The 288,358-nt window shown below is 37.9% G+C and overlaps 11 protein-coding genes and 2 long non-coding RNA genes across 16 annotated transcripts; 8 read left to right on the top strand and 5 right to left on the bottom strand.

Annotated features, from left to right (window-relative positions):
* Positions 1-775: 775 nt before the first annotated feature.
* On the top strand, positions 776-12,365 carry LOC100367013 (annexin A13-like). Of its 3 annotated transcripts, none has more exons than XM_002734699.4 (11): positions 776-1,086; positions 3,484-3,571; positions 7,236-7,330; positions 7,710-7,823; positions 7,930-8,020; positions 8,349-8,428; positions 8,668-8,736; positions 9,889-9,990; positions 10,549-10,624; positions 10,881-10,993; positions 11,489-12,365. In XM_002734699.4, the coding sequence occupies exons 1-11, from the start codon at positions 937-939 to the stop codon at positions 11,606-11,608; spliced, it is 1,098 nt and encodes a 365-aa protein (XP_002734745.1). In that variant the 5' UTR covers positions 776-936; the 3' UTR covers positions 11,609-12,365. The 3 variants fall into 3 exon arrangements, with proteins under 3 accessions (XP_002734745.1, XP_085357450.1, XP_085357451.1); XM_085501324.1 differs by lacking the exon at positions 776-1,086 and adding an exon at positions 1,329-1,526; XM_085501325.1 differs by lacking the exon at positions 776-1,086 and adding an exon at positions 1,333-1,533.
* A 5,773-nt stretch (positions 12,366-18,138) lies between these two features.
* LOC100366860 (kinesin-II 95 kDa subunit-like) lies at positions 18,139-42,751 on the top strand. Its single transcript, XM_085501329.1, has 19 exons — positions 18,139-18,316; positions 19,759-19,796; positions 20,132-20,322; positions 22,222-22,346; positions 23,977-24,185; positions 25,544-25,623; positions 27,502-27,571; positions 28,106-28,198; positions 28,551-28,771; positions 30,660-30,835; positions 31,381-31,526; positions 31,925-32,122; positions 35,893-36,012; positions 37,459-37,577; positions 38,124-38,240; positions 38,577-38,682; positions 39,016-39,155; positions 39,867-39,926; positions 40,301-42,751. The coding sequence occupies exons 2-19, from the start codon at positions 19,794-19,796 to the stop codon at positions 40,395-40,397; spliced, it is 2,271 nt and encodes a 756-aa protein (XP_085357455.1). The 5' UTR covers positions 18,139-18,316; positions 19,759-19,793; the 3' UTR covers positions 40,398-42,751.
* On the bottom strand, positions 25,955-27,069 carry LOC146740868 (uncharacterized). Its single transcript, XR_014929914.1, has 2 exons — positions 26,610-27,069; positions 25,955-26,005 (listed from the first exon to the last, which is right to left on the bottom strand). It is a non-coding gene; the product is annotated as an uncharacterized LOC146740868 (long non-coding RNA).
* Positions 42,752-45,491: 2,740 nt separating the features above from the next.
* Positions 45,492-47,976, top strand: LOC100378929 (heat shock 70 kDa protein 1A-like). Its single transcript, XM_002739580.4, has one exon. It carries the CDS (start codon positions 45,706-45,708, stop codon positions 47,596-47,598), a length of 1,893 nt encoding a protein of 630 aa, XP_002739626.1. The 5' UTR covers positions 45,492-45,705; the 3' UTR covers positions 47,599-47,976.
* A 4,069-nt stretch (positions 47,977-52,045) lies between these two features.
* LOC146740869 (heat shock cognate 71 kDa protein-like) lies at positions 52,046-54,529 on the top strand. Its single transcript, XM_085501326.1, has one exon. It carries the CDS (start codon positions 52,440-52,442, stop codon positions 54,153-54,155), a length of 1,716 nt encoding a protein of 571 aa, XP_085357452.1. The 5' UTR covers positions 52,046-52,439; the 3' UTR covers positions 54,156-54,529.
* Positions 54,530-59,688: 5,159 nt separating this feature from the next.
* On the top strand, positions 59,689-61,873 carry LOC146740870 (heat shock cognate 71 kDa protein-like). The gene has a single exon (XM_085501703.1). The coding sequence runs from the start codon at positions 59,831-59,833 to the stop codon at positions 61,721-61,723; it is 1,893 nt and encodes a 630-aa protein (XP_085357829.1). The 5' UTR covers positions 59,689-59,830; the 3' UTR covers positions 61,724-61,873.
* A 4,030-nt stretch (positions 61,874-65,903) lies between these two features.
* Positions 65,904-68,275, top strand: LOC100368475 (heat shock cognate 71 kDa protein-like). The gene has a single exon (XM_002735377.4). The coding sequence runs from the start codon at positions 66,121-66,123 to the stop codon at positions 68,011-68,013; it is 1,893 nt and encodes a 630-aa protein (XP_002735423.2). The 5' UTR covers positions 65,904-66,120; the 3' UTR covers positions 68,014-68,275.
* Positions 68,276-69,388: 1,113 nt separating this feature from the next.
* On the bottom strand, positions 69,389-152,409 carry LOC102800477 (kinesin-like protein KIF28). The gene is made up of 23 exons (XM_085501864.1): positions 152,218-152,409; positions 150,899-151,031; positions 150,155-150,243; positions 149,528-149,642; positions 148,427-148,538; positions 147,326-147,430; positions 147,064-147,197; positions 84,658-84,728; positions 84,473-84,533; positions 84,135-84,290; positions 82,999-83,114; positions 80,945-81,059; positions 79,739-79,802; positions 79,023-79,151; positions 78,428-78,594; positions 77,886-78,034; positions 76,035-76,172; positions 74,553-74,774; positions 73,935-74,003; positions 73,387-73,509; positions 72,412-72,537; positions 70,005-70,061; positions 69,389-69,675 (listed from the first exon to the last, which is right to left on the bottom strand). The coding sequence occupies exons 1-23, from the start codon at positions 152,386-152,388 to the stop codon at positions 69,541-69,543; spliced, it is 2,757 nt and encodes a 918-aa protein (XP_085357990.1). The 5' UTR covers positions 152,389-152,409; the 3' UTR covers positions 69,389-69,540.
* Positions 152,410-165,557: 13,148 nt separating this feature from the next.
* LOC102800593 (kinesin-like protein KIF28) lies at positions 165,558-203,251 on the top strand. Of its 2 annotated transcripts, XM_085501327.1 has the most exons (23): positions 165,558-165,750; positions 166,930-167,062; positions 171,254-171,336; positions 171,847-171,961; positions 172,869-172,980; positions 173,847-173,954; positions 174,565-174,698; positions 175,306-175,376; positions 176,274-176,334; positions 177,016-177,177; positions 178,057-178,172; positions 178,268-178,382; positions 179,237-179,300; positions 179,886-180,017; positions 180,821-180,987; positions 183,166-183,314; positions 183,517-183,654; positions 185,061-185,288; positions 193,911-193,979; positions 194,351-194,473; positions 199,651-199,815; positions 201,404-201,481; positions 202,363-203,251. In XM_085501327.1, exons 1-23 carry the CDS (start codon positions 165,595-165,597, stop codon positions 202,528-202,530), a joined length of 2,847 nt encoding a protein of 948 aa, XP_085357453.1. In that variant the 5' UTR covers positions 165,558-165,594; the 3' UTR covers positions 202,531-203,251. The 2 variants fall into 2 exon arrangements, with proteins under 2 accessions (XP_085357453.1, XP_085357454.1); XM_085501328.1 differs by lacking the exons at positions 165,558-165,750; positions 166,930-167,062; positions 171,254-171,336; positions 171,847-171,961; positions 172,869-172,980 and adding an exon at positions 173,391-173,489.
* A 7,398-nt stretch (positions 203,252-210,649) lies between these two features.
* LOC102800705 (bone morphogenetic protein 2-like) lies at positions 210,650-217,075 on the bottom strand. Its single transcript, XM_006817027.3, has 7 exons — positions 216,989-217,075; positions 216,346-216,655; positions 215,221-215,435; positions 212,547-213,053; positions 212,195-212,341; positions 211,100-211,248; positions 210,650-210,869 (listed from the first exon to the last, which is right to left on the bottom strand). Exons 2-7 carry the CDS (start codon positions 216,612-216,614, stop codon positions 210,747-210,749), a joined length of 1,410 nt encoding a protein of 469 aa, XP_006817090.2. The 5' UTR covers positions 216,615-216,655; positions 216,989-217,075; the 3' UTR covers positions 210,650-210,746.
* Positions 217,076-219,718: 2,643 nt separating this feature from the next.
* On the bottom strand, positions 219,719-229,197 carry LOC146740871 (uncharacterized). The gene is made up of 3 exons (XR_014929997.1): positions 229,110-229,197; positions 227,361-227,396; positions 219,719-219,894 (listed from the first exon to the last, which is right to left on the bottom strand). It is a non-coding gene; the product is annotated as an uncharacterized LOC146740871 (long non-coding RNA).
* A 54-nt stretch (positions 229,198-229,251) lies between these two features.
* LOC102809806 (COMM domain-containing protein 3-like) lies at positions 229,252-236,781 on the top strand. The gene is made up of 5 exons (XM_006817021.3): positions 229,252-229,418; positions 230,074-230,185; positions 231,163-231,322; positions 232,875-232,991; positions 233,821-236,781. Exons 1-5 carry the CDS (start codon positions 229,280-229,282, stop codon positions 233,878-233,880), a joined length of 588 nt encoding a protein of 195 aa, XP_006817084.2. The 5' UTR covers positions 229,252-229,279; the 3' UTR covers positions 233,881-236,781.
* An 18,829-nt stretch (positions 236,782-255,610) lies between these two features.
* Positions 255,611-278,717, bottom strand: LOC102809912 (polycomb complex protein BMI-1-like). The gene is made up of 9 exons (XM_006817022.2): positions 278,614-278,717; positions 263,335-263,447; positions 262,119-262,215; positions 261,272-261,327; positions 260,180-260,230; positions 259,551-259,726; positions 258,430-258,528; positions 257,555-257,647; positions 255,611-257,437 (listed from the first exon to the last, which is right to left on the bottom strand). Exons 2-9 carry the CDS (start codon positions 263,444-263,446, stop codon positions 257,189-257,191), a joined length of 933 nt encoding a protein of 310 aa, XP_006817085.2. The 5' UTR covers position 263,447; positions 278,614-278,717; the 3' UTR covers positions 255,611-257,188.
* Between the last annotated feature and the right edge of the window lie 9,641 nt (positions 278,718-288,358).

Below are 288,358 nucleotides of genomic sequence, written 5' to 3' on the forward strand. Positions count from 1 at the left end.
TTGGACCATCCGAGTCACGTGGTTTATACCACGTCACCAAAAGTAACCATCGTGTCATACGAGATCATGTGATTGGCAGTGAAATTAGGTCAAAGTGTTAAAGTCCGAATCATGGATCAACCACGTTGTCCCAGTTACACGGAGAACACGACAGGTGTTAAATTCAATATTGATATTGCGACAGTCTATAATATTTGTTCTTCAAAATTGTATTTAGTTGGTTAGTTCTTGAAAGGTAGAAGTCCTTCTACTTTCTATGGTTTGTTTAATAGCCACCAATCACTGAACGCCGTTCAACCTCTCGTACACGTACGTATTTCCTGAAATTAAACACACAATATTTACTACATTATACTAAAATATGCTTGGATATTTAGAGTAGTAACAAATTCTCATTTCAGGTCCGGATAGACTTAAAATATACCACGAACATTCACTTTTGAGATGTAATTGGTGGATAGTTTCGCGAATTGGACACGAAAAATGCATGGACTAAATCATTTGCTGACGGACGGCCGCTTAGGTATTAGCACTCTAACTTGCAACACATGAACCTAAAAGCGTTAGGCAATCCAACAAAAAACGACGTTGTACATAAAGTGCGTTCAAAGTCTTCACTATTTCATGCGACAAAGCCATACACCCCGCGAAAGCTACCCGCTACGAAATCTACATACCACGAAAGCCACTCATCGCGAAGCTACTAGTATGTGTATACTATTTTATTATTGGGTAGTACTTGAAGGTTACATTCTGTTATGCAAATGACGTTATGGCGTTTCCCTTAGTTATGGCGTAAACAATTACCTACGAAGGAACTCTGCACCTTTCACGATAAATAACTGCACCCTACCTGTGACTATAGTGTGCTAACATTTTGCGTTTGACATTGTCCTCACCGAGAAAGCATCGAGGGCCGTTTTGCTTTTTTATAAAATGGGTTGTGGGTCGTCATCGTCTGCTGGCAAAACTGTTTTTGAACAGAAGCAAGAAGGAAAGACACGATTGAAAGACGCTGATGTTCGTATCGGACTGAACGGGCCGGTACAAGTAGCCAAGCAACCTTTCGCACCTGCAGGTTCGCCGGTAAGTAAAATTTAAAAAACAGTGTATGTTGTTTTTGTGTTATGTTCTGGACGCCTTTTTTCGCCGTACAGTATAATAACATGGGATTACACGTCTTGTTGACCATTGGTGGAACAATAGTTAAATACATCGAAAACATATTTTTATTCAACGTCTTTGTCATAAGCAAACACTGGGCGATAGCGCCTTGTCGTGTGATCTTAGCTATTGAAATGTGTTCGGTGGACCATGGACCTGCGAGGTTTGAAGGTCCGTCCATGGTTGAACAAATGACAGTAACACTGACCGTGTCCTGAATTTGACGCGTATTCACAGTCTAAATAGTATTCAACACTGTTGGTACTTTAGTCCTCGCTGCTAGAAGCAATTTACGGCGTCGTATTCGAATTATGACTGAATTTATATATCTCCATTTTTTCCACGCTGGCATATCGCTGATGGTATGTCGTAAGTACAACAGACTCCTATTAATAACATGCACAATATATCACTACATTATACCATACCGCGACGGAATATTCACTGTGATTGTGTATTTCTGTTTTAAATTCGCCGACCTTGTCTTGGGCCCCCGATTTTTATGGACAACTCTTAGCCTTTCCGTGTTAGATCCGACCCCATGTGTTAACGATATTATTACCAATTACGGTAAAATCAAGCTCCCGTATAAAACGTCAAATAGGGAAAACTAACAGAAAAAATTATATTTGGAGTAGTAACGTAACTGTGTGAACGTGTTTCGAAATCCGGTTCCGTCGATCGTCAACGTCGAGCTTATTTTTTTCAAAAAAAAGAGAAAGTAAAACTAAGTCTTACATTCGCAATTCGTGGCATTGTCCGTGTTGAGAATGGCAGTATAGAAGCGTATCATATCCTGCATAGAATTATATTTACTTACAGAAAATGGGAAAAGTATTAACAAAAGTTGCCACCGCAACAAATGACATAAAGGTCGAGTTGTGTTTAATGCAATGTTCCCTCCTTATCCCGTCATGAACGATGGTTGATCAAGAGTTATAATACACACATTATTCTTCTTATTTGAAAAGTCTACGCTCAACTAAAGGCAAACAAATGCAGTCTGAGGCCTGGGGCAGCTATTATACTCGTTTTCTTCACCAAACGCTGTTCCTGAGTGCTGTTATTTTGTGACTTTTCGATTTGTTGAAAACATTCAGACTGAGTCGTGACATACGCAGGAAACATTTGACTTAAATAGCATATTCCCAGTAATCGGAAATTGCAAAAATATATCAATAGACGACTTGTAAGTTTCCATATCACTTGGTATTTGTGTACGACTACGTTTTACAATAAGTTGTCTCGTAAGTAGCCTGACGAGGTCGCGTGAGTTGCGCCCTCCGCGATGCTCCAAACCCAAACATTCAGCCGTCGAGGGTTAACTCACGCCTGCATGTCAGGCTATCTCGTAACCAGTCGTGCAATAATTACAAAGTCGTCCTCCAAATTAATTGCGAACGAGCCTATAATTTGCTGACGTCACCAGACACAAAATCACGTCCACCAGAAACCCACGAATGGTATATTGGCAGGTAATCGAATGTAATCAGTCGTAGCACTCCATGTGTGACCTCTTCGCATTACTATTCAAAACTATTTCATGACGTAGAGATATAATACACAATATGTTTTGAGAAAATACCGCCCGAAACAAAGTTATCATTGTTTGTCAACGTCCAGCGGTCATTGACCCAAACATCTGAAACGAAAGTAACGATCCAAGGTGTTATTAAGCACGATTTATTTCCCGGTCTCAAAATAACATTATTCGTTTTGTCTCTCATTTTATATATTAAATGTTTAATATTTAACTATAGCTGAGACTTATACAATAATGCCTGTGATCAATGGGCCATATAGAGGGCGATATATAAGATGTAATAATATAAATGCGGGCAGGTGTAACAGGCCAAAGATGTAGTCTTCAAAACATGTTATTTTTTTTGTTCATTTCCTATTGTCGCCGTAAAATGGTATGTTCACCTGAAATAAAATCACAAAGTTAAACTGTTAAAAACTGCCGAGGAAAGCACTGAATCGTGGCGCCTGGATGCTAACACAATGTGTCGAAGCTATCAAATTACGTGTTAGGTACTTGGCCCCTCTTTGTGTTCAAGCCATGCACCGTGCCTCCAGGGACGGTGGGCCATGCAGTGTTCAGAATAGACGAAGCTTGTTTCAATAGTTAGGTAGGCAATATTTGTTAATCGCCGAGCTGAGTAACCATTCACTGAACAAAGCTCAATACTCATCCACGGCTTTCATAGCAAAACTTCCGCATTTGTTCGACCGTATCACATAACTAGATCATGATTGATATACTAGTACACCGGCTAGCAAAACACGAAATTTCACTTATTTGTTTTTCATTGTTAGGCAATTTACCATGGTACTATTCTTCCTATGACGGACTTCAATCCTGACGTGTCAGCTGACAAACTACGAGAATCTATGAAAGGAGTCGGTAAGTCGGAAAGTGATAATGATGAATTCTGAGTAATTTGTTACAGAGTCATAACGTAAATTATTGCTATGCAATATTACGAGCAGTTGAACTATCCTCTGTAAACCGTGTCGTAGTAATACCAGGGTTACCAAAAAGGTCTTCCCAGGATCGTGCAATTAATCCATTTGGCCATTTATTACTAGATTTATGTATAAACTCTAACTTAAGAACTCTTAATGGCCGATTATTTGAAGATAAAGGACTAGGCCATTTTACATGTATTAAACCTACAGGTGCCAGTGTAATTGATTACGTCCTAACATGTTATGACAATTTTGAACTGTGTAGTGATTTTTCCATAGTTGATAGACCCGATTCTGACCACTTACTAATCACATTTACACTGAAAACTCTAACCCAAAATGAGAACGAATCCTCAATCGAGGGCAGTATTTTTACTAGATATAATTGGAATGTATCAAAAAAGGATCAATTCAATTCATTTTGGAAAGGTAAAACTGCAAAGCTCTTGGTAGAAAGATTTCACACTTTAGCAAATATGGGAAATACTATTGAAGCTGCTAATATTTTATCTGATTTGTTATTTAACGCGGCTGATGGCATGAAACGTAATTGTAAATTGCCACAGACTATAAGAAAGTTTGATAAGAAAAGTAATTGGTTCGACGATGACTGCAAATATATGAAGCAACAGACCAGGAAAGCCCTAAATCAGTTTCGAAATTGTAGATCTGTTGTTAATCTTGAAAACTATATTACTCACAGAAATAATTATCGTATATTGCTAAGGGACAAAAAGAAACTATTTAACAATCTCAAAAAACGTGAACTTTACATCTCTGCAATCAATCCGAATACAAAGGAATTTTGGAATTTATTAAATAGTAAGAAAAGTGGCCCATCTACAAAAATCCAACCAAGCGCATGGCATGTTTATTTTTCTCAACTCTTTACGAGTACAGATTTGAATTATGGGAATGAAAGTAACATGTTTTTAGAAGAAGTTCAAGACTATCTTGATAATTTATTAATTTTGCCAGAGTCAAATGCAGTTATTGACTATCAGATTTTAGACCAAGCCATTACAATTGTGGAATTGGAACATGCCCTTAGTCGGTGCAAATAAGACAGCTGGTATTGATGGTTTATCGCCGGAAATATTTAAGCATATTCCTATGATTTTAAACAATTACTTGTTAAACTTTTCAATACAATAATTAATACTGGTATATTCCCTCCACAATGGGTGCATGGTTTAATTATTCCTGTCTATAAGAAGGGCGAAAGAGATTCAGTTAATAACTATAGAGGTATTACATTATTGCCATCGATGACAAAAGTTTTCAGTGATATTATATATCATCGTCTGCTTAATTGGGTGAACTTGCACTATCCTATTGTGGAAGAACAGGCTGGTTTCCGTAAAAATTATTCATCAGTTGACAATCTATTCGTTTTATCAACCATTATTGATCGTTATTTGTCATTAGGAAGTAAATTATACTGTGCATTTATAGATTTTGAAAAGACATTTGATAGGATTAACCACACCTTACTCTTTTATAAACTAACAAAATCGGGAATGGGTGGCAAACTATTTAAAGTATTGATTCAGAAGTCCATGTACCAAGATATCAGGGCATGTGTTCGCTCCCCAGTAGGTATTTCTGAATTGTTCAAATGTGAAGTAGGAGTCCAACAAGGCAGTGTTTTATCGCCACTCCTTTTCTCTCTCTTTGTAAATGATCTTGGCGAATCAATACAACACAGCCACGCCGGAGTGTATATAACGCCTATAAAATTATTTTATTTGTTATTTGCAGATGATTTGGCAGTTTTTAGCTCTTCAATTATGGGTTTACAACGTCTTCTGAATAATTTGGATCTATATGCAAATAAATGGAGACTAAAAGTTAATATTGATAAATCTAAAGTAATGGTATTTAGGCGTGGGGGCAGATTGAAATCAACTGAGCAATGGTGGCTTGCAGGACATAAACTAGAAGTTGTTTCTTATTTTAATTATTTGGGTATAGTATTGTCGAGTTCTGGGCTTTGGAACTATGCCCAGTCTAGTTTGGCCAAAAAAGCGTCAGGATCGTTGTTTGCGATTAAGAAAAGTATTGATGTAAATATTGCATTTAAAATCTTTGATGGTAAAATCCTACCAATTTTAATGTACGATAGCGAAGTCTGGGGCTTTCACAATGGCAATCAAGTTGAAATTATACAAAACAAATTCTGTCGATATATATTGAAAGTCTATCATAATGCACCAAATTTGGCTATAAGGGGGGAGTTAGGTAGGTTTACTATTAAAACGTTTAGACTTATTAGGATTATTAAGTACTGGCGTCGCATTTTATCATTACCCCGACACAGACTGGTATATTTATGTTACATGTTTCAGTACCATGAAGCAGAAAGGGGTAAAAAGTGAATTTAAAAATGTTACTTTCTTCTTATGGCCTGGGTGAGGCATGGTACAACCAAGGGGTGGGGAACTCTGAATACTTTGTTAAGCTTTTCAAACAGCGATGCTTGGACATTGATATTCAAAATTGGCAAAGTAGACTCGAGCTATTTCCGAAGCTGTGCTTTTATAGAAAATTTAAATATATATTTGGTCAAGAGAATTATTTTAAAACAGTCCAAAAAGAATGTTACAGGGAAGCATTGAAGAATTTCTGCCCATTGTCTACGTATTGAAACTGATAGAAAATTCCATAATACACGCACAGAAAGAGTTTGTATTTTATGTAATACCAATTGTGTAGAGGACGAGTACCATTTTTGCATTATCTGTCCGTTTTACCAAGAGTTGAGATCTAAATACATCCCAAGTTATTATTATACACTTCCCTCACCCGAAAAATTTATATCACTATTACAATTACAAAATGCAGTAATCTTGCGTAACATTTCTAAATTTATTTTTCTCGCCACAAAAAAACGTAATACAATTATTTTGGTCTGACAGTTCATGTTCTTTTCATATTTTCTTGTTCTTTTTCATTCACTGTAAAATGACATTGTCCTCTGTAACATGTTATGTAATTACAATGAGTATACCTTGAGGCCGGAGGCCTAGAGTATTATGAATAAATTTATTATTATAATAGTAATACTAGAAGTAGGAGTATTTTACAGACAAATGACATATTACAAATTCTTACTTGTATTGAGAGATCAGAGAGCCAATGCACTAGAAAACAAGTTACAGATTGTAGTTAATGGCAAGGAAAATAAAAGACTGTTTAGTGTGATGGTATTTAGGAAATGCAATGAATAATAAACGCTGCACATTTCAGACAAACAATGAATTTTTTCGATACTATTGGTGTTACGGTAGACTCCGACTTGATCAGATATATCGTTACGTAACCGTGTTGCGTGAAGTGTGTGACGAAATTCTGAGTTGTGAGACAAAACATAGATTTAAATACAATGCAGATAAAAATACGACTTATAGAAAAAATGCATTTCATTACTATAAAACATAACAATAGATGAGATAATTTTTGAGTGATAATAATTTTCTTTAGAATATTTGATTTGAAAAAATCTACTTTGATACGATGAAGGCGCTATTTTTCTCTCCCAGATATAGGTGAGTTACGCAGTACAATGTAACGTAAATTACTTTGTTTTATGCTTTCAGGCACGAAAGATGACGAATTGATTCAAGCAATAACAGCTCTGACCAACGAACAGAGACAGGTGGTCAGAAAGACATATCATTCAAAATTCGGAAGGGTAGGTGGTTCACGGTATTGAATGTTGTTTTTGTGGGATTGTGTGCATACTAGTACTGGTCGAGAGTCGCCTAAATTGCGCCCTCCGACGTTGAAATTGCAAATGTTGGTCGACATTGTTTTTGTCGACTTTGTATGGTGCTACATCATGGCCGTTTGCGAGATACACGTACGTATGCATTTAATTCGACCACGCCCTAAATACCTTTGCATACACACGAAAGTATGAGTTAGTTGTTTCCAAAACTTATCCCAGAAATTTGAAAGTTCAGGAAACGTCTGTAAGTCTTACGCAAAATACCATAGCAGTGCACTGTGACATTTTGTTCTGGCATTGATATTAATGGTGCTGATCAAAGCTTAATGTGTTTTCTCGCCAGGATTTAATTCAAGACGTAAAAAGTGAAACCAGCGGCGATTTTGAAGACGTGTTGGTGCATCTGTTAGAACCAGCTGCAGAGTACGATGCCTGGCTCCTACACGAGACTATGGATGTAAGTCACGGTGATTGGCTAAGACGTATCATCTGATCGGACGAAATTAGTAATAATAATTTATGTTATCATAAGTTGACACATATTTATTTCTGGTTCTTTTAAGGGCCCCGGTACGGAAGAAGACATTCTTCTTGAGATATTATGTTTTAGAACAAAAGAAGAACTCACAGCAATAAGACAGGCCTACCATCAGAGTAAGTTAGGACGCAAATGCGCAGTTGAATTAATCGAACCTACCAGGCACCCAACACGCATGCGCATATGCCGTGTTCCTTATTTCACGAATACTATTATCGAAAGTGATATCACCATGCATCACACAAAAAATGTACACCCCATACTACCACATTTCGTATTTATTTGTGAGATTGACCGCAGTTCGTTGAACCCCGTCACACGAATGCTATATAGCTCAGACAAGTCGACGTAGTATATGAGACTTTTACAAACTTTTATCGACGACTACGATCACGTCCATATAAACACGTACTTACATTTTAAATGTTATTTATTTCTATGCAGAATACGGGAAAACTTTAGACGACGATATAAAGGGCGACACCAGCGGTAACTTTGAAAAGATGCTACTTATTCTCTTAGAGGTAGGACTTACTCGGCATTGTCATGTTATGTTCGATCACAGGTCGAAGCTTTATCTTTTCAACCCCAGTTATCAGAAACTGATTTGTGCAATCCTGGTGTAGTATCACTGTTTCCGTATATTTTTGGCTTCGACAGAATAACTCAATCGATCCAAGTATAATTGAAACCCGCTATAACAACCTTGATAGTGGTGTGTTACATTTCTGTAATTACTCTGTCTATATGTGTTTTTTTTCAGGGAGTGCGTGATCGACCACATGTTGTAGTGGAGGCCTTCGCTAGAGCCGACGCCAAACTGATGTACGATGTACGTGTCTTCAAAATTATTCACAATTATTTAAGAGATTTTAAAGCAGGGAATCGTCACCTGCGCATGTGTCAAATGGCCATAGCGCGTCATTCTTTACAAACAAACGTCTACACAGGAGCCTTTGCGTTTTTAGCGTGTATTGTTATTGTCGCTTGGGACGTAATTCCCGCGCGTGCGCAGTTGACGACCCTCCCGCTTTAAACATCACAACGTTTATGCACTTGGCAACATAGATAACTTCAAGTTTTTGTTTTTGTTTTAGTTTTTTTGTATTGAATTAGTGCTTGATATAATTGAATCATGATATAAACAACAAACAGTAGGGTATGGTTTATCGTAAAATAAAATCTTTTATGATTTATGCTGAATTTGATGGATGGAATAAAGACAGCGAAAGAACGCACACAGACAACCTGCACTGTATGAATTTATGTTTCTCACAATTTCATCGGACGAATATTGCTACTATGTTTGCAACAAAACAATATTTTTATTTCCCTGTAAATCATACTCTATTGTTCCAAAATACAATACCAAACATAATATATTATACTAACAATCGAATATGATTCAAGCAAATTATTTGCTTCAAAACAATTGCAGACAATTAATTGCCAGATTTGGAAGGCGTGCATTCCCTCCATATAACTATTTGAAAGTGTCGGTATCACGTGATACATTTTGTTCGACTATTTCATACATTCTGCTGTCTCTGTCGAAACCAGTCGTACACTGCAATAACCGATTCCCGAATTGATGGCGTTAATCCACTTTTCTCAGCTGTATTATTTAGTTCATCTAGCTGCTCATTTTGTGCCCACCCCTCCTCACTCCGCTATCTTTTAAAAACTGTTTTTAATATGTCACTAACTTCTTCCGGGCTGCGTGTCTATTGTTCGTTGATGTTTCTTTGATTTCTGCCCCTCGTCTGTTGCCTGGTAGGTTATGCATGCGCACATAGAACTTCATATCATCTGTCAGGAATCGGGAATTGTTCTTCAAATTTCCAAATCTATCGCACCAGTGGAATTGGTAAACTAAATTCAGAAAACATTACATTATTATTTCGGACCGTAATATTGTATTTATAACATGCTTACAAAACCGTAAAATGTGAATAACTGGTTATTGTCCCGATTTGCTCTTTAGAGTGGTGAGGGGAGACTCGGTACTGACGATGACCGATTCATCGATATTTTCACTACACGTAGCTGGGATCAGTTAGCTGCTTCAACGTTCATGTACGAAAAGGTAAGATACAATAACTGTGTAGATCTACTAGTCGCAGTAATCGTGTAGATACGTTAGTTACTGTAAGTGTTGACTCATCAGTTACTGTAACAATGTAGACCACCATATACTGTAACAGTGTAAATCCGCCGGTTACTGGAACTATGTTTATCCACCTGTTACTCTAATGGTGTATGCACCCCGGTTAATGGGACATTTAGATTCATCAGTTACTGTAACCGTGTATATCCACGCGTTATCGCAAATGTGTTAACCCATCGTTTACTGTAGCTGTGTATACCTGCCAGTTACCGTAACCCTGAACGCCCTAATGTAAATGTAACAGTGTAGACCGACCAGTTACTTTTATCATGTAGACCCATCTGTCGCTGTAGCTGCGTAGACCCACCCAAGTTACTGTATCCATGTAGATCCACCAGCTTCTATCTATAGGCTATTGTAAAAGTATAGATAAATGGATTATTGTTTTATTTTATCATAATATTGTAAAATAAAAAACGGTTAATAGCTTCTTCACATGATGTAACTTATAGAATGTCTGTGGTCTTTGTATTACAGATGTATGGTAAACCTATTGAACAAGTGCTAGAAAGTGAATTCTCTTTCGACATGCTTTTTGCGTTGAAGAAAATGGGTAAGCATGTTTTATCTATGCATGGGTTTCCTGGCAGTGGTATCGACACGTGTCACCCACAACGTACATATACATCCAGTCGACCATATAGCGCCTTCTGTCGAACATTGACGAACCAATGGCATCGGTATTGTGTGGGAGTGGTTATGGAGTTATATTATGCAAATCTCACCATGTCTCAATACTAGTAATATTTTTAAAATGTCGGAGTATTTCTAATTCATTGGTATATCTCGTGTTTATTCCCCCATTATAGTTGTGTTTGCACGTGATCGGGCCACGTACTTCGCTACCATGCTGTACGACTCGATGAAAGGACTCGGTACAGACGACGAATATTTGCAACGTCTCGTGATCACAAGATGTGAGGTAAGAATTAACAAACCATCAACCAGTAATAAACTTTACAGCAAAGTGAATTGTTTTAGAAACGATAACGATTTCTTTATTGTTAATATCATTTTTTGGACATTACTAAATTAGTAAATTCATATTAAAGCGTGGTGGTCGTCGCGCAGCGCGTGTTCGAATTTCATGTAAATAAACAATGTAATTTACACGCATTGTATACGTCGCTATGAGTCCCATATCGACTACCGCCCTTCAAGTATTATATCATAATATTACCGTAAGATATAAGCTGGCATTAAACAGTTCAAGAATTTCCTTTTTTTTTCAAAATTTACTGTTCAGATTTTTTTAAAGTATCCGGAATATCCACATTGATTACGATTCTATCATGAAATTCTCAATATGTAAGATCACACCGCGGGAGTTGTTTTATTCATTGCATATTGCATATTTGCTGGGAGGGTAGACGTGTTTTGTATTATGTATAATTACGTCACATTATTCTATTTTCAGGTTGATATGCTGGAAATCAAGGAAGCATTCAAACAAAAATACGGCCTGACGCTGAGTAAAATGATAAGAGACGATACGAGTCATAAATACAAAGACGTTCTACTAGCCCTTATCAATTAAAATATTAACCAATCACGAGCACGCGGTCTTCCACATATTGGCGACACTTTCATGACAACCGAACATTCTGTTTGAAGGGTGTCACCTGCGGAAATTTCAGCATTACAATAAGTTTTTCTGCAATTCAATGAACCATCCGGGATATTTCTCCGCCTTCTCCGTCCAGCCAAAGTCCATAGGGACACGGTATATATCATGTTGCTCTAGTGTCGTTGATTGGCTTCAAACGTTACGTTAAATTGTTACAGTAATCGTGCAAGGCATCACATGGGACCCACATCGCCATGACTCACGTGCCAGTGCTTCACAAGATGACAATATATATTTTTAAAAATGAAAAATTTTTCTATACATTTACATTTTAACATAAAAATTAAATATCACTGAATTATGCAATATTCGAATATGTCAAATAGTTTCACAGTTTGCTTTCATACTTTCTTAAATTTTGTAATCCTATCAGGCAGAAAACAAAGTACTAGTATTCCCGTCCAGCATAATCAAAGGCATTTCATCGTTTTGTCGTAAGCAATATGTAATATGTAAAAAAGTGTAAATATTTGTATAATATATTATATAGACATAGACGATTAGTAGCAAATCTTTTAGGAAAGTTACTAGTAATAATATTTACCTGTATTTTTAATTTTTTTTTTTTTCTAAATCAAAACCGTCCGCTGTCGGAAAACACTATTTTATCACCATTAGCTTCATACAGTTTTTATTATTATTTAGGAAATAAACAATCACAAAAATAGTGGTTTTCATTTATAGGTAGATTGCCTGCACTATATAAGTGGCTAAAGTCGGGATGAATAAGTGAAACTTATAGTTTCTCGACATTGGTTACTTGATTGCCCGGTCAGTTTTGATGTACACTTGAAATAATTCTGTACGGAAAGGTCGTTTGCCCTCGACTATTTTGCAATCAATTCACCATTTACAGTGAAACACAATTGTAAAATAAAACTGTACATGGGAATTTCATATTTATCGAGTGCAATTACATTCCTGTACGAATACCAGTTGATTTACATATGTACATGTATTCACTTCTGTAATTGCATTGTGGTAGAAATTAAACAACTCTGTACACAGGTCATAGCAGGTATGGCGAATTAATTACTGATCGTGGTACATTTGGTTTATATTGTCGTCACATCATCATGCAAGTAAGTAGCGCCCTTGTGCGTTCTGTGACGTCAAAATGACGTATAAGCAATTCTCTTCAAATAAAGAATTGTGTTGTCAGTCATCTAAAAATATCTCGTCGTCGCTAAATGGCGCTATTTACAGAAATGTTGTATTGACTATTTTTTTACCAGGCATGTATGGCAAATCACCCTATAATAGATGGGTCGAAGCATATATACAAGGCAAATTTGATACGTCAAAAAAATCTGCTCTCTGATTGGTCAGATTGTTTGGTGTCAGGGTTGGGTAGCCAATCAGGCCCAATATTGTAAGGAGTTTTGCATTGACTCTCCTATAAGGGATACCTTATATGGCCAGCATATGGATTCGCGACGTGACAGATACACATTTTTAATCGCAACAAAGAGTTTCATTTAATTAGAAATGATGTAGATCGGTGAAAGTATTGTCGTTCACATCAAAATATTTTTAGGTTATCATTTAATTTGTCATATAGACGATACAACATCACCAAAGTACGAGACTTTTCTCGAAAATAAATACATAATGGTTTTAATCGAATAAAACGCTCGTATTCGGCCGCTTCGAAAGTTATCCACGTGTTACAAAAAAACTACTATAACGACCCTTGTCGACTGATCACGCATTACCCCTGGGTGCACATATGAAGCAGCAATGCGTTCACAGTCGACTGTGGCTCGACCCGATAAAATCATCGTATTCGGAGACATTCTCGAGAAAGTCAAAGCTTGAATTAAACAACGCGGCCTTGTTTCTTTCACGTTAGAATAAAATACCTCGTTGGAAAGCCTTCGACTCTCAAGTGACGGGATCACGTGATTTAGTATGCGAGAGGTAAGTGTGTGCGTGACGGAAATGGAACGTTTCACACGCGTCACAGTCATTATTAGGAATAGAACGCTCTCTGTAAACATTCCGTAATCACGCCTTGAACAGCACAGTCTCCGGTCTAAACTTTGTAATTTACCTGGATTAAGAAACTATGGGGAACGCGAATTGTAAAAAGCAAAAAGCGAATAATGTTGATGACAACAACAATTGCATTGTGGAAAGGTAAGAACTGTTATTTTGTGAATGAACTTTGAAGGCAAGCCGCGTAAAAACTGAGAGATGCATACAATATGAGATCGCATGAAAGTGATTCGATAAAAGATAAAAAAAATCGAGTGGTATGTTATAATTAATGTAAACTTTTTTCAGTGCATGCCTTCATTTTCACGCAAATTTGATTACCTGGTTTTGAGTGGAAACATCCGGGGAATTATGCGGCTTAGTGCATTAATATCATAATATTTTATCGGTAATACTATAATTTCTATTCCACAGAAAAACGTCTTCGTCTGATATCGATTGGGATATCACCATGTTCGAAAGGGCGTTTGATGAGCTTTCCTCTCGCTTTGAAGAGATCATTGAGAAGAATCACAACTTGAGGTCTGTCATGGGATGCTCTTTCTTCTCAAAACGTAAAAACTTCGACGTAACGGAAATTGAGGAAATTCGCCAAATATTTATTGAAATGTTGGTTAAAATAAAAGACATTGTTGGAGAAAACAATGAATTATATTCGATGGTTTTCCCCAACGATGTCCACCATTCTAGCCATATCGGAAAGATGGAGTGCGTCCGCCAAGAAAATAATCGTTTAGCTATCACAATATCTGAATTAGAAAGTCGCTGTAATGCTCTTAATGAGGAGATAGCAAAGTTGGATGAACTGAACGCCGATCAGCGAGACAAACTAACTGTTCTCAATGAGGAGATAGAAAAGTTGAATGAACTGAATACCACTCAAAAAGACAAACTATCTGATGTTGAGAGTGAGCTACGATACATGGGAGATAAAGCCGATGACCTCGATAAAGACAAATTCGAATTGGAATTAAAGCTTGAAGATGCAACAACACTCTTGAGCGAAAAGGAATCCGAAGTCAGAGAGTCGGGAATAAGCTACAAAACAGAACTCAGTGCGATGAAAAAAATTGTCGAAGAACTAGAAAACAAAGTAGAGTTATCTGAAAAAGAAGTAGTGTGTTTACGAGAACAACTTAACAACCAGGGAGCTTTCTCAGATACTAACACTGAACAACATCTTTTAACCACACAGTCATCACTGAGTGTGTTCACAGGACAGCAAACCACAATGGCTTCCACTGTACCTGGAAATTGCCACAGCATTCAACAGCAACTATTTGCCTCCCAACAAGTGTCTTATCAGTTCGAAAACACCGTGAATCAAATGAATTCCGTGCAGCAATCCGTTGTCGTAACAACGTCAGAAATACGACAGATCGCGCAGCTAGTCACAACCCAAGAACAGTTGGCATTTCATCCACAGTACAATCCTGATGTACACTCCTCCCCCATGTCTACAACCGCTGTGAACGTCGATCCTAACTACCATCATTACTTTGGTGTAGAAAATGAAATGAGCAATGGCTACCATGGTGATGGATACTATCACCTGTTTTAATTTTTTGTTCCGCATCAATCACATTTTTTGTTTTATTTTCAATTTATTATCACTTATTAAATCATAATTAAAAAAAATAATATCGTATGTTTATTGATATAGAATGTAAGGAATGAGTGAGTACAAATACCGCAATCTGAGCCCCCCTATCCCAAATTGGTAACCCTAAAAGAAAAGTAAAATCAATTGGGGTCGCCATTTTAAAGGAAAAATGCATTGACGTTAACACTATACCCGACTAAATTGACACTGATCAGTCTTCAACTTGTTCAACTTACTCAGTTGCAATAAACAACTGACTACTTCTATTCCTATTTATAACAATTTTAGAAACGGCTCAGTTTTTTACAACAGTGGGTTGGCTGTCACAGTCAGAGTGGCCACCTTAATATCAACGGTCCAAAATTGGGGGGGGGGGGCTAGTTCTTTCTCATTTTCTGAATTTTTTATTTTTTTTTATTTTCTAATTGATGTAATTAATATGCAAAGATTTAAACTTTTAAATTAATCAAGTCCGTGGATTACCTCCACTATGTACGACGTTTCACTGACATCACTTCATGGTGGTACTTGAGATATCATCGGCACAACTACAAAGTGGCTAATTTATGTAAAATAAGCAATTGCATGGATTTTAACCCAAAAATACGTACGTACATACATACATACACACAGACAAAGTAACCGCAAGACTCCAACTGTGTGATTCACACACAGAAGTAAAAAATGTACATAGATTATTCATTTTTTCCCTGTTTACTATATTTTCAGTAAGTACTAGGAAACTACTAGTACTTTTCACTAATAATATTTATTGTAATCTCGGTAATGTGTGGTCTTTACTAGACTCGTCACATCCGACAATGTACAACACACACTTACATAAGGTAAGGTTCATGCCAGGTGCGGCCACGTATGTACAGTCGGTTCGGCGAACCATTTATTTAACAAAACATACTAATAAAGCCGACTAAAAACGGCTGCCATTACATTGCATGTAGTGTTCAAATTGAAATAACTAAATGAGAGAAAAAAATAACTTAATACATGGACTGCAAAACAAATTGATTGACTATTGATGCTCGGCAAATGGCATTAACATTACTCGGTTAAAGAAACATTTAAAATAACTGACAAAAACATCGACAAAATAGTAACCCTCGTTACTGGCACGCCGACCGCCCAGGAAAAACCAGGAATAAAAAACCCTTTGAGGAAAAAAATACCTGGGAACCTGTACCCATCGCACTGTCGATCGTGCCCAGGGGAAAGTGGCGGGTGTCGCCCTGTATTATACAACAAACTTACAAAACAACAAGTTGAAAACTGCACTGTAGCGAGACTGGCCTAGATTGACATTCAACCTTCTGTCCTCCACTTAAATACCCCTTGTCACATGACCCCCACATACCATACCCGTCTGTTTGCCATCCCGAACAGACAATAGTTAACCGCTATACTGCGAAACGCGGTTAACCATAGACCCTCTAACTGTTAGAGGGTCTATGGGTTAACAATATTTATTGTTAGGGGGAGGTAATCTACCTTCCATGGGGATGGGTCCTTATTTTTTGAACGGGTGACTGCGGTTTATTTGGTTTCGTACAACCTCATAAAGATGTCGCCTCCGATCATAAAAACTGAGCCGTACCTGCGTACCAGTGGGAAATGAGGGATAAATCATGGCGCCAGCGTCTGGTCGAATCTATTATAAACAAAGTAAACGCGTAGAACAGCCGTAGATGGCGCACAATAATAATAAAATCATCATCTAACATATCCATTCACGATGTATATTGTATTTGCTAATCCTAAAATTTAAATAATTTATATAGTGTTTTATTCACGTATATAAGTAACCATGGTAACAGGTAACCGCATAGTGTTAATCAAAATACCATGCCGTGTTACGTTTAATAAAATTGGTGGAAATTTACAAATATTTTGATAACATTTTAATTTACATTATTGTACTAAAATCAATATATCAATACGATATAATCAATAAAGAATAACAATAATATTACCAATAGTTGATAAATCCTTGCTTATCCGATACTAATATTACTGAGTAGTAACTAACCGGTCCGGGCCTAGCCCTGCGTACAGTGCTGTGTGTACGGGGACGCGTTCGGTTGATAGATGTCCCCACCACAGCCCTGCGTACCCCCATAGACAAAGTCCGGGAGCGCACCGTAATTGGTGCGCAAGTTAAAAATAAGTAGTTTCCCAGCCGAAATCGGTTGAAATGACGATAGTTATCCGTAACAACCATTACAAAGTTATCTGAAACTGAAATGTCTTTAAAAAGCGACTAGTAAAGACGGACAAAATGTAAACGCGTTGGTACCGGAGGAATTATCCACCAAACGCCGCCATTTTTAATTTCATTCACGCAAGAGAATGTGTTTGTTTTTAGGGCAAAGTAGCCGATTCCATCCACAATTGGAATCCGAACTGGGAGTTCTGGATATATCTGGTGATCGATCATCATTTTTGGTACCTGGGCATGTTATTTCATTAAAAAAAATATATTTTTAAAAGTCCCGGACTTTGTCTATGGAGGTACGCAGGGCTGTGGTGGGGACATCTATCCCCGTACACACAGCACTGTACGCAGGGCTAGTCCGGGCCGGGCTCGGGTCAATTTGTTGACAGAAGAGTAATTAATACTTGTACTTACAGAATTATATGAGAGAAAATAAATAGACTACGGCCGACTTTTTATAAATATATTCAAGTTTTAATTGTTTATTCTATATTGCAATACACGTGAATATAGAGCAGTGCGTTTTCCGCGAAAACACGTCGCGCGAAAGCAATTGTTTTCAAGAGTTGTTGTTGTCTGGCAAAGGGAGCCCTCTAACTAGTCACTTAGTGCGCATGCGTTACATATTTCAGCAAAATGGCGGAGTCATCTAGAAAGTAACATCGTCTACCATGTCCTAACTAGCTGTAAACGTTACTGTGATTGTAATATGATGTTTTTTCATGCAATCGTTGATTAGTTAGTATTTCATAGAAGTAAAGAGTTCAATCGATTTGACATTTTTTGACAGGTAAGGTATTTTTTTCACTCAAAACACCCTCGCAACACGACAGTCGGCACCGTTAGAAATAGTATCATTGGCCATAAAATGCTGATACTGACAGTACCGTATCAATCGTATCTCCTGGTCGTGTCTAATCGCCGTCATTCTGTTCAGTGACTGACTTTACATAACAAACAACACAAACAAACGCCAACATAACTCAAATAACTCCCAGGTTTGGCTTGCCCGAGTCTTTTTTTTACAGTTTGACGTTAACCGGTCATTGTAAATAATATATATCCAGAAAAAACATCGACACCTTACCCTTGTAATTACAGACAGATTTTAATAACTCTTTCCGTACATATATTTACCGCTGTTTCCAATCAATAAAAATTAATTCCAGTAATTTTCTCTATCTCGAATTTTAAATAATCCCCCAAATTCGACTTTTTCGATTGATATATATTCAAATCCTATTGTGTATGTAATTATAGAGTCATAAACATTGTCCTATTTAGCATTATATTCATCTAGGTTAATACATAGACAACATGAATAACCATATAACACTTGTTTCTTTCTCTATTTTTTCCTAATTAGAGAAATTTTTAATAAAATTTCAAATGAAACACAATGTGTGTTTCTTTTGGTTTAAAAGTGTCACCCACGATAGAGGGACTGTGAAATAATTATACGGTACATTTTCGAATAACTTTTCAGAAATGTTATCTAATTAAGTGGACATCAATTCACACAATTTGCTGAACAACAGCCTTGTCTTCAAGAAAATGGCAAGAATTTATATGTAACCACATGTACAGTGCTGCCATGAAAAATACCCTGACAATCCCTATGTGAAATCCTCGCTTTAACTCTAGTACATGTACATAGCAATGTATGTCACCCTAGGAAGTGATTCAATAGTTCACAGTTACTGTCTTTTTTAATCTACCGGTAGCACAAACTGTTAAGAGGATACACACACACATACATTCATGTAAAAACACGCACTGGGATGACGTGAGAAAGGTACCTCAAATTGACCATTATAAACAACGCATTTTTGTTTGTGTGATCAGAAAATATGTGTTTTCCCTTCCAGTCTTCATCATAAGACACAAGTATCATTGCATTGCAATTTGCATTACAATATCTCCAACCTTTAGAAAGTAAATTTTTGTCAACTTTCACAAAATAAAATCCTCATAATTTTTTTTCAGGATACAGATCCTGAAAAATTGGGAAATAATGTCAGTTTGGTCAAAAATCAAAAAAAGAAATTATGGAAAAATAAATATAAAATTGCAGAATAATGTTGACTGAAAGAAATGTGGAGTTCAAAGGGAATCATATTGACATGTAGTTTGTAGTGTAATACACAGGCATGTTTTTATAACTATTTTATTTCTCACGTAATTGTTATAATTATTCATTTTGGTTTTAATGATATCTTATTATTTTTGCAGGCAAAAGTTACATTTAATCATCACTGTCTGCAATCATGGTAAGTTTAGATTCTAGTTGAAATGTTTCTTGATGATTTCTCCTGACCAATATTGTAGTCATAGAAATTGTAAATTATTTTTTATGTCAATTCTTTTTTTACTATGAACCTGGCTTTGCAGATGATATTATTTATTTTTTAACTACATGTAGTTTAAATTGTGTGCACCAGTTTAAAAAAAATACTCTTGTTTGTTTATGTATGCAAGATTTCAATTTTTATGATCACTTCGCTTTTAAACCTAAACACAACAATTTTTTATGACAAGTAGATACTTTTTCAGGTGCTTCATTGTTGAATTTTTTAATTTATTTTTTATATGTGTTTTTCTGCAGTCTAAAAAGGGTGCAGAATGTGTGAAAGTTGTTGTTCGGTGTCGCCCAATTAACGAGAAAGAAATAAAAGATGGGCATGAACGAGTTGTTGACATGGATGTAAAACGGGGTATGATTACTGTGAGGAACATCCAAGCTGGTAACACACAACAACCTAGGAATTTTACATTTGATGCAGTGTATGACTGGAAGTAAGTATTGTATTATCTATTGGCTAACCATTTTAGTTGAGGGACATCAATTTTAAATATTTCATTTCTATAATAGTGTACACTTAGATGAATCATTTGCATTATCATATCTACATCTCGAGGTTCATTTTGGTTTATTGTTGAAAGAATTTATGATGCATGCTAACAGTATTTTTATTCTCATCTTGAAATGAAAAAGATAACATCCAAAATTGATAAATGATGACTGTCATGTACAAGATACCTATTCTGTCATCTCTAGTATAGTACATGTAATTAATTTATGAAAACTGCAAATGTTTAATTAATTAGGTTGTACGATTTAATTTTCAAAGCGACACACAGCTGCATTTCACATCAACAATTTTTATCGAAATCATTTTTACTCTCATCAAATACTATAAGATTGGATTAAATTGAAAATTGTAGCAGTGAAAATGTGACAGTCGATAGGGTTAAAATATCTCGCAGATGAATTCCATCTTATCAAATTCAGTATATTGTTTGATATTTCAGGTATAATTAGTTTCTTACTTGAGTTATGATTCAATTTATTCCCATTATTAAATTAGCATTTTCAATTATACCTGCTAATATTATGAGTAATAGATTTATTTGAATCTTCAAATGATAGACCGGTATGATTACATTATTATGGGTGATTTAATTAACTTGAAGATTTGAATCATATGAAGAGATTTGAATCATAGGTGATGAGATTTGAATCATTATATGATATATTAACAAATAATTATAGTTAAGATTTCACAAACCATTGTTGACAGCAAACAAACTTTTAAAATTAACTAATTATTATGAGCGTACATATTTCAGTAAAAACTGTAACCTCAGTCTGTTTCATCTCAGTCTGTTTTCCAATTACCAGACACATTGCTTTTAGTTCAAATTCCATCTGTGATATAATATATGAAGCTGTCAGTTTTTATGATTTTTATTTTATTACATTTGCTAATATGATTTTGTATCAGATTACTATGCATACCTGACTCTAGCATAGTTTTTATTAGTCCTGTGCTGGTCAACTATTTTTAGATTTAATGAAGCTTTATTTTAACGATGTTTGCAGATTGTATTCAGAATTGATGCGCTAATGCAATACTGCTCAGTTAAAAGAAAGGTGGTATGAGTAGGAGAGTTGGATACTAGGTGACTTTGACATTAAAATTGGATTTTGTGTTTTGTATGAAGTCTGCTTTGATTCATTTATATACATTACAGAATTTGCACTGACAACAAACCATATACCGTTCATGAACAAAATAGAGCAAACAAATGTCAAAACATCATGTGCGAGTATTTTAGGTGTATTTCTGTACTTTATAATTAGCTATATACATGTAATAATGGTATCTCAATGCAATATTCCCCTTTCAAAAATCTGTATTTTGATTAGAACTATAAAAAAAAATTCAAGTTCAAAATCAAATTGTTTGATTTTTGCGGCAGACATTCGATCAGTAGCTTTAACACAATATATGAGATCTCACAGTGACAGAAAATTACCTACTGTGAAATGACAAATTTTCACTGGGTTAAAATTTCGCTGATTTATCATTTCAGGCATATTCAGTGGGTTTTCAAATTTACAGTTTTATCATTTTGATAATTTGTTCTATGTTAAATTTTACATATTCACTGGGTTTTAATGTAGCGCATTTTCCAGTCAGCGAAATAAGCGAAATTAAAATGCAGTGAATAATTGACCTCTTTGCAGTGTGTCATATACATGTAGAAATTAAATGATTAAATTACTGTAAAGGGAGATATTTTCCACTTGTTTTTTTTTTTTTTAAATTAAAATTACGAATGTTGTGAACATGTTGAATAAATATAATTTGCTTTTGCCTGTCATATTTTTTGTTTTGTTGTGTTTTTCAGTTCTAAACAGGTTGATCTGTATGATGAAACATTTAGAGTATTGGTAGACTCAGTATTAGAAGGGTTCAATGGTACTATTTTTGCATATGGCCAGACTGGCACTGGGAAGACCTTCACTATGGAAGGTATGTCATTGATGTCTTATTTAAGTCATGCAAATTTCTGCTAATTTTTGCACTATAAACTAAATTTATGTTATCGCTATTGTTCCATTAGTTGATGTATGTACTATGATACATAAACATCAGAGGTGTGTCTATGGTCAAAATAAATCATATTATTAATGAATACTGGATTTATTAACAATACGTGCAATTCTTGGTTACATGTGCCTCTTTTATAGATGTGCTTCTAATAGAGCTCATATGGTATGCTAATTTACATATTGAGTTATTTTTTACTATCCTTAATATTTTAAGACTCTTTTCTGATCACTAAAGGTGCCACATAGACTAAACTGAACATAGAATAGTGGAATAGAATAATATAGAATACATTCCTCAATATATTCCACCACAAGAAAACCACCAAATACAAGAAAATGGATTCGTATGTTTTGTATTTCACTAATTTCTAGTCAGCCATCAAGGAAGTTGAAGAAACTTAAAATGCTCATGTACAAACCACATTTAGATCTAACTGATGTGATCAATACTAGAAACACTTTACAGTAATTTAGTTATTGGAAATTCTAAATGTTATATGAATAATCATACTGAGCATGTCAGTGGTTTATAAAAGTGGACTAGATTTATAAAAGCTGATACCTGAACTTTTCAGATGTTTAGGCTAAAAAATATAAATGTTTTTGGTTATTGCATAATTGCAACATGTGCTTTTTAGTTCCCGCTCAAACGAAGTTTGAAACAAGGACTTATAATTCGATCTCTGTCCGTCCTTCCGTTCATCCGTCCAGAGTCACATTTCAGAACCCTATGGACTAAATCTGTTCATTCTTTGTATGTTAATAGTACTTTATCTGGGACATATGCAAATGCAGTGGTTTACTGATTCAATCCAAGATCTCTGACTTGCAGCCATTTTGTTTTTTGAAAATGTGGTATCTTATGCATGCTTTGTCAGTTTTTGTTCAAATTTGGTACATACATTATACATATTGGAATACTCGTCCATGTGAGTTTGTTTCATGATCAGATCAAAGATGGGTGACTGGCGGCCATTTTGCTTTTTGACCATACTACTATATCTTCTTATGGACCATTTTCATTCTTATTTGGCACATACATAATACATATAGAAATGCATGTTCATGTCAATTGTTCCATAATCAGTTCAAAGATGGCCGACTGGGATCCATCTTGTTTTTTTGAAAATGTGGTATCTTGGACAGGATTTTTCGGTTTTCAAATTTGATACAACATTATACGTGTTTAGTACATGTCCATGATGATTTGTTGAAATTCAACGAAATTCAGTTTTAAAAACATGCATGAAAAGCATATCCTGTTTAATTTCTGACCATATATTATGATTTTGGAAGAGTGGCTTAATAAATCTAATTTCTAACCAGCCAATTATTCACGCTAAAATATTAACTATGCTGTTGGTGCATATTACTTTATTTTTGGTATTTCAACTTTCTGAATTTTATTGTCAACTTGTTGATTAGTTACATAGATATCTACAACAGCTGTTGGTTAGATTAATTTATAATATGTACAGCAGTAATCTGATATTTTCTCAAATCTCACATATCGTTTTAATAGCATTTTTATTTTGTATAACTTTCATTAGGTATACGCTCAGATCCAGATCTCCGAGGTGTCATTCCGAATTCATTTGCACACATATTTACACACATATCCAGAACAGAAAACCAACAGTATTTGGTGCGGGCATCCTATCTAGAAATCTATCAGGAACAAATCCGGGATTTACTCTCCAAGGATCAGAAAAAACGACTTGAATTAAAAGAGAGACCAGATACTGGGGTTTATGTTAAGGTGAGCCAAATCTGGTTGTATTGTTGTGGTTGTAACAACAGTAAACCTCTCACTAACTTCTGTATGCTGACTTTATTACTAGACCATTTATATATTAGCACATAATATAGAGAATACGGTATAAATTCTTATTTTTTGATCAATCAAATGAGTACTGCTCAGCAGGCACTTATGGGATCTTTTCACTTTTTCAGAGATTGTAGATGTAGTAAACATAAAAGTAGCAGATTTCACGATGTAAATGTAGTAACGAAAAAAATTTTCTTGTAAAAGCAAAAATATAAATTTAAGAAAAAAATAAAAGTTACCCCAAATCGCTGAGTGTTATGTTTCTTATGTTTCATTCTACATTTTCAATAAAAAAAATTGTGGTACTCCTTTTAATTTCTTCACAGTTCTCATTTGAATCTTCAACAAAAAAATTATTTACTTAGCAGTCACATGACCACATGAAGGTTTTATCTAAAATAACATCAATTATAAATTAGTGTGAATTATGGGCTTTCATGATATACATAAGTTTGATATGGTTTAAAGTAATTCTTCCATGAAAATAATTAATGTGAATTTTACCTCCAAAAAATCTTTACCCTACATCCTTGACCGAATCAGTGATGACTAAGTTGTTAATAGTATAAGTTAATTATTCTATAATTGTTCACATAGTAACATATGCAAATACACCAGTCAAGTTTTTTCACATTTTATTTTATTGAATCTGCTTAATTTATTTTCAAATTCTTTCAAAAATGTTGATCGATGCCTGTAGCCATGGGAAAATATATCCATTTGGTTTAAAAATGAACAAACTAATTACAAAAAAAAAACACATACAACTTTGCAAAATGTTATACCAAAATATTAGCAGGAAAAATCTGTGTTCAAATGGTTATTAATAATATGAGGTTATTACGAGGATACCTCAAAGTATGCACAAAGACAGTATCGTACACCCGGAGTATTGACCGGCGCACAGCGGAGTTAGATGCGTGGCGTACTGTCTGAGTGCATACTTTGATGTATTCTTGTAATAACCTTATTATTATACATCTTTTACTTCTATACATGTACATCCTTGGATACGTCATGGGAATGTCAAAATCCAAAAAGTTTAGAACAGAATCAGCGAACTTCTTTGTATGGAGTCCGGTCAAACCCTGGTGGCAGCCATTTTTGTTTTTATTATTAGAGGATGCTTACACGTGTAATCATTTCATATTTGGAATTCGCATTTCCTTATATGGTAGGATGAAAATACCCTGAAAAATACTGCAAAAATACGGCATGCTTTAACTTATGGCGTTACAGTGACAGATGTATAATTATATTAATTATTAGTATCCTTATCTCTATTACAGGATTTGTCTTCTTTTGTGACTAAAAGTGTTAAAGAAATTGAACACGTTATGAATGTTGGTAATCAAAACAGATCTGTCGGGTAAGTTGCAGTGTTCTCCCCAGGCTCAGAGGCAAGCATGGCGGTCTAATTTGCATGCTAATTTGCATACTAATTTGCATATTTTTCAGGATTCATTCACAAAAACAAACATACAAGACAGTATTAAAATGTATGAGAGACTTTATTTAAATTACATAATACTTTACATAATATACCATAATTTGACAAGATCGTCATTTAATGTGAACTGTTCCATAAAACTTAGTCTAAACTAATCCTTCTGACTTTGTTGTGCTCCAAACATTGGCTGCCTTACTGTAGTTAAACTCGATCGTCATAGACTTGCACGGGACTTTGTTCCATAAAGAAAATCCACTCTTTGCAATCATGTTGTGCTTTGAGCATTAACTGCACAACATTCCTAGTGGGAAAAAATGATAAATAATAAAAAAACAACAATAAGGATTGAGGTTCAAATAAATGTAAACATAACGATTGAATTGTGCCACGATCGGGAACCCAGTGCCGTATGGATAGCATTTCGTCTGCAAAACATGTTGTTTACATGTTGGTTTTGTCAGGTCAACGACAAGGAGACTCGGGAATTTTGAGGAAAAAAAACATGAGGTCACTATTCAATTAAAATTAAAACGTAACGATAGAATTATGTATACAAATCGGGATTCCATCGATCATAGCGCGTGATGATAGCAGCTGTCGTTCGTAAGACGTTGACAGGCCGCCATCTTGGAAATACCTACACAGGTCAACATGTGACCGGAAGATTTTTTTTTGCTTGGACAAATTATAACATACGCGTACCCATTAATCTATGAAGATATCCATAAATAATCTAAAAAAAGTTGACAGTAACGAGTGATGTTTTTTTTTTCATGTCGTGTCTATACCAGCCTCGTGTCTAAGATGTTGATTGAAATCGGTGTAGGCCTACCATGTTTGGTGTTCTTACGATCGGCAAATTATACACACACTGGCATTTTATTTCTAAAATTACGAAATCTTACCTGAACAATTGACCTTAACCAGGGAAATGTCTTTTTCCACGACTCATCAAAACCAGCCTCACGCCGTTTTCGTGTTTCTACACGCTTCCGTTTCTGTGCTGTGCTAGCGGTGATTGTACGTTTTAGCCGGGCGGCATCACCTTTTTTTCCTTTACATGTTTTGTCATATAGCATCTCGGTGTTTGCAACTTGAGTGACAATTTGTTCCCCATTGACAGCGTCTGTACTTCACACGTGTTTAACAATGGGACTGTTTAATTTGTCCCGGCAAGTTCAAACCGCCGTGGCGTAGACGGTGATAATTTATGCAGTGCTACGTGTGAGCGGGTCAAATGGACGTAAACAATGCATCCTATTAGCATGGCGGTGAAGTTGTAAGCATGGCGGTCCGAGCCCAAGCGTGGCGGCCGGGTCGCCAAGCATGGCGGTGCCGCCATGCTTTGTTCTATGTGGGGAGAACACTGAAGTTGTGTTATTAGTCAGTAATTCCATTGATGTCAATAAGAGTTGGGAGTGACTCACCTTTGGTCAGTGTGAGTGCATGCCACAGTCTGACTGTTAAGTGTCCGAGTGCATGCCACAGTCTGACTGTTAAGTGTCCCCACTTCTGCCTATCTAGCATTCTGTCTTTCTACTAGTATAGAGACAACTCAAACTTGTATTTATGATGCGAAAATTACTGTAACTAATGGTCTTTTTTTTTTGGATCAAAATTATACCTTTATGTATACCAACATTGTACATTAAATCACTTGCAAATAAAAAAAGATGGCTGCTGGATTGCATCCAGGTCTATAGAGGGCGCCATTTTTTGAAATCCAGTTGGTACAAAATGATAACTTCCAATACCTTCAGCACACAATTGCAACTTTATTTTTTTTCATTCTTACAGACCCACCAATATGAATGAACACAGTTCACGATCACATGCCATCTTTATTATCACCGTAGAATGCAGTGAAGTAAGTACAGTTAGAGTTTTTTTCAGCCAAGTATCAGCCAAGTGCCATGAAATAACATTGATATTGTCTCTCGCCTATAAGCAGATGATGTATAATAGTTCAACGTTACATGTAAAAAATCTTTTGTCTATGCACAGGGAACAGAATAATTTTCAGTATATTCACTCAAAAAAATGTCTCCTTCATGGTCGGGAACTGTTCAATACCACATAAAGCAGTACCAATGTACTTTTGTTTAACTTTTTTTTTCGTTGGCACTTTATAATCGTGTGGCCTTGCTGGCGGATGACAAATTATTAGTTAACATTAAAGATCTTGTTATGCGCAAAACGTCGGGACAGAGTATTTTTGTGTGAATGGTCAGCATGTCAGCCTGTCTCAAAACACAAACGTGATCCTAGTCCCATCTCATCTTACAAAATATTGTTAATAGTAAATGCCATAATAGTAGCCCCGATTTCATAAGATTTCATAGCTTGAACACATGTGGTTTATTATTTGACATTAATGAACTTTGTTATTTCTGCTTGTTAGATAGGAATTGATGGTGAAAATCACATTCGTGTCGGTAAACTAAACTTGGTGGATCTTGCAGGAAGTGAAAGGCAGGCCAAGACTGGGTCTACAGTAAGTATTGTTCTTGTCATCTCTCATTTCAGAGAATGCTACACTGGTTTGAGAAGAGTTGCTCATGAGGTGAGGAGGCTGTCATAGTACAAATGTGATGAAACACAGGAAATTTAATTCAGATGTCTTCCTTCACTGTTACATCCATTATTTTCGACTTCTTGTTAAAAAACACTAGTCCAATTGCTTTGATACTATACATATAAGTACCTCAGGTAGACCTCTCTCAGATTTGTTCATTTTGTAATGATATCTTCAGTTCTTTAATTGAGAGGCTGCTTGTTTATTTCAAATCCTAGATGAAACATATTGTCCTTATTGTGATAATATTATAATGTAATTTTGCTTGCAGGGTGATCGACTGAAGGAAGCTACAAAAATCAACTTATCACTCTCAGCTCTGGGAAATGTTATCTCCGCACTGATTGACGGCAAGAGTTCACACATTCCATATCGTGATTCAAAGTTAACGCGTCTTCTGCAAGACTCGTTAGGTGGTAATGCCAAGACTGTGATGGTAGCTAATATCGGTCCTGCTAGTTATAACTATGACGAGACGTTGACTACGCTGAGGTGAGGAGGCCTATTTCTTGTGAGCTGCTAATGATTCTAGGCCCAGAACATGCATAACATAACAAAAGCATTAAAGCTTTTTGGTGATTCCTTAAAGCAGAAGGGTCATCACCTGCGCATGCGCGGGAATTGAGTACCAAGCGACGATAACAACACACGCTAAAAATGCAAAGGCTCATGGGTAGATGCTTGTTTGTAAACAATGACATGCTATGGCCATCTGACGCGTGCGCATGTGACGACACCCCTGCTTTAAGATTGAGTAGTGTTTTCGGATTAATACTTGGCATATTTCATTGTCTGAATGTGTACGAAGAGCATGAAATATGTCTGAATGTTGATAAATATTTCTTAATGGCTTTCCATTTGTATTTGTGTATTTGAATTTCATTTGCTAATCAATTTTTAAATTTAGTTTTTATATTTGCTTTAATACATCCAGATTGAATGTTGAAACAAGGTTTAATCTCTGTATGGTTCCTGCTAATGAACCCCGAGTTGCATTCTGCGATGATACTTTTCAGAATAAAAATGAAAAGCAAAAACCTTCAGTTCAAACTGAAGTTTTCACATAAGTAAAAAAACTTCTAAAACATGAGATTGTTCCTTATTCTTGGTCCAAGTACAATAACCAGGGTTTGTACTCTTCTGGAGTATACTAGAAAATCCTGTACCGGTAATTTGAAAGCTGTCCTGGAAAAATGAATAGTCAGCATAAAAGCACTACTGTCACAAGATGGTTGATAAAATGTAAACAAATATTGTTAGCCTTGTTTTGCCACATTTGTGATGTTGAACAAATTGTATGTCCGTAGTTATTCAGTTGTATCTAGAAAACAAATTGTCTAGCCTACAGTGTTACAATTTCCTGCGTGATTGACGTGTTAACAAATTTGAAACAGTGTTTTTATTAGTCAGCAGAGGTTTTTCTAAACCGGGGAACAGGGACGCAACGCCCTGATACTTTCGGCTGGCACCCTCTTACCGATTAAACTTTCAAGTCACGCACTTCCGTGTTGCCATACAACATAAAATCTTTCTCAAATATATTTTTATCCATGAAAACTTTCCAGCAACACCAGCTGACAATGTGTCTGGACACAAAATACATCTATATTACTCAGAAAATATTTCAATGGCGATAGATACACTGATAAATTGGAGCAGAAACCTTCAAATATGGCGTTTCCAGGCTCCCTCGCCTGTGTGTGCTCTCTATTGTTCATTTTTTCTAGAAAAACCCCTGAGTCAGAATATTAAAAAAAGCACAATAGCGAAATTAGCAGTCAGGTAATCCCTTGGTATAGCTTATACATTACATTATTTGCATATGCATGTATCTAAGCTTTCAGAAGATATATGGCTTGTTATAGTAGTATGCTTAGTAACTATTAGAGAATGTCTGAATCAAAGTTGAATTATTAACTTGTTTTCTTCATGCAGGATGATTTTAGCTTATTTCCGGTTTAACACCTTGCAAAATTGGTACTCTGCGCAACTGGGATGCACCGGCGCATTTCCCAAATTAAGCATTATAATAAAACTGTCAATGTCGTAGAATGAGGGGTGCAGAATATGGCGCAGAATAATGGAGCAACTAGGGGGTGCACAATGCGTTGGCATATTTCAGTGGCATATCGATTCAGTATCGATTTCAAACCTCACACACACCTCTTGTGAAGTATAGTTGCGTTTAATAATAGGGAAATTTTTCGTTTTTAATTACTGGTCTAAATTACTGGAGGGGGGAACTGGATATGGTTGAAAGGGCAAAGAAAGTTATGTTTTGTTTGTTTTCATATGCAAAATTGAAAAAATGAAATTTTATTTGTTTTTTGTGTATAGATTTTTATTATCACAGTAAGAAGTTATATATGTTTACGTACAGGTATGCAAACCGTGCAAAGAATATCAAGAATAAACCAAAGATTAACGAAGATCCAAAAGATGCTCTCCTTAGAGAATTCCAAGATGAAATTTCTCGATTGAAGAGTCAGTTGGATAAGAAAGGTGGCGGAGGCAAGAAGAAAAGAAAAAGGAAAAGGACAAAACGAGTTTTAGAAGGTCAGTCATAACAGTTTGTGGTATACATTGTTATAATAGCACCCTCATTGTGGTTCACTTTTATATTCCAAAAACAATATTTTGTTATTATCGATCACTATATGTCCATAAAATTACTTAACACACTTATTTTGCGGTATTTCCCAGAATATATGTATATCCTACCTTATATATATGTATATCCTACCTTATTAGGACATGCACATTCCAGATACAGTTATATGATATTTCCAAGGTGGTAGCAGACATGTTTGAAAACAAAGTTCGTAGCAAGAGAGTACCACTAATTCCCACTATATTGTTAAATTCTAGGCTCCACACTCCACGCAACTAGGTCAGGGAAATGTTTAATAATAAAGTTAATACCCTTAGGTATGCACTCAGACAGTATGTGGTCACATCAACCTCTACTATATGTTGGTCGGTCAATGCTCTCACTGTGCAGCCTTTGTGGTATGAACATCATATCATTATAAATATGAAATGAATGTGTATGTGGCACAACTGCTGTTGAATTTTACATGTATGATGTATTTAATGTCTAGATGGCACAGTGGTGTCCGAGTCAGAAAGTGATGATGATGATGATGAAGACGATGAAGACGATGAAGAAGAGATCTATAAAGCAGCACAGCTCAAACTTGAAGAAGAGAAACAGTCTATTTTAAACGATAAATCAATGCTCAATGAGGTTGGTAATTGTATTGTGTTAAGTTGTCATGGCAGTGTATTAGGTTGTCATGACAGTGTATTGTAGACATTCAACATTATCTTTTAAATTTCAAGTGTTTCGGGGACGACCAGTTGTAAAAACCAAACCCCATTTTTGTCATGATTGCAGTCAGTAATGTGGTAACCATGGGAACTCTGAAATCATTTCTTGGGTTACTATGGGCAAGATCAATTAGATTGCTTTGGGCAGTCTATTTGGTTATTGCAGGCAGTTTATTCATGATTATTTGACAGGTAAAAGAGGAGATTCAGGGAAAACTTTGCATTTGTGTAATTTAAGATTATCTTCACTACTTCACTACAGATATTCAGTTCTACACAACACAATTTTGTAATCAATTCTGTTTCTGTATACAGGAGAAACATCGATTACTTTCTGAAACCCAGGCAAAACAGATTCAGCTGAAAGAGCAGCAGCAAGCACGAGATACTTTAGCAACTAAGATTAAAGCCATGGAAAGTAAATTGCTTGTAGGCGGTAAAAGTATAGTGGATCATACAAATGAACAACAGAAGAGACTTGAACAGCATCGTTTGGAGATCGCTGAGCAAAAGGTAATTATAGAATTTGCTGCATTCATTGAACACTGCTTCCTGGATTCCTGTTGGTTTTTATTAGTCCTTTGGTCCAACGGACTAATGCTATCACAATCTGTAAGCCGTAGTCCGTAGTCCGTGTGCTGTAGACAAAGATATCTCAAAAACCCTTCAGTCTATTTTTCTGAAACTTGGCATCATGATAGCTTGTGTAAATATCTCCAGGGCATTTTTTTTTTATTTGGCTTGAATCATTTTAAAATTACTTTTTGGCCCCAAAACCCCCCAAAATCAGGCTTTTCTAGTGTAGGTAATCTCTGTCCAATTACCATACATGGTGAGTGGCACAATTTGCATAGTAAACATTTTGTGTTATTTTTCCTGATACACACTTCTTTTATCAAATTGTAGTTTCATAATAAAGAATGTATATTATTTGATGTGTTCATGTATGTTGTGATAGTTTATCGCATAAATTATTCGTTTAATGATAGATTAAATAGTACTAATTTGAATTTATCACGCATGCGCAGTTACGCATAAAACGACCATTCGACGATATGGCAGTGTGATTCGATGTTTCAAATTTCGCACTGAAAATTACAGTATAACAATTGTTTTGATAGAATACAATGCCTGATGTGTATTTGTGATTACATGGGCGCTGTCTTAATAAAGTAGTGTGTGTTATTGGACGAATTGAACACTTGCTGCGCTGTTTTATTGCACGAACTAGGCATTGACAGGCAACAACCAGTGGCTATATTCATAGCTGCGGTTCCATAGCTCTTTTGTACGACTGACAACTGATTTTTACATTTTTATTTATATTCGTAGTATGGTTTTGTATCTTGTCAGTCGCCTCTGGGGCCGACTAATACCGTCGAGCAATAAAAAAGTCGGGCGGCGACAAGAGAGCTATGAACCACATACGGCTATTCATCGAATCATGATGGAATAAATACACGAGGTACAGGAACGTGTGTTCAAGGTTAACCTCGATACAATGCTAGTAATAACTCCTAGCGTATCCCGGGTGTCTTGCATCATGGAGTGCATTTAGAAGATAAGTATGTTTTACGGCGTGTCACTGAGAAAATATTAAACCGGTGCTGATAGTGCGACATTGCACTGATTACCGTCGCATCGCTTGAGCGTGGATGGTCTGTGCGAATGCACATGAAATCGTGTGAAATCGCGGTCAATCATGTTAGTCGTGTCTGAGCGCAAACCTATTATTCAACATCATCGGAAGGTACTGACATGTTTTACGGAGTTTCACTGAGAGAATATTAAACCGGTACTAACAGTATGACATTTCACAGCCCTGTGTAAATGTTCCGGTCGCTAAAAACTGTAGGGTAGCATACACATGGCTAGGCATATATTTCAACGAGTACCGTTCGCTTCACCTGAGCGTGGGTGGTCTGTGCCTGGAGTTTTTTTTTAGCTTCATGGTCTGTGCGAAGCACACGAAATCCTAATGCAGTCAATCATGTCAGTGGGTAAACACAACAATATTATTCAACATCATCGGTAGGTACTGACATTGTTTCCTTGGCCCCGTGAATCCTAAAAACCGATCGAAACGCGACTCGATGTTGTCAACTTGTCGTTTTCAAATTAAACATTTTGAAGAAAAAAACGAACTCGAGCGTCGACGATAGCATTATGTTGATATATATCCAAAAGTTGTAAAGACTAATGTACTTTATTAAATACAGCCAAATCAAAGTCAGCTTGGACATTCAGTTGTGAGACATCACAAAATAAACGGTGCCAGCGATAGATTTCGCGAACGAAAGAACAAAATAAACGCAATCAAAGGCGCCGACCACGCGCGTTGGAAATAAATAGTATGCGTTGCGACGAGAAATCTCACCTGCATCTTTCACTCACGCAAACGCACACACATGCTATTTCCGTATATTGAATACGTTGACAACGGAAAGGACAAGTTTAAATCATCTTTGCATTAACACAACTTGAAAGCAACAGTCTCACACTGAATATATGTTTATCAATTATCAAACTAAACATTCAATGAAGCGGACTACGACGTTTAAGAGGAAAAGACAAGGCTAAGACGAAAAATGAATTGAATATCCATCTTTTGAAAAATCAGCTAAACAGTTTACCACCACGATTATGGTGAATTGGCGAATTATCAACGAAGACGACCGGACGTCTCTGGTCATGAGCTGGCTGGTTTGAATTTATCCACTTTTACAGTGATGACTATTGCGTTCGAGTTGAGTTACTAGTAATTACAAGCCTGATTTACATTTTTTTGGTGGTGTTTTTCGTCAATATAAATGCGTTGGGAAATAGCATAAGTATATTGCGTGAGTGAAAGAGGCTGGGGAGACTTTGTCACAACGCGTTCTATTTATTTGCAACGCGCGTGGTCGGCCCCTCTGATTGCGTTTATTTTGTATTTTTATTTTCGAAATGTATCACTGGCTGCGTTTTTTTATACTTCTCGCAACTGAACGTCCAAGCTGACCTTGTTTTGGCTGTAATGCCAGGGAGGGGGAAATTTCATTTCTTTTCGGAAAACAGCTCCATCCAGCCACCTTTCATTGCATGTGATGTCATGACAGACTACTCACTGAACTCTTGAAGTACACGAAACGTGATTGTCGACAAGTTAAAATAGTCTATTTTGTGTGTAGCCGTCTTACCACCTACTTTATCAAAAAAAAGTTAGTTGAATAAATGTTAGCAGCCTTGCCTTCTACTTTGTTAAAAAAGTTGAGTTGAATAAATGTTAGCTGCATTGCCTTCTACTTTGTTAAAAAAGTTTAGTTGAATAAATGTTTTAAGAGAAAAATAAAGCATTGCTATCAAAAGGTTAAGTCAACTGTTATTTAAAAAAAAACAGACTTTTGTTAAAATACCTGTAGCCATCCTGCCTTGTACTTTGTTAAAAAAGTTGAGTTGAATAAATGTATTGTAATTTGGACAAAAGAAAGGTTAATAAATATTTTAATGTTTAAATCAGTTGTCATTTTTCGCTCCAGTTGTGCTCTGCACAAAGGGGAGCTTATGTCAGCAATGTGCACAAAATGAGCGCTCGGTCTGTCTGTGTGGGAAACTTGTTCAAATGATATCTCAAGAAGCGATCATCATATTCAGATGAAACAAGTCTGATAATATGGAACATGCAAATTCTGATAAGATTTTGGTCAAACCATGCATAACTAATTTGTATCAATTACCAGACCAAAGTTCTACTTAATTCCAAAGGACTCCGGTGCCCCTGGGCCCCATGTTATGGCACACCGTGGTTTATTGACTGTAGGAACGACAAGCTTTAGTCCCAATTAGAGTTCCCATTTCATAAACCTTTCTCATAAGTTGTTTTATTAACAAGAACACATACAATAACAACAGTGATGAACAGCAGCATTATTTCATCTTCTTGTGCAAATGACTGATTCTTGCCAACCAATACAATAACACATGGCCTCCTGATGCTGCTATTTACCATTCATTTTGGCTATCTGTGGATGCTTTCCAAAGGTGGTATGTTGTATATGTCCCTTAAGTTATTCATAATGCCGCACATAACATTCAATGAAGCCTCCACCGAAAAATGAAATTGGAAAACTGGTATAAGCAGGAGATGTGTTAATTCAAGTCAATTATTTTCTGTTGACCTTCTGAATTGTAAGACTTCAAGTTGCACACATATACCACCAAGCCTTGCACATCCACATACATATTACGATAGTATGCTTTTTTGTTCAGAAAATTAACCACAACAAATTTGTTTCTTTTAATAGAGAAAGGAACGTGAAATGGAGCAACAACTGATGACTAAAGATGAAGCTCAGTTAGAAAGAAAAGATACATACACCTCACTACAGCAGGAAGTTGAAATCAAGACAAAGAAACTCAAAAAGGTATTAAGAAAATTTCACTGTGTATTTTTTCTATAATTTTCTATTACCTACATATCTAGAGCAAAATGTTTGAATAATATGGAAAAAATCGTATAGTTTTATTTCGAGAAAGGTAAATAGCAATCAAAGGATTGAAAAATAAATCAGTCTCTGTCTCTTTCTGTGACGACGGATATACTTACTGTCATCGTCATATTGTTCTGAATTCACTATTAAGGTAGAGATGCAGTTTCCCTGACAGGTATTTTAATTAGTTAATTAAGAAACCAAGATGACCTCCCTTGTCCAGAAAATTATATATTTTAGAAAAGCTTGTTGTATGAATTTTAAAATTTTGTTAGTATTTTTTTTTTATGGACACTGTAGTTTGAAATATGCAAAAAATGTGCTTTTTTGGTCAAAAGTGATTTAAAAAAAATTAGCTTCTAAACCATGCTTCTGTTTCCTGTCAAAATTGGTTTATGGGTACATCTGTTTACTATGAAGAAAGTGCCGTCTTGAAAACTGTCTACCAGTTGTCAATTTTGCAGGGCAGCAGCTCAAATTTCACTACTTCAAGTTTATGCATAAATTAACACCCAAGGCTAGTTGTCTGTACGATTGTTGTAACATTGTTCAACCAAAAACAATGCCCCGACGGCGTTTTGAAGATAAACACATTGTCAATCATTTGTGAAAATTTCAAAACAAAAGGTCAAAGCGTATAGAAGCTTTTTTTTTAAGTTCCGAGATGTGCACTAAAAAGAAGCTGAGATAATCGCTAATTTGCATAACAATTCACTCAGTAAGAAGTTTGCTAATGCTCATAATTAAAATGGCTGTAACAGTTTCAAATTTCACTACTTCAAGTTTATGCATAAATTAACACCCAGGCTAGTTGTCTGTACGATTGTTGTAACACTGTTCAACCAAAAACAATGCCCCGACGGCGTTTTGATGATAAACACATTGTCAATCATTTGTGAAAATTTCAAAACAAAAGGTCAAAGCGTCTAGGAGCTATTTTTCTGGGATGTGCACTAAAAAGAAGCTGAGATAATTACTAATTTGCATAACAATTCACTCACTCAGTAAGAAGTTTGTTAAAAGTTAAATATAGTGCATAATATGGAGATCCCATCGTTTCTTTTTTATTATTTATGTACAGCCTTGCTAAATCTTGCTAAGCATTCAAAAGAGATAATGTTTGCACCTGTTATCTATATTTTAAAATCGTTTATTGAGTATGTCCCACTTTTCACAATTCTACAAAATTTTAACAGTCTATAGCAAAAACTGTTTGGATAATAAAAAGCAAAAAAGAAAAATTTCACTCCCAAGTGCCCAAGTTTTGGTAATATGTCTACATTGTCAATATGCATTCACATCCCCTGAATGAAAGAAAACTAGCAATAAGATTTCCTGTATTTATTCTCATTTTCACTGTAATGTGATTAATTTTTTCAGCTGTTTGCTAAACTTCAAGCCGTGAAGCAAGAGATACAAGACCAACAAGAAGAACATATCAGAGAACGTCAGGAACTCGAACAGACACAAAATGAACTAACCAGGGAATTGAAACTAAAGTATGTATTGTGTAAAATACAATATATTGGTCTATTTGAGGGCATTATTTCTGGGATATATGTAAACTCACTATTTTCTCGAATTGATAAAATTAAAAGATAATTTGTTTAGGTTATTTACTGGAAGATGGGATTACTATTAAGGTTCACATTGCAATGGAGTTTTGATGATGCATGTCTGACCCTTATTCTGCCTGCCCTGTGTATTTTTACATTCACTTGACCAGATAAGGGTTGAGCATAACCTGGCATGGCAAAGGAGAATACATTAAATAGTGATGAGTGTATTGTCCAGGAAAAAGTGTCTGATACATTGTTTATTTACCAATTATACAAAAATTCAAAAACCTTCTGTGTGACAACTTTGGCTTTTCAACGTAGAAACATGCATATTCGATCCCATGTGTTTCTATGATCAATGATTTCATTCATTTATGTGTTTCACCGAAAATGATTTATTTTTTATTTTGAATGTCCTATTGAATAATTTTCACATTGACTGCTTCCTCACACTTCTCACAACTCCATCTAATGGTTTCTTTGCAGGATGCTTATCATTGACAACTTCATACCGCTGGAAGAGAAGACGAAGATTATGAATAGATGTGCGTATGAAGAGGAGGAAGATACGTGGAAGTTGACTCCACTGGCTAGAACAGAGGGGTGAGTCAGTATAGTTTGTTCATTTCACAGCTGATTAACTGTAAATATTCTGTTACAAGACTTGACAGTTGAACCTAAAAATATGATTGTTAAAAATCGCAATGTCTTAGAAACACACCTCAAAATATAAAATTACTTTTATTCTGACTTTATAGTGGATCGAATTTATGCATCAAAATACATGTATTACAGAAAGTCAATTAATATATTGTTTCTTCACATATGAAATTTGAGATACATGGTAAGTATGAAATATGAGAATGTAGAAATCAGCACAACAAAATAAGAATACTTTGCAGTCTTATAATCTATAACATCAACTTTGTGTCTTCATAGTCCTCAACAAATGGCTAAAAGACCTGTGTCTGCATGTGGCAATAGACGACCAATTGCAGAGTATGCCAGGATGGCTGCTGCCATGGGAGGTCATTATAGATACAAGGTAATTATTCTGTTCATTAAATTGCAGTACCCCGGGTACTTTAAAATGACCTTCAACTTGGGATGTGTACACACCTTTTTGCAAAAAATTTACCCTATGCCCACATGCTGTCTTAGTACATGGTAAACTACATACATGCAACTGAAGGTGAATTTGTAATTCAAACAATTCTTTTCCACCATTTGCATGCTATTAACATATAAAGCCGTATAACCCGACATATTACCCATGGTTTGATCATTTACTACTACAAATTTCTTTAAAAGTGGTTCTACTTTGTCATAATGTTCATTCATGTCCAAATTTAATTTTTACTGGCTTTGTGTTATGCAGGGTGAGAACATACTGATAGTTGAGTTGGACATGCCTAACCGTACAACACGTGATTACGAGGGACCAGCTGTAGCACCCAAAGTTCAGGCAGCGTTGGATGCAGCGTTACAAGATGAAGATGATATAGATTTAGATATACAGTGAGTATACAAAAAGATTCTCAGTGATGTCACCGAGCTGCTCAGTGATGTCTCCAAGCTGCTCAGTTATGTCACCAAGTTGCTGAGTGATGTCACCAATTTGCTGAGTGATGTCACCAAGCTGCTCAGTGATGTCACCAAGCTGCTCAGTGATGTCACCAAGCTGCTCAGTGATGTCACCAAGCTGTTCAGTGATGTCACCAGTCTGCTCAATGAGGTCACCAAGCTGCTCAGTGATGTCACTAAGTTGCTGAGTGATGTCACCAAGCTGCTCAGTGATGTCACCAAGCTCCTCAGTGAAGTCACCAAGCTGCTCAGTGATGTCACCAAGCTGCTCAGTGATGTCACCAAGCTGCTCAGTGATGTCACCAAGCTGTTCAATGATGTCACCAGTCTGCTCAGTGATGTCACCGAGCTGCTCAGTGAGGTCACCAAGCTGCTCAGTGATGTCACCAAGTTGCTGAGTGATGTCACCAAGCTGCTCAGTGATGTCACCAAACTGCTCTGTGATGTCACCAAGCTGCTCAATGATGTCACCAGTCTGCTCAGTGATGTCACCGAGCTGCTCAGTGAGGTCACTAAGCTGCTCAGTGATGTCACCAATCTGCTCAGTGATGTCACCAAGCTGCTCAGTGAAGTCACCAATAACATACAGTTTCATAATTATTTTAACATAATGTAAAATTCTCACAATCTTTCCTCTGACTCTAGGCCTGACATTTTTAGCCACAAGATGAAATCCAAAAAGAAGGACAGAGCTCGATCTGCTAGGTAAGATTCTAAAAAGTGAAAATGATGACATACTAGCAGATTCTACTGTAAAATCTGTATAAGAAGCCGCATCCCTAATAGAAGTTTTTCGGAAAATTGAGAAACAAAAAAGTCACAATTTCTCATATGTGTGATTGCTCTATTAAATAAAAACTGCATCCCCTGTGTTGCATTGTATCATTTTAATTGAAACCACAGTTTCTAATACAGATTTTACAGTAGTATTTGCCACATCAATGAATACAACTGCAATAATAGGTTCTGAGTGTAAACTGTTGGGTTGGTAGTCTTGTTTTCTAGTGTTGAAAAAAAAAAAGAAAGAATATTATTGCAAATATACCTGTGCTTAAAATGTATTATATATTTTCTAACAGGCCCACAACTGGGAAACGTCAGCAACCGAACCGAGAACAACAACCAAGAACCACGTCTGAGTTGTACCCAAAAGCTAGAGGGCTAATCACGAAATGATATCGTGTGTCGGTGTTCTAAAAATAACTGCTTATTCTGTCCAGAATATAAATTATTCTCATTACTTTTGCACGTTATTATGAAACCACAGTTACCATACTACGTTACAATGTATATGTAATTTTAATATCGTATTACAAATGACAGTAGTTCTCCGCATTTACATTGAACTCTTAAAGGTATACTGTCACAAGTTTAAGTCCTAGACATAAAATTACATAACATGGTGATATAATAAAAATAATAATTTTCAATAAATACACAATCGCTTTCCAAAAGAGACACTCAGCTTGTCAGCACATGCATGTGTAAATCTATATTTGATGCGCTGGCTTATCAGGCCAGTCCATGTTTTCACAGATTGACTTGCTCGTAAATTTCTTAACTTCATTCCCCAGCTTTATACAATAATGCACTTTAATATTGTGTTCAGCATTAAGGTACAATGCAATTATTTCTCTGCTTGCACCAATCATTTTTTTTTTTTGTCTCCTAATTAGTAATTTTTTTTATAGTTTGAACTTTATTTTTGTTACTTGTTGTTATTGCTCATGTTAATCTACCGATACTTATTTGAGTTATAATAAAATAGTAATAGGTAACCATTCAGAAAAATTTCAAATCAAAGTGTCATTCAGTCCTTGATGCAAAGCTGTTTTGCAGATATATATTAACCAATTTCAGTCTAAGCGTGGAAACAATTTATGTTGATGTCAATTTGTTTTGGAATCCAATCAAATATGGATCAAGTGGATGTGCACTTTATGTTTTGTTTATTACAACAGATGCAAACAAAATTCGTACTTCTCTGGGAAAGTTCTTTGTACCAATGTTCAAATAACCACATCAACTTCCCCCAGATGGTAAGATAGTGACTTCAAATAAGATTCATATGAATAATTTACATTTTCTTTTGTATGGTCGTAACAATGTTGATATATGAAAACAGACAACTCGGCCATAATACGTACACAGACAAATATTAATTACTGTAAAATACTTTATTTTAGCTGAAATTAATTTTTGGTAAAATTCATTGATTTCTTGACATGTTGAATGTAAATTATAGGAAAAAGAAATTTGGTGGAAATTATTTTCACTGAATCATCTCTCGGCGAAAATAGCGAAACATTTTTTTTTTTTAGCAAAAATGAAGTATTTTACAGTGGTTGAAAATCATGTGGTGGCAGGGGAATTGAGATTATCAGAAAATGTAACAAGTTGTTTTCATAAAATTAGATTCTTTTCAGTGTAGTTACACATACTGCAATACATTTTTTAATCCTTTCCAATAAATCTTTGCGAGTCTTCGTTGAATATGTACCTTGACATGTCCATTTCATAGTTGTCATTAAAAACACATCTTAGTCAATGCTATTCATTGTTTAATCATTTCAGAGGCAATATTAAAAATTTGTTCCCAAAGATTTTTTTTTTTAAAAACCATATCATGTCCTGGATTGTATATTTTACCATATTTATTTTTTTTTTGTAATTGTTATTTGATATTTTTACTAGGCTAGTGATGACATCTTGTATATTGTTGTAAAGATATTGTAAATCATTTTTTCCCCCTGTCAATTTTCAGCAATTTAAGAGCTTTTGTGAGGATGCAACTTTGTCACTGACTCATGCATACAAATCCTGATGAAATGTTTACTACATTGAAATTATGTTGTTTGCAACAGCGAAAAATGTCTCATTATTTTCCCGATTAACAGGATTATGTCTGTCACAAATTAAATTGGTTTCCTCAACATGGATGTTTTTACATTTTATTAACAATAAATAATTTTGTCTCTACGAGTACCATCAAAATGCCTAGGACAAAAATTAATCTGTTCACAGAATCTTATTTAGTCTCGCTTATGCGAAGTTTGTGATTTTAAATAATATTTAAGGAGTGATGTTTTCAGTTTGTTTTTGTGCAGGTAGTTGGGATGCAGGAGTGGTTATCATGCCTCGTGCTTTAAAAATAAAAGCTTGGTTTCATACAGTAAATTATTATGACATAGAGAGCCCATCACTGTACTGCCTTCATATGGTGTCGATTTCAATTTAATCTTACCTCCATGCATACCCGCTAGAAAATAACGGCATTTTTAACCAATGTACATAAAAAGATGTGAGATAAAGTAAAAAATAAATGTACAAGTTTTGTGCGTGAGCTGATTATTTACTATTACTGTACATGTTGTATATTTGTGGATTATCCATACAGTAATGGTTGTACATGTTTAATGTTTTTTTTTCTTGTAGCTGTACTTTATTACCTCATTTGTTGGCATCCTAATCCTCTATATGTATATTGAGCCAGAGTTGAATTATTAAAGAAACATTTTGAATTTTTCAAATCCTTTTTTGTGTGTTCATTGTATTCTTTGATGCGTGACAAGCAGAGCTTGCTTATTTTATAACCCTTTTGCCACTAGACTTTCTTGCCCAAATATTTCTGCCCTTTTTTCTTATATTCTTCAATATTTCTGGAAATGAATCCTAATTTTGGAGCCAACAGGCTAAGTTTGATTCAATTTTAAATTTGTGTCCCAATCTTCTGTAGGAAAGTGCAGACTATAAACAGGACTAATTTGTGAAATTGTGATGAAAAGAGGGAACTGGAGGTGAAAAGGTTAAAGGTATATTGTCCGCAACCTTTTCTTTTTGATTTGTCTATTGTAATAAATACTATTTTGCGCAAAGCAGTTTCGAGAACTGCTTCATAGATTCAGTTGTGATTGAGTTATTAGTATCTCAGGATGTCAAGTCACTGAATCCCATGTATTATTTTCTATTAGATAGTACTACATGTACATATAATTAGTTGTTTCTTATATAGCCATTTAGGTCAGTTACTTTTCAATTTATAGAATGATCAGTTTACTTGTGTTACCATTGTATCTGAACTAGCATTACATACTTCCTTGGGTTTGTTCAGCAAACATCAGTAAAAGAAATCAGAACAGGATTTAGTGTAATAACTATATAATAGAAAATTCAATGAGTGGTCATTGGTTTACAGGATAAAACAAGTTATTTGAATCAAACAACAAGGTTTATCCTGTAAACCACGTTTTTCTAGTAACCGTGTGTAAACCAATTTCTGACTTTCTAAAAAAAATGCGTTGCTTGAAAACAGGAGAGGTAAACAGCTGATTTTAACATAGGATTCCATGGAAAAGATGTATGTCCCCCCCCCCCAGTTCAATTTTCTATCCCGCAATCCTTTGCAAAATCCAATGTCTTCCCTATACATGGATAATTCAATGCATATCATGTGAAAAGGTATTTTGGGAACACAGATTTACTTTGATGAATAGTTGTCGGAATCCATTCGTGACCTCGTTCACAGTACTGCATTACTTCGCCTTGGGAACAGATTGTTTGTCAGAGAACGAATTTGAAGCCATTATTCCATCAACAACGACAAGTTGCCACATGAGATAGTGATAACGAGTTATTACGAGATACTAACACGTTTTTCATGATGAAATATTTAATAGGGATATATTCAAACGTACAAACATACGTTGCTTTTATTGCGGCTCATTTGCGGTATGTCGTGGGCTGGTATTAAATTAGAAAGTTGTATACGTATGTGCCAAGTCACGTGACAAGTGTCAATATACTTATATTGACAGTGACGTATGTGTGAATTATGTCACATGGTGTTTAGCAATGAAATGAAAGAAAACATTTAAAATTATAGTATATGTAAACTACTTAAAGTTTAAAGTACTTTATTTTACTTATTTATTTTCTCTATTTTGCTGGAAGGGTGATTCGGTGAAAATAAGTTTAGTTAGTTATGTCTATCATCCCTCTTGGGACATGGGCCACCAACAAGATTCCTCCAACCGGGCCGGTCCTGTGCCAGTTTGTCCACTTCTCCCCAGGTATAGCCCAGCTTCCGGCCATTAGTCTCTAGGTACCGTCGCCAGGTGTTTCTTGGACGGCCCGTTTTCTTTTTCCATGTGGGTTCCATATTAGTGCTGCCCTTGTGATGTTTTGGATTGTTTTTCGTAGGGTATGTCCCAGCCAGCGTCAGCGTCTTTGATATCCCCCGTTCTATGGGCTGTTGACTCACTCTTTCCCATAACTCCTGGTTGCTGATCACATCACAAAAATAAAATCCAGTAAAAATGATATCTTTTTACCTATGATTTGCTTTTAACTCATCCAAAATTGGTGAAAATAAACCTCACACAAATTAGATAAAGTGTATTTATGAAGAGAAAAGTAATTCCAGCTAAAATAAAGTATCCTACAATATTAAAACTGGCATGCTGATTTGGGAAAAATTGCTAGTAAAATAATAAAAGTAGCGTGAAATGCCCAAAAAAGTTGGCGGTAAAGTATTAAAAGCTGGGAAACTTTATACGTGAACTATTAAATGTGGCGTGCAAAGTCGGGAAAGTTGCCCGGAAACTATTAAAAGTAGTAATTCCGTGAAACGTCACAAATGAACTACTGTAAAATACTTTATTTTAGCTGTAACGTTTTTTTTCACTGACAATAAAGTATTTTGCAGTATTAAAAGTTGTGTACAAAGTCGGAAAACGTTACCGCAAGTTATTACATGTAAATTAATCGAGCTGTCTGAAGTTAGGAAACGTGGTCTGTAAACTATTAAACATTGCGTACAAAGTAGGGGTAAGTTGTCTGTAAACTATAAGTAACAGTGCAAAGTCAGAACAGTGAGGATTGACATTCACTGGCACATTATAGCAGTTACGAGGCTTCGCATTTCTGGTTTTAATTTTACGCAAATTTGTTAAATCTTCGTCAGATTTTGAAAAACGTGACTCAAACTCCCTAACTAATAATATATGTAGTAACATGTCAACTTCTGACAGTACTTCAGTGTTAACATAACACTGAATCCACTGTAAAATGTGATGCAGGTATAAGCTTCAATTGTAAATATTTTGATTTATGGCCATTTATGCTTTGAGTACTACGCTAGTTACGGGGATTGCATTTTCCTGCTTTTCATTCGAATTGCGCCCTCTACGCGAAAGGCAGAATTGTCTAGAACTCTCGCGAGTTTTCACCACGCGAGATGAAAATAACATTTCTTCCGGGTTCGTAACACGAACTTGCGAGAACATTCTAGCAATAGCTATTTTTGCTGGTTCTAGAAAGTTCACAATGGCTTTATATACAAGCGCAGGTTACACTAACGATCAGATATCATACTCTAAACGAGCAGACAAGCAACTACAAGCGAACAGCGAGAGATATACAACAAGTCTACCTAATCATCGAAGAAAATATTGTTACCGACCCACGACATCAACATTACAACGAGATGCCTGCAAAAGCTATTGGTATCGACCTGGGGACAACTTACTCATGTGTTGGAGTATTTCAACACGGCAAAGTAGAAATCATCGCCAACGACCAAGGTAACAGAACAACACCTAGTTATGTTGCCTTTACTGACACTGAGAGACTTATCGGCGATGCAGCCAAGGGACAGGTTGCCATGAATCCGAAGAACTCAGTCTTCGACGCTAAGCGTCTTATCGGACGGAAATTTGACGACACATCTGTGCAGTCAGACATGAAGCTGTGGCCTTTTCAAGTTTACAACGACAGTGGGAAACCCAAAGTGAGAGCCGAGTTCAAAGGCGAAATCAAATCATTTACACCTGAAGAAATCAGCTCTATGGTCCTGACAAAGATGAGAGAGACAGCTGAAGCGTATCTGGGGCAAACGGTCAAAGATGCGGTCATTACTGTACCTGCTTACTTCAACGACTCCCAGAGACAAGCAACCAAAGATGCTGGCTTTATTGCCGGTCTCAACGTTCTACGAATCATCAATGAACCCACAGCAGCTGCTTTGGCATACGGACTGGATAAGAAGTCACAGGGAGAGAAAAATGTACTAATTTTTGACTTGGGTGGTGGTACATTTGACGTCTCTATCCTGACTATTGAAGACGGCATATTTGAAGTGAAGTCAACTGCTGGTGATACTCATCTTGGTGGGGAAGATTTCGATAGTAGACTGGTGAACCACCTGTTTCAAGAATTTAAAAGAAAGCACAAGAAAGACATCACAGGAAATGCACGTTCATTAAGAAGACTGAGAACTGCAGCAGAGAGAGCTAAAAGAACCTTATCCAACAGTACACAAACATCCATTGAGATAGATTCACTGTTTGAAGGTATTGACTTTTATACTAGTATCACACGTGCTAGATTTGAAGAGCTTTGCTCTGATCTATTTCGTGCAACGTTAAATCCAGTGGAGAAAGCATTGCTTGATGCCAAACTTGCCAAAAATCAAATCGATGAGATCGTATTAGTTGGTGGATCTACAAGAATTCCAAAAGTACAGCAGTTGCTGCAGAACTTTTTCAATGGGAAAACACTGAACAAATCTATCAATCCTGATGAAGCTGTAGCATATGGTGCTGCAGTACAAGCTGCAATCTTATCTGGTGACCAATCTGATGAAGTGAAAGATGTACTATTGGTTGATGTTGCTCCGTTATCCCTTGGTATTGAAACTGCTGGTGGCGTGATGACTAACCTGATTGATCGCAACACCCGCATCCCATCAAAAATGTCAAAAACATTTACAACATATGCAGACAATCAACCAGCTGTTACCATTCAGGTCTTTGAAGGAGAACGTGCAATGACAAAAGACAATAATCGTCTGGGATTATTCGAGTTATCTGGGATCCCACCAGCTCCACGTGGTGTTCCCAAGATTGAAGTGACATTTGATATTGATGCAAATGGCATTTTGAACGTTACTGCCAAAGATGAGAGTACAGGAAAGAGTAACCAGATCACCATAAAAAATGAAAGAGGTCGCTTAAGTAAAGAAGATATTGACAAAATGGTAGCAGATGCAGAGAAATATAAAGCGGAAGACGATGAACAACGAGAAAGAATCAGCGTCAGAAACTCTTTGGAAAGTTATGCCTTCAATGTAAAAGCTGCTGTGGAAAATCCAAATGTGGAAAGTAAGTTGAATGCACAAGATAAGGACGCGGTTCTGGGTAAAGTGAAAGAAGTGATGAACTGGTTAGACAATAATTCACTGGCTACCAAAGATGAGCTACAATACAAACTTGAAGAACTTCAAAAATCATGTTCACCTATCATGTCAAAATTACACGCAGGTCAAAATGGAAATGCTGGTGCCTCCGGACAAGGTCCAACTGTTGAAGAAGTTGATTGAATGAATGAAAAAACACATAGACTGAATGGAATTTTTATTTTTCCACACAATTTAATATGTACTGAAATATTTCTTTTTCATAGTTTTCTTTTTTTTTGTAATTGTGAAAAAGATAAATCCCATTATTTACAGATTTACCCCAATACATTTTCGGAGAATTACCATAGATATGTTGATTGTGCATGTTGTTACACAATAACAGTGAATAGATTCATTCATTTTTTTATATTTGCTCATATTTGACATTTTTGTGACAAATGTATTTTGGGGGGGGGGGGCATTAAACAGTTGTTGATAACTTTTTTTGTATATTAATATAGTTGATATATTTTTTTTATTGAAATATATTGAATATTAAATTTGAATAACACATTTAAATCTTGTCTGGTACTTGTCCTTCACTCATTTGCTCATATTCCCGGAGATTACTCCATCTACCGGTACTTCGTTTTAAAAACACCATGAGGTGGTGTGTGTTTACAGACCAAAAGAAATGTGGGTTTGTAAACCTACACGTTCGAGTGAGTGTTTTAGTCCTGTACCATGCTTTGTCATTAGCTCATGAATAATTCAATGCGTAACTTGACATTGACATGACCTTTCTTTCCCAGAGTCGTCCAATCCAATAGCTCAGTCATTTAAGGCTCTGCTGTGAGTTAGAATAGCTTCCAACTTTTTCAATAATTGACTAAGAAGTCTTTTCTTGTCCACTTTAAATGTTTCACCTTGGTTAGGACTGATTAGCTTTAGGTCTAAATTACAATAGTGGTTTACAATAATATGCCAGTTACCAGTAGCATATGAAAACAAATGTGACTGGTTTTAGCATAAAGAGATGTGTGAATTTACAAAAATAAACCAATGGCCAGAATAATACACGTGACCAAAAGTGGTGCAATATGAGACTAGTCAGCCAATCAGGAGGCTTCTAACATAAACATTAGCACATATTCCAAAACTGGACTTGCATGAAATAAGTGAATCGCTTCCAATCAAGGAAACTGATAATCTTGACATGTGAATCAAATTAAGCTCATTTACATAAGACATATTCGTTTCTTACTACAGTAATACTGTATTTTCTCTATTAGAAGTCTATGCATAATTGCATAAAAGACTATAGAGCGAATATGCTGCCCTCATAGTCCTTTCCCTTGTAGCATGTACCATATACAGAGACCTATTTACAATACATGGCTACAGAGACTCTATGCTTGAACTTTCAAGCAAAGAGACTCTGAATTGTTCAAGTTACGTAGAGTTTACAAAAGCATCCTTTAACAAAAATTACCATGTACGTAGTTTAAAAAACCATGCCCACATTATATCTCAATGTTTAATTAAAAATTAACCAAAATTTGAGTTACAGGCAACATAGATTTTTTGTTTTGTTTACTGTTTGTTTCCTGTAACTCAAATTCCAGTTACTAAATTTGAACGTTAAACAAAACAAAAAATACATATTACTGGTAACTCGAAGTTCAGTCAATAGTTTAAAGTTTGAGTTACTAAATATGGACATTCAGCAAAAACAAAAATGTACTGTGGTATACTTTATTTTTGCTGGAAATAATTTCTTTATGGAATTTATTTTCACTGATTTTTGATGAGTTGAATGTGAAATATAGGAAGAAAAGTATTTTATTTTCACGGAATCATCCCTTCAGCAAAAATAAATTCCAAGCGAAAATAAAGTATTTTACAGTATATTGCCTGTAACTTAAAGTACTGGTAATTAAACATGAAGTTACAATTTGGGCATGGTTTCTGAAATATTGGTGTGGCCATTTTTGTAGCGCAATGTTTTCATAAATCCATGTCTGTATCTCCAACAATTCAGCATCTCTAAACCAAATAGGGCTTTGATTTATTTTATTTTATACAAGTATGCCTTTTGTATTAATAGCGCCCTCTAGTGGTGTGTTGCTTCGATGATGTACTGTAAATTCATTAATTGTTCATTGGTTCTTAATTTTGTCTTTTTCGTTGATACGTAAAATCCACTAAATTAAATCCAAATGAAACGTAAAACAATAGAACTTATCGTTTCCCTGCCAAGTTTGTGTACATGGAATTTTACATGTACAGGAATGGTTTATTATTAAGTTACCCTTGCAAATTATATACCAATTTGTTAATTCGCCACAATATTTGAGAATTTATTTTCTAAATTGAGTGTATCTTTCTCACCTTTACCATTTTTCAAAACTTTTCGACACTTCTAACTTCAACATTCCCGAGCATTCATAAAACCTTCACGAGCATATTGATAAAGTTGTTGATTCTGACACTTGAGGGCGCCATTCCCAACTCATGAAACAATTAGGGATACTTAACTAAAGCGACAATCTCAGGTCTTTCAGACACCAGAATTAAATAAACACACGATACAATATGCAAAATATAAGGTATTTACAAATTTTTGTATTGCAAATAGAGTCTTTTTCCAATAATAAATTTTTCTTGAAAAGAACAAAGGATGAAAATGTCATTGTCAAAAAATAACAGCAAAAAAACAAAAAAAAGACAATTTCCCCCTTTTCTGTTTGCCACATATACAATATAAAAATTCCAAAAAAAATCTACCACTGGTTATTAAATATTTAACCAGAACATTTTCAAGATATGAAAATATATGAAATAGTGATAGCTCGCAAAGCAGAGTTACACGTTACCGTGCATACACCTCTGTCTTTTATATTATATACAGTAAGCCACTGTTGGTTCAAACACTATTATCTTGCAATAGTGCCAGTTTGAAAAGAACAAAGGATGAAAATGTCATTGTCAAAAAATAACAGCAAAAAAACAAAAAAAAGACAATTTCCCCCTTTCCTGTTTGCCACATATACAATATAAAAATTCCAAAAAAAATCTACCACTGGTTATTAAATATTTAACCAGAACATTTTCAAGATATGAAAATATATGAAATAGTGATAGCTCGCAAAGTTACACGTTACCGTGCATACACCTCTGTCTTTTATATTATATACTAGTACAGTAAGCCACTGTTGGTTCAAACACTATTATCTTGCAATAGTGCCAGTTTGGGTAAATAAACTTATCTATGGACCTATTTTGTTTTTCTCTAAGAATTCTCATCCTACAAACTTAACAAATTTGGGCTCGCAAATGTAAAATAATCAGGCAAAAGTTATAATACATCTTTACATACAAAAAAACAAAGCTGTGATTCTTTGCTAAAGAAATTACAAACCCACAGAAATGGGAAACTAATCTGCATGAATTTTGAATAATCAATGCAGTATATTTTTTAATTAATAAAGCTGTACTCATCATAAACAACATAATTGAGTGTATAAAAAAAGCATTTTTTTTTGTCCTGAATAAAGTTCATTGTTTTGTCCTAATTGCTACGACACTGAACATGTCATGTAAGATATTGAATGCCCAAATTAATGTAGAGTTTTGACAAGTTGATGGTCAGAAATTCATTTATATTTGCAAAATATACACAAATGCAGATGAAAACGAAATATCAAACAATAGCCCGAGTTTGAACTGCAGTGCGCTGTCATTAAAAATAAATAATCTATGTAATTCGATTTGAATGATTGCAAAATGAAGTAATTGCGGCATCAGATTTGTCCACTTACTGTAAACTTCATATGGAATCAATGATTGCATAAACAACATTATACATGCGCATAATCAAAGAGTCATGAGCAATAATATAAATGCGCATAATTAGTATCATGAGCAATGATTCGTCCAGTATCCCACTTTGAAATACAGTATAGAGTGAAACAGTTCTTTGAACAGACTGATTTACATATTTCAAACAAGAATACATCGTTCTTCTTAGCTTTTTCTGCATTAGAATTTATTGCAATGGTTTAATATGTAATTAAATGCTTAATTATTCCTGCAACACTCTTCCTCATTGGCTGCCAAGTAACCATTCTGACTGACGCAATAATCAGGTGTAAATCTGGCTTTGTTTATTGGTTGGCTGTTTTAGCCAAAAAGTGTAAAAATTAAGACAGGCTGCAGTTTCAGTTATCTAAATTATCAGCGTATGTATGAATAAATAAATCAAGCGTCAATCTGGATCGTATCATGATTTCTCTTAATATAGTCAAAATAAAAAAAAAATCCATGCTCTTACAAATTTATTCAGTAATAACCACGCAGGTGAATATTTTCAAAGCTTTAGATTTCCCCGATTTTGAGTGGCAACTCGTTTTGTTTTATTTTGCAAATCAAAATCGGAGCAGATTAAATTTATACAAATTCATTTTTGTACGAGGTAGACAACTTCTAGCGTTGTAACGCTGAGCGAAGACCATTGCATTGATTTTCAGGCTTTTCATTTGAACTGCGCCCTCTACGCGAAAGGGAGCGGAAAATTGAATTTTCTAGAACTCTCGCGAGTTTTCGGCACGCGAGATAAAAATATCGTCTCTTCCGGGTTCGTAACACACGAACTTGCGAGAACATTCTAGCAACAGCTATTTTTGCCGGTTCTAGAAAGTTCACAATGGCTTTAAATACAAGCGCACGTTACACTAACGATCAGATATCATACTCTAAACGAGCAGACAAGCAACTACAAGCGAACATCGAGAGATATACAACAAGTCTACCTAATCATCGAAGAAAATATTTTTACCGACCCACTACATCAACATTACAACGAGATGCCTGCAAAAGCTATTGGTATCGACCTGGGGACAACTTACTCGTGTGTTGGAGTATTCCAACACGGCAAAGTAGAAATCATCGCCAACGACCAAGCTAACAGAACAACACCTAGTTATGTTGCCTTTACTGACACTGAGTGACTTATCGGCGATGCAGCCAAGGGACAGGTTGCCATGAATCCGAAAAACTCAGTCTTCGATGCTAAGCGTCTTATCGGACGAAGATTTGACGACACATCTGTGCAGTCAGACATGAAGCTGTGGCCTTTTCAAGTTTACAACGACAGTGGGAAACCCAAAGTGAGAGCCGAGTTCAAAGGCGAAATCAAATCATTTACACCCGAAGAAATCAGCTCTATGGTCCTGACAAAGATGAGAGAGACAGCCGAAGCGTATCTGGGGCAAACCGTCAAAGATGCTGTCATTACTGTACCTGCTTACTTCAACGACTCCCAGAGACAAGCAACCAAAGATGCTGGCTTTATTGCCGGTCTCAACGTTCTACGAATCATCAATGAACCCACAGCAGCTGCTTTGGCATACGGACTGGATAAGAAGTCACAGGGAGAGAAAAATGTACTAATTTTTGACTTGGGTGGTGGTACATTTGACGTCTCTATCCTGACTATTGAAGACGGCATATTTGAAGTCAAATCAACTGCTGGTGATACTCATCTTGGTGGAGAAGATTTCGATAGTAGATTGGTGAACCACCTGGTTCAAGAATTTAAAAGAAAGCACAAGAAAGACATCACAGGAAATGCACGTTCATTAAGAAGACTGAGAACTGCAGCAGAGAGAGCTAAAAGAACCTTATCCAACAGTACACAAGCATCCATTGAGGTAGATTCACTGTTTGAAGGTATTGACTTTTATACTAGTATCACACGTGCTAGATTTGAAGAGCTTTGCGCTGATCTATTTCGTGCAACGCTACAACCAGTGGAGAAAGCATTGCTTGATGCCAAACTTGCCAAAAATCAAATCGATGAGATCGTATTAGTTGGTGGATCTACAAGAATTCCAAAAGTACAGCAGTTGCTGCAGAACTTTTTCAATGGGAAAACACTGAACAAATCTATCAATCCTGATGAAGCTGTAGCATATGGTGCTGCAGTACAAGCTGCAATCTTATCTGGTGACCAATCTGATGAAGTGAAAGATGTACTATTGGTTGATGTTGCTCCGTTATCCCTTGGTATTGAAACTGCTGGTGGCGTGATGACTAACCTGATTGATCGCAACACCCGCATCCCATCAAAAATGTCAAAAACATTTACAACATATGCAGACAACCAACCAGCTGTTACCATTCAGGTCTTTGAAGGAGAACGTGCAATGACAAAAGACAATAATCGTCTGGGATTATTCGAGTTATCTGGGATCCCACCAGCTCCACGTGGTGTTCCCAAGATTGAAGTGACATTTGATATTGATGCAAATGGCATTTTGAACGTTACTGCCAAAGATGAGAGTACAGGAAAGAGTAACCAGATCACCATAAAAAATGAAAGAGGTCGCTTAAGTAAAGAAGATATTGACAAAATGGTAGCAGATGCAGAGAAATATAAAGCGGAAGATGATGAACAACGAGAAAGAATCAGCGTCAGAAACTCTTTGGAAAGTTATGCCTTCAATGTAAAAGCTGCTGTGGAAAATCCAAATGTGGAAAGTAAATTGAATGCACAAGATAAGGACGCGGTTCTGGGTAAAGTGAAAGAAGTGATGAACTGGTTAGACAATAATTCACTGGCTACCAAAGAAGAGCTACAATACAAACTTGAAGAACTTCAAAAATCATGTTCACCTATCATGTCAAAATTACACGCAGGTCAAAATGGAAATGCTGGTGCCTCCGGACAAGGTCCAACTGTTGAAGAAGTTGATTGAATGAATGAAAAAACACATAGACTGAATGGAATTTTTATTTTTCCACACAATTTAATATGTACTGAAATATTTCTTTTTTATGGTTTTCTTTTTTTTTGTAATTGTGAAAAAGATAAATCCCATTATTTACAGATTTACCCCAATACATTTTCGGAGAAATAGCATAGAGATGTTGATTGTGCATGTTGTTACACAATGACAGTGAATAGATTCATTCATTTTTTTATATTTGCTCATATTTGACATTTTTGTGACAAATGTAATTTGGGGGGGGGGGCATTAAACAGTTGTTGATAACTTTTTTTTGTATATTAATATAGTTGATATATTTTTTTTATAAATATTGAATATTAAATTTGAATAACACATTTAAATCTTGTCTGGTACTTGTCCTTCACTCATTTGCTCGTATTCCCGGAGATTACTCCATCTACCGGTACTTAGTTTTAAAAACACCATGAGGTAGTGTGTGTTTACAGACCAAAAGAAATGTGGGTTTGTAAACCTACACCTTCGAGTGAGTGTTTTAGTCTTGTACCATGCTTTGTCATTAGCTCATGAATAATTCAATGTGTAACTTGACATTGACATGACCTTTCTTTCCCCTTGGTTAGGACTAAGCAGCTTTAGGTCTAAATTACAATAGTGGTTTACAATAATATGCCACGGTTACCAGTAGCATATGAAAACATATGTGACTGGTTTTAGCATAAAGAGATGTGTGAATTTACAAAAATAAACCAGAATAATACATGTGACCAAAAGTGGTGCAATATGAGACTAGTCAGCCAATCAGGAGGCTTCTAAGATGAACATTAGCACATATTCCAAAACTGGACTTGCATGAAATAAGTGAATCGCTTCCAATCAAGGAAACTGATAATCTTGACATGTGAATCAAATTAAGCTCATTTACATCAGACATATTCCAATTCTTTCTACAGTAATACTGTATTTTCTCTATTAGAAGTCTATGCATAATTGCATAAAAGACTATAGAGCGAATATGCTGCCCTCATAGTCCTTTCCCTTGTAGCATGTCCCATATACAGAGACCTATTTACAATACATGGCTACAGAGACTCTATGCTTGAACTTTCAAGCAACGAGACTCTGAATTGTTCAAGTTACGTAGAGTTTACAAAAGCATTGAGTAACAAAAATTATCATGCACGTAGTTTAAAAAACCATGCCCACATTATATCTCAATGTTTAATTAAAAATTAACCAAAATTTGAGTTACAGGCAACATAGATTTTTTGTTTTGTTTACTGTTTGTTTCCTGTAACTCAAATTCCAGTTACTAAATTTGAACGTTAAACAAAACAAAAAATACATATTACCGGTAACTCGAAGTTCAGTCAATAGTTTACAGTTTGAGTTACTAAATATGGACATTCAACAAAAACAAAAATGTACTGTGGAATACTTTATTTTCGCTGGAAATAATTTTCGCTGAAAAGGCTTTTTGGGCATTCTTTATGGAATTTATTTTCACTGATTTTTGATGAGTTGAATGTGAAATATAGGAACAAAAGTATTTTATTTTCACGGAATCATCCCTTCAGCGAAAATAAATTCCAAGCGAAAATAAAGTATTCTACAGTATATTGCCTGTAACTTAAAGTACTGGTAATTAAACATGAAGTTACAATTTGGGCATGGTTTCTGAAATATTGGTGTGGCCATTTTTGTAGCGCAATGTTTTCATAAATCCATGTCTGTATCTCCAACAATTCAGCATCTCTAAACCAAATAGGGCTTTGATTTATTTTATTGTATACAAGTATGCCTTTTGTATTAATAGCGCCCTCTAGTGGTGTGTTGCTTTGATGATGTACTGTAAATTCATTAATTATTCATTGGTTTTTAATTTTGTCTTTTTCGTTGATACGTAAAATCCACTAAATTAAATCCAAATGAAACGTAAAATAAGAGAACTTATCGTTTCCCTGCCAAGTTTGTGTAAATGGAATTTTACATGTACAAGAATGGTTTATTATTAAGTTACCCTTGCAAATTATATACCAATTTGTTAATTCGCCACAATATTTGAGAATTTATTTTGCAAATTGAGTGTATCTTTCTCACCTTTACCATTTTTCAAAACTTTTCGACACTTCTAACTTCAACATTCCCGAGCATTCATAAAACCTTCACGAGCATATTGATAAAGTTGTTGATTCTGACACTTGAGGGCGCCATTCCCAACTCATGAAACAATTAGGGATACTTAACTAAAGTGAAAATCCCAGGTCTTTCAGACACCAGAATTAAATAAACACACAATACAATATGCAAAATATAAGGTATTTACAAACTTTTGTATTTAATTGCAAATACAGTCTTTTTCCAATAATAAATTTTTCTTGAAAAGAACAAAGGATGAAAATGTCATTGTCGAAAAATAACAGCAAAAAAAATAAAAAAAAAGACAATTTCCCCCTTTTCTGTTTGCCACATATACAATATAGAAATTCCAAAAAAAAATCTACCACTGGTTATTAAATATTTAACCAGAACATTTTCAAGATATGAAAATATATGAAATAGTGATAGCTCGCAAAGCAGAGTTACACGTTACCGTGCATACACCTCTGTCTTTTATATTATATACAGTAAGCCACTGTTGGTTCAAACACTATTATCTTGCAATAATGCCAGTTTGGGTAAATAAACTTATCTATGGACCTTTTTTTTTTCTCTAAGAATTCTCATCCAACAAACTTAACAAATTTGGGCTCACAAATGTAAAATAATCAGGCAAAAGTTAGAATACATTTTTGCATACAAAAAAACAAAGCTGTGATTCTTTGCTAAATAAATTACAAACCCACAGAAATGGGACACTAATCTGCATGAATTTTGAATAATCAATGCAGTATATTTTTTAATTAATAAGCTGTACTCACCATAAACAACATAATTTAGTGTATAAAAAAAAGCATTTTTTTTGCCCTGAATAAAGTTCATTGTTTTGTTCTAATTGCTACGACACTGAACATGTCATGTAAGATATTGAATGCCCAAATTAATGTAGAGTTTTGACAAGTTCATTGTCAGAAATTCATTTATATTTGCAAAATATACACAAATGCAGATGAGAACGAAATATCAAACAATAGCCCGAGTTTGAACTGCAGTGTGTTAATGTCATTAAAAATAAATAATCTATGTAATTCGATTTGAATGATTGCAAAATGAAGTAATTTCAGCATCAGATTTGTCCACTTACTGTAAACTTCATATGGAATTAATGATTGCATAGACAACATTATACATGCGCATAATTAAAGAGTCATGAGCAATATTATACATGCGCATAATTAGTATCATGAGCAATGATTCCTCCAGTATCCCACTAAAAAGACAAAATTATGAATGAAGCTTACTTGCACTTTGAAATACAGTATAGAGTGAAACAGTTCTTTGAATAGAATGATTTACATATTTCAAACAAGAATACACCGTTCCCCTTAGCTTTTTCTGCATTAGAATTTATTGCAATGGTTTAATATGTAATTAAATGCTGAATTATTCCTGCAATGCTCATCCTCATTGGCTGCCAAGTAACCATTCTGACTGACGCAATAATCAGGTGTAAATCTGGCTTTGTTTATTGGTTGGCTGTTTTAGCCAAAAAGTGTAAAAATTAAGACAGGCTGCAGTTTCAGTTATCTAAATTATCAGCGTATGTATGAATAAATAAATCAAGCGTCAATCTGGATCGTATCATGATTTCTCTTAATATACTGTAGTCAAAATAAAAAAAAATCCATGCTCTTACAAATTTATTCAGTAATAACCACGCAGGTGATTACTTTCAAAGCTTTAGATTTCCCCGATTTTGAGTGGCAACTCGTTTTGTTTTATTTTGCAAATCAAAATCGGAGCAGATTAAATTTATACAAATTCATTTTTGTACGAGGTAGACAACTTCTACCCCAGACCATTCGTCCCGGTGTTATCGCTATCGCCACACGAGACTCCAGCTTGTCTCTATACAATTTCCCTTCCGCCCACTTAATTTTAATATTCATATGACCTTTGCACTGACATCGATAGCCAATCGCATTCGACCGCGGACGTCACTCTAAATAAACAACTGAATAAATTAATATACCATATTTGGAAGATAGCGGGTAAATTCAACTTTGTTGGTGTGTTCCTTCGGGTTCCGAAGTCGCACGAAACGAGTTCATGTTCCGTTATCTTTCGCAAGTAAAACAGGTCGATATGTATTAAACATGGCATTTGTTTTCTTGTTTTAACCCCCTTATTACGCAAGCTTCCATCGAAGTGGTGTTTTTTTCGACGATTTGTGGCATGTTGCAAAACGAACGAAACATTCCGGCATTCTTAGCGGTGGACAAGGGATCGACTATGTCGTCACATTTATGTCTCGTTTGAAAGAGAATAAACAACCGCTCAGAAAAATATGTTGCTAATATTTAAGTGCGGTGCCTTGAAATCGCCTGCCCGACGTCCAAATTTCAAAAGGATGTTCGATTTGCAATGGCGACCGTTCATTTGTACTAGGCGACGTTACTAATTACTACTAGGGTCGGTGTTTGCATTAAGAATTATAGAACAAAAGATCAGCAAAGCGGTGCTTTTGTCGGCCATTTTGTCAAAGGGAATATTGATAAAATGTTGCAAAACAGAATCGCGAGTTGGGTGAAAAATTGCGCCGGCGGCATTCTCAGCGATGGCGACACCCGAGAAACACAGTGTCACGGTGCATTCGTGCATCAGTACACCGAAGAAATACATACATGTACATATTGTTGCGGGCGACTATTGTAGACTGTGTTCGTGTAGTCTTCGAGTTTGTGGACAGTTAAAGTCGTGTGTGAATTTATTCAAGCCAGGAAAAGCAGGAGGGATAACTTATGGAAATCGTCTTTCCAATTTGATCCAGTGCGACGTTGTGAAAGGAGCGACTCTGTCGTCTCATCTATGTCTAGTTTGTAAGAGAAAGATTGATAGCGTAGAAAAATCCGACAATAATGTAAAACAGTGGCGTGAAATTGTCAGTCATTCTAATATCTCCCAACCTGTGAACGAAAGGGTTAAGCGTGCTGCCTTGAAATCGCCTGCCAAAACTAAAATGGCGCGTGTCACGTGACTTTGTTTACTAAAGATAGCGTGGGCGTTTGATTGACACTCAACTCATTAGTATTCCACCAATCACAGCTACATCTACTTTCTGGATGTGCGCAGTCAAATTGTATAGGAGACAAGCTGGAGTCTCGTGTGGCGATAGCGATAACACCGGGACGAATGGTCTGGGGTAGACAACTTCTAGCGTTGTAACGCTGAGCGAAGACCATTGCATTGATTTTCAGGCTTTTCATTTGAACTGCGCCCTCTACGCGAAAGGGAGCAGAAAATTGAATTTTCTAGAACTCTTCGGCTCGCGAGATAAAAATATCGTCTCTTCCGGGTTCGTAACACACGAACTTGCGAGAACATTCAAGCAACAGCTATTTTTGCCGGTTCTAGAATGTTCACAATGGCTTTAAATACAAGCGCACGTTACACTAACGATCAGATATCATACTCTAAACGAGCAGACAAGCAACTACAAGCGAACATCGAGAGATATACAACAAGTCTACCTAATCATCGAAGAAAATATTTTTACCGACCTACTACATCAACATTACAACGAGATGCCTGCAAAAGCTATTGGTATCGACCTGGGGACAACTTACTCGTGTGTTGGAGTATTTCAACACGGCAAAGTAGAAATCATCGCCAACGACCAAGGTAACAGAACAACACCTAGTTATGTTGCCTTTACTGACACTGAGAGACTTATCGGCGATGCAGCCAAGGGACAGGTTGCCATGAATCCGAAAAACTCGGTCTTCGATGCCAAGCGTCTTATCGGACGGAGATTTGACGACACATCTGTGCAGTCAGACATGAAGCTATGGCCTTTCCAAGTTTACAACGACAGTGGGAAACCCAAAGTGAGAGCCGAGTTCAAAGGCGAAATCAAATCATTTACACCTGAAGAAATCAGCTCTATGGTCCTGACAAAAATGAGAGAGACAGCCGAAGCGTATCTGGGGCAAACGGTCAAAGATGCTGTCATTACTGTACCTGCTTACTTCAACGACTCCCAGAGACAAGCAACCAAAGATGCTGGCTTTATTGCCGGTCTCAACGTTCTACGAATCATCAATGAACCCACAGCAGCTGCTTTGGCATACGGACTGGATAAGAAGTCACAGGGAGAGAAAAATGTACTAATTTTTGACTTGGGTGGTGGTACATTTGACGTCTCTATCCTGACTATTGAAGATGGCATATTTGAAGTGAAATCAACTGCTGGTGATACTCATCTTGGTGGGGAAGATTTCGATAGTAGACTGGTGAACCACCTGGTTCAAGAATTTAAAAGAAAGAACAAGAAAGACATCACAGGAAATGCACGTTCATTAAGAAGACTGAGAACTGCAGCAGAGAGAGCTAAAAGAACCTTATCCAACAGTACACAAGCATCCATTGAGATAGATTCACTGTTTGAAGGTATTGACTTTTATACTAGTATCACACGTGCTAGATTTGAAGAGCTTTGCTCTGATCTATTTCGTGCAACGTTAAATCCAGTGGAGAAAGCATTGCTTGATGCCAAACTTGCCAAAAATCAAATCGATGAGATCGTATTAGTTGGTGGATCTACAAGAATTCCAAAAGTGCAACAGTTGCTGCAGAACTTTTTCAATGGGAAAACACTGAACAAATCTATCAATCCTGATGAAGCTGTAGCATATGGTGCTGCAGTACAAGCTGCAATCTTATCTGGTGACCAATCTGATGAAGTGAAAGATGTACTATTGGTTGATGTTGCTCCGTTATCCCTTGGTATTGAAACTGCTGGTGGCGTGATGACTAACCTGATTGATCGCAACACCCGCATCCCATCAAAAATTTCAAAAACATTTACAACATATGCAGACAACCAACCAGCTGTTACCATTCAGGTCTTTGAAGGAGAACGTGCAATGACAAAAGACAATAATCGTCTGGGATTATTCGAGTTATCTGGGATCCCACCAGCTCCACGTGGTGTTCCCAAGGTTGAAGTGACATTTGATATTGATGCAAATGGCATTTTGAACGTTACTGCCAAAGATGAGAGTACAGGAAAGAGTAACCAGATCACCATAAAAAATGAAAGAGGTCGCTTAAGTAAAGAAGATATTGACAAAATGGTAGCAGATGCAGAGAAATATAAAGCGGAAGACGATGAACAACGAGAAAGAATCAGCGTCAGAAACTCTTTGGAAAGTTATGCCTTCAATGTAAAAGCTGCTGTGGAAAATCCAAATGTGGAAAGTAAATTGAATGCACAAGATAAGGACGCGGTTCTGGGTAAAGTGAAAGAAGTGATGAACTGGTTAGACAATAATTCACTGGCTACCAAAGATGAGCTACAATACAAACTTGAAGAACTTCAAAAATCATGTTCACCTATCATGTCAAAATTACACGCAGGTCAAAATGGAAATGCTGGTGCCTCCGGACAAGGTCCAACTGTTGAAGAAGTTGATTGAATGAATGAAAAAACACATAGACTGAATGGAATTTTTATTTTTCCACACAATTTAATATGTACTGAAATATTTCTTTTTCATAGTTTTCTTTTTTTTTGTAATTGTGAAAAAGATAAATCCCATTATTTACAGATTTACCCCAATACATTTTCGGAGAATTACCATAGATAGGTTGATTGTGCATGTTGTTACACAATAACAGTGAATAGATTCATTCATTTTTTTTATATTTGCTCATATTTGACATTTTTGTGACAAATGTATTTTGGGGGGGGGGCATTAAACAGTTGTTGATAACTTTTTTTGTATATTAATATAGTTGATATATTTTTTTTATTGAAATATATTGAATATTAAATTTGAATAACACATTTAAATCTTGTCTGGTACTTGTCCTTCACTCATTTGCTCGTATTCCCGGAGATTACTCCATCTACCGGTACTTAGTTTTAAAAACACCATGAGGTAGTGTGTGTTTACAGACCAAAAGAAATGTGGGTTTGTAAACCTACACGTTCGAGTGAGTGTTTTAGTCTTGTACCATGCTTTGTCATTAGCTCATGAATAATTCAATGCGTAACTTGACATTGACATGACCTTTCTTTCCCAGAGTCGTCCAATCCAATAGCTCAGTCATTTAAGGCTCTGCTGTGAGTTAGAATAGCTTCCAACTTTTTCAATAATTGACTAAGAAGTCTTTTCTTGTCCACTTTAAATGTTTCACCTTGGTTAGGACTGATTAGCTTTAGGTCTAAATTACAATAGTGGTTTACAATAATATGCCAGTTACCAGTAGCATATGAAAACAAATGTGACTGGTTTTAGCATAAAGAGATGTGTGAATTTACAAAAATAAACCAATGGCCAGAATTATACACGTGACCAAAAGTGGTGCAATATGAGACTAGTCAGCCAATCAGGAGGCTTCTAACATAAACATTAGCACATATTCCAAAACTGGACTTGCATGAAATAAGTGAATCGCTTCCAATCAAGGAAACTGATAATCTTGACATGTGAATCAAATTAAGCTCATTTACATAAGACATATTCGTTTCTTACTACAGTAATACTGTATTTTCTCTATTAGAAGTCTATGCATAATTGCATGAAAGACTATAGAGCGAATATGCTGCCCTCATAGTCCTTTCCCTTGTAGCATGTCCCATATACAGAGACCTATTTACAATACATGGCTACAGAGACTCTATGCTTGAACTTTCAAGCAAAGAGACTCTGAATTGTTCAAGTTACGTAGAGTTTACAAAAGCATCGAGTAACAAAAATTACCATGCACGTAGGTTAAAAAACCATGCCCACATTATATCTCAATGTTTAATTAAAAATTGACCAAAATTTGAGTTACAGGCAACATAGATTTTTTGTTTTGTTTACTGTTTGTTTCCCATAACTCAAATTCCAGTTACTAAATTTGAACGTTAAACAAAACAAAAAATACATATTACCGGTAACTCGAAGTTCAGTCAATAGTTTAAAGTTTGAGTTACTAAATATGGACGTTCAACAAAACAAAAATGTACTGTGGAATACTTTATTTTTGCTGGAATTATATAATTTTCGCTGAAAAGGCTTTTTGGGCATTCTTTATGGAATTTATTTTCACTGATTTTTGATGAGTTGAATGTGAAATATAGGAAAAAAAGTATTTTATTTTCACGGAATCATCCCTTCAGCGAAAATAAATTCCAAGCGAAAATAAAGTATTCTACAGTATATTGCCTGTAACTTAAAGTACTGGTAATTAAACATGAAGTTACAATTTGGGCATGGTTTCTGAAATATTGGTGTGGCCATTTTTGTAGCGCAATGTTTTCATAAATCCATGTCTGTATCTCCAACAATTCAGCATCTCTAAACCAAATAGGGCTTTGATTTAGTTTATTTTATACAAGTATGCCTTTTGTATTAATAGCGCCCTCTAGTGGTGTGTTGCTTCGATGATGTACTGTAAATTCATTAATTGTTCATTGGTTCTTAATTTTGTCTTTTTCGTTGATACGTAAAATCCACTAAATTAAATCCAAATGAAACGTAAAACAATAGAACTTATCGTTTCCCTGCCAAGTTTGTGTACATGGAATTTTACATGTACAGGAATGGTTTATTATTAAGTTACCCTTGCAAATTATATACCAATTTGTTAATTCGCCACAATATTTGAGAATTTATTTTCTAAATTGAGTGTATCTTTCTCACCTTTACCATTTTTCAAAACTTTTCGACACTTCTAACTTCAACATTCCCGAGCATTCATAAAACCTTCACGAGCATATTGATAAAGTTGTTGATTCTGACACTTGAGGGCGCCATTCCCAACTCATGAAACAATTAGGGATACTTAACTAAAGCGACAATCTCAGGTCTTTCAGACACCAGAATTAAATAAACACACGATACAATATGCAAAATATAAGGTATTTACAAATTTTTGTATTGCAAATAGAGTCTTTTTCCAATAATAAATTTTTCTTGAAAAGAACAAAGGATGAAAATGTCATTGTCAAAAAATAACAGCAAAAAAACAAAAAAAAGACAATTTCCCCCTTTTCTGTTTGCCACATATACAATATAAAAATTCCAAAAAAAATCTACCTCTGGTTATTAAATATTTAACCAGAACATTTTCAAGATATGAAAATATATGAAATAGTGATAGCTCGCAAAGTTACACGTTACCGTGCATACACCTCTGTCTTTTATATTATATACTAGTACAGTAAGCCACTGTTGGTTCAAACACTATTATCTTGCAATAGTGCCAGTTTGGGTAAATAAACTTATCTATGGACCTATTTTGTTTTTCTCTAAGAATTCTCATCCTACAAACTTAACAAATTTGGGCTCGCAAATGTAAAATAATCAGGCAAAAGTTATAATACATCTTTACATACAAAAAAACAAAGCTGTGATTCTTTGCTAAAGAAATTACAAACCCACAGAAATGGGAAACTAATCTGCATGAATTTTGAATAATCAATGCAGTATATTTTTTAATTAATAAAGCTGTACTCATCATAAACAACATAATTTAGTGTATAAAAAAAGCATTTTTTTTGTCCTGAATAAAGTTCATTGTCTTGTCCTAATTGCTACGACACTGAACATGTCATGTAAGATATTGAATGCCCAAATTAATGTAGAGTTTTGACAAGTTGATGGTCAGAAATTCATTTATATTTGCAAAATATACACAAATGCAGATGAAAACGAAATATCAAACAATAGCCCGAGTTTGAACTGCAGTGCGCTGTCATTAAAAATAAATAATCTATGTAATTCGATTTGAATGATTGCAAAATGAAGTAATTGCGGCATCAGATTTGTCCACTTACTGTAAACTTCATATGGAATCAATGATTGCATAAACAACATTATACATGCGCATAATCAAAGAGTCATGAGCAATAATATAAATGCGCATAATTAGTATCATGAGCAATGATTCGTCCAGTATCCCACTTTGAAATACAGTATAGAGTGAAACAGTTCTTTGAACAGACTGATTTACATATTTCAAACAAGAATACATCGTTCTTCTTAGCTTTTTCTGCATTAGAATTTATTGCAATGGTTTAATATGTAATTAAATGCTTAATTATTCCTGCAACACTCTTCCTCATTGGCTGCCAAGTAACCATTCTGACTGACGCAATAATCAGGTGTAAATCTGGCTTTGTTTATTGGTTGGCTGTTTTAGCCAAAAAGTGTAAAAATTAAGACAGGCTGCAGTTTCAGTTATCTAAATTATCAGCGTATGTATGAATAAATAAATCAAGCGTCAATCTGGATCGTATCATGATTTCTCTTAATATAGTCAAAATAAAAAAAAAATCCATGCTCTTACAAATTTATTCAGTAATAACCACGCAGGTGAATATTTTCAAAGCTTTAGATTTCCCCGATTTTGAGTGGCAACTCGTTTTGTTTTATTTTGCAAATCAAAATCGGAGCAGATTAAATTTATACAAATTCATTTTTGTACGAGGTAGACAACTTCTAGCGTTGTAACGCTGAGTTCAGACCATTGCATTGATTTTCAGGCTTTTCATTTGAACTGCGCCCTCTACGCGAAAGGGAGCGGAAAATTGAATTTTCTAGAACTCTCGCGAGTTTTCGGCACGCGAGATAAAAATATCGTCTCTTCCGGGTTCGTAACACACGAACTTGCGAGAACATTCTAGCAACAGCTATTTTTGCCGGTTCTAGAAAGTTCACAATGGCTTTAAATACAAGCGCACGTTACACTAACGATCAGATATCATACTCTAAACGAGCAGACAAGCAACTACAAGCAAACATCGAGAGATATACAACAAGTCTACCTAATCATCGAAGAAAATATTTTTACCGACCCACTACATCAACATTACAACGAGATGCCTGCAAAAGCTATTGGTATCGACCTGGGGACAACTTACTCGTGTGTTGGAGTATTCCAACACGGCAAAGTAGAAATCATCGCCAACGACCAAGGTAACAGAACAACACCTAGTTATGTTGCCTTTACTGACACTGAGAGACTTATCGGCGATGCAGCCAAGGGACAGGTTGCCATGAATCCGAAAAACTCAGTCTTCGATGCTAAGCGTCTTATCGGACGAAGATTTGACGACACATCTGTGCAGTCAGACATGAAGCTGTGGCCTTTTCAAGTTTACAACGACAGTGGGAAACCCAAAGTGAGAGCCGAGTTTAAAGGCGAAATCAAATCATTTACACCTGAAGAAATCAGCTCTATGGTCCTGACAAAAATGAGAGAGACAGCTGAAGCGTATCTGGGGCAAACGGTCAAAGATGTGGTCATTACTGTACCTGCTTACTTCAATGACTCCCAGAGACAAGCAACCAAAGATGCTGGCTTTATTGCCGGTCTCAACGTTCTACGAATCATCAATGAACCCACAGCAGCTGCTTTGGCATACGGACTGGATAAGAAGTCACAGGGAGAGAAAAATGTACTGATATTTGACTTGGGTGGTGGTACATTTGACGTCTCTATCCTGACTATTGAAGATGGCATATTTGAAGTGAAATCAACTGCTGGTGATACTCATCTTGGTGGGGAAGATTTCGATAGTAGACTGGTGAACCACCTGGTTCAAGAATTTAAAAGAAAGCACAAGAAAGACATCACAGGAAATGCACGTTCATTAAGAAGACTGAGAACTGCAGCAGAGAGAGCTAAAATAACCTTATCCAACAGTACACAAGCATCCATTGAGGTAGATTCACTGTTTGAAGGTATTGACTTTTATACTAGTATCACACGTGCTAGATTTGAAGAGCTTTGCTCTGATCTATTTCGCGCAACGTTAAATCCAGTGGAAAAAGCATTGCTTGATGCCAAACTTGCCAAAAATCAAATCGATGAGATCGTATTAGTTGGTGGATCTACAAGAATTCCAAAAGTACAGCAGTTGCTGCAGAACTTTTTCAATGGGAAAACATTGAACAAATCTATCAATCCTGATGAAGCTGTAGCATATGGTGCTGCAGTACAAGCTGCAATCTTATCTGGTGACCAATCTGATGAAGTGAAAGATGTACTATTGGTTGATGTTGCTCCGTTATCCCTTGGTATTGAAACTGCTGGTGGCGTGATGACTAACCTGATTGATCGCAACACCCGCATCCCATCAAAAATGTCAAAAACATTTACAACATATGCAGACAATCAACCAGCTGTTACCATTCAGGTCTTTGAAGGAGAACGTGCAATGACAAAAGACAATAATCATCTGGGATTATTCGAGTTATCTGGGATCCCACCAGCTCCACGTGGTGTTCCCAAGATTGAAGTCACATTTGATATTGATGCAAATGGTATTTTGAACGTTACTGCCAAAGATGAGAGTACAGGAAAGAGTAACCAGATCACCATTAAAAATGAAAGAGGTCGCTTAAGTAAAGAAGATATTGACAAAATGGTAGCAGATGCAGAGAAATATAAAGCAGAAGACGATGAACAACGAGAAAGAATCAGCGCCAGAAACTCTTTGGAAAGTTATGCCTTCAATGTAAAAGCTGCTGTGGAAAATCCAAATGTGGAGGGTAAATTGAATGCACAAGATAAGGACACAGTTCTTGGTAAAGTGAAAGAAGTGATGAACTGGGCAGACAGTAATTCACTGGCTACCAAAGAAGAGCTGCAATACAAACTTGAAGAACTTCAAAAATCATGTTCACCTATCATGTCAAAATTACATGCAGGTCAAAGTGGAAATGCTGGTGCCTCCGGACAAGGTCCAACTGTTGAAGAGGTTGACTAAATGTGAAAACGCAAAGACTGAATGAAATGATGATTTGGTTTGTACTGTATCAATTTTAGATTTCATAGACACAACATTATGTTTAATGCATAATTTTAATGTTTTAACTTTCTGTATGTGCTATGTAGCCAACAGCACTAGTTTTAGATATATAACTTTATTACATTTATTAATAAGTGTTGTATATTTACAAAATTGTTACAAGGAATTATTCATTGTATATAAATGTTTAATGAATATTAATAAAATGTTATGCATAGTATATCTTTTGTGTGGTGTTTATAATCATTAAAATCTTTGTTTTTGTGTCAGAAATATATTCAAATTTGGACAGAATAAGTTAACCAATCGGAGATTGTCTTACAATACGTACCTGTTTATATCGCATACTCTTAATTGGTCAACAAAACAACATAATTCAGATATTTTGAGAATGAAAACTATCAAATCACTATCAAAATATTATTAGAATGTCGTTGTTTACCTCAAACAAGTTCTTCGCTCTAATATTAATTTGCTTCTTCTTAATCTCCCCCCCCCCCTCAATTCTTCAATTGCTCTCACCCACCTATCCCAAGACTTCAGCTCAAGTTGTGATCAAAGTTCTCTATACTTGCACAAAAAACACTCCTTTTTTTGTCAACATTTGGGTATCGGTATATATACAAGCTCAGGATGCCGTTACTTGGTCAAAAAATAATCCTGTTCTTGCAAATGTTGAATAAGAAACAATATCTACTTTCCAAATACAATGACAGGCAATACAGTGTTTAGGTTGTTGTGGAAAGTGATAAACCGCCCCAGAGTGTGGATATGCAGATAAAAATGTTTCACATCACTATATTTAAAAACACCTTGATAAGAACTGGATAGGTATGCACCACTTGTACATGTAGTGCTTAACTTTGTTATTTTTACTGGGCTTCCCTGCTCCACTCACTATGTATTAACGATATAAACACTATAATGTTCATGGTTGTAATGGAAAGTATACAAAGTTCCAGAAATGACAAAATGACAGGGTCAGTGTACATAGCAAATAAACCCCCTCGATTTGTTTATCACAAAGATAAGATAGTTAAAGCCTGGTGGTCGTCGTAAATAAACAATGTATTTTACATGCGTTGTATACGTCGATATGAGTCCCATATCGAACAGGAAACGGCGCGACGACTGCCACCCTTTAAATCATAGATAGTAGCAAAGTGTGCCAAATGCATGTCAACATAGAAACACATCAAAGTACGTCTTTTGCAGCTACTAGTGTATGTTACACCTGAACATTTTGAGAAAGTAGCTACAGTGAATCTATTCAATAATGTATTTTAACAATTTTTATGCCATGTTTTTTCTTGCTAACATTTTGGTAAGATAATCTGCACTTTATATGTATTTTTCAATAATATTTGTTGTTAATTTTTTTGATCAAAATTTCTGACAAAAATGTATGCAGGTTTATTTTGTGATGGTGGCAAAGTTTGACTTTGAAATTATAAAAGTTCTTTTATAATACAGCCTTAGAAGATGTCAGAGTAGTACACAGGTTTTACTCCTTGGAGGAGGATCAATATATTCATCACCAAGAATTTCATCTACATCTTCGATAGGAACAGTTTCTTTTCCAGAACTCTTAGCATCTTCCACTAATTCCTGTATATTATACTGCAATGAAGAAAAATAATGGTACCCAACTTTATTCTCAGTGACTTGATAGTTTTGTACTTTTGAATAAAAGAGTTTTATAATTTTATGTATTTTGACTATTTTAAAATTCAAAAAGACAAAGACAAAAGGCACAAAACACAAAAGTATTATATTTTCTTGACATGGACGTCAACAGACTATCACTCATGATAAGCTAAAAAAATAATAATAATAAAAAATAAAATTAAAACTATTCCACCACAGAATGTTTCAATTTTCTCTAGAATGACAGGCCAAAAGTATATTTTTTTGAATTGTTTTTCAGCTATTTCATTTGTTCAACTTACTAGCTTTCTCCTCAAACTAAGTACTTCTCCATGAAGTCTGTCAAAATCATCAGTTTCCTGTTCAAAAACAAAAACAAATGCAGAATTGAAAATAATCAAATTAAACGGTAAGATGAAGAATGGCACAAACATAAAATACAATATTGTATTTACTCTATCAGAAGCACCATGTAAACCAACAATTGTATATGATATGATATATGTTGTATATATATATGATAGATTATTTAAAATATTATCTTTACCATAGACACACCTATGCTTTTTACGTATGCACAAATACAGTGAGGTTAATGTTCAGATTTCTGACAAATGTTCATTGCATTATTGGAGAGAATCTCCCTGGAAATTCACTATAATATAATATATGTCAAATTTTTAAATATTTTCATAATAGTTGGATTATTATCAATAATAATATATGACTTTTTCAATTGTTGTAACTGAACAAAATTCTCAGATAAGAGGGAATAATAGCACCATAGAATCCAATATCAAAATGCTACAACAATTTTGACTCTTGTATCTCAAAAATGTCATGTTTTACCTGATTTGGTGGTATGTTTTACATGATTTAGGGTATATTTTACCTGATTTGGGGGTATATTTTACATGATTTGGTGATATGTTTTACATGATTTGGAGTATATTTTACCTGATTTGGTGGTATGTTTTACATGATTTAGGGTATATTTTACCTGATTTGGTGGTATATTTTACATGATTTGGTGGTATGTTTTACATGATTTGGAGTATATTTTACCTGATTTGGTGGTATGTTTTATATGATTTGGGGTATATTTTACATGATTTGGAGTATATTTTACCTGATTTGGTGGTATGTTTTACATGATTTGGGGTATATTTTGCCTGATTTGGGGGTATATTTCACATGATTTGGTGGTATGTTTTACATGATTTGGAGTATATTTTACCTGATTTGGTGGTATGTTTTACATGATTTAGGGTATATTTTACCTGATTTGGTGGTATATTTTACATGATTTGGTGGTATGTTTTACATGATTTGGAGTATATTTTACCTGATTTGGTGGTATGTTTTATATGATTTGGGGTATATTTTACATGATTTGGAGTATATTTTACCTGATTTGGTGGTATGTTTTACATGATTTGGAGTATATTTTACCTGATTTGGTGGTATGTTTTACATGATTTAGGGTATATTTTACCTGATTTGGTGGTATATTTTACATGATTTGGTGGTATGTTTTACATGATTTGGAGTATATTTTACCTGATTTGGTGGTATGTTTTATATGATTTGGTGGTATATTTTACATGATTTGGAGTATATTTTACATGATTTGGGGTACATATGCTTTACCTGATTTGGGATACATATGTTTCACATGATTTGAGGTATATTTTACCTGATTTGGGGCAAGTTTTATCTGATTTGGGGGTATATTTTACCTGATTTGGGGCAAGTTTTATCTGATTTGGGGGTATATTTTACCTGATTTGGGGCAAGTTTTATCTGATTTGGGGGTATATTTTACCTGATTTGGGGCAAGTTTTATCTGATTTGGGGGTATATTTTACCTGATTTGGGGTACATATGTTTTACCTGATTTGGGTGGGGGGTATGTTTTACCTGATTTGGGGTACATATGTTTTATATGATTTGAGGTATATTTTACCTGATTTGGGGCAGGTTTTACCTGATTTGGGGTACATATGTTTTACCTGATTTGGGTGGGGGGTATGTTTTACCTGATTTGGGGTACATATGTTTTATATGATTTGAGGTATATTTTACCTGATTTGGGGCAGGTTTTACCTGATTTGGGGTACATATGTTTTACCTGATTTGGGTGAGGGTATGCTTTACCTGATTTGGGGTACGTATGTTTTACATGATTTGAGGTATATTTTACCTGATTTGGGGCAAGTTTTACCTGATTTGGGGGTATGTTTTACCTGATTTGGGGCACGTTTCACATGATTTGAGGGTATATTTTACCTGATTTGGGGGTATGTTTTACCTGATTTGGGGGTATGTTTTACCTGATTTGGGGGTATGTTTTACCTGATTTGGGAGTATGTTTTACCTGATTTGGGGGTATGTTTTACCTGATTTGGGGGTATATTTTACCTGATTTGGTGGTATGTTTTACATGATTTAGGGTATATTTTACCTGATTTGGGGCAAGTTTTACCTGATTTGGGGGTATGTTTTACCTGATTTGGGGCACGTTTCACATGATTTGAGGGTATATTTTACCTGATTTGGGGGTATGTTTTACCTGATTTGGGGGTATGTTTTACCTGATTTGGGGGTATGTTTTACCTGATTTGGGGGTATGTTTTACCTGATTTGGGGGTATATTTTACCTGATTTGGGGGTATGTTTTACTTGATTTGGGTGGGGGGTATGTTTTACCTGATTGTCTGTATTTTGTCTGTTATATCTCAGGTCACTTTTACCAGTGACATCATTTCTTGCATGTTCATATTGTGTTCCCCATATTTCAATAACAAATGGTTCATTCTCAAGGTAATATAAATACTGAAAAATAAAATAAAAACAAAATAATCATGAAAGCTCAGAAACAACTCATGTGTGTTCTAATGTTGTATTGCTAGACTTAAACTACACTAAATATCCTGACTTGTCGTTTTTTCATAACAAATAATTGTTCTCATAAATTATCCTAAGACTTGTATATAGACCACATTAAAAATAAAACACTGACCTAGTTTTATCATGCTGAGTAGAAACCACAATAGCTGAGTTCAAACTCAGAGCTTACACAACATATGATTTAAAAGACACGTTGCCCAGTTAGCTACATTAATTGGAAATTGTCTTTTAAGCTATATGAATCATGTGGGTAAGGTTCATTTGCCACAATATAAATTTTACGAGAAAATAACGACAAATAGTGAAAAGTCGATTCACTCACACACCTGTACTACATTGCGTAATAAACGCGTTCAGAACTTCACAGAATATTCCATTTAAAATAGGGACATGGATCCCTTTCAAAATAAGAATTACATGCATAATTGCTGATTCACTAAATGCCTTCGATAATATTAGAACTTCCCCAAAATCTATATCATAAGATGCCTTGTGGGTTTGAATTCAAATTAGGTTCTCATATGATATTCACTATGATCTCAACATTTTATCTTGGGTCAGACTTTATATTGCAGAAAATTAGTGATGGCTTTAATCAAGAGTTAAGATTACCGTAGTCTATTAAGCAAGAAGCATCTTACCAAAAGGGATGAATTAGATTGTATATTGGAAGAAGAGCTGAACAGCAAAAGACACATAGCTGGAGAGATTCAATCGAACCTGCATGTAGGCAAAGAGTGCAGTTTTAAAAACCAAAAATGCATGGAAACTAACCTGTTGGGATACTGATTTATAACACATCATATATTCATACTCATAGTCTGGATTTGATGTACCGTATATACATTGTGTACACATCACTTCTTCTTCTAGGAAAAACTTGTATTTACAAAAACTCTGAGAAATAAATTAATCCATGTCATTATAATAGTATGTAAAGAAGGATCTTCATATATGAACACTAGAGGGCGCAGTTATAAACTAACAGCAATGTGGGTCATATCACAAAATATAAAATGTATGTTAGCTTTATTAGTAGACTGGACCTTTCATCTAACCCCTTTGTAACAACAACACTGTACATTTCAATTCATTCCCAGAGTGAGGTATGGAAATTATGGGAGAAGAGGATTTTTTGACTTGTATTTTTTTGCTATGGATTTTATGATAATAATAATAATAATAATAATAATAATAATAATAATAATAATAATAATAATAATGATGATAATAATGATGATGATAATAATAATAATAATAATAATAATAATAATAATAATAATAATAATAATAATAATAATAATAATATGTCATTGATGTACCTTGTTAAACTGTGCTGGCAAACCTCTTGCAGCAGGAATTTTCAGTTTAAAATAAAGTGGTTTTCCCAACTATAACAAAACACAAATAAAAGTGATCAACTGATTATAAAGAGTAAATATACATGTATTGTCTTTTCCTAATCAGAATCACTCTAACAGAAGAACACATACAATTATATTTATTATATACTGGAACATTAAAATATCTCTGGTTCTCATTTACGAATGTTTTTTTCTTTCTAAAGCATTCCAAAACGCGCTTGTACTCGCACTTGTCTCAAATTCCCCCCATTTTAGCTCAGTATTAAAAAAACAAAACAAAAAAAAAACGCCTCTCCGCCTCATTTTACAATTTTCATGAAACGAGAAACAGAGAATTGTTTTTTCATGGCCATATACTGGAACATTAAAATATGACTTTATAGTTTGACAAAAACATATAAATGTATACATAATTTTTTTTTATAAGTACTAAACATTTTGGAGAAACCAAGGTACTCCAGAAATCAGGCTTTTTAGAGAGGTGGGAAAAACATTGACGCTAAGGTGGAAGAGTATGGTATAAAAAATAATATCAATAAAAATCTGCATTTCCAGAATATTATTTCAAATCTTTACCAGTTGTTTGGGATCATCAACTAGTTCATCTTCATGTATATCGGATCCGTTTGCACCACATGGTATAAATTTTACATTAAGGTAGCCTCTTTCAAATCCCCTGTAATCAGTTATAGGAACAGACTGGTCAGACTCTATGAGGTAAGCTAGGCTCTGTAAATGAACAAGTACAGTGCCGATATGCACTTCTGTGTCAGGTGACTCCCAAAATGGATCTTTCTCCTGGAAAAAAAGATACAGAAGAAATGTTTTAGTTAGAACTGCAAGACTAGATTACTGACACAAGGGTCCAAAATCATGGGCCTCAATTGACAGAATGTACCAAGCTTATCACAGGGTGGACCTATCCCATCAATGGATGTCAGGGTGAACCAATCCCACCAAATGGTGTCAGGAGGAACCAATCCCATCAAATGGTGCCAGGGTGGACCAATCAATCAGTGGGTGTCAGAGTAGACCAATCCCATCAAATGGTGCCAGGGTGGACCAATCCATCAGTGGGTGTCAGAGTAGACCAATCCCACCAAAGGGTGACAGGATGGGCCAATCCCATCAAATGGTGTCAGGGGGAACCAATCCCATCAAATGGTGCCAGGGTGGACCAATCCATCAGTGAGTGTCAGAGTAGACCAATCCATCAGTGGGTGCCAGGGTGGACCAATCCATCAGTGAGTGTCAGAGTAGACCAATCCCATCAAATGGTGCCAGGGTGGACCAATCCATCAGTGAGTGTCAGAGTAGACCAATCCCATCAAATGGTGCCAGGGTGGACCAATCCATCAGTGAGTGTCAGAGTAGACCAATCCATCAGTGGGTGCCAGGGTAGACCAATCCATCAGTGAGTGTCAGAGTAGACCAATCCCATCAAATGGTGCCAGGGTGGACCAATCCATAAGTGAGTGTCGGAGTAGACCAATCCATCAGTGGGTGCCAGGGTGGACCAATCCATCAGTGAGTGTCAGAGTAGACCAATCCCATCAAATGGTGCCAGGGTGGACCAATCCATAGATGAGTGTCGGAGTAGACCAATCCATCAGTGGGTGCCAAGGTGGACCAATCCACCAGTGAGTGTCGGAGTAGACCAATCCATCAGTGGGTGCCAGGGTGGACCAATCCATCAGTGAGTGTCAGAGTAGACCAATCCATCAGTGAGTGTCAGAGTAGACCAATCCATCAGTGAGTGTCAGAGTAGACCAATCCCATCAAATGGTGCCAGGGTGGACCGATCCATCAGTGAGTGTCAGAGTAGACCAATCCCATCAAATGGTGCCAGGGTGGACCAATCCATCAGTGAGTGTCAGAGTAGACCAATCCCATCAAATGGTGTCAGGGTCGACCAATCCATCAAAGGGTGTTTGGGTGAACCAATCCAATCAGAGTGTCAGGGTGACCAAATACCATAAAAGGGTACCAGGGTGGCCCAATCATTAAATGGGTGTTGAAGAAAGATCTCACAACATATTCTATAATGCAGTCACTTACCCTTTCTACATCCCAATCATCATCTCCTTCCATATAGTTCTGATACATCTCTTGCATCATGTACTTTCTGTTTAAAAACTTTTCTCTGTTCCACATGAATTCATTATTATTCTCTGTATTTTTCAACATGACATTGACCTGAATAAAATAATTGAGTAACAACATACTTTATACAAGATGTCATGAAAACATAACCCTGATGTCCTTTTACCGGTATATGCATGAATAATTTGAACTGAATCAACTACATCAATTTATCACATATTGCCCCCCCCCCATGTTCTCCATAGGATATGAACAGTGTGGCAATATTTCCATAGGGCATTGCTTTATTACCATACTGGTCTGACACTGCCACAGTTATTTATTTACACTGTATCCCTGTCTTCAGTTGCATTGTTTATTATTAGTGAGAGGTGGATGGCAATAATGCTTTACAGCATCCTAACCAATAGTTTTGCACATGCCAGACAACAGTGTTTGAATACATGGAATCACAGCAACATGTTATTAGTGTCTCTGTGATTCTTTCACAAGTATCAGCCTCAAACTCAAAATGGTGCAAATTTTATGTCTTCTTGGCTCATGCAGTTGATTGCTACAATACACTGTGTTACCATCATGATGGTTTAGTTTCATTTCTGTTTTAAGGTAGAGATGCAGGTTCGTGGGCAAAAAGTCTTGGCTATAGACTGTTGACATTTTGTAGAATTGTGAATAGTGGAACATACTCAAAAAACGATTTTAAAATATAGATAACAGGTGCAAAATTATCTCTTTTGAATGCTTAACAAGATTTAGCAAGATTTTGTACATAAATAATAAAAAAAAAAACATGGCGAAAAAAAGAAATGACGGGATCTCCATATTATGCACTGTATTTAACTTTTTACAAAACGGTAATACATTTAAATTTGAAACTGTAACAGCCATTTTAATTATGAGCATTAGCAAACTTCTTACTGAGTGAATTGTTATGCAAATTAGTAATTATCTCAGCTTCTTTATAGTGCACATCCCAGAACTTTAAAAAAAATAGCTCCTAGACGCTTTGACCTTTTGTTTTGAAATTTTCACAAATGATTGACAATGTGTTTATCTTCAAAACGCTGTCGGGGCATTGTTTTTAGTTGAATAGTGTTACAGCAATCGTACAGACAACTAGCCTGGATGGTAATTTATGCATAAACTTGAAGTTGAGCTGCTGCCCTACAAAATTGACAACTGGTAGACAGTTTTCAAGACGGCGCTTTCTTCATAGTAAACATATGTACCCATAAACCAATTTTGACAAGAAACAGAAGCATGGTTTAGAAGCTATTTTTTTTTAAATCACTTTTGACCAAAAAAGCACATTTTTGTGCATATTTCAAACTACAGTGTCCATAAAAATAAAATACTAACAAAACTTTAAAATTCATACAATAAGCTTTCCGAAAATATATAGTTTTGTGGACAAGGGAGGTCATCTTGGTTTCCTAATTAACTAATTAAAATACCTGTCAGGTAAACTGAACCTCTACCTTAAATAATGTACACTACAGTGTAACTTTACTTAATACAGCTAATAGTGATAAGGACACATACCATCTGCAGCAAATGAACCAGAAGTGAATTTCTATATTTATATCCACCATCTAATTTGATGATGGTGCTAATGCCAGTGATTGTGATGACAACGATCATCACATACCTGTGTTCTTCTTTTTTTACCTTTATTTTTGTCTAACACGTAGTCTAGTCTAATATAATACTTTTAGGCTCGAGAATTCACCTACTATGCCTGTTCATTCTTATCCTCCAGGCCTCGGTGTTACTCAAACAAACTCCAGGTCTAGTATCTTCCCTTACCTCAGTTCTACCTTGCGCAAGTCCTCTAGCCTGTGGTGAAACAAGGGCTACTTTGAGTCTACATTGTTTGCCTAATTCTTCAGCCATTGCATTACTTTCATTCACCATAGGTAAAATCTGTATAAGGTCCTCTTGCAATAATAAATCATCTGCAAATAGAATAATACAAACATTTGTTAGGCAACCAAATGTGGTTAACAAATGTAGTGTTGTTTACACATAATAAGACACTGTAGAGTAACTCATATCAAATGAATGAGTGAATAAATTCTAAAATAATCCCAAAATGTATTGAACATTATAATTTCCCTGCCAAAATTTTGCACACATTTATGATGTTTTCTATAATTTCTTTGTCAAGTTCTATAATTTCTTTGTTAATTTCTACACTTTTTGTTCCGAATGAACACAATTTTCTATTCGCTATACAGTTTAAATCAGAAGTTAAATTATTGGAAAAATTATGTGTTTGTTTTGTGATAAGTTAATTTTTACACTCAAAAGATTAAATTCAGGTACTTTGTATGTGAAGTTCAACTTACATTTTGACATTCCAGGCCTTGTTTCAATGTGGAAGCCTGAATTCTCTGCAATTTCTGATTGTGCTTGATCATATGTCACTTTTTCTTCTTTCTTTCCTGCTTTCATATTCTTTGCCAAATCCTGAGGATGATGGAACACATAGAGATGATTGGAACCAAACATTACCCTGAAAATAAATGTGAAAAATTTTAATATTTGAGATAAGAAATATTTATGTATTAGAATTTACATTTTCAAATAGTCTGGAAACAGTTTGTCCAATCAGGCAATTTAGTGAATGTATTTTAGTGGTGTTGACCTTCCTCCCAAATCAGAGTTCCACTAACCCATGATAGGTGTGACCTCTTTTTGGTGTTCAACACCCAAATAAAATTTTTAACTCAGGATTACTAATCATGGGTCTGATCAAATCAACCACTACACTACTGTTAATCAGTGTTCATAGTGATAGAGAATAAGTTGTCAGGACACAGGATGAAAATTTCACCTGAAGGACATTACATATACATTTTATCATGCAAATGTGATGTATAAGTACTTGTATTGAAAAATTGAAGAGCTGTTTATCACTGAAACTGGAATGCATAAACCAACCTGTCATTATGATGAAGCTCCGTTTCTGTCGTAAGTTCTTTACCATTAATTAAAACTTTAGCATTCTTACATGGTTTCAACTTGACAACCATTTTTTTGGAAGAAACAGTTGCATGTTCTTTCTGAATGCTAAATAAAATATTATGAGTAAAAAGAAGAAGTCAATACCTTGCATTATGACAATGTTTCTGAGACATTTTCACATCAGATTTTTTTGAATTTAATTCACCAATGCTTTTGAGTTTAGTGTTCCAACACACATGCATTCAACAAATTCAGTTCACAATTATTAAATTTGCAGTAATTTGGAACAGAGATGACTCGCATATATAAGCCTCAAGGTGAATAATCTACCATTCTGATTTCCAATGTTTTCAACTGATTAGCATATTTAAGCGAAAATTATGCAGTCTGTCTGTTTTGATAAGTCCTGACACTCGATAAGTCATGTTTTTTTGCCGGAATCCCGACACCTGCAACTTATCGAAGGGTCACTCTATTCACACCATCTAACATATCACATAATAGCTCATGAAATCACAACTTTGAAACCTGTCGTAGACCAACCTTCATGATGTGAGGAGACGCAACACAATTGTCACATCCTGGAAGGTGGTCTGCATCTGGTACATAACATGACAGTTAGTGAACATTATTTCAAAACTGAGGAAAAGCAAAATTAATCGCATTGCATCTGAAATTTTAGTTTGACTTACCTAAGACCCTTAAGTAAAATTTCAGGAGGTGGACTAGCTTTGCCACTACCAATTTTAGAAACTCCTGTAAAAACAAAATTATTTTTTAATTAATAAATCAATTAGTTATACAAATACACATTTGTATATGCATAGAAGTTGATATTAAATATTCATGCATGGTTAAAAGACACATCAAATATACATACTATTATTTTCTATATTAAAAGTGTAAGCGCTTTCATACCATTTTCTTGTCATTTTTTTATGCATATGATTGACAAATAGAAAATTATTTTTTATGTGGAAGCGAGGACAACAATTACAAAAGACCAATCTGCATCGATTTAAATTATATATTTGTCTCAAATGGTCATGTCATGACATATGACTGAATCTCCCTTTTTAAATTAAATTTAGTCTGCCATTTAGAACCAGAATTTAAAACAAATGCATGTGAATATGTGCAACATGATGTTACTTTATATAAAAAGAATGGGGGCAAGGGGGATAGCTGGTACAGGTTACGGGAAATTTCATTTCACAATTTTACAGGAAATAAAAAGAAAAGTTCCATTTACTGTAAAAAATAAATAAATTTAAAAGCAAATTAATAATTACATTTTTATAATATACTTGATAATTAGTGTTTAAGAATCAAAATTGGAAATTGCGTACAAATAACGACATTTAACATTGAAAATGCTTTATATGCTTACAAAAAATAAGATCTTTGTACAAATTACGGGCGAATAAAATAGCTGATTACATTTTACACCTTGTCCATGTCAACAAATTTACGTTTTTTATTTATTTAAATTACATTACTACGAAAATAAAAACAATTGATTACAGATTACCCCTTGCTGAACCTCTATAAAGTTTAAATCAAGGTCAAGACATGTCAGAGATATTCAATTCTAAAATCAAAATGAGTGCATTAAGGTTCCAGTTTGAACAAAATCCATCAATGTACAGATGATTTCAAAATGGCAAAAATTCTTGATTTTTTATCACAAAAATTTTCAGTATTTGGCCATCTTGAATCGTATTGTAAATTGAATGAACATACACATGTAGAATGTATGTGTGAAGTTCAAATATGAATGTTTAGTGCATAATAAATCACATTTTTCGCTTACGAGGTATGCACTTTTTTAGGGCAAATATATATTGTTAAAGTATTTCATTGATATACTGAATTGCCAACAATGAAAGAACTAATACCTTCTTTGACAATGTGTACCACCATGCCTGTCAGCGCAGCATCTTCATTCAAATTCCAAAAATGCGGAACCACTTTCATCTGTTGTTGTTTATTTTGCTCAGCAAGTAGTTTTTCCTAATTTGAATAAAATAATCATCATTTCTCTAAAATAATAATGTGTATATTGTAATGATGTTTCCTTTAAAGGAAAATTGACAATCCTAGGGATTGCAATAAGATTTGAGTAATGAAGCACCAATTTCACCATTTTACACTATAAAGTTTTTCGTCAATTTGTTTTTATAATTCGATGCACGTATTCATTTTATTATAAATTGTCACATAGCTGAAAAAAAAATTGTTTAAATATAACTACATATTGATGACCAAATCTTACCAAAATATTGTTTCAAACACAATTGCATGGGCAGAGTGACCCTACACAAGGCTGAGTTACCATTTTGTTGAAATCAGTCATGTGGTGTGTGCAGTGGAAAACTATGACACACAATGTATTATACTCTCAAGATGGCAACATATTTGACATGTTGCCCAGGGCTCCAGTAAGTTGTCATATTGTATCGTAATCACTGAAGTTCGCTTGAAAATATTGAATTTCAATAGATGGCACCTTCGGGAGGCCATCGTTTTCACTTGTGAGTGGTTTAATTTCCAACATTCATATAGAACATATATGCTACGCTTTCAGTTTCCACATTTTGACAATAGCTGATGCAAAACAGAAAATGTTTTATTGAAAACAATATCACAGAAAAAAATCTTAATTGTGCTTTTTTTCAAACATTCTGACAAAAAAACTGAAAAAAAGCAACTGTAATGCTCTCTTTTAAAACTATGACAAGAAAAAAATTAATATTTTTGGGGGGTCTAAGTGTTATCTAACAGTGTTGACTTTTTAAATTTGCATTCCCACAGTATACAATATATTCTATGTAGAATATTGATTATTATTGTGACCACCATAACAAAATTGGTTTGGCAAATTACTGAAATAATGGAGTACTGAAGCTAGTCTGCACTGAAGGTGTATTTTTATTGATGTAATCACTCAAGGCCACTTTACTTTCAAATTTGATTTGGGGATCACATCGGTATCCAAAAGTAGGTTTTTCTGCAGATCATACAAAGTGGGATGCAACTTTGACTTCTTACTTAAATTAAATTGTATTTTAACCTCATTGCAACTTTAATCTGCTGATGTTTGCTTAGACTGGCCCAGTTATCCTTTTATGTGATAGTTATGGAACAATTTTTTTAGAATCTCTCGCGTTGATGTGAAATTTCCATAAATGGTCCGTTCTGCCGCACCCTCTATAGTTGTCACCGCGAACAATAAATAAAATGAATTTACTTCAGAATAGACTAGACATGGTAATTTTGTGTTAGATCACGATTTAAAAAAAAATTATAAAATTGTCACGGCTAAGCCAGGCAAAAGTTTCCTTTTAAATTACACTATTTATTCTCAGATATATTAATCACATATCACAGTTTGATTGGGGATAACATTCAAGATTTTTCAGTTACTGTAAAATTTTCGCTTGGAATTAATTTTCGCTGAAGGGATGATTCAGTGAAAATAAAATCCAGATACCCGGTAATATACTTTTTTTCCTATATTTTACATTCAACTTGTCAAAGATCAGTGAAAATACATTCCATACAAAAACATCCAAAAAGTATTTTCAGCGAAAATTAATTCCAGCTAAAATAAAGTATTTTACAGTAACCTTAGAAGCCACCAAGACCACATAGAGAGTGATAGAGCCGCAAGACTTTTTTAGTGTTGTTTTCTCTTGTCTTCACGTCCACTGTTTCCCTGACTTATGTAACCATGGTAACATGAGAGAATGAAACATATTTGCAGGGCAAACAACAGTCTTGAAACTGTCACTCTCTCTTTACTACATCTGGGCGGTTATTTGTGTCTAAGATCTATTTATATATATATCAAGAAAATAGAAGACAAAGATCAGAGTGGTAACATGTATCCCACCATTCACATGAAGTACGGTAATGCAGTATTTGTAGTAATATTAAATATATTACACACCATGTTTGCTGCTTCCGTTTCAGCCAACCTTTGTTGCCATGACTTCTCCATATCCAGCATTTCTGATTTGTTTCTTTCTATCTGTTCTTGTAAAGCTTTTTTCATTTCCTCAAGACCTAAATGTAACAACTGAATAATCTCAGACTGATGTCAGTTCAATACCATGACTTTTAGCCATCTTATATTTATTTTAGTGCTAAATACAAATATATCGGGTATCTCAACCTTTGGTGGTTACCACATACTATGAAGTACTTTATTTTCACTTTGAATTTATTTTTTATTATTTATATTATTTCGCTGAAAGGATGAATATGTAGAAATAAAATTACTACTCTGGGTTATTTTTAATTACATTTAACTAATCAAATATCATTGAAAATAAACTTCATACAAAACAGCAAAACTGTGTTTTCAATGGAAAAGAATTCTAGCTAAAATAAAGTATTTTACAGTAGTGCAAATTTATTGTATCCAGAATTACCTCAAAGACGAATTCACACTTTCCTGATTCCTTGAAATTACAAATTTAGACTTTTCAATTTATTTAATAGTAATTTTTTTCACTTTTTTTCACACTTCTAGGATTTAAGTATTTTCCACTAATTATAATTGTACTAATAATAAATTATGCCATCAATACAAAATTCATGCTGTAGCAAACAACAGATAGAGTTGATAAATACAAAGGCAGCTAGCCACTGATAAAAGATGCTTGTGAACCTGACTGAAACTGCCCATATTTGATAATGTCACACAAATGAAATGACGTGAACACATGTTATAGTGGTGCAACTCACTAATCTAGATTGCACTATGGAGTTCTGGGATACCATTGTCCAAGTTATTTACTCTAAATTATTCAAAGGACTGTTATTTAAAATTGGGATTTGAATCTAGTAAGAATACATAAGTTTACTTAAAGGTGTATATATAAGTAAACATTTGACCCACTCACCTACTCTGCAGTTTATTTATCTCAGTTATGATTTAAAGTAGCCAAGATAATGCCTCAGAAGCAATGGACACACATACGCACATATTTCTAATTAATATCCCTGCTTTAGGACAGTGGTGATAAACGTGATCACTGAAAATGTAAAGTTGAAAATGTAAACGTAAAGACCAAATTATACCTTCATCAGACGATCCAACATTTTGTGACGTAAGGGTACCACCAGATTTCAACTCTTGAAGTAATCTTAGATTTTCCTCTTTCAGCTCACGGATTAGTTTATCAGCAGGACTCTCATTAACAATAGCCTTTGTTTTAATAGATTTAGCTCTGTCAGCTGAAATAATATTTGTTATTAATGAGCGCATAACAAAAGATTAATGAAGTCAAACGAGTAGAGTATAGTTAAAATCTGTATAGTTAATTAAATCTAAAGTTTACTCTGCCATAGATAATCAAGCAATACAGGTGTCTTTCATGTTTGTTTTATTTGGCTAGTATGGGCAGGATCACACATACCGTATCTCAGAGTTGAAAGCGTTTCTTCATAATTTATATCAGCTGGACTGATGGCTGCAATCTGAATGTACAATATGTCATTATTATGGTCGAGACTGTACACATAATATTGTGATATATAATTCATATGTGGTACAACAAACTATGATACTAAAAGCATATATGTAACAGTCAGCAACTCTTACCATTATTGTTTTACTGTTGCCACCAAGTGCATTCTTCAATAATTTGGTCAAGACTGAGTCTCGATACGGCACTATGTATGAAAGGAAGAGCAATACATCAGTTAACACTATTTATAAGTTTTAGCATTGCATCAAAGAGTTGTCTTTGGATACTTGAAGCGATATGGGTTTTGTTATATGTACATAGAGGTTATACATATCAAAATGAGAAATAGAAATAAACTACTGATTAATGGCTTTGCTACCCATTGGCTAAAAGAGATCTTATACTTTACTGAGATCGATGTTGAAGTACTGACAGCATGGAACAGCAGGGGAAGAATATGAATGGTGGATTGGACTGCCAAGATAAAGGCATGGTGGGTTGGACTGCCAACTTATAGGCATGGTGGGTTGGACTGCCAACTTATAGGCATGGTGGGTTGGACTGCCAACTTATAGGCATGGTGGGTTGGACTGCCAACTTATAGGCATGGTGGGTTGGCCTTCCAACTTATAGGCATGGTGGGATGGACTACCAACTTGTAGGCATTGTGGGTTGGACTTCCAACTTATAAGAATGGTGGGTTGGACTGCCAACTTATAGGCATGGTGGGTTGGACTGCCAACTTATAGGCATGGTGGGTTGGACTTCCAACATATAGGCATGGTGGGTTGGACTGCCAACTTATAGGCATGGTGGGTTGGACTGCCAACTTATAGGCATGGTGGGTTGGACTGCAACTTATAGGCATGGTGGGTTGACCTTCCAACTTATAGGCATGGTGGGTTGGACTACCAACTTGTAGGCATTGTGGGTTGGACTTCCAACTTATAAGAATGGTGGGTTGGACTGCCAACTTATAGGCATGGTGGGTTGGACTGCCAACTTATAGGCATGGTGGGTTGGACTTCCAACTTATAGGAATGGTGGGTTGGACTGCCAACTTACAGACATGGTGGGGGTGAACTGCCAAATTACATGCATGGTGGGTTGGACTGCCAACTTACAGACATGGTGGGGGTGAACTGCCAAATTACATGCATAGTGGGTTGGACTGCCAACTTATAGACATGGTGGGTCGGACTGCCAACTTACAGACATGGTGGGGTGAACTGCCAACTTACATGCATAGTGGGTTGGACTGCTAACTTATAAACATGGTGGGTTGGACTGCCAACTTATAGACATGGTGGGTTGGACTTCCAACTTATAGATATGGTGGGTTGGCCTGTCAACTTATAAGCATGGTGGGGTGGACTGCCAACTTATAGACATGGTGGGGGTGAACTGCCAAATTACATGCATAGAGGGTTGGACTGCTAACTTATAGACATGGTGGATTGGACTGCCAACTTACAGACATGGTGGATTGGACTGCCAACTTATAGACATGGTGGGTTGGACTGCCAACTTACAGACATGGTGGGGTGAACTACCAACTTACATGCAAAGTGGGTTGGACTGCTAACTTATAGACATGGTGGGTTGGACTGCCAACTTATAGACATGGTGGGTTGGACTTCCAACTTATAGGTATGGTGGGTTGGACTGTCAACTTATAGGCATGGTGGGTTAGAGTGCCAACTTATAGGCATGGTGGGTTGGACTGCCAACTTATAGACATAGTGGGTAGGACTGCCAACTTATAGGCATGGTGGGTTGGACTACCAACTTGTAGGCATTGTGGGTTGGACTTCCAACTTATAAGAATGGTGGGTTGGACTGCCAACTTATAGGCATGGTGGGTTGGACTGCCAAATTATAGGCATGGTGGGTTGGACTTCCAACTTATAGGCATGGTGGGTTGGACTACCAACTTGTAGGCATTGTGGGGTGGACTTTCAACTTACAGACGTGGTGGGGGTGAACTGCCAAATTACATGCATAGTGGGTTGGACTGCTAACTTATAGACATGGTGGGTTGGACTGCCAACTTATATACATGGTGGTTTGAACTTCCAACTTATAGGTATGGTGGGTTGGACTGTCAACTTATAGGCATGGTGGGTTGGACTGCCAACTTATAGGCATGGTGGGTTGGACTGCCAACTTATAGGCATGGTGGGTTGGACTACCAACTTGCAGGCATTGTGGGTTGGACTTCCAACTTATAAGAATGGTGGGTTGGACTGCCAAATTATAGGCATGGTGGGTTGGACTGCCAACTTATAGGCATGGTGGGTTGGACTTCCAACTTATAGGCATGGTGGGTTGGACTACCAACTTACATGCATTGTGGGTTGGACTTCCAACTTATAGGCATGGTGGGTTGGACTTCCAACTTATAGGCATGGTGGGGTGGACTGCCAACTTATAGGCATGGTGGGTTGTACTGCCAACTTATAGACATGGTGGATTGGACTGCCAACTTATAGACATGGTGGGTTGGATTGCCAACTTATAGGCATGGTGGGGTGGACTGCCAACTTATAGGCATGCTGGGTTGGACTGTCAACTTATAAGCATGGTGGGTTGGACTGCCAACTTATAAGCATGGTGGATTGGACTGCCAACATAAAGGCATGGTGGGTTGGATTGCCAACTTATAGGCATGGTGGGTTGGACTGCCAACTTATAGGCATGGTGGGTTGGACTTCCAACTTATAGACATGGTGGGTTGGACTGCCAACTTATAGATATGGTGGGGTGGACTGCCAACTTATAGGCATGGTGGGTTGGACTTCCAACTTATAGACATGGTAGGTTGGACTGCCAACATATAGGCATGGTGGGTTGGACTGCCAACTTATAGACATGGTGGATTGGACTGCCAACATAAAGGCATGGTGGGTTGGATTGCCAACTTATAGGCATCGTGGGTTGGACTGCCAACTTATAGACATGGTGGGGTTGGACTGCCAACTTTTAGACATGGTAGGTTGGACTGCCAACTTATAGGCATGGTGGGTTGGACTTTCAACTTATAGACATGGTGGGATGGACTGCCAACTTTTAGACATGGTGGGTTGGACTGCCAACTTATAGGCATGGTGGGTTGGACGGCCAACTTATAGACATGGTGGGTTGGACTGCCAACTTTAAGACATGGTGGGTTGGGCTGCCAACTTATAGGCATGGTGGATTGGACTGCCAACTTATAGGCATGGTGGGTTGGACTGTCAACTTATAGGCATGGTGGGGTGGACTGCCAACATATTGACATGGTGGGGTGGACTGCCAACTTATAGGTATGGTGGGTTGGACTGCCAACTTATAGGCATGGTTGGTTAGAGTGTCAATTTTAACTTATATGCATGGTGGGTTGGACTGCCAACTTATAGGCATGGTGGGTTGGACTGCCAACTTATAGGCATGGTGGGTTGAACTGCCAGCTTATAGGCATGGTGGATTGGACTCCCAACTTATCGGCATTGTGGGGTGGGCTTCCAACTTATAAACATGGTGGGTCGGACTGCTAACTTATAGACATGGTGGGTTTGACTGCCAACTTATAGGCATGGTGGGTTGGACTGCAACTTATAGGCATGGTGGGTTGACCTTCCAACTTATAGGCATGGTGGGTTGGACTACCAACTTGTAGGCATTGTGGGTTGGACTTCCAACTTATAAGAATGGTGGGTTGGACTGCCAACTTATAGGCATGGTGGGTTGGACTGCCAACTTATAGGCATGGTGGGTTGGACTTCCAACTTATAGGAATGGTGGGTTGGACTGCCAACTTACAGACATGGTGGGGGTGAACTGCCAAATTACATGCATGGTGGGTTGGACTGCCAACTTACAGACATGGTGGGGGTGAACTGCCAAATTACATGCATAGTGGGTTGGACTGCCAACTTATAGACATGGTGGGTCGGACTGCCAACTTACAGACATGGTGGGGTGAACTGCCAACTTACATGCATAGTGGGTTGGACTGCTAACTTATAAACATGGTGGGTTGGACTGCCAACTTATAGACATGGTGGGTTGGACTTCCAACTTATAGATATGGTGGGTTGGCCTGTCAACTTATAAGCATGGTGGGGTGGACTGCCAACTTATAGACATGGTGGGGGTGAACTGCCAAATTACATGCATAGAGGGTTGGACTGCTAACTTATAGACATGGTGGATTGGACTGCCAACTTACAGACATGGTGGATTGGACTGCCAACTTATAGACATGGTGGGTTGGACTGCCAACTTACAGACATGGTGGGGTGAACTACCAACTTACATGCAAAGTGGGTTGGACTGCTAACTTATAGACATGGTGGGTTGGACTGCCAACTTATAGACATGGTGGGTTGGACTTCCAACTTATAGGTATGGTGGGTTGGACTGTCAACTTATAGGCATGGTGGGTTAGAGTGCCAACTTATAGGCATGGTGGGTTGGACTGCCAACTTATAGACATAGTGGGTAGGACTGCCAACTTATAGGCATGGTGGGTTGGACTACCAACTTGTAGGCATTGTGGGTTGGACTTCCAACTTATAAGAATGGTGGGTTGGACTGCCAACTTATAGGCATGGTGGGTTGGACTGCCAAATTATAGGCATGGTGGGTTGGACTTCCAACTTATAGGCATGGTGGGTTGGACTACCAACTTGTAGGCATTGTGGGGTGGACTTTCAACTTACAGACGTGGTGGGGGTGAACTGCCAAATTACATGCATAGTGGGTTGGACTGCTAACTTATAGACATGGTGGGTTGGACTGCCAACTTATATACATGGTGGTTTGAACTTCCAACTTATAGGTATGGTGGGTTGGACTGTCAACTTATAGGCATGGTGGGTTGGACTGCCAACTTATAGGCATGGTGGGTTGGACTGCCAACTTATAGGCATGGTGGGTTGGACTACCAACTTGCAGGCATTGTGGGTTGGACTTCCAACTTATAAGAATGGTGGGTTGGACTGCCAAATTATAGGCATGGTGGGTTGGACTGCCAACTTATAGGCATGGTGGGTTGGACTTCCAACTTATAGGCATGGTGGGTTGGACTACCAACTTACATGCATTGTGGGTTGGACTTCCAACTTATAGGCATGGTGGGTTGGACTTCCAACTTATAGGCACGGTGGGGTGGACTGCCAACTTATAGGCATGGTGGGTTGTACTGCCAACTTATAGACATGGTGGATTGGACTGCCAACTTATAGACATGGTGGGTTGGATTGCCAACTTATAGGCATGGTGGGGTGGACTGCCAACTTATAGGCATGCTGGGTTGGACTGTCAACTTATAAGCATGGTGGGTTGGACTGCCAACTTATAAGCATGGTGGATTGGACTGCCAACATAAAGGCATGGTGGGTTGGATTGCCAACTTATAGGCATGGTGGGTTGGACTGCCAACTTATAGGCATGGTGGGTTGGACTTCCAACTTATAGACATGGTGGGTTGGACTGCCAACTTATAGATATGGTGGGGTGGACTGCCAACTTATAGGCATGGTGGGTTGGACTTCCAACTTATAGACATGGTAGGTTGGACTGCCAACATATAGGCATGGTGGGTTGGACTGCCAACTTATAGACATGGTGGATTGGACTGCCAACATAAAGACATGGTGGGTTGGATTGCCAACTTATAGGCATCGTGGGTTGGACTGCCAACTTATAGACATGGTGGGGTTGGACTGCCAACTTTTAGACATGGTAGGTTGGACTGCCAACTTATAGGCATGGTGGGTTGGACTTTCAACTTATAGACATGGTGGGATGGACTGCCAACTTTTAGACATGGTGGGTTGGACTGCCAACTTATAGGCATGGTGGGTTGGACGGCCAACTTATAGACATGGTGGGTTGGACTGCCAACTTTAAGACATGGTGGGTTGGGCTGCCAACTTATAGGCATGGTGGATTGGACTGCCAACTTATAGGCATGGTGGGTTGGACTGTCAACTTATAGGCATGGTGGGGTGGACTGCCAACTTATTGACATGGTGGGGTGGACTGCCAACATATAGGCATGGTGGGTTGGACTGCCAACTTATAGACATGGTGGATTGGACTGCCAACATAAAGGCATGGTGGGTTGGATTGCCAACTTATAGGCATGGTGGGTTGGACTGCCAACTTATAGACATGGTGGGGTTGGACTGCCAACTTTTAGACATGGTAGGTTGGACTGCCAACTTATAGGCATGGTGGGTTGGACTTTCAACTTATAGACATGGTGGGATGGACTGCCAACTTTTAGACATGGTGGGTTGGACTGCCAACTTATAGGCATGGTGGGTTGGACGGCCAACTTATAGACATGGTGGGTTGGACTGCCAACTTTAAGACATGGTGGGTTGGGCTGCCAACTTATAGGCATGGTGGATTGGACTGCCAACTTATAGGCATGGTGGGTTGGACTGTCAACTTATAGGCATGGTGGGGTGGACTGCCAACATATTGACATGGTGGGGTGGACTGCCAACTTATAGGTATGGTGGGTTGGACTGCCAACTTATAGGCATGGTTGGTTAGAGTGTCAATTTTAACTTATATGCATGGTGGGTTGGACTGCCAACTTATAGGCATGGTGGGTTGGACTGCCAACTTATAGGCATGGTGGGTTGAACTGCCAGCTTATAGGCATGGTGGATTGGACTCCCAACTTATCGGCATTGTGGGTTGGGCTTCCAACTTATAAACATGGTGGGTCGGACTGCTAACTTATAGACATGGTGGGTTTGACTGCCAATTTATAGGCATGGTGGGTTGTACTTCCAGCTCATAGACATGGTAGGTTGGACTGCCAACTTATAGACACGATGGGTTGGACTTCCAACTTATAGACACAGTGGGTTGGACTGCCAATTTTACACATGGTAGGTTGGATTGCCAACTTATAGGCATGGTGGGTTGGGCTGCCAACTTATAGGCATGGTGGATTGGACTGCCAACTTATAGGCATGGTGGGTTGGACTGCCAACTTATAGGCATGGTGGGTTGGACTACCAACTTGCAGGCATTGTGGGTTGGACTTCCAACTTATAAGAATGGTGGGTTGGACTGCCAAATTATAGGCATGGTGGGTTGGACTGCCAACTTATAGGCATGGTGGGTTGGACTTCCAACTTATAGGCATGGTGGGTTGGACTACCAACTTACATGCATTGTGGGTTGGACTTCCAACTTATAGGCATGGTGGGTTGGACTTCCAACTTATAGGCATGGTGGGGTGGACTGCCAACTTATAGGCATGGTGGGTTGTACTGCCAACTTATAGACATGGTGGATTGGACTGCCAACTTATAGACATGGTGGGTTGGATTGCCAACTTATAGGCATGGTGGGGTGGACTGCCAACTTATAGGCATGCTGGGTTGGACTGTCAACTTATAAGCATGGTGGGTTGGACTGCCAACTTATAAGCATGGTGGATTGGACTGCCAACATAAAGGCATGGTGGGTTGGATTGCCAACTTATAGGCATGGTGGGTTGGACTGCCAACTTATAGGCATGGTGGGTTGGACTTCCAACTTATAGGCATGGTGGGTTGGACTACCAACTTACATGCATTGTGGGTTGGACTTCCAACTTATAGGCATGGTGGGTTGGACTTCCAACTTATAGGCATGGTGGGGTGGACTGCCAACTTATAGGCATGGTGGGTTGTACTGCCAACTTATAGACATGGTGGATTGGACTGCCAACTTATAGACATGGTGGGTTGGATTGCCAACTTATAGGCATGGTGGGGTGGACTGCCAACTTATAGGCATGCTGGGTTGGACTGTCAACTTATAAGCATGGTGGGTTGGACTGCCAACTTATAAGCATGGTGGATTGGACTGCCAACATAAAGGCATGGTGGGTTGGATTGCCAACTTATAGGCATGGTGGGTTGGACTGCCAACTTATAGGCATGGTGGGTTGGACTTCCAACTTATAGACATGGTGGGTTGGACTGCCAACTTATAGATATGGTGGGGTGGACTGCCAACTTATAGGCATGGTGGGTTGGACTTCCAACTTATAGACATGGTAGGTTGGACTGCCAACATATAGGCATGGTGGGTTGGACTGCCAACTTATAGACATGGTGGATTGGACTGCCAACATAAATGCATGGTGGGTTGGATTGCCAACTTATAGGCATCGTGGGTTGGACTGCCAACTTATAGACATGGTGGGGTTGGACTGCCAACTTTTAGACATGGTAGGTTGGACTGCCAACTTATAGGCATGGTGGGTTGGACTGCCAACTTATAGGCATGGTTGGTTAGAGTGTCAATTTTAACTTATATGCATGGTGGGTTGGACTGCCAACTTATAGGCATGGTGGGTTGGACTGCCAACTTATAGGCATGGTGGGTTGAACTGCCAGCTTATAGGCATGGTGGATTGGACTCCCAACTTATCGGCATTGTGGGGTGGGCTTCCAACTTATAAACATGGTGGGTCGGACTGCTAACTTATAGACATGGTGGGTTTGACTGCCAACTTATAGGCATGGTGGGTTGGACTGCAACTTATAGGCATGGTGGGTTGACCTTCCAACTTATAGGCATGGTGGGTTGGACTACCAACTTGTAGGCATTGTGGGTTGGACTTCCAACTTATAAGAATGGTGGGTTGGACTGCCAACTTATAGGCATGGTGGGTTGGACTGCCAACTTATAGGCATGGTGGGTTGGACTTCCAACTTATAGGAATGGTGGGTTGGACTGCCAACTTACAGACATGGTGGGGGTGAACTGCCAAATTACATGCATGGTGGGTTGGACTGCCAACTTACAGACATGGTGGGGGTGAACTGCCAAATTACATGCATAGTGGGTTGGACTGCCAACTTATAGACATGGTGGGTCGGACTGCCAACTTACAGACATGGTGGGGTGAACTGCCAACTTACATGCATAGTGGGTTGGACTGCTAACTTATAAACATGGTGGGTTGGACTGCCAACTTATAGACATGGTGGGTTGGACTTCCAACTTATAGATATGGTGGGTTGGCCTGTCAACTTATAAGCATGGTGGGGTGGACTGCCAACTTATAGACATGGTGGGGGTGAACTGCCAAATTACATGCATAGAGGGTTGGACTGCTAACTTATAGACATGGTGGATTGGACTGCCAACTTACAGACATGGTGGATTGGACTGCCAACTTATAGACATGGTGGGTTGGACTGCCAACTTACAGACATGGTGGGGTGAACTACCAACTTACATGCAAAGTGGGTTGGACTGCTAACTTATAGACATGGTGGGTTGGACTGCCAACTTATAGACATGGTGGGTTGGACTTCCAACTTATAGGTATGGTGGGTTGGACTGTCAACTTATAGGCATGGTGGGTTAGAGTGCCAACTTATAGGCATGGTGGGTTGGACTGCCAACTTATAGACATAGTGGGTAGGACTGCCAACTTATAGGCATGGTGGGTTGGACTACCAACTTGTAGGCATTGTGGGTTGGACTTCCAACTTATAAGAATGGTGGGTTGGACTGCCAACTTATAGGCATGGTGGGTTGGACTGCCAAATTATAGGCATGGTGGGTTGGACTTCCAACTTATAGGCATGGTGGGTTGGACTACCAACTTGTAGGCATTGTGGGGTGGACTTTCAACTTATAGGCATGGTGGGTTGGACTTCCAACTTATAGGCACGGTGGGGTGGACTGCCAACTTATAGGCATGGTGGGTTGTACTGCCAACTTATAGACATGGTGGATTGGACTGCCAACTTATAGACATGGTGGGTTGGATTGCCAACTTATAGGCATGGTGGGGTGGACTGCCAACTTATAGGCATGCTGGGTTGGACTGTCAACTTATAAGCATGGTGGGTTGGACTGCCAACTTATAAGCATGGTGGATTGGACTGCCAACATAAAGGCATGGTGGGTTGGATTGCCAACTTATAGGCATGGTGGGTTGGACTGCCAACTTATAGGCATGGTGGGTTGGACTTCCAACTTATAGACATGGTGGGTTGGACTGCCAACTTATAGATATGGTGGGGTGGACTGCCAACTTATAGGCATGGTGGGTTGGACTTCCAACTTATAGACATGGTAGGTTGGACTGCCAACATATAGGCATGGTGGGTTGGACTGCCAACTTATAGACATGGTGGATTGGACTGCCAACATAAAGACATGGTGGGTTGGATTGCCAACTTATAGGCATCGTGGGTTGGACTGCCAACTTATAGACATGGTGGGGTTGGACTGCCAACTTTTAGACATGGTAGGTTGGACTGCCAACTTATAGGCATGGTGGGTTGGACTTTCAACTTATAGACATGGTGGGATGGACTGCCAACTTTTAGACATGGTGGGTTGGACTGCCAACTTATAGGCATGGTGGGTTGGACGGCCAACTTATAGACATGGTGGGTTGGACTGCCAACTTTAAGACATGGTGGGTTGGGCTGCCAACTTATAGGCATGGTGGATTGGACTGCCAACTTATAGGCATGGTGGGTTGGACTGTCAACTTATAGGCATGGTGGGGTGGACTGCCAACTTATTGACATGGTGGGGTGGACTGCCAACATATAGGCATGGTGGGTTGGACTGCCAACTTATAGACATGGTGGATTGGACTGCCAACATAAAGGCATGGTGGGTTGGATTGCCAACTTATAGGCATCGTGGGTTGGACTGCCAACTTATAGACATGGTGGGGTTGGACTGCCAACTTTTAGACATGGTAGGTTGGACTGCCAACTTATAGGCATGGTGGGTTGGACTTTCAACTTATAGACATGGTGGGATGGACTGCCAACTTTTAGACATGGTGGGTTGGACTGCCAACTTATAGGCATGGTGGGTTGGACGGCCAACTTATAGACATGGTGGGTTGGACTGCCAACTTTAAGACATGGTGGGTTGGGCTGCCAACTTATAGGCATGGTGGATTGGACTGCCAACTTATAGGCATGGTGGGTTGGACTGTCAACTTATAGGCATGGTGGGGTGGACTGCCAACATATTGACATGGTGGGGTGGACTGCCAACTTATAGGTATGGTGGGTTGGACTGCCAACTTATAGGCATGGTGGGTTGGACTGTCAACTTATAGGCATGGTGGGGTGGACTGCCAACATATTGACATGGTGGGGTGGACTGCCAACTTATAGGTATGGTGGGTTGGACTGCCAACTTATAGGCATGGTTGGTTAGAGTGTCAATTTTAACTTATATGCATGGTGGGTTGGACTGCCAACTTATAGGCATGGTGGGTTGGACTGCCAACTTATAGGCATGGTGGGTTGAACTGCCAGCTTATAGGCATGGTGGATTGGACTCCCAACTTATCGGCATTGTGGGTTGGGCTTCCAACTTATAAACATGGTGGGTCGGACTGCTAACTTATAGACATGGTGGGTTTGACTGCCAATTTATAGGCATGGTGGGTTGTACTTCCAGCTCATAGACATGGTAGGTTGGACTGCCAACTTATAGACACGATGGGTTGGACTTCCAACTTATAGACACAGTGGGTTGGACTGCCAATTTTACACATGGTAGGTTGGATTGCCAACTTATAGGCATGGTGGGTTGGGCTGCCAACTTATAGGCATGGTGGATTGGACTGCCAACTTATAGGCATGGTGGGTTGGACTGTCAACTTATAGGCATGGTGGGGTGGACTGCCAACTTATTGACATGGTGGGGTGGACTGCCAACTTATAGGCTGGGTGGTTGGAGTGTCAATTTTAACTTATATGCATGGTGGGTTGGACTGCCAACTTATAGGCATGGTGGGTTGGACTGCCAACTTATAGGCATGGTGGGTTGAACTGCCAGCTTATAGGCATGGTGGATTGGACTCCCAACTTATCGGCATTGTGGGGTGGGCTTCCAACTTATAGGTATGGTGGGTTGGATTGCCAACTTATAGGCATGGTGGATTGGGCTGCCAACTTATAGGCATGGTGGATTGGACTGCCAACTTATAGGCATGGTGGGGTGGACTGCCAACTTATTGACATGGTGGGGTGGACTGCCAACTTATAGGCTGGGTGGTTGGACTTCCAACTTATAGACATGGTGGGTTGGACTGCCAGCTTATAGGCATAGTGGGTTGGACTTCCAACTTATAGACACGATGGGTTGGACTTCCAACTCATAGACATGGTGGGTTGGACTGCCAACTTATAGACATGGTGGGTTGGGCTGCCAACTTATAGGCATGGTGGATTGGACTGCCAACTTATAGGCATAGTTGGTTGGAGTGTCAATTTTAACTTATATGCATGGTGGGTTGGACTGCCAACTTATAGGCATGGTGGGTTGGACTGCCAACTTATAGGCATGGTGGGTTGGACTGCCAGCTTATAGGCATGGTGGATTGGACTCCCAACTTATAGGCATTGTGGGGTGGGCTTCCAACTTATAGGTATGGTGGGTTGGATTGCCAACTTATGGGCATGGTGGGTTGGGCTGCCAACTTATAGGCATGGTGGATTGGACTGCCAACTTATAGACATGGTGGGTTGGACTTCCAACTTATAGACACGATGGGTTGGACTTCCAACTCATAGACATGGTGGGTTGGACTGCCAACTTATAGACATGGTGGGTTGGGCTGCCAACTTATAGGCATGGTGTATTGGACTGCCAACTTATAGGCATGGTTGGTTGGAGTGTCAATTTTAACTTATATGCATGGTGGGTTGGACTGCCAACTTATAGGCATGGTGGGTTGGACTGCCAACTTATAGGCATGGTGGGTTGGACTGCCAGCTTATAGGCATGGTGGATTGGACTCCCAACTTATAGGCATTGTGAGGTGGGCTTCCAACTTATAGGTATGGTGGGTTGGATTGCCAACTTATGGGCATGGTGGGTTGGGCTGCCAACTTATAGGCATGGTGGATTGGACTGCCAACTTATAGGCATGGTGGGTTGGACTGTCAACTTATAGGCATGGTGGGGTGGACTGCCAACTTATTGACATGGTGGTTTGGACTTCCAACTTGTAGGCATGGTGGGTTGGACTTCCAACTTGTAGGCAGAGTGGGTTGAACTTCCAACTTATAGACATGGTGGGTTGGACTGCCAACTTGTAAGCATGGTGGGTCGAACTTCCAACCTATAGACATGGTGGGTTGGACTGCCAACTTATAAGCACGGTGGGTTGGACTTCTAACATTTAGACATAGATGGTTGGACTGCGAACTTATAGGCATGGTGGGTTGGACTGCTAACTTACAGACATGGTGGGTTTGACTGCCAATTTATAGGCATGGTGGGTTGTACTTCCAACTTATAGACATGGTGGGTTGGACTGCGAACTTATAGGCATGGTGGATTGGACTGCCAACTTATAGGCTTGGTGGATTGGACTTCCAACTCATAAACATGGTGGGTTGGACTGCTAACTTATAGACATGGTTGGTTTGACTGCCAATTTATAGGCATGGTGGGTTGTACTTCCAGCTCATAGACATGGTGGGTTGGACTGCCAACATAAAGGCAAGGTGGGTTGGATTGCCAACTTATAGACATGGTGGGTTGGACTTCCAACTTATAGACATGGTGGGTTGGACTGCCAACTTATAGGCATGGTGGATTGGACTGCCAACTTATATGCATGGTGGGTTGGACTGCCAACTTATAGACATGGTGGGTTGGACCTTCAACTTATAGACATGGTGGGTTGGACTGCGAACTTATAGGCATGGTGGATTGGACTGCCAACTTATAGGCATGGTGGATTGGACTTCCAACTCATAAACATGGTGGGTTGGACTGCTAACTTATAGACATGGTTGGTTTGACTGCCAATTTATAGGCATGGTGGGTTGTACTTCCAGCTCATAGACATGGTGGGTTGGACTGCCAACGTAAAGGCAAGGTGGGTTGGATTGCCAACTTATAGGCATGGTGGGTTGAATTGCCAACTTATAGGCATGGTGTGTTGGACTGCCATCTTATAGGCATGGTGGGTTGGACTGCCAGCTTATAGGCATAGTGGGTTGGACTTCCAACTTGTCGGCATGGTGGGTTGGACTTCCAACTTGTAGGCAGAGTGGGTTGAACTTCCAACTTATAGACATGGTGGGTTGGACTGCCAACTTGTAGGCATGGTGGGTTGAACTTGCAACCTATAGACATGGTGGGTTGGACTGCCAACTTATAAGCACGGTGGTTTGGACTTCTAACTTATAGACATAGTTGGTTGGACTGCCAACCTATAGGCATGGTGGGTTGGACTGCCAGCTTATAGGCATAGTGGGTTGGACTTCCAACTTGTCGGCATGGTAGGTTGGACTTCCAACTTGTAGGCAGAGTGGGTTGAACTTCCAACTTATAAACATGGTGGGTTGGACTGCCAACTTGTAGGCATGGTGGGTTGAACTTGCAACCTATAGACATGGTGGGTTGGACTGCCAACTTATAAGCATGGTGGTTTGGACTTCTAACTTATAGACATGGTGGGTTTAACTGCCAATTTATAGGCATGGTGGGTTGTACTTCCAACTTAAAGACATGGTGGGTTGGATTGCCAACTTATAGGCATGGTGGATTGGACTGCCAACTTATAGGCATGGTGGATTGGACTTCCAACTTATAAACATGGTGGGTCGGACTGCTAACTTATAGACATGGTGGGTTTGACTGCCAATTTATAGGCATGGTGGGTTGTACTTCCAGCTCATAGACATGGTAGGTTGGACTGCCAACTTATAGACACGATGGGTTGGACTTCCAACTTATAGACACAGTGGGTTGGACTGCCAATTTTACACATGGTAGGTTGGACTGCCAACTTATAGGCATGGTGGATTGGAATGCCAACTTATAGATATGGTGGGTTGGATTGCCAACTTATAGGCATGGTGGGTTGGACTGCCAGCTTATAGGCATGGTGGGTTGTACTTCCAGCTCATAGACATGGTGGGTTGGACTGCCAACATAAAGGCAAAGTGGGTTGGATTGCCAACTTATAGACATGGTGGGTTGGACTTCCAACTTATAGACATGGTGGGTTGGACTGCCAACTTATAGGCATGGTGGATTGGACTGCCAACTTATATGCATGGTGGGTTGGACTGCCAACTTATAGACATGGTGGGTTGGACTTTCAACTTATAGACATGGTGGGTTGGACTGCGAACTTATAGGCATGGTGGATTGGACTGCCAACTTATAGGCATGGTGGATTGGACTTCCAACTCATAAACATGGTGGGTTGGACTGCTAACTTATAGACATGGTTGGTTTGACTGCCAATTTATAGGCATGGTGGGTTGTACTTCCAGCTCATAGACATGGTGGGTTGGACTGCCAACATAAAGGCAAGGTGGGTTGGATTGCCAACTTATAGGCATGGTGGGTTGAATTGCCAACTTATAGGCATGGTGTGTTGGACTGCCATCTTATAGGCATGGTGGGTTGGACTGCCAGCTTATAGGCATAGTGGGTTGGACTTCCAACTTGTCGGCATGGTGGGTTGGACTTCCAACTTGTAGGCATGGTGGGTAGAACTTGCAACCTATAGACATGGTTGGGTTGGACTGCCAACTTATAAGCACGGTGGTTTGGACTTCTAACTTATAGACATAGTTGGTTGGACTGCCAACCTATAGGCATGGTGGGTTGGACTGCCAGCTTATAGGCATAGTGGGTTGGACTTCCAACTTGTCGGCATGGTGGGTTGCACTTCCAACTTGTAGGCAGAGTGGGTTGAACTTCCAACTTATAGACATGGTGGGTTGGACTGCCAACTTGTAGGCATGGTGGGTTGAACTTGCAACCTATAGACAGGTGGGTTGGACTGCCAACTTATAAGCACGGTGGTTTGGACTTCTAACTTATAGACATGGTGGGTTTAACTGCCAATTTATAGGCATGGTGGGTTGTACTTCCAACTTAAAGACATGGTGGGTTGGACTGCCAACTCATAGACATGGTGGGTTGGACTGCCAACTTATAGACATGGTGGGTTGGGCTGCCAACTTATAGGCATGGTGGATTGGACTGCCAACTTATAGGCATAGTTGGTTGGAGTGTCAATTTTAACTTATATGCATGGTGGGTTGGACTGCCAACTTATAGGCATGGTGGGTTGGACTGCCAACTTATAGGCATGGTGGGTTGGACTGCCAGCTTATAGGCATGGTGGATTGGACTCCCAACTTATAGGCATTGTGGGGTGGGCTTCCAACTTATAGGTATGGTGGGTTGGATTGCCAACTTATGGGCATGGTGGGTTGGGCTGCCAACTTATAGGCATGGTGGATTGGACTGCCAACTTATAGACATGGTGGGTTGGACTTCCAACTTATAGACACGATGGGTTGGACTTCCAACTCATAGACATGGTGGGTTGGACTGCCAACTTATAGACATGGTGGGTTGGGCTGCCAACTTATAGGCATGGTGTATTGGACTGCCAACTTATAGGCATGGTTGGTTGGAGTGTCAATTTTAACTTATATGCATGGTGGGTTGGACTGCCAACTTATAGGCATGGTGGGTTGGACTGCCAACTTATAGGCATGGTGGGTTGGACTGCCAGCTTATAGGCATGGTGGATTGGACTCCCAACTTATAGGCATTGTGAGGTGGGCTTCCAACTTATAGGTATGGTGGGTTGGATTGCCAACTTATGGGCATGGTGGGTTGGGCTGCCAACTTATAGGCATGGTGGATTGGACTGCCAACTTATAGGCATGGTGGGTTGGACTGTCAACTTATAGGCATGGTGGGGTGGACTGCCAACTTATTGACATGGTGGTTTGGACTTCCAACTTGTAGGCATGGTGGGTTGGACTTCCAACTTGTAGGCAGAGTGGGTTGAACTTCCAACTTATAGACATGGTGGGTTGGACTGCGAACTTATAGGCATGGTGGATTGGACTGCCAACTTATAGGCTTGGTGGATTGGACTTCCAACTCATAAACATGGTGGGTTGGACTGCTAACTTATAGACATGGTTGGTTTGACTGCCAATTTATAGGCATGGTGGGTTGTACTTCCAGCTCATAGACATGGTGGGTTGGACTGCCAACATAAAGGCAAGGTGGGTTGGATTGCCAACTTATAGACATGGTGGGTTGGACTTCCAACTTATAGACATGGTGGGTTGGACTGCCAACTTATAGGCATGGTGGATTGGACTGCCAACTTATATGCATGGTGGGTTGGACTGCCAACTTATAGACATGGTGGGTTGGACCTTCAACTTATAGACATGGTGGGTTGGACTGCGAACTTATAGGCATGGTGGATTGGACTGCCAACTTATAGGCATGGTGGATTGGACTTCCAACTCATAAACATGGTGGGTTGGACTGCTAACTTATAGACATGGTTGGTTTGACTGCCAATTTATAGGCATGGTGGGTTGTACTTCCAGCTCATAGACATGGTGGGTTGGACTGCCAACGTAAAGGCAAGGTGGGTTGGATTGCCAACTTATAGGCATGGTGGGTTGAATTGCCAACTTATAGGCATGGTGTGTTGGACTGCCATCTTATAGGCATGGTGGGTTGGACTGCCAGCTTATAGGCATAGTGGGTTGGACTTCCAACTTGTCGGCATGGTGGGTTGGACTTCCAACTTGTAGGCAGAGTGGGTTGAACTTCCAACTTATAGACATGGTGGGTTGGACTGCCAACTTGTAGGCATGGTGGGTTGAACTTGCAACCTATAGACATGGTGGGTTGGACTGCCAACTTATAAGCACGGTGGTTTGGACTTCTAACTTATAGACATAGTTGGTTGGACTGCCAACCTATAGGCATGGTGGGTTGGACTGCCAGCTTATAGGCATAGTGGGTTGGACTTCCAACTTGTCGGCATGGTAGGTTGGACTTCCAACTTGTAGGCAGAGTGGGTTGAACTTCCAACTTATAAACATGGTGGGTTGGACTGCCAACTTGTAGGCATGGTGGGTTGAACTTGCAACCTATAGACATGGTGGGTTGGACTGCCAACTTATAAGCATGGTGGTTTGGACTTCTAACTTATAGACATGGTGGGTTTAACTGCCAATTTATAGGCATGGTGGGTTGTACTTCCAACTTAAAGACATGGTGGGTTGGATTGCCAACTTATAGGCATGGTGGATTGGACTTCCAACTTATAAACATGGTGGGTCGGACTGCTAACTTATAGACATGGTGGGTTTGACTGCCAATTTATAGGCATGGTGGGTTGTACTTCCAGCTCATAGACATGGTAGGTTGGACTGCCAACTTATAGACACGATGGGTTGGACTTCCAACTTATAGACACAGTGGGTTGGACTGCCAATTTTACACATGGTAGGTTGGACTGCCAACTTATAGGCATGGTGGATTGGAATGCCAACTTATAGATATGGTGGGTTGGATTGCCAACTTATAGGCATGGTGGGTTGGACTGCCAGCTTGTAGGCAGAGTGGGTTGAACTTCCAGCTCATAGACATGGTGGGTTGGACTGCCAACTTATAGGCATGGTGGGGTGGACTGCCAACTTATTGACATGGTGGGGTGGACTGCCAACTTATAGGCTGGGTGGTTGGACTTCCAACTTATAGACATGGTGGGTTGGACTGCCAGCTTATAGGCATAGTGGGTTGGACTTCCAACTTATAGACACGATGGGTTGGACTTCCAACTCATAGGCATGGTGGATTGGACTGCCAACTTATAGGCATGGTGGATTGGACTTCCAACTTATAAACATGGTGGGTCGGACTGCTAACTTATAGACATGGTGGGTTTGACTGCCAATTTATAGGCATGGTGGGTTGTACTTCCAGCTCATAGACATGGTAGGTTGGACTGCCAACTTATAGACACGATGGGTTGGACTTCCAACTTATAGACACAGTGGGTTGGACTGCCAATTTTACACATGGTAGGTTGGACTGCCAACTTATAGGCATGGTGGATTGGACTGCCAACTTATAGATATGGTGGGTTGGATTGCCAACTTATAGGCATGGTGGGTTGGACTGCCAACTTATAGACATGGTGGGTTGGACTTTCAACTTATAGACATGGTGGGTTGGACTGCCAACTTTTACACATGGTGGGTTGTACTTCCAGCTCATAGACATGGTAGGTTGGACTGCCAACTTATAGACACGATGGGTTGGACTTCCAACTTATAGACACGGTGGCTTGGACTGCCAATTTTACACATGGTAGGTTGGACTGCCAACTTATAGGCATGGTGGATTGGACAGCCAACTTATAGATATGGTGGGTTGGATTGCCAACTTATAGGCATGGTGGGTTGGACTGCCAACTTATAGACATGTTGGGTTGGACTTTCAACTTATAGACATGGTGGGTTGGACTGCCAACTTTTACACATGGTAGGTTGGACTGCCAACTTATAGGCATGGTGGGTTGGACTGCCAACTTATAGGCATGGTGGGTTGAATTGCCAACTAATAGGTATGGTGGATTGGACTGCCAACTTATAGACATGGTGGGTTGGACTGCCAATTTTACACATGGTAGGTTGGACTGCCAACTTATAGGCATGGTGGATTGGACTGCCAACTTATAGATATGGTGGGTTGGATTGCCAACTTATAGGCATGGTGGGTTGGACTGCCAACTTATAGACATGGTGGGTTGGACTTTCAACTTATAGACATGGTGGGTTGGACTGCCAACTTTTACACATGGTAGGTTGGACTGCCAACTTATAGGCATGGTGGGTTGGACTGCCAACTTATAGACATGGTGGGTTGAATTGCCAACTAATAGGTATGGTGGATTGGACTGCCAACTTATAGACATGGTGGGTTGGACTGCCAACTTATAGGCATGGTGGGTTGGACTGCCAACTTATAGACATGGTGGGTTGGACTGCCAACTTATAGGCATGGTGGATTGGACTGCCAACTTATAGGCATGGTGGATTGGACTTCCAACTTATAAACATGGTGGGTTGGACTGCTAACTTATAGACATGGTTGGTTTGACTGCCAATTTATAGGCATGGTGGGTTGTACTTCCAGCTCATAGACATGGTGGGTTGGACTGCCAACATAAATGCAAGGTGGGTTGGATTGCCAACTTATAGACATGGTGGGTTGGACTTCCAACTTATAGACACGATGGGTTGGACTTCCAACTTATAGACATGGTGGGTTGGACTGCCAACTTATAGACATGGTGGGTTGGGCTGCCAACTTATAGGCATGGTGGATTGGACTGCCAACTTATAGGCATGGTTGGTTGGAGTGTCAATTTTAACTTATATGCATGGTGGGTTGGACTGCCAACTTATAGGCATGGTGGGTTGGACTGCCAACTTATAGGCATGGTGGGTTGGACTGCCAGCTTATAGGCATGGTGGATTGGACTCCCAACTTATAGGCATTGTGGGGTGGGCTTCCAACTTATAGGTATGGTGGGTTGGATTGCCAACTTATGGGCATGGTGGGTTGGGCTGCCAACTTATAGGCATGGTGGATTGGACTGCCAACTCATAGGCATGGTGGGTTGGACTGTCAACTTATAGGCATGGTGGGGTGGACTGCCAACTTATTGACATGGTGGTTTGGACTTCCAACTTGTAGGCATGGTGGGTTGGACTTCCAACTTGTAGGCAGAGTGGGTTGAACTTCCAACTTATAGACATGGTGGGTTGGACTGCCAACTTGTAGGCATGGTGGGTCGAACTTCTAACCTATAGACATGGTGGGTTGGACTGCCAACTTATAAGCATGGTGGGTTGGACTTCTAACATTTAGACATAGATGGTTGGACTGCGAACTTATAGGCATGGTGGGTTGGACTGCTAACTTACAGACATGGTGGGTTTGACTGCCAATTTATAGGCATGGTGGGTTGTACTTCCAACTTGTAGACATGGTGGGTTGGACTGCGAACTTATAGGCATGGTGGATTGGACTGCCAACTTATAGGCATGGTGGATTGGACTTCCAACTCATAAACATGGTGGGTTGGACTGCTAACTTATAGACATGGTTGGTTTGACTGCCAATTTATAGGCATGGTGGGTTGTACTTCCAGCTCATAGACATGGTGGGTTGGACTGCCAACATAAAGGCAAGGTGGGTTGGATTGCCAACTTATAGACATGGTGGGTTGGACTTCCAACTTATAGACATGGTGGGTTGGACTGCCAACTTATAGGCATGGTGGATTGGACTGCCAACTTATATGCATGGTGGGTTGGACTGCCAACTTATAGACATGGTGGGTTGGACTTTCAACTTATAGACATGGTGGGTTGGACTGCGAACTTATAGGCATGGTGGATTGGACTGCCAACTTATAGGCATGGTGGATTGGACTTCCAACTCATAAACATGGTGGGTTGGACTGCTAACTTATAGACATGGTTGGTTTGACTGCCAATTTATAGGCATGGTGGGTTGTACTTCCAGCTCATAGACATGGTGGGTTGGACTGCCAACATAAAGGCAAGGTGGGTTGGATTGCCAACTTATAGGCATGGTGGGTTGAATTGCCAACTTATAGGCATGGTGTGTTGGACTGCCATCTTATAGGCATAGTGGGTTGGACTGCCAGCTTATAGGCATAGTGGGTTGGACTTCCAACTTGTCGGCATGGTGGGTTGGACTTCCAACTTGTAGGCAGAGTGGGTTGAACTTCCAACTTATAGACATGGTGGGTTGGACTGCCAACTTGTAGGCATGGTGGGTTGAACTTGCAACCTATAGACATGGTGGGTTGGACTGCCAACTTATAAGCACGGTGGTTTGGACTTCTAACTTATAGACATAGTTGGTTGGACTGCCAACTTATAGGCATGGTGGGTTGGACTTCCAACTTGTAGGCAGAGTGGGTTGAACTTCCAACTTATAGACATGGTGGGTTGGACTGCCAACTTGTAGGCATGGTGGGTTGAACTTGCAACCTATAGACATGGTGGGTTGGACTGCCAACTTATAAGCACGGTGGTTTGGACTTCTAACTTATAGACATAGTTGGTTGGACTGCCAACTTATAGGCATGGTGGGTTGGACTTCCAACTTATAGGCATGGTGGGTTGGACTACCAACTTACATGCATTGTGGGTTGGACTTCCAACTTATAGGCATGGTGGGTTGGACTTCCAACTTATAGGCATGGTGGGGTGGACTGCCAACTTATAGGCATGGTGGGTTGTACTGCCAACTTATAGACATGGTGGATTGGACTGCCAACTTATAGACATGGTGGGTTGGATTGCCAACTTATAGGCATGGTGGGGTGGACTGCCAACTTATAGGCATGCTGGGTTGGACAGTCAACTTATAAGCATGGTGGGTTGGACTGCCAACTTATAAGCATGGTGGATTGGACTGCCAACATAAAGGCATGGTGGGTTGGATTGCCAACTTATAGGCATGATGGGTTGGACTGCCAACTTATAGGCATGGTGGGTTGGACTTCCAACTTATAGACATGGTGGGTTGGACTGCCAACTTATAGGCTGGGTGGTTGGAGTGTCAATTTTAACTTATATGTATGGTGGGTTGGACTGCCAACTTATAGGCATGGTGGGTTGGACTGCCAACTTATAGGCATGGTGGGTTGAACTGCCAGCTTATAGGCATGGTGGATTGGACTCCCAACTTATCGGCATTGTGGGGTGGGCTTCCAACTTATAGGTATGGTGGGTTGGATTGCCAACTTATAGGCATGGTGGGTTGGGCTGCCAACTTATAGGCATGGTGGATTGGACTGCCAACTTATAGGCATGGTGGGTTGGACTGTCAACTTATAGGCATGGTGGGGTGGACTGCCAACTTATTGACATGGTGGGGTGGACTGCCAACTTATAGGCTGGGTGGTTGGACTTCCAACTTATAGACATGGTGGGTTGGACTGCCAGCTTATAGGCATAGTGGGTTGGACTTCCAACTTGTAGGCATGGTGGGTTGGAATTCCAACTTGTAGGCAGAGTGGGTTGAACTTCCAACTTATAGACATGGTGGGTTGGACTGCCAACTTGTAGGCATGGTGGGTCGAACTTCCAACCTATAGACATGGTGGGTTGGACTGCCAACTTATAAGCACGGTGGGTTGGACTTCTAACATTTAGACATAGTTGGTTGGACTGCCAACTTATAGGCATGGTGGGTTGGACTGCTAACTTATAGACATGGTGGGTTTGACTGCCAATTTATAGGCATGGTGGGTTGTACTTCCAACTTATAGACATGGTGGGTTGGACTGCCAACTTATAGGCATGGTGGATTGGACTGCCAACTTATAGGCATGGTGGATTGGACTTCCAACTTATAAACATGGTGGGTTGGACTGCTAACTTATAGACATGGTTGGTTTGACTGCCAATTTATAGGCATGGTGGATTGTACTTCCAGCTCATAGACATGGTGGGTTGGACTGCCAACATAAATGCAAGGTGGGTTGGATTGCCAACTTATAGACATGGTGGGTTGGACTTCCAACTTAAAGACACGATGGGTTGGACTTCCAACTCATAGACATGGTGGGTTGGACTGCCAACTTATAGACATGGTGGGTTGGGCTGCCAACTTATAGGCATGCTGGGTTGGACTGTCAACTTATAAGCATGGTGGGTTGGACTGCCAACTTATAAGCATGGTGGATTGGACTGCCAACATAAAGGCATGGTGGGTTGGATTACCAACTTATAGGCATGGTGGGTTGGACTGCCAACTTATAGGCATGGTGGGTTGGACTTCCAACTTATAGACATGGTGGGTTGGACTGCCAAATTATAGGCATGGTGGGTTGGACTTCCAACTTATAGACATGGTAGGTTGGACTGCCAACATATAGGCATGGTGGGTTGGACTGCCAACTTATAGACATGGTGGATTGGACTGCCAACATAAAGACATGGTGGGTTGGATTGCCAACTTATAGGCATCGTGGGTTGGACTGCCAACTTATAGACATGGTGGGGTTGGACTGCCAACTTTTAGACATGGTAGGTTGGACTGCCAACTTATAGGCATGGTGGGTTGGACTTTCAACTTATAGACATGGTGGGATGGACTGCCAACTTTTAGACATGGTGGGTTGGACTGCCAACTTATAGGCATGGTGGGTTGGACGGCCAACTTATAGACATGGTGGGTTGGACTGCCAACTTTAAGACATGGTGGGTTGGGCTGCCAACTTATAGGCATGGTGGATTGGACTGCCAACTTATAGGCATGGTGGGTTGGACTGTCAACTTATAGGCATGGTGGGGTGGACTGCCAACATATTGACATGGTGGGGTGGACTGCCAACTTATAGGTATGGTGGGTTGGACTGCCAACTTATAGGCATGGTTGGTTGGAGTGTCAATTTTAACTTATATGCATGGTGGGTTGGACTGCCAACTTATAGGCATGGTGGGTTGGACTGCCAACTTATAGGCATGGTGGGTTGAACTGCCAGCTTATAGGCATGGTGGATTGGACTCCCAACTTATCGGCATTGTGGGGTGGGCTTCCAACTTATAAACATGGTGGGTCGGACTGCTAACTTATAGACATGGTGGGTTTGACTGCCAATTTATAGGCATGGTGGGTTGTACTTCCAACTCATAGACATGGTGGGTTGGACTGCCAACTTATAGACATGGTGGGTTGGGCTGCCAACTTATAGGCATGCTGGGTTGGACTGTCAACTTATAAGCATGGTGGGTTGGACTGCCAACTTATAAGCATGGTGGATTGGACTGCCAACATAAAGGCATGGTGGGTTGGATTGCCAACTTATAGGCATGGTGGGTTGGACTGCCAACTTATAGGCATGGTGGGTTGGACTTCCAACTTATAGACATGGTGGGTTGGACTGCCAACTTATAGATATGGTGGGGTGGACTGCCAACTTATAGGCATGGTGGGTTGGACTTCCAACTTATAGACATGGTAGGTTGGACTGCCAACATATAGGCATGGTGGGTTGGACTGCCAACTTATAGACATGGTGGATTGGACTGCCAACATAAAGACATGGTGGGTTGGATTGCCAACTTATAGGCATCGTGGGTTGGACTGCCAACTTATAGACATGGTGGGGTTGGGCTGCCAACTTTTAGACATGGTAGGTTGGACTGCCAACTTTAAGACATGGTGGGTTGGGCTGCCAACTTATAGGCATGGTGGGTTGGACTTTCAACTTATAGACATGGTGGGATGGACTGCCAACTTTTAGACATGGTGGGTTGGACTGCCAACTTATAGGCATGGTGGGTTGGACGGCCAACTTATAGACATGGTGGGTTGGACTGCCAACTTTAAGACATGGTGGGTTGGGCTGCCAACTTATAGGCATGGTGGATTGGACTGCCAACTTATAGGCATGGTGGGTTGGACTGTCAACTTATAGGCATGGTGGGGTGGACTGCCAACATATTGACATGGTGGGGTGGACTGCCAACTTATAGGTATGGTGGGTTGGACTGCCAACTTATAGGCATGGTTGGTTGGAGTGTCAATTTTAACTTATATGCATGGTGGGTTGGACTGCCAACTTATAGGCATGGTGGGTTGGACTGCCAACTTATAGGCATGGTGGGTTGAACTGCCAGCTTATAGGCATGGTGGATTGGACTCCCAACTTATCGGCATTGTGGAGTGGGCTTCCAACTTATAAACATGGTGGGTCGGACTGCTAACTTATAGACATGGTGGGTTTGACTGCCAATTTATAGGCATGGTGGGTTGTACTTCCAGCTCATAGACATGGTAGGTTGGACTGCCAACTTATAGACACGATGGGTTGGACTTCCAACTTATAGACACAGTGGGTTGGACTGCCAATTTTACACATGGTAGGTTGGATTGCCAACTTATAGGCATGGTGGGTTGGGCTGCCAACTTATAGGCATGGTGGATTGGACTGCCAACTTATAGGCATGGTGGGGTGGACTGCCAACTTATTGACATGGTGGGGTGGACTGCCAACTTATAGGCTGGGTGGTTGGAGTGTCAATTTTAACTTATATGCATGGTGGGTTGGACTGCCAACTTATAGGCATGGTGGGTTGGACTGCCAACTTATAGGCATGGTGGGTTGAACTGCCAGCTTATAGGCATGGTGGATTGGACTCCCAACTTATCGGCATTGTGGGGTGGGCTTCCAACTTATAGGTATGGTGGGTTGGATTGCCAACTTATAGGCATGGTGGGTTGGGCTGCCAACTTATAGGCATGGTGGATTGGACTGCCAACTTATAGGCATGGTGGGTTGGACTGTCAACTTATAGGCATGGTGGGGTGGACTGCCAACTTATTGACATGGTGGGGTGGACTGCCAACTTATAGGCTGGGTGGTTGGACTTCCAACTTATAGACATGGTGGGTTGGACTGCCAGCTTATAGGCATAGTGGGTTGGACTTCCAACTTGTAGGCATGGTGGGTTGGACTTCCAACTTGTAGGCAGAGTGGGTTGAACTTCCAACTTATAGACATGGTGGGTTGGACTGCCAACTTGTAGGCATGGTGGGTCGAACTTCCAACCTATAGACATGGTGGGTTGGACTGCCAACTTATAAGCACGGTGGGTTGGACTTCTAACATTTAGACATAGTTGGTTGGACTGCCAACTTATAGGCATGGTGGGTTGGACTGCTAACTTATAGACATGGTGGGTTTGACTGCCAATTTATAGGCATGGTGGGTTGTACTTCCAACTTATAGACATGGTGGGTTGGACTGCCAACTTATAGGCATGGTGGATTGGACTGCCAACTTATAGGCATGGTGGATTGGACTTCCAACTTATAAACATGGTGGGTTGGACTGCTAACTTATAGACATGGTTGGTTTGACTGCCAATTTATAGGCATGGTGGATTGTACTTCCAGCTCATAGACATGGTGGGTTGGACTGCCAACATAAATGCAAGGTGGGTTGGATTGCCAACTTATAGGCATGGTGGATTGTACTTCCAGCTCATAGACATGGTGGGTTGGACTGCCAACATAAATGCAAGGTGGGTTGGATTGCCAACTTATAGACATGGTGGATTGGACTCCCAACTTATCGGCATTGTGGGGTGGGCTTCCAACTTATAAACATGGTGGGTCGGACTGCTAACTTATAGACATGGTGGGTTTGACTGCCAATTTATAGGCATGGTGGGTTGTACTTCCAGCTCATAGACATGGTAGGTTGGACTGCCAACTTATAGACACGATGGGTTGGACTTCCAACTTATAGACACAGTGGGTTGGACTGCCAATTTTACACATGGTAGGTTGGATTGCCAACTTATAGGCATGGTGGGTTGGGCTGCCAACTTATAGGCATGGTGGATTGGACTGCCAACTTATAGGCATGGTGGGTTGGACTGTCAACTTATAGGCATGGTGGGGTGGACTGCCAACTTATTGACATGGTGGGGTGGACTGCCAACTTATAGGCTGGGTGGTTGGAGTGTCAATTTTAACTTATATGCATGGTGGGTTGGACTGCCAACTTATAGGCATGGTGGGTTGGACTGCCAACTTATAGGCATGGTGGGTTGAACTGCCAGCTTATAGGCATGGTGGATTGGACTCCCAACTTATCGGCATTGTGGGGTGGGCTTCCAACTTATAGGTATGGTGGGTTGGATTGCCAACTTATAGGCATGGTGGGTTGGGCTGCCAACTTATAGGCATGGTGGATTGGACTGCCAACTTATAGGCATGGTGGGTTGGACTGTCAACTTATAGGCATGGTGGGGTGGACTGCCAACTTATAGGAATGGTGGGTTGGACTGCCAACTTACAGACATGGTGGGGGTGAACTGCCAAATTACATGCATGGTGGGTTGGACTGCCAACTTACAGACATGGTGGGGGTGAACTGCCAAATTACATGCATAGTGGGTTGGACTGCCAACTTATAGACATGGTGGGTCGGACTGCCAACTTACAGACATGGTGGGGTGAACTGCCAACTTACATGCATAGTGGGTTGGACTGCTAACTTATAAACATGGTGGGTTGGACTGCCAACTTATAGACATGGTGGGTTGGACTTCCAACTTATAGATATGGTGGGTTGGCCTGTCAACTTATAAGCATGGTGGGGTGGACTGCCAACTTATAGACATGGTGGGGGTGAACTGCCAAATTACATGCATAGAGGGTTGGACTGCTAACTTATAGACATGGTGGATTGGACTGCCAACTTACAGACATGGTGGATTGGACTGCCAACTTATAGACATGGTGGGTTGGACTGCCAACTTACAGACATGGTGGGGTGAACTACCAACTTACATGCAAAGTGGGTTGGACTGCTAACTTATAGACATGGTGGGTTGGACTGCCAACTTATAGACATGGTGGGTTGGACTTCCAACTTATAGGTATGGTGGGTTGGACTGTCAACTTATAGGCATGGTGGGTTAGAGTGCCAACTTATAGGCATGGTGGGTTGGACTGCCAACTTATAGACATAGTGGGTAGGACTGCCAACTTATAGGCATGGTGGGTTGGACTACCAACTTGTAGGCATTGTGGGTTGGACTTCCAACTTATAAGAATGGTGGGTTGGACTGCCAACTTATAGGCATGGTGGGTTGGACTGCCAAATTATAGGCATGGTGGGTTGGACTTCCAACTTATAGGCATGGTGGGTTGGACTACCAACTTGTAGGCATTGTGGGGTGGACTTTCAACTTACAGACGTGGTGGGGGTGAACTGCCAAATTACATGCATAGTGGGTTGGACTGCTAACTTATAGACATGGTGGGTTGGACTGCCAACTTATATACATGGTGGTTTGAACTTCCAACTTATAGGTATGGTGGGTTGGACTGTCAACTTATAGGCATGGTGGGTTGGACTGCCAACTTATAGGCATGGTGGGTTGGACTGCCAACTTATAGGCATGGTGGGTTGGACTACCAACTTGCAGGCATTGTGGGTTGGACTTCCAACTTATAAGAATGGTGGGTTGGACTGCCAAATTATAGGCATGGTGGGTTGGACTGCCAACTTATAGGCATGGTGGGTTGGACTTCCAACTTATAGGCATGGTGGGTTGGACTACCAACTTACATGCATTGTGGGTTGGACTTCCAACTTATAGGCATGGTGGGTTGGACTTCCAACTTATAGGCACGGTGGGGTGGACTGCCAACTTATAGGCATGGTGGGTTGTACTGCCAACTTATAGACATGGTGGATTGGACTGCCAACTTATAGACATGGTGGGTTGGATTGCCAACTTATAGGCATGGTGGGGTGGACTGCCAACTTATAGGCATGCTGGGTTGGACTGTCAACTTATAAGCATGGTGGGTTGGACTGCCAACTTATAAGCATGGTGGATTGGACTGCCAACATAAAGGCATGGTGGGTTGGATTGCCAACTTATAGGCATGGTGGGTTGGACTGCCAACTTATAGGCATGGTGGGTTGGACTTCCAACTTATAGACATGGTGGGTTGGACTGCCAACTTATAGATATGGTGGGGTGGACTGCCAACTTATAGGCATGGTGGGTTGGACTTCCAACTTATAGACATGGTAGGTTGGACTGCCAACATATAGGCATGGTGGGTTGGACTGCCAACTTATAGACATGGTGGATTGGACTGCCAACATAAAGACATGGTGGGTTGGATTGCCAACTTATAGGCATCGTGGGTTGGACTGCCAACTTATAGACATGGTGGGGTTGGACTGCCAACTTTTAGACATGGTAGGTTGGACTGCCAACTTATAGGCATGGTGGGTTGGACTTTCAACTTATAGACATGGTGGGATGGACTGCCAACTTTTAGACATGGTGGGTTGGACTGCCAACTTATAGGCATGGTGGGTTGGACGGTCAACTTATAGACATGGTGGGTTGGACTGCCAACTTTAAGACATGGTGGGTTGGGCTGCCAACTTATAGGCATGGTGGATTGGACTGCCAACTTATAGGCATGGTGGGTTGGACTGTCAACTTATAGGCATGGTGGGGTGGACTGCCAACTTATTGACATGGTGGGGTGGACTGCCAACATATAGGCATGGTGGGTTGGACTGCCAACTTATAGACATGGTGGATTGGACTGCCAACATAAAGGCATGGTGGGTTGGATTGCCAACTTATAGGCATCGTGGGTTGGACTGCCAACTTATAGACATGGTGGGGTTGGACTGCCAACTTTTAGACATGGTAGGTTGGACTGCCAACTTATAGGCATGGTGGGTTGGACTTTCAACTTATAGACATGGTGGGATGGACTGCCAACTTTTAGACATGGTGGGTTGGACTGCCAACTTATAGGCATGGTGGATTGGACTGCCAACTTATAGGCATGGTGGGTTGGACTGTCAACTTATAGGCATGGTGGGGTGGACTGCCAACATATTGACATGGTGGGGTGGACTGCCAACTTATAGGTATGGTGGGTTGGACTGCCAACTTATAGGCATGGTTGGTTAGAGTGTCAATTTTAACTTATATGCATGGTGGGTTGGACTGCCAACTTATAGGCATGGTGGGTTGGACTGCCAACTTATAGGCATGGTGGGTTGAACTGCCAGCTTATAGGCATGGTGGATTGGACTCCCAACTTATCGGCATTGTGGGTTGGGCTTCCAACTTATAAACATGGTGGGTCGGACTGCTAACTTATAGACATGGTGGGTTTGACTGCCAATTTATAGGCATGGTGGGTTGTACTTCCAGCTCATAGACATGGTAGGTTGGACTGCCAACTTATAGACACGATGGGTTGGACTTCCAACTTATAGACACAGTGGGTTGGACTGCCAATTTTACACATGGTAGGTTGGATTGCCAACTTATAGGCATGGTGGGTTGGGCTGCCAACTTATAGGCATGGTGGATTGGACTGCCAACTTATAGGCATGGTGGGTTGGACTGTCAACTTATAGGCATGGTGGGGTGGACTGCCAACTTATTGACATGGTGGGGTGGACTGCCAACTTATAGGCTGGGTGGTTGGAGTGTCAATTTTAACTTATATGCATGGTGGGTTGGACTGCCAACTTATAGGCATGGTGGGTTGGACTGCCAACTTATAGGCATGGTGGGTTGAACTGCCAGCTTATAGGCATGGTGGATTGGACTCCCAACTTATCGGCATTGTGGGGTGGGCTTCCAACTTATAGGTATGGTGGGTTGGATTGCCAACTTATAGGCATGGTGGATTGGGCTGCCAACTTATAGGCATGGTGGATTGGACTGCCAACTTATAGGCATGGTGGGGTGGACTGCCAACTTATTGACATGGTGGGGTGGACTGCCAACTTATAGGCTGGGTGGTTGGACTTCCAACTTATAGACATGGTGGGTTGGACTGCCAGCTTATAGGCATAGTGGGTTGGACTTCCAACTTATAGACACGATGGGTTGGACTTCCAACTCATAGACATGGTGGGTTGGACTGCCAACTTATAGACATGGTGGGTTGGGCTGCCAACTTATAGGCATGGTGGATTGGACTGCCAACTTATAGGCATAGTTGGTTGGAGTGTCAATTTTAACTTATATGCATGGTGGGTTGGACTGCCAACTTATAGGCATGGTGGGTTGGACTGCCAACTTATAGGCATGGTGGGTTGGACTGCCAGCTTATAGGCATGGTGGATTGGACTCCCAACTTATAGGCATTGTGGGGTGGGCTTCCAACTTATAGGTATGGTGGGTTGGATTGCCAACTTATGGGCATGGTGGGTTGGGCTGCCAACTTATAGGCATGGTGGATTGGACTGCCAACTTATAGACATGGTGGGTTGGACTTCCAACTTATAGACACGATGGGTTGGACTTCCAACTCATAGACATGGTGGGTTGGACTGCCAACTTATAGACATGGTGGGTTGGGCTGCCAACTTATAGGCATGGTGTATTGGACTGCCAACTTATAGGCATGGTTGGTTGGAGTGTCAATTTTAACTTATATGCATGGTGGGTTGGACTGCCAACTTATAGGCATGGTGGGTTGGACTGCCAACTTATAGGCATGGTGGGTTGGACTGCCAGCTTATAGGCATGGTGGATTGGACTCCCAACTTATAGGCATTGTGAGGTGGGCTTCCAACTTATAGGTATGGTGGGTTGGATTGCCAACTTATGGGCATGGTGGGTTGGGCTGCCAACTTATAGGCATGGTGGATTGGACTGCCAACTTATAGGCATGGTGGGTTGGACTGTCAACTTATAGGCATGGTGGGGTGGACTGCCAACTTATTGACATGGTGGTTTGGACTTCCAACTTGTAGGCATGGTGGGTTGGACTTCCAACTTGTAGGCAGAGTGGGTTGAACTTCCAACTTATAGACATGGTGGGTTGGACTGCCAACTTGTAAGCATGGTGGGTCGAACTTCCAACCTATAGACATGGTGGGTTGGACTGCCAACTTATAAGCACGGTGGGTTGGACTTCTAACATTTAGACATAGATGGTTGGACTGCGAACTTATAGGCATGGTGGGTTGGACTGCTAACTTACAGACATGGTGGGTTTGACTGCCAATTTATAGGCATGGTGGGTTGTACTTCCAACTTATAGACATGGTGGGTTGGACTGCGAACTTATAGGCATGGTGGATTGGACTGCCAACTTATAGGCTTGGTGGATTGGACTTCCAACTCATAAACATGGTGGGTTGGACTGCTAACTTATAGACATGGTTGGTTTGACTGCCAATTTATAGGCATGGTGGGTTGTACTTCCAGCTCATAGACATGGTGGGTTGGACTGCCAACATAAAGGCAAGGTGGGTTGGATTGCCAACTTATAGACATGGTGGGTTGGACTTCCAACTTATAGACATGGTGGGTTGGACTGCCAACTTATAGGCATGGTGGATTGGACTGCCAACTTATATGCATGGTGGGTTGGACTGCCAACTTATAGACATGGTGGGTTGGACCTTCAACTTATAGACATGGTGGGTTGGACTGCGAACTTATAGGCATGGTGGATTGGACTGCCAACTTATAGGCATGGTGGATTGGACTTCCAACTCATAAACATGGTGGGTTGGACTGCTAACTTATAGACATGGTTGGTTTGACTGCCAATTTATAGGCATGGTGGGTTGTACTTCCAGCTCATAGACATGGTGGGTTGGACTGCCAACGTAAAGGCAAGGTGGGTTGGATTGCCAACTTATAGGCATGGTGGGTTGAATTGCCAACTTATAGGCATGGTGTGTTGGACTGCCATCTTATAGGCATGGTGGGTTGGACTGCCAGCTTATAGGCATAGTGGGTTGGACTTCCAACTTGTCGGCATGGTGGGTTGGACTTCCAACTTGTAGGCAGAGTGGGTTGAACTTCCAACTTATAGACATGGTGGGTTGGACTGCCAACTTGTAGGCATGGTGGGTTGAACTTGCAACCTATAGACATGGTGGGTTGGACTGCCAACTTATAAGCACGGTGGTTTGGACTTCTAACTTATAGACATAGTTGGTTGGACTGCCAACCTATAGGCATGGTGGGTTGGACTGCCAGCTTATAGGCATAGTGGGTTGGACTTCCAACTTGTCGGCATGGTAGGTTGGACTTCCAACTTGTAGGCAGAGTGGGTTGAACTTCCAACTTATAAACATGGTGGGTTGGACTGCCAACTTGTAGGCATGGTGGGTTGAACTTGCAACCTATAGACATGGTGGGTTGGACTGCCAACTTATAAGCATGGTGGTTTGGACTTCTAACTTATAGACATGGTGGGTTTAACTGCCAATTTATAGGCATGGTGGGTTGTACTTCCAACTTAAAGACATGGTGGGTTGGATTGCCAACTTATAGGCATGGTGGATTGGACTGCCAACTTATAGGCATGGTGGATTGGACTTCCAACTTATAAACATGGTGGGTCGGACTGCTAACTTATAGACATGGTGGGTTTGACTGCCAATTTATAGGCATGGTGGGTTGTACTTCCAGCTCATAGACATGGTAGGTTGGACTGCCAACTTATAGACACGATGGGTTGGACTTCCAACTTATAGACACAGTGGGTTGGACTGCCAATTTTACACATGGTAGGTTGGACTGCCAACTTATAGGCATGGTGGATTGGAATGCCAACTTATAGATATGGTGGGTTGGATTGCCAACTTATAGGCATGGTGGGTTGGACTGCCAGCTTATAGGCATGGTGGGTTGTACTTCCAGCTCATAGACATGGTGGGTTGGACTGCCAACATAAAGGCAAGGTGGGTTGGATTGCCAACTTATAGACATGGTGGGTTGGACTTCCAACTTATAGACATGGTGGGTTGGACTGCCAACTTATAGGCATGGTGGATTGGACTGCCAACTTATATGCATGGTGGGTTGGACTGCCAACTTATAGACATGGTGGGTTGGACTTTCAACTTATAGACATGGTGGGTTGGACTGCGAACTTATAGGCATGGTGGATTGGACTGCCAACTTATAGGCATGGTGGATTGGACTTCCAACTCATAAACATGGTGGGTTGGACTGCTAACTTATAGACATGGTTGGTTTGACTGCCAATTTATAGGCATGGTGGGTTGTACTTCCAGCTCATAGACATGGTGGGTTGGACTGCCAACATAAAGGCAAGGTGGGTTGGATTGCCAACTTATAGGCATGGTGGGTTGAATTGCCAACTTATAGGCATGGTGTGTTGGACTGCCATCTTATAGGCATGGTGGGTTGGACTGCCAGCTTATAGGCATAGTGGGTTGGACTTCCAACTTGTCGGCATGGTGGGTTGGACTTCCAACTTGTAGGCATGGTGGGTAGAACTTGCAACCTATAGACATGGTTGGGTTGGACTGCCAACTTATAAGCACGGTGGTTTGGACTTCTAACTTATAGACATAGTTGGTTGGACTGCCAACCTATAGGCATGGTGGGTTGGACTGCCAGCTTATAGGCATAGTGGGTTGGACTTCCAACTTGTCGGCATGGTGGGTTGCACTTCCAACTTGTAGGCAGAGTGGGTTGAACTTCCAACTTATAGACATGGTGGGTTGGACTGCCAACTTGTAGGCATGGTGGGTTGAACTTGCAACCTATAGACAGGTGGGTTGGACTGCCAACTTATAAGCACGGTGGTTTGGACTTCTAACTTATAGACATGGTGGGTTTAACTGCCAATTTATAGGCATGGTGGGTTGTACTTCCAACTTAAAGACATGGTGGGTTGGACTGCCAACTCATAGACATGGTGGGTTGGACTGCCAACTTATAGACATGGTGGGTTGGGCTGCCAACTTATAGGCATGGTGGATTGGACTGCCAACTTATAGGCATAGTTGGTTGGAGTGTCAATTTTAACTTATATGCATGGTGGGTTGGACTGCCAACTTATAGGCATGGTGGGTTGGACTGCCAACTTATAGGCATGGTGGGTTGGACTGCCAGCTTATAGGCATGGTGGATTGGACTCCCAACTTATAGGCATTGTGGGGTGGGCTTCCAACTTATAGGTATGGTGGGTTGGATTGCCAACTTATGGGCATGGTGGGTTGGGCTGCCAACTTATAGGCATGGTGGATTGGACTGCCAACTTATAGACATGGTGGGTTGGACTTCCAACTTATAGACACGATGGGTTGGACTTCCAACTCATAGACATGGTGGGTTGGACTGCCAACTTATAGACATGGTGGGTTGGGCTGCCAACTTATAGGCATGGTGTATTGGACTGCCAACTTATAGGCATGGTTGGTTGGAGTGTCAATTTTAACTTATATGCATGGTGGGTTGGACTGCCAACTTATAGGCATGGTGGGTTGGACTGCCAACTTATAGGCATGGTGGGTTGGACTGCCAGCTTATAGGCATGGTGGATTGGACTCCCAACTTATAGGCATTGTGAGGTGGGCTTCCAACTTATAGGTATGGTGGGTTGGATTGCCAACTTATGGGCATGGTGGGTTGGGCTGCCAACTTATAGGCATGGTGGATTGGACTGCCAACTTATAGGCATGGTGGGTTGGACTGTCAACTTATAGGCATGGTGGGGTGGACTGCCAACTTATTGACATGGTGGTTTGGACTTCCAACTTGTAGGCATGGTGGGTTGGACTTCCAACTTGTAGGCAGAGTGGGTTGAACTTCCAACTTATAGACATGGTGGGTTGGACTGCGAACTTATAGGCATGGTGGATTGGACTGCCAACTTATAGGCTTGGTGGATTGGACTTCCAACTCATAAACATGGTGGGTTGGACTGCTAACTTATAGACATGGTTGGTTTGACTGCCAATTTATAGGCATGGTGGGTTGTATTTCCAGCTCATAGACATGGTGGGTTGGACTGCCAACATAAAGGCAAGGTGGGTTGGATTGCCAACTTATAGACATGGTGGGTTGGACTTCCAACTTATAGACATGGTGGGTTGGACTGCCAACTTATAGGCATGGTGGATTGGACTGCCAACTTATATGCATGGTGGGTTGGACTGCCAACTTATAGACATGGTGGGTTGGACCTTCAACTTATAGACATGGTGGGTTGGACTGCGAACTTATAGGCATGGTGGATTGGACTGCCAACTTATAGGCATGGTGGATTGGACTTCCAACTCATAAACATGGTGGGTTGGACTGCTAACTTATAGACATGGTTGGTTTGACTGCCAATTTATAGGCATGGTGGGTTGTACTTCCAGCTCATAGACATGGTGGGTTGGACTGCCAACGTAAAGGCAAGGTGGGTTGGATTGCCAACTTATAGGCATGGTGGGTTGAATTGCCAACTTATAGGCATGGTGTGTTGGACTGCCATCTTATAGGCATGGTGGGTTGGACTGCCAGCTTATAGGCATAGTGGGTTGGACTTCCAACTTGTCGGCATGGTGGGTTGGACTTCCAACTTGTAGGCAGAGTGGGTTGAACTTCCAACTTATAGACATGGTGGGTTGGACTGCCAACTTGTAGGCATGGTGGGTTGAACTTGCAACCTATAGACATGGTGGGTTGGACTGCCAACTTATAAGCACGGTGGTTTGGACTTCTAACTTATAGACATAGTTGGTTGGACTGCCAACCTATAGGCATGGTGGGTTGGACTGCCAGCTTATAGGCATAGTGGGTTGGACTTCCAACTTGTCGGCATGGTAGGTTGGACTTCCAACTTGTAGGCAGAGTGGGTTGAACTTCCAACTTATAAACATGGTGGGTTGGACTGCCAACTTGTAGGCATGGTGGGTTGAACTTGCAACCTATAGACATGGTGGGTTGGACTGCCAACTTATAAGCATGGTGGTTTGGACTTCTAACTTATAGACATGGTGGGTTTAACTGCCAATTTATAGGCATGGTGGGTTGTACTTCCAACTTAAAGACATGGTGGGTTGGATTGCCAACTTATAGGCATGGTGGATTGGACTTCCAACTTATAAACATGGTGGGTCGGACTGCTAACTTATAGACATGGTGGGTTTGACTGCCAATTTATAGGCATGGTGGGTTGTACTTCCAGCTCATAGACATGGTAGGTTGGACTGCCAACTTATAGACACGATGGGTTGGACTTCCAACTTATAGACACAGTGGGTTGGACTGCCAATTTTACACATGGTAGGTTGGACTGCCAACTTATAGGCATGGTGGATTGGAATGCCAACTTATAGATATGGTGGGTTGGATTGCCAACTTATAGGCATGGTGGGTTGGACTGCCAGCTTGTAGGCAGAGTGGGTTGAACTTCCAGCTCATAGACATGGTGGGTTGGACTGCCAACTTATAGGCATGGTGGGGTGGACTGCCAACTTATTGACATGGTGGGGTGGACTGCCAACTTATAGGCTGGGTGGTTGGACTTCCAACTTATAGACATGGTGGGTTGGACTGCCAGCTTATAGGCATAGTGGGTTGGACTTCCAACTTATAGACACGATGGGTTGGACTTCCAACTCATAGGCATGGTGGATTGGACTGCCAACTTATAGGCATGGTGGATTGGACTTCCAACTTATAAACATGGTGGGTCGGACTGCTAACTTATAGACATGGTGGGTTTGACTGCCAATTTATAGGCATGGTGGGTTGTACTTCCAGCTCATAGACATGGTAGGTTGGACTGCCAACTTATAGACACGATGGGTTGGACTTCCAACTTATAGACACAGTGGGTTGGACTGCCAATTTTACACATGGTAGGTTGGACTGCCAACTTATAGGCATGGTGGATTGGACTGCCAACTTATAGATATGGTGGGTTGGATTGCCAACTTATAGGCATGGTGGGTTGGACTGCCAACTTATAGACATGGTGGGTTGGACTTTCAACTTATAGACATGGTGGGTTGGACTGCCAACTTTTACACATGGTGGGTTGTACTTCCAGCTCATAGACATGGTAGGTTGGACTGCCAACTTATAGACACGATGGGTTGGACTTCCAACTTATAGACACGGTGGCTTGGACTGCCAATTTTACACATGGTAGGTTGGACTGCCAACTTATAGGCATGGTGGATTGGACAGCCAACTTATAGATATGGTGGGTTGGATTGCCAACTTATAGGCATGGTGGGTTGGACTGCCAACTTATAGACATGTTGGGTTGGACTTTCAACTTATAGACATGGTGGGTTGGACTGCCAACTTTTACACATGGTAGGTTGGACTGCCAACTTATAGGCATGGTGGGTTGGACTGCCAACTTATAGGCATGGTGGGTTGAATTGCCAACTAATAGGTATGGTGGATTGGACTGCCAACTTATAGACATGGTGGGTTGGACTGCCAATTTTACACATGGTAGGTTGGACTGCCAACTTATAGGCATGGTGGATTGGACTGCCAACTTATAGATATGGTGGGTTGGATTGCCAACTTATAGGCATGGTGGGTTGGACTGCCAACTTATAGACATGGTGGGTTGGACTTTCAACTTATAGACATGGTGGGTTGGACTGCCAACTTTTACACATGGTAGGTTGGACTGCCAACTTATAGGCATGGTGGGTTGGACTGCCAACTTATAGACATGGTGGGTTGAATTGCCAACTAATAGGTATGGTGGATTGGACTGCCAACTTATAGACATGGTGGGTTGGACTGCCAACTTATAGGCATGGTGGGTTGGACTGCCAACTTATAGACATGGTGGGTTGGACTGCCAACTTATAGGCATGGTGGATTGGACTGCCAACTTATAGGCATGGTGGATTGGACTTCCAACTTATAAACATGGTGGGTTGGACTGCTAACTTATAGACATGGTTGGTTTGACTGCCAATTTATAGGCATGGTGGGTTGTACTTCCAGCTCATAGACATGGTGGGTTGGACTGCCAACATAAATGCAAGGTGGGTTGGATTGCCAACTTATAGACATGGTGGGTTGGACTTCCAACTTATAGACACGATGGGTTGGACTTCCAACTTATAGACATGGTGGGTTGGACTGCCAACTTATAGACATGGTGGGTTGGGCTGCCAACTTATAGGCATGGTGGATTGGACTGCCAACTTATAGGCATGGTTGGTTGGAGTGTCAATTTTAACTTATATGCATGGTGGGTTGGACTGCCAACTTATAGGCATGGTGGGTTGGACTGCCAACTTATAGGCATGGTGGGTTGGACTGCCAGCTTATAGGCATGGTGGGGTGGGCTTCCAACTTATAGGTATGGTGGGTTGGATTGCCAACTTATGGGCATGGTGGGTTGGGCTGCCAACTTATAGGCATGGTGGATTGGACTGCCAACTCATAGGCATGGTGGGTTGGACTGTCAACTTATAGGCATGGTGGGGTGGACTGCCAACTTATTGACATGGTGGTTTGGACTTCCAACTTGTAGGCATGGTGGGTTGGACTTCCAACTTGTAGGCAGAGTGGGTTGAACTTCCAACTTATAGACATGGTGGGTTGGACTGCCAACTTGTAGGCATGGTGGGTCGAACTTCTAACCTATAGACATGGTGGGTTGGACTGCCAACTTATAAGCATGGTGGGTTGGACTTCTAACATTTAGACATAGATGGTTGGACTGCGAACTTATAGGCATGGTGGGTTGGACTGCTAACTTACAGACATGGTGGGTTTGACTGCCAATTTATAGGCATGGTGGGTTGTACTTCCAACTTGTAGACATGGTGGGTTGGACTGCGAACTTATAGGCATGGTGGATTGGACTGCCAACTTATAGGCATGGTGGATTGGACTTCCAACTCATAAACATGGTGGGTTGGACTGCTAACTTATAGACATGGTTGGTTTGACTGCCAATTTATAGGCATGGTGGGTTGTACTTCCAGCTCATAGACATGGTGGGTTGGACTGCCAACATAAAGGCAAGGTGGGTTGGATTGCCAACTTATAGACATGGTGGGTTGGACTTCCAACTTATAGACATGGTGGGTTGGACTGCCAACTTATAGGCATGGTGGATTGGACTGCCAACTTATATGCATGGTGGGTTGGACTGCCAACTTATAGACATGGTGGGTTGGACTTTCAACTTATAGACATGGTGGGTTGGACTGCGAACTTATAGGCATGGTGGATTGGACTGCCAACTTATAGGCATGGTGGATTGGACTTCCAACTCATAAACATGGTGGGTTGGACTGCTAACTTATAGACATGGTTGGTTTGACTGCCAATTTATAGGCATGGTGGGTTGTACTTCCAGCTCATAGACATGGTGGGTTGGACTGCCAACATAAAGGCAAGGTGGGTTGGATTGCCAACTTATAGGCATGGTGGGTTGAATTGCCAACTTATAGGCATGGTGTGTTGGACTGCCATCTTATAGGCATAGTGGGTTGGACTGCCAGCTTATAGGCATAGTGGGTTGGACTTCCAACTTGTCGGCATGGTGGGTTGGACTTCCAACTTGTAGGCAGAGTGGGTTGAACTTCCAACTTATAGACATGGTGGGTTGGACTGCCAACTTGTAGGCATGGTGGGTTGAACTTGCAACCTATAGACATGGTGGGTTGGACTGCCAACTTATAAGCACGGTGGTTTGGACTTCTAACTTATAGACATAGTTGGTTGGACTGCCAACTTATAGGCATGGTGGGTTGGACTTCCAACTTGTAGGCAGAGTGGGTTGAACTTCCAACTTATAGACATGGTGGGTTGGACTGCCAACTTGTAGGCATGGTGGGTTGAACTTGCAACCTATAGACATGGTGGGTTGGACTGCCAACTTATAAGCACGGTGGTTTGGACTTCTAACTTATAGACATAGTTGGTTGGACTGCCAACTTATAGGCATGGTGGGTTGGACTTCCAACTTATAGGCATGGTGGGTTGGACTACCAACTTACATGCATTGTGGGTTGGACTTCCAACTTATAGGCATGGTGGGTTGGACTTCCAACTTATAGGCATGGTGGGGTGGACTGCCAACTTATAGGCATGGTGGGTTGTACTGCCAACTTATAGACATGGTGGATTGGACTGCCAACTTATAGACATGGTGGGTTGGATTGCCAACTTATAGGCATGGTGGGGTGGACTGCCAACTTATAGGCATGCTGGGTTGGACTGTCAACTTATAAGCATGGTGGGTTGGACTGCCAACTTATAAGCATGGTGGATTGGACTGCCAACATAAAGGCATGGTGGGTTGGATTGCCAACTTATAGGCATGATGGGTTGGACTGCCAACTTATAGGCATGGTGGGTTGGACTTCCAACTTATAGACATGGTGGGTTGGACTGCCAACTTATAGGCTGGGTGGTTGGAGTGTCAATTTTAACTTATATGCATGGTGGGTTGGACTGCCAACTTATAGGCATGGTGGGTTGGACTGCCAACTTATAGGCATGGTGGGTTGAACTGCCAGCTTATAGGCATGGTGGATTGGACTCCCAACTTATCGGCATTGTGGGGTGGGCTTCCAACTTATAGGTATGGTGGGTTGGATTGCCAACTTATAGGCATGGTGGGTTGGGCTGCCAACTTATAGGCATGGTGGATTGGACTGCCAACTTATAGGCATGGTGGGTTGGACTGTCAACTTATAGGCATGGTGGGGTGGACTGCCAACTTATTGACATGGTGGGGTGGACTGCCAACTTATAGGCTGGGTGGTTGGACTTCCAACTTATAGACATGGTGGGTTGGACTGCCAGCTTATAGGCATAGTGGGTTGGACTTCCAACTTGTAGGCATGGTGGGTTGGAATTCCAACTTGTAGGCAGAGTGGGTTGAACTTCCAACTTATAGACATGGTGGGTTGGACTGCCAACTTGTAGGCATGGTGGGTCGAACTTCCAACCTATAGACATGGTGGGTTGGACTGCCAACTTATAAGCACGGTGGGTTGGACTTCTAACATTTAGACATAGTTGGTTGGACTGCCAACTTATAGGCATGGTGGGTTGGACTGCTAACTTATAGACATGGTGGGTTTGACTGCCAATTTATAGGCATGGTGGGTTGTACTTCCAACTTATAGACATGGTGGGTTGGACTGCCAACTTATAGGCATGGTGGATTGGACTGCCAACTTATAGGCATGGTGGATTGGACTTCCAACTTATAAACATGGTGGGTTGGACTGCTAACTTATAGACATGGTTGGTTTGACTGCCAATTTATAGGCATGGTGGATTGTACTTCCAGCTCATAGACATGGTGGGTTGGACTGCCAACATAAATGCAAGGTGGGTTGGATTGCCAACTTATAGACATGGTGGGTTGGACTTCCAACTTAAAGACACGATGGGTTGGACTTCCAACTCATAGACATGGTGGGTTGGACTGCCAACTTATAGACATGGTGGGTTGGGCTGCCAACTTATAGGCATGCTGGGTTGGACTGTCAACTTATAAGCATGGTGGGTTGGACTGCCAACTTATAAGCATGGTGGATTGGACTGCCAACATAAAGGCATGGTGGGTTGGATTACCAACTTATAGGCATGGTGGGTTGGACTGCCAACTTATAGGCATGGTGGGTTGGACTTCCAACTTATAGACATGGTGGGTTGGACTGCCAACTTATAGGCATGGTGGGTTGGACTTCCAACTTATAGACATGGTAGGTTGGACTGCCAACATATAGGCATGGTGGGTTGGACTGCCAACTTATAGACATGGTGGATTGGACTGCCAACATAAAGACATGGTGGGTTGGATTGCCAACTTATAGGCATCGTGGGTTGGACTGCCAACTTATAGACATGGTGGGGTTGGACTGCCAACTTTTAGACATGGTAGGTTGGACTGCCAACTTATAGGCATGGTGGGTTGGACTTTCAACTTATAGACATGGTGGGATGGACTGCCAACTTTTAGACATGGTGGGTTGGACTGCCAACTTATAGGCATGGTGGGTTGGACGGCCAACTTATAGACATGGTGGGTTGGACTGCCAACTTTAAGACATGGTGGGTTGGGCTGCCAACTTATAGGCATGGTGGATTGGACTGCCAACTTATAGGCATGGTGGGTTGGACTGTCAACTTATAGGCATGGTGGGGTGGACTGCCAACATATTGACATGGTGGGGTGGACTGCCAACTTATAGGTATGGTGGGTTGGACTGCCAACTTATAGGCATGGTTGGTTGGAGTGTCAATTTTAACTTATATGCATGGTGGGTTGGACTGCCAACTTATAGGCATGGTGGGTTGGACTGCCAACTTATAGGCATGGTGGGTTGAACTGCCAGCTTATAGGCATGGTGGATTGGACTCCCAACTTATCGGCATTGTGGGGTGGGCTTCCAACTTATAAACATGGTGGGTCGGACTGCTAACTTATAGACATGGTGGGTTTGACTGCCAATTTATAGGCATGGTGGGTTGTACTTCCAACTCATAGACATGGTGGGTTGGACTGCCAACTTATAGACATGGTGGGTTGGGCTGCCAACTTATAGGCATGCTGGGTTGGACTGTCAACTTATAAGCATGGTGGGTTGGACTGCCAACTTATAAGCATGGTGGATTGGACTGCCAACATAAAGGCATGGTGGGTTGGATTGCCAACTTATAGGCATGGTGGGTTGGACTGCCAACTTATAGGCATGGTGGGTTGGACTTCCAACTTATAGACATGGTGGGTTGGACTGCCAACTTATAGATATGGTGGGGTGGACTGCCAACTTATAGGCATGGTGGGTTGGACTTCCAACTTATAGACATGGTAGGTTGGACTGCCAACATATAGGCATGGTGGGTTGGACTGCCAACTTATAGACATGGTGGATTGGACTGCCAACATAAAGACATGGTGGGTTGGATTGCCAACTTATAGGCATCGTGGGTTGGACTGCCAACTTATAGACATGGTGGGGTTGGGCTGCCAACTTTTAGACATGGTAGGTTGGACTGCCAACTTTAAGACATGGTGGGTTGGGCTGCCAACTTATAGGCATGGTGGGTTGGACTTTCAACTTATAGACATGGTGGGATGGACTGCCAACTTTTAGACATGGTGGGTTGGACTGCCAACTTATAGGCATGGTGGGTTGGACGGCCAACTTATAGACATGGTGGGTTGGACTGCCAACTTTAAGACATGGTGGGTTGGGCTGCCAACTTATAGGCATGGTGGATTGGACTGCCAACTTATAGGCATGGTGGGTTGGACTGTCAACTTATAGGCATGGTGGGGTGGACTGCCAACATATTGACATGGTGGGGTGGACTGCCAACTTATAGGTATGGTGGGTTGGACTGCCAACTTATAGGCATGGTTGGTTGGAGTGTCAATTTTAACTTATATGCATGGTGGGTTGGACTGCCAACTTATAGGCATGGTGGGTTGGACTGCCAACTTATAGGCATGGTGGGTTGAACTGCCAGCTTATAGGCATGGTGGATTGGACTCCCAACTTATCGGCATTGTGGAGTGGGCTTCCAACTTATAAACATGGTGGGTCGGACTGCTAACTTATAGACATGGTGGGTTTGACTGCCAATTTATAGGCATGGTGGGTTGTACTTCCAGCTCATAGACATGGTAGGTTGGACTGCCAACTTATAGACACGATGGGTTGGACTTCCAACTTATAGACACAGTGGGTTGGACTGCCAATTTTACACATGGTAGGTTGGATTGCCAACTTATAGGCATGGTGGGTTGGGCTGCCAACTTATAGGCATGGTGGATTGGACTGCCAACTTATAGGCATGGTGGGGTGGACTGCCAACTTATTGACATGGTGGGGTGGACTGCCAACTTATAGGCTGGGTGGTTGGAGTGTCAATTTTAACTTATATGCATGGTGGGTTGGACTGCCAACTTATAGGCATGGTGGGTTGGACTGCCAACTTATAGGCATGGTGGGTTGAACTGCCAGCTTATAGGCATGGTGGATTGGACTCCCAACTTATCGGCATTGTGGGGTGGGCTTCCAACTTATAGGTATGGTGGGTTGGATTGCCAACTTATAGGCATGGTGGGTTGGGCTGCCAACTTATAGGCATGGTGGATTGGACTGCCAACTTATAGGCATGGTGGGTTGGACTGTCAACTTATAGGCATGGTGGGGTGGACTGCCAACTTATTGACATGGTGGGGTGGACTGCCAACTTATAGGCTGGGTGGTTGGACTTCCAACTTATAGACATGGTGGGTTGGACTGCCAGCTTATAGGCATAGTGGGTTGGACTTCCAACTTGTAGGCATGGTGGGTTGGACTTCCAACTTGTAGGCAGAGTGGGTTGAACTTCCAACTTATAGACATGGTGGGTTGGACTGCCAACTTGTAGGCATGGTGGGTCGAACTTCCAACCTATAGACATGGTGGGTTGGACTGCCAACTTATAAGCACGGTGGGTTGGACTTCTAACATTTAGACATAGTTGGTTGGACTGCCAACTTATAGGCATGGTGGGTTGGACTGCTAACTTATAGACATGGTGGGTTTGACTGCCAATTTATAGGCATGGTGGGTTGTACTTCCAACTTATAGACATGGTGGGTTGGACTGCCAACTTATAGGCATGGTGGATTGGACTGCCAACTTATAGGCATGGTGGATTGGACTTCCAACTTATAAACATGGTGGGTTGGACTGCTAACTTATAGACATGGTTGGTTTGACTGCCAATTTATAGGCATGGTGGATTGTACTTCCAGCTCATAGACATGGTGGGTTGGACTGCCAACATAAATGCAAGGTGGGTTGGATTGCCAACTTATAGGCATGGTGGATTGTACTTCCAGCTCATAGACATGGTGGGTTGGACTGCCAACATAAATGCAAGGTGGGTTGGATTGCCAACTTATAGACATGGTGGATTGGACTCCCAACTTATCGGCATTGTGGGGTGGGCTTCCAACTTATAAACATGGTGGGTCGGACTGCTAACTTATAGACATGGTGGGTTTGACTGCCAATTTATAGGCATGGTGGGTTGTACTTCCAGCTCATAGACATGGTAGGTTGGACTGCCAACTTATAGACACGATGGGTTGGACTTCCAACTTATAGACACAGTGGGTTGGACTGCCAATTTTACACATGGTAGGTTGGATTGCCAACTTATAGGCATGGTGGGTTGGGCTGCCAACTTATAGGCATGGTGGATTGGACTGCCAACTTATAGGCATGGTGGGTTGGACTGTCAACTTATAGGCATGGTGGGGTGGACTGCCAACTTATTGACATGGTGGGGTGGACTGCCAACTTATAGGCTGGGTGGTTGGAGTGTCAATTTTAACTTATATGCATGGTGGGTTGGACTGCCAACTTATAGGCATGGTGGGTTGGACTGCCAACTTATAGGCATGGTGGGTTGAACTGCCAGCTTATAGGCATGGTGGATTGGACTCCCAACTTATCGGCATTGTGGGGTGGGCTTCCAACTTATAGGTATGGTGGGTTGGATTGCCAACTTATAGGCATGGTGGGTTGGGCTGCCAACTTATAGGCATGGTGGATTGGACTGCCAACTTATAGGCATGGTGGGTTGGACTGTCAACTTATAGGCATGGTGGGGTGGACTGCCAACTTATTGACATGGTGGGGTGGACTGCCAACTTATAGGCTGGGTGGTTGGACTTCCAACTTATAGACATGGTGGGTTGGACTGCCAGCTTATAGGCATAGTGGGTTGGACTTCCAACTTGTAGGCATGGTGGGTTGGACTTCCAACTTGTAGGCAGAGTGGGTTGAACTTCCAACTTATAGACATGGTGGGTTGGACTGCCAACTTGTAGGCATGGTGGGTCGAACTTCCAACCTATAGACATGGTGGGTTGGACTGCCAATTTATAGGCATGGTGGGTTGTACTTCCAACTTATAGACATGGTGGGTTGGACTGCCAACTTTTACACATGGTGGGTTGTACTTCCAGCTCATAGACATGGTAGGTTGGACTGCCAACTTATAGACACGATGGGTTGGACTTCCAACTTATAGACACGGTGGCTTGGACTTCCAATTTTACACATGGTAGGTTGGACTGCCAACTTATAGGCATGGTGGATTGGACTGCCAACTTATAGATATGGTGGGTTGGATTGCCAACTTATAGGCATGGTGGGTTGGACTGCCAACTTATAGACATGTTGGGTTGGACTTTCAACTTATAGACATGGTGGGTTGGACTGCCAACTTTTACACATGGTAGGTTGGACTGCCAACTTATAGGCATGGTGGGCTGGACTGCCAACTTATAGGCATGGTGGGTTGAATTGCCAACTAATAGGTATGGTGGATTGGACTGCCAACTTATAGACATGGTGGGTTGGACTGCCAATTTTACACATGGTAGGTTGGACTGCCAACTTATAGGCATGGTGGATTGGACTGCCAACTTATAGATATGGTGGGTTGGATTGCCAACTTATAGGCATGGTGGGTTGGACTGCCAACTTATAGACATGGTGGGTTGGACTTTCAACTTATAGACATGGTGGGTTGGACTGCCAACTTTTACACATGGTAGGTTGGACTGCCAACTTATAGGCATGGTGGGTTGGACTGCCAACTTATAGACATGGTGGGTTGAATTGCCAACTAATAGGTATGGTGGATTGGACTGCCAACTTATAGACATGGTGGGTTGGACTGCCAACTTATAGGCATGGTGGGTTGGACTGCCAACTTATAGACATGGTGGGTTGGACTGCCAACTTATAGGCATGGTGGATTGGACTGCCAACTTATAGGCATGGTGGATTGGACTTCCAACTTATAAACATGGTGGGTTGGACTGCTAACTTATAGACATGGTTGGTTTGACTGCCAATTTATAGGCATGGTGTGTTGTACTTCCAGCTCATAGACATGGTGGGTTGGACTGCCAACATAAATGCAAGGTGGGTTGGATTGCCAACTTATAGACATGGTGGGTTGGACTTCCAACTTATAGACACGATGGGTTGGACTTCCAACTTATAGACATGGTGGGTTGGACTGCCAACTTATAGACATGGTGGGTTGGGCTGCCAACTTATAGGCATGGTGGATTGGACTGCCAACCTATAGGCATGGTTGGTTGGAGTGTCAATTTTAACTTATATGCATGGTGGGTTGGACTGCCAACTTATAGGCATGGTGGGTTGGACTGCCAACTTATAGGCATGGTGGGTTGGACTGCCAGCTTATAGGCATGGTGGATTGGACTCCCAACTTATAGGCATTGTGGGGTGGGCTTCCAACTTATAGGTATGGTGGGTTGGATTGCCAACTTATGGGCATGGTGGGTTGGGCTGCCAACTTATAGGCATGGTGGATTGGACTGCCAACTTATAGGCATGGTGGGTTGGACTGTCAACTTATAGGCATGGTGGGGTGGACTGCCAACTTATTGACATGGTGGTTTGGACTTCCAACTTGTAGGCATGGTGGGTTGGACTTCCAACTTGTAGGCAGAGTGGGTTGAACTTCCAACTTATAGACATGGTGGGTTGGACTGCCAACTTGTAGGCATGGTGGGTCGAACTTCTAACCTATAGACATGGTGGGTTGGACTGCCAACTTATAAGCACGGTGGGTTGGACTTCTAACATTTAGACATAGATGGTTGGACTGCGAACTTATAGGCATGGTGGGTTGGACTGCTAACTTACAGACATGGTGGGTTTGACTGCCAATTTATAGGCATGGTGGGTTGTACTTCCAACTTATAGACATGGTGGGTTGGACTGCGAACTTATAGGCATGGTGGATTGGACTGCCAACTTATAGGCATGGTGGATTGGACTTCCAACTCATAAACATGGTGGGTTGGACTGCTAACTTATAGACATGGTTGGTTTGACTGCCAATTTATAGGCATGGTGGGTTGTACTTCCAGCTCATAGACATGGTGGGTTGGACTTCCAACTTATAGACATGGTGGGTTGGACTGCCAACTTATAGGCATGGTGGATTGGACTGCCAACTTATATGCATGGTGGGTTGGACTGCCAACTTATAGACATGGTGGGTTGGACTTTCAACTTATAGACATGGTGGGTTGGACTGCGAACTTATAGGCATGGTGGATTGGACTGCCAACTTATAGGCATGGTGGATTGGACTTCCAACTCATAAACATGGTGGGTTGGACTGCTAACTTATAGACATGGTTGGTTTGACTGCCAATTTATAGGCATGGTGGGTTGTACTTCCAGCTCATAGACATGGTGGGTTGGACTGCCAACATAAAGGCAAGGTGGGTTGGATTGCCAACTTATAGGCATGGTGGGTTGAATTGCCAACTTATAGGCATGGTGTGTTGGACTGCCATCTTATAGGCATAGTGGGTTGGACTGCCAGCTTATAGGCATAGTGGGTTGGACTTTCAACTTGTCGGCATGGTGGGTTGGACTTCCAACTTGTAGGCAGAGTGGGTTGAACTTCCAACTTATAGACATGGTGGGTTGGACTGCCAACTTGTAGGCATGGTGGGTTGAACTTGCAACCTATAGACATGGTGGGTTGGACTGCCAACTTATAAGCACGGTGGTTTGGACTTCTAACTTATAGACATAGTTGGTTGGACTGCCAACTTATAGGCATGGTGGGTTGGACTTCCAACTTGTAGGCAGAGTGGGTTGAACTTCCAACTTATAGACATGGTGGGTTGGACTGCCAACTTGTAGGCATGGTGGGTCGAACTTGCAACCTATAGACATGGTGGGTTGGACTGCCAACTTATAAGCACGGTGGGTTGGACTTCTAACATTTAGACATAGTTGGTTGGACTGCCAACTTATAGGCATGGTGGGTTGGACTTCCAACTTGTAGGCAGAGTGGGTTGAACTTCCAACTTATAGACATGGTGGGTTGGACTGCCAACTTGTAGGCATGGTGGGTTGAACTTGCAACCTATAGACATGGTGGGTTGGACTGCCAACTTATAAGCACGGTGGTTTGGACTTCTAACTTATAGACATAGTTGGTTGGACTGCCAACTTATAGGCATGGTGGGTTGGACTGCTAACTTATAGACATGGTGGGTTTAACTGCCAATTTATAGGCATGGTGGGTTGTACTTCCAACTTAAAGACATGGTGGGTTGGACTGCCAACTTATAGGCATGGTGGATTGGACTGCCAACTTATAGGCATGGTGGATTGGACTTCCAACTTATAAACATGGTGGGTCGGACTGCTAACTTATAGACATGGTGGGTTTGACTGCCAATTTATAGGCATGGTGGGTTGTACTTCCAGCTCATAGACATGGTAGGTTGGACTGCCAACTTATAGACACGATGGGTTGGACTTCCAACTTATAGACACAGTGGGTTGGACTGCCAATTTTACACATGGTAGGTTGGACTGCCAACTTATAGGCATGGTGGATTGGACTGCCAACTTATAGATATGGTGGGTTGGATTGCCAAATTATAGGCATGGTGGGTTGGACTGCCAACTTATAGACATGGTGGGTTGGACTTTCAACTTATAGACATGGTGGGTTGGACTGCTAACTTTTACACATGGTGGTTTGTACTTCCAGCTCATAGACGTTGTAGGTTGGACTGCCAACTTATAGACACGATGGGTTGGACTTCCAACTTATAGACACGGTGGCTTGGACTGCCAATTTTACACATGGTAGGTTGGACTGCCAACTTATAGGCATGGTGGATTGGACTGCCAACTTATAGATATGGTGGGTTGGATTGCCAACTTATAGGCATGGTGGGTTGGACTGCCAACTTATAGACATGGTTGGTTTGACTGCCAATTTATAGGCATGGTATGTTGTACTTCCAGCTCATAGACATGGTGGGTTGGACTGCCAACATAAATGCAAGGTGGGTTGGATTGCCAACTTATAGACATGGTGGGTTGGACTTCCAACTTATAGACACGATGGGTTGGACTTCCAACTTATAGACATGGTGGGTTGGACTGCCAACTTATAGACATGGTGGGTTGGGCTGCCAACTTATAGGCATGGTGGATTGGACTGCCAACTTATAGGCATGGTTGGTTGGAGTGTCAATTTTAACTTATATGCATGGTGGGTTGGACTGCCAACTTATAGGCATGGTGGGTTGGACTGCCAACTTATAGGCATGGTGGGTTGGACTGCCAGCTTATAGGCATGGTGGATTGGACTCCCAACTTATAGGCATTGTGGGGTGGGCTTCCAACTTATAGGTATGGTGGGTTGGATTGCCAACTTATGGGCATGGTGGGTTGGGCTGCCAACTTATAGGCATGGTGGATTGGACTGCCAACTTATAGGCATGGTGGGTTGGACTGTCAACTTATAGGCATGGTGGGGTGGACTGCCAACTTATTGACATGGTGGTTTGGACTTCCAACTTGTAGGCATGGTGGGTTGGACTTCCAACTTGTAGGCAGAGTGGGTTGAACTTCCAACTTATAGACATGGTGGGTTGGACTGCCAACTTGTAGGCATGGTGGGTCGAACTTCTAACCTATAGACATGGTGGGTTGGACTGCCAACTTATAAGCACGGTGGGTTGGACTTCTAACATTTAGACATAGATGGTTGGACTGCGAACTTATAGGCATGGTGGGTTGGACTGCTAACTTACAGACATGGTGGGTTTGACTGCCAATTTATAGGCATGGTGGGTTGTACTTCCAACTTATAGACATGGTGGGTTGGACTGCGAACTTATAGGCATGGTGGATTGGACTGCCAACTTATAGGCATGGTGGATTGGACTTCCAACTCATAAACATGGTGGGTTGGACTGCTAACTTATAGACATGGTTGGTTTGACTGCCAATTTATAGGCATGGTGGGTTGTACTTCCAGCTCATAGACATGGTGGGTTGGACTGCCAACATAAAGGCAAGGTGGGTTGGATTGCCAACTTATAGACATGGTGGATTGGACTTCCAACTTATAGACATGGTGGGTTGGACTGCCAACTTATAGGCATGGTGGATTGGACTGCCAACTTATATGCATGGTGGGTTGGACTGCCAACTTATAGACATGGTGGGTTGGACTTTCAACTTATAGACATGGTGGGTTGGACTGCGAACTTATAGGCATGGTGGATTGGACTGCCAACTTATAGGCATGGTGGATTGGACTTCCAACTCATAAACATGGTGGGTTGGACTGCTAACTTATAGACATGGTTGGTTTGACTGCCAATTTATAGGCATGGTGGGTTGTACTTCCAGCTCATAGACATGGTGGGTTGGACTGCCAACATAAAGGCAAGGTGGGTTGGATTGCCAACTTATAGGCATGGTGGGTTGAATTGCCAACTTATAGGCATGGTGTGTTGGACTGCCATCTTATAGGCATAGTGGGTTGGACTGCCAGCTTATAGGCATAGTGGGTTGGACTTTCAACTTGTCGGCATGGTGGGTTGGACTTCCAACTTGTAGGCAGAGTGGGTTGAACTTCCAACTTATAGACATGGTGGGTTGGACTGCCAACTTGTAGGCATGGTGGGTTGAACTTGCAACCTATAGACATGGTGGGTTGGACTGCCAACTTATAAGCACGGTGGTTTGGACTTCTAACTTATAGACATAGTTGGTTGGACTGCCAACTTATAGGCATGGTGGGTTGGACTTCCAACTTGTAGGCAGAGTGGGTTGAACTTCCAACTTATAGACATGGTGGGTTGGACTGCCAACTTGTAGGCATGGTGGGTCGAACTTGCAACCTATAGACATGGTGGGTTGGACTGCCAACTTATAAGCACGGTGGGTTGGACTTCTAACATTTAGACATAGTTGGTTGGACTGCCAACTTATAGGCATGGTGGGTTGGACTTCCAACTTGTAGGCAGAGTGGGTTGAACTTCCAACTTATAGACATGGTGGGTTGGACTGCCAACTTGTAGGCATGGTGGGTTGAACTTGCAACCTATAGACATGGTGGGTTGGACTGCCAACTTATAAGCACGGTGGTTTGGACTTCTAACTTATAGACATAGTTGGTTGGACTGCCAACTTATAGGCATGGTGGGTTGGACTGCTAACTTATAGACATGGTGGGTTTAACTGCCAATTTATAGGCATGGTGGGTTGTACTTCCAACTTAAAGACATGGTGGGTTGGACTGCCAACTTATAGGCATGGTGGATTGGACTGCCAACTTATAGGCATGGTGGATTGGACTTCCAACTTATAAACATGGTGGGTCGGACTGCTAACTTATAGACATGGTGGGTTTGACTGCCAATTTATAGGCATGGTGGGTTGTACTTCCAGCTCATAGACATGGTAGGTTGGACTGCCAACTTATAGACACGATGGGTTGGACTTCCAACTTATAGACACAGTGGGTTGGACTGCCAATTTTACACATGGTAGGTTGGACTGCCAACTTATAGGCATGGTGGATTGGACTGCCAACTTATAGATATGGTGGGTTGGATTGCCAAATTATAGGCATGGTGGGTTGGACTGCCAACTTATAGACATGGTGGGTTGGACTTTCAACTTATAGACATGGTGGGTTGGACTGCTAACTTTTACACATGGTGGTTTGTACTTCCAGCTCATAGATGTGGTAGGTTGGACTGCCAACTTATAGACACGATGGGTTGGACTTCCAACTTATAGACACGGTGGCTTGGACTGCCAATTTTACACATGGTAGGTTGGACTGCCAACTTATAGGCATGGTGGATTGGACTGCCAACTTATAGATATGGTGGGTTGGATTGCCAACTTATAGGCATGGTGGGTTGGACTGCCAACTTATAGACATGTTGGGTTGGACTTTCAACTTATAGACATGGTGGGTTGGACTGCCAACTTGTAGGCATGGTGGGTCGAACTTCTAACCTATAGACATGGTGGGTTGGACTGCCAACTTATAAGCACGGTGGGTTGGACTTCTAACATTTAGACATAGATGGTTGGACTGCGAACTTATAGGCATGGTGGGTTGGACTGCTAACTTACAGACATGGTGGGTTTGACTGCCAATTTATAGGCATGGTGGGTTGTACTTCCAACTTATAGACATGGTGGGTTGGACTGCGAACTTATAGGCATGGTGGATTGGACTGCCAACTTATAGGCATGGTGGATTGGACTTCCAACTCATAAACATGGTGGGTTGGACTGCTAACTTATAGACATGGTTGGTTTGACTGCCAATTTATAGGCATGGTGGGTTGTACTTCCAGCTCATAGACATGGTGGGTTGGACTTCCAACTTATAGACATGGTGGGTTGGACTGCCAACTTATAGGCATGGTGGATTGGACTGCCAACTTATATGCATGGTGGGTTGGACTGCCAACTTATAGACATGGTGGGTTGGACTTTCAACTTATAGACATGGTGGGTTGGACTGCGAACTTATAGGCATGGTGGATTGGACTGCCAACTTATAGGCATGGTGGATTGGACTTCCAACTCATAAACATGGTGGGTTGGACTGCTAACTTATAGACATGGTTGGTTTGACTGCCAATTTATAGGCATGGTGGGTTGTACTTCCAGCTCATAAACATGGTGGGTTGGACTGCCAACATAAAGGCAAGGTGGGTTGGATTGCCAACTTATAGGCATGGTGGGTTGAATTGCCAACTTATAGGCATGGTGTGTTGGACTGCCATCTTATAGGCATAGTGGGTTGGACTGCCAGCTTATAGGCATAGTGGGTTGGACTTTCAACTTGTCGGCATGGTGGGTTGGACTTCCAACTTGTAGGCAGAGTGGGTTGAACTTCCAACTTATAGACATGGTGGGTTGGACTGCCAACTTGTAGGCATGGTGGGTTGAACTTGCAACCTATAGACATGGTGGGTTGGACTGCCAACTTATAAGCACGGTGGTTTGGACTTCTAACTTATAGACATAGTTGGTTGGACTGCCAACTTATAGGCATGGTGGGTTGGACTTCCAACTTGTAGGCAGAGTGGGTTGAACTTCCAACTTATAGACATGGTGGGTTGGACTGCCAACTTGTAGGCATGGTGGGTCGAACTTGCAACCTATAGACATGGTGGGTTGGACTGCCAACTTATAAGCACGGTGGGTTGGACTTCTAACATTTAGACATAGTTGGTTGGACTGCCAACTTATAGGCATGGTGGGTTGGACTTCCAACTTGTAGGCAGAGTGGGTTGAACTTCCAACTTATAGACATGGTGGGTTGGACTGCCAACTTGTAGGCATGGTGGGTTGAACTTGCAACCTATAGACATGGTGGGTTGGACTGCCAACTTATAAGCACGGTGGTTTGGACTTCTAACTTATAGACATAGTTGGTTGGACTGCCAACTTATAGGCATGGTGGGTTGGACTGCTAACTTATAGACATGGTGGGTTTAACTGCCAATTTATAGGCATGGTGGGTTGTACTTCCAACTTAAAGACATGGTGGGTTGGACTGCCAACTTATAGGCATGGTGGATTGGACTGCCAACTTATAGGCATGGTGGATTGGACTTCCAACTTATAAACATGGTGGGTCGGACTGCTAACTTATAGACATGGTGGGTTTGACTGCCAATTTATAGGCATGGTGGGTTGTACTTCCAGCTCATAGACATGGTAGGTTGGACTGCCAACTTATAGACACGATGGGTTGGACTTCCAACTTATAGACACAGTGGGTTGGACTGCCAATTTTACACATGGTAGGTTGGACTGCCAACTTATAGGCATGGTGGATTGGACTGCCAACTTATAGATATGGTGGGTTGGATTGCCAAATTATAGGCATGGTGGGTTGGACTGCCAACTTATAGACATGGTGGGTTGGACTTTCAACTTATAGACATGGTGGGTTGGACTGCTAACTTTTACACATGGTGGTTTGTACTTCCAGCTCATAGACGTTGTAGGTTGGACTGCCAACTTATAGACACGATGGGTTGGACTTCCAACTTATAGACACGGTGGCTTGGACTGCCAATTTTACACATGGTAGGTTGGACTGCCAACTTATAGGCATGGTGGATTGGACTGCCAACTTATAGATATGGTGGGTTGGATTGCCAACTTATAGGCATGGTGGGTTGGACTGCCAACTTATAGACATGGTTGGTTTGACTGCCAATTTATAGGCATGGTGTGTTGTACTTCCAGCTCATAGACATGGTGGGTTGGACTGCCAACATAAATGCAAGGTGGGTTGGATTGCCAACTTATAGACATGGTGGGTTGGACTTCCAACTTATAGACACGATGGGTTGGACTTCCAACTTATAGACATGGTGGGTTGGACTGCCAACTTATAGACATGGTGGGTTGGGCTGCCAACTTATAGGCATGGTGGATTGGACTGCCAACTTATAGGCATGGTTGGTTGGAGTGTCAATTTTAACTTATATGCATGGTGGGTTGGACTGCCAACTTATAGGCATGGTGGGTTGGACTGCCAACTTATAGGCATGGTGGGTTGGACTGCCAGCTTATAGGCATGGTGGATTGGACTCCCAACTTATAGGCATTGTGGGGTGGGCTTCCAACTTATAGGTATGGTGGGTTGGATTGCCAACTTATGGGCATGGTGGGTTGGGCTGCCAACTTATAGGCATGGTGGATTGGACTGCCAACTTATAGGCATGGTGGGTTGGACTGTCAACTTATAGGCATGGTGGGGTGGACTGCCAACTTATTGACATGGTGGTTTGGACTTCCAACTTGTAGGCATGGTGGGTTGGACTTCCAACTTGTAGGCAGAGTGGGTTGAACTTCCAACTTATAGACATGGTGGGTTGGACTGCCAACTTGTAGGCATGGTGGGTCGAACTTCTAACTTATAGACATGGTGGGTTGGACTGCCAACTTATAAGCACGGTGGGTTGGACTTCTAACATTTAGACATAGATGGTTGGACTGCGAACTTATAGGCATGGTGGGTTGGACTGCTAACTTACAGACATGGTGGGTTTGACTGCCAATTTATAGGCATGGTGGGTTGTACTTCCAACTTATAGACATGGTGGGTTGGACTGCGAACTTATAGGCATGGTGGATTGGACTGCCAACTTATAGGCATGGTGGATTGGACTTCCAACTCATAAACATGGTGGGTTGGACTGCTAACTTATAGACATGGTTGGTTTGACTGCCAATTTATAGGCATGGTGGGTTGTACTTCCAGCTCATAGACATGGTGGGTTGGACTGCCAACATAAAGGCAAGGTGGGTTGGATTGCCAACTTATAGGCATGGTGGGTTGGACTTCCAACTTATAGACATGGTGGGTTGGACTGCCAACTTATAGGCATGGTGGATTGGACTGCCAACTTATATGCATGGTGGGTTGGACTGCCAACTTATAGACATGGTGGGTTGGACTTTCAACTTATAGACATGGTGGGTTGGACTGCGAACTTATAGGCATGGTGGATTGGACTGCCAACTTATAGGCATGGTGGATTGGACTTCCAACTCATAAACATGGTGGGTTGGACTGCTAACTTATAGACATGGTTGGTTTGACTGCCAATTTATAGGCATGGTGGGTTGTACTTCCAGCTCATAGACATGGTGGGTTGGACTGCCAACATAAAGGCAAGGTGGGTTGGATTGCCAACTTATAGGCATGGTGGGTTGAATTGCCAACTTATAGGCATGGTGTGTTGGACTGCCATCTTATAGGCATAGTGGGTTGGACTGCCAGCTTATAGGCATAGTGGGTTGGACTTTCAACTTGTCGGCATGGTGGGTTGGACTTCCAACTTGTAGGCAGAGTGGGTTGAACTTCCAACTTATAGACATGGTGGGTTGGACTGCCAACTTGTAGGCATGGTGGGTTGAACTTGCAACCTATAGACATGGTGGGTTGGACTGCCAACTTATAAGCACGGTGGTTTGGACTTCTAACTTATAGACATAGTTGGTTGGACTGCCAACTTATAGGCATGGTGGGTTGGACTTCCAACTTGTAGGCAGAGTGGGTTGAACTTCCAACTTATAGACATGGTGGGTTGGACTGCCAACTTGTAGGCATGGTGGGTCGAACTTGCAACCTATAGACATGGTGGGTTGGACTGCCAACTTATAGGCATGGTGGGTTGGACTGCCAGCTTATAGGCATGGTGGATTGGACTCCCAACTTATAGGCATTGTGGGGTGGGCTTCCAACTTATAGGTATGGTGGGTTGGATTGCCAACTTATGGGCATGGTGGGTTGGGCTGCCAACTTATAGGCATGGTGGATTGGACTGCCAACTTATAGGCATGGTGGGTTGGACTGTCAACTTATAGGCATGGTGGGGTGGACTGCCAACTTATTGACATGGTGGTTTGGACTTCCAACTTGTAGGCATGGTGGGTTGGACTTCCAACTTGTAGGCAGAGTGGGTTGAACTTCCAACTTATAGACATGGTGGGTTGGACTGCCAACTTGTAGGCATGGTGGGTCGAACTTCTAACCTATAGACATGGTGGGTTGGACTGCCAACTTATAAGCACGGTGGGTTGGACTTCTAACATTTAGACATAGATGGTTGGACTGCGAACTTATAGGCATGGTGGGTTGGACTGCTAACTTACAGACATGGTGGGTTTGACTGCCAATTTATAGGCATGGTGGGTTGTACTTCCAACTTATAGACATGGTGGGTTGGACTGCGAACTTATAGGCATGGTGGATTGGACTGCCAACTTATAGGCATGGTGGATTGGACTTCCAACTCATAAACATGGTGGGTTGGACTGCTAACTTATAGACATGGTTGGTTTGACTGCCAATTTATAGGCATGGTGGGTTGTACTTCCAGCTCATAGACATGGTGGGTTGGACTGCCAACATAAAGGCAAGGTGGGTTGGATTGCCAACTTATAGACATGGTGGGTTGGACTTCCAACTTATTGACATGGTGGGTTGGACTGCCAACTTATAGGCATGATGGATTGGACTGCCAACTTATATGCATGGTGGGTTGGACTGCCAACTTATAGACATGGTGGGTTGGACTTTCAACTTATAGACATGGTGGGTTGGACTGCGAACTTATAGGCATGGTGGATTGGACTGCCAACTTATAGGCATGGTGGATTGGACTTCCAACTCATAAACATGGTGGGTTGGACTGCTAACTTATAGACATGGTTGGTTTGACTGCCAATTTATAGGCATGGTGGGTTGTACTTCCAGCTCATAGACATGGTGGGTTGGACTGCCAACATAAAGGCAAGGTGGGTTGGATTGCCAACTTATAGGCATGGTGGGTTGAATTGCCAACTTATAGGCATGGTGTGTTGGACTGCCATCTTATAGGCATAGTGGGTTGGACTGCCAGCTTATAGGCATAGTGGGTTGGACTTTCAACTTGTCGGCATGGTGGGTTGGACTTCCAACTTGTAGGCAGAGTGGGTTGAACTTCCAACTTATAGACATGGTGGGTTGGACTGCCAACTTGTAGGCATGGTGGGTTGAACTTGCAACCTATAGACATGGTGGGTTGGACTGCCAACTTATAAGCACGGTGGTTTGGACTTCTAACTTATAGACATAGTTGGTTGGACTGCCAACTTATAGGCATGGTGGGTTGGACTTCCAACTTGTAGGCAGAGTGGGTTGAACTTCCAACTTATAGACATGGTGGGTTGGACTGCCAACTTGTAGGCATGGTGGGTCGAACTTGCAACCTATAGACATGGTGGGTTGGACTGCCAACTTATAAGCACGGTGGGTTGGACTTCTAACATTTAGACATAGTTGGTTGGACTGCCAACTTATAGGCATGGTGGGTTGGACTTCCAACTTGTAGGCAGAGTGGGTTGAACTTCCAACTTATAGACATGGTGGGTTGGACTGCCAACTTGTAGGCATGGTGGGTTGAACTTGCAACCTATAGACATGGTGGGTTGGACTGCCAACTTATAAGCACGGTGGTTTGGACTTCTAACTTATAGACATAGTTGGTTGGACTGCCAACTTATAGGCATGGTGGGTTGGACTGCTAACTTATAGACATGGTGGGTTTAACTGCCAATTTATAGGCATGGTGGGTTGTACTTCCAACTTAAAGACATGGTGGGTTGGACTGCCAACTTATAGGCATGGTGGATTGGACTGCCAACTTATAGGCATGGTGGATTGGACTTCCAACTTATAAACATGGTGGGTCGGACTGCTAACTTATAGACATGGTGGGTTTGACTGCCAATTTATAGGCATGGTGGGTTGTACTTCCAGCTCATAGACATGGTAGGTTGGACTGCCAACTTATAGACACGATGGGTTGGACTTCCAACTTATAGACACAGTGGGTTGGACTGCCAATTTTACACATGGTAGGTTGGACTGCCAACTTATAGGCATGGTGGATTGGACTGCCAACTTATAGATATGGTGGGTTGGATTGCCAAATTATAGGCATGGTGGGTTGGACTGCCAACTTATAGACATGGTGGGTTGGACTTTCAACTTATAGACATGGTGGGTTGGACTGCTAACTTTTACACATGGTGGTTTGTACTTCCAGCTCATAGATGTGGTAGGTTGGACTGCCAACTTATAGACACGATGGGTTGGACTTCCAACTTATAGACACGGTGGCTTGGACTGCCAATTTTACACATGGTAGGTTGGACTGCCAACTTATAGGCATGGTGGATTGGACTGCCAACTTATAGATATGGTGGGTTGGATTGCCAACTTATAGGCATGGTGGGTTGGACTGCCAACTTATAGACATGTTGGGTTGGACTTTCAACTTATAGACATGGTGGGTTGGACTGCCAACTTTTACACATGGTAGGTTGGACTGCCAACTTATAGGCATGGTAGGTTGGACTGCCAACTTATAGGCATGGTGGATTGGACTGCCAACTTATAGATATGGTGGGTTGGATTGCCAACTTATAGGCATGGTGGGTTGGACTGCCAACTTATAGAGATGGTGGGTTGGACTTTCAACTTATAGACATGGTGGGTTGGACTGCCAACTTTTACACATGGTAGGTTGGACTGCCAACTTATAGGCATGGTGGGTTGGACTGCCAACTTATAGACATGGTGGGTTGAATTGCCAACTAATAGGTATGGTGGATTGGACTGCCAACTTATAGACATGGTGGGTTGGACTGCCAACTTATAGGCATGGTGGGTTGGACTGCCAACTTATAGACATGGTGGGTTGGACTGCCAACTTATAGACATGGTAGGTTGGACTGCCAACTTATAGACATGGTAGGTTGGACTGCCAACTTATAGACATGGTAGGTTGGACTGCCAACTTATAGACATGGTGGGTTGGACTGCCAATTTATAAGCATGGTGGGTTGGACTGCCAACATATAAGCATGGTGGGTTGGACTGCCAACTTATAAGCATGGTGGGTTGGACTGCCAACTTGTAGGCATTGTGGGTTGGACTGCCAACTTATAGACATGGTGGGTTGGACTGCCAACTTATAGGCATGGTGGGTTGGTTACTGGTTAGGTTAGTTATGTTTAGCATGCACAGAAGCCAAATTCAAAACAGTAGTGCATGACTTACTTCATATGTTCAAAAAAAGATTGGAGTGAATACAACTTTATAATATGCTTGAAGAAGCTCACCAGGGGAATGATATGAACTAGCAGTGCAGCCTGGAAATGATGTGCAGAAATGCTGAAAAATAGGTGAAAGTGAAGGTGAAGGAAAATTGATAATGTTAGAATATGATGCACTAACTACCAAGATAGAAAATGAATGGATCTGTGTGTAATTATTATTAATTAACCAAATGTAATCATGGATCTATATGTAAATATGTGCAGGCCCACATGGATCTATGTGTAAATATTTGTAGATCCACATAGATCTATGTGTAAATATGTCTGTACCTCATGAATCTATGTGTAAATGTGTAGACCCAATTGGATCTATATGTAAATATGTGCAGGCCCACATGGATCTATGTGTAAATATTTGTAGATCCACATAGATCTATGTGTAAATATTCTGGACCTCATGAATCTATGTGTAAATGTGTAGACCCAATTGGATCTATGTGTAAATATGTGTAGACCTCCATGGATCTATGTGTAAATATGCGTCGACCAACATGGATCTATGTGTAAATATTCTGGACCTCATGAATCTATGTGTAAATGTGTAGACCCAATTGGATCTATGTGTAAATATGTGTAGACCTCCATGGATCTATGTGTAAATATGCGTCGACCCACATGGATCTATGTGTAAATATGTAGTAAATATGTATGGACCTCACGAATCTATGTGTAATTATGTGTAGACATGGACATCTTACAATCCAATTGTTGTTGTAACATATGGCACGTACTATTCATATGTTGATGCAAAGCTAAAATAGCATATATTCCATAATACAACTTTCATTCTTACCATGGCCAGATTTCTTTCCTGATCCAGTATCAGCAAGAGCCTTGATAACGTTGCCGAGTGTAGTCAATGACTGATTTATCATGCTACCTTCCTTCAGTCGGTCACCAGTAGCACCAGTCTGGTCAGCACGCTCACTGCAAATATTATATAAATGTTGGTTTTGTCTGAATTGCAACATTTTTAAGTATGCTTATATTAAATTTGAATGCACTACTTTTAAAATGTGCTGATACATTAGATTACGTAGTACCAGAATATTTACCTGCCAGCAAGATCTACTAAATTTAAAACAGATGTTTTTGCCAATGACTTTCCTCCCTCAGTTCTTTTCATAACCAGTGTGATGGTGACGATTGTGTGTGCTCGACTGTAACATAATAAAAATGATAAACAAGCATAAATAATGATTTTGTGAGAATAAATTTTATATATAAATTTCACAAGTTAGTTTTGCAGCAATTAGCATTCACTGTATATAGGCTCAATGACTCCCTTAAAAAAATTATTCAAACCAAATCACAAAAATTCAGATGGTTTATTGTCGTTATAACATTATATTTTGGAACCAAATCTTATAATTATGTATGCAATTGACAGATTAAAAATGTAGGTATAGATGTCATATTTTTTTATTATTATTTTTTCTGGCTTTACTTGTTGTAATTAATTTTAAATAAAAACTTAATAACGTTGAGTAAAACAAAATTAATTAGAAATTAATATTTGGAGCATACACCTACATTTGATTTTAATCAGACTGGGAAGTGAATAAGCAACAGTTATGATGATCTCAAGAAAAAGGTAATACTGTATTTGCTCTATTGGTAGAATTTACAGAAATTACAGAGGTGAGTTCGTTTTCAAAATAAGTCATATCAGAGGTACATTACTTGGGCTTTGCAACTACGGTGACATGATACCAAGATCCTGTTTCAATCTCGCACTCGCATAAGCGTTCCAACTCAGAAAAAAGATGTCCAGGTGGATCAAAATAGCTGCTCACGATATGACGGATTACGATAACTATATTTCCTACATGTTTTGTTGTTTTATTACAAACCGCCTATGTCATGTCAGAAGTTCATAGCATCAGTCTCGCTATCTACGAGAATGGGATCTTGGCATGATGTCACCAAACAGTACTATGCGCGCTGCAAACCCCAAGTAATGTACCTCTGGTCATATATATTAATGATCCAGTATATGTATAATACCATTCTATTTAGATTCACTCCCACTAAAGGTGAGCTTCTAATAAAGAAAACATGGTAAATGTAATTATTCGATCTTCTACTGAAGAAGCACTTGTCAGAGCAATATAATTCATACATTGCTACAATATTTATATTGATTATATACTTACCTGCTTGTAGCATTCATATTAGTCGCGGCAATGGTTCTATTTCTAGTCCCTTCATTCATCCTACCTTCAATGTCAGCAAAGCTATTCACAGGAAACACTTTTAGAGAATCAACTGCAGTGAAGAAAAAGCATTTATAGGTTAAAAAACAGATCTAAAATTGTTGTTGCCAAAATGCTTTTTTTGTCAAATGCTGGAGCTTTTCTAAAGTTTCAACCAACTAAACAAACAGAATACTGTCGCATAAATGACTACATACATGACTTTAAAAAATAACAAAAATCACAAAATATTCTTGCAGTGAACTATTTTTCTTGTTACAACAAATTTCATCATCATGAATGTCCTTCTCATTTGACCACTTTAAATTTCATAGAAATTGCAAATTTTAAGATAGTCCACTACCATATGAACATAGAAAAAAAATTATCACAGTAGATTTTTAAAAAAATTGATGTAATGATTCACATACGTGCACGGCATTAAGTTTCTATGGAGAAAGGATGTGTTTTCAAGAATATTAAAAAAACAATCATTTTCCTAGAAATCAATGGATAACCTACACTAATTTTCAAAATTCTCCAATTTTTTGTGACAGCCACTATTAAACACTACATATCATTTTTGTAGCATAAGTTAGTTTCTGTCATAGGAACCAATTGTAAGCTACTCAAAACACATATTAGTTCAGTTCATTTATTGCAAAACTATGAACATTATAATAGCCAAACAAATAAACATATGCAACTACAGTTTTCCTCTAGTTAAATACCTTAAACAAACAATATACAAAAAGTAACGTTTTTGTTGTTTTGTAATCTTTGTTTATATATTATTATTTTAATTTTCTCTTTATTGTAGTATTTTTCGTACCATACATTACCCACAGATGGTAATTGTTGATTAATAAAGTAATTATTAAAAAAATGACATATAATTTAGCCAGTTTCCAGGATGATACTTATATACACATGTACAATAAGAAGTCCTGTCCCATAATACATTGCACATATGTGCTCAGTAGTGCAAAATTTTAATTTGACTTGAACTGGTTTAAACTGGTTTACCACAGGCCAGTCCAGATCATGTGTTAATATGTTTACCATAGAATCCTTTGCTTTGATGTTCTCTGACTTTTAGTCCACCTTTATGGGTTGTCTTCGTGTTCAATAAATCCTTGACCTGTTCGTTGTATATCTCAATCATGCTCACCGTCACCTGTACACAAACACAATTATGTAAATGAAATTTGACGATATTCGTATACCAAATCAATTTAGTAACAATTATACAAACGCACATTTGGCATCTCAAACGTCCAATCTTTAAATTCTGCACAAAATAACTGTACAATTTTATGTAATTGTTGTGTTGATATTCCTAGGAATAGATCAATGACTCTGAGCATTTTTACGTGTTTTAATCCATTAAACAAATCCATGAATTGGCATGATGATATCGGAGTAATAATCACTCACACACAGACAGATAGACAGATATATATATATATATATATAGACAGAATGGACTGATGACATTAAACCTTTGTACATGCATAACCATCTAAATAAATTGTTAATGAGTAACTACAAAAATCAGTTTGATTACATCATAATAAGATTTGAAAGTTTTGTCAACAAATGTTCACCGTTTGTACATGTATAAATGCAACACATGTGAGAAATACAGCAATTTGTTTTTTGTATAACATTAGATTTTATGGTGTGTACCTGAAAATCATCTTCACTTCCTGTGTCGGCAGTTTGTTGTTTTTCTGTAATCCCGCGGAATAATTCTTCACAAATCATAGGAACGATGCCTGATAAAACACATTAAGATTATGAATAGGAACGTACATTAATTTTCATTGCGAACCAACCGAATTCAAAGATATGTAAAATACTAATGAAACACCAAAATCAAGAACTTTAAAATTTAAAATCTGATGACTAATTTCTAATTCAAAACAAAATTATTGTTTTCTTAGAAACAAGTTCCACTACCTTCTTTTTTATTTGTCCCTTTCTATTTATTTGACAGAATCTTTCTCTCAGTAAATTATCAAGATTTTATTGCACTTTTTAATTGCTCACATTATTACTAATTAGCCAGTCCAATTAAACAATAAATATATGCAATTATGCAGTCAGATTTTTAATACAGAGATGTGAATTTCAGTTTAGTCAGCTTTGAGCTGACGGACCACACCAACAGACCACACCAGATGTTGATAGATTAGTTAATACTAAATAGCGCTATGAAATATAAATAAATGTCCACAAATATAGAGGTCAGAATTCCAGGTCAATCTAGGTCAGTCAGGTGATAGTTGGCATGTGGGGATTGGTGCAATGTTGGCTCATACAGACAGAGGTGAAGGAAACCTGACAAACAAAAAGCCAGCATGTATTTTAATAGAGCACATATCTTTGCATTAAAATGTGAAACAACAATTACGAAATTACTATTATTACCTTTATTTGCTTGGTATCCCATTACAGAGTAGGATTTTCCACTTCCTGTTTGTCCATATGCAAATAAGGAACAGTTATATCCTTTCCAAGCGTTCTCCAACATCTTTAAACCCAAATCATTGAATACTCTTTGCTAAAATGACAACGTTATCGTTGATATTAATTAGCTTAATCTATAAGATCAAAGATTTTCGCATTAATAATAATAATAATAATAATAATACTAATAATAATATTTATTGCATCTTTAGAAATACAGTATTTCTATCAGTACAATAGCAATAAAAGTATAATAATAATAATAATGAAATAAAAAAGAAAGAGAAGATATTATAATGTTAATTATAAAAGTAAAATGTAATGAGTTAAATTTTTTTACTATTACTAATAAGTTTAATAATAATTTGTTTTTTCATCTGAAGTTGCTCGTGAATTTTCCACTATTGTTAACAAAACTTATGGGTTTAATTAAGTACAGCTATAATATTTTCTCTAATGTTGACTAATTTAAATTTCTGTATGCAAAGGTGAATTAGAGTACCTGGGTAATTAAGTCCTCCTTGGTAACAAAAATATAACTTGATACTGTTGAGATCGCTCTAATTAAATTCATTAAATTACAATAAATAAATTCTAATTACCATATTTAATAAATATTCAAACTTTAATATACCCTAATTTGAAATCACAAATGTTAGCTACGAAACCACCATATATTATTGAACAGAAGGAATTGATCATTCCTGAAAGAGGCCGCTTGCATCCACAATTCTTTGATATAACTAGATGGGTGGTCTTTCAATTCGGATTATAAAATCTGCAGGTGTTTTAGGTTCTTACAAAAAATAGCGGTGTATCATAGCAATGCTCTTTATAATAACAACCCAGTGTAGTTGGATCTATGTTAGAAATCACCACTGACACGTATAGACTCAAACATGAAATCACAACATCACTGATATTGGTTTGACAGGGACTGATTCAAAGGCTATTTAAAACCATAACATATTGTGTTTATTTACATTAATACTCTCCTAGGCAATCTGATCAAAATAAGATCCGAGTTTGGGCTATTATTTACATGTATTGATATTTTTTAAGTACATTTTTTGTAATCTATTCTTTAAAATTTATCAGTTATTTTCAAACAAACATTCTTTTGACCCACTCACTAAATTACTCAAAACTCAATGAAGTCTATCGCAAAATCAGTAATAATCGATAACACATATATCACAAAAATCAAACACTTTTTGACCCACTCACTAATTAATGTACAGTTTCTCCACTGTGGAGGGACTGTGATTAGTGCTACTTACCTGATCTACATATTTTTCGTCAATTCCTTCTAAATACTGATCCAATGGCCTTTCTTGGAAGCCGTCATGTGACCAATATGAAAAATCATAAGCGAATCGTTTAGGTTCATCATTGGGAGCCTCCGGATTGGTCAGCTCTGTTGTTTTATCAAACATTTTCACTATACACATCGCATTACGATTCTTCTCACGATCATTGTAGGAAATGTTATGGAGAAATATTTCAAAATTAATAGACCCAGAACAATTTTCTGGTTAATTTTTTTCATTTTACAAAATTGATGCACAATTTTTTGTTTATTTTATGATAAAATTATCCTAAAAGTGTTTGATTCTTCATGAGATGATTTTCAATTTTTGTTTAATTATTGTATATTTATTATTACCTGAATAAAAATCAATAACATTCATATTTTTAATAATGTGACCAAAATTTGTTTTTTTAAAAATGTAGTTGTTTTTGTTACATCAGCCATAGAAAATGTATCACCAAGTTATACATTCTTCAGTTTTTTATGCTAAATAAAATATACACTATCAAGAAAACTCTATTTACAGAAAACACATGACAAAATTATTTGTGATACCAGTTTTAAATTCCAAATTTCAGAAAATTATTTAGAAATTAAATTGTGCTGTATTTTATAGTGATAACCAGTAGAGCTTTGTCTACACTACATAGTTGATACAGGGATTAGGGTTACATGTTGAACAAACAAACCAAGATGTACACCACTGGCAGGGTTCTGATATACAATGGACCCCCAGTTCTATAACAATTTTGTAACACTGTAAAGTTCACCAAGGTTACTTTTAATACCGTAAATCTACGTACTAGTATTAAAAGGTAAAAAATAGTATTTCAATTTATGACAATCTCAACAAAATAAACGTTAGTGTTAATGGAATTTACGTACCCCAGGCATACCAAATTGAATTTACGCTTGATGCCAAAACATCACGAGCCGGTCGTAAATTGGTTGCAATCACACATAGTGAAATACCGTTTAGTCTCGTGTCGACTCTCATGTGTCCGTTCATTCAAAACAAAAGGATATAAATGGTCTCACACGGACCGCTACTCTCATGTTTTCCGCCATGGTGGTCCGTGCTGTCGGTGCTAAACTTCTATCAGACGAAAACTCTTCTCAGACTCCGGAGTTCACGGGACGACGGAATGGGAATTTCGGACGCCGTACGATGACCTCTTCCAACTGTCATGTCCCGTGCAGGACTACTGTTGTGATTATGACCCACATAAACACAGCAACAATTGAGTGTCCTTACACACAAGGACCAGTAATCAATCAAATATACGACATTCATCGCCTTTTGTGAATCCTTTAGAACAGAGACAACCACGAAACGCGCGTACCAGTAGCGCCCCCAATTGTACTTTGTGTTTTTGCTTTTATACCAGGCGAGGCAATTTTATATTTTTTTTTATAATCGTGGTTCGATACGAAAGATTCTACAAACACGTTCCGAAGGAACTAACCTATAAAACAATATAATTGCCACGCCAGTTTAAACAGTTAATTCCTTTCAAAATAAGAGCACGTATTTGGTACACAGTTACAACACACTCGAAGTCAGCGGCCTAACCGTTGCATGAAATTGTTAGTCCAATTATGACAGGCGCTACTTATATGCCAGACAGGTTTGAGAAAGAGTGCTTAGCAACATATTTCGGTCAAGTGCCACTGTTAGCACTCAGCAACCCAACAGTGGCCTATCCAGCAAAATGTATTGGGGAGGGGAAGTTTCGCTTAAATATTACGGAGCGTAAATGGCAGAGAAACTATGCGAAATTCAGATGATATTAATCGCCATGCGTTTGGGGGGCAGTAGCGGATCCAGAGGGGGGCCAGGGGGCATGCCCCCCCCCCCCAAACGCATGATGGATTATGGATTACGCATAGCTTCTCTGCGATTTACGCTCCATATATCTTAAGCGTAGCTTGGACCCCCCCCCCCCAAATACATTTTGCTGGATCCGCCACTGTGGGGGCGTGGTCCTGCGCCCCCCCCCCCCTGGGTCCGCCACTGCAACCCAATATCAGCCATACTGAATCGGAATGCGAAGAAATGAGATTTCGTAAAGTCTTCTCCTTTCAGTAAGTTAAAGGCAATTTTTGGGATTTCTGAAACGAATGAAAGTTTACAGGTGCATAGCAATCAATGAGAACTACAACATTTTTGGATAGCTTTGACCTCAGATGTTAAGCATGGTCCGAAAAAAAACAAAAAAAAAACATCGTCCTGTTCGGGACTCATAGCGACGTATACAACGCGTGCAAAATACATCATATTTACCAGGGGGGATTGGCACGAGAGGGCGCCATCTGATCTGAATGGAACGTTTCGACGTCAGTCGTCCGTAGCCATCGTCAAAGCAACAACGTCCCGTTTACGAACAGATGAAATAATTTCAGCAATTTCTTTACAGAATAATCCTCAACAAAACTTAGAAAAATTTCATAGACAACTACAGGCTCCAAAATTATTGTCTATTGCAAAACAATTCAACCGACAACCAGTTTGACGCCACAATTTCTTGCTGGAGCCTGAGTTCTACGCGTGATTTTATTGCGTTCAAAACTGTTCCATTTCAAACTGCGCATGCACACACACTGTGGTTTCTCGAAATGCATACTAATTAGGTAACTTGTCACTGATAAAAGTCACCGAAAACATTTTGAGCAATTTTGAGCAATAGTACTAGAGTGAAATTTAAACGTGCCTCTGCATTCTCCATGAATTTCGTAACTTGCTATGATCATGGTAAAGAGAAAACCTATGCTTACTTTCAACACAGTCCCGGTGTTGAGGGACTGTGCTTTCAACAGTTACCTGGAGTCTGATCGAAAACGTGTCTCAAAAATACCTTTACATCATTTTTCCGATTATTTTTTCAGCTCGTAACGATAGAATCAGTCAATTTAGAACTAACATGTATGCTATCGGAAAGCATTTTGGCACAATATTACTGAAAAAACGAGTTTTTCATTGCTCATGAATATTAATTTATGCAAATGAGGCGATTATTTCAACCAATCGTGTCATGCAACTCTCCCCCCCCTGATATTTACATGAAATTCGAACACGCGCTGCGCGACGACCACCGCGCTTTAAATGATTTTTCTACACAACCGAACATGCCACATTCGATCCATCTTCGCATTTGTGCTCCCATCACTTGATAATATACTCGATTGTCATGTTCAGAACTTACTCCTTCCACTTTAGTTGGTCATTGAAGCCTCGCACATCAGCCACTTTTGGCCAAACTATAAGTATGGGAAACGCTGAACGTGTTGTACCTTCACACTTTGTGAATTTTGCGTGTTTGAAACGTATCTCGCACATTTGGCGTTTTTTTACATGCTTGTTTCGCATTTCGAACCGGGAGCAAACGTACGGGGATGCACTTGTTCTGTATTCCAATCCAATAACCAGATCATTAAAATATAATTTAACATTAACGATGCTATATTTTACCGACTATGTATAATAAATGAATTGACTAGAAATATAGCAACATTCGACGACATCCCGAAAACATAAAATTCAATATTCTAACAATCTTATTTAAATTTGCCTAGTCTAAAAACAGTTGACAAAAGTCGATAACAGATTTACTACTAGACGGTCACTAACGGTCAACAAATAGTAGAATATTACAACCAGTGTACCAATATTACATGTATTGTATTAACAGTGGCGGCGGCACCGGGTTGGCGGGCGTGCAGCTGCTAAACAGATTCACAATTAGGAAAAAAAATATAGGTTTTGCACCACCTGTGTCAATTTGAAACCGCGATAACAGGACTATCACGGAGTAAACAATACTCGATAACAAGTATATCGCGAAATCATTAATAACAAGTACATGTATATATATATAAAATAATCAAAACTCTATAAAAGGTCCATCAAAACTTGGTAACAGATCTGCCGCGAAATCAACCATACTCGATAATATGTATATCGCAAAAATCTCTAAACCTTGTTAAGCTGAGGCCTATCGCGAAATAATCAATCCCAAATAACAAGTATATCGAGAAATCATCAATACTCAAATAACAAGTATCTCGAGAAATCATCAATACTCCGTCGATAACAGGTCTGTCGAGAAATCTACAATACTCGATAACAGGTCTGTCGCGAAATCTACAATACTCGATAACAAGTATATCGCGAAATCATCAATACTCAATAACAAGTATATCGCGAAATCATCAATACTCGATAACAGGTCTGTCGAGAAATCTACAATACTCGATAACAGGTCTGTCGCGAAATCTACAATACTCGATAACAAGTATATCGCGAAATCTACAATACTCGATAACAGGTATATCGCGAAATCATTAATACTCGATAACAGATCTGTCGCGAAATCTACAATGCTCGATAGCAGGTCTATCGCGAAATCATCATTCCTCGGGGGCGAACATCCGGGCATTTTCACCGCCTGGCAACCCTCGCGGTGAAAACAAAGGCCAAAAACTCGCAGAAAACGGGTGGTTGTTGAGATTCCCCTGTACAGTGTAACAAGATTAGCCCTACGTATGTAACATATATAAATTTGGTTGTTTAGAATTACTTCAAAGTGTAGTTTGTGTTGTTTTCTCGAATTTTCACCGGCTTTCCACAGCAGCGCGCACAGAACCCTTAGAAATACGCATACAGTGGTACGCGTCTTAGCAACGTGGAACGTCTTGTGACGTAGCCCCGCCCCCGAGGATACTCGATAACAAATATTTTGCAAAAATCCTCAAAACTCAACAAGTATATCGCAAAATCATAGAAAGACAAACATAAAATACAAACCGGTCTCATGCACTTATACATTGTACGTAATAATAATAATAATAATAATAATAATAATAATAATAATAATAATAATAATAATAATAATAATAATAATAATACGCCACAGTATTAGTTCATCACTAGAATGAACAGTGTATTTTAATTAGATTTATGAAAATAAGGCCCAAACCGTCCATGCCACGAATATCACATGATTGTTACATTCAATGTATCACCCGATAATGAATCACCGTATTTACAAAAACCTTGTGATTTGTTGTGTTTCCAAGGGCAACGATCCCAATCAAGTAAACGCCCTCTAGTGGCCAATGCAATGTTTTCAGAGCTCAGTCGGTGACATCACTGACGTGCCTTTTTCTGAAAGAGATTGTCCTTGTTTCGTATGGTCTGGGTACGCTGTCTTTTACACACATGATTGGTGATTGACTAGAGCTGTAGCGTCCACACGAAGCACGTAATCGGTGATACAATCTACTTTAGACGCCTAGATACGTCGAACTCTTCGGTTGGGAAGGATCAGCAAGCAATGGCTGCAGGCGCTGAGAACGTCAGAGTTGCGGTTCGTGTCAGACCATTCATATCCTTTTTTCAAATGTTACTGTGTCTATAGCATGTCGTATGATTGGAGGGTGATTTTTGGGCAACGTAGCAATTCTTGCCCATGTTTAGGTAATATTTTTGTTTGTCTATATCTATGCTTCATAGAGTTGCCTAATCGTGCGTAGCGTTGGTTCAATGTCTAGTGTCGAATCTCAATTCTCAAACTAACGGTATGGGTACTAGTATATCTTGTGACCCACTGGCAGGTGAAACCACAGTCCCTCCGTAATGAACCCATTCATTAGAACTAATTGAAGTAAAGTGCAGAGATATTGGTGAATCGTATGAATAAATGTGTAATGTAATTAATCTACATAGCTGTATAAACTGACAGGGTTTTCGGAACAAAAGACAAATGTATCTAGCACCTAATCTTTATGAACGTTTTATAAATCAAAATGAATGTTTCTTGTAGAATTCAAATTGCATGACCAATCTTGAAATTGTAATTTGGTATCATCGTTAGTTAAATTGATATTAATTAATGAGTTATAGGCATAGACAATGTTTAGCTCTTACTTAGCGAATCCGATCAACAGCTTACATTCAAATTCTAATATTTACAAATGTAAGTTGTTAAATGTTTTTATAAATAGGTTTGTAAACAAAGGCCCAGCCGAGCTTTGTGCATTTTACTGTGATAATATTCATGCTGTTTATTTTTTTGAAGCAAGAATGTGGGTCAGAATGCCTAGAAGAGGGAAATATTCTTAATTTTAAACATACATGTCCATTCTCTTTCAACAAATAGCACAATGGTAATTCTTTTTCACTGCAGTTGTCTTTTTTAACCTCATTAAATTTTCATAGTCATTAATTCAGGGAATTAATTCATAGTCATATTTTCTTTGAAATACTGTGCATATCCTAGCGTATTTAGTGGCAGCTGCTACTGGGGCCTAAAATACAAACCAGAATTATTGTTGAATCAGTCTTTTAATCGGAATAAATTGCAATCTGTTTATACAGTACTGTACAGTAGCAGTGTTATGTTATTTGCCGATATAATCTATGCAACACGGTTCATGCTGACTAATTATTTCTGAGAAATATTATGACAAAGGAATGCTTGTTACACTGCTAGAAAAACATAATTTAAACATTTGTATAAAAAGCAGACATGATTGTTTAGGGTTGCAGGTTTCTAGATTTGATTGTGATTGATCACAGATCATAAATATTCATTACATACAGATGTATATTCAAATTTAATAAAAAAAAATCAGTTTTCATGAATTAGATGAGTTTTAGAATGAAAATAGAAAGCCATCCATTTTTGAATCTTGTGTGTGAAGCACACAATGGGAGTCTTTGCGGTTAGTGTGGCTGTGTGTATGTATGTATGTAATTGATTAGTTTTTGGTTGTAAACCGTGCGTACCATTCATCTAATTTGCATATTAATTAACCAATTTCAAACCTCACTTTTTACTCACGAACTACCCAACAGATTTTAATGAAACTTTATACATATATGGTCTGGGACAATGTGTAGATCTTATTAGTTCCTGGTTGCATTCTGTGCATATTAATCACCAAATTTGCATATTAATTAACCAAGTTTTAACTTGTCCACCAATATCTCAATCACTCATCAGATTTTCAAAAGTACTTAGATTCTTCTGGGATAAGCCATATACACATTCAGTTTATAGTTAAATTTTGTGCTTACTAATTATGAATATTTTTGTAGTTTTTGGTAAAAAGTGATATTTTCGACTTCTTGTTGAAAATCATAAGTCTGATTGCTTTGCTATTATATATATAGGTACTACAGGTAGACCTCTCTCAGATTTGTTCATTTGATGATGATATCTTAAATTCTCTAATTTTGATGAATATTTTTGGCATTTTTGGTAAATAGTGATATTTTTGACTTCTTGTTGAAAACAGCAAGTTCGATTGCTATACATACTATACATATTGTTCATTTTCCAATCGTATCACCAGTTTTTTATCTAAATGTGCATTGCTAACAGCGGAGCTATCTCAGCCGAGAAGCTGCTTCTTTTCTTACATGTAATACCCAAAACTTAATGTACCGATACAGACAACAATGAACTGACAATCATCTTCAGTTTGGTTGTATACCTCAAACTTATGTTAGCTGAACAGCTGTTTACACAAAAGCACATTATACTGGTCTGGTTAATAATTAATATTCATAATAACTACAAAGGGGTTTATTGCATGGATGCTTTGTTATTTACTCATTAATAATTCAGTGCCTACCAGTCTGCACGTAATATTCAAGACATGTTTATTTACTGGACCAATTCTGCAATTAGCGACAGATGTATCTCTCTTACTATGAAGTGTGGATTTGATGAGGAAATCTTACTCCTCTCCATTGTGTGTGGGAAATTTAATTTACAATCTGCATTTTAATTAAAGTGATTTACCAGCTGCATTAGAATATAACTATAATTGTTTACAGTCTGCAACTGTAGCAGCTCACTGATACAAATATAACTGTAGCAATTTACAATTTGCATATGATTACAACTGTAGCAGCTCACTGATACAAATATAACTGTAGCAATTTACAATTTGCATATGATTACAACTGTAGCAGCTCACTGATACAAATATAACTGTAGCAATTTACAATTTGCATATGATTACAACTGTAGCAATTTACAATTTGCATATGATTACAACTGTAGCAATTTACAATTTGCATATGATTACAACTGTAGCAGCTCACTAATACAAATATAACTAGCAATTTACAATTTGTATATGATTACAACTGTAGCAGCTCATTAATACAAATATAACTGTAGCAATTTACAATTTGCATGATTACAACTGTAGCAATTTACAATTTGCATATGATTACAACTGTAGCAGCTCACTAATACAAATATAACTGTAGCAATTTACAATTTGCATATAATTACAACTGTAGCAATCCACAATTTGCATATGATTACAACTGTAGCAATTTACAATTTGCATATGATTACAACTGTTGCAATTTACAATTTGCATATGATTACAACTGTAGCAGCTCATTAATACAAATATAACTGTAGCAATTTACAATTTGCATATGATTACAACTGTAGCAATTTACAATTTGCATATGATTACAACTGTAACAGCTCATTAATACAAATATAACTGTTGCAATTTACAATTTGCATATGATTACAACTGTAGCAGCTCACTAATACAAATATAACTGTAGCAATTTACAATTTGCATATAATTACAACTGTAGCAGCTCACTGATACAAATATAACTGTTGCAATTTACAATTTGCATATAATTACAACTGTAGCAATTCACAATTTGCATATGATTACAACTGTAGCAATTTACAATTTGCATATGATTACAACTGTAGCAATTTACAATTTGCATATGATTACAACTGTAGCAATTTACAATTTGCATATAATTACAACTGTAGCAATTCACAATTTGCATATGATTACAACTGTAGCAATTTACAATTTGCATATGATTACAACTGTAGCAATTTACAATTTGCATATGATTACAACTGTAGCAGCTCACTGATACAAATATAACTGTAGCAATTTACAATTTGCATGATTACAACTGTAGCAATTTACAATTTGCATGTGATTACAACTGTAGCAGCTCACTAATACAAATATAACTGTAGCAATTTACAATTTGCATATAATTACAACTGTAGCAATCCACAATTTGCATATGATTACAACTGTAGCAATTTACAATTTGCATATGATTACAACTGTAGCAATTTACAATTTGCATATGATTACAACTGTAGCAATTTACAATTTGCATATGATTACAACTGTAGCAATTTACAATTTGTATATGATTACAACTGTAGCAGCTCATTAATACAAATATAACTGTAGCAATTTACAATTTGCATGATTACAACTGTAGCAATTTACAATTTGCATATGATTACAACTGTAGCAGCTCACTAATACAAATATAACTGTAGCAATTTACAATTTGCATATAATTACAACTGTAGCAATCCACAATTTGCATATGATTACAACTGTAGCAATTTACAATTTGCATATGATTACAACTGTAGCAATTTACAATTTGCATATGATTACAACTGTAGCAGCTCATTAATACAAATATAACTGTAGCAATTTACAATTTGCATATGATTACAACTGTAGCAATTTACAATTTGCATATGATTACAACTGTAGCAGCTCACTAATACAAATATAACTAGCAATTTACAATTTGTATATGATTACAACTGTAGCAGCTCATTAATACAAATATAACTGTAGCAATTTACAATTTGCATGATTACAACTGTAGCAATTTACAATTTGCATATGATTACAACTGTAGCAGCTCACTAATACAAATATAACTGTAGCAATTTACAATTTGCATATAATTACAACTGTAGCAATCCACAATTTGCATATGATTACAACTGTAGCAATTTACAATTTGCATATGATTACAACTATAGCAATTTACAATTTGCATATGATTACAACTGTAGCAGCTCATTAATACAAATATAACTGTAGCAATTTACAATTTGCATATGATTACAACTGTAGCAATTTACAATTTGCATATGATTACAACTGTAACAGCTCATTAATACAAATATAACTGTAGCAATTTACAATTTGCATATGATTACAACTGTAGCAGCTCACTAATACAAATATAACTGTAGCAATTTACAATTTGCATATAATTACAACTGTAGCAGCTCACTGATACAAATATAACTGTTGCAATTTACAATTTGCATATAATTACAACTGTAGCAATTCACAATTTGCATATGATTACAACTGTAGCAATTTACAATTTGCATATGATTACAACTGTAGCAATTTACAATTTGCATATGATTACAACTGTAGCAATTTACAATTTGCATATAATTACAACTGTAGCAATTCACAATTTGCATATGATTACAACTGTAGCAATTTACAACTTGCATATGATTACAACTGTAGCAATTTACAATTTGCATATGATTACAACTGTAGCAGCTCACTGATACAAATATAACTGTAGCAATTTACAATTTGCATATGATTACGACTGTAGCAGCTCAGTAATACAAATATAACTGTAGCAATTTACAATTTGCATATGATTACAACTGTAGCAGCTCACTAATACAAATATAACTGTAGCAATTCACAATTTGCATATAATTACAACTGTAGCAATTCACAATTTGCATATGATTACAACTGTAGCAATTTACAATTTGCATATGATTACAACTGTAGCAATTTACAATTTGCACATGATTACAACTGTAGCAGCTCACTAATACAAATATAACTGTTGCAGTTTACAATTTGCATATGATTACAACTGTAGCAATTTACAATTTGCATATGATTACAACTGTAGCAGCTCACTAATACAAATATAACTGTAGCAATTTACAATTTGCATATAATTACAACTGTAGCAATTCACAATTTGCATATGATTACAACTGTAGCAATTTACAATTTGCATATGATTACAACTGTAGCAATTTACAATTTGCATATGATTACAACTGTAGCAGCTCATTAATACAAATATAACTGTAGCAATTTACAATTTGCATATGATTACAACTATAGCAATTTACAATTTGCATATGATTACAACTGTAGCAATTTACAATTTGCATATGACTACAACTGTAGCAATTTACAATTTGCATATGATTACAGCTGTAGCAATTTACAATTTGCATATGATTACAACTGTAGCAATTTACAATTTGCATATGATTACAACTGTAGCAGCTCACTAATACAAATATAACTGTAGCAATTTACAATTTGCATATGATTACAACTGTTGCAATTTACAATTTGCATATGATTACAACTGTAGCAGCTCATTAATACAAATATAACTGTAGCAATTTACAATTTGTATATGATTACAACTGTAGCAGCTCACTAATACAAATATAACTGTTGCAGTTTATAATTTGCATATGATTATAACTGTAGCAGCTCATTAATACAAATATAACTGTTGCAGTTTATAATTTGCATATGATTACAACTGTAGCAATTTACAATTTGTATATGATTACAACTGTAGCAGCTCACTAATACAAACATAACTGTTGCAGTTTATAATTTGCATATGATTACAACTGTAGCAGTTTACAATTTGTATATGATTACAACTGTAGCAGCTCACTAATACAAATATAACTGTTGCAGTTTATAATTTGCATATGATTACAACTGTAGCAATTTACAATTTGTATATGATTACAACTGTAGCAGCTCACTAATACAAATATAACTGTTGCAGTTTATAATTTGCATATGATTACAACTGTAGCAATTTACAATTTGTATATGATTACAACTGTAGCAGCTCACTAATACAAATATAACTGTTGCAGTTTATAATTTGCATATGATTACAACTGTAGCAATTTACAATTTGCATATGATTACAACTGTAGCAGCTCACTAATACAGATATAACTGTTGCAGTTTATAATTTGCATATGATTACAACTGTAGCAATTTACAATTTGCATATGATTACAACTGTAGCAGCTCACTAATACAAATATAACTGTTGCAGTTTATAATTTGCATATGATTACAACTGTAGCAATTTACAATTTGTATATGATTACAACTGTAGCAGCTCACTAATACAAATATAACTGTTGCAGTTTATAATTTGCATATGATTACAACTGTAGCAATTTACAATTTGCATATGATTATAACTGTAGCAGCTCACTAATACAACTACAAATATAACTGTTGCAGTTTACAATTTGCATACGATTACAACTGTAGCAGTTTACAATTTGCATATGATTACAACTGTAGCAGCTCATTAATACAAATATAACTTGCAGTTTACAATTTGTATATGATTACAACTGTAGCAGTTTATAATTTGCATATGATTACAACTGTAGCAGTTTACAACTTGCATATGATTACAACTGTAGCAGTTTACAATTTGCATATGATTACAACTGTAGCAGTTTACAATTTGCATATGATTACAACTGTAGCAGTTTACAATTTGCATATGATTATAACTGTAGCAGCTCACTAATACAAATACAAATATAACTGTTGCAGTTTACAATTTGCATACGATTACAACTGTAGCAGTTTACAATTTGCATATGATTATAACTGCAGCAGTTTACAACTTGCATATGATTACAACTGTAGCAGTTTACAATTTGCATATGATTACAACTGTAGCAGTTTACAATTTGAATATGATTACAACTGTAGCAATTTACAATTTGCATATGATTATAATTGTAGCAGTTTACAATTTGCATATGATTATAACTGTATCAGCTCACTAATACAAATATAACTTGCAGTTTACAATTTGTATATGATTACAACTGCAGCAGTTTACAATTTGCATATGATTACAACTGTAGCAATTTACAATTTGCATATGATTATAATTGTAGCAGTTTACAATTTGCATATGATTATAACTGTATCAGCTCACTAATACAAATATAACTTGCATTTTACAATTTGCATATGATTACAACTGTAGCAGTTTATAATTTGCATATGATTACAACTGCAGCAGTTTACAATTTGCATATGATTACAACTGTAGCAATTTACAATTTGCATATGATTACAACTGTAGCAATTTGCATATGATTACAACTGTAGCAATTTACAATTTGCATATGATTATAATTGTGGCAGTTTACAATTTGCATATGATTATAACTGTATCAGTTCACTAATACAAATATAACTTGCAGTTTACAATTTGTATATGATTACAACTGTTTACAAACTGCTGATTCCAATTCATGGCTCATTTATATATATGTTAAAGACTTCAAATATGTTTAACAGTTAATACAGTGTTAAGTCTGTTACCATCCTTAACATTTCTAACAATGACCGAGAGAAAAACCGCAATGCAAAATGCATTGTAAATATGAAAGGAAATATCACAGAATTGACCAATCCTGATGAGCCTAACAGTAAACCAAGGCTTTTCACTTACGACTATTCTTATTGGTCACATGATGGATACAAGGAGCGAGAATCTGATAGATATTTGGAGTCAGCAGAATCAAAGTATGCAGACCAGGTAAGAAGTCTTTAATAAATATTGTAGTTTTATAAGGTATATGGTTTATTCATTCCAAGTGGGCATGTCTTTAAATGTAGGTGGGTCTTAAAAATTGGGGATGGCTTCAAATGTGGTCGGGGTCTTAAAAATTTGGGATGGTTTTAATTGTGGGTGGGGTCTTAAAAATTGGGGATGGCTTTGTAATGTGGGTGGAGTCTTAAAAATTGGGGATGGCTTCAAATATGGTTGGGGTTGTAAAAATTGGTGATGGCTTTAAAATGTGGGTGGGGTCGTAAATATTGTGGATGGCTTTAAAATGTGGTTTGGGTTGTGAAAATTGTGGATGGCTTTAAAATGTGGTTGGGGTTGTAAAAATTGTGGATGGCTTTAAAATGTGGTTTGGGTTGTGAAAATTGTGGATGGCTTTAAAATGTGGTTGGGGTCGTAAATATTATGGATGGCTTTAAAATGTGGTTGGGGTTGTAAAAATTGTGGATGGCTTTAAAATGTGGTTGGGGTTGTAAAAATTGGTGATGGCTTTAAAATGTGGTTGGGGTTGTGAAAATTGTGGATGGCTTTAAAATGTGGTTTGGGTTGTAAAAATTGTGGATGGCTTTAAAATGTGGTTTGGGTTGTGAAAATTGTGGATGGCTTTAAAATGTGGTTGGGGTCGTAAATATTATGGATGGCTTTAAAATGTGGTTGGGGTTGTAAAAATTGTGGATGGCTTTAAAATGTGGTTGGGGTTGTAAAAATTGTGGATGGCTTTAAAATGTGGTTGGGGTTGTAAAAATTGTGGATGGCTTTAAAATGTGGTTGGGGTTGTAAAAATTGGTGATGGCTTTAAAATGTGGTTGGGGTTGTGAAAATTGTGGATGGCTTTAAAATGTGGGTGTGATTGTAAAAATTGTGGATGGCTTTAAAATGTGGTTGGGGTTGTAAAAATTGTGGATGGCTTTAAAATGTGGTTGGGGTTGTAACAATTGTGGATGGCTTTAAAATGTGGTTGGGGTTGTAAAAATTGTGGATGGCTTTAAAATGTGGTTTGGGTTGTGAAAATTGTGGATGGCTTTAAAATGTTGGTATGGTCTTAAAAATTAGGGAGGACTTTAAAATGTTGGTGGAGTCTTAAAAAATTGGTGAAAGCTTTGAAATAAGTAATAATTCATGTTCTTTTTGTAATTTCTCTCATTTTAGCAAAGAGTATTTGATAATTTGGGTTTAAATATGTTGGAGAACGCTTGGAAAGGATATAACTGTTCCTTATTTGCATATGGACAAACAGGAAGTGGAAAATCCTACTCTGTGATGGGATTTCAAGCAAATAAAGGTAAAAAAGTCATAAATTACATACTGATAATTTACAGCATGAGAAGTAAAAATAAAACTATTGTTATTGTGAATTGTTAAATTCTCATTACTTGCTGTATGCATCATTTATTATACTTTGGGGAAAGTTGGTCATAAATCATATGACAATGTTCATTGGTTTATTAAATTATATTATAAAAGATCTGTTTCAAGTTTTTTTATTTGAAATAAAGAAAAAATTAGAGAAGGGGATGTGCCTGCTGTTGGTGGTGGTATCTCTTGTTCATACATGCACAGATTGACTCTCTTGATGTTTCATATAAAAATCAAAGAAAGCTTAGAAAGAACTCCCATGTGCTGAGAGTATTGGAGACACATTAAATATAATTTGAAATTACTTAGCTGAAAACTAATTATGCAAATCAGAAAATTAACATGAACAGATTTGATTGTAAAACTAATGAGGTCTGCACAATGTAACAAAAACTCTATGTACCAAGTTTAATTGAAATGTGATTAGAACCAAAAAATTATGAATTATTATGCTAATTAGGGAAATAATATGAACAGAGTTTTACCCCAAACTAATTAGGTTTGTACATTGTCCTAGAGCATCTTTGTACTAAGTTTCATTAAAATGGAAATTAGTACTTTAGATAGCTTAAAATTGGCTAATTATGCAAATTGGGTAATTAATATGTACAGATTTTAACCCACAATTATCCAGGTCTGTCTATTGTCCTACAGCATCCATGTATAAACATTCATTGATATGTGATGATTAGTACCTGAGATATCAGTGTGAAAGTTGGAAATTGGTTAATTATGCAAATTACATGTAGGTGATTAATATGCACAAATATTTACCAAAAACTAATTGGGTCTCTGCATAATTCTAGATTCATTGAAATGTGATGATTAGTACTTTAGATATCAGTGGAAAAGCTGAAAATTAATTATGCAAAATAGGTAATTAATATGCACAATTATTTACCCTGAAACTAATCAGGTCTTTGCATAGTCCTAAAGGATCTATGTACCAAGTTTCATTGAAATGCGATGATTAGTACTTGAGATACCCGTGGAAAAGCTGAAAATTAACTAATTATGCAAATTAGGTGATTAATATGCACAAATATGTATCCGAAACAATCAATCTCTGCATAGTCCTTAAGTATGTAAGTACCAAGTTTCATTGAAATGTAATGCTCACTACTTATATCAAAAGCTGAAAATTAATTAATTATGCAAATTAGGTAATTATATGTACTGATATTACCATAAAAACTATCAGGTCTGTGCAGTGTTATATGACATCTATGTACCAAGTTTCATTGAAATGTGATGATTAGTACTTGAGATATCAGTGGAAAAACCGAAAATTGACTAATCATTATGCAAATTAGGTAATTTGTATCCACGGATTATTACCAAAAACTAATCAAAACCTAGCATTAGTTCAGAGCATCTATGTACCAAGTTTCATCAAAATCCAATGAGTGGTTGTTTAGATATCAGTGGAACAGTCATGGAACCACTAAAAAATAGCTAATTATCATGCAAATTAGGTAATTAACGAGCATGGATTTTTACCAAAACCTAATCAAATCTGCGCATTGGCCCAGAGCATCTATGCGGACACACATACACACATACAGACACACTAACTGCAAAGACTCCCATTTTGTGCTTCGCACATGGGAGTCAAAAACACATAACTCCATTGTTTTTTTTGGGATCATATGTAGATCATATGTATTTTCCCATGATATCATTCAATATTTTGCAATGAGACGTGTTATCTCTGTTGTAAGAACCAATTGTATAAGTGTTATAATACTGACAAAATGGCTGCCTGCATTCACTATTATAATATAATCATCATTTCCTTGAAAAATAGGCTGGTCACCAAGCCTCAAAATTCAACATGCAAAATGGATGGATTCTGGGTATTAGTGGTTATGAATAGACTTCTTCCTTGATACATAATGATTCCCATGTAGGAACATGAATAAATCATATCAAGAAATATTCTTATAGTATTTTAAAGCTGGTGGCCATTGTAGATGGCAAACTTTATATGTAGTATAGAGGTTATGATCACTGATTTTGTTTATTGAGATCAGATATTACAATATAAGAAACAGATAATACATCAGTGTATTTACCATATAAAGGCACTGTAACCGAACAATAAACAATAAATTTTCAGTACTTTTATCGATTTTATGTGTGAAAAGGTGCGGACTGACAAAAATCGATCGATTTGATTTTGATCTTGAACTTATTTTTTCATTGTTCAATGTTGATGTACTTATTTTTCAGATAGGAACATGGTGTTGGGTTTCTCTTTTTAGCTCCGCTGTCGACTTTGTCGAGCGGAGCTTATCATATGAGTGATTGTCCGTCGGCGTCCGTCGGCGTCGTCCGTGTCAATGTTTTACTTTTTCGACTTCTTCTTGAAAACTACAAGCCTGAATGCTTTGATACTTGGTGTATATGTACCTTGGGTAGACCTCTCTTAGGTTTGTTCATTTCATGTTGATATCTTCAATTCTCTAATTTTGGTGAATATTTTTGTCATTTTTGGTAGAAAGTGATATTTTCGACTTCTTGTTAAAAACCGCAAGTGCAATTGCTTTGATATTACATATATAGGTACTACATGTGGACCTCTCTCAGATTTGTTCATTTTGTAATGATATCTTTAATTCTCTAATTTTGGTGAATATTTTTGTCATTTTTGGTAAAAAGTGATATTTTCGACTTCTTGTTAAAAATCGCAAGTCCAATTGCTTTGATACTACATATATAGGTACTACATGTGGACCTCTCTCAGATTTGTTCATTTCTTGATGATATCTTCAATTCTCTAATTTTGTTGAATATTTTTGTAATTTTTGGTAAAAAGTGATATTTTCGACTTCTTGTTAAAAACCAAGAGTTCAATTGCATTGATATTACATATATAGATACTACATGTAGACCTTTCTCAGATTTGTTCATTTCGTGATGATATCTTCAATTCTCTAATTTTGGTGAGTATTTTTGTCATTTTTAGTGATATTTTCGACTTCTTGTTAAAAACCGCAAGTGCAATTGCTTTGATATTACATATATAGGTACTACATGTGGACCTCTCTCAGATTTGTTCATTTTGTAATGATATCTTTAATTCTCTAATTTTGGTGAATATTTTTGTCATTTTTGGTAAAAAGTGATATTTTCGACTTCTTGTTAAAAATCTCAAGTCCAATTGCTTTGATACTACATGTGGACCTCTCTCAGATTTGTTCATTTCTTGATGATATCTTCAATTCTCTAATTTTGGTGAATATTTTTGTAATTTTTGGTAAAAAGTGATATTTTCGACTTCTTGTTAAAAACCAAGAGTTCAATTGCATTGATATTACATATATAGATACTACATGTAGACCTTTCTCAGATTTGTTCATTTCGTGATGATATCTTCAATTCTCTAATTTTGGTGAGTATTTTTGTCATTTTTGGTAAAAAGTGATATTTTCGACTTCTTGTTAAAAACTGTAAGTCCGATTGCTTTGATATTATATATATAGGTACTACATGTGGACCTCTCTCAGATTTGTTCATTTTGTGATGATATCTTCAATTCTCTAATTTTGGTGAATATTTGTGTAATTTTTGGTAAAAAGTGATATTTTCGACTTCTTGTTAAAAATCAAAAGTTCATTTGCTTTGATATTACATATATAGATACTACATGTAGACCTTTCTCAGATTTGTTCATTTCGTGATGATATCTTCAATTCTCTAATTTTGGTGAATATTTTTGTCATTTTTGGTAGAAAGTGATATTTTCGACTTCTTGTTAAAAACTGCAAGTCCGATTGCTTTGATACTATACATATTGTTCATTTTCTAATGATGTCTTCTGTTCTTTAATTGAAATGTGCATTGCTAACAGCGGAGCTATCTCAGCCGACAGGCTGCTTGTTTCAGATAGGAACATGGTGTTGGGTTTGTCTTTTTTCAGATAGGAACATGGTGTTGGGTTTCTCTTTTTTTCATCAAAATTGACCATCATCAAATGTGTATGGCACATTATTAAACGTAGAAATACTTTTGCATTTGTCAGATCGCATGTGACGATCTGACTTTTGTGTTTCCTGTTCTTACATTTGAGGTAAATGGAAAATATACATATGATTGTATACATGTATTGTTACAGGTATTGTTCCATTAACATGTGAGGAATTATTTAGAGGCATCAAGATTAGACAAGAGGCATGTGCTGAAGGTGAAGATTTTCAGGTAATTAAAGACAAATGAAATTGTAATTAGTCAATCTTACTGCCATCATATTTTCTATGAATATTTAAATGAAAACCATCACCCTGAGTTACTGTTAATTCTTCTAAAAATAGACACTCAATATAGTATTTTATTTTATATTATAATAATAATTATAATAAATACAGCCTTATTACCAAATCACCAATTCCTTCCAAAAACTTGTATGTCTACTTAAAAATAGAGATGAGGAAATGATCAAAAGCAATGGATGTTTTGTAATAGTTGCTTCACAACCAAAGATAAAATTGCAAAATCGTTCTTACGATGTCACTTGTATTACTTTTTATTCTTTGTTACTTATATATTTATTGCTAACAACTGATAGAAACGATCTTTTTCGAAGGTGTAATAAAATGTTATTCTACAAGACTAGAGTATTAATATATGTAGTATACTATAGGATTGTGAAATGAAAACGTATTTTATAATATTTTATTAATGAATCTGTCATAATGTCTCTCTTTGTAGGTCACATTTAGCATGATAGAAATTTACAATGAGCAAGTCCGTGATTTATTGAATCCTAAAAATGCACCTAAAGGGGGTTTAAAAATCCGAGAACATTACTCTAAAGGTTTCTATGGTAAGTCATAATTTCATTTTCTGAGGTTATATTGCCGGTGGTAAACATAATTGCCAAGTTAGTATTTATCAGATTTTTTGAATTTATGCTGATAAAATCATATCATACTCGCAGTCTGTATTGTTCTCAGTACCAATACAGATGTCGTTGACAAAATTTTGAATTTTCTAAAATCGGGCCAGCTTATGATGATAAGTTGAAATTAGAACACGTTTCATTAGAGTATACTGCAAAGTAGGCACAAAGGCAATATATCTATCGTATAGCGCCATCCTGTACCACCTACTTCCATACCTTCTGGTATTATTGTGGTAAACTTATTATTATACACGATTGCTGACTTGCAGTCATAATTCAGTGACAGAATACCCAAAATGGTTTGTGCCCAATGGCATGTGATCGATTGTGTTTAGTGTCACAATTCTTTTCATGTAATGTGCTACATTGTTGCTACATCAGAGCATAGTCCCTCTATCTCTATGATAGAGGGACTGTGATCAGAGGTAAACAAAGGTAATTGTTGTAGTGTGTCTTGTAAATATGACACACATTTTCCAAATAAGGAAAACAACTATAACAGATCAAAAGGCATATCTGTTACATGTCCGTGGTTTTTATTAATTCTTAAAGTTTTCATAACCAGGTGTATTGCATATAATATGTTTGTCTATATAAATTATGCAAATTAGTTGACTACATTGTAACAATGTCACTGTGATCCTTGCACCTTTTTTGATAAGTTTAGTTTTTATTTTATACCAAAAGGTATAAACATTGCTTTCATATATTCATCGAAACTTATTTTGGTTATTAAGCTTGGCTACATTAAGAAAGACAGCAGTGAGAATTTAAATTACATAGTGATCATTGATTTGTAGTTTATTCAATTATTGTCTTGTTATTACAGTTGACATGTTGAAAGTTGTAACAGTCAATACATTTGCTGATATAGAAAGCCGAATAAATGAAGGTACGCGGAATCGAACTATCGCATCAACGAATATGAATGCTACTAGTAGGTGAGTAAAGCCATGAAGATGAAGGTTGCCTAAAAGTTCAATGTTACTACATGTATTTTAAAAAGGGACACAAGTGACAAGTGTGACATATCTCATCTGGATTATTAGAATAATATATTTATTTATTTATTTATTATTTTATTTCCATTTCACTAAAGAAATATACCCCACTAACCTGGGGGAACAGGTTACAATGCATATAAAAAAGAAAGTTACAAGCGTGACTTTAATCGCCTCAATAAAATAAAATATTATAACTCATCTATTGGAGAACTCACACTAACAAATTATACTTAATCTGAAAAGCTGTGTATACAAATCTTGCAAGAATTTAAATGATTTCATGGTTATCCTGAGAAAAAATATATATAAGTTTACTGATAGGCGAAAGGAGCTCAAATTGTGGTTCAATGCAGTTAATTCAATCAAAAAGTGGTTTTTGAATATGGTTATATGCTGGACAAACTACCAGAAAATGAGTCATCTTCAACAGCATCTGGTCATATTTGGTAGGTTCTATTTTCCACAGGAGTTCCATAATATTTACCGGTCGCAATTTGTAACTTATGATTAGAGCATATCCAAATAATTCTCATAAAAAATATTTGTTTTAAATTGGCGAAACGTTCGTAACTTATATCTACTCATTTGATGATCTACGAACATCGTCAAATAAATATATTGATGATTTGGTAAATTGATTACCTCAAGTAATAGAAAATACTACTGAACTGCATGGCAGAAATTTGCCTCTGGTGGTATAGACATTGTGGTCATGAAGACCTGAGTTTGAGATTATATATTTGGTAAAAGTGGTTGAACATGCCTTAAATAAAGTTTTAACAACTATGTTTTCGTGATTGCAGTCGTGCCCATACTATTGTCTCTGTGACACTCATTCAGAAAGCTAAGAACCAAGCTGGTCAAATGATGACAAAGACATCCATCATTAATTTAGTGGATTTAGCAGGAAGGTAAGACCTTGTCTACCAGCATTATCATTCATACAAGAGCCATGCATATCCAAGCATAGCGCCCTCAACAGTTAAAAACAAATGATGTATATCAGTTCGTTTTTCTTAATAGAGGGTGCAATGTTAATACCTGTTATTGGTGGACAACTTGTAAAGTGAGTTACTTTTGATCATGAAACCACTTTCTTCAAGTTTGTTGTTTCAGCTCTATTTAAATCATATTAAAACCTACATAGTTTATTTATTTGCTATTCAATATTTAATAGTAATATATGTGTTTTAACAATTGGGTATCTATTAATCATTAAAAACATGATAATATATACTACCCACCACTTGTCAGGCATCGTTTTTACACTGGGTATGGTATTCTTATGAACTATAGGGGATGTAAAGTTGTTGATCAAGTGTACTTTTCGTGTTCACAGTCAAATTACACTATATCCTTTTTGTAAGTGTCATGAACTTTCCTTCATGTTGTCACTGTTTGAGATACATGTAAACCTGTGGTACCGCAATGAATAAGGCATATAAAAAATGACATGGTATAGCAGGCCAATATGTAAAGTGTGATTGACATATAAATAACACTATAATATTTTTTTTTCAGTGAGAGAGTTGAGAAGACAGGTGCTACTGGTGATAGGTTGAAAGAAGGCAGCATGATAAACCAATCTCTGTCAACGCTTGGTAATGTAATTAAAGCCTTGGCAGATCTAGGATCTGGTAAAAAAGCTGCACATAGTAAGTTTAATACTAATTAAAAAGCTAAGAGAGCGTAAATGCCACAAGAATTGTTTTTCCTCTATGAATTGTGTTCTATCCTTGCTCATTATGGAGTCTACTGTTTCTCAACCTATGTATTAACTATGGTGTTTGAAATAGTGGATGCTATGACTGGGAATATCTCAGTGGTCATTACATCTAAAATCTACTGATGGATCTATTTTGTGATACATTTAAAAAAAAATATATTTCACATTTAATCATCATGAGAACGACTGACCAATTTTATATTTATTTGCTATTAAAAAACTGTAACTGACAATTGTAAAAACAGAATATCAGAGAGCTTGGCAATTTTTTTACACCTAAGCGAGAGGATCGTCACCTGCCCACGCGCTGAAATTGACTCGCAAGCAACAATAACAACAGATGCTAAAAATGCAAAGGCTCAGGAGTAGACACTTGTTTGTAAACAATGACACGCTATGGCCATCTGACGCATGTGCAGGTGATGATTCCCCCACTTTAATATACCTAGTGATTAAAAACAGGCAGCTTTTCTAATGTTATTTTTTAACAGTGCAACTTATAAGACTTTATTAATTAGTATAACTTCGTATTTCAGTACCATACAGAGATTCTAAACTTACTATGTTACTGAAAAATGCCCTTGGTGGGAATAGTAAGACTATTATGGTGAGTGTATATTATAGTTCCTCTTCCATATAGAGGTGTCTTCTGATGTTTGCCGAATTATGAAGGATATTTAATATACACCCTTGCATGAAAGTGAAAACTGGATGTCACGGGTAACATGTTTGAAAATTTCAATGCAAAGTTTTACCTATTTTTAACTACATTCCTATAATTTGTTTTGAATAATTTTTAACCAGATGAATACGTTTTCCTATTTTGGTTATTGATTTTTATCCAAAGTTCTGAAAAAATATGAAAAATATTATGTGGGTTTATATTGTGAATGACAACAACAGTTTACTTTGGTGTAAAGCCGATGTAATCACACATCTATAAGATCTAAACACAAATAACATTTTTACTGCATGATCAAATAGTTGAAATGTTGAACTTTTTCACCACCAGACTTTTTTGCCCAAATTTGTCAACATTTTTTTTTATATTCTTTAAAATTTCTGGAAATGAACCATAATTTTGGGGCCAACAGACAAAATGTTACTAAATTTTTAGTTTTTACTCAAAAAATTTGGCTATTTTGTTGCAATTTTCTGATAGAAAGTGCAGACTATATACAGGACTAGTTTGTGAATTTGTGATGAAAAGAAGGAACTGGTGGTGAAAAGGTTAATGTACTAAACTGTAATACCTACCAAGAGCTTTGCCACATACACAAAACATACTTTTGACCTCTCTCATAACAAAAGTTTCACCACCTGAAAGAAACTCGCCTTCGACCTGTTTATTCCCCATAACTAAAGTTACGCCTCCTACATGAAACACACTTTTAACCCGCCCTCATCAGATGTCTTTTATTTTTGATGAACTTTTTCTACTCAAAGTATATTCTTTATTATTTGCAATAATAAACCACATTTCAATCTATCGTTGTCTTTGTAGATAGCTGCTATAAGTCCTGCTGATGACAACTATGAAGAAACCCTCTCAACTCTGCGTTATGGTAAAGATAAGCTCATTCAATTATGATATTCTAATACCTATTTAAACAAAAGCAACAAGCGAGTTTAATCAATTGAATTATTCATTTTTGTGCATGTGTATATAAAAGGAAGGTAGGAATATGTAATATTCTAACAATACTATTTTATAAGAACTTTGTTTACTAAAGATATTGTATGGTAAAGGCATAAAATAAATATTTTACACACATGTGTATCTATTAAAAAAAAGAAAAATGTTTTTACATATTCAGCTTGTTATTATTGTATAGTCCAACAATTACTTAGATTAGTTAGTTGCCTGACTTGTTGGTCATCTCGTTTAAAAGAAAAATCTCATACATGCCTGTTTAAACTACACATTGGGTCATATATATCTCATATAATTACAAACAGAAACTGACAATAACTTGGTTTTCACATAATGAATAATAATAAAGGACATATTATATTTTGTAACTTGGTATTTATACTTACATTGTACGATATCTCTGACTCAAACAAAACTCAAAAATGTGTATTTATGAAAATAACTGACGCTGAAAACTCCTAAAATTGACTCCCCTTTCTGTCGCTGGTTCATGCTTAATAATGTACCAACCATGGAACAATTATTTAGTTAGTTTTACAGCACCACTTTGTGTCTGTGATGTATTAATAATAAACATTCATTGTTATTACAGCCGATAGAGCAAAATCAATTAGAACTAAAGCTATTATAAATGAAAGCCCAACTGAAAAGCTAATCCGTGAACTCAGAGAAGAAAATGCTAGATTATTACAGCAATTACAGACTGGTGGTGGTGGTGCTATGGGCAGTAATATCAAAGGCATTCCTGAACACGGTGAGACTTATGCTTTGATTGCAGTAATGCTGCTTCTACCGACATTTACTAATTCTAACAATATCATTTGAGGGCTAGTATAGTATTTTTTGAGCTACTGTACAATACTTTATTTTCACTTGGAATTAATTTTCGCTATTTTCGCTGAAGGGATGATTCAGTGAAAATGAAATCCAGCGATTATACATTTTTTCCTATGTTTTACATTCAAATCAGTGAGAATAAATTCCATACAAAACACTTAAAAAGTGTTTTCAGCGACAATTAATTCCAGCTAAAATAAAGTATTCTACAGTATATGTTGTTTTTTACATGCTGTTATTTCAGTTATTTATTTCTCTTTGTGTTTATTCTACTGTTTCAAGTCTGGGTGCTCACCGTGTCACCATGACCAGAGTGTTATGTTTTCTGTTTTTCTTATAGGGGCACCTTGCAGTTAAGATTAATTTCACAACAAATTTACTTTCTGGATTAAAATAACAATGGGTATCAAAAGATAGATTAACATTGTAAACAACATAAACAATAGTGTCCCATGATTCTTTGGTGCAATCCATGGGATTGAGCGGTTCCCCTTTATGTACTGCAGCTTTGGTGGGACACGGTGAGTGTCCCTTATGCCAACAATGTTTTTTTAAGCTGTAATTTGAAGTGTTTGTGGCGTGAATAGCTTTTTGTCAAACTCTGTCAATTAAACTGAATAAATTTCCTTTTCTTCGAACACATTTTAGATTACTTATTTCACTTTGAAGCAGTTTCTGTTGTTTTCATTGGATGTGTCAGAAATAATAACAGACAAGATTAGGAGTGAATTTTGAGAAAATTACTATAAACTTTCTGTGCAAAAATTAGCAGTGTTACAATTTTTTTTATTTATAGAGGTGGAAGAAATGAAAAAAGCACTTGAGGAACAAATTCATCGAAATAAATCTGAAATGGATGAAATGGAAAAATCATGGCAACAGAGATTTTCTGAAGCAGAAGCTGCTAATATGGTGAGATGTTTTACGATAATTTGTTGAAGAATTGTACTTAAATTGTAAATGATGTTTTAAGTCTACTAATCACACTTGAATCATTACCTTCACAGGAAAAACTAGTTTTGGAACAGAAAAAACAGGAACAAATGAAAGTAGTTCCCCATTTCTGGAATTTGAATGAAGATCCTGCACTGACTGGCATGGTGGTACATTTTATCCACGATGGTAAGAATCACATTTATAATTGATTTGAGCTAGAGAGTAATTTACACTTTTTTCTACAATGAACATTTTTAGAACATTTTTATTTACTTGGTGTGATGTAGTAATTTGAGCTGTACTTGTTTCCCCTCACTCCATACACTACACCATGTTGGTGAGCAAGCTTACATTACACTTTATAATAGTATAACATTTTTGCCTATAATATGTGCTACATCCATTATATTATTATTCATCTGTCACTGTAACACCATAAGTTACAGTGTGCCATAATTTTGGGTATTTTATGAGATATTTTCATCCTACTACCGGTATAATAGGAAATGTGAATTCCAAATATGGAATGATTATGTGCGTAAGCGTCCTCTAATAATAAAAACAAACATGGCTACCACTACGGTTTGACCGGACTCCACACAAAGAAGTTCGCTGATTCTGTTCTAAACATTTTGGATTTCAGCATTCCCATGGTGTATCCTTGGAAGAAACAGATGTATAATAATAAGGTTATTACAAGAATACCTCAAAGTATGCACTCAGACAGTACGCAGCGCATGATCTCGATACTCAAGCTGTACTGTCTTCGTGCATACTTTACGGTATTCTCGTAATAACCCAATATTATCATATATGCTGTTAACAACTTTAAAACTGCGATGACTTTCATTTGTTCTTTTGAAAACCAAATTTCTATTTAATGTTATTTACATTTTGTGACACTGTAGTAGACAGTGTGTTTACATCATCTGAACCAAGATAAACAGTTAAAATAGTTATTTATTTTGAAAGGTTTCTTTCACTGTCTCCTGTACCTCATCAACAACAATACTAATGTTATGATGAATTGCTTTTAACAGGAAAGTCACATATTGGCAACAAAAATGCAGATCCAGCACCTGAAATATTGCTAGCTGGTCTTAGGTAAGGTGTTATACAAGACACTCAGGGACTCATTGAAAGAATATCACTCTACTGAAAATCAGAATTTTCTTGTTTTCGTCCTCTCTATATATCTATATATATATGTCTATTTTGCCTTTTATAAAATTAACTGAATCACATCCTGAAATAAAAGCTTCTAGTCAATTTTTGTTGTAAATGTATGCGTTGATATCCTTGGTAACTTCAAAGACAGGAACTATAAGGTTTACAATTATATTTTGTTGTCCTTTAACAAGTGTATGTTGGTCATAATCACTGGCAAAAATATCAATCAATGAATGAATAAATAATTTAATACCAATATGTTACAAGTTGCTTAATGCATGAACAAAAATTCTTGAATTTCAATTTGACTAGTCTGGCATTATGTTCAGTTAGAGTACAAAATTGATGAAAATTGGAACTTTCTGGAAAAAATCATGATGCGTGTTACAGTCTTAACACATAATTTTTTCCCATGCATTTTGGCAATCTGTGGTGGCTTTCACCAGACAATGTTCATAAGGCAAATACAGCGTATATATATTGCTCAGAGTTTATGGTGTTTTTTTATTTTTTTATTAGCATCCTGAAAGAACACGCTGTTGTGAAAAGGAACAAGAAAAATGTTGTGAAAATTAAACAAGTTGGGAAAGCAAAGGTGCTGGTCAATGGTAAAGAATTACAAGAAGAGAAGGAACTCCATCACAATGACAGGTATGTTCACTGACAGGGGAATTACAGTGGATGGAATTCAACAATAATGACCAGTTTAATCTAATTTATCCTGTTTTTAAGTGCAGAGTTCAAGTTTGAGCATGGTACACATGGTGCATTTAGAAACCATACATGTATTTAATACATGTCAATATATGAAGATTTTCTATCATTAATAGAATCTGTGTGTGTGTCTGTTCCACTAATATCCTGATATTCTGATTAGGTTTAGTAGAATCCGTGCATATTATTTTTCCCGTTTGCATAATTTGTGAATTTTCAGTTGTTTCTCTGATAACACAACAACCAATGAACAGATTTCAATTACAGAGGGATTATCCACAGAACTGATGGATTTTGTGTTGAAATTTATGCATAATAAAAAAACAATTTTCGCCTTCTCTATATATATCCAATCGAATTTATTTCTGTTTGATTGTATAAATTTTTTGATACTGTGGAATGGATTGCTATTAATACTGTAAAAGGATTAATTATTCAGTGGGTTTTAATTTTGCTTATTTCGCTGACTGGAAAATGCGCTAAATTAAAACCCAGTGAATATGTAAAATAACACATTATCTAAATGATAATACTTTGAATTTAATACCCACTAAATATGCCTGAAATGGTAAATCAGCAAAATTTAAACCCAGTCATTTTACAGTATTCAACTTTTACATGTGTATTTATTTATTCTATGTTTTCAATAGTTGCCTGCACACAGTTCCTTCTAATCTTTTTTCGATTTAATTTGGCAAATTAGGACAAATTAGTTTGATATCTATTTTATTAATTTTCAGGGTAATGTTTGGTTCCAATCATCTCTATGTGTTACATCATCCTCAAGATTTGGCCAAGAATATGAAAGCAGGAAAGAAAGAAGAAAAAGTGACATATGATCAGGCACAGACAGAGATAGCCGAGAATTCAGGGTTTAATATGCAGAAAGGTCCTGGCCAAACAAAAGGTATGTTCAATATGAAAATGATACATTGTGTAATAGCTTCTGTATGTGGGAAGCACACAGGGGAGTGTGTGTGTGTGTGGATGTGAAAGTTAAAAACTTCTGAGTGAATTTTGGTCAAATTTGGCACTTTGGAGTAAAGTGCAGTTTTTCGGGGCATATCTGTGCATATTAGGTAGCTAATTTGCATATTACCGTAAAAACCCTCAAATAAGAGCCACTTTGTAACACTTTCATTTCTGGGTGGTGCTTATTTGAGGTAACATTTTGACAACTTTGTAGCCAGTGGCTCTTAAACCAGGGTGATCAAACTTTTTCATTGTGAAATGGGGAAGGGATAATTGCAATTAATTAATTCTGTAAAAATACTGTTATGGGAATAACAAATGTCAAATAAATAAAAACGGCTGCTCGCTGACCGTGCTGCTTAGCGTACACGACGATTCGACGTTTCACCGACAATGTGTAGCGACGCCTGAAGTCATGTTTCACTGACAATGCGTAGCGATGCCTGAAGTCGGATTTGGTAGCACTCTCAGGGTCTGACCCACACTTGTACTTCCGTTGTACAATTGTTTACCAAGTCTGGTACGGCAAACTCCAATTTTTTTCTTGAAAACTGGGAATAACTTGCGTGGCTGTGGCTGGCGTGGTGGTTGATTTGGTGACGATATAAAATAGTTTCGATAGAATTTATCTGACCAGCAGCGACAGGAGCATGGAACGAATGAAAAAAATGATGCCCAATCATTTGTATTTATGGCAAAAACAATAAAGAAAAACACGTTTTTCTATAGATTTTTACAGCTTGGGTACTTGGGCATTGTTTTCATTGCGCTAGACGTCTGAAAGTACAGCTTTGGTTTATATATTTCCTGTTTCATAATCAAGCCAGCTTATAATGATATGTTAATGATATTCACGTACTTCACTGCCCAGGCAAACGGGGTCAAACTATAGCCCCACCCCTATATAACCAAATACGAAACGATACCGAGAAAGTAACAATTACATGTATTAAAAATAATTTCCTGTGACCAATCGGAGAGACTAAATCATTTACGAAAGCCCAGGCCTGTTACAAGGCATTTTCTAATTGGTCCATTCCAGATTATTTTCAATTCTCACAAATAGCTAATTTAAATATTTGGGTCAGGCGGGTCACGTCAACTTCGCTTTGCTGTAAGACAAGTTGATCGCGCAAGTTTGTGGAACTAATCCATTCGACTTCAATTTTGATTATTTTCGGCAAGAGAGTCCTCTCCAAACTAATGCCAGTTATTTTGTCACTTCCCTGAACATTTTGTCTCGAATCACCCCAAAACGAACGTCTCAAATGAAATGCCAAAAATAACCCAAAATCACGATCAGCGAGAGTGGGCTGCGTAATCATTACATTCTCACAGTCGGAGCTAAGTCACGATCCCTCAAACGTTGCCAGGACCGGATTAACACCTCTGTTTCCCCCCCCCCCCCCACGCTAACCAAATTTCCCCCACGCTAAGGAGAAAATCTTTTGTTTTCTATTGACTTCCTGTTCCGGTCCGTCTGTGTATTTTCGATACCTCCGATTTTCCGATAAAGGCGTTCTAAAATCGTGACGTTTTTTACTTGGTTATAAAGACAACATTGGCAATGAATATCTCAACGTGTCCTTCGGTGTTTCGGCAAAAAACATAGTTACTACTAAATAGTTTGTGAATTGGTCGATTGTGTGTCAGAAATTTAAAATAGACAAGTTGACAGTCACATTCACGCTCTCAGTGTATTTCTTTCGTCTGTCATTCTTCCGTTCTCAAATATACTGGACATCAGGCAAGCTTTGGGGATAATCTTTATTTGTCTCACACCTTCTGTGGGGCAATAAACAATGCAGGGTGGAAGTGAGGCACGACAAGCTTGTGTCTGCCTGATTGTAAACAACCGGGCGGCTGGCGCTTATTTCTGGTTTCTTATTGACAAAACCACTCAAATCTTGGTGGCTCTTAATGGAGGGTCAAATGTAACAAATTTTCACTGAGTGGCTCTTAATTGAGGGTGGCGCTTATTTGCGGATTTTTACGGTAATTCATCCTGTGCATGCAAGAACTTCAGAATGGATTTTGATCAAATTTGGGAGTGATAGTGGGGAGGGGGTGAAAAAAAGTAAAGTTGAGTGTAATATCTCTTCTCCCTGCACAGAGGATTTACTTGTCCAAGAAGACCTAATTGAGATGATGCCTTTGGTTAGTGAAGCAAACGCCATGAGTGAAGAATTAGATAAGAAAGTGCGTTTTGAAATTGCTATTGTTGCACCCGCAGTTAAAGGATTGAAACATGGCAGAACAGAGGTAAGTAAACTATGTGAATACATTTGTTACCTAATTCACAATGCCATCCACAGCACCAAAAAACGAGAGACTCACTGCCTAAGATTTCATGGTAACAGGGAAACGTTGTGAATATTTGGAAAGCATTGCTGTTTACTGGCATGTTATTTTTCTCTGCACGTTGGGTGTAGAGTATGATGTAACAGAAGTTATATTTCATTAGGTTAATGTGGTGATACGAAATCTAGAGAATGGGACAGAATTTATGTGGCAAAGAAACAAGTTTTTGAATAGGAAGTATATGATGCAAGAAATGTACCAGAACTATATGGAAGGAGACAGTGACTGGGATGTAGAAAAGGTAATTATACAATAATTGTACTAGTAAGAATTGTGTATTATAGAACTTTTATCTAATTTGTAGACAATTAATGCCCATTGGTGATTGAAATTGTATTGAAATTCTACTTAGTTTAACATTTTTCTCTTATTCAACATCATCATAAAACATAAAATAGAAAGCTATAAAATGTGCCTACATTGTTTTATTCCATTTCAATGAAACTTAGTACAAAGATGCTCTAGGACAATGTACAAACCTAATTAGTTTGGGGTAAAAATCTGTTCATATTAATTCCCTAATAAGCATAATAATTCATAATTTTTTGGTTTTAATCACATTTCAATTAAACTTGGAAACATAGATTTTCTGTTACATTGCGCAGACCTCATTAGTTTTACACTCAAATCTGTTCATATTAATTTTCTGATTTGCATAATTAGTTTTCAGCTAAGTAATTTTGAATTATATTTAATGTGTCTCCAATACTCTCAGCACATGGGAGTTCTTTCTAAGCTTTCTTTGATTTTATAAAGGGTTTATAAGATAATGGTAGATAGCTATCATAACCATGTTGTATGGTGGGTGGTATGTGATAAAAATCTCACCAGAAATGAACTTGAGCGCTTTACAAGCATTTTAAAGTGCTCTAATTTTGTTTGTGTCTATCAAATACTGTAAACACTGGTTTTCAATTTCGTTATTTTCACCGATGAGTAATATTTGCTAATAATTAAATCTATGTGAACATGTCATATTACAATAGAAGTAATTGTTTCCATGCCATGATCATGAACTTAAATAAAACCAAGTTTTTCTCAAAACTACTAGTTAGTGAAATTAAATGCCAGTGAAATTAATTTGTTTTGCTGTATATTTCTGTATATTTCTATATCAATAGCATCAATAAATGCTTAAAAAAGGGAAAGGCCAAAAATGGTGGACATTTGTCTGTTTTTCTTTCTTAATTTCTACAGCTTTCTGAATATATCTAATTACCTGTAGTATTGTGTACATGTACTTGTGGTTACACAGGTACTAGTTTGTAAATACACTTAATGACCTTTTTTTATCAAGTAACTAAGGGGCCTGCTATACTTTATTTTCGTGTTGTGTATTTGATTTTAAGATTTCCCTTTTAGCCAATCAGGACAAAGTTCATTTGCACACAACACGTAGCATCACTTTTTTACAAACTAAAAGTTGATCTCTATCCTTTGTTTTCAGCATATAATAAATAAGTTTTTAGAATATTGGTAAATGCATTAGTTTGTTAAAATATAACATATAGTATCTGCCATCTTGTGTATAAAATTTACATTCTCTGGTAATATGTATCTCACCCTCTAAAATTTTACATTCACATATATCATCTTTTTATTATTATTGTATTATATATATATTTATTTATATTTTTAATCTCCCAGGAAAAAGATCCCTTCTGGGAACCACCAGAGACTGAAGCCCTTATTGGCTATGTGCATTTATATTTACAAAGTTTGGGATATATGATTGAATTAGAGGAAACCTTATCTATCACTGACTATAAAGGATTGGAGAGAGGACATCTGAGTGTAGAGGGAGTTCCCTGTCGATCTAACGGATCAGAGTTTGACGAAAGTGAAGATGCATTTGTAGAGGAGCCATCAGAGTTGGTGAGTATGAACATGATTACCGGTACACAGCCTTGCTAAGGTTGTAAAAAGTGCAGGGATAATAATCAGTCATAATAAAACTGGAGTTTCTCTTTGTATTATTTTCATCAATGAATTATGAAGTAAATTACATTTTCACATGCAGTATGTTGCTGTTTTGGTCAATGCATTGCCTGCATTGTTAAACTGTTCCCAGGATGGGTGCAAACTTTTCAAAGTGATATTTGAGTAGCTGTAACTTTGGACGGCTAAAGTATTTTAAGTAAATCTAGGTTAACACTGATGGGACTACCGTAGTTAAATCAAGTGGGGTAAGACCAAATAAATGACTCAGAGACAAGGATGCCGGTAGGTAGGTATGGGGGGGAGCATCACACCCTCACGTGCAGGCGTCATAGCGGCTGACCCCATGATGCAATTCGCAGATTTGAATTACATCATGACATGAACAACGTGGTACCTGAGTGTTTTTTGGTCACTACGGCAACCTCACAAGTAGGCGTCGTAAGAGTTGTTGCCACCGTACGAGTCACAATTTAGACTAACACTGCGGCAAGAACACCGTGGTACCCAAGCAAGGCTGTGTATGCTGCAGTGACAGCCCCCAAATTACTCATAGAGAACAACGAGCATGATTGTGTTAGAAAATGCAAGTCATGCATGCAAGATTTAATTTGCTTTGATGAGGTGGTAGCATGGAGACTACTCAAAACAAAATAAGAATAAAAATCTAATGACAAGAGCAAAAGTGGTTGAATGCAACGATGACGCAAAAGTGTAAAGCATGTGCTCAGCGAATGCATAAATAATAAAGAATTACGAATCCGAGTAAAACGATGCACAAAGTCAAGTTAAATGCTTTTTAAAAATTAATGAATGACATAAATAGTAAAATGAATTACGAATGTGAGTAAAACGATGCATAAAGTCAAATTAAATGTTTGTATTTGTTTGTTTTTTTGTTTTTTTTGTTTTTTTGTTTTTTTGTTTTTAAATTAATGAATAACATAATAATAAAGTGAATTATGAATGTGAGTAAAACGTTGCACAAAGCTAAAAATTACTTTGATAGTTCAATTGTTCAAGGAATGTTGTACCATGATTCCGGGTACCTTGCGGAGAGTTTTCATTGGCGTCTTAATGTAGGTTTGGTAGGCATCGCTCTTCCATCGTCCAAGGCATTTGATTAACCAATCCGGAATTCCTGCAGCTGCAGCGGTGGTGGCAGCTCCGCTTCGAAAACTATGGCTGGTGAATTGGGTGATATTAGGTACACCACCCTGAACGAGGTGAATTTGCAACACATGTGTAAGCTTCTGGCGGGTAAGGTAGTCACCGTTGGTGAATTGAAATGCAGGACTCTGTCGCAAGTGAGAGGTGTTTGCAGAATAACGGTGATACGCACGTACCGCACATACTGATGAATCAGAAGCAGCGATGACAATGGTTTGACCCTGCCGAAAAGGATCAGTCTTCGATGCCTTTATGTGAACATTGAGCCCACAGAGATTGTCATCGATGTGTATATCTGCATGGAGTAGGGTTGTAGCTGTGTCGTAATATGTTGGAGAAGAGGCGGTGAATTCGCTAACTCTAAGAAAGCCGAAAAACGCGATGGTGAATGCTGACCACATCATAAGTTGGTCGATAGGGTGAAGAGAATGAGATGCACGGAGGGCGTTTTTCAGTTTCCGAAGTATACCAATAGTAACAGGAAGTCGTTGGCGAGTAGGCACGCTGTGGTGTCGCTTGATTCCTTGTAAGGTGCGGTGTAGAGTGTTCCAGTCAGATATATCATTGACATGTCCTGCTTCGATGTGCATGTCGAGGGTGGCAGTCAGGTACAGTTTTATGGTGTTGTAGACTAGCCCAGTCGATGCAAGATATGTAACGAATAATGTTGCAGAGTGTTGAGTGATAGGTAGACTCGGAATACCATGAGCGAGACAAAACTTGAAATACCGAGACTGACCTGCAGCATATGTTCGCCGTGTCGAGACGGCTAGAGAGTGATAGGCGTAGTATTTGGCTTTTTCTTCGAGGTTACCTATGGCAGCAGATGTTGGAGTTGCTTGATGTAGTCCCTTGTGTTGACTGGGTATTTTGTTGCTTGTGGTGCCAATGAACGGAATCTCTGTAGCTGCAATCGGGATAAAGAATCGGCAATGTTATTATTAATTCCACTGATGTGGGTGACCATGACATGAAAATTTGCTTTGGCAGCTTTGAAGAAAATAGCTCGAACAAGAGCCATGATGAGAGGACAACGCGAGGATCCTTTACGCCAAATGTTGACAATACTTTCGTTGTCACAGTGAAATAGGACCCTCTTTCCATGCCACAAATTCCCCCAAATTGAACAAGCGAGGAAGATTGGGAGTAGTTCTTTCCATGCAATGGAAAGGTCGGGCTTGGTGCTGGATGGAATGGAGGACCATGGCAGAGAGAACCATTTGCCATTAAAATAGCCTCCACACCCAAGCGTAGATGATGCATCAGTGTATAATTCCATTTCGGGTGAGGGAGTCCATTTTGATTGAAGGAAATGGGCTGAACCATTCCACGTTGGCAGGAAGTCCCGCCACCACTGTAGATCGAGGTGGAAAGGCTGAGTTAATGTTAAATGTTGCTGGAGCGTATTTACGGTAGTTGAGAGATTAATCATGCGACGCAGGAATGTCCGACCTGCAGGAATGCATTTGCAGGCAAAGCTAAGTATGCCAATTAATGACAGTAGTTCGCGTTTTGTGCATGATGTTATCAAGGACCATTTTTCCAAAGTTTCTGTAATTTCACGTAGCTTGCCGTCTGGCAAACGGAGTACCATTTTAGTGGTGTCTAATTCAATTCCTAGGAATGTGAGTATTGTTGAAGGTCCCTCGAGTTTTTCCGGTGCAATGGGAACGCCAAGATCTTTACAGACGGATAACATTGTCTGTAAACTGTTATTGCAAATGTCAGAATCAGGTGGTCCTGCGATGAGGTAGTCGTCTAAGTAATGGAGAATGTTATTGTTGTGAGATCGATTGCAAACGATCCAATTGATTGCCTCAGCAATCTGGTTGAAGAGAAAGGGTGCTGACCTAAGTCCAAATGGTAAGACACGATCAAAGAAATAGTATCCATTCCACTTGTAACCTAGGAGATGCCAATCTTCACGTCTGACAGGACACAAGCGAAATGCATGTTGTATGTCAACTTTAGCAAGTTGGGTAGCGGATCCAAATTGATTGATCATGCTGACGGCATCGTCAACTGTCGAGTAGTGGAGCGAAAAATCCTCTTTGCAAATGTTGTCATTGACGCTGTCAGAAATTGGTTGAGATAAGTCCATTATAATTCGATGACCCCCGTTTTTCTTTGGTCGCAACCCCAAGGAGTTGACAACGAAGTTGGGAAAAGGGGGTTTAATAAATGGACCTACCGCGTGTCCTGCACCAATTTCCTTAATGATGGAGTCTGTAATGATTTGTGGATTCGTGTAGGCTGACTTTGCGTTTTTTGTTGAACGAGCATGTTGGCTTCCTGAAAAACCCAAGTCTGCACCTCTGGAAATGTCTAAAATAACAGACGCCATGAATTGTTTATTAGGATGATTATGAAGTTCGCGTGCAAAAACCTCTTGATTGAGCGATGTCGTAGGAAAAAGGGAATCCACAAATTTAATAGGTTTTATCATTCCCGCGAAATGGCTGTGGTGTAGGTCCTTGTTGATTTGTTGAGTTGATAGCGCCACGAAAAAACTGGTTACCTTGGTTTCGATGGAATTGTGCAACGTGATCCCCAGAATAACAAACGCTACATTGATGTAGGCGGCCATTTTGACACGGGTCGGAACAGCGCCCTCTATTGTAATCTGCAAGTTTGTTGTTGTTGACTGGTTTGTCAGGTAGGAGCCTGTCCGCTGGTCCATGTGTAGGGATTAGAACGCTGTTTGTTTTTGAAGCAATCTTTTTGTTGGTGACCATGTTTGCCGCAAGTGAAGCATTTCTGACGGATTAAGTGACTAGAGTTCTGAAAGCATTCGTAGTCAAGCTCGTTATTGACGTAACTCCAATTTATTTGGCCGTGAAATCTTGAGGCGTTTAGACGAAAAGCTCTATCGTAGGCGATCCATGCAGCTGGTTCGAATCGTTTTGCTTTTCTTGCGATGAAGCGTTGATAATTGAACAGAGGTACGGTTTGATCAGGAAAGTAGTAAGACACATACGCTGCATAGGTCGAAAAACCATCAAGCCATGTTTCAAAGTCTTCGATTGATTTACGCTTTGGTTGGGTTGTAAGTGTCAAGCCTGGGTTAGGGTTGTCGCTGTCTACTGATAGGTGCGTATTGAGGGGTGCCCCAACGTTTGGAAGAATGTTGTCTGGGCGGAATTCGGATAAATCTATGAACTTACCGCGAATGGTGAGAGCATTGAGTGTTGATGGATCGACGTACGGGAGTTGTAGGTGCATCGGAGGGACGACTGCGGGAACTTTCGATGGTGCCGGTGGAGGAATGTTGCTGACTTGTCCTGTAGCGTGTGCTTGTTGTGCCAATAGCATGGGTTGTACAGCTGGTTGGTTGTACTGTGCGTAAGTGTGTTGTTGTTGAGCAACTGGTTGGTTTGAAGATAGACCGATAATCTGTTGGTTTGCTGCAATGAGTTGTGGTTGATTGAAAAGATCGTATATTTGCTGAGTAGCTGGTTGCGTCATTGCGAATTGGTTATCAGTTTGTTGTTGGTTCGTTGTGGAGGCTGGTGACAGCAAGTCGATTTGTAGCGGACTAGTGATAGTTGCGGCGTTTGGTGTTGAGTTTTCGTCGGCGAGTTGGTTACTAGTTTTCGTGGCTGTACGTTGTTTTTTGTTCGAAGTAGGAGGTGGCTGTTGGTCTTGAGAAAACCGTGCAGGAGTTTTCTTGGATCGAGTTGGTCTTCCACGTTTCTTCTGTGCTGGCATGATGAATGAAGGTGGTCAACTTTCAAAGTTTGTGAGGAAAAATCGTTCGACAGCAAGCAATGAAGCGAGTGTGATATGACTGATGAGTGAATGCTTGGTCTAGTGGTTAAATAACCAAGATGCAGAGAATTGATTGGTTGGGGATGGGAGGATTATGGAATATACAAAATATGATTGGTTACCAAGAATGCAGGTTATGGAATGTGTACTTAATAACAAAGCATGGCAATGAAACAAAGGACTGGATGTGTAATGCAGAAAGAGGATTATTATAAGTATGAGGGTGCAGTGTTCTCCACAAGGGGTTTTAGGTGGGCGGCCCGCCCATCAAGTTTTACGGCCGCCTAGTAACTCTCAACGCCCGCCCACCAACGTACATCCAGCTGAAATTATTTGTAAAAAGCTTGCATTGTTCTTCCCAAGCCTAAACAAAAGAGTAGTTGCCCAACCCTTTATTTTGCTATTGTTTCAAGAGTCCAAACATAAACAATGACCACTGGAAGTCTGCAAGCAGTTATCAAGTGTATTCATGGCAATGTGTCAATCGCCTGAATTCATTGTCGCCCGACATTGTTGCCACTTATTACTCACGATACACAACTACAGTGGTTTCAATTTACAGCTGTATTTTTAATAATCGTCTTCCAATCACGAAAGAAAGAATTAAATACGAACGAAATGTATATGCACAGAAAATAAACAAATATATTAGCATATTGCATGTAAACTCGAACAAAAATTAAAATTCTAGCCGTATTTACAACGTTCGCTCGATTTTCATCGTGAAAACAGCATGGAGAAGGCAAACTGGTGACCTTTTGGCCTACCCCATTCAACGACCGTCGGCCACCCACCGGTGTTGGCGCTGTAACGATTTAGTATCTAAGTTGCATAGGGGAGCAGCGCATTCTGGGTGTTCGTGTACTGAATTCGGAAAGCGGTAATAAACATCAAACATGGCTGCCAGATTAGTTTACCGCGAGTATTTGTAATTGAATAATATTTTAGTTACCTTTTCCACGTACTTTTTTTCATTTATCCATTTTTTATGTCTAATCTTTCGAGAAAATAGCAGATTCTTTTATTTTGCCGATTGCTAGCATTTTTCTTGAATCCCAAAACAACGTGTGAAAACGCAACGTATCGTGACCGTACATGCGTAAATGCATCTTACCGTCCGTCGGCACGGGTGAGTACTGATGCCACAAATAAAAAATGTTATGAGTTTTATTTTGACAAATCGTCCGTTTTGGCGTCGGGAACAAATCACCTCGTATATTTTCTACATTATAACTCGTACTTGCTCTTGGTTACTCGAATTGCAGAATGATTTGCGAACGTATAAATCACCGATTTCAAACTTTTTGCATTTCGTAAATATTAATAGTGACCAATCTGTTTGTATTTCAAAAAATTGTAACATGTTTCAATTAAATTAAAAAGAGAATAGTAAATAACTTAGTGTGTATTGCATTGCATGACATAAAAGCTAGAAAGATGTATGTAAATGACATGCAAATTAATATGCAAATTTATGCTAATTAGGCCGCCCACCAGCTATTTTGGATTGTGGAGAACACTGGGGTGATAATTAAAACATAACATGGAACAAAAGACTGGCAACGGGGTGAGGCAGATGAACCCCATGGTCAGGTGTTAAGTATAAACTACGATTGTGAAAACATGATATGTAGGTAGTGGACAGGTGTGGTCGTCCCAGCAGTGTTAACCTCAGATTACTATGTAATCAGCCAATTAACAACATACCGGTAACACTCTCCGATGAAAGAGCCCTACCAATGTAGGAGAATGCAATTCACAGTTTTTCATATCACTTTTCATTTTCTATATATTCAAATTTTCATTAGTATATATGTAGTCCACCATCAAGATTTCCCAACAAAGGATTATGGGTAAAGTATGACATCATAGCTTGTGTTGTGAATAATTAGTCCCGTTTGGACGAAGTCCGAAAACTGGGACTTATAATTCGGTCTCCGTCCGTGCGTCCGTCCAGAGTCATATCTCAGAATCCCTTGGACCGATTCCGTTCATTCTTTGCATGTGCCTAGTACTTTATGTGGGACATATGCACATGCAGTGGTTTAGCAATTTGATTCAAAATGGCCGACTGGCAGCCATCTTGTTTTTTGAAAATGTTGTATTTTGGACATGCTTTGTCAGTTTTCATTCAAACTTAGTACATAGATTAAACATGTTTGGATACATGTCCATGACGATTTATTTCACAATTGGATCAAAGATGGCCGACTGGCAGCCATCTTGTTTTTTTGAAAATGTATTTTGGACTTGCTTTGTCAGTTTTCATTCAAATTTAGTACATAGATCATACATGTTAGGATACATGTCCCCGACCGTCCATGAATTCCTGAGTCTGTCCGTCCGTTCTTCCGTCCGTGTGTCTGTTCGACCGTGCGTCAGTCTGTCAAGAGTCATATTTCAGAATCCTGTGGACCGATTCCGTTCATTCTTTGCATGTGCCTAGTACCTTATGTGGGACATATACACATGCTGTGGTTTAGCGATTCGATTGAAAATGGCCGACTGGCAGCCATCTTGTTTTTTTTAAATGTTGTATTTTGGACATGCTTTGTCAGTTGTCATTCAAACTTGGTACATAGATTATACATGTTAGGATATATGTCCATGACGATTTATATGCAATTGGATCAAAGATGGTCGACTGGCAGGCATCTTTTATTTTTTATGCGGTATCTTGGACGTGCTCTGTCAGTTTTCATTCAAATTTGGCACATACATGTACTTTATACATGTTAGGATGCATGTCCATGACACTTTGTGTAAAATCTGGTCAAGGATGGCCGATTGACAGACATCTGACTTTTTGGCCTTACTACTATATTTCTACTATTTATGTACCATTTTCATTCGTATTTGGCACATACATCATACATATCAGTGTGTTTCATAATCAGATCAAAGACGGCCGAATAACGGCTGTTTTTATTTTTGACCATATTACTACTACACGGAACATGTGTTTTGATGTAAATTAACAATCTGTTGTATATGCCACTTGGAACTCAAGTTTCAAGGACATGTTCGCGACAACCCCTCCACTTTAATATGACGAGCACAAAGAGAACTTTTAAAAATTTAACGGGGACTGTGTCATTTTCAAGGAAATGAATTCATCTCTAACTTAAAGTAGGACTTCAAATTGATTGAATGTTTAGAACATGGTGCCAACCTTACATATGAAATGGTTGTCATAGCAACAGAACTGAAAATATTCATTTTCAACAATCAAAATAACTATTTTTATCTCTTTTACCTTTTTGGCAACGTCTTTACTTGTTGTGTTTTTGTATATTCTAATTTTCATTATTATTATTATTATTATTATAAGTAATATTCACACTGACAATGTGAAAAAATTTCAGGATTAATATAGTTGTGGATGAAATTATTTTCCTAATTAATTGGTGGACAACGTATACTAATTGAAAAGTTGAGTATTTGTAAAATATAGAAATAAATATAGAAAAGCTGTAAATTTTATCCCACTGCATTAGTGGAGCTCTTTCATCTATGAGTATCATATTGCTGGCCTTGATTTCCTTTTTAATATAATAATATTATTTTCAATTTGCTTTTATATCACCTAATGTATTTTCTTATGTCTTCTCACCGCATCAGGAAGGGAAATCTATGTACTTTCGTTTAAAGATTCTCAATGCAAGAGGCTTACCTGTTCAATTTAACAAGGCAAGTATGAAATATATAGCATAATTGATATCACTTGTTCTGTGTACAGCTGATTGACATGTAGGATGTCATTAGCATGTTGTTTTGAGTATATTCCAAATGCAGGTGTCAATATCGAATCATTTTAAGTGCCTAAATTGGAGTGCAACTTACTTTACATCTGTTCATATGAACTGGCACTATTTCAAGAATGCAGTGTTTGTTGTGGCTAAAATTGCATTTAACAATGAGCTGTTATCATCATAAAAAGTGTAAACTGTTCTTTCAACACAACTTCTCGAAAATTTAAATCGCTTTTTGAAAAAAAAATAATGCCTTTTTTTCACCAAAATGAGTGCCAAAACACTATAATCTGATTACTCTTTTCACAGAGTTTTTGCAGGTATAAGTTTTACCTAGATGAGCAAACTAACCAAACCAAAGAAATTGAAGGAACGATAAATCCAAATTTTGGACATAATCACCTAATCAGTTGCAATCCAGTTACAAAGCAGGTAATGTAAATTATCCATACTTTATTTGCTCTATTACTAGCATATCACTCAAATGTCCCAAAACAGATAGTGGAGCAAAGTACTCATCTACCAGTAAAACAAACATTTCTTGCTGACATAAACATATATATATTTTTGAGAAAGTTGGTCATAAATCGCATGTCAATGTTTATTGGTTTATTATGTAAAATCATGGATCTATTGTACCATGGCACCATCAAATAGCATTCTTTTGTGTGTTACAGTGACGTATTTGAAGAAACTTGTCCTAATATTTTTCAAAAATAGCTATTTTTAGAACAATTCCATAGAGCGCAATGTTAAACAAAAATTGCATTTTTCAACAGTTTTTAAAACCCAGATTTTTTCAAAAAATTCAGGAAAACAAAAAGTAGGCCATCATTAACAATATATTATTTTTTCAGCCTATGTCACCAGCCTACAATTTGAGATATGGCATAATATCTCTTCCATAACTTATGGTAAAAGCACTATAATACTGCCAAAATCGCCGCTATCCACTAAAATACAACCTTGATTTTCTCAAAAATTAACCTGGTGACCCCCACTTTTTTTAAGTCAATATTCTTATATTGCCCGGAAGTACAATTCATTAAAAATTGAATAAATTCTGGGTATTTAACACATCATCTACTGGTGCTGTTTTTTTCATTTTTGTTTATACAACATAATCCATAACATTCTTTAGTTCTTTATTATTTAAGTCTTTGAACACTTCTGGACTGTCATAAATAAATACAGTAGATAATTACACTAAGAGAATGGTCCGTAACAAGTGAATTGTGAAACTTATTGACTCATAAGAAATGCACATAGTTGTAGCCAGTCACAGAGAGGTGTACTCAGAGTACATAGTCAAGTGTTTGTGACTGGCTAGCGTCAACTCCAAAAGATGCTGGCTGCTGTGTAGACTTGTTAAAGGGGCACAAAAAATTTACTTTCTGGATTAAATTACAATGGATAACAAAAGATAGATTAACATTGTATTGTTTGTTTCTCACTAATCATGAATACCAGTCAGAAAGTCTCTATCACTATAATTCCTATATTTGGTAGTAATTTTAATAAAGTTTATTACAGATTTATTGTAATTTTATCTTTTGAAATGAAGACAAATCAGTTAATATTAATCAGTATATTATAAGTAAAGTATGAATGATTGTACTATGGGGTTAAGTGAGTAGCTGCTGAAAGATTACCAATAACACACCGTCCCTCTATAGGGAAATGTGTTTACTCCATATTGGATTTTGTAAAGAATTGTGGGATAGAATATTGAACTATAGAGGGCATTTGGGGAAGGGGTGGACTCATATCTGATTTAAAATCAACCAGAACTTTTTAGTTGACAAAATAAATGCATGTTTTTTTTTTCAACTGTGACAAGGAAAAACAATAAATCAAAGAAAGCTTAGAAAGAACTCCCATGTGCTGAGAGTATTGGAGACACATTAAATATAATTCGAAATTACTTAGCTGAAAACTAATTATGCAAATCAGAAAATTAATATGACCAGATTTGAGTGTAAAACTAATGAGGTCTGCGCAATGTAACAGAAAATCTATGTCTCCAAGTTTAATTGAAATGTGATTAGAACCAAAAAATTATGAATTATTATGCTTATTAGGGAATTAATATGAACAGATTTTTACCCCAAACTAATTAGGTTTGTACATTGTCCTAGAGCATCTTTGTACTGAGTTTCATTGAAATGGAATAATTAGCACCGTGAAAACTCCAAAATTTCGACCCCTCTAAAAATTTGACCGCCTATTTATTTGCCGGGTTTCGGTGTTTTATTTACCTCCAAATTTTCGACTCCACTAAAAATTGCCGACTCATTCTTATTCGAAAATTGCGACCAGTTTTAGTTTTCCCCCAAACGAAAAAAAAACCGATGTGAGCGTTCAAACGGGACCTTCCTCAAAGGCATGAATCCGGGTTTCTGATTGACTGAGAGATTTTTATTTTATTGGTAACGAAAATATATTCTAAATAAACGAAGTTTCAAATAAAAACGAACACAAAAATCTCGGCATGCTGCGTTTCTGAATTGTTGATTATTACTGTACTCAGTAGTGATTATAATAATGTACACAAAATAAATTTGTTGAATGGTTATGAAATACAAATAAAAGTCAACTTAGTTTCATCGTAAGCGAATGATTCCGGTCTCGTATAAACGTTTGATGCTGTAGGATATCCGCCATGTTCTCTTAGGTCAAATAGGTCAAATCGCTAATTAACCAATCAAAAAGCTGGATGATGCGAAAACGGCATGATTTTTTTTAAATAAAAAAATTAGTTGTTTTTAAAAAATAAACTGGTCATCTGAAGAATAATTTAACATTGTTCACAGTGATAACAGCTCATTCTCGAAAGGAAGCTTACCCGCTCACGCTAGTCACGATAAAAATCATACACGTGTACTCTTGAATAGACAGACGTCAATGACTACGGTAAAACTTAGACTCTATTTTAGCCGGCAGGATTGATTGAAATGTCCGAAAAATGACGCCAAAATACACCTTAAAAGTCCCATTTTATTTTCTTAAATCCCATTATATTTTTTAATCCAAGGGCGAATTTACGGCAGAATTTGGTCCCTCAAATCACCGGTACGGTGCTCAAATAAGGGACACGTGAGCTTTGATTCTAACCGGATACATTGCACTGGGTCGGGGAGATCGTTTGCTAAACTTCCATGTATCTTTTGTCCAATGGGTACCTGTACTTCGAACATTCGCAAGTTTTCCTAGGTAGTGCGAGACAGCTTTGTCTTTTGACCTATTAGTTTTGTGCTGACCTCTTCTCCGCGTCTTGATGTTTTGTTTTGCTTGTCATAATACTCACTGATTGATGACTTTGTTTAGATTTTGAGTTACAACTCGGCCACGACCTTTGCTTTTACCGTGAAACATGAGGAAGTTTACGTCAATTGACGGACATTGCATTTTTTAAAAACTAATGAAGCACACTGTCTATCATCCCCATTTTTTTTTGCTGATTTCTATTCTGAAAAATTCGACCGTCCGAAAATGCACCTTAATTTTGACTCTAAAAACACGTCACATTTCTAACACAAATTATTTAAAACCAGTCGAAATTTTGGAGTTTTTACGGTACTTTAGATATCAGTGTGAAAGATTAAAATTGGTTAATTATGCAAATTAGGTAATTAATATGTACAGATTTTAATCCACAATTATTCAGGTCTGTCTATTGTCCTACAGCATCCATGTACATTCATTGATATGTGATGTATAGTACCTGAGATATCAGTGTGAAAGTTGGTTAATTATGCAAATTAGGTGATTAATATGCACAAATATTTACCGGAAACTAATTGGGTCTGCATAATTCTAGATTCATTGAAATATGATGATTAGTACTTTAGATATCAGTAGAAAAGCTGAAAATTAATTATGCAAATTAGGTAATTAATATGCACAATTATTTACCCTAAAACTAATCAGGTCTCTGCATAGTCCTAAAGGATCTATGTACCAAGTTTCATTGAAATGCGATGATTAGTACTTGAGATACCCGTGGAAAAGCTGAAAATTAACTAATTATGCAAATTAGGTGATTAATATGCACAAATATTCATCGAAAACAATCAATCTCTGCATAGTCCTTGAGTATGTAAGTACCAAGTTTCATTGAAATGTAATGCTAACTACTTATATCAAATGCTGAAAATTAATTAATTATGCAAATTAGGTAATTAATATGTACTGATATTACCATAAAAACTATCAGGTCTGTGCAGTGTCGTATGACATCTATGTACCAAGTTTCATTGAAATGTGATGATTAGTACTTGAGATATCAGTGGAAAAACCGAAAATTGACTAATCATTATGCAAATTAGGTAATTAGTATCCACGGATTATTACCAAAAACTAATCAAAACCTAGCATTAGTTCAGAGCATCTATGTACCAAGTTTCATCAAAATCCAATGAGTGGTTGTTTAGATATCAGTGGAACAGTCATGGAACCACTAAAAAATAGCTAATTATCATGCAAATTAGGTAATTAATATGCACGGATTTTTACCAAAAATTAATCAAATCTGCGCATATGTTCAGAGCATCTATGTACCAAGTTTCATCAAAATCCAATGAGTGGTTCTTTAGATATCAGTGGAACAGTCATAGAACAGCTAAAAATTAGCTAATTATCATGCAAATTAGGTAATTAACGAGCATGGATTTTTACCAAAACCTAATCAAATCTGCGCATTGGCCCAGAGCATCTATGCACCAAGTTTCATCAAAAACCGATGTATGGTTCTTGAGATAGCAGTGGAACAGTCGGACACACATACACACACACATACACACATACACACATACACACATACACACATACACACATACAGACACACTAACTGCAAAGACTCCCATTTTGTGCTTCGCACATGGGAGTCAAACATAAATAAGAATGAATGAGTGAGTGAGTAGAAATCTAGTACACTTAATATCTCTATGGTTTTTACAGTTAGACAGCTTGCAGCCAAAAACAGTAACAATTCTGAAAAAAATCTTCAAAACAGTCTTCCCAGTAAAAGTAATGGAAATTTAACCATAAAATTAAAAAACAAATTAACATGTTGCTTGAAAACAGGAGAGATTAACAGTTGACGCCCTCTATAGTTCAATTTTCTATCCCATAATCCTTTACAAATCCAATACTGTGGAATACTTTATTTTCGCTGGAATTAATTTTCGCTGAAAAGGCTTTTTGGGCGTTTTGGATGGAATTTATTTTCACTGATTTTTGATGAGTTTAATGTGAAATATAGGGGGAAGAAAGTATATTCGCTGAATTTTATTTTCTTGGAATCATCCCTTCAGTGAAAATAGCGAAAATAAATTCCAAGCGAAAATAAAGTATTCTACAGTATAGAATTAACACATTTCTTCCCTATAGTTTATAGTAGAACTGTGAATAATAGTAGGTTTATTTATCTATTCAACACAAAACAAATAATATACCAACAAGAACACTGATATCTACGACTAGCATCTACCTTTTTAAAAAAAATATGTATTATAAGTATGCACAGCACTTAATGAGGCAATTTAATACTAGTTGATTTATGTAGCTGTTGTTTACCATAGCTTAGCTTCAATTTTCTTCAATTAAAGTTTCTAAGTTATATAGACAACCAACCTCTTATTATTGAGGTATGGGGCAGACAACATGACAGACGAAGAAAACAAGCCAATCTGACAACGAAAGACTTAGTGAAGGAAGACAAGATAAGAAGTTCCACAGTGTCTCTGAGAGGCGAGAGTAGCGTTATGTCTATGGTAAGTCATCAACTGGTTCACATCTCTGGGAGAAGGGAGTAGCTCTATGTATATGGTAAGTCATGAACTGGTTTACATCTCTGAGAGAAGAGAGTAGCTCTATGTATATGGTAAGTCATGAACTGGTTTACATCTCTGAGAGGAGAGAGTAGCTCTATGTATATGGTAAGTCATGAACTGGTTTACATCTCTGAGAGAAGAGAGTAGCTCTATGTATATGGTAAGTCATGAACTGATTTACGTCTCTGAGAGGAGAGAGTAGCTCTATGTATATGGTAAGTCATGAACTGGTTTACATCTCTGAGAGAAGAGAGTAGCTCTATGTATATGGTAAGTCATGAACTGATTTACATCTCTGAGAGAAGAGAGTAGCTATATGTATATGGTAAGTCATGAACTGGTTTACATCTCTGAGAGAAGAGAGTAGCTCTATGTATATGGTAAGTCATGAACTGGTTTACATCTCTGAAAGGAGAGAGTAGCTCTATGTATATGGTAAGTCATGAACTGGTTTACATCTCTGAGAGAAGAGAGTAGCTCTATGTATATGGTAAGTCATGAACTGATTTACGTCTCTGAGAGGAGAGAGTAGCTCTATGTATATGGTAAGTCATGAACTGGTTTACATCTCTGAGAGAAGAGAGTAGCTCTATGTATATGGTAAGTCATGAACTGATTTACATCTCTGAGAGAAGAGAGTAGCTATATGTATATCGTAAGTCATGAACTGGTTTAAATCTCTGAGAGGAGAGAGTAGCTCTATGTATATGGTAAGTCATGAACTGGTTTACATCTCAGAGGAGAGAGTAGCTCTATGTATATGGTAAGTCATGAACTGGTTTACATCTTTGAGAGGAGAGAGTTGCGCTATGTCTATGGTAAGTCATGAACTGGTTTATATCTCTGAGAGGAGGGAGTAGCTCTATGTCTATGGTAAGTCATGAACTGGTTAACATCTTTGAGAGGAGAGAGTTGCGCTATGTCTATGGTAAGTCATGAACTGGTTTATATCTCTGAGAGGAGAGAGTAGCTCTATGTCTTGAAAAGCAATGTAATGTGTTCGTTTACAGGCAAGTGTTATAAATATGACCTATATATGTACATGCTGTGAACAAGAAAATTGGGAATTCCCACAACTGAACTGAATTTACTACTATAAATAGATTTTCAATATCATTTGATGTATATGTTAACAATTTTTATTGTATTATATATTAAATTCAATAGAATCAAATATTTCATAATATTTACACCCACAAAGAGAAAGAACTGTGTTCCAGTCATAATATATGTTGGCGACATTAACCTAAATTGAGTTAAGATGTGATGTTTTGAATATTAGTAAATATGTACAATATACATGTAGGTCATTGTGAATGTTTTGTATATTTGTTTTATTGTATAATCCATTGATTTCATTCATTATCATCAGTATGTGTTCACTGAATGCTCTGACATATCAATAATACAACTCATAAATATTATATAATTTTAAATATGAATGATATGTTCCATATTTGTTTTCTTTTTTTCCATTGTAAAATGAGTAAGGGCCATTATCATCTTATCACGGTTGATTTGTTTGTAGGATGCAGAGGACAGGCACAAACTTTTAGTTGAAATTAATACACATAAGAAAAGAGCAGATAAAATGGAAACCAAATTGGTAAGTTAAGTATATATATAATTGTTATAAGCATTGTTATATCTGGAATGTCAGCAGTGTTCACCAATAATCCAAACATATAGTATCATAGTTTGATGTCCGCAAACTTGAAAAAACTGCAAAAACAAAAATGGATTATAAAATCAATTTTAAAAATGGAAAAGAATTTCAAAAATGAAAATGAATTTTGAAAACGAAAATGGATTTTAAAAACGAAAAAAAAAATAATAAAATAAAATAAAAACAGATGTCAGAAAAGAAAAAGGGATTATATTATGCCGTACTTGAGGGTTTTTCATCAGAATTCTGTATCAATATAACCTTGTAGGCGTTAGATGTATGGTGTTTCTCCTCAATCAATGCATTTGCTGAAATTTGCAAGAACATTTTTAAATCTTGTGATTTGTTGGCTTAGGAACATGCAAAGCATCAAAGAAACCAGTGAATTTCCATGGTTGACTTCTTGTTATTCCACAATTTTGATCTATGCCTATCACACTACTTTTTACATATCAATACACTGGGGTGAGCAATTACAAAAGTGTGTATGCTGTTGCATGAAATAAAATAGTCCGAAAAATTACAAACCTGAAATTTGTAATAGTAATTCAGAAAGTAAACCCATGTTTATTCTATTCTGTTTTCTAAGAAAATATTTTTACTTTGTGCATATTAGTCACTTAATTAACATAATAATTAAGTAATTTTCATGTCTTTCACAGATATAAAATTCCTGCTGTTATATATATCTAAAGTGTGTTGGTAGTATTATCAACTCGTACTGTGCCTCTAATAAACAAGGGAGCTCTTTATAAGCTTTCATTGATCTGAAGTTATATTTATAGCAAATAACTGGTCTTTCTGTTTGTTAATTAAAACAGCGCAAGATATATGATATGGTACTTGAGGCCAAAAAAGAAGATGGTACTGGTACGCTGAATGCCAGTGAAGTGGAAGAAGTCTTGAAAAGTGGTTACAAAGAACAGTTTAAAGCAGCAGGACGAGTGATACAAACAGTAAATGAAAGCAAAGCATGTGTGATACAATAAAAAATATAACCTTAACATATAATATTATTTTATATATTGTTTAAGTTTTTTATCTGTATATATCGCATTATATTATGTTTTTTACATAAAGCTGGTATCCAGTCACAAAAGCACAGCTATACACTCACTGATCAGCTACAAATATGTGCATTTCTTGTAAGTCAGTAGGATTTACAATATCATAAATGGACTTGATACCAACTATTCTGTTAGTGTAACCATCAATCAGAATAAACATCTGCACTGTCATATTTAATTACCTTTTTCTTGATAATGTTTTTCTTATACATAAATTATCAATGACAATAATTTATTTTGTTGATGAACGTTGAAGCAATGCTATGGATCAAAGTGATATCCTAATTGATATTTGCATAATTCGAGTATATCTTCATAGTTATATTATGTAACATAATTTATGATGACCAGATAACATAACAACAAAGTAAAATACATTTTTGTTTCAATTAATACATGGTCTTCATGAAATCTGGAGGTTGAAATCTGCAGATTTGTTATGGCTACTACTATGGTATATATGTGATATGAATAAATGGATTTGATTGAATTACATAATGTACATGACAAGAGTGAACAGTTTTATAGAATTGTACTGAATTAGGTACATCTCGATTTGGCACATTACAAGACAAGATGAGATGTTTGACAGCATTGTATTATCAAAGATTCAGATAATAAAAGGTGTTTACATATACCCTAAGATCTATTATTTATATTTTTTTTGAATATAGTGATTGTTATTTTGATATTAATCAAATGTTTCTGTGTGTAATTGCAGTAATACCCATAGACACTTGTACAAGTTAGTGTGTCGATGATTCTATTTCCCAGAGTTTTGTAAGTGTCTGACCACAGTATTAAATTTGAAAGGTTCATAAGCAATTGCTTTGTAAAACATTAAACTGCTGATAATTTGAATAAAGATACATTATAGACAATGTCCAGCATGTACATACTGCTAAAGAAACAATCCAAGTCATTCACTGCCGAGTCAGCTAGCCACATACATGTATATGAAGCTCCATGCTACAACCTCCTAAATAACATATTAGAACAACCAACTCGGTTCTGTACACGTGTAATATTCTTAATATAGTGTTCATAGAAAATAGTAAAATGAAGAAGAGCATCATGAATATTTTCTATATAATTCTAAACTCCTCATCAACGAGTGGCTTAGCGACTTTAAAATCGCCCTCCATCAATCTTTCAGCACAAACTCTACAATTTACAAGTAACCTGTAGAATGCTGTGTGGGTAATATTTTTATATTGATTTTTGTTGCATTTGCAGCAAATAGTTACCAAACAATGAGAAATCTATAGGATTGGATACACCTCTCAGCAGGCTTCACATGCATAGTTCAAGACTGCCTAACCGGTGCTTATACCAGGATTTAGTTGCAGCACTGTGGTCTGTGGTTACAGCTTCATTTTCCGAGTAATCACAAGAAATTGACATGACAATAGAAATTCGTGAAAGACTGGCACTCCCATACAATTAATAGCAAGTGAAATTCCTGGAATTGAAACATAGATTTTGAAGTCACTGGTGTAGGCATTGAATAACTTCAAGTTGGCATAAAGACGAGGTAGTTTATTTAATCAGTGCTGAACTAGAGGTTGAAATTATAATTAAGTTCGTTGTCATATAATTTGTTTATTTAAATTTCTCCTGAATTCAAATAGAATACACTGGTGAAAGGATGTTTTTGAGGTGTGGTTACATTGTGTATGGAGTGGTAGGGTTGGGTGTCATATAATTGTTTTCATTTTCAACTCTCATGAAATCACACAGAATTTCACTTAATTTATTTTCGATGAAAAGTTTTCAAGCATACGGTGTGAATCAAATTTTCACTGTGCTGTGTCAAGTCTCAATAGAGTATGAGAGAAATGGCATTTTCACTGGAATTTATTTTAGCGGAAAAATGTTCACAGTGAAAGGAAGTATTCCACATTATTACATATATACTGCAGTTTATTTTGATTCGTCCCTGAAATCAAAATCGGTACTTCCACACCCCATATGCAAATGAGGTCTGAGAGCGAATAAAGTAGTCCGTTCAAGAGTAGCGTTTTTCGAAACATAGCAGAAATAAACAATATTTAGAAGTACGATACTTTACGTTTGGGTACATGAATATATTTGCAGAGTGAAATGAAATTTGAACAACAGTAATGGTACTTCTAAGCAGTAACTTATTTTGACTAAAACTAATTTGCATATCACCCATGCAATGATGTTTTTTTTATTTTCACGGTCAATATGCAAATGAACATGGTATTGGCGATTCGCTCCACTTGGATTGCCCTTAAAATCACTTTAATTTTGTGTATCTGTGTGTGTGTGATTTCTAGTGTTTTCACGTATTAATTATTCTGTGATTTGTTTGGCTTGGCCGATTTCGCTCAAACTTAGCAGGTAGGTCACACCTTCACCCTAGTTATCAGGAAATGTATCTCCTACAAATTTTGGATGCAACACCTCAGACATAGCTCATTTTGCTCAGCTTGAGTGTGGGCACAAAGTTACTATTGGTAAAATCTGAAAACAAATTCTGACCACCGTTTCCATGGAAACAGCCATAAACTGAATTTGTTAATACCTTCACGCCAAATGTATCACATCCTACATTTCTATGATTAAAAAGCATGGACGTAGCTCATTCTAATCCGCTTGAGTGTGGGCAACAATTTACTGAGATTTTTTTTGGCTTGGCTAATTTTGTTTATAATTGACAGGCAGGTCGTACCGTCACTAATTGGCAAAACACTCCTGGTCCACAGCTACCATGGCAACAGCCAAAAACTGTTTTTTGAATACTTTCGACCCCAAATTTACTACCTCCCACTAGTCTTGTATTCATGCCTTTTATTTTGGCTACGTTGCACACCGGTAAGAGATCACCGACGCCGACATTGTTACACTGTATCAACGTAATCCCGACGCAACTTTGAACTTTGAATGATCTGTAAATGCTGCCTGCAATCTAGAAAATACTATCGGTTGGAAATAATAAATTTAAGGGATTGTTCAGTTACTCTGGCCTGGGGGGGGGGGTCGGCAGATTCCATTTTGTCAGCTGTAAATCTCAGTTGACCCACCCCTATCAACAACAAAAAGTGGGCGACCCCCTAACATTATATTTTAAAACATGCTGACCCTCCCCCCCCCCGAAAACAAAGAAACATTAACAGTTTTGGCTCTGACATGATTACAAAATGTATGATGTGCATTGAAAATATCGTGGTTTGCCGTAATTTTTAGTGTTTGCATTCAATAGACCAGTCACCTTAGGAAGGGAGGGGAAGCATAAAGCCAAACGACTACAGAAAAGGCTGCAGGAAGTAGGGAAATCTATGCTGCTAAAGATAGTAAATAAAAACAAAGCTGTGGAGTACTCACTTGATAAACGCCCTTATAAGATAGGAAAAGAGGATTTGAATCTAGGCGGTTCGAAAACTAATTTGGATTTAATATATCTTTCATATCTTATAGACCAGGAAAGCTTTACACCTGAAGCACAGTCTGTGCTTATGAAAACAAAGGACACTTTGATTTTTGTATAAATTTGTGTTGGATTTTGGTATTTTACAGAGCAAAATATGCATATTTAAAAGTTAAAAAAAAAAAAAAAAAAACTATTTATTTATATACATGAATCCATTTAACTTTTTTGATTTGCTGAACAAAAACTGTCACTGCTCTTTGTACTAATTGCTGTGTTTTTCCGTCTCCAGCTACAATTGGATAAATCCAGTAAATATCTTATACAATGGTGACTTCAGACTTTAAATAAAATAATCTGATATCACATGGACTTCATTGGGATGTGTTCAAAACTTAACTGTATAATTGCATGGGGCTCTGCCGCATTGCATAATCTGTTAGTTATTTGTCAACTTCAACCCCAAAATATTTAGCCTATAACATTTTTTGCATTAACAAATTTATAGGCAATATGGGTAATAGTTATTATTAAGAACACATTTGTACGATTAACTTTTTAATCTATTGTTCTGAAATAAAATTTAAAAAAAATATATGCATAAGCGCGTGTGTGAATTGTGGAAAACAGGATGACCCCCCCCCCCCATTCGCAAAATCAAAAACAGGGTAACCCCCCTACTGATCCACCCCCAGGCCGGACTGAATGTTTTTTTGCGAACTTTGTATACGGTGCCCAGTTTTAGTTATAAACCGACGTTAGCTTCACGTTCATGTCCTACCATGGCAACAGCCGAAAACATATTGCTAGTTTTTTTTTTGTGGAGTGGATCGCCAACCGGCTTGTTTTCATTGGCAAAATCGTTCAGCAACATGTTTGGCATATTAGGTGTACATCACATGGACTACTACGATTGAGAGAACTTTATGTATGTTGAATGAGTTTTATAAACCTCGAAGGGCTCTTGGAAGATCCACCCGCAGTAAAATTAGCGATTGCCATGGAGGCGCAACCATCAACATCAAAATCCCAGGAGGTTTCTGCTGGCGACGTTACCCAGTTCCAAATAAAGATCACCAACGCCAAATAAGCAACATTTTAACCGGTAATCAAGATTAATTCAATCCACGGCTAACAAGCAACATCACAAGTGAAGTTGTAGCGTGAAGCTCAGCAACTACTGCTTGACAACGTAAGTCATGCTTGCGTGCCTTCACCATTGTATTCAAACGAATCACGTGGTGTGCCGTTCTCTTTCAAACCCGGGATTCGATCAATAGGGGAGTTTCAGTAAAAAACACATTGCAAATCATGCAATTTCAACATTTTCAAACCAGTATACTAAAACAGAAATGCTCAGCGATGTAAAAGAAGGATAGATGTTACTTTTCATTATACACATCTCTGTTGATACAATCCCTCACATATTCTATTCCCAGTTATACCTGCGTAAATGGATTAACCTCTTTTGATGTTGACATTCAGACTAAAATCACGTGACAGGCTGTTAAAATTGGCTGTTGCATACACTTTCGCCGGTCTGGAAAATGTGTTTAGTTAGCTCTCATTCAAGTAACAATGCAGATTTCCCAGTGGGAGTGAAACTATTCGACTCTGCCATTAAAAAATAGGGGTGTTTTGAGCAAAAAAACGAATAACCATGGAGTGCACACAACACACTGAATTTCGGAACAAATCTTGCATTATTTACAGCAGCAGAATACCACAGAAATATCAGACGAAACATGGAAACACTATATATATGTATTTCGGCCTGAACCCTCTCTATTGCAATTCCAGGAATTACCCCCCATATGTGCAACCATTTTCCACCTTGGTACCACCCAAGCCTGAAAACAAAATCTTAATACCACGCTGAAGCGTTTGGTAATAACACGCATAATGCAAAGTACCTACGACAAAGTATGTCATAGTTTGCCTTTTTTTCTATTACATATCCATGACCATATCACCTTACATGTACGTGTTGAGCATTTCAGGGGATTGACTTTAGTAGTGAATGACTTGTTCATGGTATTATCGTGCTGTACATTGCCTTTAAGTATTTTACAATCCGCCATTTATTTTCTCATTAATAATTCAATACCTGAACAATTTAGTGTAATTATATCAGACATGATTTGCTTTATCAGATTGGATAAATCTGAGCGTGTAAATTTACATTTTTTATCGTTTTCTTCATCGTAGATTTGCATTGTTACAAACTACACCCGATTAAACTCCACGACGGAGTGGAAAATGTAATGTATATCAGAGGTATATTACTTGGGGTTTGCAACTACGGTGACATGAAACCAAGATGCCGTTTCAATCTCGCTCTCGCATAAGCGTTCCAACTCAGAAAAATGCGAATGCGCATGCCCGAGGTAACTAGGATACTGAGATGTCCAGGTGGATCAAAATAGCTGCTCACGGATGACGGATTACGATAACTATATTTTCTGTACATTTTCGATGTATTACATTTTTTCACTATGAATGTGGTAATACATGTTTTATTGTTTTATTACAAACCGCCTATGTCATGTCAGAAGGTCGTAGCATCAGTCTCGCTATCTACGAGATGAGACTTGAATGGGATCTTGGCATGATGTCACCATACAGTACTATGCGCGTTGCAAACCCCAAGTAATGTACCTCTGTATATATATATATTATATGAAGAAACATTTTGTGCGAATTCAAGCCAACGCTGATAAGTTTAACTATTTTTTTCAGCTGTTTAGCTTTTGCTAAATTCAAAGAGATCGTGACATTTTGACGACCACATGACCAATTTTAACATGTGCATTAGCAAAATAAAATTCACATCTATATGCGTAGAACGTGACATATAGAGTATCGCATTAAACGAATAAATGAAAAAACGAATAAATAAAAGTTAACAAAACTTTTTTAATAAAAATGATAATGTAGGATAGCGGATTTGATATCCTGTTTATCCCACATTAGTTTCACTGCTTCTAAAGGCCAAACAAACTAATTCAGTGATTTGTGGGCACGTATGTTCACAATCAGAAATATTCATGTACATAGATATCGTTAGTTTACGTTGTTGTGATTACAAAATATTATTGCTATTGTTGGCCAAGACTGTGTAGCCTTAATCAAGGTGCAACATCTGAGTTGACGAGGAGTTCCTCCTCAACTATAAAAAAATGTTGGCCAACCACAGCACAGCTATTACGACCGAGCTATTGCGATTTCTGGTGGATGTGCGCTGGGGGAATTAAAAGGATCATCCAGAATCTTTCGAGTGTTTGTTATTTCACCATCACAAATTGGTATAGATGATTTTGTAATTTACAGAGCACGATTACACTGACCATTTGTGAATCACAGATCATTTGTTTAATTACTCGGATCAACATACAAAAAGATGAAAAATTACAGATGAAAAACAATGCTCACACTGACATCCACAAAGTGCGAAAAAGAACATCGTATTGGATGTCCTTCTGCGTTTGTTTGATTGTGACCTTTACAGCCAAATTCCCAATGGTACAATAGTTTGCTTTTAAAAGATATATAGATACTATAAACATTTAGTTACCATATAATGATTAATAAGACGAACATCTACCGGAACACCCGGGTTAGACTAATTATCATAGCTGAACGTGATTGCTGGAATATATGTGGTCTAACTCTTACGCTTCTTAACTATGGCAACGTTTATAAACAAATAATATATATACATACAGAAAAGAGTATGTTTGACTATATCTTCCTTAACACACGTGAATATGTGATTAAAGTACATATGTATGCTGCCCTCTGCATCATAAATATCATAAACTGACATTTAAACCCACCTCAAAACATAAACCTTTACTTACATACATACAACATATGTAAATATCATATCAACATATTAACTAAATTGCGCAGATTGTAGAAAAAATAATAGTACTCATTGTATTATTAAAGTATAACACTTTACAAAGTCTTGTTCAATGCATTATCAACACAACATGCAATTAAAGCTAACTGTTTGTACAAGTTACTGTAAAACATGTTGAAAAAGCGACATACTATTTTAGCAAAATGTGGTAAAATGACGTAATAACGAAATGTTGATTTAGCCAATCTCTTTGTTGGTTTCCTGTTTTCACAATACTTGTCTGTCGCCTGCCAGAACAAATGGGCAGTTATAACCTCCATAAAAACAAAGAAAAATGTAATAAGGAAGCGCTCCAGATTATTACGTTTTCTGTGTTGTTTATAAAGTGTGTGTGTGTGGAGAAAAAGACGTTGTTTAGCCGCCATTTTGAATTTATAATGAAGTTATTAGCGACATCTTAAATTAGCGAATTAGTTTTCTCTCTAAATTCGCGAAAAAAACATGTTTTACAGTATAATGATCGCGGTCGTGTCACATTTTTTCTTCCGATAGATTTAAGTGCAACGAGAATAACATTTTTAAAATAAAATTAGACATTATGTAAACTACAGAATATCAGATCGACCTTTTATAAAACATCATGGCCAGCTATAATTTGTATATGACTTGTATACCAAAATTAAGCTCAACCTTATACATATAAATTCACGCAGATTTTTTAAAAATTAATATCAATGTGTGTTTGAGGTACTGATTGGCAAATATTGGTGATAAACTACCATAGTAACCAATGTAATTCAAGTCACACAGAAATCGTGATGCTATGAAAAGTCCAGACATAGAAGTGTCTAACACTAAATATGACAATGTGGTTGATCTTTAAGGTCTGCAACCGCATTTTTGTACGATGAAATCATTCAATGAGGTAATCCCGTATGTACCATCTTGGCTCACATATAACACACGGAGAGGCTTTACTTTAGTCGGTCCACAGCAATAATTCTGAAAGATTAATGTATTGCATATTTGTGACGTGATCATTTGGCTAATATTGAATAATAAATTGCAAATGATTATATGAGTCTAGCTCAATTGACATGCTGTTAAATGATTGGGAGCAAAAGAAAACGTTGCACATTATTGGTCAAGATTTGATGTCGATGTATATGTAAATTATATATCTGTAATTGCTCAATTAATATGCATTTGAAACAGTTAATATTTTCTCCCACCTTTTCTGGCGATGTCAATGAAGCCCGATGCCAAAAATATGATCTTGGTAGGTTACTTTTATCAGAAGTGTAAACTGGTATACAACTGCCTGTGCAGAACGCGGTGTTAAATCCTCTAGGGGCAAGAATCCAATAATTCCATCCAAGATCTAAGTGAAATGAGAAATATAAGTGTACATTATTAATAGTAAATTGACTGCCCACAGAGCGTATTTCTGTGCACATGGTAAATTCTTTTCACTGCACAACAGTTCCCTCTTTTCATCACAAATTCACAAAATAGTCTTGTACATAGTCTACACTTTCCTTAAGAAGATTAAGACAATTTTTTGAGTAAGAGCTGAAATTGACTCAAATTGTGCCCGTTGGCTCCAAAATTAGAGTTCATATCCAGAAATATTGAAGGATGTAAAAAAAAATGCAGAACAATTTGGGCGAGAAAGGCTGGTGATAAAAAGGTTAAACCAAGTTTTGATTCTTTAGCATATCTATTGCCTGGGATAATAACATATGTTCGACATATAACAGATCAGTCACTATTTCACTACAAGCATGCATATATATATATAATAACTTAAATTGATACATGATGTCACTGATATAAAGCCGCCCACTAAAGTTCCATTGGCCAATCGCATTTTAATGACTTAAAGACATGAATAATAACAAATATAATGTCATCACAAAGTTCTTCTAACACTGTTAGTTTATGAGTCGCAAAATGAATCACTGTAGCTGGACATAATTTGAAACGAATGTCCCCTTTCTAGTGACGAAACGTCAGAAAAATGACGAAACGTAACAAATTTGAGGATGCGCGTGGTACCAGTAGTACTTGTGACATAAACATCGGTATAACAAGATGTGTTGCAAAAGTTATAGCAAGGGGGAGAGAACATCTTATCGAATTGCCGTTACTCGTTCGTAACTACAATAAAAACGGCAGTGCATAAGCCTTAAATTCAGATTAGTAAACTAAATAAAAATATAAGGTTAAATGGTTTTAGGGATTTTAGGTATAACTACGAAGTTATCATCCAGTTGTTCAAAAGATGATATGGTAGAAGTCATCGCGTTGTCATCATACTAATTTACCTTCGAATGAAACATACAGTGGCGATGCACAACATGTGGCAGAACTCATACACCCATCTGAACTACTTCGTACGTGTCTTGACCTTTCTGAAATAGTCATCACTTCGAGGATCGGCTCAAAAGTCTCGTACATTTGCGCTAGGGGTTCTATTACACAAAAAAGGTATTAGGTCGAGTAATAATGTTCAATCATTGAATAAATAAACAGGAAATTAAACGATTTTTTACTGGGGAAACTATCTATAAATATTGTTTTTAATCTAAGCGTTTAACTTAGTATCTAATCTAGTAAAATAATTGTGATTATTATAATAGTAAATATTTAAAACACAGTGCAATAAAGTATACTCACTATTACTAGATGTATTATCACAGTTGGGAGAATCAAATTCTATGTTACTGACGTTGTAGTTTTCCTCATTTGGTATATTTTCGACATGAATTTCCAAGCCAAAGTTTTTATCCGGTGATGCGACCCATCTTTTTACTGCTGTAGTTATGGTGAATTCCAACCAACCTTCAAAATTAACAGAAACGGGTAAAGTCTCTAGCAATTTACGGTGCAACCTATTGCTCTTATGGCGCAGTTTGTAGACTGTAACGCGAACTTCGGATTCATTGTCATGGAGTCCAACATTAACAGCATCATCGTCAATATATGTTGAATGTGTCACGTTATTGCGAGTGTTTCCATCATAAAGTGATCTTCCCGGTGACTGGTGCATCTTTTTGTGAAGTTTTAGATTAGCCGATATAATAGAATCGTCTATTGGGTAAAACGACAAGTCGAAAAACAATCTCAATACGGACGAGGACGTGTTCTTCCAAGCTAATACATCGATACCAGCTGGTGGGTTGCCTGCATTTGAAATTAAATCAGAATAATAAACAGGACATGTATAAACGTTTTTGATTGTTTACTGTCGCCAAGGAAACATATTCACAACAAAAATATCACAACCTAGAAGCCACACGTGTTTTTGCCTTCTCACTGATTGCACTTACCATTCGCATTTCTCCGCCGCTATATTTCAATCACAAGACAACCGAATCAATGAATAGCGGGTCAATAAGATGCTCGTATAAATAAGCAAGGCATGTTATATAATAAGGTTATTACGAGAATACCTCAAAGTATGCACGAAGATAGTACAGCTGGAGTATCGACCGATGCGCGGCGTACTGTCTGAGTACATACTTTGAGGTATTCTCGTAACAACCTTATATTATACATCTATACCTTCCAAAGATACACCATGGGAATGCCGAAATTCAAAATGTTTAGAACAGAATCAGCGAACTTCTTTGTGGTGAGTCCAGTCAACTTCCGGTGGCAGCCATGTATGTTTTTATTATTAAAGATCGCTTACGCGCGCAATCATTCCATAATTGGAATTCGCATTTCCTAATATGGTAAGATGAAAATACCCTATGAAATACCGCAAAATTACAGCACGCTGTAACTTATGGCGTTACGGTGACAGCTGTATAATAATACATATTATACACGACGTCGGATGGGACTCATGCCAAACAAGACGGGGCGCATCGCGACGACAACCGTCATATGTCAGTCACAACATACATGTATTCCACTCACTCCAAACACATGCCGGATGTTTAACATGGCCTTCGTATTTCTAGCTATAGTAGTTAGAACATACTTATATCATTCAATGAAATCATAACTGCACCAATTTGACGGAATCGAGTTACGAACTTAGAGTTACAAATTTTAATTCAATATTCAATAAAAAGTTAACCGAATTTCGAGTTACGGGCAATATCGATTGTTTGTTTTGTTTAACGTTGCAAGTTTTCTGTAACACGGAACTCGGTTAACTGTTGAAGCGCGGTGGTCGTCGCGAAGCGCGTGTTCGAATTTCACGTAAATAAACAGTGTATCAGAACGCGGCACGACGACTGCCGTCCTTTAATTCAAGTTCGAGTTACTGAACGTGGACGTTCAACAAAAAATAAAATGTATATTGCTCATGACTCTGCAATGCGACAAAAGTTGTATTCCCACTTTGCAAATCTGTGAACAAGCTAAAATGTATAAATATTGTAAAAATGGCGTTATTTGTACTCGACATTGTGATACATTAATAGTAGACATCCTGCTCCTGTCCCTCCACGCGTTTCATTTTGAGTGTACTGTCATGAATTTGTTTTCGCGTATCTGTTAACCGACTTAATTAGCTGATTATTAGCTGAATTGCTGTGTTATGTCTGTCATCGTTTAGGTCTATTTGAAGTTTTGGACGGAACTTGGCTCAGTGATTTGGAACTAATTACAAGATACCGTCGCTATTCTGACATCCGTAGTTATTAATGTAGTGAACGATTAATCAAAAGATATGACGTATTCAGTACTTAGTTTGATTGGCTTTATGATTGAAGTTTACGCCTTAGAGTCTTTTTACTGCTTTGTAATTGGTTAGAGTTTTGAAAATGAATAAAGAGAGTTTAAGTTGGTCTTGGCGAATACTCCACGACAGACACAGTAGAGAGAGAGAGAGCAGTCCTGCGCAGTCGAGAGTCCGAGAGAGTCCAGGGGCGAGCCTTGAGGCAGTCCAGTCTTGGGCTAGTCTTGGGTCAGCCTTGCGAGAGTCTTGGGGATTTTTCCCCAGGGCGCTGTGTCTTATAGAGTGCTCCAAAAGATCGACTAAGACGAGAGCTGAAACGTATTTCGTTGTGTGTGTCTTATTTGACTGTAAAGTTAAAGTGACTTTCCCGATCCCGTACCTCAAGGGGACGAGATAGAGAGACGAGACGAGATTCCCCCCGACAGTGTGGGAACCCCGTGGAGAAGAATTTACCCCTGATAGTACTGGGGGTTATTAGCCCTTAGGCAAACATACCTATAACTGGCTTTAAGAACAAACGCAGCCTTTAATCCAGAAGTTTTTATCCACGGACCAGAACAAAATTGGAAATTCTAGTATGTATATCGAACCCCAATTATCAATTCATTATCCAGTCCCATAACAAAAGCGTGCATGTGACAATTACAGTATACTTACAAGAACTCTTTGTAATTTCCAACCGTTTAAATCGGGGGTCTTCATTCTCTCGTTCACCTTCCTCTGATTTACTGATCGTTTTTCGAAACATTTGCACAATGTGTTTCATTTGTGCTCCTGATATGGGCTTTATGTTTTTGGGGGGTTCCTTCATTCCCAATGATGTTAAAATTTGCTTTCGAATCAAAGCCAGTCGTGTTGTCTTCATTCTGTTTCTGAAATGAAATTATTTATTGATTTGCGATAATACATGAATATTAATTATTAATACATGTATATCCGATATATCGAAAGTTTTTCACGGAGCAGAGACCAGAAATCGAGATTGTTTTTATTGATTTGCGATAATACATGAATATTAATTATCAATATATCCGATATATCGAAAGTTTTTCACGGAGCAGAGACCCGAAATCGAGATTGTGTTTATTGATTTGTGATAATACATGAATATTAATTATTAACATATCCGATATATCGAAAGTTTTTCACGGACACCCGAAATCGACAATATGAATTGCATGTTAATGTTTCATATAATTATTAAAAATGTCTCAAATATATCAGAATGTATGTTGTATTTGTATGTATTTTTAAAGAAGCTAAGACCAAAAAATTGCATAATTTAATATTCATGCGATGCAAAATTTAAATGGGGTATCCATTTCATATTCTGACGTCTGGAAAGAGGGAGGAATCTGGAAGTACTACCCACCGCTCCGATAAGTTTGGATGAGTGGTGAGCAAAATTATTAAGTTCGATCATTTGAAATATAGAAGTATCTGTTCACGTATCCAAAACATTTTGTTTAAACATTTGTTTTTCAACATAGCTGTAAATCGATTTACATGTAATATCATACTGAATTTTAGATATAAATATTTGTCGCCCTAATTTTGGACCCATATCTGTCTCGCAGTGATATTTCGCTCACTAAAATTTTGACCATTTAGCTACTCCCCTCGAATCACGTCATTGGCAGCTTACTACAGAATCCGAACAGCTTTGCTCCCAATATTTTGGAAAACATTCGATTTTAGCTTACAAAATACACCAACATCTAAACTAACAAAAAGATGATTCTATACCTATTATATATTAATTACAAAAGATGTTTTCCTTACCTCATTACACTGGCGCGAGCTTCACCATTTAGAAATGTTGCAGAATCAGACACAGGTGGCGTAACATTATCATAATATCTACTAACACTACTGCCAGCGGTTGTATTGGCAGTTGTCCCATTGTCAATGACATTGTCGCTGACTGTTGGTTCGACCGGAGCATTATCGGTCCACTCCAGTTCGAGAGACTCGTTTTCAGGCGATGCATCGATGTTTAAAGTGTTGCACACAAGTGCACATATCAATACCATATACACTCTCCAAATCATACCGTTTTCGAAGAGATGCGAAATATTCTACTACGTCCTCACTGAAAATAAAGCATATACTTATAATATAGACACATTGTCAGCATATCAAATACGTGTACAATGGAATGTTTACCAAATGAGTATAAAAAGTGGAACCAGAATTTTGTAACTGGAAAATTTGAAAAAAAAAATTGGTCTTGGTCTGAATTACCTTGAATATGTTATTTCAACTATATGTAATTTAATTAATCATTAATTAAATTACAGGATTGTAGTTTAATTGAATTGTGTTCCTATATAAGATTGCAATTTAATTAAATGTTATCAAATTGCATTCCTATATAGGACTGTAATTTAACTAAATTGCATTCCTAAATACAATTGCAATTTACCTGAATTGCTCCACAGATCTTGCTCCTGGTCCCGCATTTGATATTTACGCAGCCTATACACAACTTGAGAACACTGTCATGCGACTACCGTGAGAAAGGTTTGGAAAAAATCAAGCGAAAAAACAATAACCTGACGCAAGCCAAAATAAGCTGTACGCGCCGTAACAATGAACGACTGTGTGCGACTCAGTTTGATAGAAGAATGTCATAAACAGTCAGACTGCCGTCATGTAAAGCGGGTAATGAATCGAACGGCAGTATAATAAATTTAACAAACGTCCAGATATCATTAAGACATAGTCCACTTAAGACATAGTCCGCTTTACGTAGCAATAAATTTGCACAAAATAAACTTGTTATTCAAGTAAATTTGCGCCGATTGTCATTTGCTACATTAATTGAAACTGCGAAATTATAGTTTCGAAACATTAAACCGTTAAGCTCCAATTGTTTTTCGCTCAAATTTGGGTGAATTTATTTACATTCTCTGTAATTTTCACTTAATTCAATCTTAGTTTTGAACTAAACAGATGTTCTGTTGCATTACATTTTGCTTGTGAGCCCCTGATTTGAAAGGGTAGCAACAAATAAATAGAAAAAACAGCAACTTGCTCTTGATCGAACGAGCAGACTATAAATGCAACTATTTTGTGAATGGTGACTGAACTTTGGCGCTTAAAAGGTTAAACAATAAAATACTTCCCAGGATATCATAACATGTAGTATAAATATTACAATAAATATTATATACGCCTTTTTAAAAAATCAAGTAAAATATCATTACTGTAATAATGGAAGTATTTACAGATAATATTATAACCAGAATGCATTGCCGAACTCGTGCAAGTATATACTAGTAGCCAATGCAGAATTTGTCATGAGGTACATGCTTACAAACAATCAAACGTGTGGCGAGGCACACACGCCTAATCCTCCCGTTGCTATGAGCTCTGTACTTATAATACGTCACGTCACAACGAAACAAGCCAGCTATGATGTTTCAGAGTATTGAGTTGTACTCAAATGCTCTCTATATTACTAATACGCACGGGAACGTATGCATCCATGTCCCATTACCAGGTGGAAAATAACCAAGCGTCAGCGCTGCATAGGGCACAAAGTACGTAACCCACGCGGTCAACCACAATAAACAGGAAAACCCGAGTAGCAGCGCTGACAATACAAGCAGGGGAATCCAGTGAAAGGGGACACTTATAAATGAAGTACTAGAAAATAAATCATAGTAGAATACAGAGGTTGCAGCTTAAGGCAAATAAAGAAACGGTGATTTCGCGAAACAAACAACAAAAATAATCATAAGAAATGATAATGTTAATGTGTGTAATGCAATAATTACCGGCTTCTGTTGAGATATTGTAGAAACTTCGCTACGCGCAGATTCTGTTGGATGAACGTATCCCCACCTGCAGAATGTCCGTGGATTTCGTGAAGAAAATGTTACGAGTCCCGTCTTTCACTGTCTCTGCACGACTTCGTCGACTGGGCGAGAAACATAAACAGCACGTGGGGTGGACGTGTTTTTCACGTGTACGTTACAAGATTGGCTACCTATGACTGGGTGATGTCTCCTTTGCACTCTCACAGGATGTGTCTTAATCGTGAAAGTTAAAAAATTACACAACCTTTATAACTGCATGGTATCAAGTAGCAACGTAGACAATTTTCTTCTTTTGCGTTTATTTCATGATTTTATGACCACGTGAGAGACGAGATTCACCATCCTTAAAAAAAGCGAGTTGCGAGTAATGTGCAATGAAGAAGAAAACAGAGCGAACTAGCTGAAAGACAAGAATTCAGTAAAAAACAAGACGGGAGCATTTAATAAATTGGCGCAAGGTAGCATCTTACCGCATTTTCCGTAAATCTCAAAATAGGGAAATAACAGACTAAATAATTACCACCTGGTTATAATTTTATTACGGGAGATTAACTAACAACTTGAAATTAATAACGCAACGGGGATAGCATTGAAATTTACTGGTCTGTCATCATGTTTATTTGTGAAGCTAACGAATGCTTGAAATCAATCAAAGGGTATTTTCAGCGAACAGCTAGTGAACGTTATTTAAGAATCGGCATAACTTTCCAAACTTTAGGTCAATTCAAAAACATTTTTTGTTTTGCTATCTTTGCGGGGGAAATCACACAACTTAGATACGGTTATAACAAAGACATCCACACACAAATATGCTACGAGGTTCATTTTGAGGATATTAAAGCCAATAATATAAATTTCGAGACAACAACATTTATGATGAAGACATTTCTACATGTTAAATAGAACAATTGTGAAATGTTATATTGTTAATAATATAGCATAGTACGCGTATCACCTATCTTTTGACAACAGCTGTGATTTTGAACATTTTTTTTTGTTTAAATATAATCATATACAGATGTCCAAATCTCATCGAAATATTGTTTTAGATTATGTAAAAAACTAACGGTCCACTGAATAGTTACCATCGTTAAAATCGGTCACTGGGGAACTGCAGACAATTGTAACGGACGACGCACACTATTATGAAAATTGAAACATAAATTATCGGTGAGAGGCCGTCAGATCTAAAAAGTGGTATTCGAAATGACTTCGCGGAGGGCCACTGGTAAATTGTCCTGTTGTACAACAATCCCTGAAGCTCACTTGACAAACTTTCAATAGATTGCGCCCTCTAGAGACCTATTAAAACACAACCAAGCGTCCATAAGTTTTTCATTTACAAGTAATTTAATGTACAATGTCAGTATATAGCTATACTTCCATACAGTCATACACATGCATACCGCGAAAGCCGGATTACCGCGATATTATTATAAAAGCTCTTCACAAATACTAGCTTCTCTAGAAATTCAACTTTTCATTATATGTAGTCCACCATCTTGACCTAAGGATGGAATAATATATTCACGAAATGTGAAGTTTGAATGACCCTAATCATGCAACGTTCACGTAACACGTAACGAAGTAATAATATATTCACGAAATGTGAAGTTTGGATGACCCTAGTCATGCAACGTTCACGTAACACGTAACGAAGTAATAATATATTCACGTAATTTGTAGTTTGGATGACCCTAATCATGCAACGCTCACGTAACACGTAACAAAGTAATAATATATTCACGTAATTTGTACGTAGTTTGGATGAAATTAATCATGCAACGTTCACGTAACACGTAACGAAGTAATAATATATTCACGAAATGTGAAGTTTGGATGACCCTAATCATGCAACGTTCACGTAACACGTAACGAAGTAATAATATATTCACGTAATTTGTAGTTTGGATGACCCTAATCATGCAGCGTTCACGTAACACGTAACGAAGTAATAATATATTCACGTAATTTGTAGTTTGGATGATCCTAATCATGCAGCGTCCACGTAACACGTAACGAAGTAATAATATATTCACGAAATGTGAAGTTTGGATGACCCTAATCATGCAACGTTCACGTAACACGTAACGAAGTAATAATATATTCACGAAATGTGAAGTTTGGATGACCCTAATCATGCAACGTTCACGTAACACGTAACGAAGTAATAATATATTCACGTAATTTGTAGTTTGGATGATCTTAATCATGCAACGTTCACGTAACACGTAACGAAGTAATAATATATTCACGTAATTTGTAGTTTGGATGACCCTAATCATGCAACGTTCACGTAACACGTAACGAAGTAATAATATATTCACGTAATTTGTAGTTTGGATGACCCTAATCATGCAACGTTCACGTAACACGTAACGAAGTAATAATATATTCACGTAATTTGTACGTAGTTTGGATGATCCTAATCATGCAACGTTCACGTAACACGTAACGAAGTAATAATATATTCACGAAATGTGAAGTTTGGATGACCCTAATCATGCAACGTTCACGCAACACGTAACGAAGTAATAATATATTCACGTAATTTGTAGTTTGGATGACCCTAATCATGCAACGTTCACGTAACACGTAACGAAGTAATAATATATTCACGTAATTTGTAGTTTGGATGACCCTAATCTTGCAACGTTCACGTAACACGTAACGAAGTAATAATATATTCACGTAATTTGTAGTTTGGATGACCCTAATCATGCAACGTTCACGTAACACGTAACGAAGTAATAATATATTCACGTAATTTGTAGTTTGGATGACCTTAATCATGCAACGTTCACGTAACACGTAACGAAGTAATAATATATTCACGAAATGTGAAGTTTGGATGACCCTAATCATGCAACGTTCACGTAACACGTAACGAAGTAATAATATATTCACGAAATGTGAAGTTTGGATGACCCTAATTATGCAACGTTCACGTAACACGTAACGAAGTAATAATATATTCACGTAATTTTTACGTAGTTTGGATGATCCTAATCATGCAACGTTCACGTAACACGTAACGAAGTAATAATATATTCACGAAATGTGAAGTTTGGGTGACCCTAATCATGCAACGTTCACGTAACACGTAACGAAGTAATAATATATTCACGTAATTTGTAGTTTGGATGACCCTAATCATGCAACGTTCACGTAACACGTAACGAAGTAATAATATATTCACGTAATTTGTAGTTTGGATGACCCTAATCATGCAACGTTCACGTAACACGTAACGAAGTAATAATATATTCACGTAATTTGTAGTTTGGATGACCCTAATCATGCAACGTTCACGTAACACGTAACGAAGTAATAATATATTCACGTAATTTGTAGTTTGGATGACCTTAATCATGCAACGTTCACGTAACACGTAACGAAGTAATAATATATTCACGAAATGTGAAGTTTGGATGACCCTAATCATGCAACGTTCACGTAACACGTAACGAAGTAATAATATATTCACGAAATGTGAAGTTTGGATGACCCTAATCATGCAACGTTCACGTAACACGTAACGAAGTAATAATATATTCACGAAATGTGAAGTTTGGATGACCCTAATCATGCAACGTTCACGTAACACGTAACGAAGTAATAATATATTCACGTAATTTGTAGTTTGGATGACCCAAATCATGCAACGTTCACGTAACACGTAACGAAGTAATAATATATTCACGTAATTTGTACGTAGTTTGGATGATCCTAATCATGCAACGTTCACGTAACACGTAACGAAGTAATAATATATTCACGAAATGTGAAGTTTGGATGACCCTAATCATGCAACGTTCACGTAACACGTAACGAAGTAATAATATATTCACGTAATTTGTAGTTTGGATGATCCTAATCATGCAGCGTTCACGTAACACGTAACGAAGTAATAATATATTCACGTAATTTGTAGTTTGGATGACCCTAATCATGCAACGTTCACGTAACACGTAACGAAGTAATAATATATTCACGTAATTTGTAGTTTGGATGACCCTAATCATGCAACGTTCACGTAACACGTAACGAAGTAATAATATATTCACGTAATTTGTAGTTTGGATGACCTTAATCATGCAACGTTCACGTAACACGTAACGAAGTAATAATATATTCACGAAATGTGAAGTTTGGATGACCCTAATCATGCAACGTTCACGTAACACGTAACGAAGTAATAATATATTCACGAAATGTGAAGTTTGGATGACCTTAATCATGCAACGTTCACGTAACACGTAACGAAGTAATAATATATTCACGAAATGTGAAGTTTGGATGACCCTAATCATGCAACGTTCACGTAACACGTAACGAAGTAATAATATATTCACGTAATTTGTAGTTTGGATGACCCTAATCATGCAACGTTCACGTAACACGTAACGAAGTAATAATATATTCACGTAATTTGTAGTTTGGATGACCCTAATCATGCAATGTTCACGTAACACGTAACGAAGTAATAATATATTCACGAAATGTGAAGTTTGGATGACCCTAATCATGCAACGTTCACGTAACACGTAACGAAGTAATAATATATTCACGTAATTTGTAGTTTGGATGATCCTAATCATGCAACGTTCACATAACACGTAACGAAGTAATAATATATTCACGTAATTTGTAGTTTGGATGACCCTAATCATGCAACGTTCACGTAACACGTAACGAAGTAATAATATATTCACGTAATTTGTAGTTTGGATGACCCTAATCATGCAACGTTCACGTAACACGTAACGAAGTAATAATATATTCACGTAATTTGTAGTTTGGATGACCCTAATCATGCAACGTTCACGTAACACGTAACGAAGTAATAATATATTCACGTAATTTGTACGTAGTTTGGATGACCCTAATCATGCAACGTTCACGTAACACGTAACGAAGTAATAATATATTCACGAAATGTGAAGTTTGGATGACCCTAATCATGCAACGTTCACGTAACACGTAACGAAGTAATAATATATTCACGTAATTTGTAGTTTGGATGATCCTAATCATGCAGCGTTCACGTAACACGTAACGAAGTAATAATATATTCACGTAATTTGTAGTTTGGATGACCCTAATCATGCAACGTTCACGTAACACGTAACGAAGTAATATATTCACGTAATTTGTAGTTTGGATGACCCTAATCATGCAACGTTCACGTAACACGTAACGAAGTAATAATATATTCACGTAATTTGTAGTTTGGATGACCTTAATCATGCAACGTTCACGTAACACGTAACGAAGTAATAATATATTCACGAAATGTGAAGTTTGGATGACCCTAATCATGCAACGTTCACGTAACACGTAACGAAGTAATAATATATTCACGAAATGTGAAGTTTGGATGACCTTAATCATGCAACGTTCACGTAACACGTAACGAAGTAATAATATATTCACGAAATGTGAAGTTTGGATGACCCTAATCATGCAACGTTCACGTAACACGTAACGAAGTAATAATATATTCACGTAATTTGTAGTTTGGATGACCCTAATCATGCAACGTTCACGTAACACGTAACGAAGTAATAATATATTCACGTAATTTGTAGTTTGGATGACCCTAATCATGCAACGTTCACGTAACACGTAACGAAGTAATAATATATTCACGAAATGTGAAGTTTGGATGACCCTAATCATGCAACGTTCACGTAACACGTAACGAAGTAATAATATATTCACGTAATTTGTAGTTTGGATGATCATAATCATGCAACGTTCACATAACACGTAACGAAGTAATAATATATTCACGTAATTTGTAGTTTGGATGACCCTAATCATGCAACGTTCACGTAACACGTAACGAAGTAATAATATATTCACGTAATTTGTAGTTTGGATGACCCTAATCATGCAACGTTCACGTAACACGTAACGAAGTAATAATATATTCACGTAATTTGTACGTAGTTTGGATGATCCTAATCATGCAACGTTCACGTAACACGTAACGAAGTAATAATATATTCACGAAATGTGAAGTTTGGATGACCCTAATCATGCAACGTTCACGTAACACGTAACGAAGTAATAATATATTCACGTAATTTGTAGTTTGGATGACCCTAATCATGCAACGTTCACGTAACACGTAACGAAGTAATAATATATTCACGTAATTTGTAGTTTGGATGACCCTAATCATGCAACGTTCACGTAACACGTAACGAAGTAATAATATATTCACGTAATTTGTAGTTTGGATGACCCTAATCATGCAACGTTCACGTAACACGTAACGAAGTAATAATATATTCACGTAATTTGTAGTTTGGATGACCTTAATCATGCAACGTTCACGTAACACGTAACGAAGTAATAATATATTCACGAAATGTAAAGTTTGGATGACCCTAATCATGCAACGTTCACGTAACACGTAACGAAGTAATAATATATTCACGATATGTGAAGTTTGGATGACCCTAATCATGCAACGTTCACGTAACACGTAACGAAGTAATAATATATTCACGAAATGTGAAGTTTGGATGACCCTAATCATGCAACGTTCACGTAACACGTAACGAAGTAATAATATATTCACGTAATTTGTACGTAGTTTGGATGATCCTAATCATGCAACGTTCACGTAACACGTAACGAAGTAATAATATATTCACGAAATGTGAAGTTTGGGTGACCCTAATCATGCAACGTTCACGTAACACGTAACGAAGTAATAATATATTCACGTAATTTGTAGTTTGGATGACCCTAATCATGCAACGTTCACGTAACACGTAACGAAGTAATAATTATTCACGTAATTTGTAGTTTGGATGACCCTAATCATGCAACGTTCACGTAACACGTAACGAAGTAATAATATATTCACGTAATTTGTAGTTTGGATGACCCTAATCATGCAACGTTCACGTAACACGTAACGAAATAATAATATATTCACGTAATTTGTAGTTTGGATGACCTTAATCATGCAACGTTCACGTAACACGTAACGAAGTAATAATATATTCACGAAATGTGAAGTTTGGATGACCCTAATCATGCAACGTTCACGTAACACGTAACGAAGTAATAATATATTCACGAAATGTGAAATTTGGATGACCCTAATCATGCAACGTTCACGTAACACGTAACGAAGTAATAATATATTCACGAAATGTGAAGTTTGGATGACCCTAATCATGCAACGTTCACGTAACACGTAACGAAGTAATAATATATTCACGTAATTTGTAGTTTGGATGACCCAAATCATGCAACGTTCACGTAACACGTAACGAAGTAATAATATATTCACGTAATTTGTACGTAGTTTGGATGATCCTAATCAAGCAACGTTCACGTAAGACATAACGAAGTAATAATATATTCACGAAATGTGAAGTTTGGATGACCCTAATCATGCAACGTTCACGTAACACGTAACGAAGTAATAATATATTCACGTAATTTGTAGTTTGGATGATCCTAAACATGCAGCGTTCACGTAACACGTAACGAAGTAATAATATATTCACGTAATTTGTAGTTTGGATGACTCTAATCATGCAACGTTCACGTAACACGTAACGAAGTAATAATATATTCACGTAATTTGTAGTTTGGATGACCCTAATCATGCAACGTTCACGTAACACGTAACGAAGTAATAATATATTCACGTAATTTGTAGTTTGGATGACCTTAATCATGCAATGTTCACGTAACACGTAACGAAGTAATAATATATTCACGAAATGTGAGGTTTGGATGACCCTAATCATGCAACGTTCACGTAACACGTAACGAAGTAATAATATATTCACGAAATGTGAAGTTTGGATGACCCTAATCATGCAACGTTCACGTAACACGTAACGAAGTAATAATATATTCACGTAATTTGTAGTTTGGATGACCCTAATCATGCAACGTTCACGTAACACGTAACGAAGTAATAATATATTCACGTAATTTGTAGTTTGGATGATCCTAATCATGCAGCGTCCACGTAACACGTAACGAAGTAATAATATATTCACGAAATGTGAAGTTTGGATGACCCTAATCATGCAACGTTCACGTAACACGTAACGAAGTAATAATATATTCACGTAATTTGTAGTTTGGATGATCCTAATCATGCAGCGTCCACGTAACACGTAACGAAGTAATAATATATTCACGTAATTTGAACTTTGTATGACCCGAACCATCCAGTGTTCACGTAACACGTAACGAAGCAACAATATATTCACATACTTTGAACTCTGGATGACCCTAACCATGCGGCCTTTACGTAACACGTAACGAAGCAATAATATATTCACGTAATTTGTAGTTTGGATGATCCTAATCATGCAGCGTCCACGTAACACGTAACGAAGTAATAATATATTCACGTAATTTGAACTTTGAATGACCCGAAGCATCCAGTGTTCACGTAACACGTAACGAAGCAACAATATATTCACATACTTTGAACTCTGGATGACCCTAACCATGCGGCCTTCACGTAACACGTAACGAAGCAATAATATATTCACGTAATTTGAACTTTGAATGACCCGAAGCATCCAGTGTTCACGTAACAACAAGCAACAATATATTCACATACAAGTACTTTGAACTCTGGATGACCCTAACCATGCGGCGTTCACGTAACAAGTAACGAAGCAATAATATATTCACGTCACTTTGAACTTTTGATGACCCTAATTAAGTAACGTTCGCGTAACACGTAACGAAACAATAAGTTATTCTTGTTACGTTCCGGTAACACGTAACGAAAGAATAATTTATTCATTTACTTTGAACTCTGGATGACCATAATCGTGTAACGTTCACGTAGCACGTCGTAACTAAACAATAATTTTATTCACGTACTTTGAACTCTGGGTAGCACTAACCATGCAACCATGCAACGTTCACGTAACACGTTACAAGTAACACGTAACGAATTAATAGTATATTCACCTCGCTTTGAGTTTTAGATGAATCCCATGCAACGTTCTGTAAGGAAGCAATAATGTATTCACATAACTCCGGACTTTTGATGAACCCCTTTCCAAGGAATGTTCTCGTGCCAAAGCAATAATATATACACGTCACTTTGAACTTTGGATGAACTTCTGCAAGCAGCAGCGTTCACGCGATGTAACAATCACAAATATTCACGCCACTTTTAACTAAGACGTTTTTGTTTGAAGAAGTTTTGCCTCATACTTTCCAGTATGACCGTCAATATTAATGCAACGTTTTTCAACTTTTTAAAACTAATTTACAAATACATGATGTATTCACTACATTTGATATTTTATAGAGCATTTGACTATACACATGATATATATTTTTGTGTAAATTTTTCAATATCTATGAGCATAATTTAGTTTTTTTGAAATGTGTGTTTTTGCACTGAAAATAGACAAACGCGAACCACAGACCTTCTGAGACTGCGCAAATCATTTAGCTAAAACATGTTAAAATATTAGTGTTTGATAGCTCATCAAGGGTGTTTATTAACATGATCATAATGTAACTGCTAAACAAAACATGCATATTCAAGCTTGTTGACTTAAAAATAGCAATATTTTCCCATTTCTAATGTAATTCCATGTCATGTTTACTACTATTGTTGAGCTAGTCAAATGTAAAAACAGCCGGAAACAGGAAATGTGAACAAAAAAGCCTGGTTCTCATTCAGCAGTGGTCGCCACGACTGCGTGCATTCGATATGATACCATGTAGCGATAATATGTATGTTAAAAACACTGCAGTCTTTATTTTAGGATACACCCTGAACAACTATGCTGTCGGAATTGTGTCTACAGTCTTTGTTTTGCATTAATTTTGCAAGTAATTTATTTGACTGTACACCAACCCCTAACTCGGAGTCCAAAACAGGTCGGTATTCCAAAGGTTACTTGCATCACAACGGTCAAATAATCAAAAGGTGGTGGTCATGTTCGATATGAGACTCATAGCGATGCACACAACGCGTCTAAAATACTTGTTTACATGATATTCGAACACCCGATGCGCGGCGACCCTAGCCCTGCGTGCAGTGCTGTGTGTACGGAGACGCGTTCGGTTGATAGATGTCCCCACCACAGCCCTGCGAACTTCTATAGACAAAGTACGGGACTTTGAAAAATATAACTTTTTTAATGAAATAACATGACCAGGTATCCAAAATGATGATCGATTACCAGATATATCCAGAACTCCCAGTTCGGAGTCCAATTGTGGATGAAATCGGCTACTTTGCCCTAAAAACAAACGCATTCTCTCGCGTGAATGAAATAAAAAATGGCGGCGTTTGGTGGATGATTCCTCTGGTACCTACGCGTTTACAATTTGACCGTCTTTACTAGTTGTTATTTAAAAACATTTCAGTTTCAGATAACTTTGTAATGGTTGTTACGGATAACTATCGTCATTTCAAAAGATTTCGGCTGGGAAACTACTTATTTTTAACTTGCGCACCAATTACGGTGCGCTCCCGGACTTTGTCTATGGAGGTACGCAGGGCTGAGGTGGGGACATCTGTTAACCAAACGCGTTCCCGTACACACAGCACTGTACGCAGGGCTACGGCGACCCCAGTCCTTTAATCTTGAAATCACGCGACCGATAAGTCTTCTTGAAATTGAAACATGCCAAGTACCTATAGCGCTATATAGTATTTTAGCGGTATAAATAAAGAAAATAACTACTCAAATTTACCTCAAATGATTCAAGGACACAACTTCAGTATCATAAAACAGCAGACGACAAAAGTGAAATAAACAATCCATTGTCATAAGCGTTGAAGTAGCAAAATCTCGCGATATTCTCGCGGGAAATGAGTGTATAGGTCAAAGGTCATATGTGCGGAAGCCTCACAATAAAACAAAATGGAGCTGTCTGTCGAGGCCTTGGGAGGGTTGCAGCTCTGTGGGGACAGCGCACATGTTTCGGACAAAGCTTTCATCGTTCTTGTTCGCCGAGTGTGTGATAACCTTTTGAAAGATTCCACTGACACCTCCGTGCTCGGTAAGGATGTCGATTTGTTTGGGGGAAAGATGATTTGAGGATGTTTGATAAGTTTGTGGGTGTGCGCTACACAGCCAGCCCACAGGGGTTGGTCTATGGAACGCCGATGCTGTCTTATATTGTTGTTCAACTGTATATTATTCGCATACACCTCTATACAGTGATGTAATATCATTATATTATACTCTAGCACAATTATATGGTTGTGTGTGACATCGTTATATTATATAAAGTCGTTATATGATGGTGTATTCTCATTAAAGTATAAGCCAACATCATTATAAATACTGATGTAGCATCGTTATATGATTGTGTGACGTCATTATATCATAAGTTAAAATAATTCTATGCCAACATGTTTGTATGTTTGTGTCATGAGAGATATTATTTGCACGCATCTTCAGAATATCAAAAATTATCAACAAAATGGATAATTGCACACCCTTCACATATCAGGTCTGTATAAATTGCTGACTGGAACCAAAATAGAGTAATAGGGTCCAACTTTAAACGAGTCAGAAAAAATACAAACCAGATAGCTTTGACAGTTTACCTCTGATCATGAGTGTGTGTGTGGTTTAAATTATTTAAAAAAATAAATTTCTGAATCTAAAATATTTTTCATGTCTTTTAATGAAGTTATACTTATTTTCAGATGATGAAGGTCTATCAAATGTAGACCGTGCTGTTTTAAAACTCTGCTTTGCATCCCTTGTAACACTAGTATTGGAAGCTGCTAAACATGACAGCGATGCATCAACAATCAGGTTTGTATTTTTATATATTGGAATGTCACTGATGTTTACTTTTTTTGTTTGGTTCAGTGTTGCATAATGAATTTTCGTACGATGTTTGAGACTATTTTATATCAAAAAACATCGTTCATTGTCAATGACTCATTGTAGTCATTGTTTGGTCCAGTGTTCCAGACTGAAATTTGCTACCATTTTTGAGAATATGTTATATAAAAACAAAAACACTGTTCAGTGTCAATGACATCATTATAGTCGGGATGGGGAAAAATCTAGAGCTGGTTGTTGGAATCAAAATGTCTTTAATCTTTTATGTCATACACTTTGACCTGTTTTGTGACCACTTTGCAATTTGCATGACTTTGTATTCAGATCTTCATTGCATATCACACCAGTTACATACCCTTATATTATTTATCCACCAGCCAAGTAATTGCCAGTGCCAGCAGCCAATTAGTGACCGCGTTGCTGCTGGTGATTTCTTGCAAAATTGAGAGACAAGCTGAATTGTCATAATTACCCACTGCAAACTTAAAGCAGCTGACTTGAAAGTTTCAGTGTGTTGTAGATATGGTGCAGTTATGATTTTGAGCAGTGAAGTTGTAAAGTAGGTGTGGTTCTGTCTGCTGAGTGGTCAGTGTAAACAGATAGTGAAGATTATGTTGACTTTGTATAGTACTTAAATCAAAACACTTCAGGATAGTGGGAACACAACACCACCTCTTTGTTCCATAGTGTTCCCTACATAAATCCTTGGTATTGACTATGGTAACTTCATATTTTAAATGAGTTTACTGACATTGACTCTAGGTTTGCTGTTACTGCATAAATTGTCTGTCCAAGAAACTTTTATGACCTTTGAACCAAGAACAATCCATTAAAACGCCACCTTCATTTTGTAAATGCAAGGAAATGATATAGCAGTCATGTCTGAGAGCCACCTTTGCTAAGAGCAGTTACCTGATGATCTATTTATAATTTGTATTTTTCAGTACCACTCTTGAAGACTGCAAATTCACGGCTGATCGAATAGATATCCTCAAAAAAATTTTTATCAGTAAAAAACCTGAAATTCAAGCATTACTAAGTAATATAGGACACACACCACCGCATATTGTAGATGTTGACTGGAGACTTGATTTTTATTTAAAGGTATGTAACATCTTATATAATGCTTATAAAAACACCATGCATTTATATATAGATATTTGTACAATTTTGAGTGGGTTACAGTTTTAAACCCCCACTAGTCAAACGATTTTACCGGGGGTATGTGCAATAACAAAGCTTACTGTTACTGAATGCTGAAAAATAATTTATCTTATCTGTTTCAGCTGAAGGGAAGATTCAGTGAAAATAAAATCCAGCGAATATACCTTTTTTCTTATATTTTACATTCAACTCAATATCAATGAACATAAATTCCATACAAAACAGTCAAAATATCTTTTCAGCTGAAACTTACTATTTTACAGTATATCATTTCAATTAATGTAAATGTATGGATAAATGTTGGATAGACAATTGCTTTTAATTTGCATAAATACAAATACAGAAAATGTTTGCTTTACCATAGTTGACCAAGTATAAAATTCTGTCTCAATGTAATCCCCCACCTCTCCAAATTTACAGCATTTTACGATAAAAAAGTATTTTTGGGACGAGTTTAATTGAACAGCCTCATGTTCAGCTTTGATCTGTTATCATCATGATCCTCAATGTTGCGTGATGATTTTCGATTGGTAGGGACAAGAGAAAATAAACATGAGTCAATCTTGCTTATGGGAATCATAATCTAAGACTTTCACACTGTTCAGTAGTACATGCCCAGTATGTAAAATAATAAATAATATAAATAATAACATAAATAATTTGTTACTTCTAACCTGCTTAAATTTCCTGAGGGAGAAATATTCTCAAATTTCATGAGTCTGTGATTACCACAACATTTTTTAGTAGTGAAAATTTCATTTTAGCTCTTTAAGTAGTGACTTGACAGTCAAAATGCAAGAAAACATTTTTGTAGCCAAGTCAAGTAACACACACCCAAAATGCAGTTAATTCACAAAAAGTAGTTTGATTTCGGCTGTTAAGAATATGTCAACTTAACTTCATCAAAAATAATGTCATTATTTAATTGGGCTTGGTAGTTTTTAAGAAGAAGTCGAAAATATATTTTTTTTTACCTAAAATGACAAAAATTGATGATATTGTCACAAAATAAAAAAAAATCATTTAGGGGTTCATTCAAGGTATTTACATATTATTTATCAAAATGATTGGATTGATAGTTTTTGAGGAAATCAAAAATGATGATTGACGCTGACGAACAATCACCTATATGAACAGCTCCGCTCTGTTATCTTTTGATAAGTAGGTATTGCATCTTGTGGTCTGGTATGGGAACAATTGTGTGCCTAACTATGCAGAATTCTCCAGTGTGTGTCCCATGTAATTGTCTTGTATGGAAACACTTGGATGCCTAACTATGCTGAATTCTCCAGTGTGTGTCCCATGTAATGGTCTTGTATGGGAACACTTGGTTGCCTAACTATGCCGAATTCTCCAGTGTGTGTCCCATGTAATGGTCTTGTATGGGAACACTTGGATACCTAACTATACAAAATACCAATTGGATACTTGAAGGGGACAGTATGCAAATAAGGTGGTTTCACAGTGTCATCATTTTTGTTTGTATACTTAGAATAATCATGTTGATAAAGTGAATGAACCAGTGTATATGGTGACATTAAAAACGGAAGAAGGAGGTCAAGAAGAAACAAAAGATGTGCAATTTGCATGTTCCATGGAACAGTTACAGGTAGGAGTCATAATTTGTGTTTATCTTCACTTAATTCTGCATGTGCTTCTGTTATGTTTGCCCTTTGGTTGGCAAAGTCAAGTGCAAGCACCATCCATAGAATAGTTTCATTCGTAGTTTGCTCTTGTATGAAAATTTTTAAAATTTTGACCAAAAACTAGAAGCAATGTCACATTTTTCGTTTAGTCCAAAAGTAAGAATGTATAAAAATTTGAGCAGAAAAAAAGGTTTAATGATGGCACGTACCAGCAAATTATGCAAAAATACTTTTTTTTTTTTGTCAGAATTTTAGAAAAAAACAAATAACAGCTTTTGCTTGTTGATTTTATAAAACAAATTAACCAGGGACATTTTGTTTCACCTTAAACTAATGCACCTGAAAATACTGTGTGACTGCATACTTTGTGGCTTCCACATAATAACCTTATTATTATCGAACTTCTCCCCAATACAACTACCGGTACTTGTTTTATAAAGCCCAAAACTGAGCAAGGTTGTAGAAATTAGTAGAACTTTCTCGCTATCTTTATAACATGCCTGCCAGCTTGAAAATCATTCCATATTTGGAATTTGCATATCCTAATATGGTAATATAGAGATAACCTGTGCAGTACCACAATATTATATTGGAAAAGAATATAAAAATGGTCATATAAAACAAAAGAAAACAACTGAAAGATTATAACATTTTTTTTCTCAAATATTGCTCCTTTCCCCCCATTCTCATCAAACCAGACACATACTTTCTTTTTACATCCACATATGATGTTCTTTGACTCATTGTATATTTTATGTTACAAAGTCTTGTTTGTTTCTTATATCTTTACAGGATTTGGTCGGAAAGTTGAAAGACGCATGTAAAAATTTAGAGAAAGCCAGCCAACTGTGATAATTTTTTTATATATGAAAAGTTTTTTTTATAGTATTTTCATTTTTACTGTATAAATATATATATTTCCGTGTAAGTTTCTAAGAACGTCTGCTTTGGTTCAACTCACAGAAACTAGTGAGGTATGTTATTATACATCTGCCATCAGAACGTCATAAGTTACAGCATGCCGTAATTTTGTGGTATTGCACTGGGTATTTGCATCCCACTACAATAGGAAATGTGAATTCCAAGTATATAACCATTTAGCATGTAAGCGTCCTTGAATAATAAAAACAAACATGGCAGCCCCCAAGGTTTGTCCGGACTCAACACAAAGAAGTTCGCTAAATCTGTTCTAAACTTTCTGGATTTAAACATTCCCATGATGTATCCTGGGGGGGGGGGGGTGTATAATAATAAGGTTATTATGAGGATAACGCAAAGTATTCACTCAGTATGCTGCACGTCGGTCAATACTCCTGTTTTACTGTTTTTGCGGTATCCTTATAATAACTTCATGGTACTGGTATAATTAATATTCAACACAAGGTACAAGATACTGTGTATATCTACTAAAAATGAATGCCAGATTGTTAAGGTGATCTGTGCTTAATAATCAACTTTTATGGGTGAAACAGAAAGCCCACAATGAACATGTGTATACTATGATTACATAATTGTGTTTCCATGCAAACGAAAATAAAACCAAATTGTACCAAACTAAAGGTTTAATTTCGCATTTTTACAAATAAATCATGTATTTGGTCATTATACGTTTGGTTCATTTGTGTACGCATTCACTTTATTTTGCTTTAGCAAGATCCATGGCAATGTTTAGCGGGTATCGTCAACTGAATGTCAATTTTATCAACACTGTGAATCCAGGGCTAATAACATTTTACCTAAAACGCTTTGACAGTTCCGTGCATTGAATGTCACTGATGTCTCTTTTGTGACTTTTTTTTTTTTCATCATGTGCAACTTGCACGTGTTGACATATACTGCATTTTTCAGAGCTGTGTGATTATCTTTCTATCATAGTGTCATTATGGCAATTTAATGTCAACCAAGCCTGGTTGAACTTAAGCATCTCAAGGACCTTAACCTTGGTTTAGCCAAAGTTGTATCCATTAGTGAATGAATTCCGCCAATGGATTTAACTTTCCAATTGTGTTTGGCATACTTACTCACGGTAGGGGCTTGATCTTTGAGGTGCTTAACCTCAGGTAGGATTTGAACTTGAGGTATACCAGCCTGATGCAAAAACCGCTATCAGTGATATTTGTTTTTTGCCTCACAAACTATGCTATGATAAGTATCAACAAATACACATATTTTGAAAACAAATAAAGATCAACAGTTGACCGAGTTAATGATGTCAACAACAAAAAATATTACTAAGTGACTGAGCCAGATATAGTTACTGAGAACACAACAAATTGAGTTGCTTAAAAATATGTCTGTACTTCATGGCGCCAAGGTTTATGTTACTCAAAACATAAGCATAACATTACTGTATGTTTTCTGGTGACTTACTTTAGTGTGATCCACTCTTTACATTTTACAAAATGCCCAATAACAGACCCGTAATATGTGATGGGATGGTTGATTGATTGATTGATTGATCGGAGTATACATTTTTTTTACTACGAATTGTTCATGATGATATATACTTAAAGTATTTTTTAAAATTTATTTGCCGATGGACAAAATTAGAAAATTTTATCAGTATTTATCAGGGAGATGTGTTTCATGAAACTAACAAATACTGTCTGAAGATATGTTAACTTGCTGTATGACAAACTCCCAGCATGCAGTGCGTTGAACTCCCAGCATGCATTGAGGTAAACATCCAGTTGACTTTTGATGTAGTGAACTGCGCATGTGCAGTACTTTGTGTCACATGCTCCGTGTTTTTTCTGGAGCTGTGCAGTCTGTATTTCTGTGAACGAAGTTCTAATAAAGATGAAACCGTTTACAATATTGTTATTATATTTATTAGATAAACAAATAAAATGAAGAAATCTGATTATTGTCATTCTACAATATTTGCTTTATAAGAAACGCTATTATATATGTAAACCCATAGTAACATTGCATACTAGATTATTCAAATTTGTATCACCATAGACACACCTCTGTTATTTATGTAAGCTACTATTAGAGACAACAGTGTACTGTGAAATATTTTATTTTAGCTGGAATTAATTTTTACTGAAAAGCCTTTTTTTTGTGTTTTGTATGAATTTATTTTCACTGATTTTTGATGAGTTGAATGTGAAATATAGGAAAAAATGTATATTCGCTGGATTTTATTTTCACAGAATCATCCCTTCAGCATATTAAAATAAATTCCAAGCGAAAATAAAGTATTCTACAGTAGTTTATTTTCGCTTCGAATTTATTTTCGCTATTTTTGCTGATGGGATGAAATTCCATAAAGAACGCCCAAAAAGCCTTTTCAGCGAAATTTAATTCCAGTGAAAAAGTATTCCACAGTATTTTACAGTATTTAAATATATTTCTGTTGTTAATCCTAATGTTGTATTTTCCTGTTTCCATTTTGTCATATGTTGATTACAAAGTGTCAGGACCTCCGTTTCCTTTTCCATGGATGGGAAGTCTTTGTAGAGTTACCAGTAGATAAGCCAACACACTGGTAGAATATTGTAACTTTTCCGAAATAGCCATAAATCAATTGAAAACTGTCATCAGTGCATGTAATACTTTGTTCTGATACCACTGGATAAAAAGCATGACATGTTCTTCTACGTAATTCACATTGGAATGTCTTAGATCTTCCCGAATTCATAGCTAGTATGAATGCAAGACAAAACCCAAAAATTTTCATGACAATCAAAATATTAATTGTAATGTATACTTCTGTCATAATTGAGTAAAGAAAATATTTACCATTTACTGAAGTGACTATTGTTGTTTTGTTTTGTTTTGTTTTTTTGCAAAGCACCAAGAGAGGCTTATGTTACTGATGTCTAGTTGTGTCAATTACATTTTTTTTCTACCAATATCTCAAAAACCACTTGATGGATTGGGATGTAATTTGGTATACAGATACTTTGTAACCATTTAAATTTTAGTACAAATTTTTGCATAATAATTACTGTAAACTTCTTTATTTTTACTTAGAATTTACTTTTGTTATCTTGGGTGAAGTGAGAAAGCAGTGAATATAAAATCCAGTGAAAATATTCTGTTTTCTATATTTTAATTTCAAATCATCGAAAATAAACCCTGTGAAAACCAGTAATAATGTCTTTTTATTAAAAATTAATTCCAGCTTAAATAAAGTATACTACAGGAGATAATTTGCATACTAACTTTCCACATGTTTAATCAATGTCCTAACAACTGTTTGCTGAAATGGTTAAAACTTGTGCTTGCATACTGCTTGTGTAGATAATTGTCTAAGAATGTTGAATTAATGTGATATTTTAATCACCTATTTTGCATATTAATTGTTATGCATAACTAAATCAGTTGTTGAATCGATTTACTCAGCAACATCAAAGAATAATGAATTCACTTCACAAAGGAGCACCTACTAGGATCCCTAGTTGTTCATATGCGTTGGTGAGGAGGGTGAATTCTAACAAATAAAGCATCGAATTGTTCCATTTATAAACATTCTAGGAGGAAAATTACAGAACTAAGAACAAGTGATCAAAAATTGCTCCGTCCCTATTGGTACTATCGGTAAAAACCAGACTTTCAGAAAACAGTTAAATATCTGCGATAGAGCATAATGTTATGCAATTGCGAAAAAAAAGGCAATAACTTTTTAGCTCCGCTGTCGACTTTGTCGGGCGAAGCTTATCATATGAGTGATCGTCCGTCGTCGTCGTCCGTGTCAATGTTTTACTTTTTCGACTTCTTCTTGAAAACTACAAGCCTGAATGCTTTGATACTTGGTGTATATGTACCTTGGGTAGACCTCTCTCAGATTTGTTCATTTCATGATGATATCTTCAATTCTCTAATTTTGGTGAATATTTTTGTCATTTTTAGTAAAAAGTAATATTTTCGACTTCTTGTTGAAAAAAGCATGTGCAATTGCTTTGATATTACATATATAGGTACTACATGTGGACCTCTCTCAGATTTGTTCATTTTGTAATGATATCTTTAATTCTCTAATTTTGGTGAATATTTTTGTCATTTTTGGTAAAAAGTGATATTTTCGACTTCTTGTTGAAAACCGCAAGTCTAATTGCTTTGATATTTACATATATAGGTACTACATGTCGACCTCTCTCAGATTTGTTCATTTTGTAATGATATCTTCAATTCTCTAATTTTGGTGAATATTTTTGTAATTTTTGGTAAAAAGTGATATTTTCGACCTCTTGTTGAAAACCGCAAGTCCAATTGCTTTGATATTACATATATAGGTACTACATGTGGACCTCTCTCAGATTTGTTCATTTTGTAATGATATCTTTAATTCTCTAATTTCGGTGAATATTTTTGTAATTTTTGGTAAAAAGTGATATTTTCGACTTCTTGTTGAAAACCGCAAGTCCAATTGATTTGATATTACATATATAGGTACTACATGTGGACCTCTCTCAGATTTGTTTATTTCATGATGATATCTTTAATTCTCTAATTTTGATGAATATTTTTGTAATTTTTGGTAAAAAGTGATATTTTCGACTTCTTGTTGAAAACCGCAAGTCTAATTGCTTTGATATTTACATATATAGGTACTACATGTCGACCTCTCTCAGATTTGTTCATTTTGTAATGATATCTTCAATTCTCTAATTTTGGTGAATATTTTTGTAATTTTTGGTAAAAAGTGATATTTTCGACTTCTTGTTGAAAACCGCAAGTCCAATTGCTTTGATATTACATATATAGGTACTACATGTGGACCTCTCTCAGATTTGTTCATTTTGTAATGATATCTTTAATTCTCTAATTTCGGTGAATATTTTTGTAATTTTTGGTAAAAAGTGATATTTTCGACTTCTTGTTGAAAACCGCAAGTCCAATTGATTTGATATTACATATATAGGTACTACATGTGGACCTCTCTCAGATTTGTTCATTTCATGATGATATCTTTAATTCTCTAATTTTGATGAATATTTTTGTAATTTTTGGTAAAAAGTGATATTTTCGACTTCTCGTTGAAAACCGCAAGTCCAATTGCTTTGATATATTATACATATAGGTACTACATGTGGACCTCTCTCAGATTTGTTCATTTTCTAATGATATCTTCTGTTCTTTAATTGCCATGTGCATTGCTAACAGCGGAGCTATCTCAGCCGACAGGCTGCTTGTTCAAATGTATGATGGTAAATGTCATTAATAGAGTGGTGGTTTTGTAGATACAAGACTTTGTCTTTTTTATTTATAATTGACTGACACTTTTATGATAAGATATGATACAAACTAATAAAAATGATATGCCTTTAGGTTTTATGTGCCAACACAATTTGAAAGCAATCTGTACATGCTCTACTCGAGATCTGGTTTCAGAATTGCAGAAATGATTTATTTTGATGCATTTTTAATATTAAAGCGGGGAGAGTTGTCCCCTACGCATGCCTCAGATGGCCATAGCGTGTCATTGTTTACAAACAAGCGTCTACCCATGAGCCTTTGCGTTTTTAGCGTGTGTTATCGTCGCTTGAGGCTCAATTCCCGCACGTGCGCAGGTAACGACCCTCCTTCTTTAAAAGTAGTGGTCGTCGCGCAACGCATGTGCGAGATATGGGTCTCGTATAAACATAGTTTAAAACTGTGACTGTTGCGCAGACTAACAAGTACATACTGAGACATTAGCAAGCTTTAATTACATAATTGACTAGAAGTAGTCACTTGCGGTAATTAGTGCACGTCGCGTCCAGGTCAAAACTTATACTTGTAATTTCCATCAAAAGAGTGCACTGAACTACCCCAGACCATTCGTCCCGGTGTTATCGCTATCGCCACACGAGACTCCAATTTTCCTTCCGCCCACTTAATTTTAATATTCATATGACCTTTGCACTGACATCGATAGCCAATCGCATTCGACCGCGGACGTCACTCTAAATAAACAACTGAATAAATTAATATACCATATTTGGAAGATAGCGGGTAAATTCAACGTTGTTGGTGTGTTCCTTCGGGTTCCGAAGTCGCACGAAACGAGTTCATGTTCCGTTATCTTTCGCAAGTAAAACAGGTCGATATGTATTAAACATGGCATTTGTTTTCTTGTTTTAACCCCCTTATTACGCAAGCTTCCGTCGAAGTGGTGTTTTTTTCGACGATTTGTGGCATGTTGCAAAACGAACGAAACATTGCGGCATTCTTAGCGGTGGATAAGGGATCGACTATGTCGTCACATTTATGTCTCGTTTGAAAGAGAATAAACAACCGCTCAGAAAAATATGTTGCTAATATTTAAGTGCGGTGCCTTGAAATCGCCTGCCCGACGTCCAAATTTCAAAAGGATGTTCGATTTGCAATGACGACCGTTCATATGTACTAGGCGACGTTACTAATTACTACTAGGGTCGGTGTTTGCATTAAGAATTATAGAACAAAAGATCAGCAAAGCGGTGCTTTTGTCGGCGATTTTGTCAAAGGGATTATTGATAAAATGTTGCAAAACAGAATCGCGAGTTGGGTGAAAAATTGCGCCGGCGGCATTCTCAGCGATGTCACGGTGCATTCGTGCATCAGTACACCGAAGAAATACATACATATTGTTGCGGACGACTATTGTAGACTGTGTTCGTGTAGTCTTCGAGTTTGTGGACAGTTAAAGTCGTGTGTGAATTTATTCAAGCCAGGAAAAGCAGGAGGGATAACTTATGGAAATCGTCTTTCCAATTTGATCCAGTGCGACGTTGTGAAAGGAGCGACTCTGTCGTCTCATCTATGTCTAGTTTGTAAGAGAAAGATTGATAGCGCAGAAAAATCCGCCAATAATGTAAAACAGTGGCGTGAAATTGTCAGTCATTCTAATATCTCCCAACCTGTGAACGAAAGGGTTAAGCGTGCTGCCTTGAAATCGCCTGCCAAAACTAAAATGGCGCGTGTCATGTGACTTTGTTTACTAAAGATAGCGTGGGCGTTTGATTGACACTCAACTTATTAGTATTCCACCAATCACAGCTACATCTACTTTCTGGATGTGCGCAGTCAAATTGTATAGGAGACAAGCTGGAGTCTCGTGTGGCGATAGCGATAACACCGGGACGAATGGTCTGGGGTAGCACTGAACTGTGTGAAAATCAGTGTTTATCAACACAAATATCGCATATGCGCGATGCGACGACCACCGCCCTTTAAATGGCCTGTATTTTGCGTAGATTTGCAACATTTGTCAAATTAACTGTCATAAAAGTCTCGGTCTTTGAACTCGCATCAACCATGTGGCATCGTGTTGCCCCCGACGATGTTGAAAATAATTGGATTAAATTACGCCCTCAATGCTCTCACGATCAATACCCGGCGTCTACGTTGCAATGCGCCCTGTACTCTCCACCAAACCACAGTCCGCGAGGGACTGTGACCAAACGAACTGGAGTGACATGGTCTTCTCAATGTTGCATTTCCCAAACAACTTAACTCAATTTTCAAACGTGGACATGTAAGACCCGTTCGCGAATTTATACGTTTGGTGGTTAGATTATTCATAGTCCGAGGTGTTCAATGACCCAGACGCCACTGCATATGGGAAATATTCACTGTGTTTAATTTTAGTGGATTTTGACCGGGTTTTCAATTGGTTTGTGAAGGAAACAATACTTTATACTGTTAAATTTGAATATTCAAGACGCATGGAGCCGGGGACAGCCACTGGTGGCGCTGTATACAATCGAAACATATTTAGGCTTGCCTACGCTCATGTAAACTATAGTGTAAATGCCAGAAACACTTGTTAAATTTGGTGAACAGTTTAGTATGATAGAAAGCGTGACTTCAAATTATCACAATATACAGAGTGGGGATCAAGACCGAATATACGTGATTCCGGCGTTTTTAAAAAAATGTTTTTTTTTTATTAATAATTGCACTTTAAAATTAACATATTGTGCACGCAGTACGCTTTGGCACTTTTGTCGTATTCCACAACCAATGCGTCATCACAGTGAGGTCAATTGCAATTTACATTTTGTTTAAGTGACGTTGAGCACCGTCAATGAGGTTTGTCAATTAAACCTCATTTACAGTGCTGAACGTTGTGCTCGTACAGTCGAAGCCCACACATAAGCGACGCTACCAGTGACTGCTCTGGTAGCAAAACATTTGTACACACTCCCACCATGTCATACTCTGTAATATGCAATTACAATTCTGGTTCCTCAATAACTCTGTGTTTTAATGTAGCGCGTGTAGGTGCCAGCGAAATAAGCGAAAATAAAAACCGGTGAATAATTAAAGTTCGGTGGTCGTCGCGCCGCGTCCTGTTCTATTTGGGACTCATAGCGACGTATACAACGCGTGTAAAATACATTGTTTATTTACATGAAATTCGAACATGCGCTGCGCGACGACCACTGCGCTTTAAGTCTTATGCAGGATACAGTATATATGATGAATTCTTACAGTGGAGCATCAACGCATACTTTTCAATCAAAACAACCCCCATGCATCTTGAAAACAAGTTATGGGTTGCAGCATGTACATGTATTAATCGTTAATCCACATACGTCAGTTACTTTATACTAATGGTAACCTAGCCCTAAACTGACTGGCAAACATGTCGGAATGACATTATTTGTGCAATCGGGTACGCCAAACAGACGTTCTATCGTTATCGTGTCACAACCCATGCACGATTATATTAAATAATGATTAATAATAATACTACAGCTAAAAGTACCGAACAGCAATCAGTTTGATCCGGTGTCAGTACCACTATTAACAAGTTATTTCGACACTACCACCATGCCCACATGCTAGTTGTAAACCCCATACACTTATTCCTACTGGGTGTATACAGCGAACTAATCAAGTTTAATTCGCGTAAAACAAGTGGCCATAAGTATACACACATTTTCGTACACACTCAGCAAACCATTATGCGCATATTAAAGCGCGGTGGTCGTCGTGCTGCGCATGTGCAAAATTTGTGTTGATAAACTTTGATTTCACCATAATCCAACGCGCTCTTCAAATGGTAAGGTTTGACCTGCCCTGGATACCGCCGGTGATTGATTTTTTTCCCCAAATCCCCCAACAACTCCAATCAATCGCCTTATCAGATCTACATTCTTGAAGTGCAAACTAAAAAATCAGCTGTGGGTGTTTTTTTTATTGTTAACCAACATTACAACCACAACGAGCCAACGATAACGAGGTAAATGTCACAGTGGATGACTTTCAACTATTTTCTTTTAATAATGTTTGTTTTGACAGTAAACGTAATAATATTCGTTTTGATGGGATAATGTAAAACGTAAATGTAATTATGCGTTTTTCATTTTACTACGACTAAATCGAGGTTTTTTATTTTTAAATAAACCTGCGATATTGTTTTTATCAAGATGCATTTTTAAACAGTAGTATTTAAGTATCCCTAAACACTGTTTTTATTTAATAAGGCCAGACTTTTATTATCCCTTGTTTCGCGAACCCGCCGAAAGAACAGGAGCCGAACATGAAATAAAAATAAAATTTTATTTCAGCGCAATTTCTCGCGCCCGCCGACTTGTAAGCACAAAAAATTGCTTAAAAAATATTATTTTTATCTTCATTTCTTTACCGCCCGCCGCATAACAAATCCAAGTTGTATTTTCGTGGGTATCATGATCAAAGTACCGAAGACTCGCGCAGATGAGAAACAAGGTTATGCATGGAATAAAATTGTATTTCATTTCTTCTCTCCGATCAATAATTTCACTTACAATTCTTTGAGAATCACACAAATCTAATGGAAAAAAGAATTAATTTTTTTTTGCCTTATAAAAACCCGAGAAACAAGGAATAAAAAAAGTCTGGCCTAAACAATCCCATTAGCTGTGACCTTGTGTGCCGCCCTCTATGCCATGTCACTCGTAGGTTGCTTGCGGTATAATGTCAAAATCCACAGTTCCAACCTACAAATTATTCTAACACATGTTTGTTGGTAGAAAATCGATTTCAATTTTGGACAAATCTCTTTTTTTTGAAAATGTAATAATTTTTTTTATCAATTTAAAGTTTTTGCTTCATATTGCGGATTGTATTAGCCCTTACTTGCACGACCAACTGATTTTGGTTGCCCACCTGTATGTATTGTGTAAAACAATGTAGCATATATAGAGAGCTTTTTATCGCTCCATGCAAACCAAAACGTTTCGCATGTAGTATTCTGTATCCTGTAAAAAACATCGTCTTACTCGGGTCACAAAAATTTAAACTCACCTTTAAAACATCAAAATTCCAAACCCAAGTCATAATTCTGATGTGTGGAGGTTGGCCTTTTGAAGGTCCAAATATTAGCAAACCACGAAAGCACATAAATAATAATGTGAATAAAGTAATAAACCACTATCCCGAATTTTATGTGAAAATACATTCCAAAGCAAGAGTAAGAGAGTCAATCAATATACCATAGCCAAATTGGACATCATTTATGCTAAGGTGTAATTACATTGTCAGTTTATGAAAATAAATGATTATGTTTTCACTACAATTCATTTATTTTGTCGTCGGTTTCATGGTGCGTGTTTTGAATGGCACACCTACACATTTCTGTTCCTTGGCGTATAACATATCCACCAACAGCGAATACGCTTTTCTGAAAATATAATCTTCAAATGTCAAATTTGATATAATCCTCTCTAAACAAGTGTTAAACAAATCATAAATAGAAGCACTGCACATGCCCGATTAGTTTTTCACTAAGATGATAAACACAAATACTGATAGTGATCTTTTAGGGTCACAATATTAGGCGCTCAAGTACGAAGATTCAACGACAAATGAACCTAGGCGAAAATATCACATGGAACATTACTACAGACCTTTGTTGTCGGGACAGAAGTGCATCAATTTTTATTGGTTTTCGGGCAAGTTCTGTTTATTATATTCGCAGTAAATTTTTCAAGCTGTTACTATCTATGTAATCATATAACATGTGATTATAGCGCCCTCAAGTATCCCACGGCAATATTGACCATAAAGGAGCATAAGGCAAACAAGAGGACACTAATTTGTCACCATTGGGAACATGATTTTGAAACGTGCTCCATAAAGTAACAATGCGTTCATCACACATTGTGTCTCGATATGATTAAAATAAGACCCCAGTTTATGTAATTAATTCCACTTTATTGTTGACTGTCATTACACGTAGGAATACCAGAATTTCAGTGGTTTATAAGGGGGTGCAACTTTACAATGATGTCAATAACGAATTGCATTGCTGAATATACATGTATAAGGTTTAGGTGGGTGGTCTTCCTCCTTTAAATGTGCCCCTGCATACTGACCTTGAATACGCAAAAACACTTTGACGTGTCGTCCTTGTAACAGTTATGTGCTCGTATTGTACAGTAGTTATTGGTTTAGGAATGATGACATAGTCTAATCACATTTGTGTTATCGGTACGCATAGAGCAGAGATGCTTCAATAACAATCATAGATTTATGTTAAAAGGTCGGTTATCCAGTTGAAAGCAATGAACTGACAATATTTATGTATGGTCTTATTAGAATAGCGTATCATAAGTGAACACATACACAAGATGCGACTTTTTCTATATTCTGGTAACTGCGTGTCGGCATATTTTGAAGATATTCGATTTTAAATCGACCCTGTAACGGACCGGCAATTGGGAATTGGCGGTGACACGACATTTAAGATGATTTAAAGGTGCATGATGCACTCGAAAGGATGCCTGTTCTCTGTCGATGTCCCACAAACACAGTTTTCAGCAATGTTGTTTTTGAATATTAGTTTAAAAGAACTAAGACAAATGGAATACATACTTGCATACAGCCTTGTCTTTTTTCGTGTTTTTTTGAATAAAAAAATAATCTATAAAAAATATACATATATACATATTTATCTGACCATTAATGAGGCTACCGTTTCTTCATATGTAATACAGTGATAGCATATAAATAACAAGAAAATAACTTGGTAAACCCAAATACCTTTCACGGTGGGCAAAGTGCACTGCTTCGATTTCATCATCGTATTTTTGAAATCTCAAAACCATAACAGATAACTGGTAAAGTTAGGATATTAAATCGCTTCAAGTGTTTGCTAGTCCAATTAGACTGCGAGAAAATTGGGTAAACGCGAATGTCGGGATGACCACACAAATTCTTATATCATTCGCCGGCTTTAGTCTGTGTATATAATTGACCACGTAATAACTCCTGGCGATTTGTTAGTTTCAATTATTTTATTTTACTTTAAAAAGTAAACATACAGGAAATGGCTGACTATATGCGAGTCCATACATGATCCACCGACTGCATTACCACTCGGTCGGCAAGGGGCCACAATTATTTCTTATGTGTTCAAATAGGACAACAAAATATTTTCTATTCGAAACGCACGAAAAGAGAATAAACTATATGTATATGGGGAATATAGTAATGTGCAAGTCATTAAACGTACAGTTAGTAAACTTGAAATATTGATGAAATTAATTGGGATTCCAATATGAACAAATGTCCATTTCTGCCGGATTTTATTTCCTTATTAATATGAAACATAATTGATATATCAATAATACTAATACTTCCAATTCTATTCCAATGGTATATCATAATCAATTATCCACAACTTAAAGATTTCCAAGTAATACAATTGCTCAGGTTATGAGATTCTCATTTTTCAGACAATTATAAATGTGTTTTCAAACAGTATACGTAAAAATGTACATTCTATCTTTACTCCGTAGAATACGTCACAAACATGTTCATCATAGCACGTACTATTTCCATTGTAACGAGGTTAACACGTTTAACGTTATAGAGATTGGAAATCATGTTACAAATTATAACTTTTGAAACATTACCAGACGACCCAAAATTGGTTATTGAGTTACAATAGTAAAACATATGTTTTTTCACAGCAATATGTTGGATATCCAAAAAATATATGTATTATTATTATACTTCGAGTGGCCTCTTATATCATGTTTAATATTCCGTATGACCCTGCTGTACTAATTATATTACCATAAGCGATATCAGTGGCAGGATGTATTCATTGGTTCAGAGATCATTTCAGATATTCATGGGAACCGTAAAAAATATCAAAACCACTGTTATTCTTTCAATTACAATCACAAATTATAGTGGCACATAGTTGGCATAGAAACTGAATTCCGTGTTAGGGTTACGTGACATGGTTGTGTTATCGTTTTTTTTATCAAAATGGCGTTATGGCAATTTAATTCGGTATCATGGTGTCAACACGGTCGCCGGAAAACACGCATCTAAACGTAGGTTGAGTCGCATACGTTAGTTATACGTCTCAACTAGTGAATGTCGTATCCCACGAGTCTGTGGCACATTCAACCACATTTCGAATTCGTTATTTCCAAAACAGTATCATGCGTCTGAACACAAAGAATTCATGTTATGAATGTCCACATTAATAAATTTTTGTTCATTCATTACTTTCGGTCATACACTACATCAAAATATCCTAAATATAGACGATCATGATTAAACACAGGAAATATCACGACTTTCACGGTCACGAAGGTCCCTGTGTATAACCCGTAAAGTGTTAGATAAAACTAACAGGATGATATACGAGGTTCGAGCTCTGATTCCTGTCACTTGAAAAATAATCTTTTAAACATAGCGTAACTATTACAACCTTGCCTATTGAGAGTCTAAAATAAATTACAAATGGGTGTATGTAATAATATTAATAATAATAATAATAGTTTTTATTTCAAGAAAAAGCTCATTTCCCAAGTTTCCCAAAAGCACAGCAACAAAACTGAAGCTAGAAACAGGGTACTGTAGACAAATCAGAACAGACCCTTTTCCAGTAGTCCATTTACTGAAAAAAATCATGTGTTAAAAACAATATTCATCTACGAGGATAGGACTGTTTATCGGAACTAGGTTGTTCTCATACGACTCAAGTGAAGAGCACAACGTTGTCCTCTCTATTTAAAAATGGAACATTTTTTAAAGCAGCACCTCTGTTGAATATGATATTTACATGCATGCATTTCTGTAGGTCATTGGCTTATACAAAAAAAATTATGTAACACACGTGTACTAATACAACACACAACCAGCAATGGGGCTGCAGAAAAAAAATCGAATTCGCAGTACGACAACACGAACGCTAACGGCCTCGTTCTAGTTATCATTGACTCCAATCGTATTTTCATTATTTCACTGATGATCATAATACACATATACCATTGTTGCGTACGGTTATAAATATAAGAAATCTATCTATAAGTAGCATGGGGTCGACATAACTCGCCAACAAAGTTAATCATGAATGAAAGATTAGTTAAAGGTTATTGTGATTGCAGTTAGGTATATCGCTGTTGTCATGGTGATTGATATTGATACAAGTCTCGCATATCCACGAAAGGTTAATGCATGGGAGTTCAACTATCAAAGCACAGGTGTCTAACAGTTTTCAAGAAATCGACAATATCATATTTTACAAAACATTTCACGAAATTATTTGCTAACAATAAAGAATTCAAGTTATTGTCATGAAATGCTGAAGAAAAAACGAGACGTGACTGTCACACTCCTCAGTATTCGGTTTTAGAACACTCGTAATATGGTACATTGTATATGTCTGCAAACAGGTGGATGAATCTGTACATGGGTACAACTCATCATAATGTACTTATACAAAGCTAATTTATTCAGACAGTGTGATAATAACCTACAATAAACCTACAATGCAGTTTACCTGACAGGTATTTTAATTTGTTAATTAGGAAACCAAGATGACCTCCCTTGTCCACAAAACTATATATTTTCAGAAAGCTTATTGTATGAATTTTATAATTTTGTTAGTATTTTTTTTCTATGGACACTGTAGTTTGAAATGTGCACAAAAATGTGCTTTTTTGGTCAAAAGTGATTTAAAAAATATAGCTTCTAAACTATGCTTCTGTTTCCTGTCAAAATTGGTTTATGGATACATCTGGTTACTATAAAGAAACTGTCTACCAGTTGTCAACTTTGCAGGGCAGCAGCTCAAATTTCACTACTTCAAGTTTATGCATAAATTAACACCCAGGCTAGTTGTCTGTACGATTGTTGTAACACTGTTCAACCTAAAAAGAGAGAATGTTTGCACCTGTTATCTATATTTTATAATCGTTTTGCGAGTATGTTCCACTATTCACAATTCTACAAAATGTCTATAGCCAAGTGCCCACGAACCTGCATTTCTACCTTAACTACATCAATTAACTGTCTTATTGGTGCAGTGATATTAATATTTTTTAAAATATATTGAACAGTATAGAGCCGTCATGAAAAATAATGTAAAACAAGTTTATATTTCAAAGTAAGTATAATTAAAGATAGTGAATAAATATAGATGATTACCTGGCTCAGTGCAACAAACAACGGTTGTGGTACCCAACACACTATTTTCATGTGTACATCTCATTAAATTGCGATTGATCATAAGTATTAATATGAAATGTACTACTGTAACACACGAAAACGACAAGGTCACATCCTGGTCACCGAGTATCATTCACCTGCATTCGCCATAATGTTGAATCAAATGAGATGAACAGTTCCCTGCGTTTAGTATTTTCATCAATCACAGTTTTCACAAAGTATTTCAGGGCCCAATATTCACCTATGAGAAGTGCACAGGGACATTGCCAGTAGTGTGTTCCAATACACACAGAATTATACATACGCCCAACTTCGTAATGAGCGAAAATTTAGGGTCCGAGTTAAAACAGATGCACGACATGATGAAGGAAATGAGAGATGACTACGATGATTTGGATAACAGAACAAGAAGATGTAATTTGAATTTCTCTGGTGTTAAGCAAGATGAGAGAAATGAAACATGGGAATAATCCGAGATAAAGGTGAGGGAAATTATAAAAGACAGGTTGGGAATAGAAAGGGAGATAGGAATTGAAAGAGCGCATCGTATTGTTAATGGGTCAGTGGTGGCCGGGGCAAAGCTAATTGCAACTAAATTTAATGATTATATAGATAAAGAAGAAATAAGGAAAAACGCATACAAACTGAAAGGGTCTGATATTTTTATTCAGGAAGACTTTTCGAAACGAATTCGCATGAAAAGAAAGAAACTATTTGCATATCGCGACTCGTTGTTACAAGATGACCGGAGTAATAAAGTTACCGTACGCTATGATAAGCTAATTGTATACAAACCATCCGGTGTTCGATTGGTTTACATCTATGACGAAGCTAGCCAAGCTGTTAAACAACTACGCCAACACAAGAGCTAAGAATGTGGCCGAGGCTCAAACTTACGAGGTGCACATGCAGCAATATATTTTATGTCATTGAATGTGCATGGTCTATTATGTAAACAAGATGACATAGATTTTCATTGTTTTTGTAATAATTTTGATGTATTTAGTTTACTTGAAACATGGTGTATTGATATAGATGATGTAAATTTGTTTTCTAATTATGTAGCATTTAATTTTCCCGCTGTGAAATTTAAGAACCGGGGAAGAGCAAGTGGCGGTGTCGTCACTTATGTTAAAAAAAGTTATTTAAAGGGGGTTAAACGAATGCTTTCTGAAACCACGGGGGCGGTGATTTTGTTATTAGATAGTCTATTTTTTGGTTTTGAAAATGACATTTTGCTTGTTTCTGCATATGTCCCTCCAGAAGGCTCAAAGTGGTATTTACAGAATGATGACGTAATGGATGGTATAATTAAACTTGAAAATGACGTGGTAAATTCTTTGTCACAATGTAATGCTGGTGATATTAGCATAATAATGACTGGGGATTTCAATGCTAGAACCGCATCTGACCCTGATTATATGTAACATGATGATGCTCGTTATAGCATTGGAATCGGCAGAAACGGCAGAAAAGAACATGATGGTGAATTCGCGTGTATTGCAAATGTTGGTAGAAGTGTAGTCGACTACGCTCTGGTATCCCTGGATTTGTATGGCTACGTGATATCCTTCACAATACCAGTCAGGAGTGAGTCCGACCATTTTCCACTTTGTTATAAACTTAGAATTTCTGGTGTACTTAATTCAGACGAAAATTCAATTAGAAATAATTCCTTTGTGAAATTTCGTTGGAACAACGAACTATTGCAAATTTGTAAAACACGTGTTCTGGAGAAAACTGCTGAAATTAATTTATTGACTAATCAACTGGGGGCTCATAATTTAAACGAAACAGTTACCCAATTTACAGATATTTTAAAAGAATCGGGAGAAATTATGCAAGTACAGATCTCTAACAAAAGATTATCTTCACACAGACAAAATAAACAATCATGGTATGATGAGGAATGTCGCATGGCAAAATTATATAAACTTTCCCGCTTACGTCGATATCGTGATACTGGTCGTGAGATTGATTTAAATAACTACAGAAGTGCCCGTAATTCATTTCGCTCACTGGTGAGAAAAAAGAAACATACATATAACGAAAAATTGCAGGATACAATTAGAGAAAACATAACAAGTGAAAAATGTATCTGGGAAACTATTAGAAAGAATAAGAGTACAAATCAAACATCTATAATCCCATTGCAAGATTGGGTCATGTACTTCGAAAAAATGTATAACCAGGATTCATGTAACAATAATATAGATCGAGAGCATCTTACTGAAGTTAAAAATTTTCTGTATAGTTTTGATCCGCATTCTACAGAATTTGGGGAAACTGACACAACATTGAATGTGCCAATAACGAATGAAGAAATTATTCACTCAATACATAAACTTAGAATTGGCAAGTGTCGAAAACATTTTTGAATGCCCTTTTTAACTTAATTTTTAATACTGGTATTTTTCCAGAAGGTTGGTCAAAAGGTATTATTATTCCTATCCACAAGAAAAACAGTCGAAATGATCCCGGTAACTATAGAGCTATATCACTCATGAGTATATTTGGGAAAATCTTCACCAGTATCATTGAAGCACGACTATCTAAATGGGCAAGGGTTTTTGATATAATCCCAGAGCCACATGCTGGATTTAGGAAGGGCTATTCAACTATTGATCAAATATTTACATTATATGCCATAATTCAGAAACAGTTAGCCAGGAAAGGGGGGAAATTTTATTGTCTCTATATAGATTTCCAGAAGGCATTCGACTCGGTTAACAGGGATTTTTTTATTGTTTAGACTGGCCAATAATGATATCAACGGGAAAATTTATGTAATTTTACAAAGTATTTATAAAGACGTCAAATCATGTGTTCGTGAAGGAGGAGTCACTTCGAGATTCTTTGAATTGAAGAATGGGATTCGACAAGGGTGCATGATCAGCCCTATTTTATTCTCATTTTACATTAATGAGCTACAAAGCATGTTGGATGACTCTGGGTATAGAGGAATACAATTGATCCCGAACGACATGTTAGAGTTGTTTTCATTATTGTATGCTGATGACATTGCTTTATTTTCAAATTCTGTTTTGGGCTTGAAAAGACTAATAAGTATATTGTATGAGTTTACAAACAAGTGGGATCTAAATATCAACTTAAATAAAACTAAAATTGTAGTATACAGAAATGGGGGATATCTCAGTAAATATGAAAAGTGGTACTTCGGGAACAAGCAACTTAGTACTGTTAGTTCATATGAATACTTGGGATTGGTAATGTCATGTAAATGCTCTTTTAATATTACCACAGAAAATTTAGCTATAAAAGGCAAAAAGAAATTGATTGCAATCAAAAGATACTTAGGAAATATGCAATGTTTTAAAGCAGACTTGTATTTTAAGAATTTTGACACCTGTCACCAAGTTCCATTGATGTTGTCATGACGATGCTATGGGGCGACGCCCTCACTGGCGGAGTCCACATGCCGTCATGACAACGCATGCAAAGTATTTAGACTATTGGTTGAACGATTAACACTGTCGTTTATAAAAATGGGGGGGGGGGTTCTAGCGTATTAAGTTAGAAGAGGACCGGGGGCGTATGGTGACGATTGTAGTTTCACCAAGTTGCATTGATGTTGTCATGACGATGCTATGGGGCGACGCCCTCACTGGCGGAGTCCACATGCCGTCATGACAACGCATGCAAAGTATTTAGACTATTGGTTGAACGATTAACACTGTCGTTTATAAAAATGGGGGGGGGGTTTCTAGCGTATTAAGTTAGAAGAGGACCGGGGGCGTATGGTGACGATTGTAGTTAATAAATATCCGGCTATACTATATTACTGGTATCCTTATGACTGAATGGTGCGTATAAGTGTCGAGCGATCCTAGTGTACCACTCACTGCCTTGCGAGTTACCCATTCCCCGTTACAACCACTTCCCGTATATTCAACCTGACGAACCATCCACCCATAACAACCCCCGATAGACGAAACCCGCATTGTTTACACACCTTAATTCAACCTGTACTTACATATGGGTCTGAAATTTGGGGATATGATCAATATCAACATTTAGAAAGTGTACATACATCTTATTGTAGGCAATACCTCGGTGTAGGTAAAAATGCCCCAACTTGTACAGTATTAGGGGATTGTGGGAGGCTACCCTTATTTTGTTACCATGTTAAACGATGTGTGAAATATTGGTTAAAAATTACTAGCATGGATGAAAACAGTTACCCCAGAAAGCTTACCGGATGCTACTTTCACTGGACGAAAAAGGACAAAGGTCATGGGCCACAGAAATTAAAGAATTGCTATTTAAATGTGGATTTGGTTATGTCTGGTTTAATCAAGGGGTGGAGGACTCCGATATATTCTTGTATAAATTTTGTGAACGGGTCAAAGATACTGGAATTACAGATTGGTATATAGACGTTTGTTCTGGCGAAAAAACGCAGTATTATAGGCAATACAGAACAAATTTTGGGATTGAAAACTATGTGTCATTGCCACAATTAAAATTGCGCAGAGCAATAGCAAGATTAAGATGTGCGTGCCATCCCTTAGAAATAGAAAGGGGCAGACATAATAATATCCCTAAGGAGGGCCGTATTTGTCATTTGTGCCTGCAAGAAATTGATGATGAATATCATTTTTTACTAAAATGCACTGCATGGGACACAATCAGGAAAAAGTATCTTCCAAATGAGACAACCCCCAAATTTGAATACTCTAGTACAACTATTAAGTTCCTCTAAAAGCCAAATCATTAACTCGTTAGCTCTATTTATTTATAAGTGTTTTTTAATCAAAGATCAAATGAGAATAACCTAATAAGCTTGTATGTATATATATATATATATATAAATATCCCCATCACATTATTATATAGTGCTTATATTATCTATTGACACACTCTTCATCTATATTTTCATACATATTTTGTAATGTAAATTTATTTCTTGTCAATAATTAATTTGTATGATTGTAATGGGCCGGAGGCCATTATACAATGAATAAAATTATATATATAAAGAACTTCGTTATATACGATAATATACAGTCTCCATGCCTCGGCCGACGGGTTGCAATCAGTTTTTCTTAACAAGGTAAGGTTTACAACATCAAAGAATACAAGTATAGGCAACATGTTATTTTCCAATGAATAATTAAATCGACACATTGATATTTATTTCCCCTGAGAGCTTTGGATATTTCGGAAAGCACGTTACATATCTCTAAACACAAAAGGCATGACAGATCGTGAAGTAAATTACATGAAAATCGTGCACTATAATTTGACAGGGACTTTGAGACTTTTTACAAATTAGGAAGGTCGTTGGCTGAAGAAAAGCATATTCTTGATTTTCATACTTAGTATAAATCTATACTATAATACTAATCACGTCGCGCGATGTACATCACCAGCAAATTCAATGTTTGATTCAATTTCAATGGAGAATCTACCTTTTTAAACACTTGTGTCTCTTATGACACATTTTTGAAGAGGAAAAGACTATAATACAGAATAATAATTTCATAACAACATTTAACACTATATATTTAAAATTGAATACAACGAATTCATGAGCAGAATTTGAATATACTTGAATATTGAGCATATGCAATTGTTCTTTCAGTGTTCCTGGGAAAATTTTGAAAACGACCCACTTAAGAATTTCATGTTTGCAGCAAAATAATCAGCCTTTCAAACAAATTGTTGTTCTACAATGTTTCAATTTGTATTGAATTGGGGAATAAATATGACCCATCCTCTAAACAGATTTGGGGAAAACTGAAGATCCAATACTTTATTCTTCTTTGGAGGTGAATGACAGTTCTTTCTCAACTATCGAAAAAGGTGGCCAAACTGGGTTAACTTTAGTATTGGTGGTCAATAACTTTAACCACTACTCTACAAGAAATTTGAATGGGTGACTCAGTATAGATGAAAAAACTTCATTCGTCATATATGAATGACAATAAACTGAGTGCGTTCGTGCAAATGTTCCGTTATCACAGACAGCAATGGGACGAATCGGTGTGCATTTATTATAGTCAGCATTTTGTAAACTTCGATCAGCTTCCAGACATTTACAAAATGCTGACTATAAGTATGAGGTTACACTTTAAACAGCACGTTTACCAAGTGCGATTAACTATGATACATATATATATATATTCAAAAACAAAACTTGAAAACGGGACTGCCGTGACATAAATAAAAGATAGAGACACTGGTATTTGGAAACATTTGCTATATTTTAATAGTCTTACAGTATTTTAGCAGTACATCAGTGTTATTTAACATAACTAAGTTGTGAGAACATCACCTAAAACCAAACGCTGCACAAACAATCCCACTTGTACAGAAATGCGCATGTCGCCATTCGGCGAACGAACACCTACACACTCCCTGTATTTCAGTGTATAGACCAGGTATCAACGATGTATAATGGCAGTACGGATTACTTTATATAACGTTATATAATTGTCATTTAGTCACAAAAAAGTATATATATCATTATATGCATAATCATGTACTCTCGTTGATTCTCGGCATTGATAGGGGTATTCGGAATGTTATCTCGTGCTATGGTGTATATACATTGTAATGAAACTCGATTTGCCAATATCGTAATATAACCGAATACAAGAGAAAGAATATGCTGTAGTACTAGACCACTACACGTAACATACACCTACCTCAATTTGGTGATGATTTGTTTTTTATATTGTAAATAATCGGAAATAAACGTTTTGCCAAATTTCGCGTAAACCAGCTCCTGGCGTTTTTGAGAAATTATATTCGTTCATTCATAAAGTAAAGAAATTTAAACATCGCCGGACCTAAACTTATCTACGTAGGCATATTTGATTAATTTGAATCTAATTCTTGTACAGGGACATTGAACAGTTTCTAGCATCTACAGTTCTGGGGCGTTCGAGCATAAAAAAGGAGAACGACCTAGCTAAACTATATACATTGCTTTATAATTGATACAAGTATCACGTAATACCCACCGAATGCGAAGTCACGCGTCAGTGCAACATTACTTGTACATATACATACGCACACACAGCTGTGTTATGCGGTTGTATGTACTTTAAAATAGTGCGTCAGTCTTTCGTTGTCCTGCGTATCCATGAAAAAGGAATGTCGGTATTAAATATATATCAGATAATGTTTTTTTCAGTAATAACAGTGCCTCCACCATTATGTCCTCTGGAGATTACTGAATGTGTGCTAGATACAATTCGCTGAACCCATCGGTCACACTCCATTTAGCACGATTCAAACAAGCTTGCTATGAAACATCTGCATTAATACGTACACTTTTTCCATTACATGCAGGAAACGGCGAGACCAGAGAAATAAGACGTGTCACCTGCTTCACTCGGACTAACCAACTTACATAATTGCAGTTGCACTGCATACATTTTCCGGGGCATGCGTCGTTTGCAGCAGGGCTGACCAATTCGAAACAACTACAAAATGCGACAACACACCGATGAGGTGATTAGACGTTATTATCCATCACGTTCGAAAAAATACTTCGTCGTAACAAATCCTATACCACATCAAAGTGGTATTTTATGGAATGGTAATATTCCATTCAAATGTCAATAATATTCCGACTACTAGTATACATATGCAGGACGGGTTGTGAATTGTCGTATAGTTCAACAATTCACAGGTGCAGTAACTGGATAGAAATGCGTAGCATAGTTCCGCGATTTCCGACGATTTCTGTTATCTTGTAAGAACTACATCCAGGTCAGTGCGACCAGAAAAACTTCTAGTTTGAGTGTAAGAACAACTAAACTACAATTTCTACGGCGTTGGGTTTCTTCTCAACACTAGTACTGTCGTCTGAGATATTCTTTGGCGGTGAAGGCGACTTGCATACCTTTGTAGCGTCTTCAGGCACATTGCCTACATTGTCCTTGTCAATGGGTGTTATAGGGCTTTTTTGTACCTCTATATGAACTGCATTTTGGACGTGAGATGTTTTCTGCCTCTTCACCGACGGTTGCCGTACCCTGTACATCAAAGCCAATGGTTTATTCTGAAATTAAAATATGCCTGTAACGTCAGTAATTCATGTCATCCCTAGAAATACTCTGTCATATGCATGTCCATCAACGATTACTGATAATATTGTTTAAACCGGTTAATTACTTACTCTCCTCCAGTCGTACAGATAAGCAATATCCATCAAAGTATAATGATCTATTAGGGAATCGTCGCTGTTACGATACCGATATAAAACATCAACCTGGAGAGGAATAAAAAAAAAGGCATTATACATCTGTCACCGTAACGCCATAAGTTACGGCGCCCCGTAATTTTGCGGTATTTTACGGGGTATTTTCATCCTACCATATTAGAAAATGCGAATTCCAAATATGGAATGATCACGCGCGTAAGCGTCCTTTAATAATAAAAACAAACATGGCTGCCACCAGGGTTTGACCGGACTCCACACAAAGAAGCTCGCTGATTCTGTTCCAAACTTTTTGAATTTCGGCATTGCCATGATGTATCCTTGGAAGGAAAAGATGTATAACAATAAGACAGTACTACGCGTCGGTCGATACTCACGTTGTACCGTTTTCGTGCATACTTTGAGGTATCCTCGTAATAACCTCATAGTATTGTCTGTCACCCTGTGCAGAGTTTGATGCCGCGCAAATGGTTTTAAAGTGTTATGGTTAATATGTAATACTGGTGCAACGTTTGTGCCCAAACTAAAGTGTTCATTTGCCCGACGTCACTTTTGGAGATCAGCAGTTTCGTTGAAATATGGACTGAAACATTCGTGCTCTCAACCAACAGACGTCAAGTCTCCTTATTCCAAACAATTACATATTTCAACCGCAAGACGAACCATCTTGAATAACTTTTCTACGTAGCAATGGCCCGGTACATATCAAACCGGCTTCGACAGACATCAGACTAGCCCAAATATTTTAAACCATGATCGAACTTGAGTAAAAATGAAGGTTTTAACATTTTAATAAATATGCATATAAATATATATATATGACGTCACTTTACCTCAAATGAAGAAGGAAGCCCAAACTTGTGCCTAATGAATTTCTTGATATGGTACACTGTGACTGCTGCTGGGCATCTCAAATAGCGTACATCATTCATCTGGTAAAGTTAAAATATTGTTAGAATTCAAGTGACCATGAATAGCACTTTTGTTATGATATGCATCACGAAAAGTCATAACAGCAAACTGATAATGATTTACATGCGAGAAAAATATCATATATCTATCTTAATTCTTATGAAAGCAGCAGGGGTGAAACGTGTTAAAATTGGTTCTATAACAACCTTTATATTCCAACTGAAAGCTTAGTCATAGGAGAAGGTGGTAGTGCATATGATGTACAATGTTTATTAGTAAATTCCGCTACTGTGTCTCTTTATTTTTCAGATTATTTAAAAAACAGTTTTTTAACATTTTTAATCACTCGAATGACCTGTGAATTGCATAGAACGTTGCTAACGCTGTAGGCCAGATGATTGCGTCTCCGTTCACCTTTATCTGCCTTTGTGTTCTATCTACAGCCAAATACCTACAAACTCCTTTATTGGTAACATGTCTGAAGTTATTACAAAACATAATTGAAGATTATAATGTATGGTTCATGCTATAAAAAACGAACATGAAAAATTGTCTGGACAATCTTGGAAAATAGTCGAAAAATGGAAGTCAAAAATGGAAAATAGTCAAAACTGGCACTTTTACACTGGTTTCTATGGTGAGATTATTTCTTCATGAAAGAATCCTAATATTGTGAATACATTTCAAAAAATTTACACATGATTAGTGAGTTACCAGGGTGATAACAGTTTTCTAGTATACGGTAGAAGGTTATCTCCAAGAATGCATTACGTATAAGTGCAGTCAGCGCCGTTCGCCATTATTACCTTCACCAACAGATTTCGGAATAAACTGTTAAGTCAGGTGATTCGTTTTCCCAATAATTGAAAAAAGTATCTGATCCAAAAAATGATGAATATTCGTATCTGTACAGCGTTGTCAAAAATCAAGAAAACTTATTTAGAAGCGGGCTGATGATCGTTCATGGTTGTCACGTTTTTAATTCAGTTGTGTTCCTTGGTAAATAATCCTAGTACAAGTCGTAAGTGCCTTTATTACCCACCTCGTCTTTGCTGCTGTCGCCGCTTTCACTACCTCCTCCATTAGACACCGTACGATGTCCGTTCTGTGCAGCGATGTAGTACTCTAGTGACAAACTTATCTTTTCGTCGTCTTTGTAAAGGAAATTTTCATCGACCTCGCCTCGTTCTTCAGCACTCTGCGCAGCCGCACTTGTGCCTGAAATATGAACGGTCTGTTATCAGCATAACATACGTAACTTTTGAATAACTCAATTTTGAATAACTCAACGATCTGGTAATATATAATGTTATTTGTTTCGTGCACAATGACCTATCAAGTCATTCATTCATTCTTTCGCTCGCTATTGTTAGGCGGTATAAAGCAGAAAATTAACAGGAATAACAGTGTGTAACAGTTTATCGTTGCAATAGAAAATAATCGTTTAAGGAGACGCGGCACTGAATCGAAGCTTATCATTCTCAGCGAGCGAGCATTTTCACTGGAGGAATAAAATAAACATATTAATCGTGATTACGACTGAAAGAATTCAATGCATGCATTCATTCTTTGTACGAACGACAATTCCGCTCAGTATCAATTTAAGTGCAGTAACCGGAGTCAGTACACTTTCTGCAGCTGTCTACTACTGAATGGATAGTTACTACTTACTGGCAGAGTGTGTATTACCAGCATAGAAGTCTCGTCTCCTCTTCATTTCATCTGTACGTATAAACAGAAAACATTATGTTTTGATTCATGACGTTATGTTAGGTGACAGTGCGTGTGCGTATATACATATATATATATAATGATAAAACTATATAACAGACATTGTCCCCGTCAACAATCGAATCCGCACGTCTCACTATTACGCGTGTTACAACATTAAGTGCATTCTTAATAGAACTAAAAGGGAAGAAGTACCTCCTTAATATGTTTTACCACCATGACCCACAATACCTAGAAAGATTTTGAGGTCAATGTCACAGGGTCACCGGACACCACGAGGCCTAAATTATGGCCCAGAGGGTTTGATAGTGATTTGGGAGAAATCTGACGCAAGATAGGATCTCCTCCTCAGAGTGCTACCTAGTTGTACGATATGCATGATTTGTATTATAAACTTTTAAAGATAGAGCTACGGTTATCCTGCCAATATTATATTGAGATGATCAGATAAGAACAGTGCCACATTCGTTGCTGCTCGTCGAGTTCAAGTTTTCGATGCGATGTAAACAACGCGCATAAATCACATTGTTTACACACGAAATTCGAACGAATACTGTGTCACTTAAAATGACCTAGAAACAACGAGGGGATTTTTGCCATTCCTTGGTGACAGACGTTGATGGCTCTGTATATATCCTCTCATTACCACATAGTTGATGCTTGATATGCTTGTTCAACGCAATGTGAAACGTATGTGAACAAATAAACCAGTGTACTGACCTGAATGTTTAAATTTTACTTGGTTTAGTAGATTGTATTATTTACATGTTAGAGCACTAACAAAATAACGGACGGAGGTCTTCCGCCCGAACTCATGTCAACGACCCGTGCTCGAGACAATTATTTTCAAAATGACCGGATAACGACGGCGCATATGTATTCCTTTCCTGTGTGAGTGACCCCCGCCCACTGGCATGAGTCAGTTCCCAGTATAACGTTATGAAACATACCAATCACTAATTCCACTCACAACGCGTAACCAAGACCATTAAGCAATTTTAAAATTATTTCCACTTCAGGTGTAATACATACCTCTGAATAACCCTGGTACCATTTTGTATACAATACTTTGAAGCGTTCTGTCTGATCTACAATAAATAATGTTGAAATTAATTACAAAATAATTAGCCTACGAGCTACCTTTTTTCGATGGGGTACATTTGGTAGGTAAATGTTTTTAATGCAACTGCTGTGCGTTGTATGCGATATGTATTTATTCGTCTACCATGTCCCACATACTATATATTAGCATAAACATCTGAAACGCAGTTAAGTCGATCATTTCATATTGACCTCAATTGATACTTTTTAATGTTCAGATTAAAAACCAGCTGAGGGCGGATTAATGAACATTATCTGCAAATATATAACAATGGTGCAATTTCGCATATGATACTAAATATTTAACGCACGGGTCATGTAATACCACAGGAACAACATTGTAATACATGGAGCATGAACCGAGTGCAGTGACTCAATCCAAATATGTATTTACGATATAGATCAATGTGCAATATTCAAGTAACAATTACGGGACAAAACTACAAGCATATGTAGACAGTGGCCAACATATCCCGATGTCAGTCGTGTTATACAAGCAGTTTGGTATGTGGGTCAATGCGAGTTCAGTGCACGCCATGATGACAATAACACCACCGACGTGTATGCACGTTACAGGACGCCGGCACGAATACAACTGTTTGACGGTTGCAGAACGTTCCAATGATTTGAAGTACGATTAATATACGCATCAAAATTAATACGTTCTCTATTATAGTCATATCCTCTAAAGCGAGTATTTGTGAGGTCAAGTCGTTATGTTTGTATATAAAATAGGTAATTTGAGCTACACCGAATATAGTCATGTACGTTTGCTTACCTTATATTTAATAATGGTCTGGTCTTATGTACTTGGGTGTCACAAATAGGACAGTATTTACTCGTTTCCAAGTATCGAACTATGCAGGTTCTACAAACTATCAACAAATAAATGCATTTATATTAGATTTTGTTCAGTTTATGAGAAGAAACATAGTATCACAATATTCTAAGCTGCTGTTAAATTTTTGACCTGTACAATGAGTTGCATAAATGTAAGTCTAATGTAGGGCCACTTGAAATTACACAATGGATATGCAACAATAGTATACTAATTTGGGACACGTTCTAGCGCACACCACTTCATGCAACTACTACTAAGTTACAGCATGCGTAAATACAAACTTTGAATAAACTCTTAGAATATATATAGTTATCCATATAGTAACCTGCGAAATCTGGTCGACTTTCGTGAGCTAAATCTGAAAAAACTTAACATTGCATGGCAGACATATTACAGTGAGTGTTTCTTTGGTGTGAACTAATATTACTGGCTTGTATTCATAGAACGTGTAGTCAGAAATCAAGCGTTGATGTTACCACTGCATGTCAGCTCTGCTACATACCATATGTATCGGTCCGAGAAGCATTAATCTACTTATTACAACTGGATACGTATGTGCATTGGGCATGCACGTGACGTGTACGGGCGAAATGATACGTGCATATATACATCTGATGCGGAAATGACAACCGAATGAATACATTGAGAAAAATAAAAACGATTCTCATCAAAACACCTCAAACCATGCACACATTTCCGCTAACATGAACAATATCTTTTTACATGTACTTTGTTGACCCATATTTTAGTCAACACAGCTGTCGCCATTTTGTTTTTACTCCATTCAGTATTTACGAATGAGTAGTGATCACACTCGTAAACATGGTATTTTTTGGCAATCTTAACCGTAAAATAGAAGCAAATTGAGTTTTAATTAGTAATTTGCAGTGAACTAATATAATTAATAAGTACTATTGCGACACATGTCTACTCAATTTTAACCCTAATCTGGTCAGCCCCATGTACCACTAAAGGAATATTGGCAAAACAATGCCGTTAATTATTTTGATAACGTTTGTCTAATAGGAACTCAATAACTTTACATGTAAAACGATTGTACTGATAGGCCGCTATGACGTTGAAGGATTACCCAGTACAGACACGAGCATAACCATAAATCAATAATTTTAACTGCTGTGAAAAACACACTTACACGAGTGAAGACATTCTATAATGGTCGTGGCATCAATAAAATAACCACCACATAAAACACACATCAAGTGGGGATTCAATTCCGTCATTTTCAGCTTCGTGGTTCGATTCATTCTAAAAATAAATAAAAATAAAATTATCAGTCACACACAACAAACAAACATATTTTTAACTAATGTAAGCTGGCCACACACCTTCCGATCCTATCGACTACGACTGGGTTTACAGCTGAAATTTACAGTCTGGTTGCCTATGACCGAGTTTTCCAGTCGCCGACAGAAATCGCGTGGTGCCCAGTCATCGACAGTCGACTACTATTATGACTATGTTTATCACGTGGTCTCCAAAAAATGTCGGACATTGATGAACGAATGTACAAGTGCCAAAAAAATATCTCAAAGTGAATTATAAACACTCCTTGGGTATGCACTTTGATTAAATATGGTATTTGTGTTCTCAATATCAGATCCAATTTGGGGTTAGGGAAGAGCTTATTTGAAAAGGCGAGCTTCCGCGTAATAAACCATTTACAAATTGCTCGAAAAAAAAACAAACAAACAAATGTTCTGCCCATATTTCATCTTCAGACGGAATAAAACAAAGAAAAAAATGCATGTGTATTTTGTGTACATGTTACAACAAAGCGGGCATGTGCTAGTCTCAAACGAATCGTATATACATGGCGTGAAATTCGGGTGAAAGCATTCCGATTACAAATACACGAGTCGTTGAATACTCGCAACAACATCGACATGCCTGCGCGTAAGACGAATTATGGTGATCGGACTAACAACGACATGAATTTATATCACGGAAGATAGAAGTGTTCAGGACAGTGGAATCACACAATCATGATGTCGCGTTCTTTTATAGTAGTTACACAATGCTCTTATCCGTCTCAACATATTTTGCTTGCCACTGAAAGCAAGTAAATTAACATCAAATAATAGGTTATTTATTGGATACGTTCAAGCTTGTGTGTCTTTGACATCCTAAGTCACCACTAAGTTCAGCTTTTCCCTCCCCATCCAGAAATCAACATTACAGTTTTTGAATAAATATGTTCATACTTTGGGAGAAATTTACAAACTGCCTATCACTTTAAAAAAATTGTGATTAAGGTAAAGAACAAATCTTCGTGTCATGCAGTTGCAATGTTCTGGAACAACCTATCTGACTTTCGGTGCAAAAAACACTGGTTTGAAAAGACATTCAATATTCAATACACAAGAACAAATCTAAATTGTGAACTCATCCAAAGGAAGAAATGTTATTCAATTTAACATCTGGGTGATCTCTCGATTTGTTTGAGTGTTAGTATACACGATAAACAGAGAATATTATATAGCATTCCCCATATACACCATCATGTAATTGTTACTGATTCATCTAGAGGTTATTAGTTAAAATAATAACGGCTCTGAGAGATAAAGCATATACCGAAAAAAACAGTGCAGCTGGAGTGTTAGTTGTATAATACATACACATTAACGCTTTTTAAACGTAATTCACCGTGACAATTTTAAATATTGAAAACAAAATAAAACATATTCTACGTCATAAACCGGATATCGCAAAATACTGAGGGCGTGATGAATCACATGATTGTGGTTATTTCACTAAATAATTAGTATTATGCCCTAGGTAAAACTCCATACCCATATTTTGATCGTTTTTCGGGTTGAAATATCGGATGCACTTTATTGTTTTGAGACTTTCAATTTCTCGAATTTAAATTATGTTCTTTCGAGAATTACACTTGACTTACACAACAGAGTACTAATAACCCACGGATGACAACTGACAAACTAAATTCTGGGAATAGAGGCGTTCGAGCACATCTCTTAACAAGTAGATTGTCGGCCTTGGATGATGAAGCTCCGATGCAATGTTTGACAGTTGAATTAATATTTTTATCAAAAAATTGACACGAAATATCCAATAAAATTGGAGATTCACCCAAGGTGCCTATATATAAAATATCAAAGCAATCGGGCTAGGCATTTCAAATTCAAAATAGCCAAAAAGACAAAAATATTCAAAGATTAAGGTGTCGTTACAAAATGAACAAATAGAACGACCTAAGGTGCGTTTGTATGAAACCCATACAGCTGACATTCGAAAATGTAAAGTTGACGCCGACGAATGACAGACAGTAATAAGAATAGCTCCGTTCGAGTTTATCGAAAACAGGGCTGAAAATGTGGATTACAATGTACATTCCTACGAAGTCTGCGTCATTGGACGAACAAGAGCCATGAATGTGGCCATTGCTATGGAGTTCATTGTGAGAGGCGGTAAACCATCTAATCAACACGTCGTCCGTGTGATTTCCACGTGATTACATTAACAGTTCATAATTATCAACCATCGTCGTTCAATCAGCCAGTCGTAGTGGCAAAGTAATCGACGAGCAACGAAACGATTCTCATGAAATATTTAGGAGTGGGGTTGTCGAGCGAATCGATTAAATATTGGTAGACGTGAACCTGGTTACCATGCAAATAATTTTGGGAACGATTTTTTATTTATAACTAAAAAAACTTATTAATGGATTCTAATAACATTTTCAGACCAATCGACTACATTTACAAACAAATTTGGGAATCTTTTTCAAAAAACGTATGTACACATTTTCATGAAATTGTCAGGTGATGCAAAGACCAAGCTGACGTTATAACATGAAAGAAGCTATTTCGGAACTGATTAAATATTTATAACTCAAAAAGTCATAGATGGATTTCTCGTGACATTTTCAAGAAGGATACTAATGGGTTAGTTGAAATTTGGATCCCGTTGCAATGAGAAAAGGGTGTTTTCGATGTATACATACTATAAAAATAAAAACAAAAGGTAATGAAAAACATTCCCGAGTTTTTAAACACCTTTGTTTTCTAATCAAAATACAAGCGATTAGATTTCAAGAGAACAAGAAAACAATGTAAGGAAATGTTTTGTGATATTGAATTCCATAACGAATTTTAATTACGGAAAATCACGCCCCCAAGAGTGAAGAACAAGAAGGTCACTTGCGCGTACGTCGCGTCCAATCGCAAAGAGTGAAACAACTTGTGTTTTACTATCGGATACGAGGTTCTCCGCCCCTTAATCATCAAACACACTTACAAGATACAGCCATCTTGAATTTTTTTGAGACGGAAGTATTGTAATCTTCCGAATGTGACGTGCAGAAACTTTATGTTAAATAACTATATAAATTTAGTGTAAAATGCTATGTGCAACGGATATTATCACACTGTTTCACAATTGTGTAGGCTACGTTTTCCTGGTTTTAGGTAAAATACCGGACAAGCACGCTTAACGTTCCTCTTTAAACCTAGTTTCCTGGAACGAGGTTAGGTAGGCGAAGTGTTATATGGCGGAATGCCAAATATGATGCAATTTACTAGATGTACACTGGCACACAACGTGAACAGTAATAACCTTGCGTTATGCAAAATCAGCGCAGCGTTTTACAAACATTCAATGAATAATGTATTTATTAAAACATTACGAAATGTAATTCATGGCATGATCGTAACGAGGTCAACGCACTGAGCAACATTTGTAACTATTTTATTTCTAAATTGACCAGTCACTCGACCCCTCCATATTTCGAACTGAAACCAGCAAGTGGTTCGGTAATGTATTAAATAATATATTACATTTGGCATAACTGTAATTACTAACCGAGGTGAAGCAGAGGTCAATAATTGTTTCCGTGGGTCAACACAATTGAATGGAATTTACAATGACACAGTGACATTCAGATGTCAGCTCACGATACAATAGGAAGAGTGCGTATGGAACAGTTCAACATACCCAATATAGATTGCCATAGTCACTATCCGTACAACAATAGATACGAATACAAGGTCGTTAATACCAGACGGAGGTGTTGGTAAGGTGTTTCAAGCATTGGGCGTTCTCGTTTCAATGCCTATTCAAAGTATATCCGCCCGGTTTATCGTTGGCCTAGGTACAACAACTTCAAGTTCACCATTCAGTAAAGGCATTCATGCCAAAGCTGGGTTATGCACTGTATAATTTCACTGATTCAAATGAGACAGGGCGAATGAGACCGAAATCTACTTGTTGGAAGTCACGTCACGGCCGTGGCCTATTTGAAATACCATCCTATGTTCTCACGAGTGAGAAGTAGGAGTTATTCTCTAAATTATTAAAAGCTATTCGCGGATGATACCAGAGATAATATACGGGACTGCAAAAAAAGGTATTGGCCCCTTTACCACCATCTCACAATGCGTTAGGAATAACAGTGATATTTAAATTGACCACAATGCAGGTGAAAGCGCATGAAAAGTAGAAGGCAAGGTAGATTTTATCCAATATCTGAGCGAAGATTACTATCGAAAATAACACGATTTTATTTGTCAAATTCCTTAATCAAAATAGATCCTAAACTAGCGAATGTTAAATATTGTTGTTCTATGTAAATTAGAATATGTATGACAAGTATTGAAGTAAACACGACGTCATATCGGTTACTTCACGGCGAAACCGAGTAAAATACCGGGTGTGGGAAAATTATTTTCTTTGTCAAAATCTATACTGATAACATACTTTCCTACTACGCGTTCAACACTGACAAGTTTACAGAAAAAGTATTTTTTTTCTTGGGTTGGAGTTTCTCTGTGCGCATTGATTGCTTTTTTTACCCCGGACCAAGCCTTAACACCGGGATCAAAACATATCAAGTAACGTGGATAGAATATCGCCGACACATATACGAACACATGAATATGAATTCGAAAGTCGTTATTAGTAATCACACACAAAACAACAGATGATCTAACACTTTCATAGATTACATAACCAGTGTATATAAAAGCATCAATTGTCTATAGAGACCTGCCTTCACGTAAACACCACGCATGAACAGAGATTCGACTTAAAAGCGGTTTGCTTCAGTGATTATAGTACATATAGGTAATTCAAGCTTCGTCAAAATGAAACTTACAATTAAGCAATCAAAACGTTTTCATTATTTTAATATGTAAATTCGATTCGAAAGGTTATCATAGTTGGATGAACCAATGATGATTTTGAATTTGGTATACAAATCTAATGGAAACACGCACTCTACATAAAATATTGTCACACAACCATTATTATGCAGAGAATTCACAGTTGTGACGTTTGGCGTGAAATGCAACTGCTGATATGGTATGGTAAATGTCACGATATTCACGCTACACTCCATCAAATTGCATGCGTGTGTGCACACGTATGGGACAGAATACATTATTATTGAAATGATATTACAGTGATATACATATATAAAAGGACGAATTTTAGTTTATTCTTTCTTGTAAGCCATAACAAAAACAAACTCATGCGCGAGTTGTATATAACAACACATCATTTCACATAAACGACTTTATCTCTTTTTTTGTATTCTAAATAATCTGTTCGCCCTTATTCAATTTGCATTGGAAAGCAACGATACCATGTATCAAGCCATCTTGTGCGCTGATCTCTTCATGGAGTATACTGAAAGAATTTCATTTTTTGGGACTTCAAAACAATATCTCACATTTATATGGTTGGCGTAAGCCTGATGAATTCCTGTATAGACTTACGGTTCATGCTCATAATTTTCAATAATTAGCATGAGCGAGGTTCGGGGAATGAAAACCAGTACAACTTTTTTTGCTATGATACTAGCATTGAGAATAGGCATATACCCAAACAGACGAATAAACACAATAGACATAATATCCTTAGAACATGTAAATGAATTATTCAGCTAAATATGCAATCCGACTACTGAAGAAAAAGAGAAAGTTTGAATACATAATATTTCGTCTGTTGATTTATAATTAGACGCGCACGGCATTCTAAATCGTATAATAGCTTCAAGCGTAGGAAGTAAAAAAAAGTAAATAAGACTGAATACATCGTTAAATCAAAATAAACATATAGACATGCGTGGCTAGGGCCGACACATAAATTATCTAGTCGCACGTCACGACACGTCTTCTTCTCGTCTACAAGGCATCACCCATACAAGATGCTCAATTTATTACGTGCCGATCCACGCCACATAGGGGACTAAGGTCTCAGGTCTGACTCTGTGGGCGGGAGGGGAGTCTCGCGGTTTTCTGGCTCTCATCGAGATCTCGGCGGCCATTTACAAATAAGTTTTCTTGCGAGAAATATTCGAGGATTCGAATTTGTTACTTGACGCAAATCACTGCGAATTTACGCGCGTCTAAATACTTGTCAAGCGTGTTAACAAATTAATTCCGAACAACCAATCAAAAAGAGGCCGACAGGTACGCCAGTATTCGGGTGCGCCGAAACTGATAAAACATTTAACATTATTCGGAACTACTACATGTGCGCACTTTTTGCAGTCAGCATAACAGCGACACTTTCATAACACTAGGATTTCCTGTAACCTTCTAACACTATATTTTCTAGATTGTTTTTATTTGGTTTTTCCTGTCATGGAAAGTTGCTAGTTGACAACGTTTCTTATACGAAAATAGACCACAAAATAACATAGTTACACAACAAACAACATTTTTGTGAACATAGGTTCGATACAGTATCCAATAAAACGAAATTGACGTAGAGTAAAAAAAAAGAGTGTGTTTGTTTGCCGCTAATTACACTAGTCCCATAAAGTTTAAGCTAAGGTTGTCGCTTGCTCACCTACTATTTTAAAATTTGAAAGGGACGTTAAACAAAGAAATTGTTTGCAATGGTACTATTACACGCACGCATATGTTGTCAGATAAAATGCTATGAAAACAGAAATCTCAAAATACGTTCATCTGGTATTAACACAATAAGTTAAAGGGACGCAGGCCTTGGTAAGTTGTGTCACTATTTTATTATGACAAAAAAGTGTAAACAATGGCGTCGACATGTCACGGTGGTGCCACCATTTGTTAACATTGACGAACACTATGGTAGGATGGATGGATTACCGATTACTTCGACGGCCGAATTTTAGGACACGTATTAATGACTACTTTTCAAATTAATTTTCATCATATTTATTGATTCAAAACAGTAGTTAAAGCAAGACGTTTTAAGGAATGGAAAAACAACTACGACCGTCAAATATATGTATGTGTGTACGTGGGACACATGACTGGAGAGGATACATGTGCTGGTACACCGTGCACCTCATAAAAATACTGACAACAATGACATACAGCGCAGTTCACTTGGATGCGTTTATGTCATTAAATCGACAGTGTGCGCATTGAACAGCACGATGGCAACATGGAGATCAATATTCTGGCAACGAAGATCATAGCGGAATTAAACATACGTTTTGGACTTGTGCCAAGATATTTCAAGCGAATGACGCGCGTAGGGCAGACGATAAAACTGCAATAAACGCTGAACAAAAAACAACGCCTACATAATTATCACCTACGCAAAACAACGATATGTACACATTCTACAAAGAAACGTTTTCTTGTGACGTTCTCTACAATTCCATGGAAAATAGAACCGCTGCATCGCGATCCCTAAATATAACACGGTAATCGATTTCCGAGTCAGCGGGCACAGAATCGAAACACAAATCACAAAAACGACCTAAAAAATAAAAATACTACGGACGTTTGTGAAGTTCTAATAATTACTGGCTTAATCGAAGACTTAATGACAAACACCGAAGCATTAAATATGTTCTACCAGAAATACGATCCTCGAAAACGACGCCATGTAAATTTGGTGACAACTTTCCTGTTCCATTTCATCGGCACATGTAAATTCTTTCTATGAATAGCAGAGTTTTTACCTACCCCCTTCAAAATGATTACTGCTATGCCCTATTCTATCTGGGATAAACTACGCGACACGTAGTGAATGGGCAACTGAAGCGAGACTTAAAGGATAATATTAGATTCCAGTTATTTTAAGAATTCTGAAAACATCGCTGTTTCACAAACACTGTGCACTTATAGCACTCAAATGTCTTGCACATTGCAATTATTAAATGCGTGATATGAATAACTTATGCATCTTCATGTCTGTGAACTCACCATATCAGGGTACAGTGTCGAATTATGCTATTAAACCGAATGTACAAAGTAGGACACTGGCATGGTAATCGGGCCGACGGAACCAATCCTAATAGGCATTTCATGACAATCTTGGTAGTACCTGAAGCGATAAGGTCTACGCTCACTACTATTGGTCGCATTTCTCGTGAATATTACCAATCGATGACGTCACCCAGTGATTGATGCTTTGTTTAGATAGGAGGCATGCATGCATGCAACGTGGCCTAAAACAATCGCTCCCGTCACAACTACAGAGCGAACAGGTAAAATAACACCGAATGTCCGGCAGGGTAATGAATATTGATTAACCAACGCTCTGTACGGCGCCAAATCACCCAGCTTATCGCGTAGCTGACGGTACGAAATATAGATATTGACGCCAGCAGTAACAATTGCAGGGTTGACAAGATAGGAACCCCAGCAGTCGTCGTAAATTCACATCACGGTGTCGCCAAGGGGGAGGGGATGCATTCAGCCATGACGACGCTCTACACAGTGAACTCCGCAGATAAATAATTGTTTTTCCCTCTATAGGCTAATTTATTAATCTGACCTGACCTATTTTCTATTCAACAGTGTACTCCCGTATTTATAAAGTGCTGACCTTTCACAAAGTCATTTGTACCGTGCTAAAAATGTCATTTAATGAAAAAAAAATTTACTGTTTGTAACACTTGACAATGTTTCTAGCAACAGTGTGTGCAGTCATAACTTTTGAAGATGTAAACAATTCAAACTTGCCAAATCAGCGTATTGCTGTTTGAATTCAAAGTGTATTTGTTTCCTTCTGCATCTTGATAAAAACAAAAGGTAAGATTTGTCGTAACAAATTTCTTAAATGTTCGATGAAATACATAAAACACGATAAATTTATTAACCAGTATATATAGGTAAATCCGCGACGCACGTATATAGAGGATTTACCGGTAATTTATAGAACGAATACTACGTTTGCTGCTACTAAAACATTTCTATTTTACGAACAATCATACTATATTCTATGGTCCCTCTCAAGACAATACCAAGCACAGTTACTTTAAAATGCTCAAAGTTTACATTGTCTATTTTAAAAGTTGTTTCGTTCGTCTCAGTATTCTGTGTTATTCGATAAATGAAAAAACAAATGTTCAATCTTCAAATCACAGAATAGTTAAATCTTTTGAGAGAACAGGAAAATCTGTGATGATTAGTTTTGTTTAACCCACTGCCGGCTCACTCATTGTATGTGTAACTATGACTATTTACATATACATTCTGATAGATTGAATATACAACACAGACGACAACTGTTGTGACACTAATTGGTTAGTAAACCGTACCTCTCCTCGACTTAAAGTGAAGAGTAGAAATGAAGGAAATGCATTGTTTGTTCATCAGCACGGTGTACAATAATGGATGACAGGGCATTTCATCTGCTTCACAAGAACTAACAAATTCGGGATTTGGTTTCTGGGTTTCTTTTCAAGTTTGAGTAGGAAGCTAGGACAAATTACCAATCTCAGGTTCGATACTTTCCTTTTAATCGTTAAGCTTGTTTTTCCAATTCACTATTAGAATGTACTTTTCATTAGTTTATCTCCTTACGAAATAACTGAACGAATACACATAGAAGCGCAAAAGGGTGAACAATCCAGGATACACAGCATCCACCTGTTTTTTTCTATATTCAAGCTTTCAGGGAACAAACTCGTGAATGGAAACATTGATTACACGCCTACTACGGATAATAGAGCGTTGCATTTTATTTTAAGACGTGGTAGCGCACACATTCCATCGGTACCAAGGTTTTGAATTTTTACTCGTTAATCACATGCTTAAAACATAAATATATAGATGTAGAGACTTCGGCGATAACGATATTCACCGACATAAATGTCAAATCGACAATTAAATGTGTCTAGTTTGACCAGTGGTAATACCAGACACAACTGCACGCATATCACAAGTAACCTGACAGTGTATTAAATGTACCATCAACGTTTTAATTGTATGGGCTTAAACAGCACCATCCACCGCGTTTTCCAGGCGCTTATTCTCTATAAATTGACCCTTTACTATCTGTTCTATTTGGTAACGTTACCTAACTCAACCTTTCCCACATGTTACTGTCACATGGACTGTATATATGACATAAGATTAAAGTGCCTGTGAAATGGCTGCTATTTTCGCGCCTAAAATTATCAATTGATACATAAATATTATTAATTTTTATGTTTCTGAGCATGAATTTTTTTTAAGTGAAAAAATGTGTTTTAAACTCAGTCTATGGCAACTTTCAAGTTATTTTTGTGTATTTTAAAACGAGGCTCCTCATTAGCTTCTCATTTGCATACAGAAATTCCCCTTGTGACGTCAGAAGGAGAAGTCGCATGGCAGCTTGCATTGCCGATACGTGTAAATAAGGCAAATTTCTTGTGCAGTTTTCTCGTCTTTGACTATATTGTCGCTTATGTACTTGTTCGTCGAGGAAGAATGGACTATAATGAACACATAGTATCAATTTTTGTTGCATGGGGTTGAGTTAGATGCGAAATATGTCCGGTATTTGGAATTCCTCTATCCCAGAAACTCTATTTACTCTAAGTTAAGTCAATATAGAAACAGCTCGTGAGTTCTCCCCTTACAAAGCCGAATACACCGTTCAAAATGCATGCATGTACATGTATCCACCCACCCAATGCAGGTTTAAAATAACCTAAATAGCATGTATACTCGGTTATGTAACCGATATCATTTTCAAACAATCGCCGTAACAAATATGTATGTACCAAACTACAAGGAGTATGCACAACACGGAACGTGCCATTCTGAGAGCTACACAGCAAGTATGGATGACATTACCACTACCATTAATGCATTTACCATTACGAGATTTATTGCCGCTATCAATATTAATATTTGACCTCGGTAAAAAATCATTCACACAAAATATCATTTGCATGGTTTCGTTGTTCGTCCCACTGCCTTCTCACTAAAAGGGGGGTTATTGGGAGATCGGCGCATACAAATCCTCTTTCTTCAGTTTGGACAATTCTATCCTACCAATTATTATGACAAATTTGTTGCCTGGTTAATTTCTCAAAACCTATCTGCATACATATACTCTACAGCGTCTTTAAGTTGTTTAAATAATGAAATTCCGAAGCGATTTATTGTACTGTTGTATTTCTACCCGGTTTGTTGTACTGTTTTGGACCAATGGCCGTAATTTTATGAATAAAGACCAAATGATGATGAGTAGACAAGGAACCCAAACTATTTTTTTCAGCAAAACGCCACTGAACATTATTTCGTTTTATAAGAAGAAGAGGTGGGTCAACTGATGGACCTATGGCGTGCCCAAAACTAGTCGTAGTTCTTCATCGTAGTTACAACGGTTACGTGTTCGTCAGTTCGATTCATGCACGCAGTACGTGTTTACGTTATTTAACATTTACTCTGACGCGTATTCCATGTTAGCAGCTACTAATTATTTCAACATTACTATTAATGCTGCCCGTTACTTTCACGAGTTTTGTCATATGTACAGCCGGGTCTGAGGGCATTTGACCCAATGTCTAGTAACTACGATGCGAGTTTACAATTATTTTTCAGTGACTACTAATACACAACACACACATACATACAACGGGAATGGTCTGCCCAAACACGTTCTGATTCTAATACCAATTACTACAACCGACCTGAGGCGAGGTCTGTAAGTCGAACCAGATTACTGGTGAGAGTGCATTTACTCGCAAAATCACATTTAAATAAACCAGAACCTAATCAGACTACTCGCCAAACTTGGCAACATATTTTTTACAAAGCATGTAGTTAGTAATTTAATGTTCTATTACAGCGTTACTGTTTTGAAGTAGATGGATGCAGATAGTGAGTATACGAATTATTATAACGTGTACTAGTTGGTAGTATTGAAGGAGAAATGAAACAACATTCTATTATTAGTTTGTCCAAAGAACGTTACGTTACACTCGTTTGAACCGAATATGTCGGCAATAAATACGTCGCACTGTTCCGTAGGTGTTTTGTGAAGTGATTTTATCTTTTTATTTTGTGTTGTTATACATAATTAACAGTAGTTTTGGCAGTTTCGTGTTTTAACGTGCATCGATTCACTACAGTTTCGGCAAATGGAAAGAAAGTTTGATTTCTATCAATGGTTTCAGAATGGTATTCTTTTATCGGTATGATTGTTGTCATTTTATGTTCAATAATGCTTAGTTCCATGTTTAGAAATAATGCGCGAGCATTTTTGAAAAATGCAACAGGAAAAGAAAGATAAAAGTTAGGAGGGCGCACTATTACTTGGTCTGATGTGTAACTCCAGAACTTTACAGCGATGGCCTACTGTTTGCAAAAGAAGTAATAACTGATTTAATAAGTAACCGTATCTCTATAAATTTGCTTCAAATAGAAATAGGCAATTTATAGTTATTTAAACTAGACAGTCAATGAAGAAAAACGAAATGAAAGCAGGTTTACATCTTTCTTCGATTGCGTGTGTTTTTGAGCATGTACAACTACTGTTCATTAAGGAGTGCGAGTCGGCACAGAAAATAACTGCCTTCACAACGTCCTTGTCCACAGACTCGGAAATATTGGGACACAAGTGTTCTTCGAATTCTTCGATAACACCTGTTTTATTTACGTCACTCGTGGCAATGGTAGAGACGGAGATATGCGAGACGAAGTTGTTTTATTTATAGTTACATGTAGGAATGTCGCTGGAACCTCTAGATACAATTTACGCGGTAATCGCGTGCGCTGTTGAAAACAGCGCAGCATATAAGATGACTGAGAGTTGGATGTAAATTTACCAGCTTACATACTGTAGATACGACAATCGAAAACTAAGGTGACACCGTTTAGTGCAGTGTACGCGATTATATTGATTCTGTCGGCATGTCAAAACGGATTAACTTAAGTATGCGAACGTACACGTATGAAAGCAATGTATTTACCAACTTAGAGTTACAAATTATCAGGTCAGATATCCTTAATATTTCTAGTACTTTACATCGCAACTGGTGATTGCCAACTTACCGCAACCGTTTCAACAGTCGTGCCATCGCGTCGTGTTCGATATAGGTCCCACGCGACCCCCGATACATAGTGTGTTTACACGAAATTCGAACGCGAATTACATGCAGCGACTGTAGTGATTTACAGTAACAAAATATTGTAGATAACCCATGGTCGTTTGAATCGAACACGTGGCCTAATATGAACTGTGTTTACTGTTATGTGGATAACGTAGGAAGTCTGGCACATACATTTGTTGTTGTTGTTGCTGTCACATGCTACGGATATCATTACCATACATCAACGACTTCTGTTTCGCTTTTTTTTGTATTCCTTTCGAATTTTTATTTGAATTCCGTATTATTGTGACGACTGGCTTAAGTGTTTCTTGCTATTCAAAGTTTATAATGTGATAACAAAACTAGATTATCCATCAGTTTGTTTTACAAGTCATCGGTAGCTGTCAACACATAATTAAAAACCAGTGGGTCATCCATTCATTCGGGCGCAGATAAACGAACACGTCGGGTTATTTCAACTCGCTCATATACAAACACTATTTAACATCGAAGCTCATTGATGATTTCATATTTTATTCATGAATATTTCGTTATTTGTCAATGGAATTCAGTCAAAAATAATGCTAAATACGGTTCACCAACTAATAGAACAACGATTCTTGTGAAAAAGAAAACAAAAATATAAACTCAACAATTTCAAATGTGAATGAAGTTATGTATTACTGGTATCAGAACTTTAGTACATTATTGCGCTTATATTCCGACTAGACTCACTGCATAGCTTCAAAATTATATCAATAATATTAACACGACTATTTATATGAAGTCACGTATGGCAGCTGACGTTGATGATTCAGTAATACTAGAAGTTTTTCGATGTTTTAGAATAAATGGACCCACAGCAAATGAAGAATGGGGCGTTCTGTCCGACAAATTGTGGAGAAATTCGTTTGAAATCACACAGAAAATAACCACCAGAAATAACTGGTAAGTTAGGTTCTGGCAGGAAATGTTGGCGTCAAAAACCGAAACGAATCCGGAATTTATTACCAGTATGTTTATTCTGTTTGTTTTCAAAATAAGAAAATCATGAAAAAATCTTGAAAATCCTTAGTGTAAGTTGCGAAGAACCAAGAAAATTAAATTAAAAAATATCTAAAAAAAAAAAAAAAAAAAGATGTTCGGTACCTTTTTGCAGATCGGGCGCAGCCTCCGAGATTTAAAAATTCAGCAAGCGTGTGGAAAGTGGCGTGAATGTGCATTTGTTTCAATGAATCTTCGATCGTGAAACACGGTAGACAGACGGAAGTAGTTTTTTATTTCGGCAGAAAAACTTTACCTTTAGACGTAACAAACGAACCCAACAGACAATTGATGGCGGGGAGGCCGATTACAATCACCCGATCAAACAGTGCATAACGTGTTATACAGTCGGACGCAATTTAAGTTCATAAAATGGAAATTCAGCGACGAACTTGGGCAATTTCACTTGGTGTCAGTTATTTGATTCATATACTCAACGACTATCACGGCAATTGACAGTTTTAGATATTTTTTCACCAAACGCGCGTGGTTTCAATTCCGGGGAGCACGGTCGGGGAGGCGTTGACTCGCTACAGCAACAGCAATACCGTTCCGAGTTTTAAGCATACACATCATACATTCGCCGATTACGTAAACGAAGACAACAATCGTGACAAGTATATTATGGGGCACGTTAATGGTTACAAATGTACGGCCGGGATTGTACAGAGAGGTCATGGCGGACTGAAATGCATAACGTGGTACGAAGTTAAAAGCTCACCTCGTTTCACCCGTATACAACCGTGTTTCAGACGATGACCTCTCTCCGAATAAACACGGACTATCTTCGTTGATTTTATGAATCTAGAAGTCGCGACCACCTCTAGGACACGACTGTTAGTGAGTTAAGGCCACATTCTTTGTAAATTCGTGTGATCGTGGCAATCTAATGGCGAGCACAGCGAGAATTTAAAGGATTTCGGATGGGTATCGCTATGCTCAACGACCGCGGCTCTCGTTGTGGAGGCCATATTGGATTTGTGTCACAGCGTACACTGTGGAAACCACGATTTTTGCTTTGCTCGTTAACGATGTAAGCTGGCAACAAATTCGACCACTCAACGAGTATTTAAACTAGACAGTGTATACACTCAATATTACCTGGTCTGGTAGGGTATAATGGTCTGCTTTGGCGGCCAACGTCAATATCTGCATACGTAGCGCTGAGTTATTTTATCAAGCGATGTGCGGTTCCCATCAAACGCGTTGAATGTGGTCACGTGATCCAACCATTTTAGGGCTCCCCGATTATGCTACACAGACAGCAGCGGCGCGACCGACTAGGCATCTCACCCTAAAATCATACCAATAGTTTAGGTTGATTATAAAAATGCAATTGTTTAGGTTTATATTCAACACAATTGTCGCTGTAATTGTAAAATAGCGGCGAATATTCCAAATTCCGGGCAGTACTCAAAATCGCTATTATATGCATTATACAGGCACGCTTGTTTTTAAACTATTTTTCAAATTGTCAAGTTTATCGAAACGCGTGAAATCTGGATATTATTTTCGTTTTGATAATATAAACTATGAATTTATCAACGGGGTTCTCTATTAAAAAAAATTGAACGAATAATAGTAAATGAACACGTTCGTTGTGCATGTACTGTTTAAGATTTTAAGGCAGTTGAGTTAGAACATACTAAAATTCAATTATTTGTACGGTTTAGAAAGTTGTATCTACTATAATATCTTCTTATTGGTTTGAACCAATTTGCTTCGTGTCAATGACCCGTTACACCTATCATGACGACCACGTAGAGACGATAGTTCAACTACTATTTGACTTATAGAAGCTATAGCCTCGGGCTGTAAGACATGTCTTGCCACCGGACCCTTTTTTGAGTCGTCGTAATCAGCCAGTCGTTGCTACTATGATTTGTTTACGTGATTGCGATGATCCACTAGCACGACATCACACGACATTTATTACGCCCCCTCCATGTGAACCTCCAAACTTGAATGCGATCCGGGCGAGTGGGCGATGTATACTTGTTTTTTCACTGCTGAGTGCGCAGCCGAACACCGGAGTTCAACCCACAATACAGTGCGGGTCATCCACGACACCCGAAACTGTTACATCACACACAACGATACAGCAAAGCTTGATTCCCCGTTGCACCAGCAACTCTCTCACAAATTTCTGGCTGACATTCCCGAAGATACTTTACGAATATACACTACTAAATGATGAACGCCAAAACTGAGAGAGGGGAGATTGTAGACACACATTATTGTTTTTTTGTTTTCTTCACGTAATTTGCTGTGACATTTGTTTATGGGCGCAGTATCTGAATGATTGTGTACTGTTTTTTAATATTTTTTCGTGATTCGTTCTGTTGATTTCAGTGCAGAATACGTGCGTCAACCTCACCTTGAGTTCCAAGTGGTCAAACCCTTAACAATTCAATTTAAGCTTGCTAGCGTTTTATTTTTATCAACGTTACCAAACGACGCTACTCTGGGGATCATCTTACGGCTTATGCTGGGGCTGGATCGTGTCAAGGACGAAACGTACACTGGGTCAATTACTAGAAGCTCAATCATATCTCGTTTTAAAAGTCAATTGCATCCGAATGTAACAATTGTATTACTATGGCAAAGCTAGATTGTTGATTGGTGGAAAGGTATATATTCATTGAACTAATGTGAAGACGTGATAGTTGTAGCCACGACAAATCAGAGAATAAAGAGAATATTTAAATAAAATATGCAAAATCATTGACATGGTAGAATGCTAGAAAAGATATCTCTTTATTTTTTTATTTTTAAAGAAGTAACAATTAATGAGAAAGTGTTGGCTGTATTCACGAGTCTCATTACATTTTATCCAAATATTTTCAACAATAACTCGAAGTCTTCGAGAGTCGCAATTCACAATACGTCCGACAAAAGACCAATCATCTCAGGCTTCCGTGAGAGCATTGACATCACAACCCGGGCATCACAGTTGGTTACATTGATGGCTAATGTATTTCAATGGCACTATTGTGTTAAATTTATTGGGGGCAGGGAGAAATACGAGTCTCGTGTATCGAAACCCCCAACTTCCGAGTCGTCCCGTGGCACTATGGGTAATAAATGCCAAACAAGTATTTACAACATAATTATATTGATCGACCTTTGGATTGGTTGTCGAAACCGACTTAGGTACATTTAAATTTCGTTAGAACGTTATTAGGCAGAATAAACAAACGTTTAACTTAATATTAGAACAAAAAAATCATGCAATAAAGATCAAATCCCATTCAGTCAGTCAGCGACTTGAGGGTTTGGGGATACGAATGAAGGCGGTGAGATAACTGACGTGATCTTAGTGTCGTGTGCAAAATCTAGAGCCACTGCAACTAAACGTGGTAACTTGGGGTGAACTCAAACTTGTTGTGCGACTGTCTTTGACACATATTGTATTTACGATCAATGCATGGAATTGTATACGCTGTGTCTCGATTGATACCAGTAATTAAAAAAATAGCGTCCACTTCGCTCTCTCCAAAGTCATTTGCTGAATGCATGGATCATTATTGTGTGGACTCGAGGTGACCTTGTGACCTTTTTTTATTTAAACGTCCCCGAACAAGTTTCAAAACATGTCATGCCCTTTTTCCTTGCGTAGAGTTCATTCATTTTTTATTATTGCATCACGGGATTAGAACGTCACATGACTACAGACGACAGTAACGGACTGCATTAAATTCGATGTTATAGTTGCGGGGAATTTTGAACTTCTATTTTCCCCCACATTACAATTCAGTGGAATGCAATATTTGTTCAGTTTTTTTTCATATAGATGTTCGTATTGAGCAATGTATTGGTTATGACTACGGTGCACTGGTACACTCAACCCAGACATGATGGGGCGTATACCTGCGTGATGCCGGAAGCTCTGTCCCCGTAACTCAAGTACTTCAATTCGTCTCTAGTTGTATACACGTCTCTCATAAGTACGCTTTCACATAAAAGTGTAACACAAAAGAAAGTCTGACTTATTCGATCACATGATGACGGAACACTTATAGGCGACATCATGGTGGTTACTGGAAGTTGGCTCGCACAGAGGCAGCGGTACAAAGACTGGTGTGATATTACCGTTATCGGGACTACATCTCGGCGTGATTACAAAGAGACTCGTGGTGACAGTGACGAACATTTCGACTAATAATAGGGTTGTATTGATTTTGAAGCAAGAAATCGGAATTAGTTTTCAAACAGCTTTAAGTTATACCTACATGTATATCGCTAATATTCTTTCGAAGATAGAACGTCGCGGCTTAATCGCATTTTACTCAAACGATTCGTATGATTACTAGTACTAAACAGTGATCGACCGACGTAATATTTACTATTCCAAAAATCAGTTACGATTAAATACATGCATCGTTTCCCGCGCAATGTGAACAAGTGGATGCACTAAAGTTCTTTTTATGCCGTGAGTGTAACCTCACATCATTATTCGTTTTGATGGCTGAATGGTAACGTAGTACGTATCTATCGTACGTTCAGTGCCGTTTATCCAAAACCGAAATAGAATAGGAAAGAGTTTCCGCCTTTTTAGAACGGTACAGCGCGGATGAGGATTGCTTGGAAACTGTGCAAGTCTCTACAAGTCTGGCAAGGATTAACTGTGGTAATAATTTTGAGAAGTTACGCTCCCGCTCTGACAAAGTTTACGCTGGCACGCCGGCGCCGTACGTGATTTAAAGCGTATATCTATCACACATTTACAACAAATAAGATAAATTACGTCATGTGATTGACAACGCTGCACTCTGATATCATACCTATAGCTTCATTGGGGGTTCGTGGGACTAATATGTGGAAAAAAAAATAATGGTAAAATTATGCGCTTATTGTGGGAAATAACCGAGGATTCCCAGACTCGCTCGCATTTCTAATATATTTCGGTGCACAGTAATTAGGAACGAATGCGTCACGGTGAACATTTGCTGATCCATGCGCGTTGGACCTTTAATAGCGTTGACAATTACAATTGTAACTAACAAGAAGTCAAAACGGTCGACGATATTACGTACGCTGAAAAATCAAACGTTCAGTACGTACAAATTCCGTACATCGTCTATTTCGCAGATTTGTCTAAGCCCCTAAAATGACCGACTCGTGAACTTATTACTTGTATGCTGTAAGCAAATAATAATGACGTGACTGATTTTACAATAATAGTAACAGTACATCGCGTGTGAAAATTAGAAGAGCGTGCACGTATTGACTGTTACTTCTTAGACACGACTAACAGGGTGAAAGGTCACTGATCTTGCGTATTGCGCTGAAGTTGGATATAGTACACTGCATTTTTACACATTGTCAAAAGCGGAACGAATACACAGGACTGCGTAGCTTGAATGGCTGTCTCACTAAGTACACAGGCGGTCGATAACAAAGGTGGCAAATTGATTTTAAGCATTACTGATATGATAAACTGCCGATCCAGGTAAAAGAAACACGCAAACAAACAAACAAACAAACAAACAAATCAATCAATCAATCAATCAATCAATCAACCAATAAATAAATAAATAAATAAATAAATAAATAAATAAATAAATAAATAAATAAATAAATAAATAAATAAATAAATAAATAAATAAATCAATCAATCAATCAATATTAATTTTAGTTTTATGTCGTGATTACGGCGACAGTACAATTCGTGGCTATCTGCATCAAGTTACAACTAAGTCACGTAATGGCGGTACATCCTTTTATTTGAACAGTTTCATTTGAAGAGATAGGTCGGCCGTCACGGTCATGACATTAGTCTTCACAGAGCGTATTAAAACTGTTCAACGTGTTACTAAATAGTTTGGTCTTTTGCGTTCTGTACACAAACGTTGAAATTTCGTTTTTTTCGTTTGCAGCCGTACTTTTCTTATTTACCTGTTAACATTAATTAAATATTAGACTTCGTTTCTGCTCAATGTTCCCTGGTTTTCAACTTATTAAAGCCATCGTGATTAATTCTAATATATAAAGGAAGAAGTGTTACAATGATTTGCGAGAACGTTGCGGTTTTAGCCTATATAAAGAGTTCCCATTTTCGTTGTGGTTTTCCCGTAACTTGAGCGATGTCGCAAGCCAGGCTATATCGGTTAATACCCTCTCAAACGTGACAATGTGTACGATATTGCCCTGTGTACACATGTTTCCAATTTATTTTAGGGGAATTCAGTTGTGCATGATAGGCATATATAATTAATTTGTCGCACAAATCCAGTAAGCTTGTGACAGAGAACACACACAAATGGGCCATGTGTTACACTCAACCTTCTGTCGCCCACTGCTGACAATCCGGGATAACCGCGTTCGCCGACGTCGATGGTCAGTGTGAGTGTTCACATAATGTACGGTGGAAGATACAATTCGCGCCTGAATAAATCTGCATTTTATCCATTTTTAGAATCTTATTATTATGATGTTCTTAAAATATCCAATATAAATTAATCAGTAATGTAAATCGAATTCAAATATGTACGTTGTTTCTACGGTAACAAACATACATACTTGGATTTCGAATGTTATTATGTAAAACAAAAAAACAAACAAAAACAGCAGCCAATGTCGACTGTAATGATACATCGTTATGTAGTATTACTAATATATTTATTTATGTTGACAATTAAAACAATATCAGTACGCATATGGTTCGCTCAGCAGATTGAGAACGGTAAACATGGTAGATCCCGTTATCAGGATGTTGTCAGATTAACTCATATCAACGGTTGGCATTAATTCGTGACTAAATGAAATCGACGACTATATGTCGTGACTACGCGGCCTGTATATTTTGCCACCAATCATGTTCTAACTATAAAACAAAAGTCACGTGACTCGACCTCCAACACATCGCCTTTGTTTGAATTGTATGAAGAGATCTGTCAGTTGTCACAACCTTTGTCTGTTATTTATTTTCTCCGACGGGGCGTGACGAATCCCAGCAACGCCAGCTAACAATAGAAACTCGCTAATCAAACTTGAATGCCCCTGTAAGTGCGTGGCTATTGTAAGATGCGTTATCTATCGAGTAGTTCTCGACAATTGTACGTTATGAGGTAAAAAACATACCATGATTTATAAAACTTTAAATGTAAATCAGGTCTTTATTGTAGCCCGATGCAAGTGGTCCAAAATATAAATTTCATGGACGAATAAATAAGGTGTTTGTGTATTGAATTTCATATCTTATTTTGAAGGAATGATACAGATAAGCAGATTATAGTACATGACAGTCAACCATCCGCATCAATTCAACAAATTTATTATATGAAGACAATATAAAATAATATCTGGGAATTTTTTTTTTCTAAGATCCTCAAAGAACGGACAAACTAATAATAAATAATATTCATCTTCAATTTTAGAATAATTACATAAAGGACAAATTCGTTTATTTTTCAATATCATTTTTTCTGACAGTTTCTATCCCGACATCTGTGAGGGAGGACAGACACAGAAAATAAATTTCGTTCGGGTTCAAGACGAATTCAGAAATTTCGATAGTTTTCTAGTTCATTCATATTGGAATAGCTATCACGGCAATCCAAATACATATGATATTTCAATCTCTACAATACAAAGAATAATATTTGAGACATCGTGTGCTAAGTGCGTCCCTAACCTTCTGTATATTGCACGGTAATAATAGTTATTTAGCGTTAGTTATTCAATGTTAGTTTGGTCATCATGGAGGTAAAAGTTACCTCCATGGTTTCGTCTTGCTCTTCACTGAGAAAGTGGTACAGCATGAAGTAACATTTATAGGCGTATCTTACCTTACCTTACCTTTACGCAATCATTTGGCCCAATATTATAAACATTTTTTAATGCCCACAATCTCCCAGTTACTTTGGGGCATTTTTGTGAGACATCAGAGAACATCGTGTTATCATGGGCTTGTCGGGAAGCAGGAAGGAACAAATTACGATTACAGTTTAAATACAAATTAAAAAAACAAAAACAATAATTTGTTAAAAACGATTTCCAATGCGATTTGACATCGAATTCCGATTCAAATAGTATATGCATATGCATAGGCTGAGTATGTACACGATAGATGGCTCAGACCGTCACTACTAGTCTGAGTAAATGTGTAATACCACATCGTTGTTTGTACAACCAAGCGAGTGGAACAACAATCTACAAAACAAAGAAGGAGTTAACGAAGTTTGTTCTGTATAAACAAACACTGTATTTAAATAGCCTCATTAGGCGTAACCTCGCAGTCGTAGTCGGCAGAATGAAGAATATATAGGCTAGGCTGGCCCGCCGGCGTATTACCGTATACCCTAGAGGAGGGCTCAGACCGCTAAAAGTGGTTTGAGGGAAGAATGATAAATACCTGAGGCACATAACAACAGAACTCCACTGTGCTGTACGATATCTATTACATAATGAAAACAGATAATTGGATTATCTCGGGAAAACAAAGAGTCGTTGTGAAATGTGTTTACATCCATGCTTAAAGGAAGCCAGCTTGTCTCCCGATTTTGATGACGAGTGACCTAATTTTTCATTTTTTTAAACAATTCTGAGCCACTGCATAATTGCATATGCCTCTTCGCCAAGGTCTAAGATATCACGATATGATCCAAAGTAAACCACCAAAGTTACAAGGACTGCTCAACGGAAAACATATTTCGAAAAAAAAAAAAAAAAAAAAGACGTGTGAGTGAACTAATTAGCTTTATGCGTCCATATATTTTTTGCGCACAGCGGAATGTACGAATCGCAGGTCGCCACGCAGACGTCATTCTTCATGTGATCATCACCACGTGATTGAGTATTTGCGTTTAGTACTATTTTTTCCCTTGTGAATGATAAAGAACAATGAACAAGTAATGTATGTTTTATCCGGACGAATGGTCACAGAGCATTTCACCTCCACATCGCATAGTGTTGTGGTTAAATTAAAACGATCACAGTCTAATAAGTTCAGTTTACTGGGTTTTGGTGCCAGTCTCTATTTTCGCTCATACGTGAAATATGCTAAATTAAATCAACATCGACATATTTCATTGGAAAATTTAAAATTTAAAACATAGTGAATATGCTCAAAATAGTAAAATAATTACCGTGACCAATTAAAAACATGATTAAACTTTATTTAAGCGCGGTGACAAATTTATTGCAGTATTTTTTTAATAGCATACAGCAACACTATTTTGAAAAAAGTCAAGAAATCTCGATCATCAGTTTTAATGGTAACCAACTACCTTAGTGCCCAGCCATAAATGGTAGCGCCTATGCAGTGTGCGTCTCCCGTGGCGCACTGTATTAAACAACGAATCTCGGGCCTAAAATTTAGAAAACAACACGCATCGTGAATGTCGTTTTTGTTAACGGGTCTGACGTTTCAAAGGTTCAGTCATTAGTGACGTACACCTAAGACACCGTCCATCGTTTAACATATCCTAATGCATGTCAACTGTCTCGCGTTTTCACGCGTGATTTGAATAAAATAATTTTTGCATAAATCAATTTATTTACACATTCCACCTAAGTCACCCCGCAACACACATACTAGTACGTGAACTAGCAGACAAGTCTGATATACAACAAATAAAGTACATATTTATCAACTGGCAAATCCGATTTTCCGAGGTCGTACACCGTTGACATGCATGGCATTCATTTTCAGTAGTGTGCATGTATATAGTCTTGAGCGGTTCTTTTCCTCAGTCCTAGCTAGTTGGCGCCAGCTCATCCAACGCATTAGGATTATGAACGCAATCAGGTCTCGTTTTCGCCTTCATTATGTACAAGTGTACGCGTCGACAATACACGCGACTAATGCACGGTACTACATGTAGTAGTAGGCGGGGATATAAAAGGAAAATTGAACCCCCAAAGCTTTCGGTCAAATGTTGGAGACAAAAACAGGATTCTGTGTCTGCATTATTGATTTCGTTTCATCATGTATTCGCGGTGTGTTTTTGTAACACTACACGGCATGTACACCCCTTATATACGTGTCACCAATGGAGGTCGCATACGTGGACGTGGAGTCACGCGCCGACCACATCAATCTCAGTGTAAACGATCACGGCTGCTGGGACGACTCTTATTAATTTTAAGATTAAATAAACGATTTCTTCGCCTTTGTACAACTGTCGTGGTCTGAAACAACAATTATGATATAATAGTAGCATCGCACTGTTAGGGAATTTATTCATTACACCAAAATATAAATGAAACCACCGACGGTGATGAAACGAACCAAGTAACTATCATGACTACGCTAGATAATCGTTTTGAAACTTATACCACAGTTATATCATAATACATAAATACTGCGGAATAAAATATGAAATACTGATGTGTTGCCATGACAATTACTTGTATCACATTTATCATGCAAAATTCATGTGACGAAGCCATGTGATCTTTTTAATACCACGAGCATAAGGCGTTTATCGAAGTATGACGTACGATTATAGGTACGATTCTTTTTTTTGTATTCGCCGCGTTTTAAATCACAGCAAGAAACTACTCCCCCTGAGCCAACACGATCAATCATACGCGTGCAGTGGTGCTCTTGGATCACTAGTAAAAAGTTACCGAAGGTATACGAAGCATCCAGGTTTCAATAAATTATGTTTCAAAATAGACAAGAGGACTCTTTGAGATTTTCGGGAATCGTATTTCATATTTTGTTGTGCTCATATATTTTTTGTTGTTCAAGAGGTGTGTTTCGCTGACTAGATGCACTGATTAAATTTACGTTGTTTTTACTAGAGTTAGTCATTTTTATTTGCCATGAAACCTTAATTGCTGACGACAGAAATACACGAAATCCGAATTATGTCAATGCAAAGGCTTGGACTTACAC

Source organism: Saccoglossus kowalevskii, chromosome 7 (assembly GCF_978046115.1).
Source record: "Saccoglossus kowalevskii chromosome 7, keSacKowa6.1, whole genome shotgun sequence".
Taxonomy (NCBI): domain Eukaryota; kingdom Metazoa; phylum Hemichordata; class Enteropneusta; family Harrimaniidae; genus Saccoglossus; species Saccoglossus kowalevskii.

Coding starts and splice junctions, on each gene's coding strand:
- LOC100367013 (XM_002734699.4), top strand. CDS start 937: ATGGGTTGTGGGTCGTCATCGTCTGCTGGCAAAACTGTTTTTGAACAG. Junction 1,087..3,483: donor TCGCACCTGCAGGTTCGCCG/GTAAGTAAAATT, acceptor TTTCATTGTTAG/GCAATTTACCATGGTACTAT. Junction 8,021..8,348: donor AAGACAGGCCTACCATCAGA/GTAAGTTAGGAC, acceptor ATTTCTATGCAG/AATACGGGAAAACTTTAGAC.
- LOC100366860 (XM_085501329.1), top strand. Junction 27,572..28,105: donor TCACCGTAGAATGCAGTGAA/GTAAGTACAGTT, acceptor TCTGCTTGTTAG/ATAGGAATTGATGGTGAAAA. Junction 32,123..35,892: donor TGGAGATCGCTGAGCAAAAG/GTAATTATAGAA, acceptor TTCTTTTAATAG/AGAAAGGAACGTGAAATGGA.
- LOC100378929 (XM_002739580.4), top strand. CDS start 45,706: ATGCCTGCAAAAGCTATTGGTATCGACCTGGGGACAACTTACTCATGT.
- LOC146740869 (XM_085501326.1), top strand. CDS start 52,440: ATGAATCCGAAAAACTCAGTCTTCGATGCTAAGCGTCTTATCGGACGA.
- LOC146740870 (XM_085501703.1), top strand. CDS start 59,831: ATGCCTGCAAAAGCTATTGGTATCGACCTGGGGACAACTTACTCGTGT.
- LOC100368475 (XM_002735377.4), top strand. CDS start 66,121: ATGCCTGCAAAAGCTATTGGTATCGACCTGGGGACAACTTACTCGTGT.
- LOC102800477 (XM_085501864.1), bottom strand. CDS start 152,388: ATGTGTATAGTGAAAATGTTTGATAAAACAACAGAGCTGACCAATCCG. Junction 147,198..147,325: donor TTAGTAGATCTTGCTGGCAG/GTAAATATTCTG, acceptor TAATATTTGCAG/TGAGCGTGCTGACCAGACTG. Junction 78,595..79,022: donor GAGCTTCATCATAATGACAG/GTTGGTTTATGC, acceptor ATTTATTTTCAG/GGTAATGTTTGGTTCCAATC.
- LOC102800593 (XM_085501327.1), top strand. CDS start 165,595: ATGAAAGGAAATATCACAGAATTGACCAATCCTGATGAGCCTAACAGT. Junction 180,018..180,820: donor GAACTCCATCACAATGACAG/GTATGTTCACTG, acceptor ATTAATTTTCAG/GGTAATGTTTGGTTCCAATC. Junction 193,980..194,350: donor TACCTGTTCAATTTAACAAG/GCAAGTATGAAA, acceptor CTCTTTTCACAG/AGTTTTTGCAGGTATAAGTT.
- LOC102800705 (XM_006817027.3), bottom strand. CDS start 216,614: ATGATTTGGAGAGTGTATATGGTATTGATATGTGCACTTGTGTGCAAC. Junction 215,436..216,345: donor GCTCGCGCCAGTGTAATGAG/GTAAGGAAAACA, acceptor ATTTCATTTCAG/AAACAGAATGAAGACAACAC. Junction 212,342..212,546: donor TGATAATACATCTAGTAATA/GTGAGTATACTT, acceptor TTTGTGTAATAG/AACCCCTAGCGCAAATGTAC.
- LOC102809806 (XM_006817021.3), top strand. CDS start 229,280: ATGGAGCTGTCTGTCGAGGCCTTGGGAGGGTTGCAGCTCTGTGGGGAC. Junction 230,186..231,162: donor AGCGATGCATCAACAATCAG/GTTTGTATTTTT, acceptor TGTATTTTTCAG/TACCACTCTTGAAGACTGCA. Junction 232,992..233,820: donor GTTCCATGGAACAGTTACAG/GTAGGAGTCATA, acceptor ATATCTTTACAG/GATTTGGTCGGAAAGTTGAA.
- LOC102809912 (XM_006817022.2), bottom strand. CDS start 263,446: ATGAATCGAACCACGAAGCTGAAAATGACGGAATTGAATCCCCACTTG. Junction 262,216..263,334: donor TATAGAATGTCTTCACTCGT/GTAAGTGTGTTT, acceptor ATTTGTTGATAG/TTTGTAGAACCTGCATAGTT. Junction 258,529..259,550: donor GCGACAGCAGCAAAGACGAG/GTGGGTAATAAA, acceptor TAACTTTACCAG/ATGAATGATGTACGCTATTT.